The sequence below is a fragment of the Barbus barbus genome, assembly GCF_936440315.1.
Source record: "Barbus barbus genome assembly, chromosome: 9".
In the NCBI taxonomy this organism is placed as follows: Eukaryota; Metazoa; Chordata; class Actinopteri; order Cypriniformes; family Cyprinidae; genus Barbus; species Barbus barbus.
This window is the reverse complement of record NC_136737.1, coordinates 6,373,131-6,612,910: the sequence shown is the minus strand read 5'-3', so window position 1 is coordinate 6,612,910 and position 239,780 is coordinate 6,373,131. Positions and strand designations below refer to the sequence as shown.

At 36.5% G+C, this 239,780-nt stretch overlaps 18 protein-coding genes and 1 long non-coding RNA gene across 26 annotated transcripts; 10 read left to right on the top strand and 9 right to left on the bottom strand.

Moving 5' to 3' along the window:
- Positions 1-2,852: 2,852 nt before the first annotated feature.
- Positions 2,853-8,853, top strand: LOC306875217 (uncharacterized protein). The gene is made up of 6 exons (XM_079425683.1): positions 2,853-3,167; positions 3,398-3,718; positions 5,055-5,372; positions 6,673-6,999; positions 7,350-7,462; positions 7,597-8,853. The coding sequence occupies exons 1-6, from the start codon at positions 2,888-2,890 to the stop codon at positions 7,630-7,632; spliced, it is 1,395 nt and encodes a 464-aa protein (XP_079281809.1). The 5' UTR covers positions 2,853-2,887; the 3' UTR covers positions 7,633-8,853.
- Positions 8,854-14,054: 5,201 nt separating this feature from the next.
- LOC306875208 (SLAM family member 9-like) lies at positions 14,055-18,198 on the top strand. Its single transcript, XM_079425671.1, has 4 exons — positions 14,055-14,153; positions 14,455-14,790; positions 15,895-16,167; positions 16,263-18,198. Exons 1-4 carry the CDS (start codon positions 14,105-14,107, stop codon positions 16,439-16,441), a joined length of 837 nt encoding a protein of 278 aa, XP_079281797.1. The 5' UTR covers positions 14,055-14,104; the 3' UTR covers positions 16,442-18,198.
- Positions 18,199-18,977: 779 nt separating this feature from the next.
- LOC306874710 (uncharacterized protein) lies at positions 18,978-23,532 on the top strand. Of its 2 annotated transcripts, none has more exons than XM_079424919.1 (6): positions 18,978-19,171; positions 20,571-20,891; positions 20,975-21,307; positions 22,285-22,602; positions 22,758-22,862; positions 23,189-23,532. In XM_079424919.1, the coding sequence occupies exons 1-6, from the start codon at positions 19,093-19,095 to the stop codon at positions 23,206-23,208; spliced, it is 1,176 nt and encodes a 391-aa protein (XP_079281045.1). In that variant the 5' UTR covers positions 18,978-19,092; the 3' UTR covers positions 23,209-23,532. The 2 variants fall into 2 exon arrangements, with proteins under 2 accessions (XP_079281045.1, XP_079281046.1); XM_079424920.1 differs by having other exon boundaries at positions 19,046-19,171; positions 22,758-22,866; positions 23,193-23,342.
- A 1,918-nt stretch (positions 23,533-25,450) lies between these two features.
- Positions 25,451-30,617, bottom strand: LOC306874945 (SLAM family member 9-like). Its single transcript, XM_079425282.1, has 5 exons — positions 30,508-30,617; positions 29,782-30,105; positions 29,292-29,579; positions 29,070-29,208; positions 25,451-27,076 (listed from the first exon to the last, which is right to left on the bottom strand). Exons 1-4 carry the CDS (start codon positions 30,548-30,550, stop codon positions 29,078-29,080), a joined length of 786 nt encoding a protein of 261 aa, XP_079281408.1. The 5' UTR covers positions 30,551-30,617; the 3' UTR covers positions 25,451-27,076; positions 29,070-29,077.
- Positions 30,618-46,492: 15,875 nt separating this feature from the next.
- LOC306874976 lies at positions 46,493-70,991 on the top strand. Its single transcript, XR_013784678.1, has 5 exons — positions 46,493-46,995; positions 56,010-57,080; positions 57,134-57,647; positions 58,043-58,312; positions 70,725-70,991. It is a non-coding gene; the product is annotated as an uncharacterized lncRNA (long non-coding RNA).
- Positions 52,470-115,768, bottom strand: LOC306874925 (natural killer cell receptor 2B4-like). 3 transcript variants are annotated; one of them, XM_079425258.1, is made up of 6 exons: positions 57,334-57,472; positions 56,727-57,050; positions 56,216-56,518; positions 55,998-56,102; positions 54,784-54,851; positions 52,470-53,163 (listed from the first exon to the last, which is right to left on the bottom strand). In XM_079425258.1, the coding sequence occupies exons 1-6, from the start codon at positions 57,380-57,382 to the stop codon at positions 53,113-53,115; spliced, it is 900 nt and encodes a 299-aa protein (XP_079281384.1). In that variant the 5' UTR covers positions 57,383-57,472; the 3' UTR covers positions 52,470-53,112. The 3 variants fall into 3 exon arrangements, with proteins under 3 accessions (XP_079281384.1, XP_079281385.1, XP_079281383.1); XM_079425259.1 differs by lacking the exon at positions 57,334-57,472 and adding an exon at positions 70,652-70,783 and having other exon boundaries at positions 52,854-53,163; XM_079425257.1 differs by lacking the exons at positions 56,216-56,518; positions 56,727-57,050; positions 57,334-57,472 and adding exons at positions 98,407-98,700; positions 98,953-99,276; positions 115,682-115,768 and having other exon boundaries at positions 52,971-53,163; positions 55,998-56,132.
- On the top strand, positions 71,046-85,586 carry LOC306874952 (uncharacterized protein). Its single transcript, XM_079425291.1, has 6 exons — positions 71,046-71,140; positions 76,788-77,189; positions 77,710-77,775; positions 85,095-85,218; positions 85,304-85,347; positions 85,528-85,586. Exons 1-5 carry the CDS (start codon positions 71,101-71,103, stop codon positions 85,323-85,325), a joined length of 654 nt encoding a protein of 217 aa, XP_079281417.1. The 5' UTR covers positions 71,046-71,100; the 3' UTR covers positions 85,326-85,347; positions 85,528-85,586.
- A 5,773-nt stretch (positions 115,769-121,541) lies between the features above and the next one.
- Positions 121,542-125,288, bottom strand: LOC306874927 (SLAM family member 5-like). Its single transcript, XM_079425262.1, has 6 exons — positions 125,194-125,288; positions 124,448-124,771; positions 123,887-124,177; positions 123,584-123,691; positions 122,862-122,929; positions 121,542-122,487 (listed from the first exon to the last, which is right to left on the bottom strand). Exons 1-6 carry the CDS (start codon positions 125,255-125,257, stop codon positions 122,434-122,436), a joined length of 909 nt encoding a protein of 302 aa, XP_079281388.1. The 5' UTR covers positions 125,258-125,288; the 3' UTR covers positions 121,542-122,433.
- A 1,316-nt stretch (positions 125,289-126,604) lies between these two features.
- On the top strand, positions 126,605-129,808 carry LOC306874950 (uncharacterized protein). Of its 2 annotated transcripts, none has more exons than XM_079425288.1 (5): positions 126,605-126,868; positions 128,546-128,944; positions 129,331-129,402; positions 129,547-129,663; positions 129,758-129,808. In XM_079425288.1, exons 1-5 carry the CDS (start codon positions 126,823-126,825, stop codon positions 129,805-129,807), a joined length of 684 nt encoding a protein of 227 aa, XP_079281414.1. In that variant the 5' UTR covers positions 126,605-126,822; the 3' UTR covers position 129,808. The 2 variants fall into 2 exon arrangements, with proteins under 2 accessions (XP_079281414.1, XP_079281415.1); XM_079425289.1 differs by lacking the exon at positions 126,605-126,868 and adding an exon at positions 127,911-128,118.
- A 12,408-nt stretch (positions 129,809-142,216) lies between these two features.
- On the bottom strand, positions 142,217-146,723 carry LOC306874916 (SLAM family member 9-like). 2 transcript variants are annotated; one of them, XM_079425247.1, is made up of 6 exons: positions 146,539-146,723; positions 145,837-146,163; positions 145,260-145,559; positions 143,645-143,764; positions 143,001-143,083; positions 142,217-142,671 (listed from the first exon to the last, which is right to left on the bottom strand). In XM_079425247.1, exons 1-6 carry the CDS (start codon positions 146,585-146,587, stop codon positions 142,618-142,620), a joined length of 933 nt encoding a protein of 310 aa, XP_079281373.1. In that variant the 5' UTR covers positions 146,588-146,723; the 3' UTR covers positions 142,217-142,617. The 2 variants fall into 2 exon arrangements, with proteins under 2 accessions (XP_079281373.1, XP_079281372.1); XM_079425246.1 differs by lacking the exon at positions 142,217-142,671 and having other exon boundaries at positions 142,794-143,083.
- A 1,058-nt stretch (positions 146,724-147,781) lies between these two features.
- On the top strand, positions 147,782-150,650 carry LOC306874951 (uncharacterized protein). The gene is made up of 5 exons (XM_079425290.1): positions 147,782-147,915; positions 148,321-148,716; positions 149,102-149,167; positions 149,677-149,784; positions 149,964-150,650. The coding sequence occupies exons 1-5, from the start codon at positions 147,867-147,869 to the stop codon at positions 150,005-150,007; spliced, it is 663 nt and encodes a 220-aa protein (XP_079281416.1). The 5' UTR covers positions 147,782-147,866; the 3' UTR covers positions 150,008-150,650.
- Positions 150,651-156,457: 5,807 nt separating this feature from the next.
- On the bottom strand, positions 156,458-162,022 carry LOC306874608 (uncharacterized protein; the record flags this gene model as incomplete). The annotated part of the gene is made up of 6 exons (XM_079424756.1): positions 156,458-157,254; positions 157,678-157,745; positions 158,454-158,567; positions 158,926-159,219; positions 159,463-159,777; positions 162,016-162,022. The coding sequence occupies 6 exons, from the start codon at positions 162,020-162,022 to the stop codon at positions 157,201-157,203; spliced, it is 852 nt and encodes a 283-aa protein (XP_079280882.1). The 3' UTR covers positions 156,458-157,200.
- LOC306874899 (uncharacterized protein) lies at positions 161,805-170,134 on the top strand. Its single transcript, XM_079425222.1, has 16 exons — positions 161,805-161,853; positions 162,789-163,036; positions 163,151-163,259; positions 163,344-163,424; positions 163,650-164,045; positions 164,172-164,930; positions 165,350-165,443; positions 165,527-165,762; positions 166,050-166,167; positions 166,974-167,091; positions 167,174-167,265; positions 167,696-167,813; positions 167,935-168,036; positions 168,110-168,283; positions 169,333-169,509; positions 169,815-170,134. Exons 6-16 carry the CDS (start codon positions 164,827-164,829, stop codon positions 170,021-170,023), a joined length of 1,542 nt encoding a protein of 513 aa, XP_079281348.1. The 5' UTR covers positions 161,805-161,853; positions 162,789-163,036; positions 163,151-163,259; positions 163,344-163,424; positions 163,650-164,045; positions 164,172-164,826; the 3' UTR covers positions 170,024-170,134.
- A 2,551-nt stretch (positions 170,135-172,685) lies between these two features.
- Positions 172,686-182,843, bottom strand: LOC306874913 (uncharacterized protein). 3 transcript variants are annotated; one of them, XM_079425241.1, is made up of 8 exons: positions 182,718-182,843; positions 179,797-179,991; positions 178,742-178,904; positions 178,036-178,158; positions 176,026-176,442; positions 174,715-174,782; positions 173,296-173,339; positions 172,686-172,947 (listed from the first exon to the last, which is right to left on the bottom strand). In XM_079425241.1, the coding sequence occupies exons 2-8, from the start codon at positions 179,989-179,991 to the stop codon at positions 172,890-172,892; spliced, it is 1,068 nt and encodes a 355-aa protein (XP_079281367.1). In that variant the 5' UTR covers positions 182,718-182,843; the 3' UTR covers positions 172,686-172,889. The 3 variants fall into 3 exon arrangements, with proteins under 3 accessions (XP_079281367.1, XP_079281366.1, XP_079281368.1); XM_079425240.1 differs by lacking the exon at positions 182,718-182,843 and adding an exon at positions 181,554-182,012; XM_079425242.1 differs by lacking the exons at positions 174,715-174,782; positions 182,718-182,843 and adding an exon at positions 181,554-181,971.
- Positions 182,437-187,561, top strand: LOC306874953 (uncharacterized protein). Its single transcript, XM_079425292.1, has 6 exons — positions 182,437-182,751; positions 183,919-184,311; positions 184,807-184,845; positions 185,272-185,388; positions 185,483-185,533; positions 186,387-187,561. Exons 1-5 carry the CDS (start codon positions 182,706-182,708, stop codon positions 185,530-185,532), a joined length of 645 nt encoding a protein of 214 aa, XP_079281418.1. The 5' UTR covers positions 182,437-182,705; the 3' UTR covers position 185,533; positions 186,387-187,561.
- Positions 187,562-201,006: 13,445 nt separating this feature from the next.
- Positions 201,007-206,101, top strand: LOC306874957 (uncharacterized protein). Its single transcript, XM_079425297.1, has 6 exons — positions 201,007-201,332; positions 202,338-202,733; positions 203,234-203,299; positions 203,920-204,022; positions 204,206-204,252; positions 204,418-206,101. Exons 1-5 carry the CDS (start codon positions 201,284-201,286, stop codon positions 204,219-204,221), a joined length of 630 nt encoding a protein of 209 aa, XP_079281423.1. The 5' UTR covers positions 201,007-201,283; the 3' UTR covers positions 204,222-204,252; positions 204,418-206,101.
- On the bottom strand, positions 205,915-217,418 carry LOC306874944 (SLAM family member 9-like). The gene is made up of 4 exons (XM_079425281.1): positions 217,261-217,418; positions 210,087-210,407; positions 209,561-209,863; positions 205,915-206,985 (listed from the first exon to the last, which is right to left on the bottom strand). The coding sequence occupies exons 1-4, from the start codon at positions 217,313-217,315 to the stop codon at positions 206,858-206,860; spliced, it is 807 nt and encodes a 268-aa protein (XP_079281407.1). The 5' UTR covers positions 217,316-217,418; the 3' UTR covers positions 205,915-206,857.
- A 1,116-nt stretch (positions 217,419-218,534) lies between these two features.
- On the bottom strand, positions 218,535-222,906 carry LOC306874958 (uncharacterized protein). The gene is made up of 4 exons (XM_079425298.1): positions 222,789-222,906; positions 220,235-220,564; positions 219,113-219,211; positions 218,535-218,879 (listed from the first exon to the last, which is right to left on the bottom strand). Exons 1-4 carry the CDS (start codon positions 222,829-222,831, stop codon positions 218,752-218,754), a joined length of 600 nt encoding a protein of 199 aa, XP_079281424.1. The 5' UTR covers positions 222,832-222,906; the 3' UTR covers positions 218,535-218,751.
- A 14,346-nt stretch (positions 222,907-237,252) lies between these two features.
- Positions 237,253-239,138, bottom strand: LOC306874956 (uncharacterized protein). Its single transcript, XM_079425296.1, has 4 exons — positions 239,007-239,138; positions 238,594-238,920; positions 238,113-238,214; positions 237,253-237,933 (listed from the first exon to the last, which is right to left on the bottom strand). The coding sequence occupies exons 1-4, from the start codon at positions 239,047-239,049 to the stop codon at positions 237,773-237,775; spliced, it is 633 nt and encodes a 210-aa protein (XP_079281422.1). The 5' UTR covers positions 239,050-239,138; the 3' UTR covers positions 237,253-237,772.
- Between the last annotated feature and the right edge of the window lie 642 nt (positions 239,139-239,780).

Below are 239,780 nucleotides of genomic sequence, written 5' to 3'. Positions count from 1 at the left end.
GTGTCCTTGATGAACTCTCAGAAACTGAACTTGTAATAACTGCACTGAAAGATTTGGATATTAGTATCCAAATAAATAAATGAATAACCCAAATATGTGTTTATGTAATATATTGTTTTATTTTATATCCCACTGTTACTGCTGTGCAAGTATTAATTGATATGTTTTAATCAAATTTTACCAATATATATATATATATATATATATATATATATTGTGGTGAAACAGGGACATTTGTTATTTATTATTTATTTCAGATGTTTGCTAATTCCACTAAATTATAAGTGAATGTTTTTCCTTGTACTTTGTTGTAAGAATTGTTGTAAAGTGTAACATTCTGCCTTTTACTGTTAATATAAGTTATAATAATATATTAATAAAGACATATATAAATAGATAGAAGGTGACCCAGTCCGAATTCACTCAGTGCAAAATGCCGCACGTAAACACGATGAGCTTCACTAATTAGGAACTGTGAGATAGCGATAAACGGCATTAGTGATTACATGGAAGCGCTATTTGCTCGTTTTCTAGGCTATAATCAAATCAGAATTTAAGTAAAAGTTGATTTACGTGCTGCTAACAGGGCCTACGGCCAAAATTCGCTCCTGTTTATAACATAAGGATCACATAACATTGTGTTTTTCTGTTTATACCTTTCTATTGTTATAGCACCTAAACCAGTCAGTACAGAGTTCTACGGAGATCTCATCTCTTCTCTTTTTTCAGTCACTCCTGACACTTTGCTGCATACAGGGGTTGTGTACGTTGGTCCTAGCAGCACGTAAAGCAAAACGTATTCAAATTCTGAATTGTTTACAGCCTGTACAGCGAGTAAATAGTGCTTCTATACAGTGCTTGAAGTGGGCCGCAGTACCGGCACTTCTATAGTTTAGCCTTTAGAGTACCTGCACTTATTTGTGGGTACCGGCACTTCTGACTTGTAATTTGTATTGAAAACTTTTATTTAATTATTGATTGATTGATTGTGGCACAATATATACATTGTGAATTATGAAAAAGTACTTATTTATTTAAATAAATAAGGGGGGGTACCGGCACTTCTTTTTTTTCCACTTCAAGCACTGCTTCTATATAATCACTAAAAAGCTGTCACTCACTTCAATTTATTGCAATCTCACAATGTTCCGTTATAATCGATGAAGCTCTCTGAACTGCAAATAATATCTTATTTGTTTAGCATTGAGTGACTTCTGACTGTCTCACGCTGAATGCTTGTGGCAGCCTTGGATTATCTATTTATATCTGTATTAATATCTTAATATTATATCTCATATTAACAATTTGCACACACGAGCATTATCCGATCAGCTCCTCCCGACCGCAGATGCAGGTTTACAAGCCACATTTTCCTGCGTTTTTCGGGCAATTTTTTGTATTTTTGTACATGCTTTTTCTTCACAGAGTTTCTTTTTGTTATATAAAGATGTCTTATGTGGTTGTCATAACTTTGCTAAAGAAGACAAGGACAGATATGATCTGATAAACTTATTCATTTTTCTTGCAAAATTCTTTTTACACAAATGTAAGTTTCAAGGCGCTAAGCCCATCTTTCCTGTTTTCTGTAAGGACCTTAAATCTTATCTGGACACTCTTCTCACAGCCAACAATTCCAAAGCTCTTAAAACTGTCTCATTGTGTAATTTTCATAATATTTTCACGATTTTGTAACTAATAACTGTATTCCCAATTGCACTCACCCCTGGCATTGCTTATTTATTTGTATGTTCTTTATGGCATTTAATAAAAATCAATAAATAAATCAATAAAAATCAATGGAGAGCGTTAGGTTGCCCCTCTCCCTCCCCCTTGTGTGGGCGTGGTCTCGCTGCTCGTCACAGGTGTACTTTAAAACTGATTGCGCCATCATGTGGTGAATTTTTTTTTAGTTGAAAGAAATGAATGCCATCAAAGTGATTACTGCAGAAACGAAGCATCAGTTGCTGAAAAAAAAATAAGAATAAAGTTTTTCTTGACTAAGCTATTTTCTTGTTCTCTAACTAGAGAAAAAAAGTTAGTAGGCTACCCTATGTTTTATTTTCTGTTCCCATGTGCTGCATAAAAAGATTTTGACTAAACACATTATACATTGAAGGACTTTGTTCTTTAGCGTTATTTATTTTTAATTTTTTTATTGGATAACTTGGTTAGCCTTACTTTCACTTTCCACGGGAGTCGGGACGTCACACCACACGCTGCACAGACAAGTTCATCGTGTTTTTCTGATCAGTGTGTTACCAGAACATCTGACAATTTACTTAGTTAGCCGACTGCACTCGGTGGAAAGCAGGTGCGGTGTTAATGGGCCTTTTAGTGACAAAACATTTTTTATTTCTACATTAACTGCGTTAATTGAAAATGAAGGTCTTTATTTCGTGCATCATATCGTGTGCATTCTTCGTGACTGGTAAGACATCTATTTGTCTTATAGTAGCCTATATCCAAAAAAAAAGAAAGCGATGTAATGCAGTTTCATTTTTTAATCGGACTTTACATTCGACAGAAATGTATTTTTTCTTACTGTTTTAATTAGCTACGGGTATAGGATTAAATGTTGTTATATTTTAGACATGTCAATGTATTGTGCGGAGACAAAAACTAGTGGCGTTTTAAGATTAATGTTTGAGCAATCCAATTAAAGGCCTAATATCATAATTAATACTCAAACATATATGGTGTAATGTTCATAGAAAGTAGATCATCCATGAGACTCACGTATGTTTGTCTGAGTGCATGTGTTAATCAGCAATGTTCTTCTGTTTTATTTTGCATGTATTACATTTGAGACATATTTCTCTGCTTACAATCTGTTATTTCTTCTTCAGTTGCGTCTGATGTTGGTGCAGAAGTAGTGCCATTGTCAGTGATGGAGGGAGATTCAGTCACTCTATACACTGGACTTATTAAATCCCAACAAGAGAGAATGAAATGGTATTTTCATGTCGATCGCATCGCAGAAATCACTGGAGATCAGAGTAATATCTGTACAGATGATGAGTGTAAAGAGAGATTCAGAGACAGACTGAAGCTGGATCATCAGACTGGATCTCTGACCATCATGAACACCACAATCGCAGACACTGGACTTTATAAACTACTAATCAATAGCCATAACAGTGAAATAATCTTTGGCATTTCGGTCAGTGGTAAGTCAATAAGTGAATGTAAAATAAATAAATACTGGTTAAATGTGTTTGATTTAAATAATTGATATTTGTTGTGGTGATTTTCAGTACTGCTTTTTTCTTACCTTTAAATGAATTTGTTCAGTTTGTAGAGTTAAGATCTGAGTCATTAAACCGTTCAGTTTGATTGAAAAATAAATAATTTCCTTTGGTAAGCTATTAGTTTTGACAGATGTTGGTTTGTATTACAGCCATTTCTGCTGCTCAGCTAGACAAAATGAAGAAAAAGGAGGGAGAATCTGTCAGTTTAGATCCTGGTGTAATAAAACACCCAAATGATGTGATTACATGGTATTTTAATGACATTCTCATCGCTGAAATCACTGGAGATCAGAGTAAGATCTGTACAGATGATCAGTGTAAAGAGAGATTCAGAGACAGACTGAAGCTGGATCATCAGACTGGATCTCTGACCATCACGAACACCAGAAACACAGACTCTGGAGATTATGAACTACAGATCATCAGCAGGAGATTCAGCATCATTAGGAGCTTCACTGTTACTGTCACTGGTGAGTATCATTTAGTCATTCAGTGCATTTTCTATTGCAGATTTAGAATACAATTCAATATTTTGAAGTTGCTTTGACCTTTATTATTACCGTACATTATAATTGAGATACTTTCTATCAACTTTTTGCACATGAAAGTAAATTAACAATGTTTACTCTTTCTCCATGTTATATTCCTTCTCCTTCTGAGGTACCAATTTATTATTATTATTATTATTTATTAATTAATTTTTTTGTATGTCTCAAACTGTCTGATCAAGCCCAGCGACTAATGGGTGTGAAAATTCCACACAGTTTTACAATTTTTGGCAAAAGGGCTGCTCCACCCTTTTCCTCTGTATTTTAGTCATGTAGCACCGATTTAAAAAATGGCCCTGTGGCTTGATATGGCTTGAACCATCCACAAAAGTTTGGGCAGGGATCTTTATTTGATATATTTGATAAGTGTGACCCTGGACCACAAAACCAGTCATAAGGGTCCATTTTTCAAAATTGAGATTTATAAATAATCTTAAAGCTGAATAAATAAGCTTTCCATTTATGTATGATTTGTTGGGATATAACAAAATGTTCCGAGATACAACTATTTGAAAATCTGGAGTTCTTAGCAATGCACATACTAATCAAAAATTACATTTTTATATATTTACGGTAGGACATTTCTAATGATTTTTTGGCATAAAAGAAAAATGGATAATTTTGACCCTCGTTGGCTATTGCTATAAATATGCCTGTGCTAATTATGACTGATTTTGTGGTCCAGGGTCACATATTACATTTGAACAATTCTGTAATAAATTAATTTAAAATAATTGATCACCTCAGAAATGAGCTGTACCGCTGACATGAGCAGGTCCATAAATATATGTAAAACTGAAGGCACTGACTAAAAGGCATTGATATTGTTAAATAAGTGATATATTCTGAACAGAAACATCAAATAAGTTAAAGTTTTAATATGGTGAAAAATAACATTGATTTTCCATCCTTTATATCCGCGGTCAATAACAATGTGTTAATACATTTAATACACCAGTTCTACTCACAATCTATATGATCTGTAGAAAAACATTTTTGTCACATATGGCTTGTGTAAACACATATGAAGATGAAGATGAGAGATAACACGCAGTCTTTAATCAATAAACATATCCACAATCATGGTAAAGTCGACACCCAACAATAATGAACAGAGACAATAAAACTTAAATACAAATGAGGTGATTAGTGACAAAACAGCTGAGCAAAATGGCAAATCAAACAAAACTGAGTGCAACTATTATAATTTGTACAGCTCTACTCCAAAAATGTAATGAGCTGTTCATCTCTTTTTCAGATGCATTTGGTGTTGATACAGACGGTGTGTCAGTGATGGAGGGAGATTCAGTCGCTCTGCACACTGATGTTAAAATGAATCAACAAGACAGAATTAGATGGCATTTTAATAGCATTAGCATAGCAGAAATCATTTATAACCACAGTAAGATCTGTACAGATGAACTGTATAAAGAGAGATTCAGAGACAGACTGAAGCTGGACAGTCAGACAGGTGATCTCACCATCATAAACATCAGAACTACAGACGCTGGAGTTTATAAACTACTGATGAACAGCCGTAACAGTGACAGGAATTTCAATCTTGCTGTCAGGGGTGGTGAGTCATATGTTTTATACTTAACTTATATATTGTGTTTATTATTGAAGTGACATTCAGACTGACAAATCCGGGACATTTTCCAAACACACTCAAAACGGTTGACCGATCACAACACACTGGTCTTGCCGGCCAATCAGAGCACATTACGCTTTTCAAAAGGCGGGGCTTCATAGAGACATAACAGAGTGTGCAACAATGCCAAATATGTGAGAAAAAAAAAGGTTTTGAACATTTGGGCATTAAAACAAAATCAAGACTTTGAAAAAGGGCATAATAGGTCCTTCATAAAATAACCTTTGTCGACAAGGTTTATTACACATGCAAAAAAAGTTTAATTAATTGCTTATTTATGTATCAGTAAATCAAAACAGTGACGTTGCACTATGTCAGTCATTGCAATGGAATGATAATTTAGCATATACTTGCTGTACCTGCTGTCATTCTGGAATGCATCTGTGCCAGCTGTCAAAGATGAGCCATATGAAAGCATCTCAAACAGCACAAGTATTTGATTACGCTGTGCCTTGTTGGTTTCTCATTTCAGTATCCTGCCAAAACAGATAGTATTGTTTTTAGCTCTTAGATGCAGACTTTGTATCTTATAATGAGAGCATTTGTGAGTCAGTGAATGTACAATGAACAAAACTCTTATGCGTATTTTAAAAGCATCTGATTTGCTGTTTTGATCATGTGTTCAACAGACATGTCTGGTTTAAGTGCTCAGCACTGCAAAAACTGTTGACGAAATCCTTTAACACAGGGGTGTCAAACTCAGTTCCTGTTCCAACACACTATACCATGTAGTTTTCACATAAGCCTGAATGACTTAATTAGCTGGATCAGGTGTGTTTAATTAGGGGTGTGTTTAGTTTGGCTAAACTCTGCAGGGCTCCGGCCCTCCAGGAACTGAGTTTGACACCCCTGCTTTAACGCAATGGAAGTGTCCATTCATGACTATAAAACATGACTATAAATTCACACTTGTCTCTTTAGACATATGGAGTGTTTACATAATTAAACTGAATGACTGCAAAAATAAACAATTTCAATCACTGATTTGTTAGTTTTAACAGTTTTGGTTCAAAAAATGTACATCTGAATTTTTAAACAAAATCATAAATGAGCATTTTTTTCACCTCACACATGAGGATTTGATGTAGAATGCAAAAACATGGATATATGTTGCTTTTCAGACTTAAAGTCAAGAAAATTTGTGTGTAATGATATTCTTGCCCACTATGTTTGTTTGTTTTTGTCCACAAAAAGATCTTCCTCCAGCTGTTGGTTTGTGTTTCAGGTGTTTCTGCTGCTGAACAAAATCAAATGAACAGAAAGTCAGTGGAGAAGGGAGAATCTGTCACTTTAGATCTTGGTGTAATAAACCCAAATGATGTGATTACATGGTATTTTAATGAGCTTCTCATCGCTGAAATCACTGGAGATCAGAGTAAGATCTGTACAGATGATCAGTGTAAAGAGAGATTTGGAGACAGACTGAAGCTGGATCATCAGACTGGATCTCTGACCATCACAGACACCAGAACCACAGACTCTGGAGATTATAAACTACAGATCATCAGCAGCAGATTCAGCATCATTAGGAGCTTCAGTGTTGCCATGATTGGTGAGTATCATTTACTTCAGTGCCTTTTTAGAAAACAGTTTGAAATACTTAAATCGTCCAGTTTTCATTGTGGATCATCTCTCATCTTCAAATGCACATCAAAGCAAGAGATAATCATCACATTGAGTTCTACATTTAAAAATTTAACATTTTGAAGCCTATTGTTCATAAGAAAAAAATGCATTATATTACCCGGTTTTGCTGTGAAAGTCACTGTTGCTAAAATAAAAAAAAATAAAAAAAAACATGACACCATTTATCAATATCATTCAACTTTCTAATAAAATTATTGGTGAAATTATTAGCTGGTTATTAGTTGATCTCTAGTAATAATGGCTTTCTGTCTTTAGCTTCTCTAGGTTCAGGCCCACGTTTAGGTGCTTCATCAGCAAGGGTTTCTGTTATTGGTATTATCCTTGTTCTGCTGGTCATGGCTGTAGCAGCTGGTTTTGTGTATATAATGGCAAGTATTACATACAAATCATTGTACAAAATGTAAATATAATATTTATTATGCAAAAAGAAACTTACAAATTTTCAAGTTTGTATTTTTATTCAAATTGGCCAATTAAGAGTTTGTTATTATTGCTCAAACAGGAACAGCAGAGGATTGCAAAAACAGTAGATGTGTAGCACAAGTCACCATGGCGACAAAACCCGCTCAAAACCAACCCACATTCTTCAGTTTGCTCGAACTAAATGTGAACTTACCTGGGTAAAAACTGAAACCAGCTTCGTGCAAAGACCTCTGGAGTTTGCTCTCGTTTGGACTCTGTGGTGTTTGAGGAGCAGTTTGACTCGCTTTGCTTGGTGTGCTGCTCTCTGAGGGACTACTTTGGTTGTTGGATTTTTACTCTACTGTACCCTACTTGGACTTTTAGTCAGATAACTGTATTTCTTACTCTAGATTAGGCCAATGCATTTGATTTCGCTACCCTGATTGACTGTATGGTTTCTTGTATTTTTCTGTTTGTGTTGTGTTCATGTTTGATTTCTAAAGTGCTAAAAATGTAAATTATTAAATTAAAAATGTCATTTATTTACAAAAATTAAAATATATTAAATTAAACGTATTTATTCCTTGATTAAATTGGACATATGTGAAAAGCTTTTTAGTAAATATTTAGTAAATGTTCAGTCTCCTCCACTGACCAGTTCATCAAATATACAATGTGTGATTGTATGACATAAAGTCACAAGACTTTAGATGTGTGCTTGGTATTTTTTCATCTGAAAAAAGGAAGACAGAAAATCGTGTGAGATAACAGATGTTTACCTTTTCATTGGATTTCTTTCATTCTGATTGATTGATGTGTTTACATGAAGGTTTTACAATCCAATCGAGCATCACTCCAATTACTTCTGAATTATTTAGGTGCATGATTTTGATGTATTCAAATTTAGTTTACATTCATTTATGTAAACTGTGAACATAAATGTTTAAGATGGGCATTTTGACCAAGAAATATCATATTGCAAGTGTTCTCTATATGTAACTATATGTGCAAATTACCATTTGAAGGCAACTATATGAATCAGTTCTACTGAGACTGTAAAAAGATTGATAATGTTACATTTTTACCATTTAAAATTGGCGTCTTAACACTACCCCAGCTAACAGGGAACGTAGAACTTAACATTCTGAAAAGAATCTCTCAATGTTCTTCCAGTAATGTTACTTGAATGTTTGTTTAAAGTTGTCTGGTGATTAACTTACGTTTGTGGTTAAAGTAAGGCAGTTGAAATCCATGAAATATCACCATTGTGTCCTTGATGAACTCTCAGAAACTGAACTTGTAATAACTGCACTGAAAGATTTGGATATTAGTATCCAAATAAATAAATGAATAACCCAAATATGTGTTTATGTAATATATTGTTTTATTTTATATCCCACTGTTACTGCTGTGCAAGCTATCTGAGATGTTTTAATCAAATTTTACCCATATATATATATATATATATATATATAGTGCTGAAACAGGGACATTTGTTATTTATTATTTATTTCAGATGTTTGCTAATTCCACTAAATTACAAAAGTGAATGTTTTTCCTTGTACTTTGTTGTAAGAATTGTTGTAAAGTGTAACATTCTGCCTTTTTACTGCTAAATTTATGCATTTTCATGCAAGGAATATCAAGGGACGTTCAAGGTTCACTACTTAACATTATCTGTTTCCTTTCCTTCCATTTCTTGTCTTTCTAAGATTTTAAAGCATGTTGAGCTGTGCTGCATCATCTAATTATTGAACAGGAAAAGTATGTTTGATTCCATTTAAATCTGTTGATCTGAACAGTGGAAAGACTGTTAACTGTGCTAATCTTTCTTTCTCAGCTTTATCATAGCTGTTTCAAAGAGCCCCTCAACTGACTGAACACTGTGTGTGAGGTTCTTATAGAGCAAGAAATGTTTTAGAACATTAGAAATGGCATCATGTTTTTGTATTCCCATTTTTTAGTATCTTAAAACCTTTTTTAAAAAACTTTGCATTAGCCAATGAAATATTTTTGAATGCTATTTTCTTAGAGTGTAAAAAAACTTTAAAATCATATTCACTCATTTCATTTGTTTCCCTTGATTCATTTTATCATGTTTTTTGAGTTTGTGATCATAAATAACTGTGCTAAGCTAAAAAAAAGCTCTTCAACCGCATGCATACGGACTCACTACTGACCTCTTAAACACATTCACAAACTAAATGAAAATCCTGTCATCACAAGTTGTTTTAAACCTAAATGAGTTTCTCTCTTCTGTTGAACATAATTTATTTTGATGAATGTGGGTAACCAAACAGTTGCTGGTCCCTATTGACTTCAATAGTATTTTTTCCCTGCTGTCACTTTAAAACCTGAATGCATCTAATATACAGGCACACATCTGTTTTTCTCTCAACTGTTTACTTTCACTTAAAAGTACTCACATAACTAACTGTGGTTATATGTAAACACTATGTATTTTTGACAGTATTAGCGCAATCAGACGCGAAAGATAACTTTTTAGAGTGTGCACGCTTCAGCTGTATGCGCTCAGAAATGTTTAACCCGTCAAGAAAGCACATGCAAATAATTTAATTATTTTTTTTTGTACTATAGTACTTTTGTAATTTTGAATAAGTGAAGTGTCCCGTGATTGTAACTCTACCAGTGAGTTAACATTTACTGGCATTTTACATTTACTGCCAATTACTGGCATTTCAGTGACATTCTCATCACTTAACTCAGTGAAGAGCTTAGTTTTATCTGTACACATGAACCGTGTACATGTTGATGGGAGATTCAGAGACACATTGAAGCTGGATCTCTGACCATCACAGTCATATAAGTTCAGTATTACTATCAATGGTGAGTATCATTTAATCATTCAGATCACATCCCTTTGAGCAGTTTTTTTTTTTTATCAACTCAGTGTTTTAATTTTATTTTGTACACACTAGGGTATGTGAAGTTAATATTATCTTTATCGCCTTCACATGCGTGTCAATTTTACAACTTTAGCATTATGTGTCAGTCACAACAATCACAAGCTGTTTAAAAAAAACATGCTGTTTTAACTGTCAAACCCACCAGATGGCGCTATTTATCAGTTGAATCAATATCATAAGGTGCAAATATCAGTCACAGCTATCATTTGCTCTCCAGTAATAATACTGTCTGTGTTTATCATTACAGGTTCAGGTCAGTCTTCAGGTACAGCAGGAATACATTGCATGTTGCTTCTGTTCTGCTCTACTCCTCACAAAACAGATCACAAAAGTAGACCGCTTAATGATTTAGGATGAACTGATAACAGAACATTTTGATATGGAAAAAGCTGTTAGCATACCTGAAATTAAATGTAAATTCTGTCTACAAATAATGCTGTCTTGCCTGAAAAGAGATTGCACTTCTGTTAATGAAACACAAAGGCTGGAACAGTATTATAACCACACTGCCAGAAACAAAACACTGATCCAAAAATGCACTGTAATCCAGAAATACATGCAAGGTATGCACAAAACACATAAACACAAATGGTGACACATTCTGGTCATACTGTAACAGGCCAAGCATATAATGATACCTTGTACAAATGTTATTACAAAGTGTAATCTATTAAATATGATCTACAAATCATGCAGAACTTTACTCATTTAATATGTGTTTCTTTATTAACTATAGGGCTTGTTTTGGGTTTTCATTAATGGTTTAGCTAATCAGGCCATTTGGAGACAATAACAAATCATTCTCCCTTTTTAATTAAACTCAAGGGGTCATTGATTATGCTTATATTATCAAACTAACCAAAAACAGACTGTAGAACTCAGAAAACAATGTAGAAAAAAAATAAAAAATAAAAAATAACTAATAATAAACCTTTTGATCAAATGTTAAAATATCAGAAATTGAAATTGTTAAATATTTGTAAATAAATCTACTTTATTCTTCAAGTACAATGATGTAATAATAAATAACTTTGTTTGCCTAATTCTTGATGAGTTGATTGACAGCTGTGTTAGACAATTAGGTGTAATCCTGGCTGTCTCAGTGTTACGAACTGCTCCAGGACTTGACAGGTCGGAGGTCCAAATGTAGCTTTATTGGGACAAACCAGAGATCCATAATACAGGCAACAGGTCAAAAACACAGGCTGGTAAAACACAGGCATACAATGGACAAGGCAGGAAACTCAGACAAAGGGTAAATCCAAACAACAGGCAAGAGATAAAAAAAAAACCAAGATACAATAATCCAGGGAGAATGCTCAGAAATGCAGTGTAACAACTAACAAGACATCACAAAGTATGACAAACTAAACCAGGCTTATATAAGGTGAGCAGACAGTGTAAATGAGCCACAGGTGGAGACAATGAGTATTGATGAGTCCATGCAAAGGATTATGGGAAATGGAGTCCGGAGGTAAATGGTAAGAGTCTGGAATGGAGTGCCCTCTCCACTCAGGCATGGTACGCCTGTGAGTGTGTGTGTTCACCTATTGCGTTAGCCAGTTGTGTGTTAGAAAACATTAGAAAAACAGCAGCAATGCGTAATTCTGTAGTTTTACTATGCATGTTTTTCACTGTAGTCTACAGTTTATTTCTCAACAGGATCAAAGAAAATAAGATTGAAATGACTTGAATATTGAGTCCGACTCCGTCCATTAGCTACTAGTGCCTGCTCACTTTTGCCCAGTCCCACCTAAAATAAAATTCTGCCTATGCCACTGGTCTAAATATGGTTGTCAGAGTGCATAGAAAATATACAGTAAGCATATCTTTGTATTTTTATATTTATGTATTATTTATATAATAATATTCAATTTATTAAAATATTGAGTTACATAACTTTTTTCTAGTGCAACTTTTACTTTACTGAGGTGGTGATACTACACCTGGAAATACTTAAACAGCATTCTGTAACTTTTTTTTTTTTTTGGTTAAAAATTATCCAAAATTAATTCATGGGCAAGTACATAACCAGCCAGTGTTGAAAACGTGGGAAATACAAGCATGCCGCTGCCGTTCGCGTCATTACATTATGTCTGTAAGAAGTTGTCATACATACTCCTCAAAACATTAGATTCATCAACGCTTAAGCCATGCCAATGCACAACCCATGCAAAGAAGATAATTCTGCAAATAACTGCAATTGCAGGTTTCAATCAGAGAACAAAGAAACACAATGTATGGACTGCAGCTTTAATAATACAGAACTCAGTGTGAGTTAGAAGCAAACACACCTGTATGCTAATGAAAGTATCAATATCATCACCAATATACTGAAGTAATCTTTGAGGCAAAATGTTATTCTGTGTGTTCTTTTCAAATCACGTAACAAATGGGCTTGAATGTGACGTAAGAGGAAAACCATGGCAAAGTCTATCAAATGAATATAAGATGACTGCCACAACGATATATGAGCAGTTTCCCAGTTTTGACTCTGAAAAGTTCACTAAATACATGAAATACAGGAACCTCGGCTCAATTAAGTATATATTTATTACCAGAACTGTACATCTGGGTGTCGCCATGTTCACTTGACGTCAGCTTATTATAAGTAGCAACTTGCAGCAAGACATTGGATGTTTATAAAACCCCTTATTTTAATCTTTCACAAGTGTGACATTCACACACTACATGTGTTGGTCTCTTCAGGATGTGGGATCTAGGTGTGATAACAAGCTTCTTAGAAATTACCTTTGCTAAGTTCTTCTGAAATGCTGCACTGCTTATATGCAAGGTCAAAATCATGGACAACAAGTTCAATCTTAATTCATAACATATGGTATTTTAATATTTCACAAAGAAATATCCTTTTGAATGTCAAATATTAGCATTCATAGTTTATTATCAGTAAAACTGTTTTGTGAGCTTCATATCAGCAGGAAAGGAGAAAAAAGCCCAGACACACACCTACAGCCGTCCACAAACACATACATGCACAATCTGCTTGACCTACAGAATCACAATTACAACATCAAACCACATTGTTTTCCAGATCAGACGTCAATAGCAGGTTTCGTTTTGACTCCCAAACAGCAAATGTACATTTTGACTTCCCTCTTAAAGTTTCCCACTTGTTCGTCACAGCTTCATTATCACATTAAAATGAGTTAAACTGCTGATTTTACTGTAAAAATCTATTGTTTTTTTAAAATAAATAAACAGAATGAACGTGAATCAGTGTAAAAGAAATATCATAGTTATCATGGCAATCAGCCTCCTTCCTGTATTGTGTAGGCTCACAAACATCAATAATAAATGTTTGAGCACAAGGTGCATTGTTTAGCTGGATTGAGTTTGGTGTAAATGCACTTAAGCCACCTGTGAGCCACATTAAACAGTCTGACGAACCATAAATGTACCCATTTGTGGTGTTTGTGCTTTGACCAGTAAAAGCGGCTTCTTTAAATTCACCATCATTTGTAAATTAAATAATTTCAGCTTTTGTTGTTGCTGTTGTTTGTTTGTTTTCTGTCATGTCAGTCATTTTCATGCTTAGCTGTTGAATCTGTGGAGGGAGGAGAGAGAAGATGCAGTGGAAGAGCTCAGGTTTTTTTTCACTGACTGTAAACCACAGGCTTTCAGCTTGAGCACCTTGAAGGATATTATTTCATAGCACTGACAATGTTCGAAAGATTAGTTTTGTTCTCTTTGTGCTGTTGCCGTCTGGTTGGTAAGTTGCACGTTTTATGCTTTACGGTAGCCGATTAATTATGTAGTACAAATGAATAATGCTCAACAGATGTGCTCTGGCTTATGTTGTTAGATTGAGAAGTTACTATGAGATATAGGATTGGTACAATCTTTTATTTTTTTTATTTAATGCATCCTTGTGATAGATTCAGGTCTCCCGTCTAACAATGAGTGAAACATTAGGGGGTTTGCTTACTTTTTAAATATTATAAAATTCCATTTGTGTGGAGCTCTTTTATAGATGTTTTGTGGTGGATATTTAACCAAAACCTGTTCTCCAGGTGTGTTTGGTGATTCAGATGCGGTGAAGTCAGTGTCAGTGACGGAGGGAGATTCAGTTACTCTAAACCCTGATCTTACAGACAAACAATCTGACAATCTGATCATGTGGAACTTTAAAACTAACGGACCTCTTATTGCGAAACTCAATCAAGCGACCAACGATATCTCGATAATAGATGATGGTCCAGATAATAGATTCAGAGACAGACTGAAGCTGGATCATCAGACTGGATCTCTGACCATCATGAACATCACAACTCAACATGCTGGAGTTTATCAAGTAACCATCAGCAGCAAGACAAAAATTATACATAGATTTAATGTTGCTGTATATGGTGAGTAGAGTTTTACAGTTTGTTTTGTTTTTATAATACAATTTTTCACATATACCCTTACGAAAAAGAAGTTTATTCAAGTGTGCTATTAATATACTTCTAAACTAAACTAAAAATAGGAAAGCATACTTTTAGTCTACTTTTTATGTACTTCTCAGAAACATACTTAAGTAAAATAAAGTATACTTGACTTATACTTAGAAAAAGTCTATATATTTGAGCTATACTTGTGCTCCAAGAATCCGTGTCTTCATTGTTATATGGTAGGAGGCGCTAGTACACATCTAAAACATCAGGTGCTTCCACGTGTAATCTAACATGATCTTCAGACATAAAACAGCATCAAAACTGTGTAACATTATCGAATAAAATGTCGACCAATGAAGAGGTAATGATGACCGTCAAGCTTTGGGGTGTTGATCGACTCCATCTACATTTTGATTCTCATTCTGAATCCAATTCATAGTCTGTTTTCAGCTTTTTGTTCAAAATGTTGTTTATTTCTTTATTTATTATTTAGGAAACTTTACCCGCATTCGAGTGTTTAAAAAAGAATGCATGAAGCTAGAATAAAATGTTTTTGTTTACAAGCACATGCCCTGTTCTTTCTTTTGGTGTTTTGTATGTTCAGATATTCATATAACAAAATATTTAATATAAATACAAAATTAATAAATAGGTACATAGTAGTATACTTAAAGTATGATGTAAAGCTCACTTAAAGAAAACTTACGAGTATACTTGCAGTATAAAACTACTAAACTAGTAGTTTACTGAGACTATACTTCAAAGTGTACTAAAAATGCTACTAAAAGTATTTAATTAGTAAACAATCAGTATATCTATAAGTTCACTTTTAGTATAGTTGCAGTACAAGTTTACTCAAAGTTTACTACTGTTATACTTAAAGTATATTTTATATACTAGAAAGTGTCAATTTAGTCCCAAGGAGTATTGAAATAGTACACTTACAAGTACTAGTACACTGTATATTTGTATACTTGAACTTTACTTAAGTATACTCAATAAAATAAACTTGAAGTATACTACTTTTTGGTAATGGTATTATTGACACTTGCTGTTTTATTATCTCGTGTTTTCCAGCTCGTCTGCCCGTTCCTGTCATTATAAGTGACTCCTCACAAAATTCATCATCATATTGTTCATTGCTGTGTTCAGTGGTGAATGTGGGTCATGTGACTCTCTCCTGGTACAAAGGAAACAGTTTATTGTCCAGCATCAGTGTGTCTGATTTCAACAACAGTCTCTCTTTACGTGTGGAGTGTCTGGATGGTTCCTACAGCTGTGTGGTGAACAATCCCATCAGCAACCAGACTCAGTATATCAACAGCACTGGTCTCTGTCGGTCATGTTCAGGTATGTTTGCATCTTGTGTAAAATGCCAACAGTTTAGTACTTGATTTGCTTTTCATCTTTGGCGAATGTAAAATGTTGTTCTTTTGTTTTCTCAGAATGTGCCTTCTGTTGTCATGCTTCTGAAGCTGTTGCCCGATTGGCTGTCTCTGTTGTGGTGGGCGTGGCTACTGTTGCTATTGTAGTTTATGACATCACATCCAGGAAAGGTGTAAATGAGAGACGTCGTGACTTGCTAATGCAATATAAGATGTCTGTTCATGATAATTCAATGTAAATCCATATAATCAGATTTTTGTTCTTGTTTTTATATATTCCAATTGGTTAGGATGTATTTAAGGATTTTCGATCGCCCGCTGTCCCCCTGAAGCGAGGTGTTCCCCAGGGGTCCGTTCTTGGCCCATTATTATTCACAATTTACATAATACCACTTGGTCAGATTTTACAACGTCATGGTCTTAATTATCATTTTTACGCTGATGACATTCAACTTTACTCTATCTGTACACCTGCTCTACCTGCCCAAATTGATCAAATCTCTGCTTGTGTGAAAGACATAAAAGATTGGCTTAGTTTAAATTTTCTGCAACTTAACACAAACAAAACATTTTTAACAAAGATCATTTTTATTGGAAGTCCTACACTTACCAGCAGCGTTTCTACCAATTTCACCTGTGAGATTGCAGGCTCTCCCATCAAATCTTCCAGTATTGTTAAAAATGTAGGTGTAATCTTTGACTCCACACTCTCCTTTCAGTCTCATATTAACTTCATCACTAAATCTGCATTCTTTCATTTACGCCGCATTGCCCAACTCCGTCCTTTCCTCAGTACCATAGATGCTGAAACGATTATCCATGCATTTGTTTCATCACGCCTTGATTACTGTAATGCCCTCTTCATTGGTTTACCTGCCAGCTCCATCTCTAGATTACAATACATTCCAAACTCTGCTGCTAGAATACTCACTCATACCAAACGTTCTGCTCACATCACCCCAATTTTGTATGATCTCCACTGGCTCCCAGTTGCCTACCGTATTAAATTCAAAATTCTCCTGCTCGCTTTTAAATCCTTGCATGGCTTAGCTCCCCCTTATCTGTGTAATTTGCTTGTCCCCTACACCCCGACTCGTTCACTACGTTCCTCTGACTCTGGCCTTCTCGTTGTCCCTCGGCACCGCCTTTCTTCAATGGGGGGCAGATCATTCAGTATTATTGCACCCAAACTCTGGAATTCTCTCCCTCGCTCACTTTGCTGTATTAACAATATCTCAGAATTTAAATCGCTACTCAAAACTCACTTGTTTTCTGAATGCTATACCTTTGATTACTGATACCATACTTTGTCTAATGAACTTGTTCTTTTCATGCTTTGTCGCTTCAGTCTGCTCTGCTTTGTATTTGTATTTTTGTTATGCTTGACTCTTTATCGGTATGTTGCCCTGTCCATATAATGCTCCTTTACTGTATCTATACTTATTGTTATCCATCTATGCTTACTTGAATTGTCTCTTCTTTGTTAAATGTACATTGTGAAGTGTCCTTGAGCACTGGAAAGGTGCTATATAAATAAAACGTATTATTATTATTTTATATTCATTTTTGTTTACTGTGCTATAATTTTCAAAAATTGCCTAAAACTGCTTTTTATTTATTCATTGCAATTTGTGTTTATGTATAAATATAAATATAAATATGTGGCATTTAATAAAAACTCGGCTTTTTAAAACAACAGGAGAAATTCCTTAATATTCATATATTTTCATGCTTTTTTTAATTAAATGGCAAACTGTTTAAGACACAACGAGGCTATATGTGGCTTCAAATGTGCAATAACAATCTTCCACACCCACCACCACCACAAAACATCTATAAGAATAAGCAATTTTTGACATTTATCTGCCTCAAAATGTTGTTTTGAGTTGACAACGTCAAATTTATAATGTTCAAAAATTGCATAAAACTGTGTTTTTTATTTATTCATTGCAATTTGTGTTTATGTATGTGGCATTTAATAAAAACTTGGCATTTTAAAACAACAGGAGAAATTCTTTAATATTCATATATTTTCATACTTTTTTTATTTTTTTATTAAATGGCTAATTGTTTAAGACACAACGAGGCTATATATGGCTTAAAATGTGCAATAACAATCTTCCACACCCACCACCACCACAAAACATCTATAAGCATAAGCATTTGTGACATTTATTTGCCTTTTAAGGCAAATAAATGTGTTATGTGTTAAGTGTTAAGTGTCAAACTTAAAAGTGTTAAGTGTTAAGTGCATTAAGTGTTGTTTTGAGTTGACAACGTCAAATTTCTCGAGTCAACTTGTATTAACTCAATGTAGGCTGAATTAAGTGTATTTATCAACTAAATTGCTGAAACTGCATTTGAAATATAAATATTAGGATATTTTCCTTCATATAATCAGTGACTTCAGATCTGTTCAGCACTCAGTTGAACTGTAATGACAAATGAATATCGCTTTGAAAAGAACTATTTAGCGTTTTTGTTATAAATGTTTTTGTTTGTTTTTTTTATTTGAGAAAATGTTACATGACACCACATGAAGTATACTAAACATTATAAAAAAATAAAAATTAAAAAAGTTGTGGATGCGACAACAAGTTGTGGATGCGACAACAGCGCCTCCTGCAGGCTGTTAACATTTACAACAGCCGTAAACTGGACAATATGCATACAGTATCAAAAGAAAACATTTCTAAACGAAGGAAACTTTTTCACTTAGATGTCATCTACTGTATATTAACTTTTGCTGTATCCCCCCCTCAAGCGTATCCCCTCCCCTCACTAAACACCAAACCACAATCAATCAAATCAATATTGCTTCCATCTCTTGGTTTCTGTTACCTCAAGTCTCTACTCGACTGTTCATTGTTAAAGTAGCACTGCTCGATGCATGTTGGATCCTCGTGTCATCGCTAAACTCAGCATGAAGAACCTTGGTTTAATCTTTCTGTTCATATTATTGATAAACGGTAAGTTGTTGTATTTATTTAATTGTTCTTATTATTTGAAACGATTCAAAGCTTTCGGTTCGATTTACGTGTTTTTAGGAAGTTTGGTGGCTTCCGGGTATTAAGCCCCTAATTTTACCCTATTATTGTTATTTATATTGGCTATATATATTTTAATGTCTGTATATCTGATAAAATCTTAAATGTTCCAATACCTTTTGTTATGTTGAATAATATTACATTTCTTTCCCCCACATTCCATAAACCTAGCCTATGTGATAACTAATTTCTCAGAAAGAACATGAAATATCACAAGTATTCAGACCCTATGCTATGACACTTGCCAAAAATGTTTTTTTTTTTTTTTAATGATGAAAAAGTGGTTGTTTTATCAAAAGCAACTCTCGAGAATATCTCCTATCAAAACAAGGTTGTTTTTTAATGACACGTTTCATAAGATTTTAAAGTTGTTTCCCCACTTTTTGTCAACACCGTCAGATATTCAATAAAAAGTAATAAAATCAGGGAATATCAGGGGCAGCTGTCACTCCACATTCCTCTTCTGCAGAGTACATCAGTGTCAGTTTTATAGTTTTAGAATATTTTAAATCCTAATGTTAATATTTACTGTGTCACAACCATGATATGTCAACACCAATTTTTTTGAAATATTTAGATGATTTTATTCTCCTGAAGCAGGTTCCATTATAGCATCTAGAATCAACATAATCACTGTTTTTTAACACAGTAATTGATTGATCCAGTGTATCTGATAGTCAAAAAGACTACAAATGCAGGTCAGATGTGTCATCTCCGTCGGTTGAATATTTTGATAATATTTCATTATGATATTTTATATTTGTTGTGGAATTGTTGGTCACATGTGAAAGTGTCCATCTGTCTAACATGAGAATGTGTTTTGAAATGTTAAAAACATCTTGAATGCTGTTACAGATAAAATTGAAATTATATTACACACTCCAAGGTAAAAAAGCACATTTTGTTAAAAAAAGAGAAAAGTTGGGAGGTTGTATCAAAGCATAGCTCAGTGGCTTAGTACATGTAAGATACATGAATGTAGTTTCATTTGTCGTGAGCACAAGGTTTTATTTTTTCAATTTTGCACCCTGTTTTGTCCCACTTCTCAAGAATGACTGTGGAGTGAAAATGTAGTCTATATGGTTTAGGTCAGGGGTGTCAAACTCAGCCCTGCACAGTTTAGATTCAAAGATCCAGTTAATCAAGTCACTTAGGGTTATTTGAAATCTACATGGTATGTGTGTTGGAGCTAAACTTTCCAGGGCTGTGGCCCTCCAAGAACTGAGTTTGACACCTGTGGTTTAGGTTATGGGTAGGCTTCATTTCTGCTTTTATATTCCATGTGAGTTTTATTGTAAATGACTGCTTCTGTCTTTTGCAGCGGTGTCTGGCGTTGAGACAGATGTTGTGGAGTCAGTGTCTGTGATTGTGGGAGATTCTGTCACTCTACAGACGGAAGTTACTCAAATACAGAGTGGCGTGATTGAGTGGAGGTTTAGAGGACATCGCATTGCCATAGTCGACTGTGACTCCAATAAGAGAGTACAGGCTAATGTTACTGAGGAATTCAGAGACAAAGTGCAGCTGGACAATCAGACTGGAGATCTCAAGATCAGAAACATCAGAACTGCAGACTCTGGACTGTATAGACTTGACATCTACAGTGCCAGAGGGTCATCAAAAAAGACCTTCAATATCAGTGGTGAGTGTGTCAGATATTTAAGTGGCATTTCAGACTCAAGGTGAAAGTGTTTGCTGACTGTCAGATACATTTCTGTTCATTAGGTGTGGCGTCAGATGGAGTGAAGGTCATGTCGGTGATGGAGAGAGACTCTGTCGTTCTACCCTCAGGTCTATCTAAAATACAGAGCGAAGATCAGATAACCTGGAAGTTTAAAGACACACTCATAGCTAAGATACATAAAATAGCTGGAATCTTCTCTATATATGATGATGTTCTTGATGAGAGATTCAGATACAGACTGCATCTGAACAATCAGACTGGATCGCTCATCATTACTAACGTCAGACCCAACATCTCTGGACTTTATGAAATAAACATCAGCAAGAGCAGCAGCAGATACACAACGCACAAGACATTCAATGTGACATCTATCGGTGAGTCGCTTCAGTAGTGAAATGCATTAAGGATCTTTGTAGTTTTTATCACATTTTCTCAGAAATATTATATTTGTGGTGTTATTGGTTTTATTTTTGGTTCATGTTCAAGAAAGCTTCTTGGCTCAAAACATTTATATTTACATTTAGTCATTTAGCAGACACTTTTATCCAAAGCGACTTACAAATGAGGACAATGGAAGCAATCAAAATCAACAAAAAATCAATAATATGCAAGTGCTATAACAGTTAGCTTAACACATTACACGTAGCAGTTTTTATATATATATATATATATAATAAATAAAAAGAAAAACATAGGATAGAAAGAGAATAGAACAAGCTAGGGTTAGAGGCCTTTTTTTGCTTTTGATAATTGTATAATAAATAAAAAGAAAACAAATTGATAGAATTCAAATAGAATACATCAAAAGTGATTTCTGTGTGAAATGTTTGTATAGCCTACGATTGATGAAAGGCTAATGGACAGTGGACTTTTTTTGCATATGAAATTTCACGGAAATGTCGATAGCTCACCCAAAAATGAAAAATCTGTCATTAATTACTCACCCTCATATTGTTCCAAACGCGTAAGACTTCAACTTCGGAACACAAATTAGGATATTTTTGATGAAATCCAAGAGCTTTCTGACCCTGCATAGAACGCAATGCAACTGACACGTTGAAGACTCAGAAAGGTGGTAAAGATATTGTTAAAATAGACCATGTGACATCTATATGAAGCTACAAGAATACTTTTTTGTGTGCAAAGAAAACAAAAATAACGACTTTATTCAACAATTTCATCCTTTCTGTGTCAGTCTTCGCTGCACGTTCACGACAGTACCATGACGACTATTTTAGACATGGACTATTTTAACGATATCCTTACTACCTCTCGATTCGAGTCCTGAGGAATGTATTAATTGCTTAATTGCTGTCTGTGAAAGTTCTCCTGTGTTTTAATGTGGAGACAGATGGAGAGAACAGGCTGTCGGTGATGGAGGGAACTTCTGTCACGCTACAATCTGGTGTTTCTGAAATACACAGAGATGACGTGATCGAATGGAGGTCTGAGCATGGAGACTCTATCATTGCAAAAATAGATAGAGGGACAAAGGTCTTCAATTTATTGGATGAAGCTGATGGGAGATACAGTGGCACACTGGAGCTGGACAGTAAGACCGGATCTCTGACCATCAGGCACATCAGAACTAAACACACTGGACTTTATCACCTCGATATCACTGGCAACCGGCGCACCATATTCAAGAGAGTCTTTATTTCTGTCTGTCGTGAGTATTTGAAGTATTTTAATGTAGGCTAATAACCAGTGCTGTTAGAACAAGTTACATGTGAGAACAATTGAGCGAACGTTTAATACAAACAAAATATATCACTCAGAAATGCTGATAAAATTGATGATTGGTTCATCTTTTTCTCATTACAGCACAGAATTGGTCTCCATATGTTATGGTTGTAATTCTTGTTGCTGTTTTGCTGTTGGTCGTGATTGGAGCTGTTGTTGCGATTCGCTGTCGTCAACCAGAAAATGGCAAGTATTACAAATAGCTAATATAATAAGATTTGAGATGTAACAGAGACTTTGAAGATGTAAAAATGTGTTTTTGTCATCAAAACATTTTAAATGTGTTTAATTGGGCTCGCGCTGCCTTCGGGGGGAATCCAGTATCAGGTAAGATGCTGTTTGCACTATTATTATTTCCTCAAATGCAGGCGTTTTGGAGAAGTGATTCCAGTCTTGTCATCACCGTCTTATTTAATGTTGAGACTGAGAATTTCAACATCTCGAGAAGACCTTTTACTGAGTGTCGCTGATCGTGTGATGCATTTCTCGTTTCTCTTGTTTTTGTGTTTCAGTTAGCAGCTCTGTAATATGAGAGCGATGTTTTGTATTTTTCTGGGTGCCGTTATCAGATGTCCATCCATTCCACTGAAGGAGGAAATGAAATCCAGCATAACAAATGCGCCAAGCCTCAACTAGCTTTTCAAGAATGATTTTTTTTTGTACTAGGACCTTTTCAAAAGCAATAATTTCATTAATTAAATACTGTCCATACTGATCAATATTCAAGCACTAATGGTTTGTGGTTGTATTAGTTTGTCTGACAAGAGAATGTTACTGTACTGTACAATTTCCACTCATATTTATATGTATTTTTAAATAAAACATGGTGCTAGCAACATAAATGAAAACTGAATGTAATCTGAGTCGTTTTGTCTTATCTCTAAAATACTTTTAGCTTTCTTTCCCAGCCAAGTAAAAAAGTGCCTTAAAGTCAAGCAGGTTTTTAGGGAAATCTTTGTATGTTGTGAGTTGGAATCAGTGTTTTTACTCATAACCGCTGTAAACTGTACATTTGTGTGCTGTTAAATGTGAGTTTATTATCTGAAATATACGGTGCACTGAGCTTTTGCTGAATGATTTAAAAGCTTTAATATTTTAGGCTTCTTTGGACATGATCTGAAGATTCATAATAGAAGTGACTTCTGTTGATCTCTTTCATATTATATCACTTTTTGCTGAGTTCATTTTGTAGCTCATTTTATCGGTTATTGTCACATTTTATGTTATAGAGTCTTGTCTTTACAAGTAAGGCATGCATTTGCTTTCATACTTGTTGAATTTATGCTGGTCAGGGTCTGTAAATTTAAAACTTTTAAAAATTTAAAAATAGCCATCTTTGTCCTTCCTATTAGACCTATTGCGAGTGCTGCTTGGTCATAAATAGAAGAACGAGGCACTTTTCTCTATGAAACATAATAACACTCTGTTTACATGGACACCAATACTCCGATATTAACCTGATTCGCCTAAAACAATACTCTGATTAAGAAACTACCATGTAAACAGTGATTTCTAATTACCTTAATCTGGCTAAAGTCATAATGGAAGTAAACGCAAATTGAATTAAGACGTGGAGTATTCCTATTTTAGTCGCATTATCGGACTACATTACAGACATGTAAACACCTTAATCTAACTATTAACGTTGTTAATACGACGACGAAGTGACTCGTAGCTTTCGTATAATTTGAAAATGAAACAGCCAAAACTATTTATAGTAGCTACCATAACGAAGACAAACTGTATGTTGATAATTCTGGAAGCAACGTTGGACTGCATGGCATGGAGACGTAATGATGCGTGCCATTAATCGATCTGTAACACGTAAAACGGGAACATGAACGGAATAATCTGAACAAATTAAGATATTTTTGATGAAATTCGAGAGCTTTTTGACCCTGCATGGACAGCAATGCAACTTAAATTTTCCCAGACCCAGAAACGCAGTAAGGACATCGATTAAATAGTCCATGTGACATCGGTGATTCAACATTTCAGTTGCATTGCTGTCCATGCAGGGTCAGAAATCTCACGAATTTCATCAAAAATATCTTACTTTGTGTTCTGAACAAAGATGAATGGAGGTCTTCGGGGTTCGGAACGACATGAGGGTGAGCAGTAACAAAATTTTGGGGTGAACCGTTCCTTTAAGTAAAAGGTCAATAGTTTGTCAAGTCTTATTTTGAACACTAGATGGTGCTAGATGCAGCGTTATGCACACTTCCCTCTAAATCTGAAGTGTCAAACTCAGTTCCTGGAGGGAAGCTGTCCAGCAGAGTTTAGCTCCAACCCTAATTAAACACACTTCAACCAGCTAATCGAGGTCTTCAGCATTGCTAGAAACTTCCAGGCAGGTATTTTGGCGATGGTTGGAGGCACAATTTGCAGGACAGTGTTCCTTCAGGTGTGTTTGACACTTGCTGTAAATGAAATACCAAAGGCTCAAGGTTTGTCTGATTAACATGACCAGTTAGCCCCTGCTTAGATGCCGTAACTACCTCATTATGTGAAAGTGCCTTTATACTTTTACAGTAATTCATTCATTGTATTATTGTAGAGTTACAGGTTTAAAACATCCTAAAAGAGACTTGTGTCGGAGGAGTTGTAATATAAATAGGTCAGTCACGTGTCACGCTACACAAAGACAAAAGGCTGTATCAGCTGCATTTGAGACAAATGGAATTGAAGTTGCTGGAAGTTGCACTTTTTAATTGAATTTTGCTTCACATTTGAGCAAAACTCATCTGTCACAGAATAAAACCCTTGGAACCTTTCGATGTGCCTTTGGATGGCAGAACTTTATTATGAACTTATTTTACTTAAAAGTTTGCATTATAGTATAAATATATAATCTCAGCACTGCAACTTTTAATAATTAGTTACTGCCCAAAGTGAAAAAAAAAGAACTGAACAAGTGCATGATATTATAAACATTACAATAGAAAATCATTCATTGTATTTATGACAGTAAAATGGCTCGAAGATATTGACACACTAAAAACTTAATACTGTGAATGAATGTTTATGAAAAATAAAGGTGTGATGTCAAGAAAATATGTTCTTACAAATGACTTCTGCTTCTCTGGAAATAACTACTGACTAGCAGTTTTTGTATCTGCAGGGTCAGCTTCTCTCACTTCTCATCTTCTCAAGACACATGTCTATTTTCTCATGCAGTGAAAACACATTGCATTGCAAAGAGGACACTGGCAACGTGCCGTCAGACAAGACAGTAGTTTACTTTTCATATGAAACAGTCTCAGCTTTCAGAGTATATTATATTTTTATACTTTACAGTGATTTTACTATTTAATGTGATTTTGTTTTAAAAAACACCAGCACTGATGGGTATTTCATAGTAAAGCTTAAGGCAAACTGTGACTACCATATGTCTAAAATGTAAAAACACTCTTAAACCACATGCTATTGACACATCAAGACAAACACGCACTGACTTTTACCACAGATGTCCTGTAATAGACTCATGCTTGTGCAGACTCTGTTTGTGTGTCCAACAGATCAAACCACATCTCTGTACAAATGGAAATATATCAGACCACAGCAGGTCTTATTTTTCACTTACAAACTGAGCTGCTACAGCCTCACATTCCCAGGGGTCGTAGAACAAAAGGGCATATTTACAGAACAACAGTAAAATTGCAAAAGGCCTACTAATATTTATGGCCATCTTAATTTCTTTTCTTTCAAATGTTAAACCATCAAGATTTTCCTTTGGTTGAAAACCAAAGTGAGACCATAAAGTTTTGTTGACAACAGATTTATAACTGATGTTGTTGATGGCACCTATTGCATTTTCTAATGCATTTTATAAGTGACTCAAACCAAGTGCACTTGATGATATAGAGTTTGTGTGAAGCAGAATTTACTGGATCATGAACTGTTCGTGTGTTAATGAACTCATGTTTCACTCTAAACACGCAGAATGCCGGACTGTATATTTATATAATTCATTTGCAGCCTTTAAAATTTATGATCACAGCATGTTTTTACACACTCAGCAATGCTGATTTTTACTTGCATTTAGTGCTTGCATGGTTTAATATTAGGTTCACACAACCAGATTTTTTCTTCAGTCCTTTTATTGCAAAGCAGTTTTTTAGCAGAGCATTTTATTAATCTTTATCTGAATGACACACTTCAGTCCACTGGGATCATACAGGGAAGAAATAAAGCAACACTGAAATATATTTTGCTGAAAATAAAAACACACTTTTTAGTGGCAATGTTCTGTTGCTACATGCGGTCATTCTCACCAATCCCAAATATCAACCATAGACTCTTGGTGAAAGTGATCACAGCTGGATCTTGCACTGACTAAAGAAGTCTGATTATCTTCTAGTGGCCACACCTGCATACACCATTTCATCCTCTTTAACATTCTGTAAAAAAAGAAAAGAAAAAGATAATAATAATAAAACATTTGAAACCAGTGGCCTGTATCACGATGCCGGTTTCAGTTTTTACTCCGGTATGTCTGCATTTAGTTTCAGCAAACTGAGTTTTCGGACTCAAGAAGATGGGTTGGTTTTGAGTGGTTTCGTCACCATGGTAACTTATGCTACATGCCTACCCTGCTCCTGATGGGTCGCAAACCCAAACCTGACCAATCAGCTGTGAGCAAAGTGACATATATCTGATGCAATGAAGCCACTCCCCCGTATCTCTCGCTTCAAATTAAAGCAGTTTACAGTCAAAGAATTTTAGAGCCAAAATTGCCTGACTTTTGCCGCTACTATTCATATAATCATATGAAGTGGCCATTAATTTTAAGCTTTGTATTTAAATTGTATAGCTATAGATATAAATAAGCTATCTCTCTCTGTCTCTCTGTCTCTCTCTCTCTCTCTCTCTATATATATATATATAAAATTACTAAAATGTTTTCATTTTGAGCTCTGTGTCAAACTATATGTATAAATAATTAAATTCAGCTGGTGCTCTCCATGTTCCCTGTGATTGGTTGTTTGCTGCACGTTTCACTCTTTCAGGTGCAGACGCTACAAACTCTGGTTCAAACTCTGAAGTGACAGAGAACATTTATATCCAGCTTTGTGAGGCCGCTTATCCCGATCTAAACCGGGTTGGCTTTATAGGGTTTTATCAACTCAAAACTTACTCTGTAACTCTGAGTTTGTTCATCTCGCTTCGTGCTACAGGCCACAGAACATTTAATGAGATTGTGTTTTAGGTCAGATATGATACACATAACATCGATACACATAACTTAGAGATTGCCAGGAACCAAACACTTAATATAATGCAGAAAGTTCAAATAATAACAAATATGATCTTATTTGTGTGTTTGAGTAAATACAGCCTTGCTATAAAGCAGGGTGAACATTTGATTTTTGTTGATGAAGTTTAGAGATCCTGCATTTGTTTTTGGTTTTTGTAGTGTTTCTCAGTTGCTTAAAAATATTTTAAATAAACTATATGGACATAAATAAGGTTCTTAAGTTGTTTACTAAAAATGTAGAAGAATTAAAATCCCAAAGAATTAAAATCCCAAAACTCAATCTTATCTAGATCTTCTGTAGTTTCATTACATATGTTATTAGCGACCTGCATTTGTTTTGTTCCAGAAGCTGTTATACATCACAAAAGGAAAATAATAGAATATTGCAACGTATGTTTCACTCAAACTTTAAACAATTTTGATCATAATATTGACCATATTTTATATAAATAAATCATTTAGTAATCAGCCATAGTCAAAAAGGTAATTGTTCAATATTTTAGTTAATAAAAAGTTTTTTTGTGTTTTTGTTGCACGATTTAAACTGCAGTTCTACACACATTTCAAAGATGACATTCTTGTTCAAAGCTGTTGTTAATGCACATAAATATGTTTAATGATCACTTGTTTTTAGTGATATTAACAAATTCATGTATACAATTTTAGCTGTTTCACTTCTACAAATGTCCTGTGACTATCATCAAAAGAAAGAAAAAAAAAAAATTTTCAGATAATTTATAAATCAAACTCAGAGGAACTTAAGTTAAGAAAAGTTAAAACTTTAGTAGCTGTTTTTTTGTATGGTGAAATGTAATATTCATTGAAGCTCAAGTGAAACATCAACATAGAAATGTTCATTTGAACACCAGCAGAGAGCTGGATCTTATGCTCATAAAGTGTTGAGTAGGTTAACTTATTGAAATAATTTCGATTTGCATTTCTGTGTTTATATCCGGTGTGTTTTCATGCAGTTTTGATAAATATATAATTGTGTTTTGTGTGAGTGAGATGAGTAAAGATGAGTGCTGACTGTGCCATTACATCATTGCCAAACCCAGTAATTACACACACTGTGGCTGCTGCTTCTTCTTCTTCAAAAAGGGTTATTTGTAATAACACTTGTTTGTACCACTTGCCTTCTTGGTCAGTTTTTCTGTTTCCTGAAGAAGCAGAAGATCCCGAATGCAGCTACAACTGCAACTACAATCAGAGATCCAGCAGCAGAGATCGGCACTACCAGGGAGTCTGTTTGTGAAAGAGACTGTCCATCTGGTGCTGTAATGACAAATAAGTGAATGTATCAGTCTGATGTACAACAAAAGGTAGAGATTAGGTCACTAATATCAGTGCTGCTGTACCTGCACATGTGTGACAGAGTTGACTGATGTCCAGATGTTGAGTCTGGTTGCTGATAGGATTGTTGAGCACACAGCTGTAGGTGTTTTTATCCTGATATTCCACCTCCAGAGGTAGAGAGAGACTGATGCTGAGATCAGACACACTGATGCTGGACAATAAACTGTTTCCTTTGTACCAGGAGAGAGTCACATGACTCACATTCACCACTGAACACAACAATGAACAATATGATGATGATGATGAACATTGTGAAGAGTTACTGATGATGACAGGAACAGGCAGACGAGCTGGAAAAGAAGCATTAGATTTCACTTTAGATGGTTAAAAGATTGTTTGAGATTCTAACATGATTAATATGATGATTAATAAGAAGAAAAACATTTAATAGTTTGGAAAAGGAAAATCTGAATTAAATGTGTATCTCAGATATATTTAGAATGCATATACTTCAAAGCTGTAACAAATAAAAGAAACCAATATTTAGCTCACCATAGACAGTGAGACTGAAGCTCTTGCTCACACTGTTGGTCTGTAGTTTATAGAGTCCAGTGTGTTCAGTTCTGGTGTTTGTGATGATCAGAGATCCAGTTTGATGATCCAGCTTCAGTCTGTCTCTGAATCTCTCATCAAGAACACCATCATATATAATGATTTTGCTGACCATTACATTGATTTTAGCTATTAAAGTGTTTTCAGCTCCAAACCTCCACTGAATCAGATCATCATCCATCATTTCAGTAAAACCAGAGTTTAGAGAGACTGAATCTCCCTCCAGCACTGACACTGACTTCACTGCATCTTCACCAAACACACCTGAAGAACAGAGATTTGATGATTTACTTAAATATTCCACACAGAACAAAACTGCAGCCCGGTTCAATCTTTAACGCTCTTGATTTCTAAACATACACTCTGCTTACACGTGTAAAACAGTCACAGATATATAAGCAACAAATTACAGTAGCGTCTGTCATCAGTCCCTCTTCAGATCGATCAGTAATCATTTCAATGGCATTGTTTATAAGGTGGTAAAGTCATGAATTATTTGAAATAAACAGATTCACTGTTATTGCACCAGCCCTACAACTTATTTTGGAAATTATCTTGCTTATTAAAAAGTAATTTATGGGTCTGTTAAATCTCTGTAAATACAATCTATTAAACTAAAACTAAAGCAATAAGTGATGTCATGAAATGAATATGATTATAACTTACCAACCAGACGACACAAGCAGAACAAAACAAACATGTGAACCATTTTCAGATAAGAGCACTTAAAGTGTGTGAACACGTATGTGACAGATTGTGAACTCAGGACAGTGTTAAACTGCAATATAGCAAGTGTTGTGTGATTCATCCACCAATAATATTTGAGCACCACCCACTCACTACACACTGTAAATGCATTGCATGCATTGGTTATAAATATTCTGTTCTATATATTTAAATAAATTGCAAAAATGTTATTGCTAATTTAATATTTTGCTCTTGAAAGTATAAAAGGGTTTTATGAGGTTCACTAAGATGTGTTTTCTCATTATGCCAATGTAAAAGGTCTTGAACTTGTGATTTTATTGTAAATTCACTCAAAATCCTCGTGTTTTTCTGTTGAAAACTAATATATATGTGAAGAAAGGAAAGAAAGAAAAAAAATGGCAAGATTTTGCATAAATTCTTTATGAGTTCTCCGTGTGTGTCCCAGTTGTGACGTGACTGGCGTCATGTGTGCATGTTAAGCAGGAGCAGATTGTAATAACTGCATGTTTCCACACAAAATAAAAGAAAGAGCACTGAACCAGCAGGCTGACTCCAGTGTTTATTCACCACACATCACCATCAGCAGATCACACTCACACAAACCATGTTTGAATATAGAAATGCAAAGCTGTTTTTTGTTTTGTTTTTTTATCACCCAACAGATCAAACCATATCTCTGGTCAATGAAGTTTCACTTTGACTCACAGATCGAGAAGTAGCTAGAATTAGATGCATCTCTCATGGAGATTCTTGCTTTGTAGTCACTCTGTTTTGTGTAGTCTCAAGTTAGATCTGGCTAAGAATCATCAGGAGCTATTTTATGAAATAACAATTATCCACACAAGAACAGAAAACAAGGCAATGAGGTTGTATTTATTTGTATCCCAGCACATACAGGCATTATAGGAAATGAAAGCAGAGATACAATCAAGTTTTGGAAAAGAATAAAGAATTATGATGCTCAAATAACGACAACAATATTTGAAACAATAAACACTTAATCGGGAAACATACAAATGGATTGTGTGGACATTGGCCAAATACCATAGACCACAGAACAAGTGCTTGATATTTGCAGGAAATATGAAATGGAGAGGAAGGATATGATGTCTAATGAAGATTAGACTAACAGAACGTGCACTGTAAAAAATGAATCATGATGGGTCTTGTAATTTTCATTTAAAAAATTAAGGTGATACTTTAAAATAGTGTGTATATTTCATTAAAGAAATTGTGATTCAGTGTTGTGTAGAAAATATTGAGGACTTTTTACTAATAAAACCAAGAGATGTGTTTTCCTCATTTTTTTTTAAAGGAAACAAACAGTTTTGAGGCTTGAATTGAGGAACTGATTAAACTAAAAAAAAAAGGAAAGGCTATCTGTTTATTTTAAGAGAATTAGCTCAATTTTGCAGTTTTATTTTAGAGGTGATTGTTAGTTCCCAGCATGCTTTGCATATAGCTGGATGGAGAGTGAATTTTGAAATTAAATGCTATTTTATGTGTTTTTGAGTGAAGGGAAACATCTATTATTGTTTAATGTTCAGTTATGTTTGACATTTGAAAGAGTTTCTGTTACATTGAAGATTCCATTGTACAGTGCAATAGTTACCATTGTGCAGAAGAGTAGCGCATATGGTTCTGGATACTACTCCTCTAAAGCATTAGACCTTGTTCAATGACCAGTAGCTTTGCTAGTGCTAGTGCAGTACTTTCCAGTATTTCTCAAGTATTTTCCTACTTGAGCTGTTTGGCTGTATACAGTCTTTTAAATGTACAAAATAACTCAGTCAACAATAACTCAAATTTTGAGAATCAACTTAAAATAAATGAGCGCATTTCACTAATTATAATAAATTCATTGTCATAGATTAATTAATTTAGGAGATTTTACATGATTTTTTCAGGTAGATTCCATTAAAAAATCAAGTTGTAAAAACTACTCAAAAATTATTAAGTGTAATATTGTTACCATAATTTTTTAAAGTAAATAGCCCATTCCATTTTTTACAGTGTGGACAAGGAAGGAAATACATGATCTGCTTTCTAATAAATAGAAGACTAAAGACGAGAATATGACATGTAGGGCTACCATATTTAACCAAGCATTTTTATGGTTTATGGTCTTATATTAGTTGTGCTTGTAGAACAAGCTTGTAATGGAAGGTGAAGGTTGTAGAAAGTGCTTTGTATCTTATGTCTCTCATTCATTTTGTTAAAATGCATGAGTTATTTTTTTTCTGCTAAATTATGCTGTGCTGATGCTTTTAGTCAGTATTCATCATCAGTGAAAGCATGCATGTCATTGGCTCATAATGATCTTCTGTATTGTGTATATTTAGATCATCTGTGGTTTTGAAATAAAATTGCTCTAAATGTGTTTTTATTCAACTGTCAATTCAGGCTAATTCAGAATCCATAGATTATTCTTATGACACCTTTTCAAATATAGGCTAATTCATGAAGCTTTATCAGTTTGATAGATATATTCAGTTTCAGTTCAATTCTGCAGTGATTTATCAGTGTGACAAATATTTATATTTGTGTATTTGTGGGGTTGCTTCCTGCTTATAATTATAAAACAGAATGAAAACGGCAACATAAACTGAGACAAAAAAGATATGTAAAATAGATGCCATTAAAGAATACAATGAAATATTAACTTCTATTCAGTGTTTTTGGCCACCAGATGGCCTCAATACACCAGATTCTGGAAATGAACTTTTATGATCCAGTTTAGAGGACAGAGTGCTGCTAGAGATGCTTCTTTTTTTCTTTTTCTTTTTTAATGATTAAAATAAGATTTGTGGTGGTGGCTCAAGATATGTTTTTCTTTATTATGTCCTCTAGGCCAGAGGTCTTCAACCCTGCTCCTGGAGACCCACTCTCCTGGAAAGTTTATTTCCAACCGGCTTCAGCACACCTGCCTGCAGTTTTCAAGCAGTCTTGATGAGCTTGATTGGCTGCTTCAGGTGTGTTTGATTAGGGTTGTAGCTAAACTCTTCAGGATAGTGGGTCCCCAAGAACAGGGTTGAAGACCTCTGCTAGGCATAATATGCAATAAAAAAAAAAAAAAAAAAAAAAAAATATGCTTTAATTGGGAAAATAACACTCCGAGGCCTTCTGCAACTCTTGTGCATTTTGCTAATACTATGTGTTTGCTTAATAACTACAGCCAGAATAATTGTCAGTAAACTTCAAGTGTGTTAATGATTAGTTAACTTGAAGTGTGCCGTTTTAGATAAACAATTTTTTTGTACTTAGTGGATTTTAATTGTAATAAAATTATACTAAAGTATAACTTTAATGTATTTAGTGTACTTTTTGATGCTAAATTGGAACAACTTCAAGTATTCTTGGTACAATTTAAGTATATGCCTATTAACATGATTAGTGATATTAAAATGTACTTTTTGTATTGCGAGTACATTACAAATTAATTATGAGTGTCTTTGAAACACACAAGCAATATACTAGGTATTATTTTTGAATAAAAATGTTGATTTTCCCCCAATGCTGAATTCACTTTTTAAGGTCATTACAATAAATACATAACTTCAATGACAGACAGAGACAGGTTATTAATAATTCAAACAGTGTTTGTTTAAACCTCAAATGGTTTTTGCATTGCAAAACATAAAATGCACCAACCATGTTTTTAAATAAAAATAACACTGAAAGAAAGAAACAAACAAAAAACATTTTGTAACAGCAGCAACACAACAGTCTTTTTTTGCTGAATTTGATTTAGAATTTTTTTTAACTTTATTTCGAACATGTAAAATAAATACAATAAAACAAAAGAATTTTTATTTATACATGTCCAAAAAAATATTGCAATTCTATAAAAAAGTTGCTCTGCTACATTTGCGCCTGATGGCCGCTAGGTGTGCATCTGATCATGCACAAATGTACAAAGTTAAATAATACACTTCAAACAGAGCTTCAAATGCATAAATCAACCCAAACTTACTTTAGGGTCATGTACTGACACCTTGAACCACAAAACACCAACAAACATCCAAATTACAGGCAGGAAGAAACTTGTAGGTGTGCAGCTGATCATGCATCATATAATAACAGCAGGCAGCAAAAAGATAATGCATCAGGAACTGCACTCTTTAAACTATCAAAATAGAAGTGTTTCTTTCTCCAGGAGACTTTTATACAACTACTTGTTTGTAAATGCACAAATATATAAGACATATGCACTGAAATACATGTAATAGAGACACATGTTAGTAGTTGAGCTCACGGTGCTGATGCTGTTGTTTAAAAATCCTCCAGATGGCGGCATTAATCAGTTCAATCGATATCAAACTACTGATGATGATCAATCAGTAAACTCTATTGTCAGTTCATCTCTAGTATTAATTCCATTTGTAGTATTTTGTGTCTGTGGTTCATCAGTTCTGCTCATTTCTTTATCTTCTGTGAATGTTTGTTGTCTTCCAAGAGAATGATGTATTGGTCCTATAACTCGTCCCATAATCCAAATGACATTTATTTGATGGAGACTGGTGACTGCCATTATGACATCATTTAAGTGTTGGGTAAAAAGGTGCTTATTATTGTAAATGTTTTCATTATTAGAGCTACTGTCATATGCTCAACAATTGTCATAGATCTCACCATGGGTATTATTAGAGTGAAAATAATCAAACTAATGCTCTGGGATTATTTAGGATGATAGAAAACAAACTAAACTCTTGACAGATCATTCAATGCTATTCAATCCAGCTCACTGATTCAGATTATTGTTCCCCAGCAGACTATACTGTGATAACTGCTTGAAAAAGAGAAGGTCATTGTCCAGAATTTTGAAGATGCAACCTTAAGTGCTTTTCTAAAATAATAATATGTATATATATATATATTTCATTTTTTGATTCTGAACTGTTGCACTGAAACGTCTCGGGTTACGTATGTAACCCTGGTTCCCTGAAGGGAACGAGATGCTGCGTCGAACGCTACGGGGAACGCCCTCAGCGTGACCGCGCTCTGAACCAGAGTGTAAAATGTCCAATGAAAGGGCGAGACGTCATAGGCGGTGACGTCACTGACCGGAAAGCATATAAGCACGTGCGGTGGAGCCTGCGTTTGCTTCCAGGAATGAAGCAACCACTCGCAGGGATACAGGAAGTATGGCCTAGAGACGCAGCGTCTCGTTCCCTTCAGGGAACCAGGGTTACATACGTAACCCGAGACGTTCCCTTCCAGGAACTCGAGCTGCGTCGAACGCTACGGGGAACGAGATGCCAACGCCACCAGACTTCCAAATACCTGCCCTGTGTGTATCACTGGGAGCACAGCGAGGGCGAGAAAGAAGAGCCGGGAGTGGCCGTAAGATCAAGGTGATAGAACCGAACAAAGGTGAGGGGCGTGGACCAACCCGCAGCATTGCAGATATCCTGCATAGAAACCCCTGCCAGAAAGGCCTTGGAGGCCGCCATACTCCTAGTTGAATGGGCCTTAAGCCCCAGAGGCGAAGGGATGCCTGAAGATTCATAGTTGCCAAGGAAATAGTATCCACAATCCACCTGCTAAGGGTCTGCCTAGAAGCAGGCCGACCCCGCTTAGGAGGACCGAAGCAAACTAGCAATTGGTCCATCCTTCTCCACAGGGCAGCTCTGTGGACGTATGCGTCCAGTGCTCGCACTGGACACACACAGTTATGCTTTCGCTGGTCAGGCTCCCGAAAGGGAGGAGGACTGAGGGCCTGCAGCACGACAGGCCGTGGTATAGAAGAGGGGATCTAGGAAATAACCCGCTCGAGGGTGGAAAAACGCTTTGGCCAGACCAGGGGCAAAGACGAGATAAGAAAGGGCCATGAAGGGCCTAGAAATCCCCACTCTCTTAAGAGACCACAGCCAGGTCCCCGTAGGGACACGTCGTACAGGAGGCCTCAGCCTCAGCGCACCGTGGAGGAAACATGTAACCAGGGGGTGTCGACCCACTGTAAGGCCACCGAGAAGGGCATGGTAGGCCGATAAAGCCGCCACGTAACATTCAGGGTGGAGTGAGTTACCCCTGCGGAGAAACAGGCCTGCAGGACCTGCAGCACTGTACCAAACGGGCAGTTAACTGGGTCAAGGTGGCGGTCTCCGCACCAAGAAGTGAAACATTTTCACTTCAGGGCATACAGTTTCCTCGTAGAGGGAGCTCTGGATTGGAAGATGGTCTCAGCAACCTCGGTTGAGAGACCGGAAGCTGTGAGCTGCGCCCCCTCAGAGGCCAGAACTTCCACACGTAATGCGCGCGTCGCCTCGGCAACGTGCGCTGCAACAGCGAGCACTCACTCAGAGGGGGAAGAGCCGCACACGCGGGCTTCCACGAGCGAGAGCGCTAGATCTGGGGAATGCAGGAGGAGATAGGGCAAACCCGTCTCCAACCTGTTCACCAGATCCCTGTTGCCATCCAGAACTCCTGGGAGCAGAGCGATCGGGGAAAAACCGTACAGACGAAGCCTCGGCCAGGTCTGTACCAAGCGTCCAGTCCAAAGGAGCTGGAGGAACTAGAGGGGCATAGCGCTGACTCTCGAGTCGCACAGCCAAAAACCTCCATATCTGCTTCACCACCTCGGGGTGAAGCATCCATTCCCCGGGCCTCAGCCCCTGCCTCGACAGGATGTCTGCTCCCACATTGAGATACCCAGGGATATCGATGGCTCTGAGCGAGCGAAGTTTGCCCTGGGACCACACAAGGATCTGGTGCGCCAGCTTGTACAAGGGGCGCGAACGCAGACCTCCCTGGTGGTTGATGTAAGAGACCACCGCTGTGCTGTCGGTGCGCACCAACACATGGTGATCTCTTAGGTCCGGGAGAAAGTGCTTGAGTGCACGAAACACGGCCAACATTTCCAAACAATTGATATGCCACGTTAGATGGCGACTGCTCCACAGACCGCGGGCAGGGTGGCCACTCATGACCGCTCCCCAACCGGTGAGGGATGCGTCCGTCGCTAGCATTATGCGGCGACAAGAGGCTCCCAGCACCGGGCCCTGAGACAAGAACCAAGCTTGGCTCCACATGTCTAAGGCACGTAGGCATCGCCGCGTGACCTTGATCATGCGAAGCGGGTTTCCCCTCGGGGAGAACCCCTTGGTCTTGAGCCACCACTGTAGGGGTCTCATGTACAGGAGGCCAAAAGTAATCACGTTGGACGCAGCTGCCATGAGCCCCAGCAGTTTCTGAAACTGCCTGACAGTGAGTGAGTGACTGGCCCTCTTTCACTCTCTTGACTGAGGTGAGGATCGACTCGCTCCGAGCAGGAGACATACGTGCCTGCATCGTGGTCGAATCCCACACCACGCCTAGATAAGTGGTTCTCGTTACTGGAGAAAAATCACACTTTCTTGACGTTCAGTCTCAACCCCTTCATGTGCGCGAGATCGACATCTCGATGCCGAGTCGCCACCTGCTCTGATCGAGCTAAAATCAACCAATCGTTCATGTAAAATGCGGGGTACGAGTGCAGGGCCAACGAGAATAAGCCAATATCGGTAAGCTTTGCCCCTAAAAGCAAACCTAAGGGACTTCCCGTGAGAGGGAAGGATGGAGACGTGAAATATGCGTCCTTAGATCCATCGTGACAAACCAGTCCTCGGACTTGGTCTGAGACACGACTGATGAGTGTAAGCACCCTGAACTTCAGTAACATGACTGAGCGGTTCAACTGACGCAGATCTACCATCCTTCCTTGGAACAATGAAGTACCGGCTGTAGAACCCGGACTCTCTTCCGTGAGGAGGGACCACCTCGATGGTCTCCTTCCCCAAGAGAGTGTCTACTTCCTGTTCCATGATCAGAGCCTGCTGGGGGCCCACGCACGTGGGAATCACCCCATTGAAAGGCGGTGGCGGAGCGCCGAACTGAATACAAAAGGCCTTTCTCTACAGTACGCAGGACCCAATGAGATCCAATTGGCAGTAGTTTCCACGCTGCCTAAATGGTCTACTAAGGGAACCAGTCTCTCGAGACTGGCCTCTGATGTACCCAGAGCTGCTGGCACGGTGCCCTGAAGCGGAGGACCGGCAGGGGACGGCCGAACCAGGAGCTCTAGGGACCCCCGCAGGGGTGGCGAGCTTCTCGGCTCCGCTACACTTCGGGGCGGAAGAAACTGAGAACACCGCTCGCTGGAGCCAGCTGCGCCCTGGAACTCTGGCAGGGTTGGCAGACTGCTCTCCCGAGGGCACTGGGGGAGACGGACACCCGATCTGCCCCAGAGGGGTCTGCCCTCGTAAGTCCTAGGCACAGCACCCGGACTGCCTCAGCCTCAGCCTCCTAATGAATGACGGTCCTCAGACCCGCGTCATTCCTAGGAAGACCAAGCTGAAGAACCAGACCCTGCAAGGCAGGACCCAAAGAGACACATCAGCAGTAGTTCCCACGCTGCCCGATGGTCTCCTAAGGGAACCAGTCTCTCGAGACTGGCCTCTGGCGTGCCTAGAGCTGCTGGCTCGGTGCGAACCAGAAGCTCTAGAGACCCCCGCAGGGGTGGCGAGCTTCTCAGCTCCGCTACACTTCGGGGCGGAAGAACTGAGAACATTGCTCGCTGGAGCCAGCTGCGCCCTGGAACTCTGGCAGGGTTGGCAGACTGATCTCCCACGCCCGTAGGCTTCTTGGCCGAGAACCCCCTTAGACTTAAGAACGGTCCGCAGATCCGGCTTAGCCTTATAGGTCCCCGACCCAGAGCGTTAGCTGCCACGGCCCCACCTCGGTGGGGTGTGAGTAGCCACGCTCTGTTTTGCGCCTCTCTAAAGAGGGGCTGGCACGCGGCGAGGGCTACTCCCGCCTAGCAGCCCCCTGAGCTGGAGAAAGGCGAGGGAGAAACCGCTGAAACGCCGCCGCTTGTCTACGAGCCTCCTGGTACCTGTCGACGACCGCATTGACGGAGTCGCCGAACAGGCCAGAAGGCGCAAGCGGGGCGTCCATGAGGAAAACCCTATCTTCTCCTTCATGTCAGATAGGGTCGACCACAGACAGCGTTTCTAGGGAGCTCAGAGACCAACTTATAATTCAATCAAGTTGAGCCCAATCCCTCATCCAGCTCTCTAAGCAGGTACGTCAGCTTGGTGCGCCTGCAACACTCTCTCTTTTTATTTTTTTTTTATTTTTTTCGGTGTGCAGACACGCACCAGCCTGACCTGCAGCCGCGAGCCTTCAGAGACAACGCCACGCAAGGGGACAGATAGCTCGCGAGCGTCTGTTCCACCCGGGGCATCGCTCTGATATGAATGAGAATAAAGCACGCGTCGCCTCGGCAACGCGCGCTGCGATCCCCGCACTCACACCCAAGTAGGGCTCGCTGCATCCTGCGGTGGACATCCAACCCCGCCCACATCCAAGTGTGACGTCACAAGCCACGCCCATACCAATACAGTCACGCCCACGTCAAAACGTTACGTCAGAAACCACGCCCTATAATAAACGTCACCTCTTGTTATTTTCCCCGAAACCCGGAAGTAACGTTTTGTCCAAGCAATTTACAGCAGTTTCTGGGATCTAAATAAAATAATGTTGCCTTTCGTTTTACTAATACACGTTTTCATATTTATTTAAAGGATGTCTAGGCTAAAATGGCACAACTTAAATGTAATATATTTCATATGTCTAATGTACAGAGCTGATTTCTCATCACAAGAGCCTGTAAAACACTTAAATTTGATTAAATGATTAAGGTTGATTAAATTAGGCTAATTGTAATAAAAAACCTCTACACCTTACCTTATTCAACCTTATTGTAATGAGATAAATTCTCATGTATTACTATCGATTTTAAACTACCTAAGACACCTTTTAGATTTATAAAATTTAAAAGGGATAATTAGATTTTGTTATTGTAAAAGTCACAACACATTGTTATAATTTATAATTGTCATTTAATTTTCTAAAGATGTGTTGTTCCACTTCTCATCAAGTGTTAACATTTGAATGAAAGGATTGACAGTTCTCCATACAGTATGCAGTAGTCTGCACATACATATGCTAAATAGAGATTGCTTGCTTTGATAGATTATAACAAGTAACATGATATTGACATTCAGGCCTTGTTCATCAACAAAACTTCATATGAAGTGTGTCCAGGTCCTCCACATATTTAAAGATGAATAAACAGACATCCCTTGATTCATTAGGTATTTTTATATTTATTATTTTACAAAAATAACTAAATACATTTTTTTACAAAAAATATGTTCTATAAGAGATATGTTTAAACTATCATAAATGAGCAGCTGAATGATCAGATAAACAGTTCTTGAAATGCAGTACACATACACACATAAACTACACAGAGAGATTCCTTGCCTTGTTAGATTATTCACAGAAACATGGCATGGACTTTCAAGCCTTGTTCAGCAACACAATTTGATTTGAATGTGTCCAGCTCCTGCAGATACTCAAACAATCAGAATATTGTTTTGTACAGATGTGCTATATACAAATTATGCAAGGGAATGTGGATAGATGTATGATATATTAAATAAAAAACATATGTATAATAAATATACGTATGGATAATTTGGTATTGCACATGTTTTATTGCACAGTGGGGAGAACATTTAACTGTTTGTGAGGTAGATATGGCCTGAGGGAAGAAACTGTTCCTGTGTCTGGTCGTTCTGGTGCTCAGAGCTCTGTAGCGTCGACCAGACGGTAGCAGTTCAAAGAGGGAGTGTGCTGGATGTGAGGGGTCCAGAGTGATTTTACCAGCCCTTTTGCTCACTCTGGATAAGTACAGTTCTTGGAGAGTGTGAATGTGAATGTCCCACTGCAGGTCCTGAGAGATGAATAAAAAGACATCTCTTGCTTCATCCGATTCGACCCCAGGTAGTCTTTGATGGCATTTTGTTGATTTTTACCATCCATCTGGAGTAAAGCAGGCCCATTCACCTCCCCACAGAATAACTGACGGTGACTCTGTATCCAGCACAACACTGGGCCAATGTCTCTTAAAAACTCCCACTTTATGTCCTCTTGGCACTCCTGTTAAAAATACAGAATACATGTGTGTTGGTCCACTAAATATTTGTCATACTAAATAGTATTTACCTCATCATTTTGCATACAAGAATATTTATGATTTTAAACCACAAAAATCAATCACTACAGTATCTAGAGAAATGCTCCCACCGTTCCCCCAGACCTTTCTTTACTGGTGAAACTGCAGCAGGAACACCTCATCCCGGCAGAACTGCTCTGCATCAGGCTAGGAACAAAAATGTGTAGAATGCTGTAAAACATGACAAAGATTGACAATCATTATGTGATCTTTCCATTCATATAGAATGATACAAAGATAATTTGTCACAAACACAGAGTTATCCTTCAATTCATAGTGAAATGATGTGGTTGCTCAACCAAGTTACTGTGATCAGTGTATATCATTAAAAATATCATATGTGTTTGTGTGTGTGTGTGTGGGGTGGTAAGTACATATCTGTGAGTGGGTGAGATGAGTGTTATAAAAAAATTGCACATTAACTCAACATGCATTATATGTTGTAAGAATCAGTGCACTAATAAATATATAGTGCACTGTTTTTTTGTGACATAAAATGAACTAACTGAATGTGCAATTTTTTTAATAACCCTTTTTTTATAATAGCCAAATAACACTCTTACCTACTCATATACACACTCTATCCCTCTCACATATGTATTCATCTCTCCACACACACATGATATTTTAATGACACTGATCACAGTACCCTTCCACAGTATCTTGGTTGAGGAACCACATCATTTCACTTCTTGCTGGATAACACACACACACACACACGCACACAAACAAACAAACACACACACACACACAAACAAACAAACAAACACGCATACATATATATGTTAGTGATATCTAAGTAATAACGTGCCTGTGTACAGTTCAAAACGCATACACATGCTGAACTGTTGTTTACATATGCACACAAACATTCAAGTTGTCAACGTTGTCAACTGTTAACCTTCACTGCCATTTGTGGCCTCGCAGGTGAAAATAACCTACCTAAATTAAAATGGTAACAGTTTGTGACAAAGTGTGCTTACACAAACAAATTAGGTATCTTTGGAAAGAAGAGACTCTGGGCTTTACTATCTATCATCCAGAGTTGATAATGCTCAAAAAGATAAAAAGTTATAGGCACTGACGTGCCTTGAAAAATATTTTTCCACACTGAATGTTTTTTTTATTTCATATACAAATACATGAAATAAGTCCTGGAGCAATCCAGAAAAGTAATGGATCGAAAGCCACTGGTCTCATGAGTTCATATTTCAAATTTGAAGAAGATACCATGAAAAATGAGATTCCTGCAATATTTTCTGAAACTATTTATAGTCCCCCCCCTCCCCCCTGTTTGAGGAAAAATAACCACCAAATGGATTGCAGAATTATACAAGCTATTTTAGTCATTATACATGTTCCTGCATAGTTTTTCAATTATAAAATAATAGACAGATTTATTTGAGCACTAAAAAATACAAAAATAATTATTTGAGTAATAAAAAGGAAAAAAAATAGAAAGAAAATGCTTTGTATATAGTATACTGAAGTATTCTTCGTTATTCGTTATTACAATGATAAATATCACTGCCAGACGTGAAGTGATATTGCCAGACATGGTCATAGAGTCAGTAAACACACGCTGATGTGCTTCCATTCAGATTATAATCAAACAGATGGGCCATATAATCAATAATAGCTGATCAATGAATCACAATGATAGCCGTCATAGAGTCGCTAATAAACACGCTGATGTGCGTCCATACATATTATAATCATGCAGACACGGCCACATTCCCCACACAATACACACACACACACATATAAAAAATGTAGAAGAAAAAAAAAACAGTTTTTTATGGATAAAGCAGATCGCTAAGTTACGCCCCGCTCAGATGACAGAAGCGTCATAGCCCGCGTCAGAGCTTGCAGGAGGGAGCGCCAAATTCAAATAATCTATATTCCGCTTTTCTGAGACTTTTTTTTCCGTAGACGGTCTCATTATTTTTGTAAAACCGTATGCTGTAACATCGTTTTGTTTTTTTACCACCAAGACGCTGTTTTTGAGCGTAATTTATTCCATAACGGACGCGAACAATAACTCTCTGAAGAAATGAAACGTAAACAAAGGAATATTCATCCTTATTACAACGTTACTGTTTCGCTGGACTAAAAGTGCTCGCTGGTATGTTGTTCTGTGGACCCTTACCTCTCTAACTAAACTGGGATTTCAGCAGTGGACGCGTTTGTGGCTCGTTATTACAATGATAAAGGTACGTACTGCTTTTTTATTCTGCGTGTTTGGATGTGTACTGCTTACACAAATGTAGCAAATTTGTGCCACTCATTCCTTATAAGCTTTCCATCGAAAAACAGCGATCTGTCGTCGATGCTTGAGGCTTAGACCCTCAGAATGATATATAGTTTGACAAGATTAACTTTGTCCCGTTTCATTTATTCTATTAGAAAACAATGACACATGCAAACAAAGATCGTTCAGTGTGAGGTCGCTCTGGTGAACGTTAACAGGTTAAGTCTTCCTAAAGACAAAATATATATTTTTTTTACTTACCAACACAGCAAACTTCGTTTGCTTCGGTTTGCAAACAATTAGGCTTATCTTCTTGTCGATGCTTTTTCCTGGTGCAAAATAATAGGTATGTGACGTATTTGGACACAGGCGTGTCTTGTGACGTCACGCTTGGATGTGGGCGGGGTTGGATGTCCACCGCAGGCTGCAGCGAGACGCTCTTCCTCACACTCGCCGCCGTGCCTCAGCAGCGGCGGGAATGCGAGATGTACAGCGGAGAGAAACACAATCAGCCCCCTTTCTCCTTTTTTTAGAGCTGACTGCGCGCCGTTCTCATTCATAATATGCTTGTGCAAACACTGTTTCATTGACGCGTCCACCTCCTCGGAGGAAGACAGGTCTAGGAAGGGAAGACACGGGCTCGCCCGTCTTCATTCAAGGCTAGTGAAACTCACTCCTCTCTTTTTCTTTTTCAAAGAGAGCCTTCAGAGAGCAGGCGTAAGAAATGAAAAAGCTCACAAACGGGCAGTCAGCTCCCTCGAGAGCTGAATCTGCGCGCTCTGCTCTCAAGCAGACCACACACAGACTGCGTGTATCCCAAGCAGTGATATAATGTTGTGTAGGGAGGAACACACAGCCCAGAATGCGATCTGCTATCGCCCCAGTGCTTGCACATATTGCTGGAGCCTACTTAAGTGATTGTGCAGGACAAACAACACTAAATAAGACTCACAACATGCAAAGACAATAAACACAGACAGAGAAGCGGTTGCTGAATGACAAAAAGCAAACGCCGGCTCCACCGCACGTGCTTATATGCTTTCCGGTCAGTGACGTCACCGCCTATGACGTCTCGCCCTTTCATTGGACATTTTACACTCTGGTTCAGAGCGCGGTCACGCTGAGGGCGTTCCCCGTAGCGTTCGACGCAGCTCGAGTTCCTGGAAGGGAACTGTCCGTTGCATTATTTTGCCTCATAATGAACTTTTCACTGTTTGAGTTTTGAATAAACTAAATGTTTATATTGAACCACCATTCAAATGTATTCACACCCCTGCAGTTATATTATAGGACTATGTATGATTCATAGATGTATATAGTTCAGTCGGTAAATAGTTTTCAGTTCAATTCTGTGGAGATTTATTGGTGACACAAATATTAGATTTGTGTTTTTATGGTTGCTACGTACAATTATAAAACAAAACAAAAATAATCACATAGCCTAAATTAATAAAAAACTGAAAACAGTGTAATAAAATGTAAAATGTATTTTGAGATTTACTATGTAACAGACTTTGAAGATGTAAAAAGGTGTGTTTGTCATTAAAACATTTTAAATCTGTGTTCAATTGGGCTCCTTGTTTTTAAAACTGCCATCAGGAGGAATCCAGTATCAGGTAAGACACTGTTTGAACTATTATGTAATATTTTTTATTTATTTTGTTTTGCCTCTGTTTTTGAGTAATTTAGCTCATTTTATCAGTTACTGACACATTTTATGTTATTGTGTGGAGTCTTGTCTTTACAAGTAAGGCATGCCTTTGCTTTCTTGTTGAATTTATGCTGGTCAGGGTCTGCAAATTTAAAACTGGTTTTATATTGATATTTCAGTTTATTTAGAAAAACAATGAAATTAACATAAATTATCTTTAATAGCTTATGTTAATGTGATGGATGCCAGTAAAACTAGGTCTGATTTTCTCATAGTGACTGGAATTTGTGAGTTTGTCACGAAAGGACTGAGTTTATATTCAGACTCTTAACAGTGAAATATTTACACATTCAGACGTGATTTAAAAACTCAACTTCATAAAACGTTCAAAATATGACCATTCACTGAAAAAAAAAAATGATTAATTGAATTTACTAATTTTTTTTAAGGTAAGTGTTTGCAATCAATTTATTTTAGCTACATTTAAATACATTTTTTTACTGAAAGTTAGTCAACTAAATTTGATTATTTAAATGTAGCTAAAATAAATTGATTGCAAACACTTACCTTAAAAAAAATTAGTAAATTCAATTAATCATTTTTTTCAGTGATAACTACTAAATGTTTTCTAACTGTTCAAGACATTCTTTATTATTATTAACAGTGTTATTTAATGTAATATTCGTGTTATTGGTTGATGGTGCTAAGGTTAATTCCTGGTTAAAACACTAGATGGAGGTCTAGCATTACAATATGATGCAGCTTGTAGGATATATATATATATATATATATATATATATATATATACTGTTTATGGATTATTACCAGTAAGTCATAAGGGCATATGTGTGGGATGCTTTTTAATGCACAGTTTTCTATCTGTTGAAATGGTGAGCATTAAGCAATAAGCCACAGTAAACAAACAGCACATTTGAAGCATATGTGGAAATATGAGCAGAAGCTCTAGTGGTCAAATGCTGTAATAGTTTCATTTTTGAGGGTGTTTACATCTGTAGTAGCACATGTAGGAGGACAGGGAGGTAGTAGATAAAACAAACACATAAATATAATTGTCTCTAAATGATCTAAGCTATGACAGAATATTTTAGATGGTAAATAAGGAGGTTATAAGTGTACAGTACAGGAGCATTAGGTGGAAACACATGAAGTTTTTGTGGGAAATAGGGAAAAAAACCCAGATATGAAGCACATGGGGCCGATTCCGGCTGAAATGCGGCTCTGTCGGTTCAATGAGAAGATATTGGACCAGAAGCGACTCTACAAAACAGTTCAGCTGCAGACCAGTTTTTCTCTGTGGGTCGATGTTGAAGATGTTGAAGTCTATGTGTTGCTGTTTGTCTGTTAAATCCCTGTTTAATCCTGAGGAGCGTCTCAAGAGAAATACACTTTCAGCTAAACAAAGGTAAGTTATTTCATCTTCAGTCTTGTGTTGCTTGGTGTTTAAATGTCACAAAGAATATCGTTTTTTTTTGTTTTTTTTTATTGACTCTGGACACCCTGTTTTTTTAGTATCATAAGGTTTTTTAGTTTTTATTGACTCTGGACAACCTGTTTTATTAGTATCATAAGTTTTTTTTTTTTTTTTTATTCTGGACAACTGCATGGGTCCCGCCATGTTCGCGTGACGTCATAAGCACGACATCATGGACTTCCTCGTGGGTTTTAATGCTGCATTAAAGTTTATATATATATATATATATATATATATATATATAATTTATTATTGAACAATCATTAATGTACAAACAACTTGGCAATGTCAAAACATCTTCACATTACAATATACAGAAGAGGTCCATATAAATACAACAGAAAGAGAGAGACAAAAAAATAAATAATACAATAAAATACATAAAACATTGTTTTACATTCTATAATAACATTCTATAATAATAGAAAACAGATGTATTGCATTCTTCTCCTTCATCACCTAAAGGGCTTTTATCTATCAAGGCATTCATCACTAACTATATTAAAATCACCAGTCATAGATATAATAGCAGTTGGATAAATGAGGTTTACAATGGCACTGGAAACATGTCTGTTTTGAATTACATTATTAAAACCATAAACATTGACCATAATAAAATAATGGTCATCCATATTCAAGACACATTAACCAGTGAGCATTATTGCTGAATCTAGATGTTATTAATTTACCAGGTGAATTACAAAACAAAACAGCCACACCTGCTGATCTAGTGGACCCATGATCTAAAAGGATTCTGTCTCCCCGTTGATTTACCCCAAATGTTTCATCCTCTGGTTTGGAATGTGTTTCCTGCAACAAAATAAATTGTGCTTTTTCGCCCTTACAAAACAGAAATAATGACTTTCTCCTAGTGTTCTCTCTTAAGACCCTAGCATTAAGTGAAATGCAAGAAAAATTCATATTATTCATAAACAAATATTAGTAAGTCTAACAAATTATACTTTTGAAAACAAAATTGAGAAACAAAAGCCCAAACAGGCACTGTCCCTTCAAACTGCATTCAATGCAAAAATATCATCCAAACAAAACCTAGAGGCCTTTTCAAGCTTAAATACTTAGGCCATATACCTTGTGTGCTCCTAGGTGATTCTTCGTCCGTACTGACCTCCTCGGTAGTACGCACGCTTTCCTGCATAGCTTCTTTTATCTTTGGCAACAGTGCAGCTCGGGTCTCCCTGTCGGTTTGCAGAGGTCTTCGATGAAGCTGATACGAAGCTCTTTGCAGATCTTTGGTCCTTGGTCATTCTCACAGTGCACCCCGATGTATTATCTGAGTGAACTGAATGATGACATGCCTTGTTTTGTTTTCTTCACATCTACCTATTCGCTGAACCGAGTCCACGATGTAGTTGATGTTCGAGGACTATGATGGGGAGATCTTCACCAGTAACTGAACAACCGCCTCACATATGTCTTCACCTTCATTTTCCTTCAGACCACAGATCAGACACACTCCATCAACTCCGCATTATCTTTCTTTTAAGCCGATACTTTGAGCAATCAAAGACTGTAGCTGAGTTTTGCAGTCCTTGATTTCAGCCGCGCTGAACTCGACTGCCTTGGCTATGTTGGTTAACATGATGGAATTCTTCTGTAGCCGAGTACCGTGTGTCCACCTTATCCGTTAGCTGCTTTATTGCTTCTAAGACTGCATTCATTCCTTCTTTCCCTTTTGACCCCGTATACATCCTTTTAACTGTTGGCGAGTTCTTCACCGGCGAGAAAGGGTCTTTTCCTTTAGTATTCTCGGTGGAAACTTCCATCCTTGTATCATACTCGTGCCGTCAACTGCTTCGGTACAGCGGGATAAAGCAAGATTATTTTCAAGATAGATATAATAAAGATATTATAAAGCAAGATAGTTTTCAGGCTTTTGAAATATGTTACTTCAAAAGGAACACATTATAGCGATTGTCTATAATTATAATTATGAATTATGGAAGAATATGACTGAACTGGACTGGTAGAGGTGAGGCAGTTTGTGCTTGCGTATGCCAGTGAGTTACACTACACAGGGAAATGTCTTGATATTGTTGCTGCTGGTCCAGGAAAGCATTGTTGCAGTCATGTGGTGTAAATCCTGTATGATGGAGAATATCTACAGGTGGTGATATTGTCCTTCAGGTTGTGATAATAGGCTGTAGTCTGTCAGTGTAAATCTTGTATAAACTAGAGGTGTTTAAAAAGAAACAGCATGGCGGGCTTTTTCTTAGCGTCTGTTTCCATATTGACTCGTCGATTCATCGCTCTGTTGAGAAAGTCTTGTGTGTTAACCAGGAACATACTCTGTGTTGAATGAACTTACCCCGGATGTGTTTTTGGAACCAGCAAACATACCAGTAAGCAAGGTTTGGATCAATCAGCTGAGAGTTCAGGTTTTAGCAGATGGTAAGTTGACCTTTCTTTCTGGAATACCCCCCAGGAACACTTAATAGGTGTGCAAACAGATGTTTTGAAGCTGAAATTTGGAGGAAGGTTGATCTTCAGGAACAGAGCACCCCTGCTTTGGAATGTTAAAGGGATAGTTCACCCAGAAATGAAAATTCTGTTACTAATTACTTAACCTCATGTCATTCTAAACCCATAAGACCTTTGTTCTTCGGAACACAAGTTAAGATATTTTTGATGAAATTTGAGAGATTTCTGACCCTGCATGGACAGCAATGCAACTTAAATGTTCCTAGGCCCAGAAACGCAGTAAGGACATCGATTAAATAGTCCATGTGTCATCGGTGATTCAACATTTCAGTTGCATTGCTGTCCATGCAGGGTCAGAAAGCTCTCGAATTTCATCAAAAATATCTTACTTTGTGTTCTGAACAAAGATGAATGAAGGTCTTCGGGGTTCAGAACGACATGAGGGTGAGCAGTAACAAAATTTTGGTGTGAACCGTTCCTTTACGTGAAAGGTCAATGGTTTGTCAAGTCTTATTTTGAACACTAGATGCAGCATTATGCACACTTCCCACTAAATCTGGAGTCAGACTCAGTTCCTGGAGGGAAGCTGTCCAGCAGAGTTTAGCTCCAACCCTAATTAAACACACTTCAACCAGCTAATCGAGGTCTTCAGTATTGCTAGAAACTTCCAGGCAGGTATTTTGGAGATGGTTGGAGACACAATTTGCAGGACAGTGTTCCTTCAGGTGTGTTTGACACTTGCTGTAAATGAAATACCAAAGGGTCAAGGTTTGTCTGGTTAACATGACCAGTTAGCCCCAGCTTAGAGGCTGTAACTACCTCATTATGTGAAAGTGCCTTTATACTTTTACAGTAATTCATTCATTGTATTATTGTAGAGTTAAAGATTTAAAACGTCCTAAAAGAGACTTGTGTCGGAGGAGTTGTAATATAAATAGGTCAGTCACGTGTGACGCTACTCAAAGACAAAAGGCTGTATCAGCTGCATTTGAGACAAATGGAATTGAAGTTGCTGAAAATTGCACTTTTTAGTTGAATTTTGCTTCAGATTTGAGCAAAACTCATCTGTCACAGAATAAAACCCTTGGAACCTTTCCATGTGTCTTTGGATGGCAGCACAGTTATTTTACTGAAAAACGTAGTTTGCATTATAGTACAAATATATAGCATTTCAACTTTTAATTAGTTTCTGCCCAAAGTGATGGGGAAAAAAAAATAAAAATTAGCCACTGAACAAGTGCATGATATTATAAACATTACAATAGAAAATCATTCATTGTATTTATGACAGTAAAATGTCTCGACGATATCGACAGACAAAAGCTTGATACTGTGAATGAATGTTTATTTACATTTACATTTAGTCATTTGGCAGACGCTTTTATCCAAAGCGACTTACAATTGAAAATTTAAGTTTATAAAAAATAAAGGTATGATGTCAAGAAAATATGTGACTTCTGCTTCTCTGGAAATAACTACTGATTAGCAGTTTTTGTATCTGCAGGGTCAGCTTCTTCGTCTTCTCTCACTTCTCATCTTCTCACGCCACATGTCTATTTTCTCATGCAGTGAAAACACACTGCATTGCAAAGAAGACACTGGCAACGTGCCGTCAGACAAGACAGTAGTTTACTTTTCATATGAAACAAAGTCTCAGCTTTCAGAGTATATTATATTTTATATATTTTACAGTAATTTTACTATTTAATGTGAATTTTTACAAACACCAGCACTGATGGGTATTTCATAGTAAAGCTATTCTGTGTAAAGCTTCAGGCAAACTGTGAATATCTAAAATGGAAAAACACTCTTAAACCACATGCTATTGACTCATCAAGACAAACACGCACTGACTTTTACCACAGATGTCCAGTAATAGACTCATGCTTGTGCAGACTCTGTTTGTGTGTCCAACAGATCAAACCACATCTCTGTACAAATGGAAATATATCAGACCACAGCAGGGGCCTGTACCATGATGGTGGCTAAACAAACTCAGGGTTACAGGATTAGTTTTGAGTTGACAAAACCAAACCAGTTCATTCCGGCTTTGTTGGTACCATGAAGCTGATCATCAACTTTCTCTGTCAACTCAGGCTTGATCCTGAGTTAATGGAGCTCGTGCACATGAAAGTGTGACATCAGTAATGAGCAGCCAATCACATGCCTTGAAACTGGGATTCACTTCTTGTGAGAGAGTCAGTGCGATTCACTACCAAAGATTAAAAGATTGAACAATATGAAGAATTTAAACACATTTGCACAGCAAAATGAAACAATCGATCCATTAAAGAGGAAAACTTATCTTACCATATAAGTGCAAGTAAAATTTGTAAAGTTTATAATATTTATAGATATAACAACACTTAAAAATTGAAACTCATATGTAGTCATGTTTACAGCTATTGATTCTAAAACGTATTTATATTGCATATTATCTATGTTTATATTAATTTAAAATAAAAGCTTAATAATTACTATTAAATTAAGCTGTATTGTGTAATGGATTAAGGGTATACTAATTATATAAATAATAAAAAATAATCATGTCTAAAAATCACATGATTTTATCTTTAAAAATGTTTTATGTAGCGTCCTTTAATTTGGAGTAAGAGAAACTGGAGGAGTGGCTTTATTGCGTCAGAGATGTGTCACTTTGCTTGAAGCTGATTGGTCAAATTTCAGATTGAGATCTCTAAACCAGAACATAACCTGCCCCGGAGCAGGTTAGCCGTGCAGCGTAAAATACCATGGCAACGAACACCAATTAAAGCCGAGCTACTTTCATAGTACCTAAAACCCAGGGTTGGCGGAAACTAAGCTGAAACATAGCTGGCTAGCCACCTAATCCGGCTTCATGGTACAGGCCCCTGGTCTTATTTTTCACTTACAAACTGAGCTGCTACAGCCTCAAATTGCCAGGGGTCTTTAAAAGTAGTAGAACAAAAGGGCATATTTACAGAACAACAGTAAAATTGCAAAAGGCCTACTAATATTTATGGCCATCTTAATTTATTGTCTTTCAAATGTTAAACCATCAAGATTGTCCTTTGGTAGAAAACCAAAGTGAGACCATAAAGTTTTGTGGACAACAGATTTATAACTGATGCTGTTGATGGCACCTATTGCATTTTCAAATGCACTTTATAAGTGACTCAAACCAAGTGCACTTGATGATATAGAGTTTGTGTGAAGCAGAATTTACTGGATCATGAACTGTTCGTGTGTTAATGAACTCATGCTTCACTCTAAACACGCAGAATGCCGGACTGTATATTTATATAATTCATTTGCAGCCTTTAAAATTTATGATCACAGCATGTTTTTACACACTCAGCAATGCTGATTTTTACTTGCATTTAGTGCTTGCATGGTTTAATATTAGGTTCACACAACCAGATTTTTTCTTAAGTCCTTTTATTGCAAAGCAGTTTTTTAGCAGAGCATTTTATTCATCTTTATCTGAATGACACACTTCAGTCCACTGGGATCATACAGGGAAGAAATAAAGCAACACTGAAATATATTTTTTCTCACAATAAAAACACACTTTTTAGTGGCAATGTTCTGTTGCTACATGCGGTCATTCTCACCGATCCCAAATATCAACCATAGACTCTTGGTGAAAGTGATCACAGCTGGATCTTGCACTGACTAAAGAAGTCTGATTATCTTCTAGTGGCCACACCTGCATACACCACTTCATCCTCTTTAACATGCTGTAAAAAAAAAGAAAAGAAAAGTTATAATGATAATAATAAAACATTTGAAACCAGTGGCCTGTATCATGAAGCCGGTTTCAGTTTTTACTCCGGTATGTCTGCATTTAGTTTGAGCAAACTGAGTTTTCGGACTCAAGAAGATGGGTTGGTTTTGAGCGGTTTCGTCACCATGGTAACTTATGCTACATGCCTACCCTGCTCCTGATGGATCGCAAACCTAAACCTGACCAATCAGCTGTGAGCAAAGTGACATATATCTGATGCAATGAAGCCACTCCCCCGTATCTCTCGCTCCAAATTAAAGCAGTTTACAGTCAAAGAATTTTAGAGCCAAAATTGCCCGACTTTTGCTGCTGCTTATTTATTTATTTTATATTGTAATTGTATATAATTCATATAATATATTCATATAATTATATGAAGTGGCAATTCATTTTAAGCTTTGTATTTAAATTATATAGATATAAATAAGCTCTCTCTCTCTCTCTCTCTCTCTATATATATATATATATATATATACAACTTTTAAAATTACTAAACATATATTTTCCTTTTGAGCTCTGTCACACTACATATGTATATATACATATGTATATATATATATATATAAATTCAGTTGATTTCTTTGCGTAGTCACATTTTCTTTCTGCTGCCAAACTTGTAAATGCATTTAAATTTATAAAATTTTTAATAAAGACATCTCTTAATCTTCAGCAGAAAAGTGAATTGCTGAATCTCATGAGAAGTGAATCAAACTGGTGCTCTCCACGTTCCCTGTGATTGGTTGTTTGCTGCACGTTTCACTCTTTCAGGTGCAGACGCTACAAACTCTGGTTCAAACTCTGAAGTGACAGAGAATGTTTATATCCAGCTTTGTGAGTCCGCTGATCCTGAGCTAAACCGGGTTGGCTTTATTGGGTTTTGTCAACTCAAAACTTACTCTGTAACTCTGAGTTTGTTCATCTCGCTTCGTGCTACAGGCCACAGAACATTTAATGAGATTGTGTTTTAGGTCAGATATGATACACATAACATCAATACACATAACTTAGATATGGCCAGGAACCAAACACTTAATATAATGCAGTAAGTTCAAATAATAAAAAATATGATCTTATTTGTGTTTTTGAGTAAATACAGCCTTGCTATAAAGCAGGGCATTTGATTTTTGTTGAAGAAGTTTAGAGATTCTGCATTTGTTTTTGGTTTTTGTAGTGTTTCTCAGTTGCTTAAAAATATTTTAAATAAACTATATGGACATAAATAAGGTTCTTAAGTTGTTTATTAAAAATGTTGTACAGTGATGACATCAGCTGACACAGGAAATACTGCATCAGTGGTTCATCTTGAGCACTATATGGAAATATGAACTAATGTTCTTTAAATGAACCTGTTGATCTGTTATTCTTTAGTTGCCATGGTGCAATGAGTGTCTTGAATATGGGATATGAGTAAGTGTTTCTTGACTAATGGCCCTTTAATTTTCATAAATATCTAATATGGTGCTATTTGTGTGTGTTTGTAAAAGGATCTGTCACATCCAAGCACACAACTATAAATCTGACTGCTAAAATCATGCAAAGATGCACAACATTAATTAGCAGTAAATTAACTTACCAATTTCTGTGTGTTTCTTTTGTAGAATGCTGGTTCTGCGTAAGTGATCTCTTCTGCATGTGTCTCAGCTGTTTAAACAAAAATGACAGAAGAATTAAAATCCCAAAACTCAATCTTATCTAGATCTTCTGTAGTTTAATTACATATGTTATTAGCGACCTGCATTTGTTTTGTTCCAGAAGCTGTTGTCAAACATCACAAAAGGAAAATAATAGAATATTGCAACTTATGTTTCACTCAAACTTTAAACAATTTGCATCATAATATTAACCATATTTTATATAAATAAATAATTTAGTAATCAGCCATAGTCTAAAATATTGAACAATTACCTTTTAGTTAATTAAATAAACAATAATTTTGTGTGTTTGTGTTGTACATGATTTAAACTGCAGTTCAACACTACACGCATTTCAAAGATGAAATGGGGGAAGTCATGGCCTAATGGTTAGAGAGCTGGACTTGTAATCCAAAGGTTGCGGGTTCGAGTCCCCGGCCGGCAGGGATTGTAGGTGGGGGGAGTGAATGTCCAGCGCTCTCTCCACCCTCAATACCACGACTGAGGTGCCCTTGAGCAAGGCACCGAACCCCCAACTGCTCCCCGGGCGCCGCAGCATAAATGGCTGCCCACTGCTCCGGGTGTGTGTTCACAGTGTGTGTGTGTTCACTGCTGTGTGTGTGCACGTTGGATGGGTTAAATGCAGAGCACGAATTCCGAGTATGGGCTGAATTCCGAGTATGGGTCACCATACTTGGCTGAATGTCACTTCACTTCACATGTAATTCTTGCTCAAAGCTGTTAAAGTGTTAATGCACTGAAATGTGTTTAATCAAACTCAGATGAACTTAAGTTAAGTGAAATTAAAACTTTAGTAGCTGTTTTTTTGTATGGTGAAATGTAATATTCATTGAAGCTCAAGTGAAACATCAACATAGAAATGTTCATTTGAACACCAGCAGAGAGCTGGATCTTATGGTCATAAAGTGTTGAGTAGGCAAACTTATTGAAATAATTTCTATTTGCATTTCTATGTTTATATCCGGTGTGTTTTCATGCAGTTTTGAATTGTGTTTTGTGTGAGTGAGATGAGTAAAAAGTGCTGACTGGTGCCAATAATATAGATTGTTGCTAAACCCAGTAATTACACACATTGTGGCTTCTTCTTCTTCTTAAAAAAGGGTTATTTGTAATAACACTTGTTTGTACCACTTGCCTTCTTGGTCAGTTTTTCTGTGTTTCCTGCAGATGCAGAAGATCCCAACTGTAGCTACAATCAACAGAGATCCAACAGCAGCAGAGATCAGCACTATCGGGGAGACTGGTTGCGAAGGAGACTGTCCATCTGGTGCTGTAATGACAAAGAAGTGAATGTATCAGTCTGATGTACAACAAAAGGTAGAGATTAGGTCACTAATATCAGTGCTGCTGTACCTGAACATGTGTGACAGAGTTGAGTGATGTCCAGATGTTGAGTCTGGTTGCTGATAGGATTGTTGAGCACACAGCTGTAGGTGTTTTTATCCTGATATTCCACCTCCAGAGGTAGAGAGAGACTGATGCTGAGATCAGACACACTGATGCTGGACAATAAACTGTTTCCTTTGTACCAGGAGAGAGTCACATGACTCATATTCACCACTGAACACAACAATGAACAATACGATGATGATGATGATGATGATGATGATGAAGAACAGTGTGAAGAGTTACTGATGTTAGGAACAGGCAGACGAGCTGGAAAAAAAGCATTAGATTTCTCTTTAGATGCTTAAAAGATTACACTGTTTGAGATTCTAACATGATTAATACGATTATTAATAAGAAGAAAAACATTAAATAGTTTGGAAAAGGAAAATCTGAATTAAATGTGTTTCTCAGATATATTTAGAATGCATATACTTCAAAGCTGTAACAAGTGAAATAAAACCAATATTTAGCTCACCATAGACAGTGAGACTGAAGCTCTTGCTCACACTGTTGGTCTGTAGTTGATAGAGTCCAGTGTGTTCAGTCGTGGTGTTTGTGATGATCAGAGATCCAGTTTGATGATCCAGCTTCAGTCTGTGTCTGAATCTCCCATCAAGAACATCATCATATACAGTCATGCTGCCGGCCATTACACTGATTTTAGCTATTAAAGTGTTTTCAGCTCCAAAACTCCACAGAATCAGATCATCATCCATCATTTCAGTAAAACCAGAGTTTAGAGAGACTGAATCTCCCTCCAGCACTGACACTGACTCCACTGCATCATCACCAAACACACCTGAAGAACAGAGAGTTTTTCACATTAAAAGTTAAATCATTTTATGTTGGTTTAACTAAAAAATAGTTTTTACAATTTAAAAGTGAAATGAAGAACAAACAGAAGAGCAGCACAGACAAATGAACTGAGTAATGGATTAACAGACAGACAAAAATGAGAGAACTGAAATGTAGGAGAGAGAAAAGCACTATTTAGAAAGTTGAGCTCCACGAAACAACAAAATAAATACAAAAAACATGAACTAAATTAGTAAAAATGCACATAAAACATAATTCTAACTTACCGGCCAGATGCCACAAACATAAGTGGATCAAAACAACAACATGAACCATTTTCTTTAAGATACACTACACTGGACATTTCTGATAACAGACTGTTTCGACACGGCAAAAATAGTGTGCATTTGAATCCACCCCTAAAAGGAATTAAGCACTCTTCTGCTGACGCACTCTAGCTGTGATCACATATATTACAGTCACAGTATATTCACCTAGACTTGATTAGGACTTGCTTTGCCTAGAGGCAAAACACATTCTACAACACAGACAGTTAATAAAAGTTTACTGTATCTTTATTTTGATTTATTTTATCTTTAATGTATGTGTGTGTGTGTGTACAGGGTTAAGGTTTATAAATGTGACTAAATGTGTGTTTAGTGCTTTGGCTACAGTAGGTGGTTCCTGTGTGCACCACCGCCGTGCTTTTTACTTCTGCACTTTATATCTTACTCTAGCTTTTGCTGACTCTGAGACGCTTGCTCGGTTTTTCTTCTGCTCTTTTCCTAGCAAATAAATCACTCATCACTAAATGAAAGCCTGGTCAAGGCCTGATTATTTCAGGTGCCAAGTCCATTGTTTTTGAGTTTCTGTGTTACATTTGCTATTATTTTTAAAGGAGCACTGCGTAAGTTCTGAAATTTCTAACAGTTATTGACACCAGTGGCCGTTAGAGGAACTGCAGCCAGTCTCATGCTCGTTCTCGGTGCTCACTAGATAAGGCTTTTTTTTTATTATTGTTTTAAGCTTACGAGGAGTTTCCGTGGGTGTCTGGGTTGTGCTGGTCGCTTCTTTTGCAGATTTTTTACTCTACTATTAAATAAGGAAATTAAAAACACTCTACTGGTCCTCAACTCTGGTGCTTGAGGTCCACTTTCCTGCAGACTTTAGTTCCATCCTTGATCAAATTCACCAGCCTGTAACTCTCTAATTCTGCAGACATTGATTATCTTGTTCAGATGTGATTGATTCGGGTTGGAGATAAAGGTGGAGAACCTCTACAGCGTCTTGTTGTGGCTTCAGATAAGCTGATTGGTCCTGATATACTTTCATTTTCATTTGACCAGAATGCAGTGCACTTTTACTTTAATTTGACTTAAGAAATAACGGCTATAGTCATTTCTTCTGTGTAAATAAGTTACTGTCCTTTATTTTATTATCTGACGTTTTTCCTCTGTAGTAATATCTCTATTCTGAATGTCAGAAACTAAGTGAAGTGACGCATTAAGGGCGGGGTTTCAGCTGAAACAGGAAAAGAAAGAAACAGACTCCATTACAGCAAAGAGAAAGAACAACATTACTACTCTACACATTACCTGCAGTAGTTTATCTCCTAGACTTCAGATGTTAAAAAGATGAGAATCAATATCATTCTGTTCGCTTTTCTCGTTGATGGTAAGATATTAATTTCTGTCTGTATTTTCAACCCTTTACGTTTTCCGCGATGAAAAGGCACATTTTCAACTCATCAACATTTCAAAATCCTGATTTTTATTCTATTTTATTTGTTTTAATCATTAGTATAATGTATAAATAAAATGATTTTGCTCGTTAGTCTATATAAATCCTCTTTATATATCGTGGATGGTAATTGTTTGTGTTGGGCTGTAATGGCGGACGAAAGTTTCTTTAAAACGCGTGTGATCGCTTAACTTTTATTAAAGCTATATCTACTTATATTTATGGTATAACTAATTGTGAATTTGTCTGTAATATGCTCGATAAAATGCACCATGAATATAATTAAAATAGTTTTGTACAATAATGTAGGCTGTATTAAAATAGGCTACACTACACATAAATACAGCAAAAACATTTAATTTTAAAACGAGCACTATAGGCAAAACCATTATTATTTATTTGTTTGTTTTCAGATACTGGTCAATTTGAGACTTGAGGCTTGCTTCTATACCTTGTCTTGTTATTACACCTAGGCCTATACATCAATACATCTATTTGCATGGCCAAAGCTATGTATTTGAATGCATCACATTATTGTGCGGTGTGAGATCACTTCATTTATAACTTGCACTATATGGTGATGTAGAAGGATTACATGACTGTGAAATGAGAAGCACCACGGATGATAATTCTGCTCTGCCTTCTTCTTATTTTGTCTTTACTTTTGTTTGTAACGCCAAGAAAGAGTTAATCTCTCATGTATGAGAGGAGCGCGTTTTCGAGTACCAACCATTAAAATGTGTGGGACACCAACTTTTCGTTTTCCATCTCTTTCATTTCGTGGATTTTAAGAGTTATCCGGGTCAGAGCGTTACAACACACACACACACACACACACACTAGTAACTGCTAATTTGTGTTTGCAGGTGTGTTTGGTGATACAGAAGCAGTGAAGTCAGTATCAGTGATGGAGGGAAATCCTGTCATTCTAAACACTGATGTTACCAAACGATATGAAGAGACAATGCGGTGGTATTTTAATGGCATTCGTATCGCTCTGATCGATGGAGAATCCAGTAAGAGCTGTTTATATGTTGGTGAAGGTGGGATATTTAGAGACAGACTGGAGGTGGACTATAAGACTGGATCTCTGAACATCACAAACATCAGACATGAACATGCTGGACGTTATGAAGCAGAACACATCAGAAGCAACAGTTCAGGCAAAAGTGAACACTTCAAACCCAGGAAGTGTGACAGCACAAAAATCAGCAAAAAAAACAGTAACTCTCAATACATCATAAAATCATTCAGTCTGACTGTCATTGGTGAGTCATTTAATGTCATTTACTCAGAAATAATAGATTTTTCATTTTAGTCTGACCATGATCTTCAGACCTGTTTATAGTCTTTTCTTCTGTGTTATTGTTCATCTACATAACCTGTTACTGCAAAAACTGGTTTCTTGCAGAAGAAAATAATGTAAAAAGAAATCAGTTTTCATTTCCATGCTGTTAGTTTAATTGCAACATTGAATAAAAAAGGAATGTTTTTCAAATCTGTTCAAGAATAAGATGACTCTCTTTGATCATAGTGAGGCAAATATTCTGTGAATACTTCATACAATATTATTCTAAATACAATATAAATAATTGGTCATTTAAGACCCTTTTCTGAATGCTTAACAGTCTTAATTATAAAAGATCACTCTGACTAGATGTGTTTCTTTATCTTTATCAGCTGATACACTGCAGGAAGTTTGTTCCCTGTTTTTACAGAATCACTTATTTCTTTTATATCGATTCTGGTGTTCTTTGTGTTTCATTTTTATTTTCTTGTGTTTTCCAGCTTCTGATTCTGGCAAAAACAAGAATGAAGGTGTGTCATCAATCATATTACTGTTATTATTATTCATACATTTTATATTATACATTTAATTATGCAATGCAAGTTTATTTATATAACACATTTCTTACACAAGGTAATTCAAAGTGCTCTGCAGCTTAATTGTAATCAAAAATAGGTTAATGCTTAAAAAAAACACAGGAAATATTTAAAAAAAAAAAAGTTGAATTGAAAACCTTTTACATTAAAATGAATACGAGGGACCAAAAAGGACAAGAGGCTTAATATAAACAGTGCAGTACAGAAACCATGCTCAATCAGGGAATGCACAGGTAAAAAAGATGCATTTTCAATCTGGACCTATGAGTAGCTGCTTAGAAGCACATCTGACTTCCTCTGGAAGCTGGATCCATCTCATCATGTTTTAAATTTAAAAACTATCTATAATATGAAATAATCTCTGTATGTTAATAGATAAGTTTTTGACATCTACACATTGGACCTGTAAAGCTATCCAGAGAATATATAGCCTATACAGTGAATATGGCATAAACACACAGATTTACTCATACTAATGACAGTCTGTATTTACCTGTTCCAGGTTCAGGTCTGTCTACAGCTGCTCTAGCAGGAATTATTGTTGGTGTTGTTCTGCTGGTGGTTGCGGCTGTTGTTGTTCGTAGGAAGATCATTGACCACTTCATCTTAAGAAATGGCAAGTATCATCTACAAATACTGTAGTGAGAGAACCTTTTCATTTTGCAAAATTAGTGTTTAATAGTGTTTGATGATTTTTCAAAACAGTGGAAGAAATACAGAAAAGAGAAGAACAAGTATTTAATGATGAGGTAAGATACTGCACTACTGTATTGTCTTTATAGATTTATGCTTGATTTCACCTGCACTGACAAAGTCATCCCAATAAGATTAATTATCTGATTGATGATAGATGTGCTGATTTTCAGAGTTTCTGTGTCTGTAAATGGCATTGTTCATTTCTCTCTTCTTTCTGTCAGTCTTTCTTACAGACTCAGAATGAAAGAAGTCTCATGAGCCGAGAGGATCGCAACAGCTTTGGGCAAAAAAAGCTCTTCTAAAAAATACATAATAGGAAAATGAGATTGTTTTGATCTGAAACATTGAAATGATTTGCAGGCCTCATTAATGATAAAGCACTCAGTGTTACCTGTTATGAAAATATTAAAACACCTGTTACTGGAAACATAGAGAATATTAACTGAGTGATACTCACAGTCATATTGTCTTTCTTGTTGTTAAAGGGATAGTTCACCCAAAAATGAAAATGATGTCATCATTTAGTCACCCTCAAGTAGTTCCAAACCTGTATGAATGTCTTTGTTCTGCTGAACACAAAGGAAGATATTCTGAAGAATGTGGCAAACAGAGCAGTTCTGGGGCACCATTGACTTCCATAGTATTTTATTCCCCCTAACTTTCTTCAAAATATCTTCCTTTGTGTTCAGCAGAACAAAGACATTCATACAGGTTTGGAACTACTTGAGGGTGACTAAATGATGACACCATTTTCATTTTTGAGTGAACTTAAATCTTAAATTTTTATTTTTTTAATCTTTTCATTTTAGATCATCGACACACTATTTTCCATTTTTTGATATTGTGCGGTTGCTTTGACACAATTTACATTGTTAAAAGCGCTATATAAATAAAGGTGACTTGACTTGACCTTTAATTTCAGAATTTAAATTTCCTGTAAATAATTGTCAAAGGAAAGTCCTTGCAAGTTCATGTAATATTTTTAACAGAACATCTGCAGTTATAGTTCATGTAATAAGTACTTTTTGGTTTATGTTTATTACTTTTAAACGGTCAGTGAATGTTGTGGCAAATATCTTTGTACCTTATGTAATCTTCATTTTCTATATAAGGAAAAGGGCTTTGTATTATTCTGTATGTAAACTTGTACATGTGAAGTTTCAGTTTCAATAAAGTTTGTACTGTTGTGATTCATATTTGAGATATTACTGTTTTAGTAAAATCCTTATAGAAAAAAATAAATATAAATATTTACAGAACTAAGGCTACTGAAACTGTTTCTATTGCACTTATATTGCCTCATAAACTTTACACTTGGTTTTTAAATGAACTGTTTAATGCTACAGATGTTTAAGTAAAGTAAAGTAAAGTTTGGTTATATTCAACCATAATTTAAATCTGATTCTGATGTTTGATTAATTCTGGTTATTTTATTATGGCATCCCTGCAGTTATAATATAGGCCTATGTATGATTCATATGTATATCAGTTCGGTAGGAAAATATTCAGTTTCAGTTCATTTATTGGTGTGACAAATATTACATTTGTATTTTCATGGTTGCTGCAAACAATTATAAAACAAAATGAAAATAACATTACATTAATAAAAAATTTACGAAAACCGTGTAAATAAAGAAATGTACAAATGCACACTTGCATAGTATTAAAGAAAATGAAAGATGAAAGAATGTTGATTGTTTTGGCCTCCAGGGGCTCGTTCTTCGTACGTCGCTAACTCAGTTAGCTGGATTTGATTGTTGACGATTTGGCATGATCTTGGATCGTTTGGTTCTTCGACGCTCATCCTGGACTTGCTGTCATAGCAACAGGTGCGCAAGCTTAAACCTGCTCGGGAGCAGGCTTATTTCATGTAAACAGGATTAGATCGCGGCTTTATAAGCGGAGGAGATGCGGAGAACTTGGCCAAAAGTGCTGTCTGTCGTGCCATTCGTTAAGTTTACCTGGCGCTAAAGCAGTTTTTAGTTGTTTTTGTAGTCTTTCCAAGCCACTTAAGACCCCAAGTTGTAAAACAGAGCTATTTCGCAATTGCAGGTACATTCTACTTGTTAATGAAGATCGTATGAATATGACCACACTAGTAAATATAAATCGATTGTCCCCCAGGCTTCCCTAATGTGATTGGTGCCATAGACTGCACACACATTCATATCAAGGCCCCACCAGGCCCCAATGAAGGGGATTTTGTGAACCGAAAGGGGGTTCACAGTATAAATGTGCAGGTGAGTTACTATCACTATTCTTAATATTTTATATTGGTAATATATACAAATGTATTCCATAAGTATGCAGTTGATTGACTACAATGTCTTAGATGGTGTGTGACTCTGTGTCATATCACAAATGTGGAAGCCAAATGGCCAGGATCTGTGCATGACTCAAGAATTTTCAGAGAGTCACAGTTATGCACATTATTTGAACGTGGTAAGGATATTAATGTCATGCTCACTGTATTACACACACACACACACACTTATTGTGGGCCTAACAGAACTGCATTTTACCATTGTACAGGTGATTACGATGGGATCCTGGTTGGAGACAGGGGCTATGCCTGTAGGCAGTATTTTATGACTCCATTCCCTGACCCCAACCCTGGACCACAAACCAGTTACAATGCAGCTCTAGCCAGGACAAGGGCACGCATTGAAATGACCTTTGGGCAATTAAAGGGAAGATTTCAGTGTCTGAAAAGTCTGAGGGTTGCACCTGACAGGGCATGCGACATTGTCGCATGTGCTGTATTACACAACATTGCCACCATTAGAAAGGAGAGGACCCCTGTGGTGGAAGTGCAGCCTGATGATGACCTCCAGCCAGTGCACTTGGATCAACCTAGTGGCAGAGCTGCACGGGACAGGATTGTGGAACACCATTTTTGAGAATAATTAAGACAAATAAAAAAAAGACAAGGCAAATATGGATTCAATGACTTTTATTAGTTGTTCTTTGAGAAAAACAAAAACAAATTAGGGTCATCTTTTGCCTGCAAAGAGATATTGTTATGCAAGGTCAACAGTAGTGCTCTGAAATGTGAAATGTTTTAGTACTTACTCTGAAGTTCCTTTTGCAGCAACTATTTCTAGAGCAATTTTCTTCTTCATTAGCTCTTGTAGCTCCATTTCTCCCCTCAGTTTTTGTTTTTTTAAATGCAAATATTCAACCTTTTGCTGTAGGCTACGTTTATAGAGGGAACGGATGTCACCCTGTGCCATTTGCAGAGAAAATAAATTAGACAACGCATACAAAAAAAAAAAAAAAAAACTGAAAGTAAAAAAACAATGCAACACTGTCCACCTCTGTATCAGTTCTCTGTGCAGACTCCCTCTCTGCAGGCCTCTGTGCAGACTCCTGCAACTCATATTGCGGTCAAAAATATAAAGGACATTAGTTGATAAGTTTATAGGGTATAAGTATTATATAGTGCATTTTTATGTGTAGTTATGCACTTACAGGTACTTCCTCCAAAGGACACTCATCCGAGAGGGTCTCTTCACTGTCCTGTGCAATGAAAATAAATGGTATGACAAAGTGATACGGTGTCTCCACTATTGATATTGATTTCACTATTGAGAAAAAAAAAAAAATAAATAAAAAAAAAGGACAAGTCCACTTACTGCACATGCTTCAGCCACCACTTGCATGGGAACAGGTAAAAGTGTGGGTGTGTTATGTAAAACTGCACAGAAATAAAGAAAAAAAAAAAATTCATTACAATGAGGTACACAGGAAAAGAAACATAGAAACTTTAGTCCCCCCCCCCCCCCCCCCCCCATTTACTCAAAGTAGGTTTAACTGCCTTCCTTTCATGTCAATGCAATTCAGCACTACTCAAGATTTACCAGTTGAAGGGTGTAGCTGACATTTGGATTACACCAAATGCAAGGTAGCTACCAATTATTTTACAGTAGCCTATACAAAGTGAATTAAAAACCTCTTTACCAGTAATGAAGGTGCTGCTGCTACTGCTTCCTGGCTGTGGGTCTAAGGAAGAGCTGCTCCCAGGGATGCCCTGAACATTGGGTCGGTTCACATTTAACTCAAGGGCCAGCTCTTCTGCCGGGGTGTGACGTGGGGGTGCAGGACCACCGCCTGTTTTTTTTTTGCTCTGCCTTTTTCCTAGTTGCTGATATAAACAAGCACATCATTTCACAGTCGTTTAAAACAAAAACAAAAAAAGACTAAGAACAACATATGTAGTTAATTACCATTTTGTAGAATATTCTTGTATTTCACCTTTACTTGTTCCCAATTTCTAGTGGGTCCTGTGGAGGCTCTAATATGAAAGATTAAAGTATGAAATTGTTTAATGTACACTGTCATAACTGATTGAAAACCTCTAACACAATCACTACTTACGCATTTAATTTGTCTGCAACTTTTTGCCAGCCCTCTCTCCTGGCTTTTGCAGCCTTTGAGGTGTTCCCTGTCGTTTTTATTAAATTTTGGAACTCCCCATAGCCCTCCATCAAGAGTTCTTGTTCTGCCGCAGAGAAAAAGTGGGCGCGCTCTTTGGCCATTGTGGGCAACCAATAACAGCGTTGCTGATCAGTGTTTCTACTATCGATACATATCCCCTTTTAAACCAGCGCATGAACGCGCAGTTATCTCAGATAACTCAATCCAGCGATACTAATCATCAACAACAGGTGTGTTCGAAGAACCCAATTAGCCGGATCATGATTAGCACGATGAAATCATCTCGGATGTCTCATTTGATCTCGGATGTTTTAAGCAACGTACGAAGAACGAGCCCCAGGTCAGTATGTTGTTGACTTAAATAGTAATAAGAGGAATGTGCAAAAATAATGTGCAAAAAGTTGTACAGGGTATTTGAATAGCAGCAAAATGAGGTAGAGAAAAATTATGAATAGCTTATTGATATATGATATTTACATGGAGAAAAAGTATGAATAGCTTATTGATATGGTGATATTTACATGGAGTCAAGTGATGTTATGACACAGAGTTAGAGTTTAGGAGTCTGATGGCCTGGGGAAAGAAGCTCCTCCTGAGTCTCTCAGTTTTTGCCATCAGGCTACGGAAGCGCTTACCAGATGGAAGCAAAGTGAATAGATGGTTACCAGGGTGATTTGGGTCCTTGAAGATTTTAACAGCTCTGTTTTTGCAGCGTTTGAGGTAGATGTCCTGCAGAGAGGGGAGCGCAGACCCTGAGATGCCCTCAGCTAAGCGCACAACTCTCTGTAGTGCTTTGCAGTCCTGATTGGAGCTGTTTCCATACCACACTGAGATGCAGAGTCAATACACTTTCTATGGTCCCTGAATAGAAAGTTTTCAGGATTGCTGGTGAGACCCTGAATTTCCTCAGCTGTCGCAGATGGTACAGTCTTTGCCTGGCTTTCTTGACCTGTGATTGGATGTGTGTAGTCCAAGTCAGGTTCTCTGAGATGTTTACGCCAAGGTACTTGAAGCTACTCACCCTCTCCACAGGGGTCCCACTGATCATGGAAGGAGAGTAGGGCTGCTGCTGTCTCTTCCTAAAGTCCATGATCAGCTCTTTAGTTTTGCTCACATTCAGAGAGAGACAGTTGTCCTGGCACCATGATGTGAGTCTCTCTACCTCATCCAAGTATGCGGTCTCATCGTTGTTGGAGATGAGGCCCAGAACCACAGTATCATCAGCGAATTTGACAATAGATGTGGAGCTGTGAGAGGACACGCAGTCATGCGTGTAGAGAGAGTAGAGCAGGGGACTCAGGACACAGCCCTGTGGGGCTCCTATGTTCAGAGTGATGGAGTTTGAGGTGAACTGGCCAACTTTCACCACTTGAGGTCTGCCGGTGAGGAAGTCTTGAATCCAGTCACAGAGTGAGGAGTTTAGGCCGAGGTCTGTGAGTTTAGATGCCAGCTTGATGGGGACTATAGTGTTGAAAGCTGAGCTATAGTCAATGAATAGCAGCCTTACATAATTCCCATTGTTGCTGTCCAAGTGTGTGAGGGAAGAGTGGAGAACGTGAGAAATGGCATCGTCCGTGGATCTATTTGGGGGATAGGCTGAACTGAAGAGGGTCCAAAGTATCAGGTCTGGAGGAGCAAATGTGGCTCTTTACAAGTCTCTCAAAAACCTTCATGACTATAGATGTGAGGGCAACTGGGCGATAGTCATTCAGGCAAGAGGGTTTATTGTTCTTTGGCACAGGGATAATAATGGATTTTTTGAATGAAGTGGGAACCACGGAGGTAGCAAGGGACTCATTAAAAATGGAAGTGAACAAACCAGCGAGCTGATCGGCGCAGGACCTCAGAACACGGCTGGTTATCCCATCAGGTCCGGCTGCTTTCCTGACGTTCACTCTCTTTAGCGCCCTCCGAACCTCATCCTCCGACACGGTGATTACAGGATCGTCGTTGCTCTGCCTGTTGCTTCCTGACGCGCTGGTCGGCAGAAACGCGCCGCCGCCGTTGCCATCGAAGCGGCCGTAGAAGATGTTTAACTCGTCGGCCAGCAACGGATCTGCTCTCACCTCCGCGGAGGATTTGTTTCCGAAGTCACAGATGGTCCTCAGTCCTTGCCACATCCGTCAAGAGTCGTTGAGCTGGAAATGAGACTCAATTCTCTCTCTGTATCTGTGTTTGGTGGCTCTTACTGCGCGTCGTAGAGCATAGCACGATGCTTTGTACTCGCTCGTATTCCCAGACAGAAGAACCTCATTGTAAGCGGCAGTGCGTGTGTTAACCGCGGCACGGATTGTTCTGTCCACCCACGGTTTCTGATTGGAGAATGTCCTTATCGTTATTGTTTCTGTAGCTTGCTCGGTTAGCGTGTTTACGAAGCTTAATGCTACATCCGTGAACTCGCTGACGTCAGAAGAACTCGCCCGGAACATGTCCCAGTCGACGTCATCAAGCGCCGCCTGCAGCATAGTCTCTGAGTGGGAGGACCAGCGCGTCACTACTCTCTGCACCGGAGGTTCCTGAACGAGCCTTTGTTTGTATCCCGGTGTTAGAAAAATGGTGGCATGGTCCGATTTGCCAAAAGCCGGTAGTGAGCGGGCTTTGTAGGCATCCTTGAACTGAGTGTAGCAATGATCCAGTGTGTTCGGTCCTCTAGTTGGACAGGATACATGTTGATGGAAGTTCGGCATGACCTGTCTGAGGTTGGCTTTGTTAAAGTCCCCCGCGATGATGAAGGCAGCGTCAGGATGTTTGTTAATGTAACCGCTGAGCACATCGTGAAGTTTAGACAAAGCCAAGCCGGTGTCCGCCTGTGGTGGAATGTACACAGCAGTAACAATGATCGATGAAAACTCCCGGGGCAGATAAAATGGGCGGCAAATAATGGAAAGATGTTCCAGATGAGGCGAGCAGGAACGCGACAGAAGGGAGATATTCCTGGGATCACACCATTTCTTGTTGATCATGAAACACACTCCTCCACCCCTGGATTTACCAGCCTCTGCTGTTCTGTCCGTCCGAAAAACAGAGATGTTATCACTTGGCATTACAGCAGTGTCCGGGACCGAGGACGAAAGCCACGTTTCGGACAAACAAAGGATGTTACAGTCCCTAATGTCCCGTTGGAAACTAATCCTGGCTCTAAGATCGTCCATCTTATTCTCCAAGGATTGGACATTAGCGAGGAGAATGCTTGGAAGAGGAGGACTGTGAGCCCTTTTCCTGAGTCTGACTCGAATTCCAGCGCGCTTCCCGTGGTGTTTCTTGATCATGTCGCCTCGGGGGGTTATTGTTCGTCTCCGCGTTCCGAAGAATCTCCAGAGGCCACGCAGGATTCGTGGATAAAGTGTCCTGAAGCAGGTTGGTGTAGCGGTTTCCAATGTCCAAAAGTGTTTCTATGTTGTAGGTGATCAGTGCCGACGTGAAATGTGTAAAAAGAGAAAGTAAAAGTAAGTAAAAAAGTAAGTTAAAGCAAAATCTCAGTGGAGCGACCCGAACGGCGTCCGAACACAGCGGCGCCATCTTGGAAAATCATGTACAATTATTCATTCAGCACAATAGACTTGCATGCAGTGGACACTGCACAATCCCATATGCATTGCTTCTGAGTAAATTCCACAGAGCTCGCCTCGCTTGCCCTTCCTAACATAACCTGGTGGGTACACAAGAAGCACAATGAGCATTAGGGTTAAACCGAATTTAAAACATTCTCCCCATGCCATCCAAGATATGCAGGACTTTATTCTCTTGTTGAACATGTACAAACATTTCAAGAATAATTTCTCAGCTCTGTAGGTCTATGCTATGCAAGTTAATGGTGTCCAGAAATTTTAAGTGACGACATTAGGCCAAGTAAATTAGACTTTATTACTATTTTTATATGAAGTATTCATTTTAAAGACCACTAGATAAAATGATAGTTTATTCGTCATTAATGTACACAAAACTGATTATTGATTATTATTAGTATTAAATAAAAAAAGGTTATTTAAACTATGTTTTAAATATATTACATTGTGGATTACGAGGTTAGGAGATGTGTTCTAATACTTTTGAAAATGTACCTTATTATTTAGAAAATTACACTGTAAAAAGTGAACAGTTGGATCAACTTTAAAAAAAATACTTCAATTGGTAACATCTAATAAAAAAAAATTTCAACTTAATTTATTACCTTTATTTGTAATAAGTTAAGTTGAAAAAAAAACAAGCATTTTTTTAGGTGTTGCCAATTGAAGTATTTTAAAAAAAGTATTTAAAGTTGATCCAACTGTTCACTTTTTACAGTGTATCTATCATAGACTGTATAAAAACAGCTATCTATTTACAAACGTTTAAGACATCTACACTTTATAAATCAGTGCAGTCCAAAATGTAAAAAAAATACATTACGGTAACACTTTCTATGAAGCCCATATTTATAATACATTATTGTATGGTATCCATAACTTGGAGAGCCATTTTGTTGTATGTAGAAATAAACAAAGATATTGTCAGTCAGGCACATTACAGAGTGTAAGCTGTGTGTGGTACTAAGAAAACGTTGTACAAAAGACACCAAGAAAATGCACTTTTCACAGCTTGTGATACTTTTTACAAAAAAAAAAAAAATGTACATCACGCTCACCTCTTCCACTCATCCACCGTGCAGCAGCTGAAAGTCATCTTCTTCGTTTATTTGACGGATCGCAAAAACAATTGCACACTACCGCCACCAGGAGTGTGAACCGATACTACAACCTACACATTAAGCAAACCAATCAAAATCTTCTGTTGGTTTGTACAGCCCACTTGCAGCTTAAGTCCCGCCCACCTGCGGCCGGCACCGCTGGCTCCGACCTCCGTTTATACCCATCCCATCTCTCTAATTCTGCAGACATTGATTATCTTGTTCAGATGTGATTGATTCGGGTTGGAGATTAAGGTGGAGAACCTCTCCAGCTCTACAGCGTCTTGTTGGGGCTTCAGATCAGCTGATTGGTCCTGATATACTTTCATTTTCATTTGACCAGAATGCAGTGCACTTTTACTTTAATTTGACTTAAGAAATAACGGCTATAGTCATTGCTTCTGTGTAAATAAGTTACTGTCCTTTATTTTATTATCTGACGTTTTTCCTCTGTAGTAATATCTCTATTCTGAATGTCAGAAACTAAGTGAAGTGACGCATTAAGGGCGGGGTTTCAGCTGAAACAGGAAAAGAAAGAAACAGACTCCATTACAGCAAAGAGAAAGAACAACATTACTACTCTACACATTACCTGCAGTAGTTTATCTCCTAGACTTCAGATGTTAAAAAGATGAGAATCAATATCATTCTGTTCGCTTTTCTCGTTGATGGTAAGATATTAATTTCTGTCTGTATTTTCAACCCTTTACGTTTTCCGCGATGAAAAGGCACATTTTCAACTCATCAACATTTCAAAATCCTGAATTTTATTCTATTTTATTTGTTTTAATCATTAGTATAATGTATAAATAAAATGATTTTGCTCGTTAGTCTATATAAATCCTCTTTATATATCGTGGATGGTAATTGTTTGTGTTGGGCTGTAATGGCGGACGAAAGTTTCTTTAAAACGCGTGTGATCGCTTAACTTTTATTAAAGCTATATCTACTTATATTTATGGTATAACTAATTGTGAATTTGTCTGTAATTTGCTCGATTAAATGCACCATGAATATAATTAAAATAGTTTTGTACAATAATGTAGGCTGTATTAAAATAGGCTACACTACACATAAATACAGCAAAAACATATTTAATTTTAAAACGAGCACTATAGGCAAAATCATTGATTATTATTTATTTGTTTGTTTTCAGGTACTGTTCAAAGAAACGCATCATTCGCCAAGACATTTATCTTCATTTAGTTCGGGAACGTTCTCCATACTTTTAATTTACACATACAGTCAAAATAAATAAATACCAACTTAATTAAAACATGATCTTTTAAAAGCTGTGTACCATTAGGCCAGACTCCCATGTGTTCATACTGAATTACGAGCTGTGTAGTATCCTTCTCCTCCTAAACAGGCTATATTTAGTTTATTGTAATATTATATTGTAATTTTGATGATAATTAAAGAAGGCCTAGTATCTACACTAGCCTAATACATGCATAATTTACTGATCAGGGATGGTTTAATTTTTTTAACAAAAATTAACAAAACCAACAGTAATATTTTTTTTCTTTAACATGTAATTTAAGGCGACTTTACAAAATATTACTAAAATATTACTAAAATATTTATTATCTGTAATACCATCGTGTAACCACTAGATGACTCTTTAGGGAAAGGGAAAGGGTGTGTGGTCAAGTATGGTCACCCATACTCAGAATTTGCGCTCTGCATTTAACCCATCCAAGTGTACACTCAGTAGTGAACACACACCCTGAGCAGTGGAGCACGACTGCCCCTTTAGCTCTCGATATATAAACACATAAACATGGATATATATATATATATATATATATATATATATATATATATATATATATATATATATAAATAAACTCTATATATAAACACATAAACATGGCTGTGTGGCTGGGAACTTTGGATTCCCACATAATTAGTTATTTGAATTTGGATATATATTTAGACATGATTAAATACATATTTATCAAAGTTTTTGCATTAGTCAAATCTGGACACAAAGAAAGCATTTTGTTACTCATTCTTGCTTCATATAATCGCTTAATCAGTCACATGAAAGTTATCTGAATCAATACTGAAATTTCTATATATACAATTGAGTGTTAAAAACCATAAACAGAGACATGGTTTGACAAATTCAGATTTAAGTAGCTTTATTGGCATAGCAAAAAAAGTGTAGCACTCTGATACCATAGTGTTGAGCATTATCGCATAACATCATTTTAATTATAAAGTTTAATATCAGTGGTGTAATCAGATTATGAAATTTCAATGTAAAGCAAAACCAAACCAAATAATGTTAACACCAGCTCGTAATTCAGTATGAACACATGGGAGTCTAGCCTAAAAGAACACGACTTATAAGCCAACATGTTTTAATTAAGTTGGTATTTATTTATTTTGACTGTATGTGTAAATTACAGTATTGAGAACGTTCCCGAACTAAATGAAGATAAATGTCTTGGCGAATGATGTGTTTCTTTGAACCAATCAGATTAGAGTAAATGGAGAGTCAGCGAGAGCCTCATTTGATTGGCTACAAGGTGGCCCCGCCCTCCCCCTCACGCTTGCAAATCTCAGTTAGAGAATCTGCCAAAACTGTGAGCGCAGAGAAAAGAAAGACAGAGCTGTACATATCGGATTATTTCGGGAACTTTTTGCCCTACATACACAACAAGTAATTTAGACATTTGACAGTCTGTTTTTTTACACATACAGATTGGTTTTGTGCAGTCAATCCATTTTGCAGTTCTTTAAACTGATGTTCTCGCTTGCAAATCACTGTTCACAGGCTTGTGCTTTTGACCGTATTTTGGCGAAAAAAACGTGCCAAAAGTGTAAGCGCGGAAAAATGGAACTCATAAGAATGCAAATCATATTTATTTTGCGCTAGCATGAAGCTGCAGTTTCACAATACGTGAATTACACTTACAAGCAGGGACGTGCACAGGGGGGTTGCTCAGGTTGCCCTGGCAACTGCCCATATGCCCTTTTCGACTCACGTTGCCCTTCCGAGGAAAAAAAACAACAACATCGTACAATGGATGCAGATTTTCACGTAGGCCTAGATTAATAATAATAATTAAAAAAAAAATCGAAAAGCCTCATTCACTTCTATTCGGGCACCGAAAGTGAAAGTCAGTAGGGGAAGGGCAAACTCTGTTTACGTGGCTGCTGCAGCGCTGCACGTGATGGGCACCTGAGCTGAGCCTGCATGAGCGGGCGCGAGATTGTCGCGGTTGTCGGGTGAGGCGTCTCATATGGAGCGATTTTTGTGCCGATATTTATCAAACAAATACAGTGTTTTGCAAATAAACACAATCTGCTTTGCAAAGAAAAACTCAACTTTCAAACAAACGCAAAGTGATTTTCAAATACAAAACTCTATTTGAGAGAAAATGCAGAGGTATATATGTATTGTGTGTTACAACTGCGAGACTCATTTGCCTTTTTATGAGGAAACTTGGCTTGATTTTCTCACAAATGCGACAGGCTGATTTTCTCACACGTGTGCGGGCAGATTTTCTCACATGTGCAATTGAGCAACTTTCTTTTCCAAAACAGCAGATGGCGCTGTCGGTCAATTTATGCTAGTCTCCCGAGACCTGAAACACCTCTTTACCTTTTCAGACCAATATGAGTGGGGAACAGGTGAGTTTCTGTCTTACTAGATCTATAATTAACCATTTAGATTTTCACAAAGTGACCCTACTACAGTGTCAGTGAAATTCACAACAAGTGCTGTAAAGTTGTTAACATGATTGATTAGTTCAAAAATCAGAGGTGAGGAGGCACGTAGGGCAGGTAGGCCTAAGTGATGATCACCAAATATGAGATGAGAGGACCATGCTAGAAAGTATAGGGTTAAAGAGCTGCATCCTAAATAATTGTAATCTAAAAAAACAATGGCTAATTTAGAGGTCATTTCAAAGATCTTGCCTGAGCAGAACATAATGACTTGATAGGATATTGATAGGGATATTGATGTAGGGATTTTCATGACTCAAGTCATGTTTTTCTGTGTTATTATTAGTAGTAGTTAAGGTGATTGAGTGCTGTATTTCAGTGTTTTACTTCTTTGTGTATATACATGTTATTCTCAGTCCTTCATATAGCCCGTGAGTTGTTTTTTGGTTTTTTTTTTGGGGGGGGGTGCCCTTTTTTCAGGTCAGAGCAACTGCCCCTCAAAATTCCTGTGCACGTCCCTGCTTACAAGTGACAGTAAAATGCTGCAAATAATTTTCTTACGCTTGAAACGCGATTTACACCTTTACAAAGCGTCTCTTGCGCATGCAAATTTAATATACGCGTACAGTCTTGTGTACACTTTCTCAAATCTTACCCTGCGCATGCAAATCTTTATGACGTTAAAATACCTTCATACTGATCACTTCATTTTTAACTTGCACTATATGGTGATGATGTAGAAGGACTACATGACTGTGAAATGAGAACCACATTTAGTCACATTTATAAACCTTAACCCTACACACACACACATACATTAAAGATAAAATAAAACAAAATAAAGATACAGTAAACTTTAAAATACTTTTAAATGCACACTATTTCTGTCATGTCGAAACAGTCTGTTATCAGAAATGTCCAGTGTATTATATCTTAAAGAAAATGGTTATCGTTGTTGTTTTGATCCACTTGTGTTTGTGGCATCTGGCCGGCAAGTTAGAATTATGTTTTACGTGCGTTTTTACTAATTTAGTTCATGTTTTTAGTATTAATAAATCTCATTAATCTTTAATGAGCCGAAAAGAATGCACGTCACGCCTCTGTTCATCAATTTGCACTGGCTACCAATAGCTGCTCGTATTAAATTCAAGGCATTAATGTTTGCCTACAAAACCACCTCTGGCTCTGCACCCCTTTACCTAAATTCATTACTTCAGACTTATGTGCCCTCTAGAAGCTTGCGTTCTTCAAGTGAACGACGCATTATTGTGCCATCCCAAAGACACACAAAAACACTTTCACAGACTTTTTCATTAACTGTTCCTATCTGGTGGAATGACCTGCCCAACTCAATCTGAGCAGCCGAATCCTTACCCATCTTCAAGAAACGGCTAAAAACTCATCTGTTCCATCTTTACTTGACCCTCTAACTCTAGCACTGTCTATTCTGATTTTATTTTCTCTATATGTCTTTTTATTAAAAAAAAAAAAAATTATCTGTACTGCGTTAGGCTAACCAAGACTTGTAATAGCACTTGCACGTTGTTGCTCTTTTGTTGGTTTTGATTGCTTATGTCCTCATTTGTAAGTCGCTTTGGATAAAAGCATCTGCTAAATAAATAAATAAAATAAATAGTATCTATTTTGTTGTTTTGTGGAGCTCAACTTTCTAAATAGTGCTTTTCTCTCTCCTACATTTCAGTTCTCTCATTTTTGTCTGTCTGTTAATCCATTACTCAGTTCATTTGTCTGTGCTGCTCTTCTGTTTGTTCTTCCTTTCACTTTTAAATTGTAAAAAATATCTTTTAGTTAAGCCACCATAAAATTATTTAACTTTTATTCTGTGAAAAACTCTCTGTTCTTCAGATGTGTTTGCTGATACGGTTACAGTGGAGTCAGTGTCAGTGCTGGAGGGAGATTCAGTCTCTCTAAACTCTGGTTTTACTGAAATGATGGATGATGATGTGATTCTGTGGAGTTTTGGATCTGAAAACACTTTAATAGCTCAAATCAATGTAATGGCCGGCAGCATGACTGTATATGATGATGTTCTTGATGGGAGATTCAGAGACAGACTGAAGCTGGATGATCAAACTGGATCTCTGACCATCACAAACACCACGACTGAACACACTGGACTCTATCAACTACAGACCAACAGTGTGAGCAAGAGCTTCAGTCTCACTGTCTATGGTGAGTTAAATATTGGTTTTATTTCACTTGTTACAGCTTTGAAGTATATGCATTCTAAATAAATCTGAGAAACACATTTAATTCAGATTTTAATGTTTATCTTATTAATAATCGTATTAATCATGTTAGAATCTCAAACAGTGTAATCTTTTAAGCATCTAAAGTGAAATCTAATGCTTTTTTTCTAGCTCATCTGCCTGTTCCTGTCATGATAATTCTGCTCTGCCTTCTTCTTATTTTGTCTTTACTTTTGTTTGTAACGCCAAGAAAGAGTTAATCTCTCATGTATGAGAGGAGCGCGTTTTCGAGTACCAACCATTAAAATGTGTGGGACACCAACTTTTCGTTTTCCATCTCTTTCATTTCGTGGATTTTAAGAGTTATCCGGGTCAGAGCGTTACAACACACACACACACACTAGTAACTGCTAATTTGTGTTTGCAGGTGTGTTTGGTGATACAGAAGCAGTGAAGTCAGTATCAGTGATGGAGGGAAATCCTGTCATTCTAAACACTGATGTTACCAAACGATATGAAGAGACAATGCGGTGGTATTTTAATGGCATTCGTATCGCTCTGATCGATGGAGAATCCAGTAAGAGCTGTTTATATGATGGTGAAGGTGGGATATTTAGAGACAGACTGGAGGTGGACTATAAGACTGGATCTCTGAACATCACAAACATCAGACATGAACATGCTGGACGTTATGAAGCAGAACACATCAGAAGCAACAGTTCAGGCAAAAGTGAACACTTCAAACCCAGGAAGTGTGACAGCACAAAAATCAGCAAAAAAAACAGTAACTCTCAATACATCATAAAATCATTCAGTCTGACTGTCATTGGTGAGTCATTTAATGTAATTTACTCAGAAATAATTGATTTTTCATTTTAGTCTGACCATGATCTTCAGACCTGTTTATAGTCTTTTCTTCTGTGTTATTGTTCATCTACATAACCTGTTACTGCACAAACTGGTTTCTTGCAGAAGAAAATAATGTAAAAAGAAATCAGTTTTCATTTCCATGCTGTTAGTTTAATTGCAACATTGAATAAAAAAGGAATGTTTTTCAAATCTGTTCAAGAATAAGATGACTCTCTTTGATCATAGTGAGGCAAATATTCTGTGAATACTTCATACAATATTATTCTAAATACAATATAAATAATTGGTCATTTAAGACCCTTTTCTGAATGCTTAACAGTCTTAATTATAAAAGATCACTCTGACTAGATGTGTTTCTTTATCTTTATCAGCTGATACACTGCAGGAAGTTTGTTCCCTGTTTTTACAGAATCACTTATTTCTTTTATATCGATTCTGGTGTTCTTTGAGTTTCATTTTTATTTTCTTGTGTTTTCCAGCTTCTGATTCTGGCAAAAACAAGAATGAAGTCCTAACAGAACCACAGGACAAAGAGATGGAGAAAAGTATGTGTCATCCTCCTTTCTTTTTTGTCAAATTACAACAAATAACACAAAGTATATTACAATCTAATTATAAATGTAGATTGTTCTGAAGGCAGTGTTTTCCTTGTACTTCTGTCAGTCATGTTCAGGTGCGTCAGCAATGATATTACTGTTATTATTATTCATACATTTTATATTATACATTTAATTATGCAATGCAAGTTTATTTATATAACACATTTCTTACACAAGGTAATTCAAAGTGCTCTGCAACTTAATTGTAATCAAAAATAGGTTAATGCTAAAAAAAACTAAGGAAATATATATATAAAAAAAAAAAGATGAATTGTAAACCTTTTACATTAAAAGGAATATTGCTAAATGCGAGGTCTTTATAAAATAAGTCATTTATTTTAAATGACTTTTCCATTACAAAGTTGCTTGATTTTTTATTTGTGACTGAGGCATGGCTGCAACAGAATGATTTTTTTTATCTCTTGGTGAACTTGCTCCTCCGGGCTGTGAATTTTTTAGCACTCCAAGGCATACTGGTCATGGTGGTGGTGTTGCTACTGTTTTTAAAAGTCATTTTAAAAACAAAACATTGCACACTGATGTGTACTCCAGCTTTGAGGTACAGTTAATGAGAATTGATATAGGGGGCCCTGTGTTATGTGCACTGGTTTACAGGCCTCCAAAATACAACAAAGATTTTATTCAACAATTCTCAGAGTTTCTTGCTGATATCGTGTCTCGTTGTGATAGATTGTTGATTCTAGGAGATTTTAATATTCACCTCTGTTGTCCATCCAAACCCTTGGTGAAAGAGTTTTTACTCCTTATTGATTCCTTGAATCTGTCACAATTTGTGTCTAGCCCTACTCACAATTTGGGTCACGCATTAGATTTAGTGCTGTCGTATGGCTTCCCAATAACAAATCTGAGAGTGATTGATGCTGCCTTTTCAGACCATTTGCCAATTGTGTTTGAATTTGTCTGTGTTTCCACAACCCCTACTTGCTCTCAGTCTGTAAGCTACTCTCGTTTTATTCAGCCACTCACTGCCAGTTTATTTTCAGAGCACTATCTAGTAAACTTTGCAGATGCCGCCTCTTTCGACAAATTAAACACGGAAGAGATGTTGCAGGTTTTTACTAATTCCTGTTCCATTTCTTTTGATTCTGTTGCTCCCCTTAAGCCAAGGAAAGCGAAGAGAAACAACATTTCTCAGCCTTGGTTAAATGCAAACACCCGTGCTCTCAGACAGGAGTGTCGTAAGGCAGAGCGAAAATGGAAAAGGGACAAACTCCAAGTCTCAGTGTTTAAGGGCGTGTTTAGCTAGTTATCAAAAATCAGTCAAAGAGGCAAAAGCCAGGCTCACACTGTGCGATTTTTAATAATCTTTTGTGATTGCTGCTTGTCACACTGTACGAACATGATCCCCATGTCAGACTGTAGGATCTCAGTTGTCTTAATGTCAGACTGTACGACAGTCAAGACGCGACAAAAACGGACTTTTTTTTTTTTTTTTCAAAAACGGACGTACTCAAGAAGACTTGTCCGGAGTTTTACGTCATCAATACGTGACCCGCGTTCTCTCGCTATAATGGTAGCTAGCAAACAACAGCAACGTGTAGTGTTAGTTTTATTAATTACATGCCTTGATGTTAAAAAAAAACAAAAAAAAAACGAAAAAGACGACGTGTGTGGAGCAAGTCATGGCTGGGCAAAAGAGGACTTTATGGACTTCCAGTTCTACAGAGCGAACTTGAGGTAATTTTGTTATTCGAGTTTAAACATCCTGCCCCTTAATAAATAAACTTTAAGTAAACTTTACGTTGTACATATATTGTTTTTACAAATAATGAATGGTTTGAAGTTGTCGCGCTAATTGCGTCATCAAGTTCAGTGCTCCTATTGGTTCTTGGTTTGACGGTCGTCGTAGGAGATGTCACACTGCAGGAAACTTGAGGAAAGTGTCTGAAATCTTCTGACACTGCCAGAATTTAATCGGAGGAAAAAATTGATCGCAACGGCCATTAATCGGCTGTCGGTGAACATGTCAAACCAGCGATCTAGACGACCGATTTTAGCCTAGGATTATAGGAATCTTTTAGGATGTTAGGATTTTCAAAATTTGTCTCAGACGAACAAATCGTGGCCAAAATCGCACAGTGTGAGCCGGGCTTAAGTTTGAATTCTTTTCTAAACTTATTACTGAAAATGTGAATCGACCGAGGATGCTGTTTAAGACTTTTGATCTGCTACTAAATCCTGTACCTGCTACTAAAGCCCTGTCACTTGATCCATCTCGTGAGACCTGTGAGAACTTTTTTTTTTTTTTTTAATTTTGACAACAAAGTACTGGATATCAGAGCTTCTATTAAGCCATCGATATTTGATCCTCCATTGAGCTGTTCACCTACAGAGCTGTTAACCTGCTTTCACCCCATTTCCTCTGCACAGCTAGCTGGTATTGTTTCTAAGGTTAAATTGTCCACCTGTGAGTCTGATGTCATTCCAGCTCATCTATTTAAGGAAGTGTTTGCAACCTTGAGTCCGGCTGTAACAGCTATCATTAATAACTCTTTGGAAAGTGGAGTTAGTTTTAAACATGTCCATCCTCTGCTAAAGAAACCTCATCTTGACCAATCTATTTTCAGTCATTTTAGGCCTATTTCCAAATTGCCTTTAATCTCAGTAGTTTTATTTTGAGTAACTTTTACTTTTACTTCACTACATTTCATAAAACACATCGTTACTCCTTAAAATATATCACGAGCTCCGAGGTGGAAGCGGTGTCTGATTCATGAACGAACTGATTCTTTTCAATGAACCTGTGAAATCGGTGAACAAACGATTCCTTCACGAATTGGAATGATCCGATTGCAGCTGTTCTCGAGTCGACAACTCACTGATTCAAACAATCTGTTTAGAGCGAGTTTCCAATGAACTGAACTCACGAGTAAGAACCGGGAGATCTTGTGAGTGCAACTGATGCTGCGAAAAGTAAGTTACTAATGTCGAATTTTAGGATTAATTATTGTAACTGAAAATCATATTTACATCAAATCTGCTATAAAGGGTGATCTATTTAAGCCCGCTGAAATGCCTGAATGCAAACAGATCGATGACAGTGTCTCTGTTTTAGGTCAAAAAACGAAACATTAAAATAACACAATTAAATAAAATAACTGATGCACGTTCATATTCCCCGCTGCTGTAACGTTAGCACTTTTATTAAAATGCTACGCATTTAGCCCTATGTTTTATATTGTTTATCAACAGTATAATTTTTTTATATTGTTTAGATCAACTAGCCGAGTAGACAGATATGAATGTTAATTCATAACCATACTGAAAATAAGTAAATATTGTTAGCTAATGCTAACTGTCTAGCTAACAAGCTTGCTGGTGCTAAGTTGAGGAAATTTTTAGATATAAGGTATCTAAATATTTTTATCCAACCACCTAGACAGATTACATCTGAGGGAAAAAGAAAGGATGTGATGTTCAGAACATGGTAGCTACAGTAATTATCAGATGGGAAGTGATGCCCTCTGGGGGCATTTGGCCAGGAGTGTTTTTACACTACAGACAAGGTTTGAGAAGAAAAAAAAATCATTATGTAAATTTAATTATATTTTCCTTAAAATGTTCTTCCTAACTTCAGCCTAATTCTCATGTCATATATAAATGTGATGTTCTGCAAAACAACAAGCTTTAAAACACTTTTTCCTTACTGGTGAAAATTAGACGGTCAGATCTGTTTTCTCTCAGGTGCATCGCAGTGTAATCTTCACAGAGAACATTACTACATCACTCTTGTCAACATAGTCCATATCAACAACAAATATATATATATCTTGACTCCATATAGTTGTTATTTTGGGAAAATCCCTGGTATTTTGAGCAACAGAATTATAAAAATATGCGCTAATATAAAATTAAATCAAGTAGTCTATATAAAATTGCAAATAAATCTATCTATCAGTACTTTTTTACTTTCACTCGAGTAAAATTGAAAAAGCAGTACTTTTACTGGAGTAATATTTTATAGTACGTATCTGTACTTTTACTCAAGTACTTGATTTGTGTACTTCGTCCACCACTGGTATTCAAGGTACCGCTCTGCAGTGGTTGGCCTCTTATCTTAAAAATAGAACCTTCTCAGGGAATATTGGGAATTGTTCTTCCTCATCAGCTCCTTTGTTATGTGGCGTGCCCCAAGTTTCCATCTTAGGCCCTCTTCTCTTTTCACTATACAGTGGCTTGCAAAAGTATTCGGCCCCCTTGAACTTTTCCACATTTTGTCACATTACAGCCACAAACATGAATCAATTTTATTGGAATTCCACGTGAAAGACCAATACAAAGTGGTGTACACGTGAGAAGTGGAACGAAAATCATACATGATTCCTTTGGGAGCCATTTTTTAAAGAAATATAAGGTCTCTTACCACTGTTATGCTGACGATACAGTTTTATCTTCCAGCAAAAACTGACAGCAGTGGCTCTTTGGATGTGCTTGATGACTGTTTTGAGGAGATAAAAGGTTGGATGGCTGATAATTTTCTACAATTAAACGAAAGCAAAAGTGAAATTTTGATTTTAGGTCACTCTAGATATTCATCTGATTTTAATTTAGGGTCCCTTTCCTCTAGTGTTCAACCCTATGTAAGAAATCTTGGGGTTACATTTGACTCGTTTCTTAAATTTGATAAACAAATTAGTACAGTGGTAAAGGGGAGCTTTTTCCATCTTAGATCCATTGCTAAATTGAAACAATTGTTGCCTCATAAAGACTTGGAGACTGTAATACATGCTTTCATAACATCTTGCTTGGACTACTGTAATTTCCTTTATTGGGGACTGCCTCAATTGGCGGTTTCTCGCATACAAACTGTCCAGAATGCTGCAGCAAGGCTTCTTACTGGAACAAGAAAAAAGGATCACATTTCTCCAATCCTAGCATCTTTATATTGGCTTCCTGTAAAGTTCAGAATCGATTTTAAAATAGCTGTTTGTGTACAAGGCGCTAGCTGGCCTTCTGATTGCTTATTCTCCTCAAAGAGCTCTTAGGTCCAGTAATCAGTTTCTTTTAACGGTCCCACGTTGTCGCTGTAAAACCAAGGGTGGCCAGGCTTTTTCAGCTGCAGCCCCAAAACTTTGGAATAGTCTGTCTGTAAATGTGAGACTCGCTCCTTCACTAGCTAGTTTTAAGTCTGCTCTTAAATCTTATTTGTTCTCCCTGGCTTTTGAATAATGCCTGCTTAAGGCTCTGTTTTTATTTTTATATTTTATTTTTATTGTTTTTGCTATATTGTATTTGTATTTGTTGTACAGCACTTTGGTGCAACTCTGTTGCTTTTAAACGTGCTATAGAAATAAACTTTGACTTGACTTGAAAATGAGGGCCCTAAAAGGACAAGAGTATGGTGGCCGAGAGAGCTCAACGCGCTGCAACTTCAGAAAACACATGCTAATAGACAAAACACCAGCAAATCAAGAAAACATCTTCATCATTTTGACAACACATGTGCTGCAAATGCTCACAACACATGCAAATTGAGAAACGCTGCAAATGCTCACAACACATGCAAATTCAGAAACGCTGCAAATCCTCACAACACATGCAAATTGAGAAACGCTGCAAATGCTCACAACACATGCAAATTGAGAAACGGTGCAAATGCTCACAACACATGCAAATTGAGAAACGCTGCAAATCCTCACAACACATGCAAATTGAGAAACGCTGCAAATGCTCACAACACATGCAAATTGAGAAACGGTGCAAATGCTCACAACACATGCAAATTGAGAAATGCTGCAAATCCTCACAACACATGCAAATTGAGAAACGCTGCAAATCCTCACAACACATGCAAATTCAGAAAACACATGCTAATAGACAAAACACCAGCAAATCAAGAAAACATCTTCATCATTTTGACAACACATGTGCTGCAAATGCTCACAACACATGCAAATTGAGAAACGCTGCAAATGCTCACAACACATGCAAATTGAGAAACGCTGCAAATCCTCACAACACATGCAAATTGAGAAACGCTGCAAATGCTCACAACACATGCAAATTGAGAAACGGTGCAAATGCTCACAACACATGCAAATTGAGAAATGCTGCAAATCCTCACAACACATGCAAATTGAGAAACGCTGCAAATCCTCACAACACATGCAAATTCAGAAACGCTGCAAATCCTCACAACACATGCAAATTAAGAAACGCTGCAAATCCTCACAACACATGCAAATGTCCTTTCTTTCATTAGCCTACTAAAAGGGCCTGAATAAAATTTTAAATATTATTCTTACTGACATTTTTATTTTGATCTGGTTTTAACAATTAATGAAGCATTGCAAATTTATTTTCATTAACCTTGAAATTATATTTAGTTGAGGATAAGTTAGCCATCTTACATAATAACGTTAATCGTGTAATTTGTCATTATTAATCTAATAATATCCAAAAGACAAAGAAATCATGCAATCAGGGTGTTAAAATAAACAACAACGACAAAAAAACACTCACCTTTCAGTTCACCAACAACTCAACCAATACCCACTGCACAATAAGCAAATCCCAGCTGGTCTGTCACTTTTTTTGGGTCCCCTTGAAACATTTCCATTGTGGTCCATGCAGCACGTTTTTGTGAGGATTTGCAGCGTTTCTCAATTTGCATGTGTTGTGAGCATTTGCAGCGTTTCTCAATTTGCATGTGTTGTGAGCATTTGCAGCGTTTCTCAATTTGCATGTGTTGTGAGCATTTGCAGCGTTTCTCAATTTGCATGTGTTGTGAGCATTTGCAGGTGTTGTGAGCATTTGCAGCACGTGTTGTCAAAATGATGATGTTTTCTTGATTTGCTGGTGTTTTGTCTATTTGCATGGGTTTTCTGAAGTTGCAGCGCGTTGAGCTCTCTCGGCCACCGTACAAGAGGCTTAATATAAACATTGCAGTACAGAAACCATGCTCAATCAGGGAATGCACAGGTAAAAAGATACATTTTCAATCTGGACCTATGAGTAGCTACTTAGAAGCACATCTGACTTCCTCTGGAAGCTGGATCCATCTCATCATGTTTTAAATGAACCTCAGGTGTTATCAACTGCTTTGATCTTTGAGATCTGAGAGCTCTATTTGTTTTTAAACCATCTATAATATGAAATAATCTCTGTATGTTAATAGATAAGTTTTTGACATCTACACATTGGACCTGTAAAGCTATCCAGAGAATATATAGCCTATACAGTGAATATGGCATAAACACACAGATTTACTCATACTAATGACGGTCTGTATTTACCTGTTCCAGGTTCAGGTCTGTCTACAGCTGCTCTAGCAGGAATTATTGTTGGTGTTGGTGTTGTTCTGCTGGTGGTTGCGGCTTTTGTTGGTCGTTGGAAGATCATTGACCACTTCATCTTCAGAAAATGCAAGTATCCTCTACAAATACTGTAGTGAGAGAACCTTTTCATTTTGCAAAATTAGTGTTTAATAGTGTTTGATGATTTTTCAAAACAGTGGAAGAAATACAAACAATTGAAGAACAAGTGTCTAATGATGAGGTAAGATACTGCACTACTGTATTGTCTTTATAGATTTATGCTTGATTTCACCTGCACTGACAAAGTCATCCCAATAAGATTAATTCTCTGACTGATGACAGATGAGCTGATTTTCAGAGTTTCTGTGTCTGTAAATGGCATTGTTCATTTCTCTCTTCTTTCTGTCAGTCTTTCTTACAGACTCAGAATGAAAAAAGTCTCATGATCTGAGAGGATCGCAACAGCTTTGGGCAAAAAAAGCTCTTCTAAAAAATACATAATAGGAAAATGAGATTTTGATCTGAAACATTGAAATGATTTGCAGGCCTCATTAATGATAAAGCACTCAGTGTTACCTGTTATGAAAATATTAAAACACCTGTTACTGGAAACATAGAGAATATTAACTGAGTGATACTCACAGTCATATTGTCTTTCTTGTTGTTAAAGGGATAGTTCACCCAAAAATGAAAATGATGTCATCATTTAGTCACCCTCAAGTAGTTCCAAACCTGTATGAATGTCTTTGTTCTGCTGAACACAAAGGAAGATATTCTGAAGAATGTGGCAAACAGAGCAGTTCTGGGGCACCATTGACTTCCATAGTATTTTTTTGTTTTGTTTGTGAATAAATGATGACAGAATTTTCTTTTTTGGGTGAACTATCCCTTTAATTTCAGCATTTAAATGTCCTGTAATTATCTTTCAAAGGAAAGTCCCTGCAAGTTCATGTAATATTTTTAACAGAACATCTGCGGTTAGTTATAGTTCATGTATTAAGTACTTTTTGGTTTATGTTTGTGGCAAATATCTTTGTACCTTATGTAATCTTTATTTTCTATATAAGGAAAAGGGCTTTGTATTATTCTGTATGTAAACTTTTACATGTGAAGTTTCAGTTTCAATAAAGTTTGCACTGCTGTGATTCATATTTGAGATATTACTGTTTTAGTAAAATCCTTATAGAAAAAAATAAAGAAAAAAACTTCCAGAACTAAGGCTACTGAAACTGTTTCTATTGCACTTCTATTGCCTCATAAACTTTACACTTGGTTTTTAAATGAACTGTTTAATGCTACAGATGTTTATATTCAACCATAATTTAAATCTGATTCTGATGTTTGATTAATTCTGGTTATTTTATTATGGCATCCCTGCAGTTATAATATAGGCCTATGTATGATTCATGTATATCAGTTCGGTCGGTAAATATTCAGTTTCAGTTCAATTATTGATTTATTGGTGTGACAAATATTACATTTGTATTTTCATGGTTGCTGCAAATAATTATAAAACAAAATGAAAATAACATTACATAGATTAATAAAAATTAACGAAAACCGTGTAAATAAAGAAATGTACAAATGCACACTTGCATAGTATTAAAGAAGATGAAAGAATGTTGATTGTTTTGGCCTCCAGGTGGTTCCTCATACACCAGATTCAGGTAATTAACCTTTTCTGATCGAATTCAGTGGAAAACTTTGGTAAGAAAAGTTGTTTCAGCATCACTAAACACTTCTAGACCACACGTATTTTCATCTGTACAATTAAAACTACAATACGTCAGAATGTTTATGATATCTGTTCTGTTTTCTCTTTTAACCTCTAGCAGATCTGACATCATTAACCAGAAGAACAGCAGCAGCTGCAGAAGCCACGCCCATCAGAGCAGTGACGACCAATCGGATCACAGCTTCAGCAGTATCACAACCATGGAGGAGGACTTCTGTAAGTAAATAAATACATAAATAAAAATAATTGTAATGTTTTCAATAACCTGACTTTAGTCTCTAAAATCTGAACTTTTTACTTGAGTGTTAAAGAAGCTCATTCATCATTTAATTCATCATTTGAACAGGGGACTGGGACAGGAACACAAATGTACCCATTAAGCACAGCCAGACTTTTTGAATTTAATGATGTATATCTTAATTGAAATGCTTTTGTCATTTAAAATAAAATTACATATTTTTGTGTGCGAGATTATTTTATTTTTAACATAACTTTGTGTACTGAAACCAATGTCTTGTGAACTAAAGATGTCTCGATGTAGATTTTGGAGAGCTTAATAGGTACATTTACCCTCATAGATCAGTCCCTCTTCTTATGAATCAATAATCATTTCATGCCATTATTTTAGTTGGTAAAGCCATGAATTATTTGAAATAAACAGATTCGCTGTTATTGCACCTGCCTTATTTTTCTCTTCTGGATTAAATTGATGTCACAAATATTTGGTTTAAGCTTCTTTTATCTTGGAAATCATCTGGCTGATTAAAAATACTTTATGGCTCTGTATTAAATCTCTGTAAATACAATGTATCAAATTAAAACTAAAGCAAGAAGTTCAAATAAATATGATTATAATTTACCAACCAGGCGCCACAAGCAGAACAAAACAAACATATGAAGCATTTTCAGATAAGAGCACTTGAAGTATCTGAACACGTAGCCTGTATGAGAGATTGAACTCACAGGACAGTGTTAAACTACAATATAGCTAGTGTTGCTTGTGATTCCTCCACCAATATTAGGCTATTTGAGCACCACCCACTCACTACACATGTAGCATACGCTCTCTTGCATGCATTGGTTATGGATAATCTCTTCTATCTTAATTTAGCAACAATGCATTCCAAATATTTTTTGTTTATTTAATATTTTGCTCTTTAAAGTGTAAAATGGTTTTAGGATTTTAACTAAGATATTTTATGATGCCACCAGCAGATCACACTCACAAAAACCACAGGGTTGAATATAGTAATGCTGAAGCTTTTTTTTTCTTTTTCACTCTACAGATCAAACCACATCTCTGTATACAGCTGGTTTCACTTTGATTCACAGATCAGATAAGTAGCCATTATTAGATTCACTAATGGAGATTCTTGCTGTGTAGTGACTGTACTGTAGTCAGGGCACTGACCAGGGAGTCGGTCATTTTAAGGGCTGTCTCAGTTGAGGAATCCTTCCAGTTCACCTGAACCATAAACTGTAAAAAACACTTGTGGTCTTTATCCTCACTTGAACATTTGGACCAAATACAGGAAATACGTCATTCAAGTGGTCAAGTGCAAAGACTGCAAGTGTGGGTATTTGGACAAAACCACTATGCTCCCTTACCAGAAATAACGTCACATTTCTGAAGCGCAAAACATAAACCACACGAGCCACACACACACACACACACAAAAACGCCAGTGAGCCAGGGAAGTTACCACTGACCGAATTCGTGTACACTATCTACTGATTCACGAGCTCTGGAGCTATAGGGAACTGATTGAGACGCACCTCTGTCTTGTTTGATATAGCCAGGAATCATCAGGAGCTACTTTATCAAATAACAATTATCCACCAGAAAAAAAAACAAGGCAAGGTGTTTGAAGAACACCAAATCAATTTACATCACATTACAACACATTAGGACATCATTTAAGTGTTGGGTAAAAAGGTGCTTATTATTGTAAGGTCCACACATTTGGCCCAAAGAAGGTATCCAATGGTGGATGAAGGTTTCCTGCGTGTTTGGTCTTGTCAAGTTAAACTCTAATCTGACTCCATTTTATTATGACCTCGTATTTAGCTTGAAATACAAATTTATTGTCTATTTCTAATTGGTATTCTTCTGATATTTGATTATTCTAGTTAACTCTTGACTTTATATTTACTCGTTCATTCTGTTGCTCATGTTGCTAACAAGGATACAACATAATTTACTAGAGTCAATAATTACAGAGTAAAACAGAATAAGGTCAAATGTAACAATTTATTATCAGTCAGGTAAATACTGTATGTATTATGTCAATTACATAGCCAATTCGAAGAGATCAAATCATATCAATACAAAACATTGAATTCTCAAAGATAAATCTATGAGTAAAGAATGCATACCTGACTTTACAGAAATACATAGTGTGAAGTATTGAGACACACCACACTACAGGCTTCTGGCTACAGAATCGCATCGATCCTTTTGCAACATTTCCTTAAGTACCCTGACCAAGATAAGCATCCCCCGAAATGGAGACAGGCAAGTTGAGTTAACACCTTTTGGGACAGAAGGTAATTTGCATGAAAGGTACTGGGAACGGACCCACCCTCTACAGCAGTGCTTCTCAAAGTCCGGACTCCGGTCCGGATCCGGACCCGCTTCTATTTCATATTTCAAGAACACTAATTATATTTCCTACTTTGATAAACGCACGTTAAACTTGTAAATAATTTGTTTATTCTTTTTTTTTTATCTTTTTGGAGAAGGTCTGAAATTGCAGGCGAGATATTGAAACTTTTCCTTCATGACATTTGTTGTCATCATGACATCCAGTGAGCGTATGACGTTTGACGTAATCGGGCGACATTTCACCGCTAATATTTTAATTTTTTTGTTTTGTTTTGCTATCACTTATATTATGGCAATTTGTCTTCTACCAGTGCCCAGTGTATACATTTATTTGTGGCGGCTTGTCACAATATCAAAACTGACCGCTACAAATAGATTTTCCAAAAGGCTTATACTTCGTTGAATAAACTGAGCACTGCGCGTTTCAAAAATAAAATGCTGTGCGGGTGTTTTTATATGAATGTATCTTTTAAAAGAACCGTCCGTTTTCTTCAGAAAAGCTTTGAAGTCAATTTTCATTTGGTCTTTCCTGTAATGGCTGATAAAGTAGAGCTTATTTGATTACAGTCGTTACCGGGGAAACAGCTATATATCACGCTCCAACAGCGCCTCCTGCTGGCAGAGAATCAACTTGCATTATTAGCCACACACCCCGCTATATTAGCAGCAACATTCACAAATGTTTACAGAACAAGCGGGAACCCAGTGTGCCTGTAGCCTCCTCTATTTCTGTTTTATCACGCGATAGAAAGTCTAAGGCCTTCTCAAGCCGTACGGCTGACCCATCTAACCTGCGGCCTATAATGCATCAATCTAAGATTGCTGTAGAGACAAAATGTAAATCCATCAAGTTAGCATTTTTAAACATTCGCTCACTTAAAAATAAATCATTTCTGATCAACGATTTAATAACCACAAACAACCTGGATTTTATGTTTCTAAATGAAACATGGTTAGAAGACAGCTGCAGTGCAACAGTCCTTCATGAAACAGCCCCTCCTAACTTTAATTTTATAAGTGTCTGCAGGACTGTTAGGAGAGGTGGAGGTGTAGCTGCTCTGTTTAAAGATGTTTATCAGTGCAAGCAAATGTCATTTGGTTAGTATTCATCTTTTGAATACCTAGGTATTGTGCTGAAAGGTGCTCCACACACCCTGTTTATCATTATTTACAGGCCTCCAAAATATTCTCCAGCCTTTGTTGATGATTTCACTGAACTGTTATCAATGATTTCCTCAGAGTTTGACTGTTTTGCTATTGCAGGGGATTTTAATATTCACATAGATAATGCAGAAATCAAAACTACAAAATAAATTATAACTGTTTTAAACACTTTTGACCTGAGTCAGCATGTGCACGGACCCACACACAATCGTGGACACACCTTAGATTTACTCATCAGTAGAGGTCTAAACATCTCATCCATTGTAATCAAGGATGTAGCACTATCTGATCACTTCTGTATTTTCTTTGATCTATTGATCTCAGTCACCACTGAATCTAGATCTGTCTCTATCAGAAAGAGATGCATTACCGAGAACACTGGTGCGCTATTTATGGAGGCAATATCATTAACACCAAGCATTTCTGCAGACTCTGTTGATCTTCTCCTTGAGTCATTTAACTCAAAAATTAAGAATGTTATTGATGATATTGCCCCGATAAAGGTCAGCAAGAAGACGGGGAAACAGAAATCAATTTGGAGAAAATCAACAGCAGTTCAGAGCATGAAAAGACAATGCAGAAAAGCTGAGCGGATGTGGCGGAAGACGAAACTCGAAATCCACTATAGCATCTATAAAGACAGCCTTCATGCTTTCAATGTGGAACTAGCCACAGCTAGACAGACTTTCTTTTCAAACCTTATAAACAGTAACTTAAACAACACTCGCACTCTTTTTGCGACTGTTGAGAGACTGACAAACCCCCCAAGTCAGATTCCCAGTGAAATGCTCTCCGACAGCAAATGCAATGAGTTTGCTTCCTTCTTTTCTGAGAAGATCAATAATATCAGAAAGGAGATTGGCACATCCTCAAGTTATGCAGAGGTCACACAGATTCGACCGCAATTTCAAAAAGAAGTGACTGTGTGTTTTTAAAGAAATTGACAACAAAATTTTGGAAGAAATAGTACAGCACCTTAAATCTTCAACCTGCTATCTTGACTCACTTCCCACATCCTTTTTCAAAAATGTGCTTAACTGTTTAGAAGCTGATCTCTTAGAAGTGGTGAACGCCTCACTTCTTTCTGGGACTTTTCCAAACTCCCTTAAAACTGCAGTTGTTAAGCCCCTTCTGAAAAAGCGCAATCTTGATAACACCATGTTGAGCAACTATAGACCCATATCAAATCTTCCTTTCATAGGTAAGATTATTGAAAAGGTAGTTTTTAATCAGCTGAACAACTACTTAAACTCAAATGGATACCTGGACAATTTTCAATCTGGTTTCCGAGCACATCACAGCACAGAGACAGCACTCATTAAGATAATAAATGATATTCGCGTCAATTCTGATTCTGGCAAAATATCAGTGCTGGTACTACTAGATCTTAGTGCTGCGTTTGACACTGTCGATCATAACATACTTCTAGAGAGACTGGAAAACTGGGTCGGGCTTTCTGGGATGGCACTCAAATGGTTCAGGTCATACTTAGAAGGGAGAGGTTATTATGTGAGTATAGGAGAGCATAAGTCTAAGTGGAAGGCCATGACATGTGGAATCCCACAAGGCTCAATTCTTGCACCGCTCTTGTTTAACCTGTATATGCTCCCACTAAGTCAGATAATGAGGAAGAACCAAATTGCCTATCACAGCTATGCTGATGATACCCAGATTTACCTAGCCTTATCTCCAAATGACTACAGCCCCATTGACTCCCTCTGCCAATGCATTGATGAAATTAACAGTTGGATGTGCCAGAACTTTCTTCAGTTAAACAAGGAGAAAACTGAAATCATTGCATTTGGAAAGAAAGATGAAGTTCTCAAGGTGAATGCATACCTTGACTCTAGGCGTCAAACAACTAAAAATCAAGTCAGAAATCTTGGGGTGATTCTAGAGACAGACCTAAATTTCAGTCATGTCAAAGCAGTAACTAAATCAGCATACTATCATCTCAAAAATATTGCAAGAATTAGATGTTTTGTTTCCAATCAAGACTTGGAGAAACTTGTTCATGCCTTTATCACCAGCAGGGTGGATTACTGTAATGGTCTCCTCACCGGCCTTCCCAAGAAGACCATTAGACAACTGCAGCTCATCCAGAACGCTGCTGCCAGGATTCTGACTAGAACCAGAAAATCTGAGCATATCACACCAGTCCTCAGGTCCTTACACTGGCTTCCAGTTACATTTAGGATTGATTTTAAAGTACTTTTACTCGTTTATAAGTCACTCAATGGCCTAGGACCTAAATACATTGCTGATATGCTCACTGAATATAAACCGAACAGACCGCTCAGATCATTAGGATCGAGTCAGTTATAAATACCAAGAGTTCAGACAAAACAAGGGGAGTCTGCTTTTAGCTATTATGCGGCCCGCAGTTGGAACCAGCTTCCAGAAGAGATCAGATGTGCTAAAACATTAGCAACATTTAAATCAAGACTCAAAACTCATCTGTTTAACTGTGCATTTGAATGAGCACTGTGCTATATGTCCGAACTGACTGCAATAAATTTTAGGTTTAATCATTTTCTTTAAATTTATTTTAAATCATTTTCTATATCATTTTAAAATTCCTTGTTTTTATTATTTTTATTTCCATGTTTTTATTGATTTTAATGTCTATTTCACTTTCTTTTATGTAAAAGCACTTTGAATTACCACTGTGTATGAAATGTGCTATATAAATAAACTTGCCTTGCCTTGCCTTGCCTTGCATTTGCTAGTCTGCGGGAAACACTGGTGTCTGTCAGCAAACATAAACAAAAAAGCATGCTTCAGAACTGTTTTGAGAAGGTGCTTAAGTTTTGAGCCATGTATTATTACTATGAATTAGGCTACTACTACTACTACTACTACTATCTTGTGCCCTGCAATAACCATTTACGCAAACTCTCTTTTGATATAAAAGGAAAAAAAGAGAAAATCGGCCCAAAAAATCAGCATCATATATCGGCCATAGGCTGCCCTGATTTCTAAATATCGGCATTGGCCAGAGAAAAAACATTATAGGTCGACTTCTACTGCTGACACTTAAATTAATTGTTTTGCCACTTTTGCACTTATGACATCAAAATGGCGCCGCTGATGGCAGCTATTGTGCGTTGCTCCTCAGTGTTTGCATTGTTTTTGTTTGTTTTTCCTGTTTTATGTTTTTCAAATAAGATCAGCTTTACCAGGGATGATCTGCTGAACATTCGGCAGAACACACCACAAAATATTCTACCGGTTTTTGATTTTTCGGACGTTTTGCTGGACATTGTAGTTGGTGGAGCCGTAGCTCTGGTCAAACGCTACAGGAGGCGCAGGCGGGGAAAGAGAGCCGGCGCGCTCGTGAAACTTCGTCAGCGCAGATTTAGAACGGCGTTACCTAGCATCCATCTGGCGAATCTCCGCTCTCTACCCAACAAAACGGACGAACTCCTTCTGCTCTCCCGGACAAACAAGGACTTTTCTAACTCTGCTGCTCTGTGTTTCACGGAAACCTGGTTGAATGGCGACATACTGGACAGCGCAATTCATCTGCCTAATTACCAGCTGATCAGAGCAGATCGGGACACAGAATCAACGGGGAAATCGCGCGGCGGCGGGACATGCTTTTACATCAATGAGAGGTGGTGTACAGATGTAACTGTGTTAAAGATGTGCTGCTCAGATCTAGAAATGCTCTTCATTAACTGCAAGCCGTTCTATTCGCCGCGGGAGTTCTGTTCGTTCATTCTCGTGAGTGTTTACATTCCACCGCAAGCGCACATGAGCTCAGCTCTACAGAAACTCACTGATCTGATCACAGAGAGTGAACAACAACACCCGGACTCTGTTTTAATCATTCTCGGGGACTTTAATAAAGCAAATCTCTCCCGTGAACTGCCAAAATACAGACAGCACATCACATGCCCCACCAGAGACCGTAATATATTGGATCACTGTTACACAACAATAAAGGACGCATATCACTCTCTTCCACGAGCAGCTTTAGGACTCTCTGATCACTGTTTGGTTCATCTTATTCCATCCTACAGGCAGAAACTTAAGTCTGCGTCTTAAGTCTTAAGTAAACTTAAAACTGTATTAAGATCTGTTAAAAGATGGACTAACGAAACAGAGCGGGATTTACAAGCCTGTTTCGACCTGACTGATTGGACTGTTTTTGAAGCTGCTGCAAATGACCTGGACGAGCTCACAGAGACTGTAACATCTTATATCAGTTTCTGTGAGGACATGTGCATTCCTACCAGGACTCATCTATTCTACAACAATGACAAACCATGGTTCACTGCCAAACTCAGACAGCTCCGTCAGGCCAAAGAAGATGCTCACAGAAAGGGGGATAAAGTATTGTACAAACAGGCCAAATACACACTCGAAAAGGAGATCAGAGTGGCAAAGAGGAATTATTCTGACAAGCTCAGGAACAAATTCTCTTCCAGTGATCCTGCTTCGGTGTGGTTAGGATTGAAGGACATCACCAGCTACAAAACACCACCCCCCAGCACTCTGGAGAATCATCACCTGGCAGACGACTTAAACGAGTTCTTTTGTCGTTTTGAACGATCACCCCACACCCGCCCAGAACACCCCTCCACACAACCTTTCACACCTCCAGCAACCCCTCTCTCCCCCACACCTACAATTCAAATCAGCGAAGATGATGTGTGCCAGGTCTTCAGGAAGAACAAAAGAAGGAAAGCACCTGGTCCAGATGGTGTGTCACCAGCCTGCCTAAAAATCTGTGCTGATCAGCTGGCCCCCATCTTCACACAGATCTTCAACAGATCACTGGAGCTGTGTGAAGTCCCCTCATGCTTCAAACGCTCCACCATCATCCCCGTCCCAAAGAAACACAAAATTACTGGACTTAATGACTACAGACCTGTGGCCCTAACGTCTGTAGCCATGAAATCATTCGAAAGACTGGTTCTGGCTCATCTGAAGGACATCACTGGACCCTTACTGGACCCCCTGCAGTTTGCCTACAGAGCAAACAGGTCTGTGGATGATGCAGTCAACATGGGACTGCACTTCATCCTGCAGCATCTGGACAGACCAGGGACTTATGTGAGGATCCTTTTTGTGGACTTCAGCTCTGCTTTTAACACCATTATCCCGGAAACCCTTCAAAATAAACTAACTCAGCTCTCCGTCCCCACCTCCGTCTGCCAGTGGATCAACAGCTTCCTGACAGACAGACAGCAGTTAGTAAAGCTTGGCAAATTCTCATCCAGCACTCGAACCATCAGCACTGGAGCTCCTCAGGGCTGCGTACTCTCCCCACTGCTCTTCTCCCTCTACACCAACGACTGCACATCTAAAGATCCCTCTGTCAAGCTCCTGAAGTTTGCAGACGACACCACACTGATCGGCCTCATCCAGGACGGTGACGAGTCTGCTTACAGACAGGAGGTTAAGGAGCTGGCTGTCTGGTGCAGTCTCAACAACCTGGAGCAAAAAGGCTGGTAAAATCACTCTGGACCCCTCACATCCAGCACACAACCTCTTTGAACTGTTACCATCTGGTCGACGCTACAGAGCTCTGAGCACCAGAACGAGCAGACACAGGAACAGTTTCTTCCCTCAGTCAATACTTCTCATGAACACTCAATAAATAAACGTAGAACACACAACTAATACATTATCCATTCACCACACTCACTTATTTTATTTTTATTTTTCTCATTTCTAATTTGCACATACTTGACCTGTACATACATAGTCGCCTATATCATATATTATATATTGTGTATTTTTTTTTCTTTTTTTTTTTTTTTTTGCTGCTTTGTACATTGGTTATTGGCTATTTCCTATTATTTTGTTTCATTACCTGTGTCCTGTCCTGTTACTGTCTTTCTGTTGCACTGTGGAGCTTCTGTCACTATAACAAATTCCTTGTATGTGTAAACATACTTGGCCAATAAAGCTCATTCTGATTCTGATTATTAAAGTATTTTGAATGCAAAGGGAACCTTTTTTTTTTTTTAAATGAGTGTTTATTTGTTATATGTTATGTATGTTTATTAAAAACACGTTTTGTAATAACCAATTGTTCCGGACCTTTGACACTGATGAAAATTCAGATTTGGACCTTTGAATGTAGACTTTGAGAACCCCTGCTCTACAGTGTGTAATACATCTCTAATCTTTTAGGATCTGTATTACCTTTTAGTTTACTTCTTGTAAGAATGAGACCATTGTACCAGACGCCCTGAGACAATTCAAATGATACCAAACATGACTGTAAATATCACTTGCATTAATGTAGAGTATTACATTCTTCTATTGACCATTCTGAGTGAGCTGAGTGAGTGAAGGATGGGTGAGGGGAAGGAAGGGGATGAAAAGGAACTTATGCATATGTGAAAGAGGCATTTTCCTGCATTTTCTCTCAGTGGGATGTGGAGACAGATGTCTGTATGTTAATGCACTGTGTGTGTGTTGTCCATCTCAGAAGTTCAAAGTGGCTGAGGTTCTGTAAATCTTACAGTATTGTAAATGTTTTCCGGAAAGTCATTTCATTATTAGAGCTACTGTCATATGCTCAACAGTTGTCATAGATCTCACCATGGGTATTATTAGAGTGAAAATAATCAAACTAATGCTCTGGGATTATTTAGGATGATAGAAAACAAACTAAAATCTTGACAGATCATTCAATGCTATTCAGTCCAGCTCACTGATTCAGATTATTGTTCCCCAGCAGACTAGTCTGTGATAACTGCTTGAAAAAGAGAAGGTCATTGTCCAGAATTTTGAAGATGAAACCTTTTTTTTTTATAAAAACAAATAATCAATAATAATAAAAAATGTATTTTTTTTTTCATTGCTTTGATTCTGAACTGTTGCACTGAAACTGTCCGTTGCATTATTTTGCCTCATAATGAACTTTGATTTTTGAATAAACTAAATGTTTCTATTTAACCACCATTCAAATGTATTCACACCCCTGCAGTTATATTATAGGACTATGTATGATTCATAGATGTATATAGTTCAGTCGGTAAATAGTTTTCAGTTCAATTCTGTGGAGATTTATTGGTGACACAAATATTAGATTTGTGTTTTTATGGTTGCTACGTATAATTATAAAACAAAACTAAAACAACCACATAACATAAATTAATAAAAAAACTGAGAACAGTGTAATTAAATGTAAAATGTATAGTACTAAAGACAAAAAACAAAAAAACAAAAAAAACATTAAAGAATATTCATTGTTTTGGCCACTATATGGCTTTAATACATCAGATTCAGAAACCTTTTCAAATCAAGTTCAGAGGAAAGCATTTTTAAGCAAAGTCTCATTTCACCATCACAAAACAATTAGACCACACATAATCTTTACAATTAAAACTACAATACATGTCAGAATATTTATGATATCTGTTCTGTTTTCTTTTAACCTCTAGCAGATCTGACATCATTAACCAGAAGAACAGCAGCAGCTGCAGCAGCCACGCCCATCAGAGCAGTGACGACCAATCGGATCACAGCTTCAACAGAATCACAGCCATGGAGGAGGACTTCTGTAAGTAAATTATTCATTAAATAGTCATTTTCAATATGCTGACTTTAGTCTCTATAGATGAACTCAAAAATTTAACTTATTGCTGAAGTGTAAAAAAAAAAAAAAGATCTTCAATATAGCCTGTTTAGAAATACATGAGTGAGCTAAAGGATGACACAAGTTCATTCATCAATTCATTCTTTTATGGCATCATAAGTTATCAGTTTCAATAAAATCAACAAATTAATTCAGTGAATAGATGCAATAGATGTTTTTATTAGTCCTGCCGTACCTGAACATGTGTGACAGAGTTGAGTGATGTCCAGATGTTGAGTCTGGTTGCTGATGGGATTGTTGAGCACACAGCTGTAGGTGTTGTTATCCTGATATTCCACCTCCAGAGGTAGAGAGAGACTGATGCTGAGATCAGACACACTGATGCTGGACAATAAACTGTTTCCTTTGTACCAGGAGAGAGTCACATGACCCACATTCACCGCTGAACACAACAATGAACAATATGATGATGATGATGATGATGAAGAACAGTGTGAAGAGTTACTGATGACAGGAACAGACAGACGAGCTGAAAACATGAGACAAACATGACTAGATCAGAAAGTGTTTATTGCATCATCAGTCAGTCAACGAGTTTCTTGTATGACGGCGATTTTCACGTCTCTCTCCACATTTATAAAAGATTATTACACATGGATAAGTAGCAAAGAAGAAACTGATGCTTAATTAAAATGATTTAGTTATTTTATTACTCAATCAAAATAAATGTAAAATAAATTACCTTTAATTTACAGGTACATAAATTAAAAAATTAACTCACCATAGACAGTGAGACTGAAGTTCTTGCTCACACTGTTGGTCTGTAGTTGATAGAGTCCAGCGTGTTCAGTTCTGGTGTTTGTGATGATCAGAGATCCAGTTTGATCATCCAGCTTCAGTCTGTCTCTGAATCTCCCATCAAGAACATCATCATATACAGTCATGCTGCCGGCCATTACATTGATTTCAGCGATTAAAGTGTTTTCAGCTCCAAAACTCCACAGAATCAGATCATCATCCATCATTTCAGTAAAACCAGAGTTTAGAGAGACTGAATCTCCCTCCAGCACTGACACTGACTCCACTGCATCTTCACCAAACACACCTGAAGAACAGAGATTTGATGATTTACTCAAATATTCCACACAAAACAAAACTGCAGCCCGGTTCAATCTTTAAAGCCCTTGATTTCTAAACATACTCTCTGCTTACACGTGTAAAACAGCCACAGATATATACTCAACAAATTACAGTAGCGTCTGTCATCAGTCCCTTCAGATCAATCAGTAATCATTTCAATGTCATTGTTTATAAGGTGATAAAGTCATGAATTATTTGAAATAAACAGATTCACTGTTATTGCACCAGCCCTATGTTTCACAATAATTTGTCTTGGAATTATTTTAATATTTTATTTTGGAAATTATCTGTTTTATTAAAAAGTAATTTATTAACTTATTAAAAAGTTAAATCTCTGTAAATACAATCTATTAAATTAAAACTAAAGCAATAAGTGATGTCTTAAAATGAAAATGATTATAACTTACCAACCAGACGACACAAGCAGAACAAAACAAACATGTGAACCATTTTCAGATTACAGCACTTGTGAACACGTATGTGACAGATTGTGAACTCAGGACAGTGTTAAACTGCAATATAGCAAGTGTTGTGTGTGATTCATCCACCAATAATATTTGAGCACCACCCACTCACTACACACTGTAAATGCATTGCATGCATTGGTTATAAATATTCTGTTATATATATTTCTTGCAACAATAAATTGCAAATATTTTATTGCTTATTTAATAGTTTGCTCTTGAAAGTATAAAAGGGTTTTATGAGGTTCACTAAGATGTGTTTTCTCATTATGCCAATGTAACAGGTCTTGAACTTGTGATTTTATTGTAAATTCACTCAAAATCCTTGTATTTTTCTGTTGAAAACTAATATATATGCGAAGAAAGGAAAGAAAGAAAAAAAAAATGTATGAGTTCTCCGTGTGCGTCCCAGTTGTGACGTAACTGGCATCGTGTGCATGTTAAGCAGGAGCAGGCAAAGCGATTGTAATAACTGCATACAAGATAAAAGAAAGAGCACTGAAACAGCAGGCTGACTCCAGTGTTTATTCCACCCACAGTCGAGCCAGCTACACCATCAGCAGATCACACTCACACAAACCACGTTTGAATATAGAAATGCAGAAGCTGTTTTTTTTTAATCACCCAACAGATCAAACCATATCTCTTTGAGGTCAATGAAGTTTCACTTTGACTCACAGATCTGAGAAGTAGCTAGAATTAGATGCATCTCATGGAGATTTTTGCTTTGTAGTCACTCTGTTTTGTGTAGTCTCAAGTTAGATCTGGCTAAGAATCATCAGGAGCTATTCTATGAAATAACAATTATCCACTCAAGAACAGAAAACAAAGCAATGAGGTTGTATTTATTTGTATCCCAGAACATACAGGCATTATAGGAAATGAAAGCAGAGATACAATAGCCAATCAAGGTTTGGAAAAGAATAAAGAATTATGATGCTCAAAACAACAACAACAATATTTGAAACAATAAACACTTAATCGGGAAACAAATGGATTGTGTGGACACTGGCCAAATACCATAGACCACAGAACAAGTGCTTGATATTTGCAGGAAATAGATATGATAACAGACTTGGGACTAACAGAACATAGAGTAAAGAACAAATTCAAAGCTTAAAATAAGATCTGTGGTTGTGGATCACGATATTTTTGTCTTTATTATGTCTTCTAGGCATAAGGTGTAATAAAAAAAAATTAAAAAAAAATTTGAATGGGGGGGGGGCCCTCTGAGGCCTTCTGCAACTCTTGTGCATTTTGCTATAGTATTATGTGTTTGCTTGATAAAGATTAAACTGTGTGCTTCGAAACCTTTTGCTTTTAACCTTAACGTTTTTCCACCCTTATGAAGAGCTTATATTCATCAGGTCTGTGAAGTTATATGCTGTAATCACTGCTTGTTTGTAAATGCACAAATATATAAGACATATGCACTGAAATACATGTAATAGAGACACATGTTAGTAGCTGAGCTCATGGTCCTGATGCTGTTCAGCTGCTGTTCTTTAAGAATCCTCCAGATGGCGGCATTAATCAGTTCAATCGATAGCAACCCTGGTGAAAAAAAAAGTATACTTGCAGCCAGACTAATTGTCAGTAAACTTCTAGTGTGTTAAGGATTAGTTAACTTGAAGTGTGCCATTTTAGAGAAACAATTTTTTGGACTAAGTGGATTTTAGTTGTAATAAAATTATACTAAAGTATAAGTTTAAGTGCATTTAGTGTACTTTTTGATGCTAAATTGGAACAACTTCAAGTATTCTTGGTACAATTTAAGTATGTGCCTATGTACATGCTTGATTAGTGATATTAAAGTGTACTTTGTGTTACGAGTACATTACAAATGAATTATGAGTGTCTTTGAAACACAAGCAATATACTAGGTATTATTTTTAAATGAAACTGTTGATTTTCCCCCAATGCTGAATTCACTTTTTAAGGTCATTACAATAAATACATAACTTCAATGACAGACAGAGACAGTTATTAACAATTCAAACAGTGTTTATTTAAACCTCAAATGCTTTTTGCATTGCAAAACATAAAATGCACCGACCATGTTTTTAAATAAAAATAATGCTGAAAGAAACAAACAAAAAACATTTTGTAACAGCAGCAACACAACACTCTTTCTTTGCTGAATTTGATTTAGAATTTTTTTTGAGACTTTATTTTGAACATGTAAAATAAATACAACAAGACAATACAAAACTATTTTAAATTATACATGTCCAAAAAAATATTGCAATTCTATAAAGAATCACATTTACGCCTGATGGCCGCTTACACATCAGATGCAAGAACAGCATCTGTTAACATCCAGTGGGTTCCTCGTGACATTTCCTCTTCCTCCTCAACAGCAATGATGGGGACTACTGCCTTCTGCACCTGGTCAGGCTCCTTTTTCTAAATGCATTATAAAAAAGTGTTAGTATGTCACAACAAATCATAAAATTAACCCTTGTGTGGAAAGACATTTCAATTTTCAGAACTGAAAATAAAGGTGTGAAGGATCAGAGTAGTGTTTATTCAGTAGGGAGTGTGCCCATTTAAAACCCTGTAGTATTTTTCAAAAAATTAATTTTCACAACATGTCTTTATAAAATTAGCTGAGCTACTGGGGTACCAGCCCCAGACTATGACAAAATGGTTTCCCAATGGAGCAATATACATTTGTTGAGGTAGGAATCAACTGAAAATACCATTGAGTTTTGGTGCATATATATAACCACACAGACGTTTCCGGGTCAAAATCATTCGAACAACTGTGCTAAGGTGCAATGGCTGCCCTCATTACAACACTCAAATGCAGAGGTTGAACGGCTGTTCAGCCAAATGAGTGTGGTCAAGTCAGTGTTAACAAATAGATTATCACCGCACACTCCATGTGCGGTATGGACTGAAGCTGGCTTGTGATACTTGTTACCAGCATAAACTGCCCAATGATGTTCTACAGCAGTAGAATACAGTTTTAAAGCCATGACATCCTCTTCTGCTGATGCCAGCTCATTGACAAAGCTGGACAGTGAAGATGAAGATGATTTACTTGCTAATCTATCATCAAAGAATGGATTTTCTGGAACTGGTGGAGTGAATGAGAAAAGTGCCAGAGGAAACACTGCACAGCTAACCAGCCAAGAAGAACCACCATCCTAAGAGATTCAGTAGGTGCTGTTCCAATCAGTTTTTCCATTCCAGACTCAAGTTTTATTGGCCTAAATAATATTTCTACATTTGTATTTTCAAAGCATTTGCAGAGTTGCAGCGTACCAACACAGTCGCTTTTTGACGCTCAAGGTACCCCTTTAGCGGCACTTTTTGACGTGAGCAATGGTCCTCCATTGTTTTCAGTTGTTTTTCTTAATTTAATGGTTTGCATGCATTTGTAAAAAAATAGAAATAATTATATATAAATTTTTTACTTTCATTGGAGCACCTAACCCCACCCCTACCTCTAAACCTACCCACCTCTGAACAATATAAAACACACACAGGCAAATATAAGTGCAGTCACAGGTATTTATTGCAAAAACTGACCATAAACAAAAAGCGATGCCAAAACGGTCTTGACCAAGCTTCAATATGTGACGAGTTGGGATGAGACTGTGTTGAGCGTACAGTTAAAGCAGTGAAAAATAAAAATACTGAAAAAAGCAACATAAAACAATACAATAAAATACAAATAACAGGAAACATTGAAAACTCCTCGTCTTAGCCAGATGGCATCAATGTACACAACATTTTTTATGATCCAAGAGAAGAAAGCACTGGTAGCAAAACTTTACTGAACAATACAAGTGGTTTATTTTTCCATATAAAATCTAAAAACATATATATTTTTATAAACTTGACAATTCCATTTGCATCCACACATGAAACCTCTTCTTGTTTTCTTTGATAACTGTATTTGAATTAAAATGCATGTTAATTCAAATTCCTTGCATATATTTTCACAGTTCCAGATTAAAACTAAATTATTTACAATATCTCTTTCTTGTCTCCTCCTCCTGTAGATCTTATGTCATAAACCAAGAAAGCAACAGTGGTCATGCCCACCAGAGCAGAGACGACCAATCGGATCACAGCTTCAGTAAAACCACAGCAGTGGAAGTGATCTTCTGAAAAATCAAAAATAGTGACATTAGTCTCTGTCATGGAACTCAAAATTGATGAAAACAATCCCAATGTTGCAAATAAATTAATTAATTACATAACATAAAAAAATAAATTATAGGGGACTTATGTGGGGCTTACACAGTGTGAATCACAAACGGTTTTCATTGTATGGTCAAAGAAATCAGCGCTGCTGTACCTGCACATGTGTGACAGAGTTGACTGATGTCCAGGTGTCTCGTCTGGGTGCTGATGGGATTGTTGAGCACACAGCTGTAGGTGTTTTTATCCTGATATTCCACCTCCAGAGGTAGAGAGAGGCTGATGCTGAGATCAGACACACTGATGCTGGACAATAAACTGTTTCCTTTGTACCAGGAGAGAGTCACATGACCCACATTCACCACTGAACACAACAATGAACAATTCTGCTGTGATGATGATGATGTTGAAGAACAGTTTGAAGAGTTACTGCTGATGACAGGAACAGGCAGATGAGCTGGAAACATCAGAGAATAAAGATAAACAAGTATTGTTTTATATTTACAAGGGTAATAAAAAAAAAGAATATGTGAAAACAAAGGACAAAATAATGATCTCTACTTACCATAGACAGAAACACTGAATGTTTTTGATAATCGTTTAGCACCACTTATCTGTAGTTGATAGAGTCCAGTGTGTTCAGTTCTGGTGTTTGTGATGGTCAGAGATCCAGTTTGATCGTCCAGCTTCAGTCTGTCTCTGAATCTCCCATCAAGTACATCGAATGTGGAGAATATGTTTTTCTCTATGCTGATTTTTGCTATGAGAGAGTTATCAGATCCAAATTTCCAAAGTATGTCATCGTCTTCATGTACTTTAGTAACATCAGTGTGTAGAGTGACAGAATTTCCCTCTATGATTGCTAATGACTGTGTTTCATTTCTCTGGACACCTAACACACCTGGAGAACATGCAGGAACGGATTAAGGCTCTTGATGGTTTTCAAAGTCTGAGGTCAGTTGTAATTTGTAATGTTTGAACTGAAAAACATTCAGAAAATGAATTTCTTTGCCTTTTGTAGTTGTTCATGATTTTTGAAAATTAAAAAAAATAATAACAATAACAATTAAAAAAACAAATAACAGATTGCCACAGAGTAGTTCCATTTGCATATCATTTGTAACAATCTTCTAAATTAAGATTAAAAAAACAGATTTCACGATATGTTTGATTTATCTGTGAACTATGTAACTTACCGATCAGACGCCAACAGCACAAATAGAAAAAAATAAGCATGTTAAACGTTTTCTTCATTTGTTGAAAAGACTGATCTAATAAGATCATCTGCTGAAAACACTTGAGATGTTCATGTATGTGAATCCTACCATGACAGAGTTTGACCCACTTTCACACACACGCACACGCACACACACACACACACAGACACACACACACGCTCATGCTTACGCTCACTCACGTCTGTTAAAAAGTGGATTGTGGTGTTATTTCATGGTAAAACAGATTCTAATTGATTTTATAATGGTTGTTATTTATCAGTTCTCAGTTCCTGTGCATGACAAACTAAACTAACAAAGTTAAAACCATGCCCCATCTCACATCACCACTTTTACTAAAGTGTGACTAGCAGCTCAACTGAGTCAAACTGAAACCTGCTGTGGTGTGATTTCTATAGAAATGTGGTTTGACCGGTTAGGTGGACAAACAACTTGTGCGTCTGCTTAGTTTTCAAGTGACAAGCTTCTTCCTGTTCTAACACGATCAACCTCAGCATCTGACTTTCTTTTTAAACAAAACTGCTTTGCAGTAACCTAAAACAATGCGAACAAATGCAAACAAACATGGCGGGGCCCATCTCACGTTACAGATCATGACCAAGATCATTTATAAAGATGTTTAAACGACTCATTTACACACATTTGTGAATCAGAACATCAGATTGTACATGACATGTTAAGCAAGTTTGTGAATATATTGAATAAAAAAAGGAAAAATTAAATAAAAGGATCCATCTGTCATACAGTGTTATTGTGGCTGTGGTGTGTCATGTGACAATCATGACGCGTCGTCATGGAAACAGTAAGGGGAAACGTTCTACAATAACAGTCGCCAAAAACTCACTCTGGGAGGTTATTACAAACACTCAATTTAGGCTTAACATTCAAGTAGAAGTGTTGTATTAATCTCATTAATTGTCATGTGTAGCTTAAAGCTAATTGTAATTTCTCCGTTACCCATATACAATTCTATTTCATTATGTATTTTATCAAATCACATAAGTTTGTAAGAAACTGTTTAATTTTCCAAAAATATTTTTAATTATAGTAATATAATGTACCATATGCTGATCAGAGGGATGTGGGTGGGATGTAATGCCAGAGTAAAGTAAGGCCACAACTTACACATCAGTGTTCAGATCATCTTTTTTTCCTGACAAAATCAATGTAATGCAATATTTATCTCTGCTAAATGTAAACTTTTCCATATTCCAAGCTTGCCTGCTGCACTGGGGACATCACATGTATGTGCAAGTCGTGAAAATGATGACAATAAATCTAGGAATTATTTGATTGTTGGATTTTAAATCAGCGGGGCTGAGGCATGGAAAGTAATTAAGCTGTTTTATGGATGGTAACTGTAATATTATTACTGAAATCTTATTAGTAATTAGTTACACTAGTTACTGCAAAAGTAATATTACAGTAACTAAGTTACTAGTAACTAGTTACAGCCCAACACTGCTGGCAAACAATGCTTTTTTTAAAGAGCACACGTTTATAACAAATTTACACGGAGTAAAAACAAAAGAAAAATACCATGCCATTTGTCTGCTGTTTCTGTCATTCTCTACAGTATGTTGTTCTTTGTTGTCACTGTCTGTCTGTTGGGTTTTTCCTACCTCTACAACACTCCTCCTCCCTGTCTCTGCTAGGCCTACCGTAGCATCCTTCCTCATAGCACTGGTATTGGAAGACCAGGGTCTCTGGCTGTACTGATTCCAGCAACATCCTAGTTAATGAACACAATATAGGATGTAAACACTACAGCAAATTTTTTCTCACTGACTGCTCTCAACATTGGAATACACGTGAATACAAACAGCAATAACAGCACAAAAGGAAATATAATAAATAGCAAAAAAGTATAAATAGTGTCAGCAGTAAATCCGGTAACACTTTCTATAAAGCCCGTATTTATAATACATTATAAAAGGTATTCTTAATGCATTATAATGAATGCATAATGCTGTCAGGGTTCTGTCACTTCGGTCTAGTTTATTCATGGTTTTGTGACGGAGCCCTGAAACTCCCTTCTTGTCTTGTTTTCTGGTGAGCGCGTGGCTTCGAGTGTGTTCGAGCTTCATGCTCTCTTGACTGCGTGATCTGTTTCATGTTTGGGCGTGGTGTTTGGATCCCGGCACTCCTGTCTTGTTCAGGCTCAGTTCTGGCCCACATTAAACAAAATGGTCCAGCCCCTCTGGCATTTGCCAGATGGCCAATCTGCCCCTGATTATGGGTGTATAGACTATTATATATATAACACTAGAAGATGTTGAACCCACGCTCCTCAAATTATTAGGCTACTTGTGCTAATGACGTTCAGTGTGTCCATCATTGATCACATTTAGTTTTTGTTTTTCCCAGAAAAGATTGTTCATATAGCCTAACGGTTTCACCACATGCCCTGCATGGCTGTTAAAGCCAAAGAGTAGGCTATTAATGATTTTTATGAATAAAATAGCCTACGTTTTTAGACAATAGTCCTATTTAAATATTCGGTACATCCTTACCGCATGGTAATTTCTTTTAATTTTAGAGATGTTTGACAGTCTTCTCTTTCCATTATGGAAAACAAAAATATAAATATAAATATAAAAAGGCTATCATTTATATTTTTTCTTAATTGTGTAGATTACCTATAATAAATGTGAAATTAGCATAGAATTCCCAGATGTGTATATTTGGATGAACGCTTTGTTGCGATGACACACCACTTCCTCAACCTGTTTTCTTTTAATTGGACATAGTCTCAATGCACAAACAGGTAATACTTGTCGGTATCAGGAAGATTAACCGGCTCATGGATCTAGCGAAGCATGGTCGTTTGTTGAAAGAAAAATGGTGAAACATATATGTTTCATTGGTTTGTTTGCACTCTTCATGCACGGTAAGACGTTCTTTACAATCATTTTACAATTATTTATTTTTCAGGAAAAAAAAAGTTATATTTAGTCAGATTTAGTCATAAGACTAGTATATCTTTCGGTTTCAAGTCAAACTTCGCTTATCAATACATACTATAAATTACTCACATATGTATGTATACTATTGAATGTTCAATATATATATATATATATATATATATATATATATATATATATATATATATGAAATATACGTGCACACTAATATGAAATCCTTACCAATACATATTATGTTAGTAATGATACACTTTTTAATAACTTGCACTTAACGCACGCATAAACCTATAGACACTCGCTTATACATATAAACATGATCCATGCATATACACCCACAACAACACACACACATACATATAAAACCGATTTGCGCACACACACCCACCCACACACACTCGCGCAAACAATTCTGATGAGAAAGACGCATGCTTTTTTGTGTGTGTATGCGCGCATCGAGTGTATGTGCGAGTGTTTATAGGTGTAGTATTTGTATGGATCAAGTTTATATTTATATGGGAGTATGTATGTGCATATGTAATAATATGTATAATATGTGTATGTGCGTGTGTTGTTGTGGGTGTAGCCTATATGCATGGATCGTGTAAGCGAGTGTCTATAGGTGTATGCGTGCCTCAAGTGTATATGTATACGCAAGTTATTAAAAAGTGTATATGCATTCATTACTAACATAATATGTATTGGTATGGATTTCATATGCACGTGTATTTCATATATATATTTTGAACATCCAATAGTATACATGTATATATGAGTAATTTATAGGTGTATAGGTGAAATTTTTCAGCTTTTACTTCAGTATTAGTGTGATATAATGTCTTAAAATTAAATTGTTTAATTGATTTATAGGGCTAATTAGGAAAGAGAGGAATCAGTATTTTAGTTCAGATAAATTTGAACTTGACATCTAGTGCATTTCATAAAGATACACAAGGCAGATTTTTCCTTGTGAAATAAAGTGATTGATAAATGAATTAGTCTCATTTATGAACGTCTACGCTCCAAATGAAACAAAATCTTGCTGTAGAGTAAAGGGCAACTCTTGGTGAGTGAATTAAGACTTTGTTCAGGGACAAATTATTCCATTTCTGTTCGTCAAATGTCTGTGAAACATGTTCAGTTTATGTCTCAGTTGTTTAACGTTCTAACTGGCAGCAAGTTTTCATCTTGAGTGGGCGATTCGTGAACAGTTTTCCTTAAACATGAATTCACCCATTCAGTCATGACAATAGAGCGTAGGTGCCAAAGCTGCTATGGATTCACTTCCCATATAACTGACACAAATTTGCAGAAAATTGCCTTTGAATTTACTAGTATTATATTAATTAGGGGTATATGAAAGCATTCCATCTACTTAGTTGAATGAACACATTTGAATTCATATTATCCCAGACTGATTATTATTTTTTATTATTTTTTAGGTGTGTCTGACGTTTATCAAGTGTCAGTGTCTGTGAAGGAGGGAGATTCAGTCACTCTACACACTGGTGTTGAAACAAACCAACAAGACAAATTTAGGTGGTATAATAATGACATTCGCATCGCTCAAATCAATGAAGATCAGAGCCAGATCTGTACTGATGTTCAGTGTAATGACGGCACTGAAAGATTCAGAGACAGACTGAAGCTGGATCATCAGACTGGATCTCTGACCATCATGAACATCAGAACCACAGATGCTGGACTTTATACGCTACAGATCATCAAATACAGCAACATCAGTGAAAAGATCTTCATTGTTGCTGTTCATAGTGAGTAATATAACAGATGTTTAACTTCCATCATTGTGTTTATAGATTTGGAGTTGCTTTGTTTGGAACATTTTTGTGTTTCAAATTAATTTGTCTTTTAATTGGTGAAACAGTAGTTTTTGTCATTTAGTTTTGTTCTGGTCAAGATGAAAGTTTATCATCATATAATCTCTGATTACCTTTTCTTATCTATTTTTATACTTATTATTATAGAAAATAAAAAATTGAAAAATATTTTTGATTATTCAGAACGTGTCTAGTGATATAATGCTGTAAATTTGTAACAATATGCACATTATACATTTATGCATAACATTTTTAATCCGGCAGAGTTATCTAAGTCTAATAAAGACAGGTAAACCGCTTTTAAACAAAAAATAACTTGATATTAAGTAATTCAGCAGTTAAATTTGTTTCTACTGAATCTTTCAAGAGCCAGGAAACAAATATGCACAGTCATTCCTAGTTTTTTGCCCTCAAGAAAAGATCCTCCAGCAGCTGTTGGTTTGTGTTTCAGGTTTTTCTGCTGCTGAACAAGATGAAACGAAGGAGGGAGAATCTGTCACTTTATATCCTGGCTTAATACAAAACCCGAATGATGTGATGAGATGGCATTTTAATGTTACTCTCATCGCTGAAATCACTGGAGATCAGAGTAAGATCTGTACAGATGATCAGTGTAAAGAGAGATTCAGAGACAGACTGAAGCTGGATCATCAGACTGGATCTCTGACCATCACAGACACCAGAACCACAGACTCTGGAGATTATCAACTACAGATCATCAACAGCAGATTCAGCATCATAAAGAGATTCAGTGTTAATGTCACTGGTGACTGTGGTGAGAATCATTTAAGTTATTCATTGCATTTTAAACAGTTACAGTTCAATACGGTTCAACATTTTTGTTTTCCTTGTGGCATGTTTGTAAAATGAGCTTTTACTCAATATTCATCTGTGTGAATTCTAAATGAACCCTAACCCTAACATAATCTCTATCACCTTTACAAGCACCTTTATTTTCACATGGTTGTCACCATCACAACAAACACATGGTTAAGCAACAAAATCACAAACACAAATCTATAAAGATCGATCTTGGGATTTAAGAATTAATATTGATTCATTCAATCAAACATGTAAAACAAGGAGTTTTAAATGACTGCATACCCAACATTTTCAGTATGAATTACATGTACTGTTACAACCCGAACACAAACTTGTATTTTAATATGGATAGTTAATCTTTGAGTGTAATGATAGTCCATTGAATGGCAAGTTGTAGATGAATCCAAGTGCAGATTTATTATACAGAGTGAAAACCAAAAATCCAAACAAAACACAAAGACTTGACTTGACTAGGCATGAAACAACTCACCAAACAGAGGTTAATACGTGCAATACATGACGAGAGACAACAGGCTTGTTCAACTTTATGTGGCGCCGCAAAGATCAGCTGCTGCTGCCTGACAAAAGCAATGCATTTTGGTTAGAAAATCTGTCTGCCTGCGTCCCAATGTGCATACTATCCATCCTAAATTCTATGTGATATTAGTAATTTTCAATACTATTTAAAAATAACTGTTAATCACAAAAACTAGAAAGGAAGTACTTTCATTTGCTGAATATTCATTGTGTTTGTTTCATATCAGTTGGGAAAGTCGTGGCCTAATGGTTAGAGAGTCGGACTCCAAAAGGTTGCGGGTTCGAGTCTCCGGCCGACAGGGATTGTAGGTGGGGGGAGTGAATGTCCAGCGCTCTCTCCACCCTCAATACCACGACTGAGGTGCCCTTGAGCAAGGCACCGAACCCCCAACTGCTCCCCGGGCGCCGCAGCATAAATGGCTGCCCACTGCTCCGGGTGTGTGTTCACTGCTGTGTGTGTGCACGTTGGATGGGTTAAATGCAGAGCACGAATTCGGAGTATGGGTCACCATACTTGGCTGAATGTCACTTCACTTCATATCAGACTACTGTCTCCCTCTGTATACAGATTCACATGTAGAAACTTCAGCGCTGAATCTGTCTTCAGGTGGTTTAACCACAATATTTGTTTCCATAATCCTGGCACTGGTTGTGGCTTCAGCTGTTGGTGTGATTTACTGGTGTCTTTGTTCAAAGGCTAAACCAAAAGGACTAAAGTGTAAGTATTTCAACTGATACAGAAAGGAGAATATATTGAGCTTTATTGTGCCACAGTATAGTTTCATTTTTTTCAATAATTCAACAGTCAATTAGTAGAAGTCAGTTATATATCACGGTTCCCACTCGTTAAGGCGTTTTTTTCAGCATAATTGTAAAGCAACAGAGGTTTTCGTGGCATATGCAAGATCATAATGTGGGTTTTTAGTTGTGAACATTTTAAAAAAGCCAGCAGTTTAATCAACGAGAAAGCAGATATGCAGAAAATGATCAGCTGTGATTTTGTTAATTACTCTTGTTAATTTTCTTGTTCTAATTTCTCAGATGGATTGATGATAATATTAAAGGTTGTAGGACAATCTGTCACCCTAGACACTAGCATTGAAATACAAACAGATGATCACATAAAGTGGATGTTTGGAGATAAAAAGACTCTCATAGCTCAAATTAAAGACGGAACCGGAGAGATCACCGCAAATAATGATGATGGTGATGAGAGATTCATAGACAGACTTGAGCTGAATCATCAGACTGGATCTCTGACCATCAGGAATAGCAGAACCACCGACTCTGGAGAGTATCATCTACAGATTAACAGAAGTGGAAAAACCTCATTCAAGAGATTCAATGTTACAGTCTCTGGTGAGTAACTCAAATCTTGTAATAATGGTTGGTAACACTTTTATTGTACAGTCACCTTATTACATGTAACATTTATTTACTATAGTAAGAGCAGTAAATAATGCATAATTGCATCAAACAATCCTAAACCAAACAAAAAAATATGTTATTCAGTATTTAAATGTATGACTACGAGGTACTGTACAAGGACACTGTAAAATAAAATGTAAATTAATGATATTATTTTTGATCAACACTGTGTCAGTCATTTAAATGAAGCACTGTGGGTTTGTACGAGTAAAAGATTAATCTAATTGTAGATGCCAGAAATGTTTTTTAAAAGTTTTATTTTTTTAAGTCTTATAATTTGACAATATTGAAGGCCCCTTGAAAGTTTGCTGAGTTACATAAAGACATTAACTTAAGAATATATATTGTGTTAATGCCTGATATAGTAATTTTTCTGAGTGGATTTGTCACTGTTACTTCGTGCAACACATTTTATTCATCAAAAAAAAAAAAAACTTCACTCATCACTGTAAATGCAGAAGTAATATCGTCTTTTTCTGTCTTTTCTTGTCTTGTGTGTTTTCCATTAGACTCATCCGAAACCAGAAGACTTAGGTTATATCAAAGTGAGATTACTGAGAACAAAATGCCATTGATGGAGAAATCTTGAACAACTCTAGCATGAGCCTCTAAAATCACCCCTTTACATGGAGCTCTAGATGTGTTTGATATCAATATCATATCATCAATATCAATACATAATTTATGTTACTTGTAATCTGTTACCCAGTACTGAACACTAAAGTAATCTAATCTAAATATTAGTTCTCTTACTGATTTAAGGCTTCAGATTTCAGCTTTAATCTCTAGAAGGAAATGTCATGTTTATAAGAATATTTGAGAACTTCTAGTTTTTCTTTAAATATTTCTGTGGCATTATATGTGCTTTTTATTAATTATGTAACTGGACACTTTTTTAAATTTTAAAAAAAGCAGATTCAGGTCATAAAAACACACTTCAAGAATGTAAAGATGACATGAGTTTGATGATAAAATAATATATATATAAGCCTAAGTTGCTGCAGTTCCACTGGACATTATTTATGAAATTACCATAAAGTGCAAGTAAGTTATATAACTGTTCTACTGTGTTAACTGGTCAGATCATAGTGTGTTTCTAGCGAGAGAGATGACAGATACCACTATAGTCACTTCTAGAACATTCACGTGTGTGAGACACATTAGTTAAAAACATAACTGACCATCCAATGTCCAATTCAGTGTTTCTGGCCTGTTTGTGAGAACTATAATGTGAATTTATTTATAAGTTTCAGATATTTTGAGTTTTTATTTTATTTCCTGTTTGTTGATATGTCAGTCTCTGTGCTTTGTTTTCCTTGACAGTGTTTTGGTGATAATATCAGTCTTCTGTATGATCAGACTGATTTCTTCTTTGTTTTTAGTCTAATTATTTGTGGTTGAATCATTTGGTGTTTTGGGACGAACTTCAATAAAATCACAGAAAAAAATAAATATTGCAACTGTTGAACAAAGCAAAATGTATCAGTACAATCAATTATCAGTTGATACCTAATAGTAATCAAAGGTTTTAAGTGTGTGTGTGTGTGCACGCGTTTGTGACAAATGTGGACATTGATTTGTATAATGACACAGGCATGCCACAGGTATCACAAGGTGAAGGGGACTTTTCAGGACATTGACCCATGTCCCCACTTTTCAAAACGCTTATAAATCATACAGAGTGAGGTTTTTTGGTAAAGTTTAAATGCACAGTCTCCTGTGAGGGCTAAGTTTAGGTGTAGGGTAGGTAGCACATACAGTTTGTACAGTATAAAAACCATTACGCCTATGGCATAGCCCCACTTTTCACAAAAACAAACATGTGTGTGTGAGATAGCGTGAGTATACATGCATCCACACACGCACAAGTCCAAGGCCTTTATGTTTGCAAGCACAACATGCTCCTGAACACTAGTTGTTTCTCTTGCTTTCATTCTTCCCCATTCACTTTCAATGGCTGGCCATTTGTTTCTTGAAAGTGAAGTGACGTGTGGCCAAGAATGGTGACCTGTACTCGGAATTTGTGCTCTGCATTTAACCCATCCAAGTGTACACACACACAGTAGTGAACATAAACCCGGAGCAGTGGGAAGCCAATGCTGTGGTGCCCAGTTGGGGGTTCGGTGCCTTGCTCAAGGGTCTCACCTCAGTTGTGGTACTGAAGGTGGAGAGGACAAGTGTGACTTTGTGCAATTTTGTACAAAATTAAAGCATTTAAAAGCAAACTTCCTGATTAAAAATTAAAGCACACTAGTGTGAGAAACAGTGGATATTTTCATAATTTTTGATCTCATATTGTGAAAATTATTTATAAAAAAATGCTTTTTTCAATCAAAAAATGAGGTGCCTACTCTCAGATAAACGAGGCTTACGATTAATCAGATGCAAATAGAAACACAAAACCGGTCCTAAATGAAAGAAAACAAGTTGACAAAAAGATTGAATCCAATATTTGGTGATAATAGAGTATAATGAGAAATTTATAAGCAATTGTTTGGACTCAGTTGAATTTTTGACCAGGAACACCACAAGTGTGACAGGAATCTGAACACAACCAGAGAGTTAACTTAAATATTCCACACAGAACAAAACTGCAGTCCGGTTCAATCTTTAAAGCCTTTGATTTCTAAACTCTGCTTACACGTGTAAAACAGCCACAGATACATACGCAACAAATTACAGCAGCGCGTGCAGCATCTGTCATCAGTCCCTCTTCAGATCGAGCAGTAATCATTTCAATAGCATTGTTTATAAGGTGATAAAGCCATGAATTATTTGAAATTAAACAGATTCGCTGTTATTGCACCAGCCCTATGTTTCACAATAATTTGTCTTGGAATTATGGTGAAATTTAATTTTGGAAATTTTCTGGCTGATTAAAAATGACTGTTAAATCTCTGTAAATACAATCTATTAAATTAAAACTAAAGCAAGAAGTGATGTCTTAAAATTAAAATGATTATAACTTACCAACCAGACGACACAAGAAGAACAAAACAAACATGTGAACCATTTTCAGATAACAGCACTTAAAGTGTGTGAACACGTATGTGACAGATTGTGAACTCAGGACAGTGTTAAACTGCAATATAGCAAGTGTTGTATGTGATTCATCCACCAATAATATTTGAGCACCACCCACTCACTACACATGCACACATAGGCTGTGTCCAAATTCAGGGTCTGCATCCTTCGGAGTACTCATTTGAAGGATGTTACGTCACAGCGCCGCGACGAAGGCTGTCCAAATTCGTAGGATCCTTCAAATGCGGCCCACAAATACGTCCTCCTTTTCCCCGAATTGGAAGGATGGGTGTGGTGGATCCTTTCCCGTCCTACCTATCCCATAATTCTTTTCGGCAGAGCGTAATGGCGGACGAAGCGAGCGGTAGCGGAGTGGGAGAGGAGTTTCTCTGACAAAACAAGCTAAAGTTTATGCTTCGGCTCAATGAATTCGTAGGAGAAATTAGTAGAATACTTAAAAACAAATAAAAATAGGCTATAATGGCTTACCTGGATGCGACTGTCTTGTAGTCTGATATAAAAAACTCTCCGACAACGAGCAAAGAAAGTATTTAATTTATTTAATTGCTTTATTTCTTCCAAAAGAATTAAAATGAGGAGAATAACTCTTTGTTTGTCCATTTTCCCGCTTCTTGCTTGGCGCTGTCACGGTTGCTAGGCGACAGGATATGAGCAACGGTTAAGGGAGGGAACTGAAAGAAGGGTAGGCTGTCCAAATTCACAAACACCGACTTCCGGGTTTTGCGGACGTCGGAGGATCCCTCCTCCTTCAACCGGGTAGGAAGGATCCTAAGGAGGATGCAGACCCTGAATTTGGACACAGCCATTGTCTTGCATGCATTGGTTATAGATAATCTGTTCTACATTATTTTGCAACAACAATTTTCAAATATTTCATTGTTTATTAAATATTTTGCTCTTGAAAGTGTAAAATGGTTTTAGGAGATTTACTAAGGTGTGTTTTCTTTTGGTGCCATCAGCAGATCACAAACACACACACACACACAAATCACATGTTTGAATCTAGTAATGCAGAAGCTAACAATAAATTATTTAATATTTATTATCAAATAATTATTTAATTACTTAATAAAAAAAGAAAAGAAAAAAAGAAAGAAAAAGAAATGAAAATATGCTTTGAATGGGGAAAAAATACTCTGAGGTCTTCTGATGCCACTCTTTTAATGCCACTCTTATGAAGAGCTGATATTCATCAGGTCTGTGAAGTTATATTCTGTAATCACTGCTTGTTTGTAAATGCACAAATATATATTTTGCACTGAAATACATGTAATAGAACATCTATGAGACATGTTAGTAGTTTAGCTCACGGTGCTGATGCTGTTGTTTAAAAATCCTCCAGATGGCGACATTAATCAGTTCAATCGATATCAAACCACTGATGATCAATCAGTAAACTCTATTATCAGTTCGTCTCTAGGATTAATTCTGTGTTTGTAGTATTTTGTGTCTGTGGTTCATCAGTTCTGTTCATTTCTTTATCTTCTGTGAATCTTTGTTATCTTCCAAGAGAATAATGCAGTGGTCCCATAACTCGTCCCATAATCCAAATGATATTTATTTGATGGAGACTATTGACTGCCATTAGGACATCAGTTAAGTGTTGTGTAAAAAGGCAAGGTGCCTATTATTATAATAGTCAGATTAATGTTCTCCTGTAGGCTAAACTGTGTAACTGGATGTAAAACTGAAACAAAAGAAGAAGGTTGTTGTCCAGAATTTTGAAGATGCCACCTTAAGTGCTTTTCTGAATAAAAAAATATATATTATTTTTAGCATAGTAGTGTTACACTTTACTAGACCTCTGCATTAAATGGATACTTTTGCAAATACAGGTGTCACAGACTGGTCAAGGAGGAAGACAGGAGGATAACGTTAACAAAGGATATTTATTAACAGTAACCAAGGTTGGGCTTCCAACAGAGGTGAGATAACAAAGGAGGCACCGGAAGCAGAATGCACAGATATCACTGAACGTAACCTGGCGATCCCACAGGCTGGGTGAGATCCTGGAAGGATGGGCAGACAGGGAACCGTTGACCAGCCTAGAGTAGCTTGCGACCTTGAGACCAGCCGACGAGTGACTGAGGTGAGTGAGCTTTTGAATAGTAGTGGGAAGTGGTTGCAGGTGTTCATGATTAGTACTCTGGTGATTGAGAACGGGTGTAGGAGACTGATTCAGCTGGTGAGGCAGGTGATTCCGTGACAACAGGGAGGTCTATAACTGTAACGCTGCTAATAACTCTCTTTTCCTTGTGTGATTTGTAGTTTTCTTACAGATGAAGTAAGACAGAGCACAGCAGTCTGAAACAAAAACATCATCGAGAAGCTACTTCATTATTTCAAATGAACTAACACATATTTTTGCTATTCTGAGCCGCTAAAATTAGTTTTTGTTGTGCCCTGCTTATGATTGATTAAGCACTTTTATCTGTTATGGAAATATAAAGTCAGAAAATTAGAAAATCAGATTTTATTAACAAGTTTAGCTTCAATTTGCTAGATAACCTAACACTTTATTACATCACTTACTATGAACATGAATGAACAATTAATCATAATGTGTTTATAATTATGCATTAATTAGGCCTATGTGCGTGTATGTGCATTATAATATAATTGCACACCTATACCCTCTCTGTTGTTTTTATTACACAAAAAAAACTAATAATAATAATTTTGCCCCAGATTACAGTCTGGAGAAGCAGACATTCAATGCTAAAAGTCAGAGCCAGTCTGTAGATTTGATTTGACAGATTTCACAGAAAGTTGCGTCATGTCTGATGGTCACAGACTCCAATTTTTTATCCTTAGACTATGAATCCATCCAGTTGGAGGATATCAAACAGAAGGAAACAGTAATAAACAACAAACCATTTGGTTGCTGGCCGTGTTTTGTGGTGGAAGAAAATGACTGTTCCACAGTAGCAGTCAATGTAAGCCACAGAATTATATAAAGTCACAACTTTGAGTTGTGAAGTCTGTCATGGAAATTCTCAATAGAAATACAACTTATTTTTAGTTCATGCATTTCCTACATGAATGAATTCAATATATGTTAGATTAACTTTTAGGTAGATCTGTAGCCTTTATGCTATCGATCATCAGTTGGACACCGGTGCACTGTGGTGTGTAGCACCAGGAGAATTAATAATATATATGAACACTATATAAAGTGCGTACTGTAAATGCAGCATGCAGCTTCAGTGAGAAAGACAAAGCATGTTGACAACAGATGTGACAAGCTGAACTATCAACACACCCAAACACATTCCATACCCCACTGCAGTTTAAACAGACCCATAGAAAACCACAGCTCATGTTTTTCTTTTTCTAGCACAGAGAATGAACGCTATTCAGCGAATGTGGTAGCTGTCAAAGTGAAACATCTGTGGTCTCACTTATTTTCAAGAAATGTTTGACCTGAAGAGTAGAAAACGTGTGCATTATTGGATGCCAGAAGCATGTGTCAGTTGTTTGTTGGTAAAGAGTGTCTTTTATTTCCTCTCTTGTTGATGCAAACATCACAATCTGACTTCCTTTTCATAAAAACAGCTTTACAGACTCTATTTCAGACAGGCTGAGCATTATGAATTAATATTTATTATGATTATGAATATTTATTCCATGACACTAATACTTCCTGTTCTGGTGTGTATATATACATATATAGAGACGCTGCCTCAAAAAGAAGACTTCATTAGAAATACTTTTTTTTATATACTGTGTTTTCACTGACTTAGTTCATGCTTTTTTATATATATTATATACTGAGTAATATGTAGGATTTCCATTTGTTATTTCCGGATTAAATATAGTCTGAAATTCGAGCAGGTCTATTACTGTGACATCTTGTTTGGGCTCGGGTATCTTGTCACATGATGGACAGATTTAGTCAGCCACACATAAGCTACTCTTCAAATCTGAATATATATTTTTATTGCCATACATAAGTTTTGAATTACTGAAAGAATTGAGTTGAATATTTAACCTGTTATTGTTTTTACATGAGTTTTTGTATTTTAATTTGTCTTTGGAGGTGTTGAAACGCTCGGAACGATTTTGAGTATCCATTGTGAGAATTTATCCATATAAGAAATTACAAATAAATTCATTTTGCTCATGTTTAATGAAAGATGAGCCAATTCTAACTCCAAAAACGGATGCTTTTATGTTTATTATTGGTGCTTTGACTCTACTCTGAGCAGGGGTGTGTTTAGTGTTTTGGGGGCCCTCACCAAGTGTTCCCGGAGGGGCCCTCCTCGGTGGATTTTGCGATCGATTCTGGGGTAGGGATGGGTATCGTTTACATTTTATCGATACTGATACGATGCTTATCAATACAGTTATCAATACTACTCTCTATAATTTGGTTCAAAAATAAATGATGTAAAAAGATGTTGAAAATTTCAAGTTATTTTATTGCTGCAGTTTACAAATGCCTACAAGCAAACAGAAAAAGGCACATAAAGAATATTTTTTTAAATAAAAAGACCCTTCAAAGAGAGAGCGAGAGAGATTTCCTCAGCATGCCACAGCACAACATATTTGATCATCATGTGCATAGGAGTACAACTTATAACTTATGTAAGAGAATTCTGGAGTCTCTAGCTATTTTTATTATAGAAAATTAAAATATTGACTTTCTCAGGGAGCAGGCATGATTTCTCCTAACAGAGAGTGTCCTTCTATGTTTTAGAGGGACTTTTTTTTATATCTCTGTTTTTATCTACATGATAAAAAGGCTTCTTTTAACATGTAGACTTATTTATAGTGATTCTCCGATCAGGATTTTTACAGACATTCATTCAGGTCCTGAGTTTCATTTTTGAAAATGGGGTGAATTCCCTTCTTAGATGAGTCTTGTGGGAGGGAGGATTTTTATTTTTATTTTTTTTTTGAGTGGTGGAGGGGGGAATTTTCAGACTTTTTTCCCCCAATAAAATATGTAATTAAATGTTTGATCATGCTATGTGCTTTTGTTTTTACAATGGGCAATTGTTGAGAGTGCACGAGTGGTGAATAGTTTAAATACTGGCAAACTTGAAAGAAATGCAAATGATGAACTTTAGTGATGATGCATGTAAACTGTGCCAATTCCTGTGTCAATCATGCAGTGTGCAGCTCATTTATAGTGCTGACGCGATGTGGTGATATGAAGCCATTTGCGCATTTTGAGAGGGAAAGACAGAGAGCTCGCGGAGAACTCATGCTGTTTGTAAAATTAAGCCTCACAGAAAGTTTTCAAATTATTTTATAAGTTATTTAATAAAGAAATATGAATTGTACCTCACCTTCAGCATTATAGTTATTTTACACGCGCCGGACAGAGTTTGAGACTGTGCTGCTGCATGTCGTGCCAAACCTCTGACGGAAGACAGCTTGAGATCGCCACCCCTGGGCCCGGGGCCCCACGCAATTGCGTGGGTTGCGTCGTGCCTAAACACGCTGCTGACTCTGTGACATATTTTATTGCGCATGCAAAATAGCGCACGCAAAGGCTTATCAGGTAGAGATGTTATTGTTCCACAGGTGAAGTCTTATTTTTAACACTAGATGGCGCTCAGAGAAAATGGCATTCAAAGTTTAAAATGTGCTATTTTTGGCAAAAAATGTAGTTACTGCGTTTTGCTTTTGGATGGCAGAATTGTTATACTACTGAAAAAATATATCGTTTGTTTGTTTTAATTGTTTAAAAAAAAAAAAAAAAAAAAAAAAAGTGAAAGTGAAAATAAGTAAATTACAGCCATCAAACATCTGCATGATATACCAATTACAACAGAGAACAATTCATTGCATTTATTTTTTAAAATGACTATCAGACACCGACAGACAAAAACAGGTTATGAACTGTTATCATTGCTGTTTTCAGAAATAACTGCATGATTATAACTAAGCTCTTTATATTGGAGTATGCCACAAACATACTGTATACTTGTGTAGGTTAATATATATCTAAACTCAACTGCCTGATTGCTTCATCATTGCAAAAATATAGACGATCTTCTGGCTCAAATCTGCAAAATAGGAATGAGGCATTAAGATATTAAGATATTATAAACATTAACATCATACATTCCTGTAAAGCTGCTTTGAAACAATTGGTACAGTATTGTATAACGAAACAAAAACATAAATCTGACTTCACTCAAATTGACTGATATTTTATCACATACTGTTCTATCCGAGAGAATTGTTTATCTGTTAGATAACGTCAGACTGTAAGTTTCATAATAGCAGAAGTGGAAAATCTAGTCCTTCAACCACACGCTAATGACGCCTTAGATTTCTGTGTCAAATGTCAACCACAAACATTCAGCAATGTTCAAGCACAATTGTTTGTCCACCAGCAGATCTGCACAGATATAACTCAGATGCAAAAATGTTTCTTCTTTCTTGTTGTTTTGGGGATTTTTTTAAAAGAAAAACATTCTTTAAGAGGCTATAAGAGTCAAGCATGAAAATGTTCCAGTGTGCCACAAAATTAAAGTAATTTGTTAAAAGTTTTTGTATTACAAGAGACATTTTTAAGAGCATTTCATTAGTCCACCACTGAATATCACACTTCAACAATCCACAATAGCTCAATCCACAATTTTAAAGAGCTCAGATGAACTCCGAGGCTGTCGCAGGAGCTTCCTGTGAAAGTCACCAAAGCAGGTCTGGTACTTGTTTGATCATCTTCTCTTGACGATAGGTGCATATTCCACATGATCATCCTCTTTAACATCCTGTAAAAAACACAAGATAGCAATTTCAATTAAAAAATGAAGAAATAATTCAATCTTATGTATGTCCGTGAAGCATTGTAAGAGTCACAAAAGCATGTGCAGTATGTGAAACTGAAGATTTGGATTGCTATGTCATTAGCTGACACAGGAAATACTTCATGAGTGAGCACTGAAAATATTAACTAATGTAGATCTGTTATTCTTTAGTTAGGTGTTGTGAGTATTATGACATATGAGTCACTGTTTTGCACACTGAATACTGATCTTATGACTTTTATGCATATGTAATAGGGTGCTGTTTCGTGTTTTGTCGTACGCACAAGCACACACTGTTGAAATGATACACAACATAAATTAGTGGTAAACAATCTCACCGGTTTCTGTGGTTTTCTTTTGTAGAACATCGGCTCAATGTAAGTGATCTCGTCGTCATTAGTCTCAACTGTTTCAAACATAATAATAATAATAATGTATTAAAGCAACATTGCATTTCTGTGTTTTCAGTATGTTTTATTAAAGAATCTGTGAGACAATGTAACAATAATTGCCAAACCCAACATATACACACATTATGTTGTGCTCTTTCCATTGATCTTTGTATGCTGAAAATCCTTTACTTAATTTGGAGTTTATGCACCTCGGATTTTTTAAGTGAAAAAACATTCATGGACAACTTTAGCAATGTTCAGTCAAAACCTAAGCTCACACTACGATCAACCATTTCTATAAAGAAACACAAAACCTGTGCTAATTGAAAGAATTGAAAGAAAACAAGTTGATGAAAAAATGTAATCCAATGTTTGGTAATAATATAGCATATCAAGAAATTTATAATAAAATGTATACATCAGAAGTGTAATAAGTTGGGAAAAAATTCCCAAAAATTGCCCTTTTTTTTTTTTTTGGAGAAGTTGGTAAATAAATTTAAGTAAGGTAAAGTTGGTACGTTTTAGTCCAATGCAATAACATGTAGGAAAAGCAGGCCTCTCTGGATCAAAATTAATAGAAGGAATTATGCTAATAAAGTATATTATTATTTGTTATAACACTCATTACTTTTACAAATGTAATAGCCATCAAGAGATTTAACACTTGCCTTCTTGATCAGTTTTTCTACATTTCCTGCAAATACAAAATATCAGGATTGCAGTCAAAATCAGCAGAGATCCAGCTGCAGCGGCGGAGATCAGCACTATTTTAGACCCTGAGAAAACAGAGAGACAGGCATTAGTGTGACCTATTGATAAAGTTAACATATAAATGGATTTCAGAGTTTTCGTTTAATTTGTTCAGCAGTAAAATGCTGAACTTTTTATTATTATTATTATTATTACCGATCAATGAAACCAATAATTATAATCAACTCTGTAAATAATCACTAATATCAGCGTTGCTGTACCTGAACATGTGTGACAGAGTTGACTGATGTCCAGATGTTGAGTCTGGTTGCTGATGGGATTGTTGAGCACACAGCTGTAGGTGTTTTTATCCTGATATTCCACTTCCAGAGGTAGAGAGAGACTGATGCTGAGATCAGACACACTGATGCTGGACAATAAACTGTTTCCTTTGTACCAGGAGAGAGTCACATCACTCACATTCACCACTGAACACAACAATGAACAATATGATGATGATGATGATGATGATGAAGAACAATTTCTTATGATGTTTGGAGTAGGCAAAGAAGCTGAGAAATAAGAGTAAATGATACTGTTTCAGTTGTTGAGTTAGAGTTTGTGTCATTCATTGAGTGTTTGTGATTTCAGTTTTTTAATAACACTGTTTGAGTTTGAGATGCCAACCGTGGAATAATTCATCAAAAGGAAACTGTTTAATAAATTTAAAATTAAAGTGAAAATGAAGGTGTATCTCAGATACTATCAATTTTAAGAATGAAAAGTCTTTAGGATGCATACACTTTAAAGCTACAAATAAAAGAAACCGATATTGAACTCACCATAGACAGTGAGACTGAAGCTCTTGCTCACACTGTTGGTCTGTAGTTTATAGAGTCCAGTGTGTTCAGTTCTGGTGTTTGTGATGATCAGAGATCCAGTTTGATGATCCAGCTTCAGTCTGTCTCTGAATCTCCCATCAAGAACATCATCATATACAGTGACGCGGTCAGCCATTACATCGATTTGAGCTATTAAAGTTTTTTCAGATCCAAACCACCACAGAATCAGATCACCATCCATCATTTCAGTAAAACCAGAGTTTAGAGAGACTGAATCTCCCTCCAGCACTGACACTGACTCCACTGCATCTTCACCAAACACACCTGAAGAACAGAGAGTTTGTCACAGATCAGAGATTCTGGTGGTTCCAAAACATTTATATACCGGTGTTGCTTCACACAAATAACAAAGTAACAGATTAAACAAAATACTTGTGAATATTTTTCAACCTTGACACTGTAAAACTACGTTTCAAATATTTGATGAGATATTGGCATTAACTATTTTTTTTAATAATTTGATGAGCTCATGTGAACATGTGAACTGAATTTTCATAATAATTCGATCTCATGTGATGTTAGACCTGAATCCAATAGATCTTACAGCAGTATCTTAATTTGGTTTCATAATGTCTTTTATTTAGAAATATGCAAATCCATCATATTACCCTGTGTAACAAACAAAGCATGAACTAAATCAGTAAAAACATAATATAAAAGCACAAAAACACACATTTGTAACTTACCATTCACTTGCCACAAACACAAGCAGAAAAGGACATGAACCATTTTCTTAGAGCATGCTAACATTAGAATGAAAATATCTGAAAGCTGACTATTTAGAAGTGAGATATTAGATCCTCCCCCAACAGGATTCGACCACCCTTCACAGACCATACGAGGGTTTCACTTAAATTACAGTTACAATGTATAACATGCATTAAGATTCACTGCACAGTGGCAGAACATTTTCTGTCATACAGGCACATGTTAAAATTTATGGCAGTTTATTAAATCAGTCTTTCATTATTTTTGTGGCACCGTACGCCAGAACAGGGAGAAGTCAGGCCATGAAAAGAATGTATAACTTCATTTATAATGCTTAGTCAAATAGTTAGTGTCTATGAGAGATGAATAATGAGTATAAGACAAAAACGTGTATTTGAAACTCTTATTGGACTCTTTATCAAACATGAGCACAGATGTTTTTTTGTAAAAAGGAAGTCAGACTGTGAGGTTCATATTAAAAAGGAAATGATGGCATCCAATAATACGCACAGGTTTTCCATCCATAAAGTCGAACCACATTTCCTTGTAAATAAATGAAACCACAGATCGTTTCGTTTTGACACACAGGCGGTGTCGCATTCGGTGAATTGCGTTCATTCTTTTCGCTAGAAAAAAAAAAAATATATATATAAATAAATAAATACGCTGGGTTTTTTTTAACGTGTGTGTTCGAATACAATGGGGGCTTTTGTTTACCTTGTAATTAAGTATCCTGCTTTCAGAATGCACCAAAAAAAGGTTTGAATTGAGACTTTGCCTGTAAGTTGCTTTGAACAAATACTTGTATCACCCACCTTCACAAGATAAAGTTAATCCACGAATTTAATTTTAATTCCGTCTATATTGCAATATATATATATATATATATATATATATATATATATATATATATATATATATATATATATATATATATGTATATTATTTTATTTATTTGGATTTATTTATTTATTTGGGAGGGGGTGCTTCTTCAAGTGAAAGAGAATCAGACAAAACTTCCTTTGTTATGTTTTAAATACTGTTTCTGGGAGCATTCTCATAGGCCAATTTCAAAAGAAACGAATCTTATCTGGTCACATGATTTACTGAGAACATGCCACTAAACTTGCGAAACGTCAATAGCCTATATCCAATATATGCACCATAGCTATGTTACGTATGTTTCGTTTTCAAATATTTTTTTTCTATGGGGTATATGTCATGCTAACTGATAAGTGATCAAATAAAGCACCAAACAGACACCCAGAAAACAAGATTAGATGGTTTTAATATATTTTTCACCAAGAACGTGATTCAGTGTGATTCACTTAGAATTGTGGCTGATCTTTTAAAATGACTGAGGCTTATAACACTCTGCCCGCCCCGCCTACAGACTGTAGGAATAAAAGCACACCTGGTATCGCTTTCTTGTAGGATTTCAGAGGCAATATGTAATACGTGTTCTTTTTTTTTCTTTTTCTTTTCTTGCTTTTCCCCTTTATCTTTACACCGATTTTTTAAAAAGGGACCTCCATATTCTATCAGAAAAGAAGGAAATAAATTCAAACTCTGTTGAAATTATTCACCAGGGAATAACAATTAAAACAATGGGACGCTGCTTTGTACTTACTCTGCTTGTTTTTCTTTTTGATGGTAAGTCATTTAACTGTAATTTCAATATCTGCTTTGACTGCATTGGTCTATGCAGTAGGAATGCAGCTGTAGAAAGTATATGTCAATCTGACAGGCTTTCTATAGCAAATACATTCATGTTCACGTAGAAAAAAAAATGCATGAATTGAAAATCTGTACCTTGCATGCGAGAAATGTCTCGTTGCTTTGGAAAAAATAAAAATCCAAATGTAGGCTATAGATGTAAACATTCACAGGATAAAGTTACTCTGGGAATTGCATCGTAATTTAGTCCACTGCAATAGTTTTAAGTTCGCACATTGTCTTTTGATGAGCTTCCGTGAAAGAGATTCAGACTCTGTTCTGTTTTAAACCTCCTTCTGCAAGCATACACATTGTCCTATTGAGCATACACTTTATATATATATATATATATACACACACACACACACACACACACATATATATATATAGGCTGTATGTGCGCAACTATAATGTTGTAACGGGAAAATTTACAACAGCCATAACGCCTGAAATGCATGGTCTGTTTGGTGCTTTTAGAGGAATGAAATGAAACAGAGACTCCAGTGAATATATAGGTTAGCCTACTTTGAAAAGGCGAGGCTGGTATCGTTTCTTTGTAAATCACGTGGTCGAGGCCAAACTAGGTTTCGTTTTTTGTTCGTCACTTAATTTCCTTGTCGGATCTTTACTCGAAATAAACTGGCACAGTCTAGTTGCTTGAAATGTGAGGAGTAGCCTACACGTTTTCAAAGCAGTATGTTATGTTTAATTTGTCAATAAAGATTTTTCTACTTTTATATATATATATATATATATATATATATATATAAAAAAAACCTGTATGGGCCTGTATGTTAAAAATTACATCTGCTAGAAAAAGAAAAAGTCAATTTTCAGTTGATAATCACTGCCCACTAGCTAAAACCAACAAACAAGGTTGGTAGATGTTTTTCCGCAGAATTAACAACATCTTCAGCTAATCATGATTTATTAACTTCCTTGTGGAGATCTCTAGGCTATTAGTCAGTTGTTATGCCCCGCCTTTGGAAAAGCACACATCATCACACTGGATCACTATAGCTAGCTATATGGTCTAACCAGGAACAAACATTATGTAATACGAGCCCTTTATTCTTTATATTTCTTTGAGTGTCTCTGTTTCTTAATTCTTCGGTTTATCAGGTGAACAGCAGTTAAAATAATGGGAATCTATTTTGTCCTTGCTCTGTTTGTGTTTCTCGTTTATGGTAAGCCGTTTGACTTTGTATCCCTTTCTATTTTATGCAAACAGTTGAATTTTTCTGTACGTTTGAACTATTTTTTAGAAATTTGCTTTATATTTATTTTTAAAATATGTACACATGCTCTCATATTCTTAATGTAAAATGGCAACATGTTGTATAAAACATTCAGCTCAAATGGCCAAATTTTATATATATATAAAAAAAATAGTTTTAGTCACTGGATATTCTCGTTTGTTGTTTCATATAATCGCTGTCAAATATAAGTACATCTTGCTTTAACGTATAACTTGCTTTAACTATATATTTCTCCACCATAGAGATCTTTATTATCTAAGATCTCATGCAAATTGATTTCTCATTGGTGTGGTGTTCATTTCCATGTCAAATGCACACACGCACATAAGTTATTATTATTTGTATTTGTCTTCAGGTGTGGTTGGTGATGATGTGGTAACAATGTCAGTGATGGAGGGAGATGCAGTCCCTTTGTACTCTGGTGTTACCAAACAACAACATGACAAGATGCTGTGGTATTTTAACAACACTCTGATTGCACTGATCAATGGAGAAGCTAGTAAGAGTTGTGTGTACTATGGTGACGGTGAAATATTCAAAGGCAGACTGGAGGTGGACTATGACACTGGATCTCTGAACATCACAAACATCAGACCTGAACACGCTGGACGCTATGAAGCAAATTTCATCCAAAGCAAAAGCTCAGGAACCAGCCACAGCTTAAACCGAAACAGCAAGTGTGACGGCACAAAAATCATCAAAAAAATTACCAACATTGGCGACACCATAAAAACATTCAGTGTTTCTGTCACTGGTAAGTCACTCAGTGTCATCTGCAGCACTTTTCGATGACTGTTCATGAATTGTCAGAAGGTGACCTGCCTAAACAATGACTTTCAAACCAGTTCAACCTCTCTCCTTGTTTATAGAACAACAATGTCATAACAGGTTTTTTGCACAAATTTAATTTCCGCATTTCTGACTGACGAGAACAGACTGATACTCTTCAGTCTTTTTCAGTAGACACTGATGATATTTAGTAGATTATAATTGGTCGACACTGTTTCGTCCCTGTTTGGAAAGGTTTTCCTGCTGCTACAAATAAAAAGAGCTGCCTTTAAAAATAAATAAATAAATACAAATCTAAAATAATAAATTGCATGCTTTTTCATTGTGTTGTTATGCCATTGTGTTTTCCAGCCTCTCTGTCTGGTCCGGACAAAATCATTGACGAATCGTTCAATATGGAGAAGGAACAAGAGTCTGAAAAAAGTATGTTTTTATCCATCCATTCCTTTTCTGTTTATTTACAATAGATTCGACCATATATTAGTTATACATGTGTGACTGTGCTGACGTTAGTGTATCATTTATGCAGTGAATTGTCTTTTGAACTGTCTGTCTTCTCTGTTCTAGATTCAGTACCTTCTTTAGCTCTTATAGTGGGACTATGTGCTGGTGTTGGTGTTGTTATGCTGGTGGTTGTAGCTGTTCTTGGTGTGATTTGCTGTCATCGCAGGAGCTCTAATAAGGGCAAGTATAACCTACAGATACTATTGTGAGAGAAAAACATCATCTTTATTAAGCAAAATTATTGTTTAATTGTCTGTGATTTTTTTTTTAACAGAAGACATGAAGAAAAACTCATCTGAGCATCTGTTGAAAGTCCCAGTATGAGGTAAGATAGCTATTGGTGCAAATGACATATTAAAAAAATCCAGACAAGATCAGATTTTTTTTGCATCCGTTCTGAGCCTCTTCCAAACAGATACTTATATATAAAATATAAAATTCAAGTTGTGTCTTAAGTGAATTTAGGTGACAAAACAATTGGATATGGTTAAAAGATGAGGCATGCCATATAAACACAACCTAGATCCATAGCAATATCTCCAAGATGCAATAGAGACACCTATTCAGTACATATTTATTATATATGACCACTGAATTAATGGAATTTTCAGCAAAGTCATCCTAATGGAAAATAAATATTTTAAAGCGAATCTTATTAAATGATTAATAACAGATGTGATGATTTTCTATATAGCCTAAATGTAAACACTGTTCAGTTTTCTCTCCTTTCCTTCTGTGAATTATTGTTTTCTTACAGAAAGAGAGAGATTGTGTTGTCTAAGAGGATCTCAATAGGATCAGCCAAAAATAGTTATGATCTTAGTCATAATTAGCCTCTTTATTGTCTTTATTTCTTCTTCTTTTTCTTCCTTCCCTTAAAGTATTGGCATCATGTCATGACTCCGGTCTGATCAGCAGGTTATGTGTCTCTTTTTGTACGTGTTTGTTGTTGAGATCACATGAGTTTTGTTTGACTGTTTGCCATGTGCTCGTTGTCTTCGTGGTTCCCCTCGCCATCGTTATCTCATTAAACTGTGACTAGTTTATCCATCTATTCTCCTTCTACTTAAGTTCCCCTCGTGTGTAGTCTGGTGCCTGACCGTTGTGGTGTGAACATGCTATGCTTCGCTTGTGACCTACTTTTGGTTTAGTCGTGTTTTGTCCTATTCAGTTTAGTGAATTCAGTTTAGTGTTTTCAGTTTAATTTCTCTTCTGTCCCCTCTCTGCCTCTCGTTCTCAGTTCCAGCTGTTTTTAGTGGCTTCTCCACTCCTGCACCTCTCTGCACGCTCAACGGGGAAATCTCCACCCTGACGTTGTGCTAGTACAGACTCTGGGAGCCTGTGCGCTGTGCTCTCCCCACCCTGACGTTGCGTCAGCACTGACACTGGGACTCTGTGCGCTGTTCTCTCTACGCCTTGCCCTCTCTGCCTCGTGGAGTGACTGGAGGCTTGATTGGACTGATTCCCTCTTCCTGTCTCCATTCTTTGCCCTGATTTACGACCCCTGGCCTCCTATCCTGGCTGAGTTTTGTGTTCTGATACTTTAATGAGTTGAACTTGCAATTGAATCCCTGTTTTTCCCTGACACATCAGAGATCATAAACTTGGCAGGATGATCCCAGTCGTGCACCGCCACTCAGCCCAGACGCACATCTGTCTGATACTGCGCTATAAGAAGGTGATTTTGCATTTTGGATCATAACTTTGGAAACCTAACCAAATAATTTTCCCCCCTCGGTCCTTGAGTAAAACCATAAAAATACAACACAATATAATATAACATTCTTTGTTTTCCCCTATATATATATATATATATATATATACTTGTTGAGGGACAGAACTTTTAACTAATTGTTAAGTAATATGTTATTGTGGTTATAGATTTTGAATTCGTTAGTTAGTCACAAAAAACAAAATATCAGGTATTTTGGTCATTCTTTGTCTTTCACTTTCTATTACTCTGAATTATAAAAAATGCATTCATCTGTTGGTAGTATTAGGGTGCTGAAATAGTTTTATACATCATAAAATTTATTGTGCAATACAACTTTTTATTTTATTTTTGTTTTGTCTTTTTTCCTTGGGGAGACTTACACACTTAATATAATTAATATACACTTACTGTTCAATATAATCTCTACTTGCTCTTTTTGAAAGTTGTAACATTAAGTATGTATATGTGTGATTTATGTGTTTGTTGAATGTGCACTATGTAGATTATGCTGAGGGGAAGCTATCCTAATTTCATTGTACGTGTATATTGATTCATTCATTCGAAATATTACATGATTTAATTACAAGTAATGCTTAAAATACAGAAATAAATTATACAAATATAAATATTGGCAACTCAGTAGAAATATAATTAATATTATATTATATAATATAATATAGAAATAAATAAATTAAATGCATTAAAAAAGTTTTGAGTTGCAAATTATATCTTCATATTCATCTAAATTTGTCCACACATACATTACATATCTTGCAGCAGAAAAAAATAAAATAAAGAAAAAATCTAAATGAAGAGGATTTTATGAGGATTTTATCTCTTTCAGCCAAAACGTTAGAGGGCATGATTTAATTCGAAGTCAGTTGTCCCTTTTGACACAGTGTGTTGCTGTAACCTGTTTCATGAAACCCTAACTATCACCGAAGATTCAAGATGGATTTAGTAAAAACCACATCACTAGACACTTGGACCCTTATGATTGATATCTTTATTCACTTATTAGTGTTTTTGGAGGAGACTAGTCTTTAGTTGTTTGCTGAAGGTCTCAGCAGAGCAAATGCGTTACAGTATTGTGTTCCTCCATAAAAAGTAACTAATTGTGTTACTTAGTTACTTTTTATGGAAAGGCCCTTTGATGCCAAAAGTGAAATGAATAAGCCTCAGACTGAATGAAATCCTCTGGACCTCACTCCCAATTTCTTTCAACATGGGGAAAGGAGAGATGTCAGTCAATAAATGGGAAAACAAACTTATTTGAAAAAGTAACTATGATTTTTTTTTTGTAAATTTAAAAGTAATGTTTTACATTAAAAATGTAATCTGATTATGTACCTCACGTTACCTGGAACTGTGTTACCCCTAACACTGAATGTTTCTGGAGCGAAGCTTCTGTAAAGTGACTTTGTGCCCCGTTTTGAGTGAACCACTAGGTGGCGGTATTTACTGTAGTGACTATTGAAAATAAAATTTTTTTTCTTTTTACTTTATTACTATTTATTTACAAATAAACTGCTTGTATTCTTGCTGAAATTATATAACAAATGCTTGTGATTGTTAAGAAGATGAAATAACCTGCATAGACCAACACTCTCTCCACCTTCAATACCACGACTGAGGGGGAGACCCTTGAGCAAGGCACCGAACCCCCAACTGCTCCCCGGGCGCCGCAGCATTGGCTGCCCACTGCTCCAGGTGTGTGTTCACTACTGTGTGTGTGCACTTGGATGGGTTAAATGCAGAGCGCAAATTCTGAGTATGGGTCACCATACTTGGCCACACACCACTTCCCTTTCAATGGTTCCTAGACACATGTGCCAGTTTAAAACAGAACAAAACTTAACTTTACCATCTATCAAGTGATTTGCTGAGAAATTATACAAGTCTCCATACGGAACTTTAATTGCTGCATACTCGATATATGCACTTTCGTCTTTGTTTCATGCATAACATCCCTAATAAATGGTCTTCACAGGTTTAGTCTGGTGTAGATGGCCCCCCTGACTAACCAGCTGATAAGTGCTCAAACTCCTTTAAAAGTAGCAAACAGACCAGATACCAGCAAACAAGCTGTTGGTTTAAGATATTTTTTTTTTTAGCAGAGCTAAGAACTCCAACATATTCAACTATAATCATGACTGATCATTACTGCATTGTCAAGATCTTATCTATCCCACCTTTGGAATTTAAAACACACATCACCCTGGGTTACTAGCACTATCATGTAACCAGGAACAATGTAACCATCACGTAATATGTGCCCTTTATTCTTTACTTTGTGTTTCTATTTCTTAATGTTTTTTGCGTTGATTATCATGCAGGTGAACACCCGATAAAATAATGGGAATCTATTTTGTCGTCACTCTGTTTGTGTTTCTCATTGATGGTAAGTCAAAGACTGCTTTTACAATCCTTTCTTCTTTAAGCGCTTAATTTCACGTCAACGTTGGTTCCTTAACATGGCGTTTATTCATTTAGCATGTCTGGTTCATGCCATAAGAACTCGTTGGCCGCTTGTCATGAAAAAAGGTCCTTGAATCCTGGAAAGTGTCATAAAAGTCCACATTAAAATTCTTTTGGCTTTACACATGAATAATGACAACTATTAATGCAGCACTGCAGAGCATCGGCAAGCATCTGTTCATCAGCAGTTTGTTGGGCAACTATGATGTAATCTCGTGCCTAATATTTTAACTTCAAAATACATTTGCTGCACATTAAATTACATCACGTTTAAATGTTAAACTTATATCAGACAGACTTATTGCAGGAAATTATGACTAATGACTAACTATTTAAAAAAAATAAGCCACAGCATTTACACTAGTAATGATTAAACAATCACATACATTATTTGACACATAAAATAATCAAATAATACAGATTCACTTGCATTTATAATATAATTAGGGACAAGCATCGAAGGTACTATGGCACCTGTTGTAATTTAGTTTTCTTCCTTTTCTTCTTCTTTTCTTCCACTCTGGGTGTCTGGTGGCCCATAAAAGCACTTTTTTGGTTATGAAAGTTATGAAATGACAGAAGACAGTCTCAACATTAACCCAGCAAATGTGGCATCTCTAACTGAAACTCTCTAGCGCCACCATATGTTAAGTCAAGTCAAGTCACCTTTATTTATATAGCGCTTTTAACAATACAGATTGTGTCAAAGCACTTAACAGTATCAAACTAGAGGATAGAGTGTCAGTAATGTATACCACGATTAAACGCTCAATTTTCAGTTAAAGGCATTTCATTATTGAATTCAGTGTTGTCATTTTCTGTAAATAGTATCTGTGAAATCAAATCGATGATAATCGCTCGAAATGAAGTGTCCCCAACTGAGCAAGCCAGAGGCGACAGCGGCAAGGAACCAAAACTCCCTCTGTGACAGAATGGAGAAAAAAACCTTGGGAGAAACCAGACTCAGTCAGTGGGCCAGTTCTCCTCTGGCCAAACGAACCAGCAGTTCAATTCCAACCCCAGCCATGTCAGATTGTGTAAAGGGCTTATCTGATTCCCGCGGTCTTGTCTGTGGGGCATTTTAATTTATAATTTAATGTATTTGTTATTTTTGTGTTTTATTCATTATTTGAAGTCATTAATATATATGATTTAAAATGTGTCCAAAATTTCACCCATGTTTATGCTAATACATTTTGAACTGTAAGGGCTAGAAACATTTCCCCCCCTCTGATTCCTGCTCATGCTGATTCCATTTTCAGCATGATGTAATTTTCCATCATAAGAATTTTTCCGCCAATTTTTTTTTTTTCAAAAAAACCTACTTTAAAAAAAAAAAAAAAAAAAAATTCCTAGATTCTTCATTCAATTTTCACCAAAATGTACACACATCATCAACAAATTAGATGAAAAGCTCACCAATGCTCTGTCTTATTCAGACCAAAAGTTGGTGTGAGTTATAACAGCCATAACCTGAGGCACCGGCATAGTTTCGGCACATAGCCACCTAGTGGTCAGGAGATATGAAAAAATGGCTGTTTTTGCTTATAACTTCTGAACAGTTTGCCCAAAACCATAAAATCTGTCTCATTAGATTCAGTACTGCAAGCTTTCAGTACTGCACCATTTGTGCCGTTGGCCATTTTGAATTTTGTACTACAAAGCTGCATTTTATAAACACATTAGCATAATTTTACGAAACTCAGCATGGGCCATCAGCACGATGCCCTGAAGTAGCCTGTAAACGTTCAAGCCAGCGCCACATAGTTGTGAAATCAAATATTCACATGCTTATAATTTTGGATGCGGTTGACTTATTATCATGGGAGTCATCTCCTTAGATTCCTGAACCCTTGCCAAATCCAACAATACCAAACATGAGGGGTTTTACCTTATGGTTTGTGCAACGTTGTGATATAGCATATAAACAACTTTTTCGAATATCTTCAAAACGTTAGTCTGATTGAGACAAAAACTCCATAGGACATTCAAAAACATAGGTTTTTGACTATACGGTGATGGCCAGATATCAAAATTTTGATAATAAGTGGCAAAAAAATAAATAAAATTTTTATGTTCTCATAGAAATAAGTGTCTATAACTCCAAAACAAAATGAGATATTTTCACCCAGTTTGGCGCACATATGCATGAGGACACATAAAACAAGTTGTGGGATTGTGCCTCTTGGTGGTGCTATAATTGAACAAAACATGAAATTGCTTTTAAATGCAATACAACGTTATGACATAAAATGCAATATTTTATGAATGCTTTGGTGCCATCTGCACCATGCCCTGAATGTTCTCAGAAAGTTTTGAGACTGTACCACCTTGTGGTCAAATTTTATGTTATGTGGTCAAATTTTGTAATCAAAAAATGTCAATAGATTTTGATTAATTTTGTCATGTTGTCATGAAACTGGTCTCAGTAGATTCATTTGGTCACACTAAGAACATAGACAGCAATATTGCCATAGTTGGCCAAGCTTCCTGTCAGCCATTTAGATTTTTTTTTAACTCCTCCTAGACCGTTGGCCTGATTTTCACAAAACTCAAATCTGATCATCTTTAAACTATGCTGGCAAACTTTTGGATTTTGTGCCAATAGACAAAATTATTTACGTATACCATCTCAACAAATTTGATGGCATGATGCGTTAATGACTCTGAGGCTTGTTTCTGTAGTGCTTGGCCCCTAAATTGCTGCCACAGCTTGAAACGAAACAGCAAGTGTGACGGCACAAAAATCATCAAAAAACTTATCAACATTGGTGACAACATAAAAACATTTAGTGTTTCTGTCACTGGTAAGTCTCTGGCTGATGAATGTTGTGAGGTGTGTAATTATTTTCAGGGAAACACACAGCTAGGCAGCCAGGCAGTTCTTTACATCATTACATGTCCCTTGTCTCTTGTCCCCCATGTTTCTTTACTTTTGGGTTGTTAGGGTGCTTGACATTTGTGGCTGGAAGGTGGTGAAGGTAATTAGTGATGACTATTTGCTCCCCCGAGTCAAACAAGTCTAGGGATGTCCCCGAACCCAAATACTGTTTTCGGAAAGAAATGATGCATTTCAGAGAGCCCCTAAAGGGACGTGGTGACAAAAAGATTCAATGCTTTTGTGTTGTCTCAGAATTATATTGTTGGGTAAATATATTGTGTATAATTTTCGGGCATCAGGGAGGTACATCAATATCAGGGGATTGAAAACGCTTTTGAATGTGTGCTTGCTTTTTACTTTCACTTTCGAATTCGCGATCACACGCACTATGTGCATAGGGAGCGGCGGTAATGATTTTACAGGATAAAATATTTGTCAATGATGCTTTCTCAAGCCAACGTGATCACAATAATTATAAATAGCATTTCAGTAGTTGGCTTTTTTCAAGCCAACTTAATAATAATAATAATAAGAAGCCAGTAACAGCTCACAGTAAGTTCATAGTAATAAACCACTAATAATAATATGTTTTAATAGCCTTTTAGTAGATTTCTCACGGTTTTCCTGCTGCTTTAAATAAAGAGAGCTCAAGAAAGTTCCTAATTTTCACGTTTAAACATTCAAGTGGACCATTTAAGCCATTCAAGTGCAAGACACCGTGAAAGACTACTGACTACTGTACTTGCAAGTACCTGATGCACTCGCACATGGACAAACTCTTCTCAGACTGCACATGAGTAGTAAATTACGTTATCTTTCACGTCTTCTTGTGCAAATATACAGACAGTTGTCAAAATGCGTGTCTTGACAAGTATTCTTGTGGAAATTACAGTCGGAAACAGTTAAGAAAATATCAGATGTGTGTCAATATAACTGTCATAATCTCCAGCTGGTGTGCCCAGGACAGCCATCAGAAGGCACTTTGCCTCTGCTATTCAGTCACGGACTTCATTTCCCATAACCCCTGACCCATCATACCTGATTGTTACCTCATCAGTCTCTGCCTATTTAATCCCTGTTCACTCAGTCACTATCTTGGTTCCCTGTGTTGTGGTTTTTTGGGGTCTTAACCCTCTGGTTGTGTTTGGGTCAACTTGACCTGATTTTCTTTTCCTGAAAATACTAGTTAACGTTATCGCATTGGTCTCAAACTTACTGACTTTGTTCACACAGTGTAGAAGTACTTCTCAGAATTTATTTGAGAATTTTTGTAATTTTTTGTGGGTTTTAGTCACACTTGTGGTGATTCAAGTCAAAAATGACCAGGCTCTAAACAATTGCTTATAAATCTCTCATTATGCTATATTATCGCCAAATATTGGGCTCATTCTTTTTGTCAACTTGTTTTCTTTCATTTAGGACTGGTTTTGTGTTTCTATTTGCATCTGATTAATTGTAGGCCTCATTTATCTGAGAGTAGGTACCTCGTTTTGAGTGAAAAAAATTTTTTTTCACAATATTAAACAAAAAAATATCCAAATTTGCACTGTTTATCACACTAGTGCGCTTTAATGTGTAATCAGGAAGTTTGCTTTTAAATGCTTTTATTTTGTACAAAATTGCACTTGTCAAAAATGGCCGGCCATTGCAAGTGAATGGGGAAGATCACAAAAAAAACAGCACCAGTACTCTGTGAGAACATGAAAGCCTCAAAACCTATTGTCATAATGTTTTGTCTAGAATATGTCATGAAAGAAAATATTATTTTGAAGTCAATGCAGGCAAATAGGCAGGTTGAGCATTTGTGTGTGTTAGAGTGAGAGACAGAGAGAGAGAGAGAGAGGGAGAGAGTTACCATTTGGTGCAGGTTGAAGAGAGATCCCTATATGATAAGAGCTTTGGGTGTACAGCTATACACAATGAAAGCGCTATATAAATGCCTCATTCAATCTGTAACGGAGCCAACGAGACATGAAGCGTACGGATCCATTTGCAAGCTTAAAACATGGTCAAACACAGGCAGGGTCGAACATCAGTAGATAGATATGTTGAGGGCAAGACACAAGAGTATTCTGAGAGCATGCGTGGGTCATCGATCCAAAGGGCTTGACAATAGGGGTAATCTGAGAACAGTAATCCAAACAGGAGCAAACAGAGTCCGAAAGGCAAGACAAAAGGGCAATCCAAAAACACAAGCGCAATAATCAAACAACAGGTAAACAGGCTTGGCAAGACTAAGACTTGTTTCTCTTACTTTCATTCTTCCCCATTGACTTTCGATGGCCGGCTATTTTTGACAAGTGTGACTTTGTGCAATTTTGTACAAAATAAAAGCACTTAAAATCAAACTTCCTGTTTAAAAATGAAAGCACACTAGTGTGATAAACAGTGCAAATTGTTATAATTTTTTATTTTTGTTTTCTCTTGTTTGGTGGGTGTGTCAAAGTCAGCCCAATCAGCAGCAATGTGTATAAACCACGCGGTATTAAAGAGACAGATCGCACAATGGGTCTAAGTGAAGTCCTTTAATATGTGTCCGCTGAAGCTAGGTATGCGCAAACAACTGAAGATATTAGAAGACATGTTTGTTGTAAGAGTTTTATAGTAACATAGCATATCAACATGATGATGATGATGAATTTGTAAGTTAATGTAATCAAAATATGTTCACAAGAACAAGTATATTGTTTGCACATGCTTATTTACCTTAAAGGCAAAATAACTGAAATAATAAGAGCACAAGTATAAATCTGGAACTTCTTTAAGTCTGTCTAAATATCATGTAGTCTTCTGGTCCATATCCTTTCCTTAGGAAGGTGTGCTAGACATTGATTAATGTAACATAACAAATACTATACATATTTATATATTTTGCTATTGTATTGTGGAGTGACACTTTCATAAACGTTTCTATGCTCCTCTGATTATATAATGGTAAATATTACAATATCACAGCACAACAGCAGTGATCAGCAATAATGATAAGCCTAATACTCACAATAAAATAAGGTCATATATTATAATATGTTGAATGGTCATATAAGGTCATCATAACACAGTCTCGGAGGTAAGAAGTGGATTATCCTTCACTTGAATTTTTTGACTTTTCATCCTGAAATACGAGGCAAATGTTGGATCACAATAATTAACCACAGTTCCCACAAATCCCTTCACTCGATTGGGATGTTCTCTTTTATTCTGGACGGCAGTGACTGTAACATCGAGCGTATTTTGCTGTATTAAACATGTATTTATACCGATATCATCAAGCTCTGAAAATTCTTCAAAAAGAACACAGAGTGGCCTTCTCAGCTTCCATTGTTGCAACACTTGCGTCATCAGAACAGGGTGTTCAACGCACCACCGTTTCCGTTTAATAAACGTTTTGCACCGTTTTTTCGGGGCTGAACGCAGCCCAGATGTTAACAAGCAGAATCACTGAAGGAATGAGAAACAATACCTAAACAAAACAGAAACAATAACTAAAACTGCCTTAAATGAAATCAACTGAAATAAATGCAGCATGAAGCATGTCACCATTGTTGCATTTCATATGCTGACTGTTGATGAATGGCACCTTCACAATGAATTGGTCAATCTGGTTGACAATATGGTTCGGATGGTTTTGAGACTAAATGATTCACATGCTTCTCAATCCATAAAAAATCAAGGCTTTCATCATGTTTCTCATTAGGACTTCGCTGGCTCTACTGTATGATGTATTTAGTGCACCCTGTCTGTAAAATGCTTTTATTGTTCCCGATGGTCTAATTTTGGACACTAGAAGGCTCTATAATTATCAATAAAAGCCTGTGGTGTGTATGCTTTCTAACTAATAAAATGCCAAGTGTCAAGATTTGTCTGGTTAACATGGCTAGATGGTTCTTAAAAGGTGTAATTATCTTTCCACATTGACAGCTATTCCAGTGTTACATCTTTTTCTTTCCTTTGGAGGCTGTTAAAATAGACTTGTGTTTTTCCAGGTAAGACAAGCGTAATGGCATTATGACTCATTATCACACTACACGTCCACAAAAATTGCACTTATTCTTAAAACGACCCCCTGAGATCGACAAAAAATAAACAGGATATGACCTTTATGAAAAAAAGTGTGACGTCAAGAACACGTTGTCTTCTCAGAAATAACTTCTCTTGCAGGAGCTAAGACAACTAGTGAAGCTAACACTGCTTATTCGGCATTTAACAGTGTGAATTATGAGGTCATGGAGAGACATGCATATGTGTAAGTATCGATTTTGATATTTCATCTCATTTAACCGAAAGGTGAGATTTGCTGCTTGCAGTTGTGGGAGGAATTAAAAACAGAGACCTGAAGTTAAATGCTTTCTGTTTTCCGTAGTGACGTTAGCACGGTTTTTGCGTGGGTTACTTTATCAAAGATGAAGTAGATTATATACCTATGTGTCAAATACACAGATGTTTTTTCATGTAGCCACAGATACACTTCTAATTCAGTACTCCTACTGCTTAAAGGGGTCCTATTATGCTTTTTCACTTTTTGAATTTTAGTCAGTGTGTAGTGTGTATGTTTGGGCATAAAACTATCTACAAAGTTACAAATCTCAAAGTCCACTCCAAACGGAGATATTTCGTTTTTTAAAAATCCCTTTTCAAGAACTACAACGAACGGCTCGTTTGGACTACAGTTGTTTTGTGACATCACAAATTTTAAATCCTGCCCACTGAAATTCGACTGGTCAGAGGGTGGGGAGAACACTTGGTTGAGCTCTGCACGTTTCAAAAATCGAAACCCAGTGCGGGTGTTTTTATATCACTGTATTTCTGATGGAAAACAACTGTTTTCAGAAAATGTGGGATGTCATTTTCATTTAATCTTGCATATAATGTCTGATAAAGCAGCTGAGCAGAGCTCTGTTTTGTGTGCAGCGTTACCGTGGAAACCTTGAGCTCTTCTGCTCCAACAGCGCCTCCTGCTGGTAGAGAATTAATTTGGATATATATGCCGCCACAAATAGTGTAAATCTGTGGGACTATATAGATTCAACTGTATAACCGTTTCAGTACAATTCATGTTATAATGTTAGAATCAAAGAACAATAAACATAATACATATTACTGTTGAACTTATCTGTAGTCAATGCAGTTATTTTTAAGCTGTTGTTGGCATCCCATCTAAAACGTGATTTAGCCAAAAACAACAACATCATTACCACTTTAATATGTCTTGCAATATCCGTGCATGCAAAGGTTCTGCACGATCCTCTTGTTCAATATTCTCGAGGTCTGAATTGATATGGCAATATTGACGAACTTGCTGTTTTGGCAAGGGGCGGGGCAATACTGAAACACAGTCTAAACTGTTTACCAATCACAACGCACTGGGACAGCTAACCAATCACAACACATTTCGTTCCTCGGAAGACGGGCCTTCATCAAACCCGGAACTAATCGAGCCATTTGTGTCAGGCCGGGGAGAAAGGTATTGTATTAATGTAAATTATGTGAAAAATAATGCAATTTTCGAACCACCAAGCATGAGAGCATGTTCTAGTACACCCCCAAAACAAAATCAAGACTTTGTAAAAGAGCATAATAGGACCCCTTTAATGCAACCTCTGTTTGGTCAAGAATATAGTTCAGTATAAGTCTATAGGCTACTATTTAAATACCAAGAAATTGTGTCTATAATGTGTTTTATTTTGATAAACATGGTACATTAAGATTAGGTTACAAGAGAAGACTTTTTACTGGCATAAAAACATGTATTTGTGGAGCTGAATGGCTGCGTCCAAAATCGCGTAGCCTACTTCGCTGCTCTGTGACAAAAGTAGTATGTCTGAATTCACAGTATTCAGTAAATATTTCAAAGCTCAAAATAGGTCCAAAAATTCTGCATGCAGGTCCATCGACATTTTTCAGAGAGCAGAAAGGCAGTTTTAGTCACTGCTGGTGTAAACAGGACTTTAGGTAGGCTATACTACGTGTGTAGTGATTGTCAACAACCCCAAAACTCATCTACAAGTTTTAAAGAACTTGAAGTTGTAATGGTTCTCACAGGATTTTGCAGGTCTGGTATATTTTATCTTCTCATGGCGACTGGTGCATATTCTACTTGAGCTTCCTCTTCCTCATTCTGTAAAAAAAATAAAAAAATTAATATATATATATATATATATATATATATATATTTATCTAACTGCAGTTAGATTTGAGATTCAGGGTGAGTTTAGATAGGCTATCTTTTTCTTTTTTTTTACTTACAGTGATCAGGTTGAGAACTGAAATACTGTAAACTGTCTTTAAAATCTAGTTAGGCTAATAATGCTTTTGGAAAATTCAGCCCAGGACAGTATGTTCCACTGACAGAAAAAAGTGCAAATAATTTTGAGGTGACTTAACCTTAAAAAAACAACAATATAAGTTTGACTGACTGCTAAATTGATATAGAGATGAACAGCATACCTTTGGAATAAATCTTACTGTTTTATGGACTTTTCTGGTGTTGAATGTTGGCTCAATGTAAGTGATCTCTTCAGGAGTCAGAACTGTTTGAAACATAAAAGATGCATTAAACAACAACAACTCAATCTTAACTAGATCTAGTTCTTCACAACATACGTGTTGTTATTATTGGGCTGTCAAAGTTAAAATATTAATGCACATATTTAATGGTTAATTAATTGTGCAATATGAACATGTTTAATAATGCTGCATTACATGGTTTTAATGGCTTTAACAAATGAATTCCATTTGAATTTCTTACAGACATTCGAGATAATTTATAAATCATGTAAGTCAAATGCTAAAGTAATTTTAAAATTTTTTATGGTATGATGAAATGTAATAAGTTGAAGCTGAAGTAAAATGCCATGTAATTCTACACATTTTAATGTGAATACCAACTGAGTGCTGCATCTTTACACTTGTAGGATTATGTTTCTGAGTTATTGTATCATTAAATTAATGCAGAATTGGATTTCTGTCTTGTTTCTGTATTTCCAGTGTGTTTTAATGCATTTTGAGAAATGCAAAATTTGTTTTTCTGAGCTAGACGTGTATAGAGCGTTGTCCAATGTCACTTTATAGATAACAGCCAAACAACTTGCCTTTTTGATCAGTTTTTTCCAGATATTTCCTGCACATGAGAAATATCCCAAATGCAGCCACAATCAACAGAGATCCAGAAGTAGCAGCAACAAAGACCAGCGCTATCAGAGATCCAGAGCCTGTAATGATAGAGAGAGACAAACATTAGTGTGAGTGAAATTGTCAGTCTGACCTATTGTCGTCGTGATGTATTGTCAAGTATGGTGACCCATACTCGAAATTGGTGCTCTGCGTTTAACCCATCCAAGTGCACACACACAGCAGTGAGTAGTGAACAAATGCACACACACACACACACACACACACACACCGTGAACATTGGTACATTGATACATGAACATCCCTCTCAGTTGTTGCTGCTTTACTTGTTGACACCATAATTTACTTTATGCTTTTGATTCAGTTTCTGATTGTGAATTTGACAGATGTTCGCTATAATGGTTAGGAAACAAAAACTATTGGTAGTCTGCATTTATAAAGAAACAGAATGTAACGATTCTGATCTATTGTCTAATCACTGAAATCAGCTCTGGTCATTATAATCAATTCAGTAAATATAAGTAAACTCTAATATCAACTGTCACATGTTCCCTATGTCTTGTTAGGACTTTTGTGTTACTTCCTGTCTTGAGTGCCATGTTTGTAGTTTTTTCTCAGGTGATTGACTCCCCCAGGTGAGCCTCATTTGTGTTTATATAGCCCTTGCGTTTCCGCTTTTTCAGTTGTTGAATGTCAATGTGTTTCTGTTCCCCACAGTCCTTGTTTCTTGGTTCTTGTTTTGCCAGTGAGTTTAAAAAATAATACCCTCTTGCATTTAGATCTGTCTCTTTGCCTGCCTTCTTATCTACTCCACCATTAACACAAAGTAACGTTTACATACACATTTGCATAGTCAAATTTAACAGGCAAAGTCAGAGAAAGTAGGTCCGAATGTGAAGAGTGTGTAAAAGCCACATATATTCCAGATTGTGGACTAGGTAACGAATGAATGCTAATCAACTGTTTTTGGCCTATCATTGGTAACACTTTACAATAAGGTTCATTAGTTATCATTAGTTAACAACATTAGTGAACATGAACTAAGAATGAACAATACTTCTACAGCATTTATTAATCTTAATGTTAATTTCAGCTTTACTAATGTATTATTACAATCACAAGTTGTGTGTGTTAACATTAGTTAATGCACTGTGAACTAACATGAACAACTGTATTTTTATTGGCTAACCTTAATAAATAGTGTAATAAATGCATTCTTCATTGTTTGTTCATGTTAGTTAATACATTAATAAATTACACCTTATTCTTAGTTCTGTCTCACAGCTAACAACTTTCCAAGCAGCTCGTTTTTAATACAGCCCTTTTTATGGACAAGTTCAGGTATAAAGAAGTGGCTGAGTAAATACAAACACACTGTGTGTTGTTTAGTGTAGCTGAATGTATTGAAGCACAACTATTGGCCAACTATACGAATCTTCATATCAAAATCTACCAAACTTCTCATTGAGACTGGCTGTATTTCACCCTCTGAATTTTTGTGTATGAGGGTAAATTGATCAATCCTTTCAGCACATGACCAGTAGACTGAGATGAGTAAATAAATGCTAATCTCACCTGCACATGGTTGACAGAGCTGACTGATGTTCAGGTGTCTGGTCTGGTTGCTGATGGGATTGTTGAGCACACAGCTGTAGGTGTTTTTATCCTGATATTCCACCTCCAGAGGTAGAGAGAGACTGATGCTGAGATCAGACACACTGATGCTGGACAATAAACTGTTTCCTTTGTACCAGGAGAGAGTCACATGACTCACATTCACCACTGAACACAACAATGAACAATATGATGATGATGATGATGATGAAGAAGAACAGCGTGAAGAGTTACTGCTGATAACAGGAACAGGCAGACGAGCTGAAAACATGAATAAAATCAGATTAAATAATATTTTTGAATAAGAGGGCTGTTTTTGATGGTGTTTAATGTATTGAGGGAGAGTTTGTGATGTTATTCACAAACAATAGACTATTGTGATTACAGTTGTTTTCTTTAATTTGAGATGCCAACTTCATAATAATCATTAAAAATTTAAGTATTCTGAAAAGTCAAACATAAATTTGACTCTCAAGATACTTTCAAGATTAAAATTTAATAAGGATATACTAGAATTATAACAACGTAAAAAACTCGCCATATACTGTAAGACTAAAATTCTTGATCACGCTGTTGGTCTGTAGTTTATAGAGTCCAGTGTGTTCAGTTCTGGTGTTTGTGATGATCAGAGATCCAGTTTGATCGTCCAGCTTCAGTCTGTCTCTGAATCTCCCATCAAGAACATCATCAAATACAGTCATGCTGTCTTCTATTACATCAATTTGAGCTATTAAAGTCTTGTTATCTCCAAACCGCCACCGAATCACATCATCATCCATCATTTCAGTAAGACCAGAGTTTAGAGAGACTGAATCTCCCTCCAGCACTGACACTGACTCCACTTCATCTGTATCAGCAAACACACCTGAAGAACAGAGAGTTGTCACATATTAAGGGATATTAACTTTATGTTGGTTTACTTTACTTGGATCAGAATGTTGTAATTATTTAGAAGCGAAATGAAGAACACAAAACAGCACCACACAGGAAATAAAAAAATAACTCAAAGTAAAATTGAGAGAATCTGAATCTGTCCTTAAATTATTATGTGATGATAGATCTGAATCCAAACTATATTGTAAATACTTGTTCAATTTCAGAATATCTGAAAATAATAGCAAATTTACTCTAAAGCATGAACTAAATCAATAAGTACACACACACACACACACACACACACACACACATATATATATATATATATATATATATATATAACATACATACATTTATTACTTACCAGCCAGTTTGCACAAAAACAAGCAGAACAAAATCACGACATGACCCATTTTCTTTAAGCACTGTACTATTATAACAGCTGAAAACAGACTAGACAGGACAGAAGTGAGATATCAATCTGTGTGAATCCTCCCCCAACCCAACAGGATCTGACCACCCTTCACTGAAAGAGCACTGTGACCACATAGGCCTATGACAAAACATTCTCTAGCTTTACTGTTCTTACTAGCAGAAAACTTTAACACAATTATCAGTGGATCACAATTTTTCTGTATCTTTTCTTTCAATCTTTCACTCTACAGATAGGGCACAATTGCACTTTGTTAATGTGCAGGATACTCCACAGGTTTTACCTGTATTTGGAATTATATATTGCACTGTGTTATGTTTAAGGTTCAAAATGAAAGTCAGTAAACTTAAGAGTTCATGAATGATGCATGAATGGTACGAATCCTGTCAGTGTCTTGAATCCTGTCAGTGTCATTTGTTTCCCCAAAATTAGTGAGGGATTCATCACTGCATTTCAACTAAAAATGCGCTTGTTGCGCAATGAGTAGTATTATACTCCAGACATGTAGACGGAGAAGTAGGCTATATATTATGTGTAATATTAAACACACAGTGTGTGCTTAGTTTAAAAAAAATAATAATAATAATTGCAGTCTCAGTGTACATCAGTGGCGGTGAAACTGCGTGGTGGGTTGTGGAACTGCACTCTCGCTGAGTTTGAGTGCGAGAGTAACGCGTGTGAACCACGAGTGCCCTACTAAAACTAGAGGCTCATGTTTTCCAGGTAAATGGTGGGAAATATGTGAGACTAGTAGTGTGTGAAGCAAGTCTCTGTAGTATTACGGGTCCATTTCTTTGCCCCCACCCAAAGAAACCAAAACTACAAACTACGCCCTTACACATGTTCCACTGAAGTATTGCTCTTATGTATTTCTTTCCTTCATCTGACACATAAATGTACACCTTGTTATTTTCCATTTATGTTGGACAGGATGTTGGAAACTTATTCTTTATGCATAATGTTTTATTTGCACGGAAGTGTTCCAGCATACGAATACGACGCTTGGTATCCATTTGAATCTTTTTCTTTAATTTTCATATTTTAACACTTAATCATCTGTAATCAGTATCACTTATACTTATGATAATTGATTTTTAATCAACTACACTATTACGGAAAGACTTCGTCTGCCTGGATCTCTTCTCAGTGCATCACATTTGCATAGGCAAAATTAAGATGCAAAAACTCGGACATAAGACGAAAACAAAGGATCAACGGAGCAGCATTTGGAATTAATTCTAACAAACACAGCCGCTGACATGATGGGATGCTGTTTTTTGCTCACTCTGTTCGTTTTGCTCATTCAAGGTAAGACGTTTAAATTTGTAACCTCAACGCTTTGGATTTTCAGCGATGGAAAATGGCAATTTCACATTATCAACTTCGAAAACCGTATCTTGGATTGTATTTGTCGCTGTATTTGTACCCCAATAGTTCTTTCGTTTTTATGCCAAATTTCTCCAGGGAAAAATGGTTCAGTGGCATGCTGTTAATTTAATGGCTCATCAACATAATAACATAACATATTTAAGAACCCTTGATGCCAAAAAGTTTATATAGCTATAAGGAGAAATAGCCTATCTTAAATGATTGCTTAATAATTTAAAGTTTAACAGATTATGAACTGAATCATGCTTACTGTTTTATTCATAACACTTCATTGAAATTATATTAAGTAAACATTATTTACTAACTATGTATTTGTGTTTTCAGGTGTGTTTGGTGATGATGTGGTGACAGTGATGGAGGGAGATACAGTCACTCTATACACTGATATCACTAAAAAAGAACATGACAAGATGCTGTGGTATTTTGAAGACACTCGCATGGCTCTGATCAATGGACATCCCAATACGAGCTGTTTATATGACGGTGAAGGCGGGAGATTCAGAGACAGACTGAAGGTGGACTATAAGACTGGATCTCTGATCATCACAAACATCACAACTGAACATGCTGGACGTTATGAAGCAGAGCTCATCAGAAGTGAGAGTTCAGGCAAAAGACAAAGTTTAAACAGAAACCGCAAATGTGACAGTACAAAAATCACCCAAAAAATCAGCACCAGTCATGATGATACCATAAAAACCTTCAATATGATTGTAAATGGTGAGTTACTCAATGTTAATTAAGTATTGGAAAATTAATTGGCATTTTTTTCTATTATAATAGAAAGATAGGGATAATATAAAAACATATGTAACTTTATTGGCATGCTTTAAATGTAATGGTTCATCAACATAAAAACAGCATTTCTGATTATATGACATCACTGAAATCCTGAGATCCTGCATAACACAAGTGGATTAGAAAAAGTTTGGATGGATGTTATTGAAGTTGTATGTTAGTAAATGGCATTTTACAACATTTTTATGGTAACCTAACATTATGGCATTGGAGAATGTTTTTCCTGCAGATATACAAGTGAACAGATTTTTGTTAACATCAATATAATGTCAATGTGTTCTTTTGTATTTCTTCATTTTTACTCCAGCTGCTCTGTCTGATCAAGTCAAAACCGATGAAGGGTCCCGTATGGAGAAGAGGGAGTTTGACTTGGGTATATTTTCACCCTTTTTATCTCTTATACACTGCACAAAATGTAGTTCAGTATATTTATAAATGTATTGTTCTTAAGTGGAGCTAACCTTATGGTTCACTCAAAATGATTTTACCGTTTCAAAAATATACATTTCATTTGAACACAAAATACTGCATTTCAAAAAATGAAATTTGGCAAACTTCATCCTGAACACCTGCTGCTTATAATAATTTACACTGTTTAAGACCGTAGTCATGGGAAGCCAATAACATGCTCCCTCCGAACGTGTTTCAACAAACCATGACTATTATGATACCGGAAAGACAAACAGAAACATGGCAGCTGTTTAAACACATTTAAAGTACACGATGATGTATATGCAACAATTTTATCATGAGTTCACCTTTCATAAACTATTCCATTATGGAATAATCCCTATTGTTTTAGGGATGAGGATTTTGGACTTATATGGAATATAAACACAGTCATATTCTCTCACACACATGACTGTCTCTCTTTATCTGCAGATTCAGGTCTGTCTTCAGCTGCTGTAATATGTGCTGCTGTTCTGCTGCTGGTGACTGTTGTAGCCGCTGCTGGTGTGATTTACTCTCGCTGCAAGTTCTGCAGAAATGGTGAGTTGTTACATGCAGATACTATGAGAGGGAAACATCATGTGCTTTATGCAAAATTATTATTTGGCTCTCTGGAATACTTTATTCAGATTAGGAAGTTGCAACATTTCAAAGATTTCCTGATAATGACCTTCATCATTTAATTGTGTGCATGTGTGACATTTTAATTTTTTTCACAGCAGAAAGGGAGGAAAACAAGTATGAAGGACCAATATCCATATGAGGAAAGATACTGTACTGAAAACTGATGTTACATCACACTGAGATCTGTTTGATTTTTCCTGCAAGGACGACAAAATCATCGTAATGGCAGTTTTTAACAGAATCTGATTCGCTGATAGATGACAGATGTGCTGTTTTTGTCCGATTTTAACTGTTTTTAACTTCGATTTTGATATAATAACTGTTTTTGATTTTGTTCTGCTCATATGAAGTAGGGATGAAGTACAGTCCAAAGTCTGGGCATTAAAACATGTGCAGCTAATATTAATTATTAATAGGTCACCTGTTAAATGTGATGCTCACTGTACACTGATCTAGAGTATATATTTACATTCAGTCATTTAGCAAATGTTTTTTTTCATTAAAATCAGCAGATGAGCATTACAAGCACTTTATTACAGGAGTTATTATAAGAATAATATCAGAATAAGATAATTTTTCATAATAGCTCAACAGAGGAGGTTAAGGATCTGGAAAGTGACTTTTGTCATTTTTTTGTTTGTTTAAAAAAATAAATAAATGACTAAATACTTGAATGATACAGTTATTATAAATATGCACAGGACACTTTTTACTTTTGAAGTAACTTGTTCGAAATCTCAGGGGATTTCAAGTATGTTTTATGTCAAAGGGGATTGCCTGCCAAAAAAAAAATACAAATTTGGGAATCCCTGCATTAACATGAACACAACGATGACTTTACACATGAAGAGTTTTCAAGTTTTGACCTGACTTTTGTCCAGATCAATGATTAGTGATCAAGTCAATAGATGCAAATACAATCCATTAAAATTGTAACTTTAATCTGATTATGATTTTGAATTTTTTTTTTTTGGAATCTGATTATTTAATCCAGATTGCATGAAAAACCACAAGAAAAATCAATTAGAGAAACAAGTTTTACATCACAGGCTCATTATGTGCTCTTATGCCTACAATATGTGTTGCACTACGTTTTTTTTCAAATCAAAGTTTGTAATGTAATTAATCTGTATGTGTGCTTTAGAAGACATTGTTGTGAAATTATTATGGAGAAAATGAATGTGACAGATACGCTGCCCTCATATTTATTGATGCATGAGAAAAAATGATTAAATGGTAAAATAATAAAATAAAATAAATATGAAATAAAAATAAAAATAATTCATGTTGCTATTAATTTCACTGTAAATTACCTTAAACCGTTCGAAACTAATATTTGTACTGTGGTAGTAACGTTAGTATATTTTTGTGATCTTATTTTATTTGAGTCCACTACACAGAATATTTCTGAATATTCATTACAGAGTGTTACAGTAACACTGATACATTTCTGTATTAAGTGATTTATTAAGTGCTGATTCAGCATTAGTGAACATCTGCTGTTAACAAGCAGAATCGCTGAAGAAAAGCGAAAGAAGAACAAAAAAAAAGGGGAAGAGGTGAGGAAAAATAACCAAATTTACTTTCAACCACAGACTTACAAGAAATCGGCTGAAATAAAAGACTTAACTTGTTCTCAATAATGATAACAAACAACAAAACTTCATGCTGCAATGCATGCTGGTACCACCAATCAAACTCATCCATGACTCCCAGTGTTTGTGTGTTTGTGTGTGTGAGTGTGTGTGTGACTTTAATTGCTTGTTTTGTGATGTTCAGAGTTGATCTGTTTATCTGAATTTCTTGATTGTCACGGTTGTTGAGATTCCTACACATATTCTTGATGTCTGTGTGTGTCTGTATGCTGAAGTATTAGTTCTAAATAAATCCTTTAGATATATTAACATTGCTGGATCTCAAATCAGGGCTGCTCAATAATGTAAATATATACACACACACACACAGACTTGTTTCACTATCCTTGTGGGGACTCTCATAGGCGTAATGGTTTTTCTGCTGTACAGACCATATATTCTATTTCCCTACACCAACCCTACACCTAAACTTAGCCCCCATTTTTAGATTTTCAAAAATCTTCATTCTGTGTGATTTATAAGCTTGTTTACCCGTGGGGACCTCAATTTAGGTCCCCATCGTGACACAAGTCCCCATGAGTCTGTGTGTATTCATGTTTAAGTCCCCACCGGTAACGTTATATAAAAACAAACACACACACACACAGTTCTACGATGACAGCATCATGAGAAAAAACACTGTAAAATAATATTAAACAGTTATATTACCCTTACACTAAAAATATATATGATTTATAGATGTGTATCAGTTGGTGCTACTCAATATTCAGCTTTAATTTTACTATGTTTATCTGTCTTTCTAAAGCATTTGTTGTACCAAACAAATAAAATAAATAAATAAAAGTGCAAAGCAATGTAACAAATTAAAGGACCACTCCCCTTTTTCTTTTTTTTGGAAATAGGCTCATTTTAGAACTCCCCTAGAGTTAAACAGTTGAGTTTTACCGTTTTTGAATCCATTCAGCCGATCTCCGGGTCTAGTGGTAGCACTTTTAGCTTAGCTTAGCATAGATCATTGAATCGGATAAGACCGTTAGCATTTGGTCATAAAAAATGATCAAAGAGTTTCGAAAATTTTCCTATTTAAAGCTTGACTCTTCTGTAGTTACATCGTGTAATAAGACAGACGGAAAATGAAAAGTTGCGATTTTCTAGGCCGATATGGCTGGGGACTACTTTCATATGGAGGACTAAACCTGCAAAAACAATAAATAAATAAATACGCAAATAAATAAATAAATACATAAATAAATCCACAAAATAATACATAAATAGATAAATAAATAAATAAATGTGCAAATAAATACATAAATAAATATATAAATCCACATATTCCTGTATCAATAAATATATAAATAATTAAATGTGCGAGAAAATAAATAATTAAATAAATTAAACGAATGTTGGGGGAAATAAGTTTTTTTTTTTCCCTCCATCAAATGTTTATTCATTTTTGAATGTAGTTCCGTATTTATTTTTCCTCAGCTCAACATGCTAATGAGAGGGTGTCTATCAAGCATCAGAGAAGGCGGTCTTTATGCCACCATTGGTTGATTGTTATAAAAGTTCTGCGTTCGATTGTTTGCCTGCGCAATGCCCGTTAACGTAAAGGCTACTGACAAGCATTGATTCAGCATTGTGTTTTAGAGAGATGGTTGAAGTCATCATGCTAACAGTTGCCAGAGACTTGCGAAGGCTAGCTGACACCGTTCAAATTAGTAGTATGCTATCTGCTGATTATATTCTCTTCAGAGTAGATTCCTCTATACACTCGTTAGGTCAGTTAGCAGCTACATTTGATGTGGCTGTAGATCCTTTTGTCCTCGAAAAGCTGGAACAGGTTACTCTCATTTTAAGACATACGGGTGTCAACAGGCATAAAGTTGGCTTGACGTTGGACGTTCGATATTCGCATATTTAGGGACCGTCTCCAAAGTTACATGCGATATTGGTATACATTTTTCTAACTTCAATAGCATATGAGCAGAATGACTTACAGTCATAAAAACAACTGTACACTGTTCAACTAGGTGTCAACTATAATGCACACCTTTTACATTTTTTATATTTATTAAAATCTACTGTAAATCATATGTATAAATTGCTATTTTTTCACAACCGAATGGTTTTTATACTGTACAAACTGTTTGTGCTATTGCCCTACACCTAAACCTACTCCCTTACAGGAGACTTTCTGCTATTTCAGATTTTCAATACACTCCATTCTGTGTGATTTATAAGCGTTTTGAAAAGTGGGGACATGGGGTAATGTCCTGAAAAGTCACCTTCTCCTTGTAACACGTGTCATACCCTTGTTATTATACAAATCTATGTCCTGATTTGTCACAAAAACTCACTCACTCACTCACACAAGTGGGCACTGGGCACCCATTATACTGTGGCGCCCGGGGAGCGATTGGGGGTTAGGTGTCTTGCTCAAGGGCACCTCAGTCATTTCCTGCTGCACACCGGTACTAGAATAGAGTTAACAGTCGGACTCACTAACCATTAGGCCACGACTGCACAAAATGTACTTGCAAAATTAATTAAATCCCTTTTGACTCATTGATAAACTTATATGTAAACACAGAAACTACATTTGTAATATCAAGTACCGTAAAGAGCCTCAACCTACCTTAAATCATTTTGTGCCATTCTATAACAAATTGTCCTCTCGCAAACTCAAAATAGCTCTGCAATTTCACGTGCTCTTAAGCCCGTGTTCGAACTATACCGTGGACCTTGGGGGAGCCTACCTTTTTGGGGTCTATGGGATCGTGCACTTGCGCATGGAGTTCAGTTTTGTGTGTAATGGAAAAATTATTATATTTCGTTTTGTGTAAGTTAATTTAGAAAGACATTTGGAGCATTTTTGTTCGTTAAATAGCCTAAGTAGTTTTTTTTAAGTAAAGACCAAGCGCCAGCTGCATGAGCTGATCATAGCCTATGTTTGATCAATTTAGCCTTCTCATATCAATCACGACTTGCCTAAAATAAAATCTAGAGATATACTAAAACAGTTCAAGCATATAATAATGTTTAAACGTTAAACCTGCGCTATAATAATAATGTGCGCTAGCCTATATATATGTAAGTTTGTGCGGAGAGTGGAAGCTAAAGCGCGCTCTGCAGGACATGGAGGCACCAGCGCAAACACTTGCATTTTTTTAGTGGAAACAACTTAAAATAGCCTTTTTTTTTTATAAAGGTAAGAGTAATACATCATTCGGACCTGTAAAGGGTCTACTTGTATTTGTGTGCACTCACAATACCAACAAAAGGTAGTTCTTTTATAAAACAAATAAAACAAGCATGATGCGCTTTCTGCCGTCTGGTCTTGAACAGGTGCACTTCACAAAAATGAACCGAAGCTGAGCGAATACATGCCTCACAGACATTATAAATATATCTAAAGAAAGCTTTAAATTATCACTTAACGAAATAAAAAAATTTTAAAACAAAAATTATTTTATTATAATTTTAATCATAATCAATAAAGATGCATTTCTCTCTAAAGGCGCGTCTAATGAGGAGACGGCGAGTCAGTTCCCCCGTAGTTCGCACCCTGCTTAAGCCTGATACTAAATAAGACTCAATTGCACTTGCTGGAATAGGGAGTAAAGGACGTCCAGTTACATTTCTGTTGACACCGTATGTCTTAAAATGAGAGTAAACTGTTCCAGCTTTTCGAGGACAAAAGGATCTACAGCCACATCAAATGTAGCTGCTAACTGACCTAACGAGTGTATAGAGGAATCTACTCTGAAGAGAATATAATCAGCAGATAGCATACTACTAATTTGAACGGTGTCAGCTAGCCTTCGCAAGTCTCTGGCAACTGTTAGCATGATGACTTCAACCATCTCTCTAAAACACAATGCTGAATCAATGCTTGTCAGTAGCCTTTACGTTAACGGGCATTGCGCAGGCAAACAATCGAACGCAGAACTTTTATAACAATCAACCAATGGTGGCATAAAGACCGCCTTCTCTGATGCTTGATAGACACCCTCTCATTAGCATGTTGAGCTGAGGAAAAATAAATACGGAACTACATTCAAAAATGAATAAACATTTGATGGAGGGAAAAAAAAAAAACTTATTTCCCCCAACATTCGTTTAATTTATTTAATTATTTATTTTCTCGCACATTTAATTATTTATATATTTATTGATACAGGAATATGTGGATTTATATATTTATTTATGTATTTATTTGCACATTTATTTATTTATTTATCTATTTATGTATTATTTTGTGGATTTATTTATGTATTTATTTATTTATTTGCGTATTTATTTATTTATTGTTTTTGCAGGTTTAGTCCTCCATATTATCAGGTGTTCCAGAGGTAAAGTCTTATTTCTGACACTAGATGGTGCTCACAGAAAATGGCATTCAAAGTTTAAAAAATGCTATTTTCAAAAAATGAGTAGTTACTGCACTTTGCTTTTGGGTGGCAGCATGGGCTATTAAAAACATATATGGTTTGTTAACAGTGTTGTTAGCAGTTAATTACCCACACAGGTGAAAATAAGTAGCTATATAACAACCATCAGACATCTGCATGTATCATACATTTGACAAAACTTAATAAAATATTGCATTTATACTTAAACTGACTGTCAGACATTGACAAACAAGAACAAGTTATGATCTTATGATATCAAAAATAGCAGTAGCGTCTTAGAAATAACTGCCTTATTTTTATTGATTTATTTTTTATTTTTTTTTGTTTGTTACAAAATGTAACTGTAAGCTCTATATATAGAGAGCTGGAGTGTAGGTCAATATATACCAAAACTCAACTGCTTGATTGTTTCATCATCTCAAAATATAAACAATATTATCTCCTGGCTCAAATCTGAAAAATATGACTATGAGGCATTAAGATCAGAAGATATTAAGAAAATATCAACATTAACATTCTGATTTTCTGTTAAGTTAACACGCCCATTTCAACATTTCAACACGCCCAAAGACAAAAGAAAATACAAAACGTTGTGTTTAATATTTACCTATTTAACAGGCTGATAAAAATGTATAAACTGTAACTTGAATGCAATGTAAGTTGCTTTGGATAAAAGCGTCTGCTAAATGCATAAATGTAAATGTTAAGTTGATTTGAAGCAATATGTGTTGGAAAAAAAAACACTATTTAAATAAATTTGATTTGACTCAAATTTACACATTTTATCACACAACAGTGTTTTAATCTGGTAGAGTCAGTACCTCACTGTTAAGTCTGTTTAGTTAAAGCTAAAGTTAGACTGGAATGGAAAAAAAGTCCTTCAACCGCACGCTAATGACGCCTTAGCTGTATCTTTGTCAAATGTCGACCACAAACATCTAGCATGAAGTTCAAGCAGAACCTATATGTCCACCAGCAGATCTGCACAGATGTAAATAAATCTGCCTCTATTTCTGAAATGAGGATGCAAAGTGTTTTTTTTTTTTTTTCCTGTTGTTTTGTGGATTTGTTAAAAAGAAAACATTCTTTAAGAGGCAATAAGCGTCAAATATGAAAATGTTCCAGTGGTCCACAAGACTTAAATCATTTGTTACAAGTCCTTGTATTGCATGGCATATTATTTAAGAGAGAATTTCATTAGTCCACCACTGAATATCACACTTCAACAATCCACAATTTTAAAGAGCTCAGATGAAAATGAGACTCTAAAGTTGTCGCAGGAGCTTCCTGTGAAAGTCACCAAAGCAGGTCTGGTACTTGTTTAATCATCTTCTGTTGGCGATAGGTGCATATTCCACGTGATCATCCTCTTTAACATCCTGTAAAAAACACAAGATAGCAATTTCAATTAAAAACTGAAGTAGTAATTTAATCTTATGCATGTCTTATGTTTTTGTTTGTTTGTTTTTTTTCCAAAAGCATTGAAGAATCACAAAAGCATGCACAGTATGTGAAACTCTGAATATTTGGACTGTGAGGTCATAGCTGACATAGGAAATACTTCATGAGTGAGCACTGAAAATATGAACTAATGCAGATCTGTTACTCTTTAGATACACGGTAGAAGGGTTGTGAGTATTATGACATGAGTCACTGTTTCGCTCACTGAATACCGATCTTCTGACTTTTATACCTATTTAATATGGTGCTGTTTTACTCTTTTGTTTCAGTCACACAAAAGAGCACACACTGTTGAAATAATACACAGATTCATAACATAAATTAGTAATAAACTATCTTACCAGTTTCTGTGGTTTTCTTTTGTAGAACATCGGCTCAATGTAAGTGATCTCATCTTCATTAGTCTCAACTATTTCAATAACAATAATAATTGATTAAAACAAATATAGCATTTCTGTGCTTTTTTCAGTGTTTCAATGAAGCATCTGTAAGAAGACGATTAAATAGTGCTGCCCATTGTCACTATACACACACACAAACACATATATATACATATATACCATAATTGCCAGTACTTTACCTAATTTAATCTCATTCATCTGAGTTTATGAACTTCAGCTTTTAGGTGAAAAAAAAAGTGTTATTTGTGGATCATTTTGACAATGTTCACTCAAAACCTGAGGTCCATAAGCTCAGCTCAATGAAGTATATGATCAATCATTTCCAAAAAGAAACATAAAACCTGTTATAATTGAAAAAAAAAAAAAGTTGATTAAAAAATATTGAATCTTATATTTATAAGCAGTTTTTTTGCAGGCTGGTAATTTTTGTTTAGACTGGGGAAGTGGAAAAAATTGAGGAAAAATCCCCCAAAAGTAGAAAAAACTGTCCAATGTTTGGGAAAGTTGTTATATCCTGTGTCAACAAAGTCCAGTATGTTTTAGTCCAGTGTAATAACTTGAATCAGCATTTTCAAGAAAAAGAAATCCTCTGGGTTAAAACGGCCGCAACACAACATGAGGGTTAAAAGGAACTACACTATTAAATTATATTATTATTTATTATAACACTTCTTAATTTTACAAATTGATTAGCCATTCTTAGATTTAACACTTGCCTTCTTCATCAGTTTTTCTACATTTCCTGCAAATACAAAAGATCCCAACTGCAGCACCAATCAGCAGAGATCCAGCCGCAGCAGCAGAGATCGGCACTGTTTTAGATGCTGAGTCTTTAACAATACAGAGAGACAGTCATTAGTGTGCTCTACTGATAGGTGAACATAAGTTAGTAGTATTTTCCTGCCTTACATTTAAATTCACTTTCAAAGGTATTAGTTTATTCCAATTTCTACTGTGGCTTACAGTACAATTATATTGAATGCATTTCATTTCAAGCTGAAAGGCAGAAAAGGATGGTGATGTTCTATATGTAGGCTTATAAACATGCACATATGTATATAATTAATCCAAACGATAAAGATGTTCATGCTGAATGTCGTTTATCAATGAAATCAACTGCAGTCATTATAATCAACTTAAATCATAAACACATACATATAGTAAATATACACATCAGCATTGTTGTACCTGAACATGGTTGACAGAGTTGACTGATGTCCAGATGTTGAGTCTGGTTGCTGATGGGATTGTTGAGCACACAGCTGTAGGTGTTGTTATCCTGATATTCCACCTCCAGAGGTAGAGAGAGACTGATGCTGAGATCAGACACACTGATGCTGGACAATAAACTGTTTCCTTTGTACCAGGAGAGAGTCACATGACCCACATTCACCACTGAACACAACAATGAACAATATGATGATGATGATGATGAAGAACAGTGTGAAGAGTTACTGATGATGACAGGAACAGGCAGATGAGCTGAGAAATATTAGAAATATCGGAGTAAATCATGATGTTTCTTGTGGTGTTAAGTGAGCTTCTGTGATGTGATTCAGTGAGTGTGTATTTATTTATTTTTTAATAACATTGCCTGAGATGCCAACCTTGGAATAATTTATCAAAAGAAAACAGTTTAATAGGTTTAAAGTCAAAATGAATGTGTATCTCAAATGTTATCATTTTTAAGACTGAAAAGGCTGTATATACTTCTATTTAACTCACCATAGACAGTGAGACTGAAGTTCTTGCTCACACTGTTGGTCTGTAGTTTATAGAGTCCAGTGTGTTCAGTTCTGGTGTTTGTGATGGTCAGAGATCCAGTTTGATCATCCAGCTTCAGTCTGTCTCTGAATCTCCCATCAAGAACATCATTAAATACAGTCATGCTGCCATCCATTACACTGATTTGAGCTATTAAAGTGTTTTCAGCTCCAAACCTCCACAGAATCAGATCATCATCCTTCATTTCAGTAAAACCAGAGTTTAGAGAGACTGAATCTCCCTCCAGCACTGACACTGCATCTTCACCAAACACACCTGAAGAAAAAAAGGAAGATTTGTCAGAGATTTAAAAGTAAATAATTTTGTGGCGTTAAGTAGTTTGTATATTTACATAAAAACACATGACCTTTGCAATACGAGATTCTGATTCCACACAAATAAATAACAATAAACAATTTTAAAAAATAATAATATGGGCAAAAAAGTTACTTTGACAATGTAAAACTATAATTACTTTACATATTTAATGGGATATTCACATGAATCCATTTTTATGGAGTTGGTGGGCTCATATGATCGGGCTGACTAAACTTGTCCTTAATTTGATTTCCTGTGACGATAGACATAAATCCAATAATATCCCTGTTCGATGTCAGAATATCTTTTTTAATGGATAGCAAAAGCAAATCTATCTTATTGTAGTATATAAAAAGCAAACCTTGAGCTAAATCAGCAAAAACATTACATTAAAAAGCATAAAACATACATTTCCAACTTACCATCCAGTTGCAACAAGCACAAGCAGAACAAAAGGACAACATGGACCATTTTCTTTGAGCTCACTAACATTATAATGATATTCTCAAGAAGCATACTGTTTAAACAGAAGTGTGAAATAAGTGTGCATGTGTGGATCCTCCCCCAACAGGATTCGACCACCCTATACTGACCACACATAGGGTTTCACTTAAATTACACTTAATATAGACTCACTGCATAATGGCATAAAACATTCTCAAACAGACGCAGAAGTTAAATCATTTTAGCAGTTTATTTCAGTCTGTCATTTTGTTTTTGTGCCAGTGTCTCTCTGTGTATACCTACTACACAAACCAGAACAAGAATAATTAGTGTCATGGAATAAATGTATAACTTCACTTATAATGCTGAACCCGTGTGGAATAGCCCGTGCTAGAGTCTATGGGGGATTTATAAGAATAATGTTGTGTACTTTTGCCTCTTTTTGGACTATTTCTCAAACATCAGTAAAGTTTTTTTTTTTTTTTTTTTTTTTTTTTTTGTAAAAAGGAAGTCCGATTGTGAGGTTCATATTAAAAAGAAAGGAAATGAAGATACTTTCTACCCACAAACTCACACACGCATAAACTCGCATCCAATAATGCGCACAGGTTTTCCATCCATCAGGTCAAGCTACGTTTCTTTGTAAATAAATGTGACCACAGAATGTTTCCCTTTGACACTTCAACAGAACTGCATCGGTGATTCGCGTGCATTCTCTTCGCTAGACGAAACAAAAACACATGCGCTGTGGTTTTTCTTGGCCTGTTTCATTTTTTTTTTGAGTGTGCATATTATTAACAAAAATCTAGTCTGTGTTCGAATGCAACCACAGTTGGGGGGGGGGCTGAAAATGTTGCTTCCTTTATAATTCTTATGTTTTGAGTTTCACACATTCAGGCCTATTTGCAAATCAGTTGTGAGCATGTTTTGATTTTCTCATGAAGCTGCACTGACATATGCTACCAGCCTGTCCTCCTCCAAAAAACGACCCCATAGGTCGTATGTGCAAGCAGCTTATTACGACCCTATTTTACGTTTTAAAGTCAAGCGCCCTCTAGCGCTCCTGTAAATAATGGCAGTGCCGTGTGTCATGAAATGACGTTTGACCGTCGTTACCAGTTCAAATAAAACATTTTTTTTTACAGTCTATGGCTCAAATACATTTTTTTTATCTTCATATTTACACGATATTACTTAATAAAGAAAACTGAGTTGTTTAATAAAAAATAAAAAAATCTATTTTTGCGCCATTTTGGAAAGTAAAGAACCACATTAAAATTAAAATATTTTCAAATATAATTTTAATTATAATTAGGCTTATATTATTATTATTATTATTATTATTAATAAATCTTAATTTAAAAAATAACTTTCAATTAAACATTTTCTAAGAAAGCACAACTAAAAAAAATCGCTGAAAATGTTTAAAAGCACTTCAGATAATTAAAATTATATGTTTTCCTTCTGTCAAATAAAAATAAATAAATAAAAAAGCTAGCAAGCAAGCGCCAAGGGGAAGATCAGATGAAGCAAAGGAAGAAGAAGAACGGGAGTCCTGGGCCAGGCGTTGCACTGATCGTCGTAGCTAAGGTGCGCATTTCAAGTATCCTGTTGTTGTTTTTTTAAATATTAATAAGTATTTATGTTGATTGTCTGAAATTCATGTGGAACTATATAAGTCCAGCTCGACGTTTTGATTATGGCTTGGTTTTATCCATTAATAACACGTTATTATCTTGCTACCTAACGTACTATCCATGATCGCTAGCATCATGTGCTGCTAGTTCACATGCAAACATTGCAGCTAGGTAATTACTTAATTAGTTCGTGCACTTTATGGCATAAAATCCTTGCTTCCCAATTAGCTATAAACCGGAGAAGTTCATTTAGGGGGCCTTCCATAATTTATCCGGTTAAATTATAAATAGACAATAATTTCGGAGGCATTCCCTCCTAATAATAATAATAAAAGGGTTTTGAAAAAACTAATGCCCTTTTTGTAACAAAATACATGTAAATGAATGTCAAATAGTAATTAAGATATGACCTGTAAATTGTCTGATGAATCACATTCACATAAACTTTATGTAATATTGCCAGAATTTGCCACTATTAACTTTAGCCTAGTCCATAAATTAAGGTAGGGTCACCATTATAAGAATATTTTCTAAATTGCTTAATCTAAATTACTTAATTTCAGCACATTATGGAAAACTATCAATTCCTCTTTAAATTAGGGATATACAATTTTAAAGATTTATTAAAAACATAACAGGTGCAGTATTGGCAAAATAGTTTGGCAGAATCAGGTTCAGGTTGGAAATAAATAAATCCCCATTAGTGCGTTCAGATTTATAGGCACAGTCTGTGCCCACTCTTACCGAGGCCTGGTTCTTCTGATTCGTGCACTCTCAGAAATTTTGTTGACACTCAGCTTATTCCTCTTTGACCTTTGTGGTTATTTCAGAAACAAGTTCAATGCAGAGTTGGTACAACTAATCCTATCACATCTGTTTGTTTTTCAGGTTTTTGTACCCATCTATTCCATCACTGAAATATTATAGAAATCAAACGGTTCTTTTAAGAGCCAATTTCTTCTCCTCCTCTGTCTCTTGCTTTGTTTTATCTCTCTCCCTTTTGTACTTGTTTGTACTTTGACTTTATTCATTATTTATCTTAAAAACATCTTCAAATGGCATCTGAGTCGTTCAGACAGTATAAGGAATGGCTGGAAGCAGCAAAAACCATGGCAGATGAGTTGGAAGCCCAAAAAGTAAACCTTTTCACATATTATTTCTCTATCATGCCATTTAACTAAATGCAAATGTAAAAGAATAGGACTTTTATCATGCCTCCCCCAAATATATAATTATGTTTTTAATTTTAGACTTCAAAAAAAAGAAAACAAAAGGAAAGTCAAGACTGCAATGTTTCCTGGAGAAAGAGAGATGAGCATGGGAACATCCTACCACAACGCGTTCAGAAGAATCGATCTGGTTAGTAAAATATACTGTTATCCTATTGTTTACGCTTTTGGTCAGCAGTTATGTTTTCAGTATCATTACATTCTGTGTTTGCAGTTAAACCTGCTGGCACTAGGGAGCTTGCAGAAGTTGAGGAGATGCATATAAATGAATGTCCAGAAGAGGTCCCAAGTCTTGGTAAGCATAAATTGACAGTCTAAATAATTTTAGCCTTTATGTTTAAATTGAAAAATGTCACATGGCAACTGACAAAAGTATGTAATAGCCATTTTTCATGATGCATATAAAGTGACAAAGCCATATAAGAAATGAATATGTTGCTTTATAAAAATGCATTAATGCAACTGTAGTTTTCATTGTCATTGTTGTTGTTATTATTTTTTTATTTTAATTTTTTTGTAGATCAACATCTTCAGAGATTAAAAAACCTACTAAATTCTGTCTCTGCATCAGATGAAATATTAGAGGCAACCACCATGTCTGTATGGACCAAAAGACAGGTCATGTCTGAAAAAAGGTTTAAGGCTGCATTGCCAGAGATTTTAAACTGCATGCTGGCTGCAGAGACTGTAACCCAGCATTGCTGTCAACAGTGCAAGGCTGCTGACGCTGTTGTCCGGTGTCTAGAGTGTGTTCCATCAGGATGTCAGTTTTTCTGTTCGACGTGTGACTCTGAGATCCATAGTAAACATGTGTTCCATGACAGAGAAGCTATGGTTGATGGTTTTTTCAAGCCTATTCCACCAACATCCTTAGTGGTGATTGATGAAAGGGGCCAATATCAGCTCCGTGAACAAGGTGTGTTCCTCTCACCATGTTTTCATAATGTCAACTACATGTACAATGGTACTATTTAAGCTCTTGTCTGCAGTATCCTTTAATAAATGTGTCGATGTTACTGATATTACTATCTGAAATTTTCAGTGTGTATGCTTCCTATTCCTCCACCAATGCAAATCTGCTCCTGTGGTCCAAGCCAAGCCTTCACAGTTATCCCAGGAAAGCAGACTGTCTTGGTGACTATCAACGGTATGTCTTGTAACTTCCTTCTAAATTTTTATAATCCAGGAGATGAATTCATACATAATAGTGGCTTACTTATTTTTGTGTCTTAATTTTTGTCCTGTGCTGTACAAATTGTCCTGTGCTGTATTGGTGAAATAGTAACCACGTGTTTATTTTAAGGTGCATACAACCTGTGCCTGCCTAGTATATGCTGTCCAATTTGTTCTTGTAAATGGACTCCTGGGATTAGTGACTTGCTTGAATATAAATACTGGCCAGCAACCACCAGCTGCCAAATGCTGTTCAAATTTGATGTGTTCACATCATTTGAGCAGATGAAATTGGCTAGCCCAGCATTATCTCAACAAGCATTTCTCAAAATGCTTGAACATCGATCACTTTGCACTGGTCGGGTAAGGACTGTTTTCATTTGCTACATTTTTGAATTTCTGACTTGAAACACTTTCATTAACCAAAATAATACCATCCTTCTTTCTAGACGGGTAGTATTTGTTGTGATACCTTCCACAGAGTCTTTCGAGAGTTTGCCTTCTGCCGTTTTAAGAAAGAGGATATGTGCCTGATGGAACCCTTTAAATGCCCAGCATGCACGCCAGACATGCTGGCTATATCTGCAGATGGTAATAGAAAACATTACCGGTTCAAGAAGTCCAAAGGGTCAGTGGAATGTTTTATTTTATATATATATATATATACTGTATATATAGGGTGGCACAGTGGTCATTTTGTGTATCCCTGCGATAGACTGGCTGCCTGTCCACGCTGTACCTCACCTCTCACCCAATTCTAGGTGGAATAGGCTGTAGCCCCCCCCCCCCCCCCCCCAACAACAACTACTTTAAAGAAATTATTTATTTTTGTACTTTAAACAGTGAGTTTTTAACTTCTCACACAAGCTAATGCCAAATAACAGCATTAATTTCCAATTAAATACATAAAAGCTGATCGCTCAACACGGTGCTCTAGATCAAATGTGATTCACACAGACTAAAACCTTTATGGTTATTTATCACATTAAATGAGGAGAATACAATGTTTATGATTATGCGATTTTGTTGTCAATTCTTATTTAACAGGACAGATGAACCATCTCTTTTTGAAGGATTATTCATCGCACAAGATGCCAAAGTATCTGCCTTTGTTGACCAAATCAGAAGCCAGATGATTAGTGTAAGGATTTATTCAACTCTACAACCCTTCTGTATTTTTAAATTGTCCTGGGATTACATGTAACGCATTGCTTCTACTTTCAGAGGACAGGTCATGACGTCTGTGGGCCGGCAACATTTACAGCAGGCAGAGAAACATCACAGAAGTCCAGGGCCAAGGTGGATGAGGAGGGCCTTGAAATAGCTGTGTGCCGACATGGAATCTTGCTGCAAGGCTTGAATCACTACCGTGGTGAAATATATGCCTACCCAATGTTCCTGCAAAAGGAGCTGGCACAAGCTGCTAATGCAACATTCTTTTGTACAGACATTGCTTGCAGGTAAATAAATAACTACTGCCAAATGAAGTTTTACCGTTACGTCATGGGCATAACACCATGGCTAGCAAAAAAGTACACCTTTATTATATTATGGACTTAGAAATTTAATATGGCTACTGAGTTATCAGTTTAGTTTACTACTACAACAGTTTAGTCCATAAGGTCTAAGGAAATATTATCATTTATATGACTGCATAGTATTCTTTGATTGAATTGTACCAGTCACATAGGTCCTGATTTGACTCCTTACCATTTTGTGCCATGCACATGTGTTTTTCCCGTTACAGGTACTGGCCTTATTTGGAAAGGATGGCAGGGAAGTTGCCTGAGCTCCTCCAACCACTCACCACGATGAAGCCTTTTCTGTCTGTAATGCATGCTAAGGCTCACACTGGCAAATGTGAGGTACAGTGTGCGTGTTAAATGTTTGTGTCATAAGATGTTTTTAGGAACATAACCCTACAGCATCAGGAAAAAAAAGAGTTTCCTTTTTATCTGTAAATACAGGTGTTTCAGAAAAGGTAGTGCACATAAGTAAAATCCTTTAGTGCAGTGGTTGTCAAATCTGTCCTGGAGGACCACCAGTGCTGCACAATTTGTGTGTTTTCCTGACACACCTAATTCAGGTCTTACAGTCTCTACTAATGAGCTTGTGAGTTACAAAATGTGCAGTGCGGGGGGGTCATGACGGACAAGTTTGAAAACCGTTTGAATAAAATGGATTGTTCTGGTCCTTGATTCTGATTGGTTGAGCCGTATTCTGTATGTTGCTTGGTAATCTTTTTTTTTTTTTTTGGAAGCACAACTGTTTCTGAGGAACTACATTGTTTGGAAGAATACTGTTTTTATATCTATATCATTACACTTATTTGCTTTTTTTTATTTTGTGACCTTACTGCGTATATGGAATAACTGTTTTATAAAAGCAATAAGCCCCAAGAAGCCGTGGTGTACAGTGAATTTACAACAGCTAAGGGGGTTTGTAACAATGCTTCTTAGCTGTTACAAATTCACTGTAAACCACGGCTTCTTGGGGCTTATTGCTTTAATTTATATATGCATATATAATTATATAAAACACTTTTATGTACTTATAAAACTCATTTTAATTTTTTTTTTAATTTACTAATTTCTCAAAATCTAATTTAGTATACACAGTCTAAGAAATAGGATGATAGTGATGAATGTCTTGATCTGATGTTTTGGAACAGGTCAGGTGGGGCGGTAGAAGTCAGGATGGTGCAGGAAATACAGTTGGTGAAGAGGTGGAGCAGGTCAATAGCTTCCTTTCAAGGGCAGCTCTTACTACAAAATACATGACCAAGTCAGGTTGGTTAAAAGGGAATACTGTGTTTGAAACACAATACTAGATTGTACAATTGATTTGTCCTTATCTGTTTTATTTTTAAAGGCAGAGCAGATATGATAACTGTGCTTGCCATGGGATGGAACCATAGGAAGGTGGAGAGTCTCCATAAGACACTAGCAAAAAGATTTGTCAAAGTAAGAAGACTACACTGCATGTTTACCCTCTGGGGTCTAAGGTGCTTTCTTGGCTCTGGAGGTGTTTTGACATACATTTGTCTTGTTATGGTCTTGTAGTTCACTTACAGTCAGTCAGTCACATTCAGCGTTACATGAGTTCAGTTCTGACGTGATGTCTCCGTTCTCTCCTTCAGGAAATGAGGGTTACATATATAACCGAGACGTTTTGTATACTGACACATGTCGATTAATTACAAGTAATAATCAAACTGAACATTTTTCTATACTACATAAATGTTCCAAAAATATGTAAGCAGACAAAAGGGAATTTCGACAGCATAATTTATGGTAGTGGGGGACTGTGTTCACGGCCTCCCCTGCATTTTGCAGTTGTTGCCTAATTTTGCAGGGATACTATGTTTTCTCAATTTGTTTCTTTTTTAAATAGACTTCACAGAGAGCAGAAATGGAAGCAGCCAATCTTGAGACTCTCAAGCAGGAGTTCAGCATCTCTGTGGAAGATGTGGATCGGTGGGTGAAAGATGTCAAGCTCTGGGCTGCCACTGGTATGTCATATTGTATGGTATTGTCTATATTGGTACTTTATTTTCCATACATTTGGCTAAACTTTAGCAGTGATACTGTGTTTTTTGTAATGGTCAACTTTGCTTATTTCTGTTTTTCAAGAGAAACCCAGTACTCACAGTAGCCAGGAAGAGCTCCAGAGAGAAATTGATGAAATTATTTATTCCATCCGAAGAAAGAAGCATGATCTATATCGACAAAATGGTATTTGCTATTACGTCACTCAACTTTTTTTCTTTTTTTTTTAAATTCTAATTAAATTTTCTGAACCTTACAGACAGCAGCCAAACAAGGCAACGCAAAAGAAGGAGACTTGGTGAGCTGAAAAAGACTCTCAGAGAGAAGATTGTGCAGTACAACGGCATTCCTGACACTGAAGAGAAAATTGACCCAGAAGCAGCATGCAGTCTCTGTGATGATGTCATTCTGCCTTGGGAAGCACAAGGAGATGGTAAGTAATGTGTTGTATAATTGTGCTTTTATTAATTCACAAAATTATGTTGATTGTAAATATAAGTAATAACAGTCAGCATTTTAATACTGGGTGGTGAAAAAGGTGCAACATCAGAATCAGAATCAGAATGAGCTTTATTGGCCAGGTATGTTTACACATACAAGGAATTTGTTGTAGTGACAGAAGCTCCACAGTGCAACAGAAAGACAGTAACAGGACAGGACACAGGTAATGAAACAAAATAACAGGAAATAGCCAATAACCAACATACAGTAAAGAATGACATGTTATATATTGCTGTCATCTGTAATGTTTTTAAATAAAAGTTGACACATCTTAATACTGGGATGAGCATTTAAATACCTTTCGGTGTTATTTTGTAGTTAGGGTTGGGCGATGTCTACTAAATTGGCATCAGCCGATGTCTACAGTGAAACATTGCGATGGACGATGACATCAGGGGGCGGGGCTAGGGTATGATGATTAAAGCAACAAAATCATTTAAAACAGGAACCAGAACAAATACTGTACATTGTATCACATTTTTATATGCACAAATACACTATCTGTAAAATCAGATACTATAACGTTTCTGCAGATATTGTCAATCATGGCAAGTGTATCAAATGAAAAAAAATAAATGCTGAAGTGCTCACAAACACTCAAAGACAGGCGTTTTCTGCAGAGCACCTGTTGTTTGCAGCTACAACACGCTTTGGTGGACACCACCTAAGTGATTAGAGAAAGGTCAGATGCCATCCTTTCAGCAGGTTTTAGCGTCTTTCCATTGTTCTAATACTTAATTGTAGTGTGATGTTTCAGTTGTAAATTATGCATATTGGCTGCATTATAAATTATAAGCATAGTTATGGATGATATAGTTAGTAGATTATTTATATTATTTCCAGTATAAATTGTTCTTGTTGGACAAGTTCTTTATCAGTATTACTCTGAAGACCCACAAAATGCCTAGTGAAGACCACTGTGCTAGACGTAAAGCTGAAATAAGTGTTTTTTTCCCCCTCCACTTTTATTTTCAAAAATAGTGGTGAGTCTCCGCTTGAAGAGGCGACTGTTTGATCAAGTCATGCTGGTCAGCCGATTGGAGGAGGAGAAGATCATAATTGTAAAGGAAATGACTCAGCACTATCAACACCTAAAAAAAGCACTGGACAAACTGGACAGCCTCCTTGGGGAGACTAAGGAGGAAATGAAGATCCATAGTATGTACCACATTTTTTTAAACATTCAGTAATATGTAATAACATATTGATACCGCTAAGGAAGATGTCATAGTTTTCTATAAATATTGGTTCCAATCCAAAAAAATAATTTTAAATGACCATTTAAAACTGCAGCTTGTTAGCTATTTAGTTTGTTTTTGTTCGTTTGTTGTGTTTTTTCACATAAATGTACAGTACAGACCCAGAGTTCGTCATTCAAGCTGCAGTGCATGTTTCCAACGATATAATTCATGAAATGCTGCCTAATTATCAATGTCAATTTTCTACATTTTTTTTTACTTTAGATTCAACCAGAGAGCTGACCGAAGAGGGGCACAGGGGGCTGTACTGCTGTATCTTACACAAGCGGCACATTCTGCTGCAAAAACTTACAGCAGTCACCAGCACCTATGCCAGTGTCAACACTGACCCTTCTTTCTTCATGCTGGAGGAAGATGTTGAAGAAGAAAGTGAGGACAACAACAGTCCAGAACTTTCTGAAGAAGAGTTTTAAAATGTTAGCACAAACTTTGGAAGCATTGCATTCAGCATCTTCCCAAAAGACCCTTGAGTTTCATGAAATTATTTTCAGATTTATTAATAAATAAATGTCATTCTAACCCTGATCTATTGTGTCTGTTGTTTTTTCTTACACCAACCTGTTCTAATTTTTCTCAGATTTGGATAGCAGAAAGCTCTAAATTACCCATGAGCCTCTGTCACCATTGCTGGACAGCTTTTCTTTCCTGTTACTTTTGTATTTTATGAAATTGGGTTTTACATGGGACATTACATTACATCTCAACTTTTACACAATTATTATTTAATTCCCATTTAAAATTTTGATTCACATATACATTTTTGGTTTTTATAGTTAGTATTAATTTGAATGCCCACCTTTACTATTTAATCTCAGCTATTACAGCTCTGTATAATCTTGGCATCCGAGCTGTCAGATTATTCAAACATTCACTTGATATATTAATATATTATATAATATATTAATCTTTTAAAAACCTGGGCCAAGTTTAAACCAGTAACCAGGCATCACAGCTGGGAAAGGGGCATGTCTGACTTTGACATGCATATATTGACATTATTATGTAATCAAAATGAAAATTATTATTGCTGGTCTTCAATGTTAATGTCAAGTTACTTTAAAGTGACATGAAAGTGACGTGACATACAGCTCAAGGGCAACTCAGTCGTGGTATTGGGAGAGAGCGCTGTACATTCACTACCCCCACCTACAATTCGAACTCATAACCTTTTGGATTACAAGTCCAGCTCTCTATCCATTAGGCCAATACATTAATACTTTAATGTATTGGCCCCAAACATTTATAAGGATTTATGCTGATATCGTCCAAACCATACTTTGCCAATATATACACTACAATTCTACTAAACCTACCCATCACAGATACAATTGAGGCAGTTTTCAGTGTTGGGTGGGTTTAGGGATATGTTTATTGTAGGGGTATGGTCTTTTGGGGGCCCAACTAATGTCATACTTTTAACATTTGACTATCTTTAGGGGACATTTGCACCCCACAAATGTAGCTAGGACATTTGCACCCCACAAATGTAGCTAAAACAAGTGTGTGTGTGTGTGTGTGTGTGTGTGTGTGATTTTCAGTTAAATAAAGGGAAGGATTGTGAATTGCAAGAGGCTGCAGTGGGCTATATTGCTACAAACACTTAATGCATAACTGAGGATGATGTACAGTATCAATGAATGAACAACATATAACTTATATTGCATTAAAACTAGAGCATGCACATCACTGATGTCCAGCACATGAGGAGTAAGAAAATGGGAATGAAGAAGAAAATTTGGCACTGATTTTGTAGTTTAATTACATATGAAGTGCCACAATGTGTGTGTAACTTGTTATTCTTGGAAAAAGAAAAAGTACTCAGACATAAAAGTGACTCAACACAGTTTATTGTCCATGACGAGGAGAATACATACGTGTACAATTTACTGCCATTCCACCCCCAGGGGCCCAGTAGCAGCCCAATGGAAGAGCAAAAAAAAACACATTTCAAATGGCCATAACTCAAATTCCTTTAAGAATATCAAAGAGAAAATTGACAGGATAATTGCTTATGCTCTGTTTTCTAAATAATGTTGGGCAAAATGTTCAGACATATATGGAAAGGTGGCTTAAGGGTGTTTTTTAAAATGCTCACAGTAATGCACCAAATTTCAACCTGCCTCTCAGATATGTCATAGAGGTTTTCATAATGAATATACTTACATATCCACTTGTCCAGTAAAGATAGTAATTATATTGTTTATATACTAAATGTTTTAAACTACATTACCCTTAACACTCCGTTATTCTATCAATGGAACGGGAAATCATGCCGCTGTTATTTGTAGTTCATTGAAGTGTCTAGGAAGGCTTAGAGTAGGGTTAAGATCTCTGAAAAGGTGTGATTTCTCAAAGCATAGTGCCACTTTATCGTTAACTTAATGTATTACTAACGTAGTAAAACCATCAAAACACACGTTGGAACATAGAACGCTGTTTTATATTGTTTAAAAGATAGTCCAATCACAGCGAGCGCGGCTCCACACTTACTTGTCCATATATGGTAAATTACGTCACATTTTTTTCCGGTTCCGGCCGAAAGAGTGCATCCACATGGGCAGTTAAAAGTACTTCTACTTAAATAACACAACTCATATTTTACAATGACAGACTCCTTTGAGTGGTTAACCTGACGCATAAATACATTTAAAAGATAATTTTTTCCCCTAAGCAAAGGCCTACAGCAGTAACTAAATATGCACCTGCTAAGTGCTTCTAACATTTACTTTATTGTGTACATAGAGCATAATGTATATATTATATAAATGTAATAACTTCTCCATGCTATTCTCCACCGTTTTACAAGACGTATTGTTCTGGTATTTTGTCATGTATTATTTCATCACTGTCTTCCTTGTGTTCTTATCTGCATCAACATCTGGGCTAATAGGTGCTTTACAGTAATGAATAATAATAATGAATAACAATTATAACAACAACAACGTGGCTTTATCAAAATGTTTCAGCACTAAATGCTTTCAGTTAAAGTGCATGTATTTATGCTCTTAAATGACAAACTAACAATTATAAAATTTTTAAAAATCAAGTGTATATAAAAGAACAAAGCCACTGACAGATATTTCAAAACATTTTATCTATACAGTCACCAAACACAGAAAACTGAGGCAACATGCTTTACAAAGCAGTTACAGAACACAGGAATAAATCTGAACTGATGTGCAATAACACTGAAAAACAAAATCTGATTTCAGTCTCTGCAACTGTGAAGCATCATTGATACAACCTAACAACAAACAATACACTGGACCACACAGATCTTCAGGATGAACTTTGAATATTTTCTTGTGGCTCCCAGGAGTTTTTCCACTTCGTCCCACTGTTAGACAGAAAGACAGCAAAAAGACAGCAATATAAATACTATATAAATACAAATAAACTAAACTAATAATAACAACTATATATAAATACTAATAAATCTTGACACTGCAATGATGTAGTTTTCAAGTATGGATTTATTATTTTTTATTATACCAGGGAATAATGATGGTCTCAGTTTCAAAACATAACCCACATTATTTATTTTGTATGTAATTTGTGTGTGTATTATGTAATTATGTAAATTTAAGTGTTTGAATGTTTATGCACAGTTTATATAAATGTTGTTTTTTGTTGTTCTGTTCTGTCAATTAACTACAGTGCACTAAACTAAAGATAACATGCATACCATCCAGAGCAAGGATGCCACTGCACCAAAACCTCCACATGGCCCTTAGAAAAAAACAAAACAGAAAGAAACATGGTGAAATGAATGACATTCTCTTTCTACGCAAAAAGCTACAATCATATATCTGCTGAATGGTATATATAACATAAAATCCAGGTGAAATAAACAAAGTGAAATTAAAAGTCAATGGGACTAAGTCTAACGTTAGAAGCATAATGAAACTTTAATTATTAATTCAAGTCACCTTTATTTATATTGCACTTTTTACAACAGATTCTTTCAAACCAGCTTTACAGTAGTATCAGGACTATTATGCATTGCTTGTCAATTTTATCATTGTTCAATAGTGATTCAGTAGATTCAGTTCACTTGCTAATCCTCAGATATAAATTTCGTTCATCTCATTTGTACAACATCTCTGTTAAAAACACTGATGCCATCATCTAGCTCTGTTGAGTTCTCATATAATAGTGTCAATGAGGCCAGAGCAATAATATTAGCATAATTACATTTATTACTCTATTATCAATTCAATTTTGAAAAATATGGAACTTCAGATTTTATTTTTGTCAAATTACAACCGCTACTGAAAAGATTTTAAATTTGTAAAACTTAAATTGTGCTGTAAAACTTACATTAAAATTGATAACATGAATGTTATGAATACCTAAACATTAATTTATTATATGTGGCCCTGGAGCACAAAAGCAGTCATGAGTAGCACAGGTATATTTGTAGCAATATATCCAACAATACATTGTATGGGTCAAAATTATAAATTTTTCTTTTATGTCAAAAATCATTAGGATATTAAGTGGATGCCAAAAATCGCAGAGAAAAAAATGGCCTGAAACATGCCTTCAAACTTGGCTCACTGCTGCCAAATCTTTGGGGATTACCCAGTCAAGTTTGGTATCAATGTAAAGCTTTGAATTTCCACTTTCGCTTTCATCAACTCTCCACAACGTCATTACAGCAGTTAAATCAATGGTGTAAATTAGTAATATGTGTTGCTAAGGAGTTCATTTGGACAACTTTAAAGGTGACTTTCTCAATTATTTTCATTTTTGTCACCCTCAGATTCCAGATTTTCAAAAAGGTTGCATGTCGGCCAAACATTGTGCATACAAACCATACACCAAGGGAAGATTATTTATTCAGGTTTCAGATGATGTATAAATCTCAATTTCGAAATATTTACTTATGACTGGTTTTGTGGTCCAGGGTCACATTATATTATCATTAATTAATTATCAATATATGATCATTAATGAAGTAATATATTTGTTATTTTTCTTTTTTCCCCATAGACGCATTGTAATTACAGCATACAAAATAGCAAATTAGTATTGTTATTCATTCTTTTTATTAATATTACTTTTATCAGTACCTACATTTTTTATTTATTTTTTTACAAACCTCCCTGATTCTTTTCCTCAAAACTTTTTGGTAGGGGAAACTGGTGGAGTCTTTATGAATGGGGCATTCTGAAACAAATTAGAAAATGGTTATAATTTGTACCAGACATAAGTAAAAGAAAAAGTTGAACAGATATCTTCTACCCATTGATGGATCATGGATAAAGAGAATTTTTAAAAGGAAACTGAGAATTGAAAGTCAACTGAACAGGACCCTTTTCATAGATGTTACAGTTATATGGAATGTAAAAAGTGATAATTCATGATATTCTAGGGAATTGTGTGTTTCTAATTTTATTGCAACAGTTTGGACAGGACCCTTTTCTATTCTAACATGACAGTGTCTCTGTGTATAAGACACGGTTCAAAAAGACATGATTGATTGAGTCAGTGTGGGAGAACTTGACTGGTCTGCAGAAAGACAAGTCCTGATCCCAGCTGAACACCTCTGGTGTGACTTTATATGCAGACCTTGAGCCAAAAACTCATCACCAAACACCAATGACTTGTATTGACACTATATTGGCAAAACAGAAAAAGCACTTCCAAAACTGTGGCAACAAAGATGGAAACATAATTCATTTATTTACAAACTGTATTTTCATCTTTGTTGCAACAGTTTTGGACGTGTCTAAAATGACAGCACCCTTATGTACCAGTCACTGGTGTTTGGCCAGTGTAGTACTCCAGTGTTGGAGTTTTTAGCTCAAGGTCTGCATTTAAAGTCACACCAGAGAAGTTCAGCTGGGATCAGGACTTGTCTTCCTGCAGACCAGTCAAGTTCTTCCACACTGACTCAATCAATCATGTCTTTCTGAACCGTGTCTTATACACAGAGGCCCTGTCATGTTAGAATAGAAAAGGGTCCTGTCCAAACTGTTGCTATAAAATTAGAAGCACACAATTCCCTAGAATATCATTATATGCTTAAACATTAAGATTTGTACTCATAGAAATTACTAAAGCAGTCAAACCTGTTCATAAGAAGGGGGTGACCCAATACTTTTGGCAATATAGTATATATATATATATATATAATTTTATTTTTTTTTGTGCTTTTTTCACAAAAAGGACTACACTTGGGTTGTATATACTCATAACATTAAATAACTTGCTAACCAAAAAATAAAAATAAAAAAATAAATAAAAGATGCATATTACAATATGTATCTTTGTAGAATTCTAACCTAGACCTTTTAAAAAACAATGAGAAAGGCCCTGTTCCTTCAGGTGACTAAAACGGTTTCACACTGCAAAAACTAAGAACAGTTCTGATTCATATATCAAAACAAATCCACAAATACATAAATACCTCTAGGTTCTGCTTTCCTCTTTATTTGTCTTTTTTTTCCTGAGGAAGATACTGAGTCTGGACTGCCTAGCTCAGTGGGCACAGGAGTGAGTTTAGAAGCAGCAGAAAGAGTAGAGGCTGGTGGCAGAGGAGAATCCACGGAAGAAGATATAGGACTGGGTTGAGAGACCTTGAAAACAGGCTGAGTCAGGGGGGAGACTTGAGAAGCAACGGATAACGACATATGTGAAGACAAGGAGGTCGTGAAAGAAATAGGAGACGTTAAGGAGGAAGATGCAGGGGTAAGTAAAAGAGTTTCAGAATCAGGGGGGAGCAGAGGGGTTGACTCTGATGCCGGGTCTGCTGTGTCTAATGGTGGCGTCTCTGTCTGTGTGCCGTTTGTTGCTGGAGTCTCTTCCATGCTGCTTGCTGCTTTATCTGTATTAAAAATAATAATTGTGATATGAACCTAATAATCTGCTGTAATCAACACATTTAAAACAAATCTTTTTAAACGCTGAAATACACTATGCAACTTTTTTAACTCTGTATTGGCATAATAAACTAAAATACATGTGCCTCATTGCTTAGAAGATGCATGATATATGAAAAAGCTATGTTATAAAACTGTCTAAAATTGTCAAAAATGTTTGATATCCTCCATCTGGATGGAATCACAGCTAGAAGCTAAGCAAAAAAAATAAAAAATGTAGTATGTGATTTTAAACATGATTTTCTGTAAACTCTTACTGCCCAGAATGTGAAGGCTGGCTTTGACTTTCAGCAACTAGCATCAAAACATGATGTGAAATTAAATGACCAAGTATACACTGCTATGTACATTTGCAGTTCATACACTATGCTCATCTTATTCTAGCATAAAGTAGAGCAGAATAAATTGAAGTAACAGTAATCTATGAGAAAAATGCTAAAAGTAAACATATATATAGTTCTGGACAATAATTCGACATAAATATATATCATGACATAATTTTTTTCAATAACAGTGATATGATTTTTATACACAATTTCAATATAGGCTACATTGCAGCATTTGTCACTGACTGACGTTGAGGGCACAGCTGTCAGAAAGAGCAGAACACTGAGTGATACAACAGCAACAGCAGCAGTGCTGATCACATACAATTAGACCCCACACACAACTGAATAAACAAATAAGGATTTTGCAGTGTACTTATCTAGCTCATTCGTGCATGATTGCATTTAAGTGTCATTGTTTAAATAACGACAGCCTCAAGAAAGCCCGTTAGGATGTGGGACGCAGCATATGGTAAAGCTGTGCAAACTTATTTAGATAAAAAAATGGGACAAATAATTACATTATGGTGTCATAATTTAAGTAAATGAATTAAAATTAAAAATTCATCCCATTCAGGTAACAGCTGCAACATTATCAAAAAAAAAAAGAAGAAAAGATTACACACCAACATAATGAAGAGCTCTTTATAAATAAATAAGATAATCAACTGTACAGTGATAATATAATGTGTTCTGTTGCGAGTACAGATCTCATGTTTTCTCATGGTTTATTGTAAAGCTGTCAAGTTGTCATATGTTGAAATAATGTTTCTGGTTGATTCTGTTTTTGTGTCCTTAAAGCCCTTGATGGTTCTTTTTGATATCTTGTTTTGCCTCACTGAAGGTTGCAAACCTAGGCTTGGTACAAATAAAAGGTGAACATTTCTTTATTGTTTTCTGTTTTTATTTCTAAAATAGTATATAGTTTTACAGGAGGAGGTTTAATAGACTTGTCAAGTGCATTTTTCAGAAGTTTGTAAGTACAGACACCCATTGTGGGCATTCTTGGCAGTTTTTTGGCCATATCATCCAATCCTAACTTAATTTAATTATTTTGTTGTTGTTTTCACTGATTAAACATTTGAGCCTAATGAGTATTTTATGAATGTAACTCTTAGGGTCTGCATTTGGACAGATACTATTATTTGGTGTGTGACTGACGATTACACACAAAACTGTTTGCTGTCAGTTCTATTGAATGAGACATTTTACCATTACTGGGGAGCAGAGGTGTTGACTCTGGTGCCGGGTCTGCTGTGTCTAATGGTGGAGTCTCTGTCTGTGTGCCGTTTGTTGCCTCTCCCATGCTGCTTGCTGCTTTATCTGCAATAGCCACTGTTAAAAAAAGAAACATGAGAATAATAATAATAATTCAACAATAATTCAGCAAAAATAAATAAATAAATAAAGTTTTATTATTGAGTCTATTATTATTTTACTGTTAAGTCTTCCTATGGGTTGTACTTTACATAATATCAATTTGACATGATCAAAATAATACATGGCAGGCCTCAAGTTCTTATATAATTTGAACTACATAAGAAGGAGGCTTCAAGGTCAAAGACCTCAGAGGCTTCAAAGGTTTGGAACCATAGCACTATAACTGAGGATCAGACACTAACAAACTTTCAAATTAAAAGAAAATACATATTAACATTTGTGCTAGGAGACATGATAAATAAAAACAATGTGTGTTCTAAAATGATAGTCCTATTGAATGAGACATTTTCAAATAATAAATCAAGAATATATATCATGCTGTTCACGTTAAAGCAAAAACAAATTCTGCTTAGCAAATGTATGTACTGTTGGTAAAACATTACTGCTGTTTTTTCAAATTATTTCTCAAATAAATCAAGGATGCACTAATAAACAATGAAATATGTGAAAATATAGCATGCACATTTGTGTTTATTACCATTCAGAAGACTTTCATACAATCTCTTTATCGTGACAAATGCATCCTGAACATCTTCTGTGTCCATCTTCCATGGACAGAAGCACTCAGCAGAAAAACCATTTGAGGTTCTCCTGGCAAGGAAAAGGACTGGATACCTTTCCAAAAGTTCCCATTTGTGGAGCTGGAATAAAATTGAGACTATAAATTTAAATAAATAAAATTGAGAGAAAAAAATAAGACACACGCTTGACAACTATTTGAATTCACTGAGCGATCAGAGATAAATAACATTTTTATATTAGGGCTGTGATATCAAATAACAACACACACATATATGTATATTTAGATATAGATATCTAAGTGTATACAGTATGTACACACACACACACACATATATATATATATATATATATGGGCATACTAGGGTTGAGGTAAGTTGGAGCTAAACTCTGCAGGACAGTGGCCCTCCAGGACTGAGTTTGGACACCCCTGTTCTATATGATTTTTTATTTTACTTTCTAATGATAAGCACAACAACAAAGCAGTTCTTTATCAGACCTGAGCACAGTCAGCGGAAAAATACAGATGTAATGCTTCAGTCAATGTACACACTGAAGAATGAATTGTTGAAATATATATATATTAGTGCTGTCAAAAGATTAATCGCATCCAAAATAAAAGTTTTTGTTTACATAATATGTGTGTGAATTATGTATATATAATTATGTCAATTCTTATCCTCCTCAATTATGTATATATAAATACACACACACATGCAAGTATATTGAAAATATTTACATGTATATACATTTATATTTTTATATTATACATATATTATACATTAACATATTTAATATATAAACAAAACAATTTTTTCTTAAATCTATACATGCATGTGTGTGTACTTATATGTACATAATAAATATACACAGTATACACACATATATTATGTAAACAAAAACTTTTAGTTTGGATGCGATTAATCACGAATATAGAAATGCATATATAAAAGTAAAAAACTGTTTACTTAATTACTTAATATTTTACAATTAAGGTCTGAAAGATAAACATACCAGTACATTGGTTGCATCATATACTTTGTTCACACTGCTGTTTTTTTTTTGACGGTCTTTCCATTCTTGGGAAAGCTGTTTCTTTTTTTCCTCAAGCTTTTTCTTGTATGGCTGCTTGGCACTACAGTGTAAACACGTTTTGCTTGCTACTCCAATTTTTTTCCTGCATATGTAGCAGTCCTTTAGAGTAGGCATCTGAAAAAAGAAACAAACGATAATTAAAAAACATATTTAAGAAATATTAAATATTTTCTCACCCTGACTATGTTGACGAGAGTCACAGTCTCCGAAAATATTGTCACCACACTGACCTAACTTGCAAAGCTTTTAAAGAAAACTGCAACTGTATAATGCTACAGTACAATAGAGTTATTAAATACCTACTGAGAATGACACATGTGAGTTATGTAGTATAACAGATGCATTCATCCTAAAAGAATGCCCACATGGACACATGTAATCGACTGGTGTATGATGTTGAACAAACTTCTGTTAACAAAAAGGTTTATTTATGTACTACAATTTGATAAATCTGTGGCCAAACATAATACAGTACCAAGTTTTAAGTACTGATGTTGTTTTTTGTTTTACAGTGGTTTAATGACCATATATAATTATTTCTCAGTCTCTTTATTAGAATATAACCACAATATACAGGAAATTTGTATGCAGTATTAAAGAACAGAAAGAAAAAAACCCAGCCTCTATAAACTAAAGTGTCAATTATTTAGTGACATACTTGAGCAATAGCGGGACCCTGGCTCTCTTAAACCTAAATGCAATAGAAAAGGACTAGTATAGCCAGGAAAACTTTAAAGTTTACACTATCTATTGTTATCCTGCTAATCCCGAGGAGCTGCTAAACAATTTTTCTTTGTTACTTTTAACAATGACAGTAAATATCTATTCCATATTTATATTCCATTGTATTTCTTAAAAACAATTACTTTATTTGAAATAAGTTATTACAAACATTTTATTTAAAATATCAATGTGTATTATTACTACTACTAATAATAGCCTAATTATTATGATGACAGCATTTGCACTTTATTACACAGTTATAGAAAATAATTGGATATTTCTGTAAAACATGATCTGAAATATGATACGAATCATAATTTAGAACATCAAATGGACGTCATTAGGAATTAACTTAAATGTAGTTTGCATGTGAAATATTTTAATTGTTTTCATGATAGAACGAGTCAGATGAACGAAATCTGGAAACCATGTTCGTTTTAACAAAATGTCTGGACTTTTTACATGGTCCCTTACCAAAACTTTTACAATTTCCAATTAATATCACACTAAATTCTAACTTTACAATGCTGACGTGTTCTGCTCAATTTATTTGACCGCCAAACATGTTAAAATAATTTGTAAATAGCGTCCCGTACAGATTTAACACGAGAAGCATAACGTAAATTAATTCTGAATAGACGACAGAATTATAGGTAACTTAATAAGTTACTTATTCAACAATAATCGATCTTTTTCGAATATCTGAAATATTGTGACGACGGATATTAATAAAATGAAAGCTTAAGGTCACTATGATGTTCACACTGGCTAACTTTTCCATTTCACGTTAGCCTAACTTACTTGTGGATTGGATATTCCATAATGACATTTAACGTTTTCCCAAGTAATTAAATAAGTTACAGCTAAACATCACAAACTAAGTAAAAAAAACGCCTTGATTACATATTATTTTGTTCTCACGTTTATATTATCAAGGTTCGCTAATAACATACCTCTAATTAGCCTCGATTATCCAGCAGAAAATCCACAATGCATCGAGGCGAAATGTGTGTGGTTTCCAGCTGCCTTTAGGGGCGCTATTTTCAGGAACGCTCCACTGGGTCGTATTTGAGGAAAGTTGCAAACGACCTATACGGTCGTATGGGTTGGAGGACTTGTTGTATGCTACATAGCAACTTACATAAAATAATAAAAAACATAAAATAAAAACATTAATTGAAAATGTGCAACTTGTATGTGTTAGAAGTTGCTTCGGACAAGTTAAGCACGGGTGTAAATGCATCACCCGCGTTCACAGGATAAAGTTGGCTACTCCATGAATTGGATTGTAATTCAGTCCATTACAACAGTTTCGCGCAGAGCTCCTGGTTTTCTTTTGACGAGCTTCCCATAAAACAGCACTTCCTTTATGTTGAAAATCTCCTTTAGGCTACTGGCAGCATCACACAGTCACTTTGAACGAAACGAAACGAAACAAAACGAAACTTTGCCGTTGATGACGTGATTTTTTGAGAAACGATACAAGCCTCGATACGAAACTTAAATTGCGCTGCATAGGCTACTCGATATATGCACTTTTCTCTTAACATCACTAAAAAATGGTCTTCACTGGTTTAGGCTGGTCTCCCTGACTAAGCTGATCAGTGTCTGAACTCCTTTAAAGCAGCAAACAGACCCTTTGACTGCACACGAGCTAAAACCACCAAACAAGCTGAGGCTGGTTTAACATGTTTTATTATTATTATTGTTGTTTGTTTTTTCAGCAGGGCTAACAAGGCCAAAATATTCACTTAGAATTATGACAAAATTGCATTGTGGATATCGTACTTGTTAATTGTTATAAGTTGACAGCCTACAACGCTTTAACCCCTCCTTCTGAAATAAAAGCACACACATCAGCTAGGTTATATCACAAACATGTGATCAGGAACATCGCAACCGACATACAATACATGTCCTTTATTGATTCTTTTCCTTTTTCTTTACGTATGTCTTTTTCTATCTTTGCACTTAATTGCAACAACAAGTTGAAAGCAACTAGGCTACTTTCTAATCGTTGAAAAGAAGGGCATCACGATTAGAAAGTAGGCTAGTGAAATTGTCTTAATTCAATTTATTTGATTGACTTGCTGAAGAAGAAAACAATGGAAGTATACCTGCTGCTCACTCTGATTGTTTTTGTCGTTGAAGGTAAGTTAGTCTTGAATTTTCAACCTTTTCTTTTTTGAACGATCGGTTTCATTTCACATTAACTCGGTCTTTCTCTTAACCCTTTGTCTTCTGTTTTTCCTGTCGCTGTTTTGAATCATTTCGTGTAATTTAGGGATATGAAGTAAAATGATTTTCGATCTTAAATAAAACAAAACAAAAACAGATGGCTAATTTGTAAAACTTTTTCATTTTTATTTATGTATTCATTTATTTATTTTTGCAGCTGGCCACAGTTCTAATGGCTTTAGTTCTATTTAAGTATAAATCTTTCTTTATGTTTTAGTCATTCTCGTTTAAAAATTACATTACAAAATGTAGCTAAAGGTGCATTGTAATTTTGCATTTGACCTAGACCTATCTGTGTCATATCAATAAATCTGAGAATGTTTTAAAATAAACAGTAGTTTATATAAAAAAAAAAAAAAAAAAAATGTGCATCAATTATGAGATACCAACTTGTAAAAAGCATTCATGTCCTTGTAGAACTCGTACAACTTGTGAAATGGGAGTTTTCTGTTCTGAGCGCTACAGCTTGTACTCAGATTCATTAGGCATGTTCAGAGATGGTCCTCACTGCAGAACACAAGATCCAGGGGGTGTGGTTGGATCTAGATCCAACTCCTCCCACCTTACATATACCTAAACCTACCCGTCTCCACCCCCTGATCCCTAAACCCACACATCCCCACCCCTAAACCTAGCCATCTCCACCCCCTGATCCCTAAACCCACACATCCCCACCCCTAAACCTACCATTCTCCACCCCCTAGATGTGGATCCAACCCCGCCCCCTGGATCTTTGTTCTGCAGTGAGGGGCTACTGCATGTTCAGGCATTGTTAGTGCAATAGTCCAAAGGTGTGAGCAGCTGCAAGTAGAACATCGTGTGTTAATAATACATGAGTGTTATCATCTCGAAATTACCAGCTCTGTGAGGACATGAACACTTTTTACATGTTAAAACCTCGAAATTAAAGTAATTTCAACATGGCATGAACGCACCTTTAGATACACTTCTCCTCATTTTGCCTACCTGGCGTGAAGCTGTCTACTAAATTTCCCATAATCCAAGAAATTGCTGTGGTGTGGAATTCCTTTTATAATGCACACGCACACACACTGAAGTAATTATTATTTTTGTCTCCAGCTGTGGTTGCATCAAACTTAGTGTCAGTGATGGAGGGAGATACTGTCACTCTAAATAGTGATGTTACCAAGCAAGGACGTGACAAGATGCTGTGGTATTTTAACGACACCCTCATTGCCCAGATTAATGGAGATCCCAGTAAGAGTTGTCTGTATGATGCCGAAAGTGAGATATTCAGAGACAGGCTGGAGGTAGACTTTGAGACTGGATCCCTGACCATCACAAACATCAGTCCTGAACACACTGGACTCTATGAAGCAAATTTCATCAAAAGCAAGAGCTCAGGAACCAGCCAAAGCCTGAACCGAAACGGCAAGTGCGACCGCAGTAAAATCATCAAAAAAATGATCAACATCGGCGATACCGTAAAGACATTCAGTGTGTCCATCAGTGGTGAGTCATTTAGTGTTGATTCAGTCATTAGTGGCGAGTCATTCAATCATACGCCCTGCTGCATTTTACAAACAGTTTCTATTAAACTCATTATTGATTGAATGTGGACTTTCTGAACTCAATCAAACCAATCTCTTTTCTTCAATATATAAAACAACATTTAGGGTCTTTTTCAGTAGACTGCTTTTTACAATGATTAATTATTCATTTTAATGATATTTAAACTCTTATCATTTCTCCTTTTAAGACCCTTTTGAAATATATTATTATAATTGATCACTTTGACTTATTTTTTGCCACAATGCATATTAGTAACAAAACACTGCAGGGAGTTTGTTCCTTATTTGGAAAGCTTTATCTACAGCTTTAAATAAATAGTCATTGTCAAAATTAATGAATTAAAAAATAAAACAAATTTTAATTATATATATTTTTTCATTATTATTTCCTTGTGTTTTCCTGCCTCTCTGTCTGCTCATGACAAACCCAATGAAGAATCATACAATGTGGCGAAGAAACAAGAGTCTGAACTGGGTATGCTTTGCCTCGCTTCCTTTTTTATTTTTTTTACAATGGATTACACCACATATATCAGTTTATTTATAAAGACACATTGTTCTTAAAGGTGACAGCTTCCCATATATTCCCCTATCAGTTATATTCAGGTGTGCCAGTTTTTATTTTAGTGTTAGTATTATTACTATATTGTTATTTTTTTCTATAGCATTGTTTTATTTACTTGTATCTGACACTATATGTAAAATGAATCAATCAAATGATTCAGCTATACACCCAAATTTCATAAGCCATCTCCAATAATCCTTATAGTTTAACAGAGGAATTAATCTTTCACATCTCTAACATGGATCTCTAAAAGAGTATAAAGAGAATATATCAAACGAATGCAGTAGAAAGTCAGATGCACTCACACTAATGCCTGTCTGCCTTCATCTGTTCCAGATTCAGTTCTGTCTTCCGGACTTATAGCAGGAATATGTGCTGGTGCTGGTGTTGTTCTGCTGCTGGCTTCAGCTGTTCTTGGTGTGATTTACTATCGTCACAGGCACTCTAAAATGGGCAAGTATCACCTACAGATATTACAGTCACAGAAAAACATCATCTTTTTAAAGCAAAATTAGTGTTTAATTGTCTGTGTGATTTCTTTAAACAGAAGACATGGAGAAAAACAAGTTTGAGCAGCTGTTGAATGTCCCAGTATGAGGTAAGATACTGAATTACTGTAGCATGCCTAAAATATACAGTATGGTGCAAATGGCATCTTAAAATCTTCACCAATTATACAATTATACATATAATTTTCTTCAGTGTGCCAGTAGGAGAAATAATGTCCAAAAATGTTTTTTTGATATTAATGTAAATCTTCCAGTGAGATTTCTATATGAACAAAGATTGTGACAACAGATGGTATAATGCACACAAAGATATGATCTCACCGCATAAAGAGACAGAAAAACTCTTAAGGTTAAACTAAGGCTGCATTTACACTGGCACAAAAAAATCAGATTTTTTTTACTCAAATGTGCACAGATCAGATATTGTTGCAAACGTGGGAACACAAAAAAATCACAAAAGATCAGATTTTTTGCATCCGTTCTGAGCCATTTTCAAATGTGGTTTTAAATCAGATACATATCCGATATCTGGACATCTCACCTGCGTCTAAACACGTAAATGCGATTCCCATAGGACATTCCAAACCATCACAAGGCGAGGGAGACACATTAACTTCGTAATGACATAGTATGAAGCAGATGTTGCTGCTGTGCGTTCACACATAAACACAACTTCTTTTATTGAGGTGGAAACTTTATATATAGGTAAGAAATTATGCAAATTGGATATGGTCAAAAGATTGGATCTGTGCATTAAGCCTTGCGGTGTAAATCTGTAAATCAACTGTGACCTATATATATATTCCTAATGACTGAATGAAATTTACAGAGAAGTAATCCTAATGGAAAATACCGTTAAATGGTTGTTGACAGATTTTCTGTTACTGTAAACACTGTTACTTTCTTTCTCTTTACCTTCTATGATTTGTTGTTTTCTTACAGAAGGACAAAGAGGATATCAACATGATTGGTCAAAAAATAAATCTGGATAAGCATTTTTTTTTGCACACACAAATACCGTTTTTTCCAAGAACAGCAACATCTGACACCAGTGCTGTTTTTTTCCTCGATCACTGATGTGAAGTGATGACCACGGTTTATTGATTTTCAACTCAATCTACTAAATATAATACTTCATTATAAAGAAAAACAGTAATATATTATATATTGTAAACATATACAAAAAACTATATTAGTAAATAATTCAGTAGCAAAAGAAAAAAGTGCATTCAAATTTAATAAAATCAAAATATTTAGTGTTCAAAAAGTTAGCCAAATCAGGTAAAATGTTACAAATGATTAAATTCTAATAAAATACATCCATATTTTTTTTAAATAAATGTATACTATACAATTAAAAGATAAGGCAACAAATTAAAATATAAGATTATATAATTATATTAATTATGTATTGTGTAAGATTATAAGATTATCTCTAGTTCAGCATGTTCGGTTGCGATGTTCTTGATGATCAGAGATCCAGTTTGTTTGTCTAGCTTCAGTCTTTCTTATATATTAAGATATAAAAAAGATAGATTTTGATGCCTTCTCTTTTAATTGAAATTTTCCCGTGATGTGATTTATCTTAATTTGTCAACACATATATTACAAATCTTATCTTACGACACTAAAAAAAGCTTTATAGAGGGGTTTAGGGCTTCTCTTTCAGTCAGTAAGAGGCAGTGAATTCTTTGGAAGTCAGTTACTGCTTTAGACAGTTGTGTGGTGCTGTAACCTGTTTCATCCAACCCTGGCAGAGAAGATTCACAGTGAATAATCATCCACATGAGCCTTTGGTGGTTGCATGTAACAAATCATTCTTCATATTATACTAGCACTTTATATAGTGTTTGTGGAGGAGGTTTATCTTCTGTTGTCTCTTGAGGGTGAGATGGTCTCAGCAGATCAGATGGACGTTGAATGTTTCTGGAGTAAAGCTTCTGAAAGAAACTCATTGTAATGGAACCACTAGGTGGCGGTATTCACTGTCGTGACTCACGACATGGAAAGTTTTTTCTTTCTGGAAATCTGTTTAAATGTGACTTTAAATGTTGTAAAAATCCTGTAGAAATTCTTTGTTAGTTATTTGTATATCTGAAATAAAATTATGAAACTTTTGCAGCACTTCTACGGTTACAGAGCACAGTAACAAACGTTTTAGTTTTAGTAACAGAAGTGTCAGAACCTTTCTCCATCACTGATTGTAAACCAGCATCAAACACACCTGGAGAATATACAGGAACAAATTAAGGCTCGTGCTGCTTTACAAAATCAGCTGAAATTTGCAACATGTAAATGTGAACTGAAGAATGTCCAGAAAATATGTAACTTTCCAGGCAGTGAGATGGCACAAACAGAACAAAACACACGTGAATCATTTTCTTAAGTGAAAAGTCTGACCTATTAAGATTACCAGACAAGCTCAAACTGATTTACCCACAATGGAACTTCTAATGTGCTTTGAATCCTCCTCCAACAACAGTTTGAACTTCCTCATATGCAAATACACTTCATGCACATTACACATAGTTACATAATACATAATTATACATAGGCCTAGTTACATAAAATGCTCTTCTGGCACTTGTTAAGACTTTAAATATTCTTAATGGTGAAAAACCTTATTCATTTTTACAGTTTTATCATCTGCCACTGATAATGTTTGAATATTTGTTATAATAAATATGTAGAAGTAGACAAGTAGAATGTTACCAAACTGTCTGTTTTATTGAACTCATGTAAAAGTGACGTCTTTGGGGCATGACTTTATGTATAACTCAATTTCGTCTCTATTTCTCAACGACAAGCTTAAACTACAAATCAGTCATTTAACGTATCTCATTTTTGCATTATTGGCTGACATGTTAAATAAAGCATTTCAATTAAAGCAAATCAAGCTATTTTACCTATAAATGCCATTGTTGACTCGTCTCTCTTCAAGATGCAGTGCTGTAATGGAGGTCTCGCATGCAATTCTTAAAGCGCCCACAAGAAGGTGTCATATATCGGTGAATATTACATTACAAAACCGATATCCGATAATGGGAAAATGTGTCAATTTTGTCATATTGGTAAAACTGATTATCGGTTCATCTCTTGTTACAAAGTATTTTACAATGGCATCAAACACAGCCAATTATGATCAAAAACTGTACGTTTTTATAACGTGTTATGATTCTATTTCCTGGCTATAGCAAGAGAAAAAATATAGCATAATGCTGCCATCAAGACAACGTCTTTCTCAGAGTGGTCGCTGCTTATTTCAGCAAGACAATGACAAGATTCATTCTGCAAGTGTTACAACAAAACCATGATCGAGTGATTTTCCTCCAAACGAAAATTTAATTGTGTTGCATGCTCAATATATGCACTTTAGCCTTTGTTTTATACGTAATCACCAGTAAATGGTCTTAACATGTTTATTCTGGTGTAGATGGTCTCCCTGACTAACCAGCTAATAAGTGCTCAAACTCCTTTAAAGGCATCAAACAAACCAGCAAACAAGCTTATGTTGGTTTAAGACATTTTTCAGCAGAGCTAACAAGTCCAACATATTCAACTATAATCATGTCTGATCATAACTCCATTGCCAATATCTTATCTATCCCACCTTTGGAATTTAAAACACACATCATCCTGGGTTACTAGCACTATCATGTAACCAGGAACAATGTAACCATTATGTAATGTGTGCCCTTTATTCTTTATTTTCCTTTATGTGTCTCTGTTTCTTAATTTTAAACAGTTTAATTTCACATCAAAGCTGTGATTCCTTGTCTTGCTTTACTCATAATTCCCTGTAATTTAGTACAATTCAGGAATTCGAAGGTCCATCATTTTAGTCTTAAAGAAAACTTGAAACAGTAGTTGTAGTGTTTTTTATTATTATTTTTATAACAGTGACACAGACACAGACGTCGTGGCCTAATGGATAGAGAGTTGGACTTGTAATCCGAAGGTCGTGGGTTTGAATCTCAGGTCTGGCAGGGATTGTAGGTGGGGGGAGTGAATAACCAGCACTCCCTCCACCTTCAATTCCATGACTGAGGTGAGACCCTTGAGCAAAGCACCGAACCCCCAGCTGCTCCCCGGGCGCTGCAGCATTGGTTGCTCACTGCTCTGGGTGTGTGTTCACTACTGTGTGTGTGCACTTGGATGGGTTAAATGCAGAGCACTAATTCCAAGTATGGGTCACCACATACCACTTTCCCCTTTCATACCGTGAGAACTCGTTGGCCACTTGTCATGAAAAGAGGTCGTTGAATCTGTAAAAGTCCGCTTTAAAAAGTATTTTGGTTTTAAACATGAATAATGACAACTTTTAATGCAGCACAGCAGTGCATCGTGAAGCATTTGTTCATCAGCAGTCTTTCTGGCAACAAAATGATGCCTAATGATTTAACTTCATTATATATTTGCTGCTCATTAAATTACATCACATTTTAATTTTAAACTTAAATCAAACAGACTTACTGTTGGAAATTATGAGTTATGAGGAAATTTGTTATAAAAGTATTCATGCCACAGCATTTACACTAGCAATAATTAAATAATCATAGAATTTAATGGGAATAAAGAAAATATTGTTTTTCTGTACATTTGAACTATTTTCCATAATGTTGTGATATTTTTATTTAAAAACTATGTACACATTCACTTGTATTCGTAATGTAATTAGGGGCCAAGCATCAAAGGTACTATGACACCTATTTTATTCACTACATTTTTATCTTCTTTCGTTCTGGGAGTCTATGCCAGCTTATAAAACCGCTTGCAGGAAAGTTATGAAATTTGGCACACTGATACAGTACATTAACCACAGCAAATTTGGTGTCTCAAACTATCTAGCGCCACCACGTGTCCAAAATTCCACTCATGTTTATGCTAATAAATTTTGAACTGTATGGGCTAGAAAATTTCCCCTTCTTATTCCTGCTCATGCCAATTCGATTGTACCTTATGACATAATTTTCCATCATAAGATTATTTTTTTTTTTACTTTTCAAAATTGTCCTAGACGGTTTGTTCAATTTTAACCAAAATTTACACAGATCATCAACGAATTTGATGAAAAACTCGCCAAATCAGTGTGAGGCTGTCTCCAATGCTTTGACTTATTCAGACCAAATGTGGTGTGTGTAATAACGACCATGACCTGAGGCTACCTGCACAGTTTAGACACAGCACCACCTAGTGGTCAGGAGATATGAAAAAATTATATTTTTGTTTATAACTTCTGAATGGTTTACCCCAAAATCATAAAATATGTCTCTATAGATTCAGTACTGCAAGCTGAGTCCAGTTTTTCCATGTTGGCCATTTTGGGTGTGAAATGCTGAAGGTCTGGAATAGATGTCCGCTTTCATTGGCCAAGGCCTGCCCATGAGGCCATTTGACCGACATGTCATACAACCAATCACAGTTCGTTTTTAGCGTCACACTTCGGGGCGTGGAAATGTCGCCACAATAACAAATTGTTTGAAAACTGAAAACTGTGTGAAACTCTCGGATGTATTTTAAAGATTCTGTGCCACGAACTTTAAATATTGCACATACTTTTGAAAATCCAGCATTTAGTCACATTTGTAAACACAACGGCTTTCTTCTTTCGTGAGGGGGTTTGGCGCCACAGCATCTTTGTTTCCCGGTGGACCAAAAATAAACGTGACACTCGCGTCTCCCAGAAATCCGGTTTATTTCAACCAGTCTGATTACGACTTCGACATTCCTGAAGTGTTTCCAGAAAAAGTGTGCCATATGCATCAGACGTTTAGACAACGTCCCGTGGGCAATGGGGCATGTTCCAACAATCAAGCCAGTTCTGTTTCCTCAAGAAAGTTCCTCATTTTCACATGTATTTAGTCTTGCCAGTTTAAACATTCAAATGGGTCATTTAAGCCATTCAAGTGCAAGACATCGCGAAAGAGAACGGTATTGCAAGCACCTGATGCACGCACACATGGACAAACTCTTCTCAGACTACACATGAATTAAATTCTCTTTCACGTCTTCTTGAGCAAATATAAAAATTGTCAAAATGTGTCTTGTCAAGTATTCTTGTAAAAACTACAGTAAAAATTAACACTGAAGCAACTGCAGTTAATTAGATGATTAAGTGTTTAATTAAGCAATGAATGAGCATCAAACATCTGATGTTAACAAGCCGAATCACTGACAGAAAAATAAACAACAAGAGACGAGCAGAAACAATAGTTAAAACTGCCTCATGTTTATAATTATGCCTTTGTCTGCTCTACTGTGTGATGTATTTATAGCGCACACCGTCTGTCAAATGTGGAGCTTTTATTGTTCCGGATGGTCTGATTTTGGACACTACATGGCACTATAATTAACAGTAAAAGCCTGTGGTGTGTACACTTTCTAAGTAATAAAGTGTCAAGATTTGTCTGGTTAACATAGCCAGTTAGTGTGTAATCATCTTTCCACACTGACAGTTTCAACTATTCCAGTTTTACATCTGAGTTGTTGTTTTTTCCTTTGGAGGCTGTTAAAATAGTCATGTTTTCCCAGGTAAGACCAGAGTAATGGCATTATGAATTATTATATGAATCATTTTCACACTACAAACCCACAAAGATTGCATTTAATGTTAAAATGACACCCCGACATCGACAAAAATAAAGAGGATATGACCTTTATGAAAAAAAAAGTGTGATGTTGAGAACATCTTCTCAGAAATGACTTCTCTTGCAGGAGCTAAAACAACCAGTGAAACTAACACTGCTTATTCGGCATTTAACAGTATGGCTTGTGATGTCATGGAGAGACATGCATATGCGTAAGTATCGATTTTGATATTTCACATTACACTGCATGATATTTTTCTATCAGTTTGATCAGTTTCTAAGACATTTTTTTTATTTGTCAGAATTTATTAATGGGTTCAGCATTTTTAGTGAAGGCAGACATCAATCTTTGAGCTTCGTATGAACAGGAATGGAAAAAGCACTTTACCCACACATTATTCACACAGACACACAGCTAACACCTCACACATACACACACAAACTGACATCAACAACAAAAATCTTCTATAAATTCTCATGAAGAAGCCATTTATACGCCCAGCAGATCAGACCACAATTTTTGCACAGTTGTAAATAATCACTGACTGCAACTAAATAATGTTTTAGCCAAATTAACACTATATGTTTGTCTACAGCTGGATTTAACCGAAAGGTGAGATTTGCCACTTGCAATTGTAAGCGGAATTGAAAACAGAGGCTTGAAGTTGAACACGTCACTTTCTAGTGATGTCAGTGTGGTTTTTGGGTGGGATGATTTGTTAAATACACAGATGTATTGCATGTAGCAACAGAAACACTTTTTATTCCATACTCCTACTGCTTAATCTGTATGATCAAGAACAAATTTATATAGTATACGTCTAACAGTATAAGTCTATATCATTTAAATACCAGTCAAGTGCATCTATAATATGTTTTATTTTGATAATCGTGCACAATATTACATTAAGATTAGGCTACAAGAAAATACGTGTACTTGTGTATGAAATCGCATAATTTCCCGCTATACAGTAGGCAATAATCATATGCAACAAAACAAGTATGTCTGAATTCACAGTGGTCAGTAAATATTTAAACGCACCCAAAGTTTAAAACGGATCCAAAACATCATTTTTCGGAAATGGTGTAAAGGCAGTTTTAGTCACTGCGAGTCACTGCCGGTGTGTACAGGACTCTAGATACTACATGTAGATACTACATATTGTCAACAATCCCAAAACTCATCTACAAGTTTTTAAAGAACTTGTTGTCAGCAGGAGTTGTAAAGGATGTCGCAGGAGGGTCTGGGTCTGGTACTCAGGAAAAGATTTGATCTTCTCAAGGCAATTGATGCATACTCCACTTGAGCTTCCTCTTTAACATTCTGAAAAAAATTAAATAAATAAATAATAATAATAATAAATTAACTATATTTAAAAAATCTTACTGATGATGAATTTGAGAGTCAATGTGAGTTCAAATATCTTTTTTTTTTTTTTTTTTTTGTAACAGTGACCAGGCTGAGCACTGGCCTAGCATAAATGGTCTCTACAGTCTAATTACGCTAATAATGTTTTCGAGAAATGCATCCTAGGACAGTACATACCACTGTAAGAAAAAAAAAATGGAATCTTGTGACTGGGGCAGTAGCCTTAAAAAGGATTACTATGGACCTTATGTACTTCTAAAAGTTGCATACTAGCACGCTTTTAGTGGTAAATAATGTAAAAAATATCACCCAAAAGTGAAAACTAATCCATGATTTACTCACACTCAAGCCATCCTAGGTGTATATGACTTTCTTCTCTCAGACAAATACAACCAGAGTTATATTAAAAACAGAGTGTCTATATACAGTAAGCGCAAATGGCCCGCCTTGTTGGCAAAGGCTATTTACACTAACTCCGCCCACTAACATGTGATTGGGTTAGTCAACATTGAAAAAGACGCTTGTTCAGCATCAGTTTCAGTGGCATAGATGGTAAGGCTTCTGCTTTTTGACACGTTCGAGCCCGCCTTTTGCCAAACTTTTTTTTTTCTCCCTTTACAAATCTCATATTGCATCAGAAAGGCATTTATTTTCAATAAAAAAATGAAGGAAATAATCAAAAAGTTGAAAATGAAAGTATCAGATAGGGTTAGGTTAGGTGTAGGGAGGGCTTTATTGTCCCAATAAGGTGACATCCATTTAATAATTTGAATTAAAACTATAATTTACACTCAGTACGTTATTATTGCGTACTGTTTTATAATGTACTACAATACTGAGGTGCAGATAATAGCCACTATTTGCAATAAGTAGTATAAATAATTCTGTACAAGCACAAATTGGACTGACTGCTAAATTGATACAGAGATGAACAACATAGCTTTGGAATAAATCTTACCGTTTTATGCGTATTTCTGTTGTTGAATGTTGGCTCAATGTAAGTGATCTCTTCAGGAGTCTGAACTGTTTGAAAAAATATTAATAGATGCATTAAACAACAACAACTCAATCTTAACTAGATCTGGTTCTTCACAACATTAGTGTTGTTATTATAGGGCTGTCAAAGTTAAAATATTTAATGGTTAATTAATTGTGCAACGTGAACATATTTAATGCTCCATCCCATGGTTTTAATAGCTTTAACAAATGAATTCAGTTCATACAGAAATACAGAAAATGAACTTTAAAGGCATTATTTTCCGATAATTTGTAAACCGTAAGACAAATGCTAAAGTAATTTGTATTTTATTATAATATGATGAAATGTAATAAATTGAAGTGGCAGTAAAATGTCACCCACCAGTGAAACAGTTTAATATGAACACCAGCTGAGCTTTGCATGTTTAACATGTACGATTGTGATTGAGTTACTGTATATATACTGTATTTCTTTCTCTGTATTTCCAATGTGCTTTATTGCAGTTTGAGAAATGCAGAATCTGTTTTTTCTGAGCGAAATTAGTAAAGACCATTTCCACCCAAAGTCACTTTATAGATAACTTGCCTTTTTGATCAGTTTGTCTGCATTTCCTGCACGTGAGAAATATCCCGAATGCAGCCACAATCAACAGAGATCCAGAAGCAGCAGCAACAGAGATATACACTATCAGAGACAGAGAGCCTGTAATGTTAGAGACACACAATCATTAGTATCAGTCTGATGTACTGATAAGTGAACATCCAACTTAGTTTTTGCTGCTTTTCTTGTTGACATCATATACTTGGTTTACTGTATGCTTCTGATTCAGATTCTGATTGTGAATTTGACATGCTTGCTATAGGACTTTTGTGTCTCTTCCTGTATCAAGTGCCATGTTTGTAGTCCTTTGTGGTTTTCTCAGGTGATTGTCTTACCCAGGTGTGCTTCATTTGTGTTCATACAGCCATTCTGTTCCCCCTTTTGCTTTTTCAGTTGTCAAATGTTGATGTGTTTCTGTTCCCTACAGTCCTTGTTTTTTGGTTCTTGTTTTGACTTTGAGTTTAAAAAATAATATCCTCTTGCATTTAGATCTGTATCTTTGCCTGCTTTCTCTTCTACTCCACCATTATTACAGTGTCACATTTACATACACATTTGCATAGTCAAAGTTCACAGGCAAAGTCAGAGAAAGTGAGACTGAATGTGAAGCGTGTGTGAAACCTACACTTATTATGGGTTGTGGACTAGGCAACGAATCAGTGCTAATCTAATATTTTTGACCTGTAGATTAATATAACATTTAGTTCTGTCTCACAACTACTTTCCAAGCTGTTCTTTTTCATTTGTGCATTTTTATTTGCAAATTCAGTTATAAAGCAATGACTAGATACAAATGTACTGTGTGTGTTTAGTGTAGCTGAATGTGTTATTGAACAGATGTTCAATAACTGATCAGTGAATAAACACTAATCTCACCATTGCCATATGGACATCGTTGACAGAGCTGACTGATGTCCAGATGTTGAGTCTGGTTGCTGATAGGATTGTTGAGCACACAGCTGTAGGTGTTGTTATCCTGATATTCCACCTCCAGAGGTAGAGAGAGACTGATGCTGAGATAAGACACACTGATGCTGGACAATAAACTGTTTCCTTTGTACCAGGAGAGAGTCACATGACTCACATTCACCACTGAACACAACAATGAACAATTCTGCTGTGATGATGATGATGATGATGAAGAACATTGTGAAGAGTTACTGATGATGATGGGAACAGGCAGATGAGCTGAGAAAGATTAGTAAAATCTGATTAAATTAGTGAAGTGACATTCAGCCAAGTATGGTGACCCATACTCGGAATTCATGCTCTGCATTTAACCCATCCAACATGCACACACACACAGCAGTGAACACACACACACCGTGAACACACACCCAGAGCAGTGGGCAGCCATTTATGCTGCGGCGCCCGGGGAGCAGTTGGGGGTTCGGTGCCTTGCTCAAGGGCACCTCAGTCGTGGTATTGAGGGTGGAGAGAGCGCTGGACATTCACTCCCCCCACCTACAATCCCTGCCGGCCGTGGACTCGAACTTGCAACCTTTGGATTACAAGTCCGACTCTCTAACCATTAGGCCACGACTTTTATGTTAATTATGTAAATTATGTTATTAGTAAATAAGAGGTCTGGTTTTGACAGTGTTCATTGTGTTGAGAGTTTGTGATGTCATCCACAAACATTAGACTATTGTGATTTTTTTTTTTTTTGAGATACCAACTTCATAATAATCAATCAAAAGGAAAGTATTAATGAACAGATTGAAAAGTAGAGTCAAAAATAAGTGTGTAGAATGCAACTATTTATAACAGAAATCATTTAACTCACTATAGATGATAAGACTCAAGCTCTTCCTGGCGTGACCTTTGATCTCTTGTTTATAAACCCCAGTGTGTTCAGTTCTGGTGTTTGTGATGGTCAGAGATCCAGTTTGATGATCCAGCTTCAGTCTGTCTCTGAATCGTCCATCAAGAACATCATCATATACAGTCATGCTGTCGGCCATTACATTGATTTCAGCTATTAAAGTCTTGTTATCTCCAAACCGCCACATAATCAGATCATAATCCATCATTTCAGTAACATTAGAGTTTAGAGAGACTGAATCTCCCTCCAGCACTGACACTGACTCCACTGCATCTGTATCAGCAAACACACCTGAAGAACAGAGAGTTGTCACATATTAAGGGATAATAACTTTATGCTGGTTTACTTTAGGATCAATACTCTGTATTTAAAGAACACAAAATAGCACCACAGACAGGAAAGAAGCTAAAAGAAAGTAGTAAAATAAAATAAAAAACAGAAAATAAGAATTTCTCTGAGGCATGAACTAAATCAGTAAATACATTTTTAGCTATAAACACAATATATATACATTACTTACCAGCTAGTTTGCACAAACACATACAGAACAAAATGAAAACATGAACCATTTTCGTTGAGCACTGTACGATTATAACGTCTGAAAACAGACTAGACACGACAGAAGTGAGATATCCATCTGTGTGAATCCTCCCCCAACAGGATCGGACCACCCTTCACTGAAAGAGCACTGTGACCACATATATGACACAGTGGCTGCAACAGCCTAAATTCTCTAGCTTTTAACACTGACAGAAAGATCACAAATTTGCTGTAATGTATTTTGAATCTTTCCATCTAAAAGTAGACCAGAATGTACAGTGTTAATGTGCTGTATTGATTGTAAGCTATTCCACAGGTTTGCTTGTATTTTTAATTATATATCGCATCGTGTTGTGTTACGTTCGATGTGTGTTTTGTGTATTTTGCTTTACATTTCTCTCTTTTTGGTTTCCCCTGTGGTTTTATTTTTTCCGCTGTTTCTATTTTCAGGTTCATGAGTCACGACTGTTGGATTGTACTGCTCTCGATCATCATGCTTGTGACATAACACATGATCAACCAATCAGCTGACATACTGGCAGGATAAAAAGCCCTGTTTGCACTGTTTCAGTAACCAGAGCAGCTTTAGATATCATGCAACTCTTGAGCCACGACTGGTTGTAAATATGTTTGTTCTGTGGTTTCTGAGCTCCAGCAGATCTTTGGTATTGTTCTTTGTTTGTCTTCATACACTGCACTATTTGTTCTGATTAAGACACTGCTTCAGAGTTTTAACTAGAGCCTATAGGTTCAAGTACAAGTGTGTGTAGGTGATTTTATAGCTACATTTGTGTAATACATTTTCCAGCTAATAGTCAGTGACAAACTGTGGTTAACCACTTGGTTGCAATTGATTTCTTTATTGGATTTTATGTTGTTGTGTTGTGTTAATGCCCTATATTTTGCACAATTCAGCTGATTGTTGATCTAACACACCATTCGCAAACAATTTAGCTGAATATTGATCCTATAAGTGTTTATAGCTTCTTCAATGTTAGTGTAGGCTAGTTTACGAGTGATTGCCACCTGTTGTATTTCTGTTTTTAGTTTGCGTAGTTTAGTTGAGGAGTCGCATATTTTGTTTTTGTTTCATTTTCATTTTGGTAGATAGTTTAAATGTTTGGGTTAACAACTGTGTTGTTTTTATTTTTTTTATTTGGTGGCCCCTATATGTTTCTGTTTCTTAAATTTTTATTGTTTATAAATTATTCATAGTGCGCTCAATAATAAAAGAAACACATTGTATTTTCTACCTTAACTGAAAAAAAAATCATCATTGAATTTACTTTTTTTTAAGGTAAGTGGTTGCAATCAATTTATTTTAGCTACATTTAAATAAACAAATTTAGCTGATTAACTTTCAACTAAATTTGTTTATTTAAATGTAGCTAAAATAAATTGTGTGCAACCACTTACCTTAAAAAAATAGTATAATTTTTTTGTTAGTGTTGTCTCAATGGTTGTTTCTGAGACTTGCACACACCATCAGGGGCATCACTACTGGAGGGGCGGGGTAAAGGGTGACAGCGTGCATAGTGCCCAGAGGTTGACATGGGCCTACTATCCCCCTGCACACAAAATGAAAGTGATTTTGATGGGGACACATTTACTATACATTTCTGTAGCCTAAATAGCCTTACTAAGATGGCCGCAGGTTTTGCTTTGATTGTCTCTAAATACCGTGGCACAGGGGCGTAGCCATCATTTCAAAAGTGGGGGGGACGGAATGTCTAGTGTTATACCTGTTTTTTTTGTTGTTGTTTTTTTTTTCAGTTAACCCTTGTCTAATTGACAGGTTTTATTTTTAATCATACCTTTTTGCTTAATATGCTTTATGATTATATTATTATATATGATTATAAAATAGAAGGAAAGAAAGATAGAAAAAAGAAAAAGAAAGAAATACAACAGCTTGTCACTGGGACAGTACCATTAAAAGCACATCTTTGTACCTTATTTACCCCAAAAAGTTTCATAGTTGTACATTACGGTACATATTGGTACTCTAATGTACTAATGTGCACCTTTTTGAGTATAAGTTACAAAGATGTCCTTATAAGGGTACTATTGTTTACATATTTCAGATTGTATTTTGTGAGTGTTGTATAGAGTACATGGCACACAGTAATGGATACTTGCACATTCACATACTTCTTTATTCTGTTCTGTTCTATTATACATTAGTCTGATTAGTCTATGTTAAAAGAAATATCTTATCATAGACAATGCTGTAAATAATCTTACCTCTGAAGCCTCACTGAAACTTTCTGCCTCATTCACTCTCAACTCTGAATGCACTTCTTCTGCCTCTGTCTACAGCAAATAAAGTAGTGTTTGAAACATGTACATACAGGGAATAGTGACATACAGAAGAAAATAACACATTAAGTACACTGCTGGACAATAACCAATCATTTATATCCTAGATTATTTTTTAACACTTTAGAATGGGGAACACATATTCACTATTAACTATGACTTTTACTTCAATACACTCTTCGTTTACTGCTTATTAATAGCTTGTAAGGTAGTCGTTGTAGTTGTTAAGTTTAGGATTATGGGATGCAGAATATGGTCATGCAGAATACAGAATTAATATGTGCTTAAGTGCTAATAAACAACCAATATGCAAGCTAATAATTACCTACTGTAGTTAAAAATGATAGCTGAGAAGTTGTTCATCATACTAATGTTATTTTTTATTTTTCTATATTTGACTAATTATGTGTTTTCTATGATTGGTCCATATATAATCCTACAAACGATCGTGTATTAATATATTTTATACAATGTAAAAACAGCCAGGTGTTAAAAGCCACTCTATCAGTTCTTCTCAGCTGTGAAGTGTGTTTTCTTGCGTGTCGTCATGATTCTGCTCTAACAAACCTAGGGTGACTGTTTCTTGTTCATTCTTGACAACACATAAAAACGTAAAATGAGTGCACTAATGACAGAGCACCCCTAAATGAAGATCGGTCCTGTATCAGATCAGTGCTTGCATACTTGATTGAAATACATCATGTATAGAATTGGCAGTTAAACATGTCACAATGCTGCAAACGCTGTAAAATCTCAGTTCAACATTATCTTTATTCTTATTTGAAGGGTTCTGATAACATACATACGTGTTAAAATAAAAGACGTTACAAAAGAGTTACGGAAAAAATACACTGAAAATAAATAAGTGCATGTTTGTCCAGGCAGCTTTTTTTTCTCCATATAATGAACATCAAAACTTGCTATTTATTCAACAAGAGCAATAGGCAGTCACTCAACATTGTGCAACACTATTCGGATCCCACATGACAACTTACGCTGCTTGACTTCTTCGTAAAAAGGGAGTGAAGAGTTTCTTGCCGCTTTGAACTCATCTCGACCTCTGAATGATGGAGACAGCGCGGGACCGCGGGCGCGAGTCTGGGCATGTCGCGACGTCACAAACTGAGTGACTGATTGCCATGGAAACGTAAACGTCATGTATAAATTATCTTGTCTCTTTGAATTTTAAATCATTCTGCATTTATATACATTGCTCCATTAAAACCTCAACATGTCGAGAACACAACTGTCCAATGAAAAAGTGCGGGGGACGAATTTACTTTTTATAAAAAGTGGGGGGGACATGTCCCCCGCGTCCCCCGCGTAATCTACGCCCCTGCCGTGGCATTTTGTGGGAAAACCCATGCATGCTTGTAATGGAACTCAATGCTGCGTTCACTTTCATTTTCGACGACTGGCAATATGCGTGTATTAATTTGACACACAAGATAACGAGTATTTTAATTTTATTTGGATGAATAGTTATCCGATATTTATATTTACACACTAAATAATTAAATTATTGGGTTCTTCTTGGTTTGGAAGAACGAAAGAGAAAGCCATACGAAGATCACCAGAGCAACGCCATTTGAATCAGCTCTAACAGAGACCCCGGTTGACATGATGGGACGCTATTTTGTGCTCACTCTTTTTATTTTGCTCGTTCACGGTAAGAGACTCTTAAATTTGTATCCTCATGTCGGTTTTCAATGATGGAAAATGGCGATTTAACAAAAACTCCTCAAATCTTGGATTGTATTTGTCGCTGTTTTAAATAATTTAATATATTTTAATAATACAGTGCCACGATTTTCCTTATTCTGTGTTTCTGGGTGGCATTTATTTTATGTAGCTCTAGTACCTGTTCTGGACAAGGAAATGGCGAAAAGCGACCTAGCAATTTTGGTAGCTTACTATATATGACAATACATGACGATATGGTCGCTTTATTGTTTTTCCACATCGGGACGTGTATTCTGAGAATGTGGTAGCCTACATTTGACTGTCATCGGACTCATTAAAGCACATTGAATAGGCTATATGAGCTGTTTCACTGGTCAGATTTCTCAAGGAAAAGGGTTCAATGCTAATTCAATGGTTCGTCAACATAACTGCATTTCTGAAGAGCTGGAGATTAAACTGACTCTCTCAACATTTTCAGCAGAAATATTTTAGGAATAATTAAATATTTGATGTTACTGAAAACCCTGCAATGGTTGTCAGGATTATATAGCCAGTTTTGGTTTTGTTTTGTATCCTATTTCAGTGTTGCATGTCTGTATCCTTGGTTTCTGTTTTCCCCTCTTGTTGGTTTCTGATTAGCCAACAGCCATTTCTGTTCTCCCTGATTACACTTCCTGTATATTTAAGCCTGTTAGTTCCTGGCCACCTGTGAAACTGGCCATCCATTCAGGTGTTGAGAGACACTGGGATGGACTCCAGCATCTCTGTGATCCTACACAGGACAAAGGTTCTTGTCTGAATGTTTAAGAACCCATTATGTCAAACAGGTTCTTTATAAGGAGAAATATCTTAAATGATCGCTTAATACTTTCATGTTTAACAGTTTTTTTTCCTAATGATGAAGCATACTTACGAACTGTGTTATTCATAACACTTCATTGAAATTATATTAAGTAAACATTATTTACTAACTATTTATCTGTGTTTCTAGGTGTTTTTGGTGATGATGTGGTGACAGTGATGGAGGGAGATACAGTCACTCTATACACTAATATCACTAAAAAAGAACATGACAAGATGCTGTGGTATTTTGAAGACACTCGCATCGCTCTGATCAATGGACATCCCAATACGAGCTGTTTATATGATGGTGAAGGCGGGAGATTCAGAGACAGACTGAAGGTGGACTATAAGACTGGATCTCTGATCATCACAAACATCACAACTGAACATGCTGGACGTTATGAAGCAGAGATCATCAGAAGTGAGAGTTCAGGGAAAAGACAAAGTTTGAACAGAAACCGCAAATGTGACAGCAGAAAAATCACCAAAAAAATCAGCATCAGTCATGATGATACCATAAAAACTTTCAATATGATCGTCGTTGGTGAGTTACTCAAAGTTGTTTACCCTTGAGTATTTTGTTTTTCGCAGAAATTAAATATTGGAAAATAAATCAGTGAGTTTTCTATTATAATCATATAATAAAACCAAAATCAACTTTATTGGCATGCTGTTAATTTAACGGTTCAACGTTAAAATGGTATTTATGATTATGACATTACTGAAAACCTGTGATCCTGCATAACACAAGTGGATTAGAAAAAGGTTGGATGGATGAATGTTATTGAAATTATATTTTAATAACTGGTCTTTAAAGAACCTTTATATGATGACCTAACATAGCTTACTATAATTGATCACTGATGGTATATGTTTCTTTGAATGGAAGAAAGGACTATCGCTACTTTCATTTTCAAGCATAGGCAACTAATATTATTAGTGTGGCACTGGAGAATGTTTTCTATAAGGTTTTCCTTAAACATCATTTTTCAACATCAATTCAATTTTAATGTGTTCTTTTGTATTTCTTCATTTTTACTCCAGCTGCTCTGTCTGATCAAGTCAAAACCGGTGAAGAGTCCCGTATGGAGACGAGGGAGTCTGACTTGGGTATATGTTCACCCTTCCTTCTTTACCTCTTAATAGATTGCACATAATGCAGTACAGTATAAGTGCATTGTTCTTAAGGGGAGCTTGACTTATACTTCCCTTTAAATGATTTAGCTGTTGTTTAAACATTTGAATTTCATTTAAACACAGAATATTGCATTTTAAAAATCTATAAATACAACTGGTCAAACACCTGCTGCTTATAATAAAGATGTCTGAAATATTATTTTACACTGTTTCAGACTGCAGTCATGGGAAGCCAATAAAATGCTCCATCCAAACGCGTAATTCAACAAACCATGACTATTATGATCCTGTAAAGTCATACAAAAACATGGCAGCTGTTTAAACGCATTCAAAGTACACGATGATGTTTGACATGCGATAATTATATCATGTGGTCACAAAGAGTGAAAGCTGTCTCTTGACATTTCTGGAAGCCAGCCTCATAGACAATTCCTAAATATTTCATGAACTATTCCATTATAGAATAATCCCTATTTTTAACAGAGGCATAAGCCTTGTGGATATGCAAAAGTGTCCACAGAGAGAATATATCCAATGAATGTGGTATATAAACACACTCCCGCAGTAATAATTGTCTCTCTTTATCTCTCCAGATTCAGGTCAGTCTTCAGCTGCTGTAGTAGGAATATGTGCTGATGCTGATGTTTGCAGTTACTGCTGGTGTGATTTACTCTCGCCGCAGGATCTCCAGAAATGGCAAGTATTACATACAGATACAGTCCAGGGAAACATCATGTGCTCTATGCAAAAATATTAATCGGTTCTCTGGAATACTTGATTCTGATTGGTCAGTTGTGACATTCCAATGTCAAATATGTCCTGATAATGACCTTCCTCATTTAATTGTGTGTGTGTGATTTTTATTATTATTTTTCACAGCAATAAGGGAGAATAAAAACAGTGAAGGACTACTGTGCAAAGATGAGGTAAGACACTGTACTGAAAACTGACTTTACATCACACTAAGATCTGTGTTTGATTTTACCCGCGTGGACAAAATCACTGTAATGGCAAATACAGTTTTTAACAGAATCTAATGGACTGCTCTAAATCTCTAAATTTACCTTCTGTGATTCATTGTTTTCTTACAGACGGAGAAAGAAGATCCCAAAAGTGTCATTATAAAATGAGAAAGAATTGCTGCAGAAGCTATCTTCACTGTAAGACATATATACTTACATATATACAATATTTTAAAATTACTTTTATTTACATCTTTAAAGGCAATCTACTAGAAGATACTGAATTTGTTCAAGGTTTTGTTTTTAAAATTGAATTTAAACACTAAATGTGACACAGATCCGTGATTGTAAGGTAATTAGTGTATCTTATCATTAAGACAGTAATTACATATCAGAGTTATGTTTTGGTTAGTTTGGTTTTATTTTGCATTTATAATCATGCAATCATTTATTCATGTTTAAATTATTTTTGTGCTCTTTCTGTTAGTGATTAATCTTATGATTGCCTGGCTTCAAGGGGTATTTCTGTTCATGAGTAAGATACATTGTCTTCATTTAAATATTTCCCATTGCTTTGGCTTTGGTATAACAACACTTGTTGAATTTGTGCCGGTCACATGAAGTAGGGATGAAGCACAGACGAAGTCTGGCCATTGAAACGTGTGCAGCTACAATTATTTATTATGCCACCTGTAAACTGTGCAACACTACTGATCTAGAGTATATATGTGCATTTAATAATTTAGCAAATGATTTTAGCATCACAAGCACTTTATCACAGGAATTATTAAAATAAGATGAATAAAGATGGATTCTTGATCCACCACAGTTCAACAGTGCAGGCTAAGGTTCTGGAAAGTAACTTTGAAGTTTGTTGTTTCTTTGTGCAATATAAAATACATTCTTAAATATTAGTATGACAGCTATTTATACTACTTCTAAGTTTATGCACATGACAATTTAATGTTATATACTAGTCAAAAATGAGGAAATATGAATATGACATTAGTCACACAAATGCAAACTCTTACTGTCATTTTCATTATACCTCAGATGATTTTTAATATTACTCCACATTCTGGAATTCCCATTCATTTCCTCCATTGAGAAACTGATCCTTTATAAACCACAGACCTGTAAGCAGTGCAAAGTGTAGTTACTGTACTTACTGTACTCAGTACTAATTTTAGTCAATGTATTCTGACTACTTTTGAAATAACTCATTTAACATCTCAGGGGATTTCAAGTAAAACGAGAAAAAGGTTTGGGAATCCCTGCAATACACGAAAACAACAATGACATTACACATTTTCAAGTTTTTTCAAATTTGAAATGATTTTGTCCTGACATTTGTCCTGATCAATAATTAGTGAAGGTCAATGGACACCATAGTGTGAATAATATAATGTAATCCAGTAAATGAGTATGATTATTTTAAAATGTAATATAATATAATTACAAGAATCTGATTATGTAATCCAGATTACATGAAAAATCTATGAGAGAAACATGGCACATTTTCCATCATGTCTCCTTTTACTTCTTGTTTTTCTGTTTACATTTTTTTGTTGTTGTTTGTTTGTTTGATTGTTAAGAAAATGAACGAGGCTTCCAGAACAGAAATTTCTCTGTCACTCTTTATTTTTTCTCTGTCATTCATGTATGATTAAAATAAATCTCTGTCTGTAATAAAAAAAGACTGTTGTCCTCTTTAGATTTCATGGCATGTTGCCATGTTTTATTATTGAATTGTATTGCAGTGTATTTTTATTTCAAATTCATGTAAAACAAATAAAAATGAATATTTACTGTTAGTAACTTATTTCATTTGAGTCCACTACATAAAGAATATTTTTTTAATATTCATAACAGACTGTTAAAGTAACAATGAAGCATTTCTGCGGTAAATTAGATAATGACGTGATTTATTAAGTGCTGTTTGAACAACAAGCAGAATCACTGAATGAAAGAGAAACAAGAACAGAAAAAAGGGAAGAGGTGAGTAAAAACACATTTTATTTCAGCTGATTTCATGTATTCTGTTGTTGAAAGTCAATTACGTTAAGTCTTTTTCTCAACAATGCTAACAACATAAAGCTTGATGTTGCAATGCATGCTGGTACCAGCAGCAATCAAAATTATCCATGACTCCCAGTCTTTTGCGACTCTAGTTGCTAGTTCTACTAAAGTACTAGTTCTAAATAAATCCTTTAGAAATCGTAATATTGCTGGATCTCAAAAAAGGCATATGATTTATAGATCGTTCATCAATTCAGTATGTAATATTAAGATTTCGGTAAAAATCATGACAAATATTTTTACTTTTGTATGTGTGGGGTTGCTGCAGATAATGTAACAAAATAAAAAATATCAACATAAATGAAGGGGTAAGTGAAAACAAAGAAATGTAAATTGGATGGCATTTTAAAATATTCATCATTTTGGCCACTAGATGGAGAGCAAAGCTTTGTTTTGCCATCACTAAACAATTGGACCACACATATTTTCATCTGTACGATTCCAACTCCAATATATGTCTGAATATCTTTGATCTGTTCTGTTTTCTCTTTTAACCTCTTGTAGACCTGATGTCATTGACCAGAAGAACAACAGCAGCTGCAGCAGCCACGCCCATCAGAGCAGTGACCACCAATCGGATCACAGCTTCAGCAGTAGCACAACAACTGATGTGAATTTCTGGGGGGAAACAACAACAACAACAACAACAAATGATGGGGTTTAGATTTATGGATGGATCATGGAGCAAGGACTTCAGCTGGTGTATACATCCTTAAAAATAATTTTAAAGGGAAGATTGGATGCTCTGATTTTGACCCAAATAGGCCTTGTAATAGAAATCTCACATTTCTGCTCCGGGTGTGTGTTCACGGTGTGTGTGTGTTCAGTGCTGTGTGTGTGCACGTTGGATGGGTTAAATGCAGAGCACGAATTCCGAGTATGGGTCACCATACTTGGCCGTATGCCACTTTCACTTTTTCACATTTAATTTGTGTTATTGTTAATATTTATTATTTATGGTTTTAATCAACAACAATAGAATAAAAAACTTACTGACCAAGTGGATCCATTTACTAACCAAATACTCAAATTCTTTTATTTCAGTGTTGCTGAGGCAGATGGCCTCCAAAGTCACCTGATAAATCAAATCTTCATTGAATGATTTTCTTTACTTGACAGCTGGAGAGAAACTCATCCTTCTCGATTTTTACATAATTCTCTTTCAAACCAGTCTCATATTGATTTTTTGCCTATTTCTAGAGATTTAAAGAATACCATTTCTGAAATTATTCCATCACCACTTTCTGATCACAAATGCATCTCTATTCATTCCTTTTTCAGATACTGCTCATTTACATAGAAATCTTATTGGAAATTAAATGTGTCATTGCTTAATTATAACATTTTATTCTTTGCAGTTATTGGGGAAAAAAGCAAATAATTTTTTTGTTAAATCCTGTAATTGGGAGTAAACGTGAAATTGGCATTTTTTTTACAAACATTTAGCAATAAATTGTTGAAAGAAAAAATAATGAACGTTTAATAATTATATTATTATATTTAATAATTTTAGATCTTCTGTTTAAATCAGTGTTATATGATGCTAAAAACGTTGAACTTGCCTATTAGATGAGTTTTCAAACAAAAAGCTGAAGGAGCATTTGTTAAAGTTGGATGGAAGTAGGTGAGCAAAATTAAGTAATACTGATCAAGATTTTTGTGATGCTCCCAAAGAAATTGTAGAATTACATTTTTTAAATCAAATAAATCTGTTGGTACAGATGGTCTCACATCAGAATTATGTTCAGTAAAAATATAGCTCCCTTCTTTTTAGGTGTTTATAAATGAATCTTTTCAATCCATCAGGAATAAGCATACTTTTTAAAAATAGCAGTTACTCCCCACTTTGAAATGCTTTTATTTCCTGAGCCAATAAATGTGTTTTTCTGTTAAAAAAAAAAGAAAAAAAAGATAGAAATTATGAAGTTAGATCTCTTTTAAATTAAAAACTGGGTCCCACTTTATATTAGGTGGCCTTAACTACTATGTACTTACATGTAAATTAATCATTTGATACAATGCACTTATTGTGTACATGTTTTTACATTGTACTTATATGTTTTAAATACCTATATGTAGTTACATCTGTAATTAATTTCTGTAATTACATTTATAATTACACTGTTGATATCCCTTACACCTTAACCCACCCTTGAACCTACCCAGACCACCAAACCTGTCCCTAACCTTACCCGTATCCCACCTCAATAACAGCAGAGGTGTTTTACACTACAATATGACCACAATAAGTACATTGTACAAATTTTTTGATGTAAGTACATAGTAGTTAAGACCACCTAATATAAAGTGTGACCGAATATTGTATTTCATTGTCACTTGTAAATTAAGCTTTTACTGATATAATTGATATATAAAAAAATATGGTCTTTGCAACAAAAATATTTCCTCACTAATGAAGTAAAGGAAGCATATTTTACCCCGTTAAACATTTTATGAAGAAATATAAGATTAATATTGATTCAAGATGCTCATGTTGCCAATTTCACACAGAAACGGTCTTTATTTATTCTGGACTTGTCAGAACTGACTGAACAAAATATTAGCTCATTTATTATTCAGCAAGATGCACACATAACTTTTAAAGACCATATTTTAGGACATTATGAATCTTTATCCACTAAAAACAATGCTTGTTTTGTGATAAACTTCATTTATTTTCTTTGAAAATTTTATATCCACAAATGTAAGTTTGCCAACAACAAACCACTTTTTCTTTTCTTTTCTTTTCTTTTTGAAAGATTTTAAAAATTGTCTAAACACTTTTTTATTGTCAATAAATAAGAACGCCAGTAGAACAATTTTAATTTGGGATGATTTTAATTTGTATACTGTAATTGAAGGTTAAATGTCTTACCCTCAAGTTCTTATGTCTTCTCTATCTTTTCCTACTTTTTCTCTGTTGCAATCTTTAAACAAATTGCTAATACTTCTTTGTTTTCAGTTGATATAATGTGTATTGTTAATACATTATGTACAAAACATTTTTTTAAATGTCAACTCTAATCTTTTCTTGTGTTAATAAACAATTTTTTTGAAAATATGTCCTTTTGTGCTCCATAAAACGTTAAAAAAATAAAAATAAAAAATAAAATTAATAATTACTGGCACCTTAAGTTCTCTTGGTAAAATCAACAAATTAATTCAGTGAATACATGCACATGCACTGCTGTACCTGAACATGTGTGACAGAGTTGACTGATGTCCAGATGTTGAGTCTGGTTGCTGATGGGATCGTTGAGCACACAGCTGTAGGTGTTTTTATCCTGATATTCCACCTCCAGAGGTAGAGAGAGACTGATGCTGAGATCAGACACACTGATGCTGGACAATAAACTGTTTCCTTTGTACCAGGAGAGAGTCACATCACTCACATTCACCACTGAACACAACAATGAACAATTCTGCTGTGATGATGATGATGATGATGATGAACAGTGTGAAGAGTTACTGATTATGATGGGAACAGGCAGACGAGCTGAAAAAATGAAAAAAAAAAAAAGAACAGATGAGGAACTGATTATTGCGCCACTCTTATCTCTACATTTATAAAAGATTATTGTTAACACATGGACAAATATCAGATAGGAAAATGATGCTTAATTAAAATTATCTAGTCATTATAATAATCAATAATCAAAATAATAGAAATGTTTAGATACATCTGCTTTAAAGTGAAATAAAACAAATATTGAACTCACCATAGACAGTGAGACTGAAGCTCTTGCTCACTCTGTTGATCTGTAGTTGATAGAGTCCAGTGTGTTCAGTTCTGGTGTTTGTGATGATCAGAGATCCAGTTTGATGATCCAGCTTCAGTCTGTCTCTGAATCTCCCATCAAGAACATCATCATATACAGTCATGCTGCCGGCCATTACAATGATTCGAGCTATTAAAGTGTTTTCAGCTCCAAACCTCCACAGAATCAGTTCATCCTCCATCATTTCAGTAAAACCAGAGTTTAGAGAGACTGAATCTCCCTCCAGCACTGACTCCACTGCATCTGTATCAGCAAACACATCTGAAGAACAGAGACACAGATCAAAAGTCTCAAATAATTGTTTTAAGTGTTATTTTAGGTCGACGGTATCGCCGGTGATACCAGATGGTTTTTTTTAAGATAAGTGCAAAATACAGAAAAAATACTCTGTTGATTTTGGTGACACAAATAAGTGTTATACATCAATCGAAACTGTTAAGTGTCTTTTTGTTTTTGTTTTTGTACACTCACGATTACAACAAAACTTTGTGGTTATAGGGAACAAAAAAGAAAACAAACAGGGTGCGCTCTCTGTCTTCTCCATCTCTACAAATGTTTTTTTTTTTTTTTTGGTGGTGGTTTGTATTTTTTTGAATAAGGTGCCTGAACCACAGATGAATCCTGATGACTTTCTTCAAACTGTTTTCCTCAGAGAGCGCTGTACCAAAATCAGATGTTCAACTACACTGATATTGAATGGTAAAACAAGATCCTTGAATACTGATGTTTTTTTTTTTGTTTTTTGTTCTTGAATCCATGGAAATAAGTAAATATCAAGTACTTGTTTCACTTGTTGAACAGAATCTGTTGCAGGAACGAGTCAAAGTCTGTTCACATCTCTGTGGTTAGATCAGTGTGCACAATAATGTGTCTTTGACCTTCATTATGTATGTTTTGATTATACTGTGTTGTAAATAAAATACAAATAATAATAATACAAAAAAAAATAAAAAAAATTCAATCTCCGCAGTCACAGTCACACTGGGCCCTTTGTCTTTCAGGTGAAAATCACTTAATATTCAAGGCCATACCTCGCATAATGGCTTTCAGTCACAAAACATGTCTTTAAAAATTTTAATCAATATATTGTTTTCTGTGAATGAGTAAGCAGAATGATCTTCACATAATTGTTTAGTAAATTTATTGTATTAATTATGCCCATTTTACCCTGGACACATAAGCATCACCTGCTCATTGTGCTTTCATCACACAACAGAAGCAAAAGTGCAGTGATCATTTGCCACTTGTAAATGTAGGTCATCTCTCATTGAAGCCAGCATGATATCAAAATCAACTTATTCTGTTTTTGATGGAATTCAGAATTATTTATTATAAAGGATTTATCCATTTTTAATTAATGCGCCTTCATTATCTTTAATCAAAATGACTTGCCTTCCCTCTTGCAGCTACATCTCTTCTCTGATGATGCCTTTACTGGCACGAGGGCGGGGCAACTTATCACTCACAAGAGATTGTCCAATAGCAAACCACAACCATCCAATTACCTCCCCATGGACAGGATTACGCCCCACTCTACATTTGTTCTTATTCACGACTTCCCTACGGGGAAGTCGTGGCCTAATGGTTAGAGAGTCGGACTCGTAATCGAAAGGTTGCGGGTTCGAGTCCCCGGCCGGCAGGGATTGTAGGTGGGGGGAGTGAATGTACAGCGCTCTCTCCGAACCGAACCCCCAACTGCTCCCCATGGCTGCCCGCTCCGGGTGTGTGTTCACGGTGTGTGTGTGTGTGTGTGCATTTGTTCACTACTGTGTGTGTGTACACTTGGATGGGTTAAACGCAGAGCACCAATTTCGAGTATGGGTCACCATACTTGACAATACGTCACGACGACGACGTAAGCAGACTACCTCAGATGAATGTCAGGAAAAGGAAACTAAAGACTGGCAACTTTTATTGCATGCCAAACAGAACACATTTCAGTGTCCTTGACATTGACAGATTGACAAATAATCTGCCTGTGTAAACATGGCCTGAATATCAATCTTATATTTCACATACAAATAGTAAATTATATTAACATTTCACATTCACACAGTAACATTAACATTACACTCTTAAAAATAAAGGTTCTTTATTGACATCAATGGTCCCATGAAGAACTTTAAACATCCATGGAACCTTTCAAATGCTGAAAAGGTTCTTTAAGATTTTGAAAATGTTCTTCAACATGGGTCACTTAAGATCTGTTCACTGAAAGGTTTCTTGGGGAACCAAAAACCTTTTGGAGCTTGTTGAAGAAAAAATTATTTTGGTTGATTTTGCATGATTTTATATGCTTATGAAACATTACGTAATGCATGCTTTTTTAAGAACTGTTGTGTAGCCAAAGTAACATATGGTTTGAGGGGCTTAAAGAAAGATGTATGGCTGACAAGACATCTGCGTAGGCCATAACTAAGCTGGAAGGGGGACAACTGGGGGACTGTCCATGACCTAGAAGGTTATCTAGGCATTAAATATAAATGGCAGAGCTTTAAGGAGTATGATATAGTGGGATATGTTTTCTTTGTTCTAACCATGTGTGGAAAAGTACAGCTGTTAAAGTTTGTAACCTTGAAGGCCGAGGGAGATATAAGGTGCAGGGAACCCTTCCTTCTTGGTCACACTCTGCAGCGACTTGTGTTTCTGTATGACTGTCTGACCTTCTTTGCAAAGAATAAAACCTTTGAAAGACAACTGAGTGAGTTTGTCTCTTACATGGTGAGAGTGATTTTAATTTGCCATGACAAGCCTTCATTTTTAAGAGTGTAGCATTCATTCTACTTTATTTCACAATAAAAATGTTTCTCATAGAGGAAGTAAAATTGTGGAGGTCCTTTCAATCACGCTATATAAAAAACGCTATATTCACAAGAACACACACTCACACTATACACACCTCAAGACAAGCACATTGTAAACATGATTGGTAATAATAGTATGCCATTTTCTAATCAACCCCCAACTAATCAAAACAAGACGACCACAAAAAATAGAAATTGATTTTCACGATCTGTTACCAGGGGGTCCGACGTTACCAGAGCAAGGAGGACAAGACGAGACAAAAATATATGTATATGGAGAGCATGAATATGAACTACTTTGAAGTTATTAATACTGTGTTTATGAAGCTTGTTTTGCGAAGTGATGGTTGATGTCAAGGAGATGCATTTTGCACTTGTAGGTGACACTTGCAGAATGGACCTTCTTTTCAAAGTCATGAGGTGTTATTCAGATTTGCTATATATGAAGTGTATGATGTTGACACCTAGTTTTTCGAGTATATGTGTGAAATGAGGTATTACAATTTTCCACAGTTTAAAATAATAATAGGCATGTTTTTCAGCTAAGAAATGAGGAAGTTGTTATTTTGTATTTGCACTGTTAACCCTACCATAAGAGGTATCTGGGTGAAGGGTCACGGTCTCTGTCAGATTGAGAAACTGAAACCCACCCAGACAGCGGAGGATGACAGACGACATGTACAAGAAGAATGCAGGTGGATGGAAGACTATAAAGAGCTGGAGATGATCGAGGCCGGCAAATTGCGTGGTGAAGACTTCTCGTTTGTTATTTTATTATTTGCTTATGAGTTACTGTATGTAAGAGCCAATTCAATATGTCAATAATTTGTATATTATTATTGTTGCTTAGAGTATTGATTTGCATGTAATAACTTAAAGTGTAAATTTTGTAATTTTCTTTGAGAGGCAATATTGATATATATGTTTCCGAATTATTTCTTATGTTTCTGATGCATATTTTTGGTTCTGTTTCTTTAACGGCCACGCACGTGTTGATACACGAGTTTTTTGTTAGGTGCGGGCAGAGAAATAAGGGAGAAACAGTTTTCTTACCGTCTTGCTGTCTTTATGGATACAACTTGTGTTTAAGCGTTTAAGGGAATACAAGTTAAAGGTTTAACAAGTGTAATAGGACACAAGCTCCAACTGAATTTTTGTCATTTTATTTTTTGATTAAACTCGCATTTGTTTACGAACTTGGACTGTTTTTTTGTGACGAGTAGAACCCATTTTCTCTGCCGCTGTATCGCCATTTAAGTGAATACGGGACTTTGCATCTACACTGTATTTTCAAATAAAACGAAGCCATTGATTTGGTGATTCGTTAAGCTTTTAAATCAGTCTCTGAGTAATTAATTCTTAAATAACTAGTTATCAGAACCTAAATAAATCTTTAACATCGAGTCTCAAGTGGTGAGAACTTGACTGAATTAGCACGGACACCGGGAACTGAGGTTTGAAACTACTTTATTATCCATTCAACGGAGAGGTAAAAAAAAAGTAAAAAGTCGTGACGTATTGTCAAGTATGGTGACCCATACTCGAAATTGGTGCTCTGCCTTTAACCCATCCAAGTGCACACACACAGCAGTGACTAGTGAACAAATCCACACACACACACCGTGAACACACACCCGGAGCAGTGGGCAGCCATGCTGCAGCGCCCGGGGAGCAGTTGGGGCTCAAGGGCACCTCAGTCGTGGTATTGAGGGTGGAGAGAGCGCTGGACGTTCCCTCCCCCCACCTACAATCCCTGCCGGCCGGGGGCTCGAACTCGCAACCTTTCGATTACGTGTCCGACTCTCTAACCATTAGGCCACGACTTCCCCACGAGGTGAGTATATAATGGTTTATTAGGAACCTATTATGAAAGATATGGATATTTTGGGTGAGTTTTAATATCCTGTACCGGTATAAAAACAAAACTTGTACGTGTGAAGTTTCCGTTTCAATAAAGTTTGTACTGCTATATGATTCATATTTGAGATTAGTAAAATCCTTATAGAAAAAAATAAATAAAAATACTTCCAGAACTAAGGCTACTGAAACAGTTTCTATTGCACTTACAGGTCCTTCTCAAAAAATAGCATATTGTGATAAAGTTCATTATTTTCTGTAATGTACTGATAAACTTTCATATATTTTAGATTCATTACAACACAACTGAAGTAGTTCAAGCCTTTTACTGTTTTAATATTGATGATTTTGGCATACAGCTCATGAAAACCCCAAATTCCTATCTCAAAAAATTAGCTCTCCATATACATAATAAAATAACCAGAATTAATCAAACATCAGAATCAGATTTAAATTATGATTGAATATAAACATTTGCAGCATTAAATAGTTCATTTAAAAACCAAGTGTAAAGTTTATGAGGCAATATACAGGTCCTTCTCAAAAAATTAGCATATTGTGATAAAGTTCATTATTCTCTGTAATGTACTGATTCTACTTTATTTCACAATAAAAATGTTTCTCATGGAGGAAGTAAAATTGTGGAGGTCCTTTCAATCACACTATATAAAAATCGCTATATTCACAAGAACACACACTCACACTATACACACCTCAAGACATGCACATACCAACATACATTAACCACAAGCATGGAGTAATAGCCACATTGTCATGCACATGCTGAAAATGAGGCTGTGGAGGAGTGGTAAAGCGGAGTCTGCAACAGAATTATTCTAATGTATTCCATACGCACTCCATGCTATGTTGTGCTATTACACATAATGCGACAATTTCCACTTACAAAATATTGGATATCATTTCACAGTTTAATTTTGTGCAGTGTAATTACTTTGGTTCATGTCATTCATAGACTCTTATTTTGAGGCTTATTTTGTTCTACTGATTCAGTTTTCACTATACTCTGTTTTCTTTAGTTTCTATTGTGTTAGGTTTCCATGTATTTTGATTTCCCCTTCACCTGTGTCTAATTTAGTTGCTTTCTAGTCTCTTGTATTTATAGCCCCACATTTAATTCATTAGTAATTTATTTTACACAAAGCTGTTAGGTTGCATTTACCTTCGTCTTGAATTATTGTTACTTCTTATATTGCCATCTTTATTTATTAATAAAATCCTGCCGCTCTTAAATCCTCACCCCAACTGCACATTATGTAGCCTACAGCAAAATGAATACAGTATAACTAGGCTAGTTAGTTTGTAGCTAAACTAGCACATAATGAACTGGTTAACTTTGACTGAGGTGACATCAGCTGCCGCTGAGTCTAATGCTTGTGGAAGAGGTTTGTCTTCGGTTGCTTCGTGAAAACAGACTCAGCAGATCAGGTGAAGACTGGGAACTTTATTTTTAGACACTCTTTTTTTTATCACACTGCATGGACTGGGTTTAACTGTTAAACATATGTGTTGCACGATCTTTTCTCATAACTAGCTTGCCTTTTTCATCATTTTTACTCAGTTTCTTAATCTGCTATAAGGCAGTAGTTTTTAGTGGATGTATGTTCCAGCGTTAGTTTTTAACAGCTGTGGATGTGACTTGTATATACACCAGAAGTGTGTGCTTCATAGCTCACATCTCAGGCTAATTTGGATTTATCAAAATATCTGCATTAAATTGTCTGAGATTACTGCACATTCTGTGCACTGGAAAGGGCAGATATATAGATACTTGAAACCATGATCAGCAATTGGCTACATCAAGACAGCAACGTATTGACATCATAACTAAAATCAAGGAAAAGCATAAAAGTTCTATTAGATATTTATTATTATTATTACTATTATTATTTGTGACCCTGGACCACAAACCCAGTCTTAAGTCGCTGGGGTATATTTGTAACAATAGCCAAAAATACATTGTATGGGTCAAAATTATAGATTTTTCTTTTTATGCCAAAAATCATTAGGATATTAGGTAAAGATCATGTTCCATGAAGATATTTTGTAAATTTCTTACTGTAAATATATCAAAACTTATTTTTTGATTAGCATTACGCATTGCTAAGAACTTCATTTGGACAACTTTAAAGGCAATTTTCTCATTATTTTGATTTTTTTTTTGCACCCTCAGATTCCAGATATTGAAATAGTTGTATCTCGGCCAAATATTGTCCAATCCTAACAAACCATACATCAATGGAAAGCTTATTTGTTCAAATCTCGAGAAATTGAACCCTGGTTTTGTGGTCCAGGGTCACATTTTGCAACATCTAATATTTGTACAGGCTGCGTTATTAATTTATTGATAGTGGAATTGAATTCATTAGAGCTCCACAAAAATATCATGCAACTGTTAAAAGCAAAAAATAAAAAAAAACTTTTCTGTAACTTACCAACCAGATGGCAACAGCACAAACAGCAAAAAGCAAATGTGTGAAACATTTTCATCGTCAGTCTGAAATAGTTTCAGTCGAATTTGAAACCTTGCAGTACAGATGTGTAGAGAACAAGTTGTTAACAATGTGAACTATCTGCTAACTTCCTCCAGACTGAATTAGACCATGCCCCATGTGTTCAACAACACTTCCTCTCTAAAACTCGCCCCAAAGACAGTCAGTAAATAATTGGCTGCTAGGAGAGCCTTGTTTTTTTGTTGATGAAAAAGGTATTATTCACTACTTACTGAATATTCCTTTTAGCATGTGGTTTTCTAGACAGTGAGTTATAGTCTCATTAAAATGGTTCGCTTTGTTGGTTTCCTTGTTTGTAGCTATGTCACGTAAGAAAAAATATGTGTTAAATTAATAAGTATAAATGTAGATGTGGATTCACTGAAGGTTATCCATTAAATTTATTTAGTCTTGACATATGTTTTTAAGTTTTAGTAACAGTTTTTGTTTCTTATCCAGTGTTTGCTTATGCAGTATCAGTGATAGTAGGAGATGCTGTTACTCTAAACTCTGATGTTACTGTTATATGAAGTGATACGGTGGAGAAATCAATAGAAATGAAGTTAAATGATGAGTGCTGATGAGAGATTCAGAGGCAGAAGCAGACTGTAAAAAAAAGATGAATGATGCATCTCTACTTCATTTACTAGAAAAGTCGTCTTCTTTTTTCCTTTTCTTTCCTGTGGTTCTGTTTATATCTATTTTAATCACAAGTAATCAGCTTGTATAGCCAAAATAAGTCATCTTGATAAACATGAAACAAATGGTCATCAGAACAAGGGCATTAAAGGGATAGTTCCCCCAGAAATTAAAATTAGTCCAAGATTTCCTCACCATCAGGGTTTGGGTGTCTGACATTCCTCTTTCAAATGATGACATTCAGAGTTATGTTACCCCTTTTGTTACACCTACATCATACATGTATTATGGAGTGATTTTAGGTCAAGGTCTATTTAAATGCTATAAATTATCCCTATTTGAGCAAATTATATATTCTTGTGAAGATTTCATGTAATAATAAAAAAAGCATGTTCTGTATGTACTTTCAAAAATAAAAGGAAATGAGGATTGGAGAAACTTTAAGACCTAATGTACTTCATTAAAATAGGACGCACAAAAAAATGATTAGAGATGGAAAAATCTCCTGATCATATGTATTCATCTGCATGATAAAAATTAACATTTTATAATGTAATTATTTATGAGTAGGTGGTTTTCAGTTGAAGATGCTTTATTTGGCATGACATATTTCTACATTTATAATTAGGCTACATCCAAAAGACCTTTTACGACCCAAAAAAGAGCATTGATAAGCAAAGCTTCATTTTACAGTCACTAAACAATCAGACCACAAATATTTTATCTTTACAGAATACAACTCCAATATATATCCCAATATTTTGAGTTCAGTATATGAAGTATATCTGTTTTCTTTTAACCTCTAGCAGATCTGACATCATTGACCAGAAGAACAACAGCAGCTCCAGCAGCCACGCCCATCAGAGCAGTGACGACCAATCGGATCACAGCTTCAGCAGAATCACAACCGTTGACGTGAACTTCTGGGAACAAATAAATAAATAAATAAAAACAAATGAGCAATGATAAAACAGACCTGTGATTCTAAACAGTCTCTTTTAGGAACTCACAAATACAAGAATCTAAAGAATATTATCTGCAAAAACTCAAATATGCTTAGAATAAATGAGAACAGATATTTATTTTTGTATTTTTGCTTAATAGCTATTGGCTTCTTAAAAGTTCAGCAGTCTGGTAACAGCAAACATTGACGTACCTGCATGTGTCTGACAGAGTTCAGTGATGTTAGGATGTTCACATTTATGCACTACTGCTGATGAAGAGTTACTGCTGGTTACAGGAACAGCCAGAGGAGCTGAAAATATGAGAGATGAAAGAATATATCAGAATAAAGTGTTTATTGCAACATCAGTCAGTCGGTCGGTGTACATCTCATCACACACTCAATGGTGAGGTCAATACTGATACTGATAAGCTACTGAATGTCTTGAACAACTAAGCTGTTGTCTAATTAGCTGTTCCCAAGAATTCAAAGACCTGAAATGGGTGTTTCGGACAAAGGAGACGTTCAAAAGGGGTCCAGAAACCGCAGTTGGTAACCACTATGACGTAAAAGTGCATTTTGGGCTAAACATTAGACAGGCTAGGGTTTGTGTGTGTGATTCAGATATGTCCTATATGAGGCCACAAAGATGGCTATCTATATATCTATATATATCTATAAAAAAAAAAAAAAAAAAAAACACCCATTAGGAAACAAGCTTATAAATCATATGGAATTGGGTTTTTTGAAAATCTAAACATGGAGAAAGTTTTGTATGAGGGATAGGTTTAGAGTTAGGGATAAGGGGATAGAAAATATACTTTGTAAAGTATAAAACCATTATGAGTATGGGATGTCACCATAAGACATGAAAACCCAATATGTGTGTGTGTACAGGTTTATATTTCCTGATGGGGACTTAAACCTGAATACACACAGACTCATGGGGACTCTTGTCACTGTGGGGACTTAAATTGAGGTCCCCATGGGTACAAAGCTTTTTTTTTTTTTTTTTGGTTTTTTGAGAGAGTAAAAATGCAGAAAGTTTTCTATAAGCGCTATAGAAAATATGGTTTGTACAGTGTAAAAACCCATTAATCCTATGGAGAGTTCCTACAAGCTGACCAGACTCTGTGTATGTGTGTGTGTGTGTGTGTGAATGCACTTTTAGCGACCCAAGCCAACAAGTATGATAATTGCTATAACATGGACAGTCCTCTCTCTACATTTGCGTAAATGTTGAAATGATTTAGTCATAGCTGAAGGTGAAAATAATTGAAATTTTAAGATCTAGAACCTTTAAGAGTGTAATAAAATATGAAACTGATAACTCACCATAGACAATGAGACTGAAATTCTTGCTCACACTGTTGGTCTGTAGTTTATAGAGTCCAGTGTGTTCAGTTCTGGTGTTTGTGATGGTCAGAGATCCAGTTTGATTATCCAGCTTCAGTCTGTGTCTGAATATCCCACCGAGATCATCCTCATATAAAGTCATGCTGCCGGCCATTACATTGATTTGAACTATTAAAGTGTTTTCAGATCCAAATCTCCACAGAATCAGATCATCATCCATCATTTCAGTAAAACCAGTGTTTAGAGAGACTGAATCTCCTTCCAGCACTGACACTGACTCCACTCCATCCGCATCAACACCAAAGACACCTGGAAAACATAGAGTTTGTCACAGATTAAGGGTTAATAACATTGTTTACATAAAATAACTGATTTAAACCATTCAAATGTAAAATGAAGACAGAAGACTGTCTATTATACAATCTCTCAGTTGAGGGAATGAGCCAATTAATTTTTAATAGTGATTTTACATTGCAGATTATTTTTAAGAATGCAGTGTGAACTAGTGGGAAACACAGTACTACACATTCCGTTCCCATCTGAATCATTTCAACTGGAAGTAAAACGACTTAAATGGTGATTGCATGGTTTACATTGCTTCTTTTTTTTTTTAGATTGTTACACAAAAATAAAAAAAAATGTCATCATTTACTCCTCATCCTGTTTTTTTTTTTTTTAAGAAATAAATGTTTAGCTGATGTCTCGGTGATCATCAATATTCAGATGTTGTAAGAACAGATTATGCTGTGTTTTTTTTTTCAGTCTTCTGGTTCTTCACTTTGTGGTTCAAATACAGGTGCTGGTCATAAAATTAGAATATCCTGAAAAAGTTGATTTATTTCAGTAATACCATTCAAAAAGTGAAACTTGTATATTAGATTCATTCATTACACACAGACTGATATATTTCAAATGTTTATTTCCTTTAATTTTGATGATTATAACTGACAACTAATGAAAGTCCCAAATTCAGTATCTCAGAAAATTAGAATATTGTGAAAATGTTCAATATTGAAGACACCTGGTGCCACACTCTAATCAGCTAATTAACTCAAAACACCTGCAAAAGCCTTTAAATGGTCTCTCAGTCTAGTTCTGTAGGCTACACAATCATGGGGAAGACTGCTGACTTGACAGTTGTTCAAAAGACGACCATTGACACCTTGCACAAGGAGGGCAAGACACAAAAGGTCATTGCTAAAGAGGCTGGCTGTTCACAGAGCTCTGTGTCCAAGCACATTAATAGAGAGGCGAAGAGAACGACAAGATGTGGTAGAAAAAAGTGTACAAGCAATAGGGATAACCGCACCCTGGAGAGGATTGTGAAACAAAACCCATTCAAAAATGTGGGGGAGATTCACAAAGAGTGGACTGCAGCTGGAGTCAGTGCTTCAAGAACCACCACGCACAGACGTATGCAAGACATGGGTTTCAGCTGTCGCATTCCTTGTGTCAAGCCACTCTTGAACAAGAGACAGCGTCAGAAGCATCTTGACTGGACTGCTACTGAGTGGTCCAAAGTTATGTTCTCTGATGAAAGTAAATTTAGCATTTCCTTTGGAAATCAAGGTCCCAGAGTCTGGAGGAAGAGAGGAGAGGCACATAATCCACGTTGCTTGAGGTCCAGTGTAAAGTTTCCACAGTCATTGATGGTTTGGGGTGCCATGTCATCTGCTGGTGTTGGTCCATTGTGTTTTCTGAGGTCCAAGGTCAACGCAGCCGTCTACCAGGAAGTTTTAGAGCACTTCATGCTTCCTGCTGCTGACCAACTTTATGGAGATGCAGATTTCATTTTCCAACAGGACTTGGCACCTGCACACACTGCCAAAGCTACCAGTACCTGGTTTAAGAAGCATGGTATCCCTGTTCTTGATTGGCCAGCAAACTCGCCTGACCTTAACCCCATAGAAAACCTATGGGGTATTGTGAAGAGGAAGATGCAATACGCCAGACCCAACAATTCAGAAGAGCTGAAGACCACTATCAGAGCAACATGGGCTCTCATAACACCTGAGCAGTGCCACAGACTGATCGACTCCACGCCACGCCGCATTGCTGCAGTAATCCAGGCCAAAGGAGCCCCAACTAAATATTGAGTGCTGTACATGCTCATACTTTTCATGTTCATACTTTTCAGTTGGCCAACATTTCTAAAAAATCTTTTTTTTTTGCATTGGTCTTAATTGATATTCTAATTTTCTGAGATACTGAATTTGGGACTTTCATTAGTTGTCAGTTATAATCATCAAAATTAAAGGAAATAAACATTTGAAATATATCAGTCTGTGTGTAATGAATGAATCTAATATACAAGTTTCACTTTTTGAATGGTATTACTGAAATAAATCAACTTTTTCAGGATATTCTAATTTTATGACCAGCACCTGTAAGTAAAATGCACTTTTTATTTGATTGCAGCATCTTTTATCTAGGACTAAGAAACAATGTAGATCACCTGGCTAAAAAGTAGTTTATGACCTACTTATTAACCTGAAACAAAAATATGTATTTTAAGAATATGATCATAACTTACCAAACAGATGCCACAAGCAGAGCAAAATTAACTTGATAACCATTGTCAAATAAAAGCGCTTGAATTAAGTGAACACGTTTGTGACAGATGGTAAACCATCAGTCTTAAACTGTGATATGAATAGTGATGTGTATGATTCTTTCCCCACAGGATTTGACCACCACCCACCCAGTGCACCACTCAAGCACGTGTTGGTTGAATATGTTCATCTATCTTCTATTAACCCTTTCTCTGTCACTTTTTCTAAAATAAAAAATCTATTCTGTTCACCTGTTTCTAGCTTAGATCCCCTTTTTGTCCTGTGTATTTATGCTCCCTTTTTGGTTCGGTTCTTGGTTTATCATCAGTGGTCCGTTATCGTCAATTAAACAAAACAAAAACACTCTGGAGCACAACCCAAACCAACCTACATGGTTTGCATTGTGCTCCAGCAAGATTTAGTTTTGTTTAACTACTGCATTTAGATCTGCAGCTCAAATGTTTCCATTTGCACCAACCTGTGACACTTGTCATAGTTCAGGATGGTGACTAGTGTTCTCTCAGTGCCATGGTCAAACCACATTTCTAAACAGATCAGACCACAGCACTTTGACTCACTAAATGAGCTGTTGGAGTCTCATTCCAGAGAAATACATTCTGCTCAGAGGCCTTCTGTAGGTCTTGCCTGTATGATATACATATTTGTACAACAGTTAAAGATTTATTTGAACTACATGCTCTACTTAGCCTGCTGCTTTTAATGTTAGATTTTATTTGTTAATTCAATGTAACTTTACAGACATTTTTCGTCATTTCTGAAATGCATGGCAAAACTGTTTTAATACAGAGCTAAAATAAGTGGCTCAAAGTCACCTCACAGCTATTGTCTCCAGCATTTAGACCTTTGTCTATCCACATAGTGAATGCAGTGTGGGCGTGATATCTGAGGTTGAGAATGTCACAGCAAGAACATCCCTGGTCTTACACACTCTCAGACAAAAAAGTTAAAAAAGCTGCCGCCAGAGCGGTACCTTTCAAAAGGTGCACTTTTGTGCCTAAAGGGTACCCTAAAGGTACATATTAGTACCTAAAAGGTACAAAAGTGTACTTTTTGAAAGGGTACCACCCCAGTGGCAGTTTATGACATTTTTTTCTTTCTGAGAGGGCTTGCAGGGGATTATGCAATGATGTTATTTGTTTTTAGGAAAATATGATTATCCACATGAATTATAATACATTAAATTCTCTATTTAAAATCCACAAGTGGTGTAGATGGTGGTATACAATAAAGGCGTTTTCTCTGTTCTTTGGATTCTTAGTTTGTATGTTCACATTTCCTGCATTCTGTTCCTCTTTCCTTAGTTTCGGATTATCTCCTTGATAAGTTCCTCACCTTTTTGCTAGTTTAATTATCATTCTGTCTGTGTATTTATGCTCTAGGTCAGTGGTTCTCAAACCTGTCCTGGGGAGTCCCAACCACAGCATATTTTGTATGTCCCCTTCATTTAACACACCTGATTCAGCTCATCAGCAGAATCTGCAAGACTTGAACTGGGTGTGGCCTATGAGAGAGACGTACAAAATATGTGGTGGCCAGGATAGGTTTGAGAACCACTGCTCTAGGTTCTTGGTCTGAGTAATCTGTTCTTATTTTAAAATTACACTGCCATCTAGTGGTTACAGCAGATAAATGCCACATGAAGAGGCTGAATTCAGAGCTGTACTATTAGACCTACTATTTTTACCATGTCTACCATGTCTTACTAACGGCCGCCGGCCGACCAAAGTGCTGTATAATAATTACAATATAGATACACACAAAATAAATACAATCAATAATCACTTAGAGACAATAAAAACAGGATAAATTACATGTTAAAAACCAAGACAAATGGGTTTTGAGAGCAGATTTAAACTCAGATAAAGTGGAAGCCATTTTAATTTGGGTCGGGAGATTATTCCACAGAGTCCAGCCCACTAGTAAAAGTGGAATGTTAGTATGTGGTTTCCAAATTTAGCAACAGGAGAATCAACAGCCAACCAAACAGTGCCCTGATAGATGATTATGCATATAATCTAGGGCAGTGCTTCCCAAACCTGTCCTGGAGGCCCCCCTGACCTGCATCTTTTGTATGAAAGTGACGTGACATACGGCCAAGTATGGTGACCCATACGTGGAATTCGTGCTCTGCATTTAACCCATCCAAAGTGCACACACACACAGCTGTGAACACACACACCCGGAGCAGTGGGCAGCCATTTATGCTGCGGCGCCCGGGGAGCAGTTGGGTGTTCAGTCGTGGTATTGAGGGTGGAGAGAGCGCTGGACATTCACTCCCCCCCACTACAATTCCTGCCGGCCCAAGACTTGAACTTGCAACCTTTGGATTACGAGTCCGACTCTCTAACCATTAGGCCACAACTTCCCCATGTCTCCCTTGTCTAACACACCTTATTCCACTTATCAACTCGTTAGTAGAGACTGCAAGAACTAAATTGGGTGTATCTGATTAGGGAGACATACAAAATATGCAGGCCAGGGGGTCCTCCAGGACAGGTTTGGGAAGCAGTGATCTAGGGTCTAAAAAAAATAAATAATAATTTGCTCAAAGTGTCTTGAAGAGATAAAAGTAGTCAAGGATGATTCGTTAAGGCTACTACCAATATCTCACCTGAATCTGTCAGATAGACAGAGATCATATTTGATTAACTTGGGAAAAAAAAAAAATTGATGAATTGTATAAAATAAGGGCAGAATGCCCACATTAGGTCAAGGAAAAGGCAAAAGAAGTCTGGCCTCAGTTATAAGCATCTTAATTTTCTTACAGCTTACAACAGAAGGCTTCTTTGTGGTATGTTCTTATTAAAATTTTTATTCAAAAATTCACTATAAATCAAAGCCTTGGTAGCCAGATTTTTGTTTTTACCCTTAATGCAGCAGATATAAAAATGAAAGGTTAATATTAGAAAATATTATCAACTCAATAGGTATAGATGTTTTGTCAATTCAGAATTTATTAAGAAATTCATCACAAGTTTTCAATATATTAGCCTATTATAATTTGTAAAAGTCACAAATAATTAAAACAATGTTATTTTTTCTTCTTCTTTCTTATGCTACACTCCTTGAAGCTCCACACTCTATCTCATAGGTGGTGGAAATGCACTATAAGTTAGTTTGCCAACTGCCAATAAATTTCAAGAAGAACTGCGCATGCTCAAGAAAAAGACTGCGTATGCTCTTCACGAACACACACCTGTGCGATCCGCCGTAAAGCAAGAAGAACACACACCTGATCCGGCAGAGCTGCATGTGAAACGCTACAAAACAGTCGACTTTAACGTTTCTTCATCAGACGTCAGTACACCAACCATAAAGTGACAAGTCTTCGGTCCAGTTTGACGACTTTGGAAAATACCTGACATCTTTATTGAAGCGGAGAGAAATGAATACAGGTTATTTGGTGCTTCTTTTCATATTCCGTAAGTATAATGATGACGATACTGCACTACATGCATCGACATTTTAGACTAGGCCTAGTCTTGAAAGTTATTCTTGTGTTTCTTTCTCAAATACTAATGTTTTGAAGTTACATGAAAAGAGAAATTGGTCTAATTTCAATCCAAAAAGCAAGACTGACAACCCCTTGGTTAACTAGTTCTTATGACACGTCGTACAGTCTTAACCAGCCGAGGTTCGTATATCTGGAGCTTGCCCCACGAAAAACATAGAGCTGAATATAAACTGAAACAATCAATAAATCGTACATTTAAACACATCCCTTCGTCAGCCCGGTATCATGCATTTATAGATCTACGTATTTCGTCTTACGTAGGCCAATAGCGAGGCATCAAAACTGCTATAAGACGGGGCCTGAGACGTGTTTAGCTGTATACGCATACATTTTGTATTGTATTGGCGTTTCGTCCAGACGGATCCGGCGTTTTTAGAGAGTTAAACCGCAATTTTTTTTTACATTTCACCAGCGGTTTTCCCAGTGTGGATGTATATTGCGCGCAAGGTTTATGCGCAAAGGTCCAAGCCTTCTCCGTTTTTTAGTGCGTCACTGTGGCAGAATTACAGCGCCACATACTGCTCTGATATGTGTACTACATCGTTTTGTGTCGGTTTCGTGTGGACGCATATTTCTTGTTTGAGAACCACTGGTCTATGGTAACATATTACATAATAAAATGACACGAAGTACAGTTCAGATACAGGGTTTCACAAAATAAAGTCTCATAAGATGGTAAACATTTCAGCTTTTGACCATTTTTAAGAAAAGGGTTGAGTCAAAAGTATAAATTATTATATTAATTTAAAACATATAGCCTATATCTCAGAGTCTTAGTTGTTTCGATTTTTGACTAATTTATAAACTAATTTCTGTTAAACTGCCCAGACAGCAAGCAGTGTCGGTCCAGATCCAGCCCACATCTGGCCCGCATGGATTTCACACAGGCCAGATGTGGGCCGGATCTGGGCCAAAACCATGTTGCTGTCTGGGTGTAAACTAAAATTTGCATTTGAAATAAGCATTTGCAAGAGAGGTGACAATAATCAAGCATCAAACTTTAAAGTGTATAAATGTTAATCATTGTTTTTAATATAAAAAAAAGCTGTGAAAAGAGCCTCCATTAATAAACTTTTCTCTTTATCCGTTCTGTCATTTGTTGAACTCTAAGCATTTCTGAATTATTTAATTTAATTCACTAAAATAAAGTAACTGTTTATTTGTGTCTGCAGCTGTGGTTGGTGATGCAGGCGAAGAGAAGTCAGTGAAGGAGGGAGAAAAAGTTACTCTACCTACCGATGCTAAACAACCAAATGAAACCATACGGTGGTATTTTAATGTCACTCTCATAGCTCTGATCAATGGAGGTCCCAGTAACAGTTGTCTGTATGATGGTGAAGGCGGGATATTCAGAGACAGACTGGAGGTGGACTATAAGACTGGATCTCTGACCATCACAGACATCAGACCTGAACACACTGGACGTTATGAAGCAAATATCATCAGAGGCAACAGCACAGGCACCAGCAAACATTTGAATAGAAACAGCAAGTGTGACCGCACAAAAATCATCAATAAAAGCAGCAACAGTGGCAACACCAAAAAAACATTCAATGTGCATGTCAGTGGGGAGACACTCAAAGGTACTCTTCAACACTTTTTTTTTTCTTCTTTGTGTACCATTTGAACAGTGCTGTTCAGACCTGTTTTCTCTTTTGTATATTAGTGTATCTACATGATGTGTCAGAGGACATTTACTGCTCAAATTGATTTGTCAGTTTTCATTGTTTGCATATTATGTCACGGTTCACTCATTCATTGTTTCCTCCTTGTCCCGTGTATTGTCATGTGTGTGTGTAGTACGTGTGTGGGCGTGGCCGAGCCATCACCATTCACTACACTCAGCTGAGCCTCGTTAGCAGCACCAGCTGCAGCTCCTTAACTCACCCATAAATACTCACCAGTTTCTCCTCTCCTTTGTCAGATCGTTTTGGATGTCTCCCTGTGTGTTGTTCAGTGACTGTCACGTTTCCTCCGTTCGTCCGTCTGATGTCAAGGTGATCGTCCGGTGTCGGTGTTGCTGTGTCTTCGTTCGTGTTGGGGATTCCCACTCTTCACCACGGATCCGTCTCGTCACCACCATCCTGCTGTGTAGCCCATCCGGTCCCTGTGTCATCTGTCATCAATTCATCCTGGTTTTCTGTTATATCCGTCTGACTACAATAAATCTCTGTTTCACCTGCAAATCGCTTCCTCATCTCTCCGCAGCATGACAGAACGATCTGACCAACCCATGGAAGCGGCGGGTACCTCAGCCACAGCACTAGAGGCATTCATTTCTCAGAGCATCGACAGAATGAACTCTCAAGAGGCGAGCCTGAGTAACACTGGCCGTGCTATTCAGGCTCTGGTGACGCAGGTGTCCGAGCTCACCCAGCAATTCCAACAGCTGCGAGTTCCCACTGCGCCACCCACACCGCCAGTTGTCCCCAATCCATCTGAAGTCCCCTTCCAGCCGGAACCTCGGCTGCCCGTTCCCGAGCTTTATGCCGGGGAACCCAGATTTTGCAGGGCATTCCTGACACGATGCTCCATGCACTTTGCTCTGCAACCCAGAACATACAGTACGGAACAGAGCAAAGTGGCATTTGTTATGACCCTGCTGACTGGAAGGGCGGCACTATGGGGAACAGCGGTGTGGGAGAACCGGGATCCTTGCTGCACCTCGTTTCAGGCACTATCCGAGGAAATGAAGCGAGTTTTCGATCGGGCCGTCGCCGGAAGAGAGGCGGCCAGAATTCTCGCCGATCTCCGCCAGGGTGAACGATCAGTGTCGGATTATTCCATTGAGTTCCGGACCCTGGCGGCGGAGTGTCGCTGGAACGAGGAGGCGCAGTGGGATATGTTCCTGCATGGGCTGGCTGACCGCGTCCAGAGAGAGATCTACGTCCTGGACCTCCCCACCACACTCAATGGGTTGATTGACCTGGCCCTTAGAGTGGACGCACGGCTCGCCAGAGCGGAGCGACGCGTCCCGGCCAGTCGAGTCCCTGGTGGGTCTGAGAGTCATCGAGTCAACGACGGGGACGTGGTCAGTCCCACCTACGATCACGAACCCATGCAGGTAGGGCGAGCTCGGCTTTCCCGGGAGGAGAAGGAGAGGCGGAGATCCCAGGGTCTTTGCCTGTATTGTGGAGGGGCAGGACACTTACGGGACAGATGCCCGGTAAAAGACCAAGCCCGATAGTAAGTATGAGGCTACTATCGGGTGGGATCTCCGCAGAGAAGACCTCATCCACATCATCGACCCTCCTTCCGGTAAGACTGAGATGGGCTACACATTCACTCGACTGTCAGGCTCTACTGGATTCCGGGGCAGAGGGTAATTTTATGGACCAGACATTTGCACACAAGCTTCAGATCTCCACCAAGTCCCTTACTCACAAGATTTCTGTTCACGCCCTCAACGGTCACGAATTGCCTCCCATTTCCTCCACCACGGAACCCATCACTCTCATCACATCAGGCAATCATTCAGAGACTATTTCCTTCTTAATCATGGACTCCCCCCTTGCACCCGTCGTGCTCGGCCACCCCTGGCTCCTCAATCACAACCCCAAAATAGACTGGCGTCAGAAATCCGTCCTAGCTTGGAGCAAGAATTGTTATGAGTCCTGTCTGGTGTCTGCCTGTCCGTTGATTTCTGTTTCTGTGTTTCAGGAGGAGGCGATGGATCTGTCTAACGTGCCCGCGGAGTACCAGGACCTGAGGGAAGTGTTCAGTAAGTCTCGAGCAGCTTCTCTTCCTCCGCATCGTCCTTACGACTGTGCCATAGATTTACTGCCAGGTACGTCTCCGCCTAAGGGCAAGTTATATTCGCTTTCTGTTCCAGAAAGGGAGGCTATGGAGAAATATATTTCTGATTCTCTAGCTTCCGGGTTTATCCGCCCTTCCTCTTCTCCGGCGGGGGCGGGGTTCTTTTTTGTGGGGAAGAAGGATGGGTCCCTGCGTCCTTGTATTGACTACCGAGGGTTGAACAACATCACGGTAAAGAATACTTATCCTTTGCCGTTGATGTCTTCTGCCTTCGAGAGGTTGCAGGGAGCATCCATTTTCACAAAATTGGATTTACGTAATGCCTATCATTTGGTCCGCATAAGGAAGGGGGATGAGTGGAAGACTGCTTTTAACACCCCTAGGGGGCACTTTGAATACTTGGTCATGCCCTTCGGGCTGTCCAACTCCCCGGCGGTCTTCCAGGCACTCGTCAATGACGTGCTGCGAGATATGGTAGATCAGTTCATATATGTCTACCTGGATGACATATTGATTTTTTCTTCGTCTCTCCAGGAACATGTGCAGCACGTCCGGCGAGTGCTTCAGAGGTTGCTAGAGAATGGGCTTTTTGTCAAGGCGGAGAAATGCGCTTTTCATGCACAGTCTGTTCCTTTTCTGGGGTACATCGTGTCGTCCGAGGGAATGCGCATGGATCCTGAGAAGGTTAAGGCTGTGGTGGAGTGGCCAAGCCCTGATTCCCGTAAGGCCCTACAGAGGTTTCTGGGCTTCGCCAACTTCTACCGGCGTTTTATTCGCAACTTCAGCCAACTAGCCGCGCCTCTGACTGCCTTGACCTCCCCCAGAACTACGTTCAGTTGGTCTAACACAGCCGAGGTTGTGTTTACCAAACTCAAGGGCCGCTTTGTTTCAGCCCCCATCCTCATAGCCCCTGATTCCTCACGTCAGTTCGTGGTGGAGGTCGACGCGTCAGAGGTGGGGGTAGGCGCAGTGTTATCCCAGCGCTCTTCCGCGGACGGCAAGATGCATCCCTGCGCGTTTTTGTCCCATCGTTTATCCCCGGCCGAACGCAATTACGACATTGGTAACCGAGAGTTGTTGGCAGTCAAGTTAGCGTTGGAAGAATGGCGCCACTGGTTGGAAGGGTCGGGGGTACCTTTTATCGTCTGGACCGATCACAGGAATCTAGAATATATTAGAACGGCTAAAAGACTGAACTCCAGGCAGGCTCGGTGGGCACTTTTTTTCGGACGTTTTGATTTCTCCCTCTCGTACCGCCCGGGTTCCAAGAACATCAAACCCGACTCTTTATCACGCGTTTTTGACAATTCCGAACGCCCGTCTACTCCCGAGTGCATTTTACCCGAGACTCTTTTTGTCTCCACACTCACATGGGAGGTCGAGTCGAAGGTCAAAACGGCCTTAGAAGGGGTAATGCCTCCGCCCGGTTGCCCACCAAATCGGTTATTTGTGCCGGAGGGATTACGGTCCGACGTTATTCAGTGGGGGCATTGTTCCAACGTGGCTTGTCATCCAGGAGTCAATCGCACTAATTTTATGGTTAAGCAACGATTCTGGTGGCCACGTATGGCTCGCGACATTCACAGTTTTGTTTTGGCTTGCTCGGTTTGTGCCACTGGTAAGACTTCCAATCGACCCCCAGATGGGTTACTTCAACCGCTGCCCGTCCCTTCGAGACCCTGGTCCCATATTGCGCTAGATTTTATTACCGCCCTCCCGCCCTCTCAGGGCAACACGGTCGTTTTGACCGTGGTGGACCGGTTCTCGAAGGCGGCCCATTTCATACCCTTGCCCAAATTACCCTCAGCCAAGGAGACAGCGTTGACAGTCGTAAACCACATCTTTCGCTTACATGGCCTCCCGGTGGACGTGGTTTCCGACAGGGGACCCCAGTTTGTGTCCAAATTTTGGCGAGAGTTTTGTAAATTACTGGGAGCGACTGTTAGTCTGTCCTCAGGGTTTCATCCCCAGAGCAATGGCCAAACCGAGAGAGCCAACCAAGATTTGGAAAGGGCGTTGCGATGTTTGGTCTCCAAGAATCCTTCCTCTTGGAGTCAGCAACTGTCTATGGTGGAGTACGCCCACAATGCATTACCAGTGTCGTCCACGGGCCTATCTCCGTTTGAATGTAGTTTAGGTTACCAGCCACCAATTTTTCCCAGTCTGGAACCCGAAGTCGCGGTCCCCTCCGCCCACGCCTTTGTCCAGAGGTGTCACCGCACTTGGACTAGAGCCCGTGAGACTCTACTCCAGGTTGGGGCGCGCACCAAGGCTAAAGCCGATCGCCACCGGTCGAAGCCTCCCGTTTACGTCGTTGGTCAAAAAGTGTGGCTTTCAACCAAGAACATTCCTCTCCGCTCCGTTTCTAATAAACTTGCTCCCAAATTCATTGGCCCGTTCACTGTCACCAAGATCATTAGTCCGGTGGCAGTCCGCCTCAACCTTCCTCCGGTGTACAGGAGGATTCACCCCGTCTTTCATGTATCCAAAATTAAACCCGTGTTTCATTCTCCCATTAATCCGCCAGCCCGGGTTCCCCCCCCGCCGCGACTCGTAGACGGGGAACCCACATTTTCGGTAAATCGTATACTGGACTCAAGGCGGAGGGGACGCGGATTTCAGTACTTGGTGGACTGGGAGGGTTACGGTCCGGAGGAGAGAAGTTGGGTACCTGCGAGAGACATACTGGACCACTCTCTGATCGATGATTACAATCGACAGGTAGGGGAACCTGGGAACGCCAGGAGGCGTTCTTAGGGGAGGGGTACTGTCACGGTTCACTCATTCATTGTTTCCTCCTTGTCCCGTGTATTGTCATGTGTGTGTGTGTGTAGTACGTGTGTGGGCGTGGCCGAGCCATCACCATTCACTACACTCAGCTGAGCCTCGTTAGCAGCACCAGCTGCAGCTCCTTAACTCACCCATAAATACTCACCAGTTTCTCCTCTCCTTTGTCAGATCGTTTTGGATGTCTCCCTGTGTGTTGTTCAGTGACTGTCACGTTTCCTCCGTTCGTCCGTCTGATGTCAAGGTGATCGTCCGGTGTCGGTGTTGCTGTGTCTTCGTTCGTGTTGGGGATTCCCACTCTTCACCACGGATCCGTCTCGTCACCACCATCCTGCTGTGTAGCCCATCCGGTCCCTGTGTCATCTGTCATCAATTCATCCTGGTTTTCTGTTATATCCGTCTGACTACAATAAATCTCTGTTTCACCTGCAAATCGCTTCCTCATCTCTCCGCAGCATGACATATTAAGTAACAAAATCATCTATAAAATCAAATTCAAGTTCCATTGGCATGCTGCTAGTGAATATCAATGTAACACATCAGTTATGGTCCCACAGCGAATAAACCAAGGGTGTCAAAATCTGTTTCTGGAGGGCCGGTGTCCTGCAGAGTTTGGCTCCAACTAGCTCCAACACACTTGCCTGGAAGTATCTATAGTGAGCCTGAAGGCCTTGATTAGCTGGTTCTGATGTTTAATTAGGGTTTGGAGCTAAACTGTGCAGGACACTGGATATCGTCAAGATTACCAAAACTGCATCTTGACACCAGGTGAATATAGGCTGTAGTTATTTTAAGATATCTGAAGGGCTCAACAGTACAACCTCATAGGTTACAAGGCCTTCCATACATGAGTGTGAAGCACAGACAGTTTATCTAAACAGGGGAAGGTGAACTCTATTTTTTTTTTTAATGTGTAAACATGCAGGAAAATTATTTGGTAAATTTGGTATTTGTTACACTGGAAAATATAAAAAATGAATATGACAACACAGTCCGATTCACTCACACTAAAAGACTATCTGTCTTTATTATTATAGATTCAGGTCTGTCATCTGTTATAGCAGGAACATGTGTGCTGGTGGTTATAGCTGCTGGTGGTGTAATCTACTATTGCCGCAGGAGCTCAAGTAATGGCAAGTATCACCCACAGAGGAAAATATCATCTGTATTGTGTTTAAATTTGTGTTTAATTGTGTGGGTCCGCCCCCAAAAAGCAGACGTGGAGAAAAACAAACAAGAGGTTCTGTTAAAAAAAAGTGAAGAAAGAGGTAAGATACTACCTTACATCAGTAAAATGTACAGTAGGCCTACTGGGCAAATGCCACTTTAGATTATTCCCCAAAAGATGATTTAAAATGGTTATTTATATATTTTGCTTTAGTGTGCTATTGGGATGTATTTCCAAACATTAATTTTGCCATTTAATAATCTAATAAATTTTTGTATGCACAAGGGTCCACAGAGATCTCGCCATGATCAATCAAGCCTGTCTTGGATCACAAGAAGAAAGACGGATGGAGATCAAATCTTCGAAACGATTGGCTAAACATCCGATTCAATAAACAGAAAAGATATGTATTAAAAGAGGATCAGTGTGTATCTGCAACATTCCCATTGATGGAAATCATACACATTTGTGCTGTTGAGCTGTTGAACTTGTTCATGTAGGGCAGGGGTCCTCAAATAGTGGATGTGGTCCCAGAGTCCGCAAGATATGACAACAATAACCTAATTGTACCGTTTCTAGTTTACAGTGCGCAGCATGTCAAAACAATGGAGCTAAACATACCACAAGCGCTCAGAGTCATTTATGTTGATGGTCGTTTGCCGCTGTACACGAGCACCAAAAAAATAAAAATAAAAAAGTAGGGCTGCCACTAATGACTATTTTTATTTCGATTAATCTCTTGACTAATTTAGCGATTAATCTTAACGATTAATTTCCCCAAAAAAAACAACAATTTTACTTAGGAATATTTTATTAAACCAAATGAAATCCAAATTTCTATGAAATACTTTTTAAAGCAAAAGTAAAGTGCTATATATATATATATATATATGTGTGTTTTTGTAATAAAATAGATGTAAGTGAACAATAGCTTTTAAAATGACTTAAAATACATATATAATAGCAATGATGCAATAATAATTAGTTCAAATAAAGTATCAAAAGCAAGAAATCATATGGTTTTATTGAACAAACCTGTTAAAACACATAATGTATTATAAACAATAGAGCTCATGTAGATTACGCGTTATAACAAAAGGCCTGCAGGGGACACCGACGGCCTGATGATTATTTTTACACATTACTGTTTAATATTGACCAAGCACCATTTAATTCAAACGTACACTTAATCTTTGATATTTGGCCATTTCTTTAGGACATAAATGCTATAGCACTGTAATTACATGAATATGTGGACATTAAACCGTGTAACTCAGAGTGAGGGTTTGAGCTTTTATTTTGAAATCTCGACGTATTCTCCTGTTTGTGTAGATTTATAAATGATTTACCTTACAAATCTGATGAAATGGTGCACGTTTCCTTCCCAGATGAACGTTATAATAAACCAACACTCACAAAAACATGCAGAGATGAGTCTGAGACGCTCCACATGTAAATGATAACAGTTTCTGTGGACGCACGTTCTTTAACCTGGCTTACACATAACACACTAATACGCTTCTATTATTCAAATCCGTTAAAGGATTGTTAGGCTGCAATAATTAGATCATGTGTTATGGGAAGTGTCCCCGGTTCTGGTTGATGTACTCGTTACATCATAAGAAGAATGGCATCTACGCTAATATTTGTCTGTTTCTATTCTGTTTCTCAGTCCGTGTCCGGATCAGATGGTGGATCGGCGCTGGGAGATGATGTATGTGGCCCTGAACCAGTTGAGCCCTTACAATCTGACTTTGCTGCAGTTGGAATGGAACTGCTGGTTCGTCTGGCCAGAGGAGAACTGGCCCCCCGACTGAGCCTGGTTTCTCCCAAGGTTTTTTTCTCCATTCTGTCACCGATTGAGTTTTGGTTCCTTGCCGCTGTCGCCTCTGGCTTGCTCAGTTGGGGACACTTCATTTCCAGCGATATCGCCAACCTGATTGCAAAGACACTATTTAAACTGGACTGAGCTGGATGATGACATCACTGAATTCAATCACTGTTATCCCTGAAATTCTTTTAACACAAATTAAGTACACTGAACATAAAAATTTTAATTTGTTATGCAGCACTGAATTTTTTGAGTTAACGTTAGGTGTACAATTTACAAGAGTTTCCTCACTCTATTGAATGTTTTACATTGGATCAACTCTAAGCTTATTTGAGTCTGTTGCCAATGGCAACGAAATGAGGAACGCAACAGGAAGAAGCTGATTGGTCAGAGGTGCTGTTTGAACTGACTCCTCGAGGGCGCGCTTCCTGTAATACCTGATCACCATCATGAAGTTCTTCAAAGCATGCTTTGTAAGTATTGTTGATTTTTCTTTCTGTTATAAATGATGTAAACTAAAGGAGTCATAACACACAGTTTTTAGCTAAAAATTTGTTTTATTAATTTCCTTCATGTCCAGGCTTCTGATGATGAGGAGTCTCACACCAAAACGTTCCAGTTGGAATCCGCGAAAGCGAAGATGTTGCACATCATCCCCTGTCTTTCTCCTCCATCTAGCCCCTGTAAGGAACTGTGTCAGAGGGTAATCTTGAGAAGGACGGTTTAGAGAACCTCCCTCAGGCCATTCTTGTTTTTGGATTGACTTATGCGTTGCATATTAATTAATGAGCAATACGTTAAACACATACATTTTCTCTTTGTTTAATTGGACAAAATCTCAACATACCTAAAGTTACCTGAAATTTGTTAAATGTATTTTGTAAAATGAATTAAAATAAACTGAATTCTAAAACAAAATCCTTGTTGTTTGTATTTTTGTCCTTGTTTATTGTGCAGCTAATAATAAATCGGCAGAGAAATCAGTCACATTCGACCAGTTAAATAATTATATTAAAAATGCAATTTGGTCTACTAAAAGTTAACTTTAGTGCAATTCAATGTTTTGAGTTACCGTAACTGGTACATTTTAGTTATTGTAACAGATAGTTAGTTCAATGAACTAACACTTTCCAATGTAAAGAACTTGAAATGTCTTCAAGTTCACAAAATCAAAGTTTTTAGGGCAACGAGTTTCCATGAATTTAAGTTCAATCAACTCGTGCGGGCTTACAGTGATAATGAAATGCCTTTAACTGAAAATCTTTTTTTTTATCTTTTCATTTTACATTATTGACAAAGCAGTTGCTTTGACACAATTTACATTGTTAAAAGCGCTATATAAATAAAGGTGACTTGACTTGACTCTCTGGGATTAAAAAAAAAACTGTTTTTTATTTAATTTAATAATATTCATGGAGCTGTTATGATGTGGTAATATTAGCATCAAACATCTCATTCAACATAACAATCAGTTGCAGACCAACCAAATAGAATCATTCTGTATAAATTGATATTTTATTATCATGACACCCCTTCAATAAAAAAAATGTGTGATTAGTGGACGTATATTAGTTTTCAGTTCCATAGTCGTTTTTTTATTTTCAATTTTAAGGCATTTTATTTGCATGACAAATACTTCTACATTTGTTTATGTTATTAACACACTGCAAAGTGAAAAAGTGCAAAGGAATGTAACAAACGGATGCCACTATAAACTAAAATATTGAAGAATATTCTTAAGCCACCAGATGGCCCCAATGTATAGTATTTAATGAGTTTATCGCATAACAAAAATGAGTAGATACAGTGATGTTGAGGAGATACATGGGTATATAATGTATATTTCATGGCTTGTTGAGTTTGAATGTTGAGCTTGACTGGATAAATACTATGATTGCAGATCTGTTTGTCCTTTCAACCCACTGCCTCTTGTAGATCTGACATCATTGACAAGAAGAGCAACTGCAATCGCAGCAGCCACGCCCATCAGAGAGGTGACCACCAATCGGATCACAGCTTCAACCGTATCACAACAATGACCATGTAAATCTAAAAAAATAAAAAAAAGGAAATGAGTAAGATGAAACAGAACTGTTATTTTCACCAAGCTGATTTTTTTCTCTATCAGGAACTGAAAACACAGAAATCACCAAAAGAATCTGCAAAACCATCAACATATTAAGCAAAAAAACAAAATTTAAAAAACACTAAAATCACCACTGCCATACCTGCACATTTCTGACAGAGATCAGTGATGTTGAAATGTTCATGTTTTGACGATCTTGATAATGATGAAGAGTTACTGCTGATGGCATGAACAGGCAGGCAAGCTGGACATATCAAAACATTACAGTGTTTATTGCAATGCCACTCAGTTAATGCTGATAATGACCTGATCACACATACATACAAACACACCATTACATGAGATTTCAACATAATATCTTATTCAGATACCCTTTACCCTTTCAAAAGCTTATTTTGACCATGTATTTTCAGACCAGGTTGCTTTGGCAACATTGCTCACCTAAACAAAGGAGGATGGACAGTTTTATCACACTCACAGCCATACAGGCTTTATTACCATCACTCAAAGTAATTTGAGTGATGGTAATTACTGAACAATTACTGAACATTGTGTGAAGAATGCATTATGTACTCAAGCCAAGCTTAATATAATTGCTGTAAAAATTGAAACTGATAACTAACCATTGACAGTGAGATTGAAACGCTTCCTCACACTGCTGGTATGAAGTTGATAAACTCCAGAGTCTGTGATTGTGATGTTTGTGATGATCAGAGATCCAGTTTGATGATCCAGCTTCAGTCTGTCTCTGAATCTCCCAGCAAGAGCATTGTCATACACAGTGATGCTGCCGGCCATTACATTGATTTGAGCTATTAAAGTGTTTTCAGCTCCAAACCTCCACAGAATCAGATCATCGTCCACCATTTCAGTAAAACCAGATTCTAGAGCGACTGAATCTCCCTCCAGCACTGAAACTGACTGCACTGCATCTGTGTCAGCAAACACATCTGAGAAACATTGGTTAGTCACATATCAATTACCCATATTAAGGCATATGAGGTAAAAAAAAAGTTATACAACAGTTATAACTTACCAACCCGATGCCACAAGCAGATCAAAACAAACAGGTGAACCATCTTTAAACACTAGGACCTAAAGTGTGTGATCACTTCTGTGACAGACAACTTGTGAACAAAAAGAACTGAGATAAACATATGTTTCATGTAAAACCTCCCCCACAGGATATGACCACCACCCACATGTACAAGCTATTATTGCATGTATTCACTGTTATGACATTGTCCATAATGGCAGACAATATTACACATATAATATTTAGTACCTTTTCAATTTCAATTAAATTAACCTTTGTAATCCCTGATAGTACACGTACTTCTCCGAGACGTCTATTTGATATCTGCATTTACATCTGCAAGACGTATTACTTAGGGTGTTTGCTGATCTGCAATACGTCTATAGGACGTTTCCTTTTAGATGTCAAATAGACGTCTGTTAGATGTCTTTAAGATGTTTATGATTTAGAATGTATGTAAAACTGACATCTGAAAGACATCTGCCAGACGTTTGTAGACAGCAGATACTTTCCAGATCAAGAGATCTTTAACAGACATCTTGCAGACGTACGTGTGCTATCTGGGATGTGACTCTTGTTTGATGTTTTTTTAAACTTTTCTGATGATACTTCGAGGAAAGGGATGTGGGACTGTCTCATGGTGCCATCAGCCAATCACACGCACAAAACATGCCTAAAGCAGAAGCTCTGTCTCCACGGGGCAAACCACAACACTCATCAGTAGAATAGACAACAGCAAGTTTCATTTTGACTGAGCTGCTAGTGTGTCACATG

Bases quoted from the DNA above. Each gene is read 5' to 3' on its own strand.
- LOC306875217 (XM_079425683.1), top strand. From the start codon at position 2,888: ATGGAGGGAGATTCAGTCACTCTATACACTGGACTTATTAAATCCCAA. The intron at 3,719-5,054 runs GTGAGTATCATT...TCTCTTTTTCAG, and splicing joins CTTCACTGTTACTGTCACTG to ATGCATTTGGTGTTGATACA. The intron at 5,373-6,672 runs GTGAGTCATATG...TTTGTGTTTCAG, and splicing joins CAATCTTGCTGTCAGGGGTG to GTGTTTCTGCTGCTGAACAA.
- LOC306875208 (XM_079425671.1), top strand. From the start codon at position 14,105: ATGTTCGAAAGATTAGTTTTGTTCTCTTTGTGCTGTTGCCGTCTGGTT. The intron at 14,791-15,894 runs GTGAGTAGAGTT...CGTGTTTTCCAG, and splicing joins ATTTAATGTTGCTGTATATG to CTCGTCTGCCCGTTCCTGTC. The intron at 16,168-16,262 runs GTATGTTTGCAT...TTGTTTTCTCAG, and splicing joins TCTCTGTCGGTCATGTTCAG to AATGTGCCTTCTGTTGTCAT.
- LOC306874710 (XM_079424919.1), top strand. From the start codon at position 19,093: ATGTTGGATCCTCGTGTCATCGCTAAACTCAGCATGAAGAACCTTGGT. The intron at 20,892-20,974 runs GTGAGTGTGTCA...TCTGTTCATTAG, and splicing joins AAAGACCTTCAATATCAGTG to GTGTGGCGTCAGATGGAGTG. The intron at 21,308-22,284 runs GTGAGTCGCTTC...ATGTGGAGACAG, and splicing joins ATTCAATGTGACATCTATCG to ATGGAGAGAACAGGCTGTCG.
- LOC306874945 (XM_079425282.1), bottom strand. From the start codon at position 30,550: ATGGTTCACATGTTTGTTTTGTTCTGCTTGTGTCGTCTGGTTG. The intron at 30,106-30,507 runs GTAAGTTATAAT...TCTGTTCTTCAG, and splicing joins CTGCTTGTGTCGTCTGGTTG to GTGTGTTTGGTGAAGATGCA. The intron at 29,209-29,291 runs GTACAGCAGCAC...TTGTCATTACAG, and splicing joins ACTCTGTCACACATGTGCAG to CACCAGATGGACAGTCTCTT.
- LOC306874952 (XM_079425291.1), top strand. From the start codon at position 71,101: ATGAGAATCAATATCATTCTGTTCGCTTTTCTCGTTGATG. The intron at 71,141-76,787 runs GTAAGATATTAA...TTGTGTTTGCAG, and splicing joins GTTCGCTTTTCTCGTTGATG to GTGTGTTTGGTGATACAGAA. The intron at 77,776-85,094 runs GTATGTGTCATC...TACCTGTTCCAG, and splicing joins GGACAAAGAGATGGAGAAAA to GTTCAGGTCTGTCTACAGCT.
- LOC306874925 (XM_079425257.1), bottom strand. From the start codon at position 115,724: ATGGTTCACATGTTTGTTTTGTTCTTCTTGTGTCGTCTGGTTG. The intron at 98,701-98,952 runs GTGAGTTAATTT...TCATGTTTTCAG, and splicing joins CTTCAGTCTCACTGTCTATG to CTCGTCTGTCTGTTCCTGTC. The intron at 56,133-98,406 runs GTACGGCAGGAC...TTGTCATTACAG, and splicing joins ACTCTGTCACACATGTTCAG to CACCAGATGGACAGTCTCCT.
- LOC306874927 (XM_079425262.1), bottom strand. From the start codon at position 125,257: ATGTTAGCATGCTCTAAGAAAATGGTTCATGTCCTTTTCTGCTTGTGT. The intron at 122,930-123,583 runs GCAAGTGTTAAA...TGTTTGAAACAG, and splicing joins TAGAAAAACTGATCAAGAAG to TTGAGACTAATGACGACGAG. The intron at 122,488-122,861 runs GTGAGATTGTTT...TGTTTTTTACAG, and splicing joins AAAGAAAACCACAGAAACCG to GATGTTAAAGAGGATGATCA.
- LOC306874950 (XM_079425288.1), top strand. From the start codon at position 126,823: ATGGGACGCTGCTTTGTACTTACTCTGCTTGTTTTTCTTTTTGATG. The intron at 128,945-129,330 runs GTAAGTCACTCA...TGTGTTTTCCAG, and splicing joins ATTCAGTGTTTCTGTCACTG to CCTCTCTGTCTGGTCCGGAC. The intron at 129,664-129,757 runs GCAAGTATAACC...TTTTTTTAACAG, and splicing joins TCGCAGGAGCTCTAATAAGG to AAGACATGAAGAAAAACTCA.
- LOC306874916 (XM_079425246.1), bottom strand. From the start codon at position 146,587: ATGGGTCATGTCGTGATTTTGTTCTGCTTGTTTTTGTGCAAACTGGCT. The intron at 146,164-146,538 runs GTAAGTAATAAA...TCTGTTCTTCAG, and splicing joins GTTTTTGTGCAAACTGGCTG to GTGTGTTTGCTGATACAGAT. The intron at 143,084-143,644 runs GCAAGTTGTTTG...TGTTTCAAACAG, and splicing joins GGAAAAAACTGATCAAAAAG to TTCTGACTCCTGAAGAGATC.
- LOC306874951 (XM_079425290.1), top strand. From the start codon at position 147,867: ATGATGGGATGCTGTTTTTTGCTCACTCTGTTCGTTTTGCTCATTCAA. The intron at 147,916-148,320 runs GTAAGACGTTTA...TTGTGTTTTCAG, and splicing joins GTTCGTTTTGCTCATTCAAG to GTGTGTTTGGTGATGATGTG. The intron at 149,785-149,963 runs GTGAGTTGTTAC...TTTTTTTCACAG, and splicing joins CTGCAAGTTCTGCAGAAATG to CAGAAAGGGAGGAAAACAAG.
- LOC306874899 (XM_079425222.1), top strand. From the start codon at position 164,827: ATGTGCCTGATGGAACCCTTTAAATGCCCAGCATGCACGCCAGACATG. The intron at 164,931-165,349 runs GTCAGTGGAATG...CTTATTTAACAG, and splicing joins CGGTTCAAGAAGTCCAAAGG to GACAGATGAACCATCTCTTT. The intron at 168,037-168,109 runs GTATTTGCTATT...TGAACCTTACAG, and splicing joins TGATCTATATCGACAAAATG to ACAGCAGCCAAACAAGGCAA.
- LOC306874913 (XM_079425241.1), bottom strand. From the start codon at position 179,991: ATGCCTACTCTAAAGGACTGCTACATATGCAGGAAAAAAATTGGAGTA. The intron at 176,443-178,035 runs GTAAAATGTCTC...TTTTTAATACAG, and splicing joins ACCTCTGCTCCCCAGTAATG to ATAAAGCAGCAAGCAGCATG. The intron at 172,948-173,295 runs GTATGCATGTTA...TCTGTCTAACAG, and splicing joins TGGCATCCTTGCTCTGGATG to TGGGACGAAGTGGAAAAACT.
- LOC306874953 (XM_079425292.1), top strand. From the start codon at position 182,706: ATGGAAGTATACCTGCTGCTCACTCTGATTGTTTTTGTCGTTGAAG. The intron at 182,752-183,918 runs GTAAGTTAGTCT...TTTTGTCTCCAG, and splicing joins GATTGTTTTTGTCGTTGAAG to CTGTGGTTGCATCAAACTTA. The intron at 184,312-184,806 runs GTGAGTCATTTA...AACCCAATGAAG, and splicing joins ATTCAGTGTGTCCATCAGTG to AATCATACAATGTGGCGAAG.
- LOC306874957 (XM_079425297.1), top strand. From the start codon at position 201,284: ATGATGGGACGCTATTTTGTGCTCACTCTTTTTATTTTGCTCGTTCAC. The intron at 202,734-203,233 runs GTGAGTTACTCA...TTTTTACTCCAG, and splicing joins TTTCAATATGATCGTCGTTG to CTGCTCTGTCTGATCAAGTC. The intron at 203,300-203,919 runs GTATATGTTCAC...TTATCTCTCCAG, and splicing joins GACGAGGGAGTCTGACTTGG to ATTCAGGTCAGTCTTCAGCT.
- LOC306874944 (XM_079425281.1), bottom strand. From the start codon at position 217,315: ATGAAAATGTTTCACACATTTGCTTTTTGCTGTTTGTGCTGTTGCCAT. The intron at 210,408-217,260 runs GTAAGTTACAGA...TCTGTTCTTCAG, and splicing joins GTGCTGTTGCCATCTGGTTG to ATGTGTTTGCTGATACAGAT. The intron at 209,864-210,086 runs GTGAGTTCAATA...TCATTTTTTCAG, and splicing joins CTTCAGTCTCACTGTCTATG to CTCGTCTGCCTGTTCCCATC.
- LOC306874958 (XM_079425298.1), bottom strand. From the start codon at position 222,831: ATGGTTATCAAGTTAATTTTGCTCTGCTTGTGGCATCTGTTTG. The intron at 220,565-222,788 runs GTAAGTTATGAT...TATGTTTTCCAG, and splicing joins CTGCTTGTGGCATCTGTTTG to GTGTCTTTGGTGTTGATGCG. The intron at 219,212-220,234 runs GTGAGTTATCAG...TCATATTTTCAG, and splicing joins TTTCAGTCTCATTGTCTATG to CTCCTCTGGCTGTTCCTGTA.
- LOC306874956 (XM_079425296.1), bottom strand. From the start codon at position 239,049: ATGGTTCACCTGTTTGTTTTGATCTGCTTGTGGCATCGGGTTG. The intron at 238,921-239,006 runs GTAAGTTATAAC...AATGTTTCTCAG, and splicing joins CTGCTTGTGGCATCGGGTTG to ATGTGTTTGCTGACACAGAT. The intron at 237,934-238,112 runs GTATGGCAGTGG...TTATTTTTTTAG, and splicing joins TCTCTGTCAGAAATGTGCAG to ATTTACATGGTCATTGTTGT.